Raw genomic sequence first — 288,358 nt, 5'->3', positions numbered from 1 at the left:
GATTAGGAGAGGTGCTGAGTAGAAAAATCCACAGTCCTGCCTTGTCTTGGGAAAAAACGGTCTCATCTTCCAGATTCATAAGCACAGCTGAAAAGGGGAAAAAAGAATTCACTGACTGCAAGCTGGTTCTCTCCTTAGGGTGTTAGACAAGGGTTTTAGATTTTTAAAAAAATATTCTTTTAATTAAGTACAGCAGGAATGATAAGGTCTCACTTAGCTATTCCTGAGGGTTTGAAGAATTGAAACTTGCCTTTATTGCAGAGAATCATGCTGTTTCAAATATTAACATGAAGCGATGGATTAACCCATCAGACCTGAAAAATTACATTCATATATTGCAAGTATAATACAAAATTTGATAGAAATGCAAAAGGTATTTTGTCACCAGTGGATTAAAGATCTCCAATCTTCATTCTTTTTGGAACATTCCATATAAGTCAATGAATTTGAATGATATTTGTTTTCTAACAGTGCACTCAGTACCATCAAACTGATGATATTTAGTGAAGAAATATTGATAATGTTGACAAAATATAGCTGCAATAAATGATCTGTAATTATTACACCATTTAATAGATAACAAGCTATCCTCTATCAGGAATCAAGTTTGGTCTCTGATATATATAAGATCTATGCCTATAAGATCCTTGCCAGGTCACTTAATTTCTCAGGGCCCTAGACACCAATCTTTTTTTCCCCTCTAATTCATTTTTAAAAATTTTATTTTTAATAATATTGTACTTTCCCCCAATTACATGTTAAAACAATTTTTTTTAAAGTTTATTGTTCCAAATTCCTCCTCCCTCCCTGAGATGGTAAGCAATCCAATACAGGTTATTCGTGTGCAGTCCTTTAAAACATTTCCATATTAGCCCAGGCACTAATCTAAAACCATAAAACATGGAACCATTGCTGAGCTGAGTAGTGGGTCAGTCAGTCCACAAACATTTATTAAGCATATACTAGGTGCCAGGCACCAGGCTAGCTAAAGAAAGAGGAAAAAACAGTTCCCGCTTTCAAAGGAGTTCACGTTCTAATAGGTGGAGGGCGTTTTCTCACCAGGAATTCCCTACACTAATGAAACACAAGCTTATATAAAATCATCATTTACAAATGTAGCCTCGTCATACAAGTGTTTTTGTTTAATGATACTCTACCTGATATGTTTTGGACCTTTGAAGTGAGATAGCAAGCCATCCAATTAAAGACACATGAATCGTTTTAGGGTATTGAAACCAGAATGGGTTCGTTCCAAAGGTGTTATAGGAATTCTAACTTTAAACAAAGAATTCCTCATTTCCATTTGAGGCTGTTTATACCAAAGCTGCTTAGTATGAGGACAGGACCCACTGGAATGCAGCTCTCTTTTCACACTCTATCATCTGGCTTAGATTATAATAGGAACAAGATGGGATACGCGGCTCTTTTGCAAACAGGGAATTCCTTCTCCCAAGGAAACTGAAAGGTTTGCGGTTTGTTTTGTATATTAAACTGAGGGAAAATAGGACTGGATTCCTGATTCTCTGTATGTTGCTTAGACTATAATATCTTCATATCCCTATGGATGCATCTGCAGCACAGGGTTTGTGATATTTCTCATGCCAAGATTTTTAAAACTATGTTTAGAAGCAATGCTCAGGTACTGCTCTGCTCCATTTGGCTAAGAAAAAAAAATATATTTTTTACATTAGAATAGCTAGGCTTACCTTTCATTGCAGGGGTGGGAAACCAGTGCTATGCAGTATTACAAACACTGACATACACAGCTGATGAGTTAATTGGTTTAGCTAAACTGCCTCTCTCTCTCTCTCTCTCTCTCTCTCTCTCTCTCTCTCTCTCTCTCTCTCTCTCTCTCTCTCTCTCTCTCTCTTATTATTTTCCTCTTATTACAAGGAATGGTCCATTGGTGAGGGGAGGGAGCAGGGGCATAAATCAGCAATAGAGAAAATGCTAAAACAACAGATAGCAATAAAAATGTATTTAAAAAAATAAAACAATAGGCTCAAAAATATGGTTAAAAAAAAGGAAAAATCCTTCACAAGGGATAGGATAATGATTTCCATTTCTGAGTTTCATTTCTATCCTCTATCACTCTCCTATGACAAAATGAGGTCTATTAAAAACATGTCATCATATCAGAAATGTTTTTAGCCATAATGTTCCTAAGTGTATTTGAGGTGGGAAGGGCAAAACACTCATGCTTTGGGGGAAGGGGGCAGCTCGTAGGGGTTGCCTTAACAGCCAAAACATTTCACAGCTGCACTCACTCCACTCCCACACCTGAAGTCACATTTTCTTGGCTCAGGACATCCCAGTGCTTTTGGCCTTCATTCCCTTTAGGGCTATGGAAAGCTCTGTGGCTATTGGTCAATTCTGAGACACATAAAGGGAGGATTAAAGAGTCTGAGCAGACACACTCTTTTGTCCCCAGTCCTACCAAGCACGCAGATCAAAAGTGAAAAGTTCTATCATCCAGATGTTTAGTTTGGGTAAGGCAAAATACCTGGTCTGTTGATTACATTTTTTTTCCACTTTTTATCAGGATTTGGAGTTGGCAGATAGATTATCTCTCAACTGTGCCAGAGTCTTCTCTGGTAGTCCAGATAATTTAACAGTTACACATTTTTAACTTTGTGTTAAACTTAACCACTTTAATGGACCACAATTCCATGTATACATTAAGTGGACATGTGTTAATCAGTTACTACAAGCAAGACACATTCCCTTCAGCTAAGAAGCTTAAGATCTAAGAAAGAAAATATAGGAACATCTGGGTGGTGCAGTGGATAGAGTACCAGCCCTGGAGTCAGGAAGACCTGTGTGAGTTCAAATTGGGCCTCAGACCCTTGACACTTACTAGCTCTGTGACCCTGGGCAAGTCACTTAACCCCAATCGCCTTAAAAAAAAATTAAAAAGGAAAATACAGCATAACTATAATAATGCCTTTACTAAAATCCTATTCCAATACCTTCTCCTGGAATGATGATGACCCTGTGTTATCCAAGGACATGAAAATAAAACATAATCTCTGCTAGTTCCTCATTACACTGGAAAGGCTTCAGGTACAGGACAGGTGATGGGTCACATTTCTCACTGACAGACATCCCTAGCTAAGTTTGGGGTGATTTATCACCAGAAGATTGGCCATTTGGTAATGAAATTTGAGGACCACAGCAATATAGGGCCTAGGATCTGAATTATTAGTGACCTGATGAAATCAACCTCAAATATTTTGAAATAGATTTATTACTCGCAAATAACCTTAATACAAAATAAAAGGAAGATAGTGGATAGAATGCTACTTTGCCTGGAGCCAGAAAGACCTCAGTCAGATGCTGACACTTATTAGCTGTGTGATCCTAAACCAATCCTTAACTTCTCTGAACCTGGTTCATAATCCATAAAATGGGGGGAGGGACAGTTGGACTCAATCATTTCTAAGCTGCCTTCTAGTTCTAAATCTGTGATTCTACGAATTCTGGCCTTCACTTCCCACTTCTGATACGCATTGACTCTCAGATCTTACATGAGTTACCCAATCTTTCAGAGCCCCAGACAACTTTCTAAGACTATAAATTTCAAAGCCTATGGTGATCTATGGTGATAGAGGAAGTCTCTTGTGGAGAACTTCCTACACTAAAGAATTCACAGGACTGGTTAAAATAATAATGATATAAATACACAAGAGAAGTACAAATAATAGGATCTGAGATTTCAGAGGAAGAAGTACTCACTTCTGGCATTAACAATCAGTCCAGGTTTCATGAAAGAAATGGATTTGAGCTGGGCCTTGAAGGATGGATAGAGTGTCACTTGGCAAAGACTAGACTGCTTTGGGGGTGGGGGCAGGGGAATGTCACAGGAAGAGGAAAGAAGAGGGCATCCTGAGACTAAGGAACAGTACTAGTAATGGCACAAAGTCAGGGAAAAGCAGGTTAAGTTCAGTCTAGTAGCCTAAGTCAGTAGGAAAAATATATCCCATGCAAGATGGTAGGTGTAGGCATGAGCGGCATAAAAAAAAAACATCATCGAACACTAGTGAGATCCCCCCAAATGGGGTGGGCTTGTGAAAGAGCAGGGGTGAAGAATAGAGGCTTCCAGCTAAGATGACATTGTGAATGGGTCACAGAATAGCCCAACTGTCTCACATACACGAGATCAAAGAACTAAAAAGATCACTAGCTTGAATGAAATCAAGAAATCCAAAGAAAATCAATAGTAGGTACCTTCATGCAGTCCAAGACTATGCAAAAAGACATCCAGAGGCCTTCAGGGTTTGGGAGAGGGACTCCACCAAGGAAACCAATGCGTGCAGGTGCTCTGGATGAGGATGCTGCAGGGATACCTGAAGCCAACAGTGCAGTCCCCGGAAGGGCTCTGGGGAAGGAGGGCCCGCAGTGCTCTCACCTGGGATGATCATGGAGGGGCAGGACCTGAACACTGCAGCACTCTGAACCCAGGTTATCTAGGACAGGGGTCCCAGTGCTAAACACACTTCCTGGCACGTAGTAGGCATTTAGTAAACGTTTATTGATTGATTGGTTTTTACCTTTTTTGTTTCACAGGTTCTTTTGGCAATCTAGTGATGCCTATGGACCCCTTCTCAGAAAAATGCATTTAAATGCACAAAATAAAATACATGGAACAGCAAAAGGAAAAGTTAGTGAAAACAAAAATGTAAAATCCATAAGATTGCAAAGGGAAACCAAAAGTCAGTGAAAATAAAGATGTAATTTTTTTCCCTATCCAAGTGAAATCTAGATAGCCTTGGAGGTACATGGACCCCAAGTGAAAAATCTCTAATCTAGGGGTATCTAAAACCTACCAGCACTTTGAACATCAACACATTAGAGGAGATGGGGTGCAGTGACAAAAGCCCAGAAAATTGAGGTCAGGAACAAATAGGGCCTGACCACTAAGTGTGCAGGAGACCATGGAGGCAGGCCCTGACACAGAATTCCCAACTAGGAACTGAGGTTGGAGATACCAATAAATAGAAAAAGATACTTTAAACAATGAAGAAATACTATAGGTCATGACTTCTAAGATGTAAGCCTAGGAAAAGAGTAATTCCACAAAAAGGAAAAGCAGAGACAAAGGGGACAAAAATGGCTTGGCTCAGAAGGCTGCCAAGAGTGTATAGATTAAGTGAAGTAAAAGATAAAAAATTAAATTATAAGTGAAAAGGAACTCTGGAGTAAAGAACTGGGAGGAGAATAAATAGCTTTAAATACGTGTATAACCTTGCCTGTTAGTGGGCTCCCTGGAAATTAAAACAGAGCAAAAAGAACTTGATGACTTATAGGAGACAAGAAGAAATATTGGGGAAAAATTCAAAAGACTGGGAAAAAAAGAAAATGTAAGATATCTAATATAAAAAAAACTGGCTTGAAAAATAGGTCAAGGAGAAATAATTTAAGAATCATTGAACTCCCTGAAAACTATGGATACCAAAGCAAAAAGTCAGAATACCATATTTCAGGGGTTCATAAAAATGCATATATCTATTAGGACTAGAGGGCAAAGTCGAAATAGTAGGAACCTTAGTTACTACCCAAAAGTGACACCACATTTAAAACTCCCAAGAACTTCATAATGATAATCTCAAGCTTCCAGATCAAAATAAATAAATAAATGATGTAAGCAGTCACAAAATCAGAATTCATGAGCAGTGAACCACAGCAGAGATCACATAAAATATGGCAAAAACTATTATAAAGAAGAGAGAATCTTGTAATATGATATCGTAAAAGGCAAAAGATAAAGGATTACAACCAAGACTAACTTACCCTGTAAAACCTAATATTTTCCTACAGAGAGCTGTAGGCTACTCACAGAGCCTGGTTGTTAAGCATTTACCAGCATATCCCTAAACACAGGTTTCCTGACTGCCCGCTAGTGCTTGCCTTACACACCAAAATTGCTAGTTGTGTCTCTCTATATCAGATCCATTGACGAGTAGTTCAATCCATACCTTAATCGGCACAGAGCTATACCTGATCAGGGAGGAAGCATCATGATACAGTAAAGAAGACTGATTCTGAAGTTAAAAGGCCAGGGTTCAAATCCTACCACTGACACTTAATATCCGTAAGACCTTAGGAAAGTCAATTAGCCCCTCAAGGCCTCAGTTTTCTCAATTCTAAAATTAGGGAGCTGAACTAGGTGGCCTCCAAAGTCCCTTCCAAACCCAGATCTATGACAATGACTTCATTTTGTCATGGAGTTGTATTTATTGATATTAAAATGTTGATTCAAAAGTGACATTTCATATATTCCAATAATATGTTGCAAAGAAATTTAGAGATCAGGAAGGCTTATTGTTCCTCTGAAGCGTTTTGATACTTAAGCTACAGGTTTTATAGAAAAATTCCACAGCAAAATTACAATTTTCAGTTGACTAAGAGATAAACAAAACATCACATATAACACCCTAAGTTGCAAGAATCTATTTAATCTATTCAAGATTACACTTTGGTAGCTAATGTTCTGCATTGTATTGTGACATTTAAAAAGGTTTGAGAGACATAGTTTCTGTGTAATTTAATCATTTTACAAATAAGGCCAGCAGGTTATTAATAAAAGGATGGTCATTTGGTTGTCTCTCTCAGACCAAAGACCCCTAATGTTGAGCTATGGGGTCACAGTTTACATGCCCTTCAAAGAGAAAGTGTTCCTGAGGAGTGGCAATCAACTTGGATTGGTTAACACAGTATGTACCATATTAAAATGAAGGTCTTTGGGGTACGTGACTTTGGTCACTCAAATCTTGGTCAAAGAGACATCAATTTCCATAACACCTATCTTGATAATAGGGAGAATGAACCTTTCCCCAGACCTATCTGAGAAAACATTAAAGAGCAGGAATACACCTATTACCCCAAACTTAGAATGTCTTTTACTGTCTGATTAGATCTTGGCCAGGGTAAATCTTTAAGAGAGATTTCCCACACTAGTTGGTTTTTGGATGAGAACATAGAAAAGAGGAAAAACTTGGTCTTAACACAATAATTAGATATTAAATGTAAGAGAGAAATATTCATTTTCATAGTACCTTTGAAATGCACATGATGAACCCTAGAGGTCGGTTACTTTATTTTGTATCTTAATTCTTAGACTTGGATGTAGTTTATAAAGAATAAGAATCTTTCTCTATACTTGCAGATTTTCAGAAATACCTTCATTCTTTAAAGGAATTTTAATAAAATCAAGAGAAGCTTGCTTAGCTTACCAGGTTACTTAGTCTTCCTTTTCAAATTAGCCTATTTGAAAGCAGGAAGGTGAGGTTTTGCTTTTGTCTTTGTTATTATTAGGGCTTAACACAGTGCCTGGTACATAAGAAGCTCTTTATAAATTCTTATTGATTGATTGAGTTTATTTTTTTAAATTTTAAATAGTATTTTATTTTCCCCAATTGTATAAAAAGAAAAATTTTAGCATTCATTTTTACAAGATTTTGAATTCCAAATTTTTCTTCCTTTCTCCCCTCCTCTTTTCTGAAAAGGGTAGGCAGTTTGATATAGTTTATAACGTGCTACCATGTAAAACATATTTCCATATTCATCACAGTTGTGGAAGGAGAAACAGATCAAAGGTGGAAAAAAACATGAGAAAGAATAACGTAAGTGGAAAAAAAAATGCTTCAATCTGCATTCAGAGTCTATCGGTTCTTTATCTGGATATGGACAAAATTTTCCTTCGTGAGTCCTTTGTACTTGTCTTGGATCATTGTGTTGCTGAGAAGAGCTGAGTCACTAATAATTGAACATCATTGCTGATACTGCATACAATGTTCTCCTGGTTCTGCTCATTTTACTTTGCATCAGTTTGTACAAGTCTTTCCAAGTTTTTCTGAAATCTGCTTGTTCATCATTTTCTATTGTACAATAGCACTCCACTACATCCATATACCACCACCTGTTTAGCCATTCTCCAATTGATGGATATCCCCTCAATTTCCAACATTTTGCCACCATGAATAGGATTGCTATAAATATTTTTGGACATGTCGGTCCTTTTCCCTTTTTTAATGATCCCTTTGGGATACAGACCTACTAGTGGTCATGCTGGATCAAAGGGCATGCACAGTTTGGTTGCCATTTGGGCATAGTTCCAAATTGCTCCCCAGTTCACAACTCCACCAAGAATGCCTTAGTGTCCCAATTTTCCCACATCCTCTCCAACATTTATAATTTTCCCTTTTTGTTAGAGTAGCCAATCTGATTGGTGTGAGGTAGTATCTCAGAGTTACTTCAATTTGCATCCCTCCAGTCAAATGATTCAGAGCGCATCTTCATATGCCTATAGATATCTTTGATTTCTTCATCTGAAAACACATTTGTTCACATCTTCCGACCATCCATCAATCAGGGAAAGGCTTGAACTCTCACAAATTTAACTCAGTTCTCCATATGTTTGAGAAATGAGGCCTTTATCAGAGACACTTGCTCTAAAGATCGTTTCAGCTTTCTGCTTTCCTTCTAGTCTTGATTGCATTGGTTCTGTTTGTACAAAAGCCCTTCAATTCAATATGATCAAAACTATCTGTTCTACATTTTGTTTGGTTGTAAATTCTTCCTCTCTCCATGGATCTGACAGGTAAGACTATTCCTTGCTCTTCTAATTTGGTTGTTTCATTGTCTGTGGCACCTTTTAGCAGGATGTCGTTTCCTTCCTTTTATCTCTTTTAATTAGGTGTATTTTTGCTTTTACTTTGTCTAAAATCAGGATTGCTACCCCAGCTTTTTTTTTTTACGTCAGCTGAAATATAATAGATTCTGCGTCAGCCCTTAACCTTTACTCTGTGTGCATCTCTCTGCTTCAAGTGTGTTTGTTGTAAGAAACGTGTTGCAGGATTCTGGTTTTTGATCCGTTCTGCTCTCTGCTTCTGTTTTATGGGAGAATTTATCCTATTCACATTCACAGTTATGATTACTATCTGTGTAATTCTCTTCATCTTATTCTTTCTCCTGTTTGTCCTCTCTTTCCTTTCACCCTTTTCCCCCTGTCTACCACCTCCCCTGATCTGCCCTCCCTTCTGTCAGTCCCCACCCCACCCTCTTTAGATTTCTATACTTAATTGATTGTGTATATTATTCCCTCTTTGAGCCAATACTTATGAGGGTAAGGTTCAAGCAATGCCCATCACCCACCCTCCCATCTTCCCCTCTGCTCTAATAGATCTTTCTCGCCTCTTCATGTGAGATAATTTAACCTACATAACCTCTCCCTTCCTTCTGCACTCTTTGTACTCCTCTTTCTCATCCATTAATTTTTTTAATGTCATTTCCTCAAGTTCACTTTATACCCATATTGTCTGTCTATGTATAGTCTTTCTCTGTACTGTCAGTGATAGCCTTTTTAAGAATTACAAGTATCATCTTCCCATATAGGGATGCAAACAATTTAGCTCTATTGAATCCCTTATGTTTTCTTTTCCCTTTTTACCTGTTTATGTTTCTCTTCGGTCTTGATATTGGAGGTCAAATTTTGGTTTAGCTCTAGTCTTCTCTTTATGAAGGCTTGAAATCCTTCTATTTCATTGAATGACCAATTTTTCCATTGATGTTATGCTTAATTTTGCCCGGGAATTGATTCTTGGTTGTAGTCCTAGATCCTTTGTCCTCTGGAATATCATATTCTATGGCCTCCAATCCTTTAATGTTGCAGCTGCCAAGTCCTGTGTACCCTGATTGTGACTCCCTAATATTTGAATTCTTTCCTTCTAGCCACTTGCAGTATTTTTTTCCTTGACCTGATAGTTCTGAAATTTGGCTATAATGTTGCTTAAGATTGTTATTTTGGGATCCCTTTACTGAGGTGATTGGTGGATTCTTTCAATGCCTATTTTGCCCTCTGGTTCCAGGATATCAGGGCAATTTTCCTTGATAATTTCTTGAAAGATGCTGTCCAGGTCCTCCTTTTGGTTATGGCTTTCAGGTAGTGCAGGGATTCTGATATTGTCTCTCTTGGATCTATTTTCCAGGTCAGTTGTTTTTCCCATGAGGTATTTTACATTTTCTTCCATTTTTCTCACTCTTTTGAATTTGTTTGATTGATTCTTAATGTCTCATAGAGTCATTAGCTTCCACTCGCCCAATTTTAATCTTCAAGATGTTGTTTTCCTCAATTAGCTTGTGTATTTTTTTTTCCATTTGGTCAATTGTACTCTTTAAGGAGATGTTTTCTTCAGTGGATTTTTGTATCTCCTTTTCCATTTGGCCAATTCTACTTTTTAAGTAGTTTTCCAAGCTGTTGACTCTTTTTTCATAATTCTATTGCATCACTCTCATTTCTTTTCCCAATTTTTCTTCTCCCTCTCTTATATGATTTTAAGCCCTTTTTTTGAGCTTTTCCATGAGTTCTTTCTGGGCTTGTGACCACTTCCTGTTTTTCTTTGGGGTTTTGCCCATAGGTGTTTTGACATTGTTACCCTCTTCTAAGTTTGTGTCTTGGTCTTCCATTACCCTAATAAATTTCTATGGTCAAATTCTTTTGTTGTTGTTGTTTTTTGCTCTTTTTGTTGTTGTTGTTCATTTTTTTCTTTCTTTTAAAATTGAGCTCTGCAAGCAGGGTGGCAGGGGCAACTGTCTCCAGCTTCTTGCACTAGTAGCTGCAGGCCCAGGCTGTTTACTTGGTGCTTCACTCAAATTGCCCTAAGACCCATGGGGTATCCTTGTGTCTGGTGTTACACTGAGGGGGTGGGGGTTGGCTGGCTCTGCTGGAGGCTGTAGGGATCTGGGAGCTTACCTGGTGCTGAGCTAGGGTCCTAGTGGGGGTGCTGATGCCCAGTGAGGTGTTTCTGTGTTTCCCCATGGCTACACTAAAGTACATGAAGGTCTGGCCTCTGGAGGTAGCCTCTTTGCCCAGGGCTTTGCTGAAGCAAGGTGGGGCTGGTGCTGGCTGGCAGCTGCCTGTTTGCTTAGGTACCCATAGGGTTGGTGTCTATCTGCTTGCTTGAGGCTATGCCGAAGCATGTGGATGTCTGGCTGCTGGAGGATGTCTGTTTGTCCAGGACTACACTGAAGAATGTGGTGGTTCTCAGAGCTGGCATCTGCTGGTTCCCCTGGCTATGCTAGGACATTTTTTTGGGGGGCGGGTCCTGGTGTTGTCTGCTTCACCACATTGGGGCTCAGGATCTCCCACTGGTTAGCTGAGGTGGGGGTTGCTGCTGACTTGCTGGGACCCTTTGATCCTGCACTATGCTCCCCTTTCACTCAAATGTGACAGACCTTTCTTGCCAATCCTCCAAGTTTCTTGGGCTAAAAGATCATTTCGCTCTATCTTTTTGCTGGTTCTGCTGTTCCAAGATTTGTTTGGGAGCTCTGTTTTATGGTTATTTGAAGGTGAGTATGGGAGAGTTACATTGATTTACTGCTCACTCCACCATCTTGGCTCCCTGAAGTCCTGGTTGAGCTTAAAAATTATATTTTATATTTCTTAGCATATTACTGACACAGTGAACACTTAGTAAATACTGGTTGAGTTAAAAAAAAATGAAAAATTAATGAATAAAAAAATCATGCATTATGCACTTATTGGATGCCAGGAGGTGTGCTAAGTGTTGGGGATGCAAAAACAAAAGTGAGATAGTTCCTGCTTTGAAGGAGCTCACCTTCTAATGTGGAGGGTTTAGTCCTGGGGTTAAACTTTAATTTTATTTAATATTTAGATCACTGTATCTCAATATAATTGGTTTCTTTTGTAATCTGATGTAGTCTGTACATTTAAAAACATTATTTGGAGAAAGGAGTCCATCAGCTTTACCAGACCACAAAAGGGTTCTGTGACACAAAGATATTAAGACTCCCTAGCCTGGTTGTCCTAAGACCATAAATGTGGACAGATGGAAAAGGGTCTTTGGGAAATATTAGTAGGTCACATGGCAATGCCTGGTGGCAGGGTAGAGGTTAAAGTCTGGTGGTGATTTTCCATTTTATTAGCAGGAGTCATTGGCTGGTGGCTCCCCATTCATCCAAGTGGTATGGGCAGCTTTGTCTGCCCAATAATTATGTATATATGGGGTAAGTGGGAGGGAAGAAGTTTGGTGGGGAGGGAGAACTGGCCCATCACCCTGACAAGGGGGCCTGAAGATTGGAGTAGAGCAGGCACTCTGGGTTTCCACAGACAGGAATAAGGAGTTGGGGGAAGGGAAGGAAGTGGGAGATGATGGGGACCATCTCATGCACATTTAAGAAGAAGAAAAGGGTAAGGGACATTGGCAAAAAAACAAACAAAAAAATTGGGAGAAGCGTTTCATGCAGTGCCTGTTGGACCCTCCAGATCAGAGGTTCCCAAATTTATTTGGACTACTGCCCCATTTAAAAAAAAATTACTCAGTGCCCCCCTGGAAATCTACTTTCTTTAATCCTTTAGTGTTTTTTTTTTAATTCGCATCACTTCAAAAAACATATATTTTTTTTTAAAAAATGATACATCTTAAATTTAATAATTTATTTTAAATTTGTGGGTTTTTTCCTGCATTGAAATTTTGATGATGCAATATTACATCATGTAACCATATAGTATCGTATTACAAACAAGTCATTACATGCACATATCCATGCCCATGCATGCTGGACTTCCCAACAACGTGAGACACAGGCTCACCTGCCAACACTCGCTTGTTAAGACCTGTTGGTGGACTTGGCCACTGATCAGTTATAACTGGCATTTTGTATGTTTATTTGGAAAATAATGTAATCATTAGAACTTTAAATCTGTTACACAACAGACGAAACATTTATAAACGGTTTTTCAAACTTTTATCTTCTCTTCTTTACTTATGCTTCCACTGCCCCTCTTTTTATTTAATTACACCCAAGGCTACTACTGCCCCCCCTGGATCATTCCAGTGCCTCCCAGGGGGAGGTATCACCCACTTTGGGAACCTCTGCTCTATTTTTTTTGAGGGGGTGACGCAATCGGGGTTAATTGACTTGCCCAGAGTTACACAGCTAGTGAGTATTATGTGTCTGAGGCCAGATTTGAACTCAGGTCTTCTTGACTCCAGGGCTGGTGTTCTATCCACTGTGCCACCTAGCTGCCCTAATGGTTTGCTTTCCCTCTGCCAAGACCAGCCTCTCTATTCTTTTTTTGTTTGTTTGTGACACAATCCTGGTTAAGTGACTTGCCCAGGGTCACACAGTAGTAAGGGAACTCTGGTCTAGATGGAAGTGAATGATGGAATAAATGAATGAACATGTGGAAAGCAAAAAATGGTTTTCTGAAGAAAGAGGAGGAAAGAAGAGTGGGGTCTGGGAGAGATAAAAAAGGGAAGAGTTTACAAAATGCTGAGATACACTCTAGCCTTTTGATTCTCAGATACAAAAGAATTGCTTTACTTCTTTTTGCTCTATTGATCCCTATAACCAAACAGGGTAAAGACTTAAAGCATCTGCTACATTTCTTTTTTTTCAGTGTCCATGAATGATTTATTTGATTACTACATATTGCTTTCATATTTCTTTCTTGAAGCTATTTTATCTCCTGAATCAGCAATGTGCGTGAGCCTCAGCCCTAACCACTTCATGGTGATAGGATAGAAATCCAACATGAAAAACATCCGGACTCTGACCAAGTTCTTTATCTTCCCCAGACAAAGTTGTTATTCACCAGTGTTTATCATGGTCTAAAACATAATTTCTGAGCAGACTAAATAGAATGACCCTGATTTTGCACCTAATTATGAATAGGAGAGGAATGTGTCATCCTGTCAAGTACATGTATTCTGCTCTGGATCTGGAATCAGAAATGCATGAGTTCAAATCCATTCTTAGACACTTAGTAGCTGTGTGACCCTGGGCAAGTCACTTAACCCCTGCCAGCCTCAGTTTCCTGGGGCAGATTGTAGATAATACTAGCACCTACCCACTAGGATGGTTGTGAGGATTGAATGAAATAATATTTTTTAAAGCTCTTAGCGCAGAGCCCAGGTCATAGGTGCTTAACAAATGTTTATTCCCTTATGGCTGCGGTTCATGTCTGACAGCCTTCCAAGCACAGAGATCAAAGGAACATAACCAGATGAGAAGAAACAGAGAACATGCTTCTCCAATATTCCCTGGGGAGCACCCTTTGCCTACTCACAAATGCAAAATGTGTCTAAGTCAGCAAATTCAGTTGAGCTGGATTTTTATTGTTGTTGTTCAGTCGTTTCAGTCCTGTCTGATTCTTTGTGACCTTATCTGGTGTTTTCTTGGCAAAGATCCTGGAATGGTTTGCCATTTCCTTCTCCAGCTCATTTTACAGATGAGGAAACTGAGGCAAAAAAGGTTAAGTGACTTGCCCAGGATCACAAAGCTAGTTAGTATCTGAGGCCAGATTTGAACTCAGGTAGATGAGTCTTTCTGACTTCAGGCCCTGCACTCTATCCACTGAACCACCTAGCTGCTCAGATTTTTATAGATAAAGCTAATACACAAAAGATTTGTGATTTCAGGTTGAGTGGGAAGAAGATTCTAGAAGCATTAGCCCATAACAGCTAAACGTCAGCAATATATTTGAACCTAGGTCGTTCTGAGTCCAAGTCCAGAAGTCTATTCACAAAGGTATAACGCCTCTATACAGATGGCAAAATACGACATAAACAAAACATCAGTGAATGATTTCTTTCACTCCAATTACCTATGTTGGATAGAGCATTGGACCTGGAGTCAGAATAATCTGGTAGTAATCCTGTCTCAGACACTTCCTAGATATGTGACCCTAAGCAAGTCACTTAACCTCTTTTTGTCCCCCTTCTTCTATAAAATGGGGATAATCATAGCACCGACCTCCCAGTATTGTTGTGAGGATAAAATTTTTAGGATAATATTTGTAAAATGCTTTCCAAATCTTAAATTGCTTTATAAATGTTAACTATTACTATTATTATTATTATGAACAAAAATTCAATCAATCAACTAGTTCAAGAGTTTCTGAAACTTTTTAATATGTGTCATGGTCCCTTTTGGCAGTCCGGTGAAGTCTATGGATCTTTTCTCAAAATAACGTTTTTAAGCTTATAAAATAAAATACATAGGCTTACAAAGGAAATCAATTATATGGAAATACAGTTATAAAAATAATTTTTAAACAAGTTTACAAGCCCCAGATTAAGAACTCCTGAGCTAGTTTTTATTTTATAAAACATCAGTTAAACAGACAACTTTGTTTTACACTGAACTGTGTTTGTTTGTTTTACTACACCAAATGGTTACTTGATGGTATCAGAAGCCTGACTATGCAGTAGATGTTTTGGCATTATGTCCCTACACTCTTATTAGTCACATGCCAATAGGAATAGTCAGGGATAGAGATCTTGGTTCAAGTTCTGACTCCTCGTTGTATGACGTTTTACAAATCATTGAACCTTTTTGGTCCTCAATTTGTTGTTGTTTTTTTGAGCTGACTTTTTTTTTTAATTTATTTTAATTTTTTTAATAAAAATTTATTTATTTTTAGTTTTCAACATTTCCTTCCACAAGATTTTGAGTTCCTATTTTCACCCCATCTCACCCCTCCCCCCACCCCAAGATGGCATGTATTCTGAATACCCCCTCCCCTAGTGTGCCATCTCTTCTATCTCTGCCACCCCTTCTCTTATCCCCTTCCCATTCTATTTTCCTGTAGGGCAGGATAGACTTCTGTACTCCATTTCCTGTATTTCTTATTTCCCAGTTGCATGTGAAAACATTTTTTTAAACATATGTTTTTAAAACTTTGGGTTTCAAATTTTCTCCCTTCTTCCCTCCCCACCCACCCTCACTGAAAAGGCAAGCAGCTCAATATAGGTTATATATGTGCAGTTATGCAAAACACTTCCATAGTAGTCTTGTTGTGAAAAACGAACTCTATTTCCCTTAATCCTATCTGCCCCCCATTCTACTTTCTTTTGACCCTGTCTCCTCAGAAGTATTTGCTTCTGATTACCCCCTTTCCCAATCTCCTTCTCTCTATCATCCCCCTGCTCTCTTGTCCCCTTCTCCCCCTATTTTCCTGTAGGGTAAGACAGATTTCCATACCCAATTAAATGTGTATGCTATTCCCTCCTTAAGCCAAATCCTATGAGAATAAGATTCACTGATTCCCTCTCACCTTCCCCCATTTCCCCTCCACTGTAAGAGCCCTTTCTTTTCTGTTTTTTTTGTGAGATAATTTACCCCATTCTACCTCCTCTCCCTTTCTTCTTCTCCTAGTATAATCCTCTCTCATCCCTTAATTTTATTCTCCAGATATGACCCCTTAATCTTCAACTCACCCTGCCTATCTATCTATCTATCTATCATCTATCTATCTATCTATCTATCTATCTATCTATCTACACATACATATAATTTTTTCCCTCCAACTACCCTAATACTGACAAAGGTCTCATGAGTTATAAATATCTTTCCATGCAGGAATGTAAACAGTTCAACCTTAATAAGTCTCTTATCATTTCTCTTTCCTGTTTACCTCTTCATGTTCCACTTGAGTCTTGTATTTGAAAGTCAAATTTTCTATTCAGCTCTGGTCTTTCATCAAGAATGCTTGAAAGTCCTCTATTTCACTGAATGACCATTTTTTCCCCTGAAGGATTATACTCAGTTTGCTGGGTAGGTGATTCGGTTGTAATCCTATCTCCTTTGCCCTCCGAATATTATATTCCATGCCCTGCGGTCCTTTAATATAGAAGCTGCTAAATCTTGTGTTATCCTGATTGTGTTTCCACAATACTTGAATTGTTTCTTTCTGCTTGTAATATTTTCTCCTTGACCTGGGAACTCTGGAATTTGGCTACAATATTCCTAGGAGTTTTCCTTTGATCTCTTTCAAGGAGATGTGGATTCTTTCAATTTCTATTTTGCCCTCTGGTTCTAGAATATCAGGCAGTTTTCCTTGATAATTTCTTGAAAGATGATCTAGGCTCTTTTTGATCATGGCTTTCAGATAGTCCAATAATTTTTAAATTTCTCTCCTGGATCTATTTTCCAGGTCAGTGGTTTTTCCAATGAGATATTTCACATTGTCTTCTATTTTTTCATTCTTTTGGATTTGTTTTACAGTGTCTTGATTTTTCATAAAGTCACTAGCTTCCAATTGCTCTATTCTAACTTTTATTTCTTTTTTTTCTTTTCTTTTTTTTTTTTTAGGCAATAGGGGTTAAGTGACTTGCCCAGGGTCTCACAGCTAGTTAAGTGTCAAGTGTTTGGTCTGAGCCTGGATTTGAACTCAGTTCTCCTACTTCAGGGCTGGTGCTCTACCCACTGCGCCACCTAGCTGCCCCTTCTATTCTAATTTTTAAAGAAGTATTTTCTTCAGTATTCTTTTGGATTTCCTTTTCCATATGGCCAATTTTGCTTTTTAGAGCATTCTTCTCCTCATTGGCTTTTTGGACCTCTTTTGCCATTTGGATTAGGCTATTTTTTAAGGTGTTATTTTCTTCAGTATTTTGTTGGGTCTCCTTTAGCAAGCTGTTGACTTGTTTTTCATGATTTTCTTGCATCAGTCTCATTTATCTTCCCAGTTTTTTCCTCTACTTCTCTTACTTGCTTCTCAAAATCTTTGAGCTTTTCCAAGGCCTGGGGCTGATCCATATTTTTCTTGGAGACTTTGGATGTAGGAGCTTTGACTTTGTTGTCTTCTTCTAGTTGTATATTTTGATCTTCTTTGTCACAAAAGTAAGATAATATAGTCTGACTCTTTTTGCGCTGCTTGCTCATTATCCTGGCCAATTACTTGAGTTTTAAACTCTTTGTTAAGGTAAGAGTCTGCTTCCAATGTGGAGAATGTACTGTCCCAAGCTTTGGGGTTTGTATAGCTGTTTTGAGACATACTTGTAGGGACCTGTAAATTTTCAGTTCTTCCAAGGTGGTGTGATAAGGGGCGAGGTGTTTACTCCTTTCCTGGCCTATGCTATGGTCTGTTAGTGACCACAAGTACTCCTTTCTATCCTGGAACTGTGAGGAGGGTTTTCTCTCTACCTCCAGTACAAGCTCCACCCCACCAGTGCTCTTCCTTACCCCAGAACTGCCATCCAGAACTGTGATCCGGATCCAAGCACGGCAAAGCAAGAAATTCCTGCCTCAGCCCTGGCAAAGAGATCCCTGCAATCCCTCTCTGATCAGCCACTGGATTCCCCTCAGTCTGTGGGCTGGAAGCTCAGGAGGCATCTGCTCTGCCCCTCAGGGCCTTGCTCTTGGGGAACTGGATCTGAGACCCTGTGCAGCTCTCTCAGCACCTCAGAAACAATCTTTTTCCACTGACCTTCTAAGTTGTCTTTGGCGTTCCTGGGTTGAGAGGTCTGGAAACCACCACAGCTGCCTGTGATTCAGTCCTCTGAGGCCTGCTCCAGGTTCACTGCAGCCTGCGCTCCCACGCCACATGGCGCTCCTCTCCCAGCGTGGCGCAATATACCCTTCTGATCAACCCTCCAGGCTGTCTTGGGCTGGAAATTGGTTTCACTCTGTCTTTTTGTGGGTTCTGCTGCTTTAGAATTCATTTAGAGCCATTTTTAGTAGGTATTTGGAGGGGTTTGGGGGAGAGCTCAAACAAGTCACTGCTTTGACTCTGCCATCTTGGCTCCACCCCCTCAATTTCTTTCTCTAAAATGAGAAGGTTGGATTGGAGTCTATGACCTAAAGTGTTTTTGAGTTGTCTATAACAAAATTTGATTATTCAAAAATTAAGGATTACTCAGAAGACTGCAAATGTAATATGCCAAATGAATAATCCTATCTGACTATATGGAGTTAAAAATAAACAAACTAGGAAAGTCTTTAATTTTAAATATTTTCTTCTAAGAACTTCCAGCTTAGAATCTTGCAAATGAGTGTTTCTGATGATACTATTAATTGCACTCATTGTCATTCATTATGCTCAATCACAAAGACATTAATGTGCCATGAGGAGTCTTCTTATCATAATCAGAGCTAGTATTTTCCTTTGGGTTCCTTGCCTTTTTTCAAATGGCATCAGGTGAATAATAGAATAAAATATATTTTTAAAGATGAAAAACCTAAAAAAAAATAAAAAAGTCTGGAAATAATTAATGCAAGGACAATGCAAGATTTTAAAGAGGTTTATAAGGATTAAGGCTACATATACATATCTATTCTGTTTTGCCTTTAGCATTCACATCCCTGCAAGAGAACTTATGTCTTAATATAGTAGAACCCCATCAAAGAACATGAGTGATTAGTTTTTAAAAGTAGAAAAGTAAATGACCATATAAAAGTGCTCCACATCACTAATAAAAAGAGAAATGAAATGTTAAAACTTAGGTTTCATCTCAAAACTATCAAATTAGGAAAGTTGATTTTAAAAAATGGAACTTGCCAATGTTAGAGACACTTTGGGAAGAAAGGAACACTAATACATTGCAAATGGAGCTATGGTTTGGTCCAACTATCCTGAAATAAAAATTTGGGAATTCTCTGAGATAAAGGGTTAAATTGTTCAAATCCTTGGTTCCAAGGAGCTCAAGGTCAGAATAAAAGACCTATTATATATCAAAATATTCATTGCATTACTCTTTGTAGTAGTAAAAAAATTAGAAACAGAATGGGTCCCCATTGATTGGGAAATGTCTTAAAAAATGCGATATATGAATTAAGGGAATATTATTGCACTGTAAGAAACAACAAATGTGAGAAATTAAAAGAAAAATGAGAAGACATATAAAGTGACAGAATGAAAAAAGTAGAACAAAAAGAACAATAGATATAGCAGCTGCACTCATGTAAATAATAACAATAAAAATAGTTGAATTCTAATAAATATTAATAAACAATTGTGGTCCCTGAGAAATAATAATGAAAGATATAACCTCTGTCTTCTCAGTAGACAAGCAGACACTATGGATATGGAAAGCAGGATATTGTCTTCAAAAGTTGTTTCTCTTGCCAGATGCGCTCTGAGTCAGTTGGTTTTACTCAAATTTTATTTGACAAAGGGAAAGGTTCAGTGGTGAGGGGAAGCTTAAGGGGAAATAGCTATAGCATAAGAAAAAAAAAGCAACATACTTAATACTATGTATGGTGTTCTGACAAAATACCTTCAAGCTTTTGCATCGACTTTAAGATGAATTCTCTCTTTTTAAAAAAACATTTTAGAAAGAGATCATGTAATTATTTAATAGAATTAAATTAGGATATTAACAACAATCATGGCTTAAAAATTAGTTTTACCAAGTCCTTTTAACAGCAGCCACAGAGACCACCATGGGATGGAGAACTAGTGCCACTTTCAGGCAAATAAAAGGGAGTGAGAGAACAAAAACTTTCCTTCTCTTTATGCCTAAGACAGTATACTGCTAGAGTCCTTCTGGATGCAAAGAAGAATGCAGTGGAAAAGTTACTGGATTTGAAATCAGGACAATTGAGTTTGAAAATAGCCTGACAGTTACTAGTAGTGTGACTTTGGACAAGTCACTTATCTCTCTGACCTTCCATTTTCTTATCCAATTATTGTACATGATAAGGATATTGGCACTACTCTTTTCAGAAGTTTGTTGTGAGTGAAACATTTATAAATATTAAAATAAGTTATTATTTTTTAATTTGAGAGTTGATTTAAAAGGTAATACTAGAGCCATAACCAGGAGTTTTGGGGGGTGGCAGGTAAAGGAGTGGTAACGTAGTGCAGAGAACAGTCAATCAATAAATGAACATTTTTTAAGTGCCTCTTGTGTGCCAGGCACTTTGCTATGTGTTGGTGATACAAAAAGAGACAAAAGATAGTTTCTCTCCTCAAGGAGCTCATAATCTAATGGGACTTAAGGTACAATTGTTCTAGAGGAGACAGTCTAGCACTTTCTCTGGTGGTGCTTAGGGAGAAAAGTAGCCTGGGGAAAGTGACTTGGGGACAGTCACACTGCCTGGCATACAGGTCTTCAGGGAGAGGCGTAAGATGGAGCATGTCCTCTTGGGGAGAAAGCAAGTCCCCTTCCCACATCTTTCACCTCAAGATCATTATGCCTCAAAATCAAGTCATCATTGGAATAAAAAAAACTACCTACTGGATAGTTGGCCAGAATGCTCAGATTGAAAACAGTTAAGAAAACTTTTTTTGTATCTTAATGATTAAAAAAAGAAAACTTATAGTCTATATTTGCATAACACTTTAAGAGATCATGCTGATTACATTAAGCTCTTAGTGCTAATTATCATTAGCATAAAAAAGCCCCAGGGACACAAAATTATAATTGCTTGATTCACCTAAATAAAAGATTTAGGAATATACAAATAGCCTATACTGAAGAATGGGAGAGGAAGAAAAGAGCAACCCCTGACCTGTGTTTTCATCAGAATGGGGAACTTCCAGTTTGACAAAACTCTCCACCAAGTCAGATCAACCCATCTGTAGCTGATAGTCTTGTAGAGAGGTGTGACGCACTGAAAGATTAAGTGGCCCATGGTCAATAGCATGTTCCAAAGACAGGATTTGAATCCAGGTCTTCATGATTCAAATCATTTTCCCCTTTCCACTGTGCCAAAATTACAAATTGTATTCTAAACATAGCGTGTTCTAAATGCACTTCCAGAGCTGGTCAGTAACATAAACACCACAATTAGCACAGGTCCCTCAAGTAATACCCAACCCTAGTTTGGGCTCAAGTACATACAAATCATGTGAATGAGTGGGCGAGGTATGAGGCAGGCGAAGAGTATATGTAGACAGAGTACCAAGTGATGATAAACAGGCAAGAAGTTGACTGGCAGACTCAACAAAGGCACTATTATTAGATATAGTTGAAGGGGAGGAGAGGAAAGTTAGACATTTTTCTCAGGCTGCTTTGAAAACTCTTGCAAAATGATCCCAACTGTTCTATTTTTATTATACCACATCAAAATCAGAGATATAAAGCAAACACTCTTCAAGTTAAAGACTCTCATTCATACACTGAAATACAGTCACAAAGGAAAGAGACAGTTGCTGTTCTGTGCGTAGGTGCAACCGTGTAATTCAAAGTTGCTTCATCTAAGTAAAGCCTCCAAATAGTATATGACTAAGGATGTGAATTCGGGGTACAGAGAGATTGTTGCCTCCCTAAAGATAAATGCTGGATGGAGGAGAGAAAATGTAAGGGACAGAATTCTTCATTAAGAAAACTCCCAGCACAAAGGGAAAATCATCAAGCTGAGTTTGATAAACAATAAAAAGGAGGAAGAGGCAGAGATGTTTTTGTTTTTATTGGCACTGACCAAAAAGCATATTAAAAGAAAATTAAGTGAACAAAGTATAATTATGATGTTTCTTGCTCAGTGTTGGAGGAAGGGAGGATTCTGACTGCAAGAAAATATATTATGGATATAATGTAATGACTCCCTTTATGAATGTGTATTGTGGTAACTTTACAAAAATTCAGAAAAATAGTTTGCAATTTTTATAAATAAAACTGCAGGGCACAGCCCTAAGCATACCCACATTTATAAAGAGACTTTAATACACATCTGGATTTTCATGGACCAACTTTAGATAGCCAGGTGACACAACAGTTAGAGAGTTGGAAAGAAAGTTAAGAAGACCTAAGATTAAATCCTGTGTGCCCCAAGGCAAGTCACTTAACCTCTCTGTCTCTAAGTTTCCTCCTCTGTAAAATGTGGATAATAATAGCATCTATCTCACAGGATAGATGTAAGCTATTACCTTCACAATGTACATGCTAGCTAGTGTTAATTGTGCTCATATTATTTATGTATGATACATTTTACAGGGAAAATGTTATAGCCATACCTATTTTCTGATGCCAGAATCCTTCCTGATGCCTCATCGGTTAGAGATAAATCTGGGTTCTATGTTAATAGAACATAAGCTCTAGCAGCTCAAAGCCGGAAGGATTCAAATAAAGTCATAGAATTGGATATGAAGATAAGCCTAACTAACTTCAAGGAGTCACATTACTAAAAGTCATCTATGTCAGAGATATGCTGGAGCTAGCTCCAATTGTTGAAATTTCAGTGTGAGCATTTATGCCTTAGAAATTGTCAAATCAGAGTTTGAATTATTGTTATGTTAAATGCCCAGACTTAAGAAAGTGATGGAGAAAATGTTAATAACGCAAATTAAACTTAAAAGCATGTCAGTCATATCTTTTCTTTTTTCTAGGGAGGCCATTGTTAAAATATTTACCAACATTTCCCTGGCTATAATAATTCACCAAAGACTTCATATCCTAAGGCAAGAAGGGACCATAGAACATGTGGATGGAGGGAGCCATCCCACTGATGAAATTAAAATCTTTTTGGAATGTTAGAATAAGAATTGTCCTAATCTTCAAATTTAATCTATTATAAGTATACTTATTTATACACAAACTATGGAAATTAAAAGTGACACAAAACTACTATTCCTAGCTAGGCAACTCTCCCTTTACTCTATTACATAAACTCTCTGTTCCATAAATGTGGGCTCTATTACTATTCCTCTTATTGCTATGTGAGGATGTAGAAATGACACTTTAAAAGATTAAATCAGGAGAAATGTTGAGAGCAGACCGAGGGCATAACTAAGGAAATCTGTGCTGGAGGGAGCATGATGTTAAAAGAATCAGGGGATTATTTTATGAGATGTCTCAAGGAAGTAAAGAACAGGGAAAAAATCATGGAAAATATTACTGCTTTTCAAAGACAATAGAGAAGACATCAATAAGTTTCCACCTATATGAGTATTTCCTAATTTTCATAAAATCTTTATTATGAGATTATTACCCCTAACAATATAAATCTAATAATCCTTACAGGAAAAAAAAAACTAGATTGATGAAAAATATCTATTGACCAGACTGTTGTTCAGTAGTGAAAAGCTAATCCTCTTGCATCAATCACTCAACAAACATCGATTAAGCACTTACTGTGTAAAGGCAATTAGTGTATATATCTTGGGTTGGCATCACAGATAGACAATAAACTGAACATAGAACTGAATATAAGTAAGAGAGTGGTCTGGAATGCCTTTGGAAAATTATGCAGTACTTTCAATGAGGCCAAGTAGTTCCTCAACATGAAAGCTCACCTTTTAAATACAAATGTTCTACCAGTGATACTATGTGGTTTTAAACTTTGGAGTACCACAATCTCTGAAGAATCAAAGCTGAGGATGACTGAAAGATATACACAATGAGTAACAGCAGGCTGTAGCATATTGCCAATAATGACCTTTGCTCAAGAAGTGGCATTAGAGATTCACACAAAATGTTATCAGAAAAGGAGATGGGTAGGTCATAGGGAAAGTAAGAGTTAACAGAAAGTAGCCTGCTGTAGTGGATAAAAATAGATCAGGAATAAGTCTTAGGTTCAAGCCCTAATGGAAACATATTGGCCATGTGTCCCTGGAGAAATAACCTCTCAGTTCTGCTAGGTAATATTCTAAGATAGGACTTCTTAACCTGGGGCCATAATCCTCAAGGGAGAATAGATTTTAGGATGTCTATGAACTTGCATGAGAACAAAATTATATCTTTATTTTTACTAACTTCTCATTGAAATTTAGCATTTTCTTCAATTACTTAAAAATGTTATTCTGAGAAGAGATCAATAGCTTTCATTAGACTGAGAAAAGGATCCATTATACAAAAAAAAGTTAAAAATCTTAGGTCTAAGAGTTTAAGTTGTACACCAGGATTGACAGTATACATCAGCAAATACTGCAACACAGAGTTTCTTCACTGGAGCTTCCCCACATCAATATGAAATGACAGACCCTATTTTTTAAAAAAGTGAGAGCAGAGAGAGGGGTTGGAAGAACAATAAATCCACAATCCAAGAGAAGCATTGGTAGTGATAATATATAAACAGCATAGAGGAAGTCCTGTATTTTGGGATGGATTCTCTGTGAAGGATCTAGAAATGGGCAGGTGTTACATAGGATAAAAAAGTACGCACGGGGCACTATCAACAGCGATGGAGAATACTTCTATTGATGAGATCACAGCTGCATTAAAGTATGTTTACTATTATTTTAATGTGCACTTACACAGAGATGGAAGAGGGAGAGAAAGAGAAAAAGAGAGGGGAGAGAAGGAGCAGAAGGAAGGGGAGAGAGAGAGAGGGAGAGAGAGAGAGAGAGAGAGAGAGAGAGAGAGAGAGAGAGAGAGAGAGAGAGAGAGAGAGAGAGAGAGAGAGAGTAATGAGGGGTAAGAAAGTCAGCAAAAAAGAGCACCAACAAGAAGATATATCTAATCTCTGTCTTGCAGTTCAGTCTCATATCTCTAACTGCCTGATGGACAAATGCCTCTTGAGTATCCTGTCAACATCTCATGTTAAATGTGTACAAAATTGTTTTCACACCCTTCTCTTCTAAACTCACCTTTCCTCCAAACTTCCTTATGTTTATTGATGATATCAACTGCCACCTAAATTCATGACCTTGGAGCAAATCTAAGAGCTCCCTTTCCCTTGTTATGTATTATTTTATAATATAATGTATTTATTCATATATAATATTGTGTTATCTATAATCTGTATTTTGTAATCAGGGACCTAGTGTTGCCAGTTCTCTCCCTTCTTATTGCTTCTCATCACCCATCACCTTTCAAGGTTCAACTCACGAGCCTGTTCCGTGACTCCTTCCCTGATCCTCCCATTGTTACCGTTCTCTATTTTCCTCAAATAACCTTGTCTTTACTTATTAAAGTACATACTGTATCCCTCTGGTACAATGTAAGTTCCTAGAAGGCAGGGATTGTCTCATTCTGTCTTTGTATCCCCTTCACCTAATATATTGCCTTGCATATAAAAAGCACTTAATGAATGAGAATTGAATTGAATTGAATAAAAGGCAGACTCGGACTCTAGCACTAAGCCTGTATGCTGTTTGATCCATTTAATGGTGCCTACTGGTTGTAAAGTGATCTGGCATTTACTGATATAAATAATGGACGGGGAAAGTCAAAGGACATCAAAAGACCCCTGATTACTAGGAGCTCCTCACAAAAGTATATATGAGAAATAGGTTTTAAGGAAAAAAGAGTATAAGATAAAAAATGGAGGGAGGCTGTGAAGTCCTTTTTTTAAAAAAACAAAATTTCTTGCAATCTATATCCAGAGAAAGAAATGTGGAGTCTGAATGCAGATCAAAGTATTCTATTTTATCTCTTTTTTCATGATTTTTCCCTTTTGTTCTGATTCTTCTTTCACAACGTGACTAATGTGGAAATATGTTTAAAATGATTATACATGTATAGCCTATATCAGATTGCTTGCCATCTTGGGGAGTGGGAAGGGGAAGGAGGGAGGGAGAAAAAAATTTGGAACTCAAAATCTTATAAAAGTGAATGTTGAAAACTATCTTTACGTGCAATTGGATAAAATAAAATATTATTTAGTGGGAAAAAATAAAAATAAACTTTATGTTGTTTAGGACTTCAAAACCTTTTATTTCAATGAGATCATTCTTTTTAACAGAAGGGGAGGGAGGCGGCAAAAGATAGGTGCAAATGTGATAAATAGGAAGCAAAGGCAAAATGAAGGGCAAAAAGAGAGGAGAAAATTATTGTGCTGCTAGGCCACAGCAGTTGCAGATTTTTCTCCAGAGAAAAGAAATAGAAAGAGACATAGATAATCATTTCATTTACTTCTTAGGGTCTCTAGAGTTAGACTGTGATGCAAAAGTATTACTGAGGAGTTCCTTAGCAATCTTTTTTTTTCTTTAATGGATTGACATCTCTATAGTACACATTGTGAAAATTGGTTTTGCTTTGTCTCCTAAACGCATAAGCTCTTCGTTTTCTTTCTTAATATTTGTTGGCAGCTAGCTGGGCATGACAGCATTGAACATAAATACCACTAATGATGATGAATGGATTGGGGAATGAAGGCTGTGTAGTACAGACAGGAGAAGTCATTATGTCTGTGTAATTGCTTCATCTGCCATAGGATGAATGAAGTTCAAAGGAATGTGTACATAGATGACTCAGAAGTCATGTTTTTCCATGTTGTTCAGAATTCATTTCACTAATTATTCTAACCCTCTCTCCCTTTCCTACTCAAAACATAATGACATGTACAAAGGGCACCTTGGTGGAGTGTACAGTCACTTAGCTTTCACACCTTCATTTACAGCATCATTTCCTCAGAGAGAGCCATTCAAAACACTAAAGCAGCAGGAAAACTGTGATTTAAAATGGAGCATTTTTTTTCATCTTGAAAATCAGCTGATGAGCACTTCAGAAGGTTTTAGCTTAAGTGTCATTCTTTGATAATTTAATTTGTAGTATTCCAAATTTGAATCTCTTTATGATCATCTATACATTAATCCAAAGGATTGTTTTGTTTTAAATTTTTTAAATAATTAACAAACATTAACAACATGAATAGTTCATTATACAAAGAATAACAGAAGGTTGTAAAGCTATAAACTTCTGTTATGTATAAAGATTTTTTTTGAAATGCCTATTAAACTTCACATGATGGTAACAAAATTTTCACGCTTGTCTGTGTCCTCTTAACTTCCTTAAACTCATGTCTATTTTTAATATTTTGTTGATGATCTTTTCTTTCTTTTGTTCCTTTTTGGCATCACAATCACTACCCACTAATTTGTTTCAAAATGCTTCAACAATTACAGATAGAGACAGACAAAAAGACAGAGACAGAAAGAGAGAGATAGACAGAGACAGAGAGACAGACAGAGACAGAGAGATAACTTGAAAACCAAACCCACAGAATCCTACTATGTTGGAGCTGGAAGGGACTTAGGGGCCATCTAGGCCAGGCTACCACCTCACCAAGGGCAACTAGATGGCACAGTGGCTAGAGCACTTGGAATCAGGAAGATTTGTCTTCCTGAGTTCAAATCTGGCCTCAGACACTTACTGGCTGTGTGACCCTGGACAGGTCACTTAACCTTGTTTGCCTCAGTTTCCTCATCTATAAAATGAGCTGAACAAGGAAATGGAAAACCATTCCAGTATCTCTGCCAAGAAAACCCCAAAATGGAGTCATGGAGAGTCAAGCATGACTGAAACAAGCGAATAACAACCACCCAACAAAGGAATCCTGTTTCCTAACATCCCTTGCATACTATAATGCAGTCTCTGCTTAAACATTTCCTAAGATCATAAGAGCTTGAAGGAACTTCAGAAGCCCAGAGGTACTAATGAAGAGATTCATCACTTCCCAGATGCAGCTAATGCAACTGATATTTGGAAACTCTTTTCTTTGATTACTTACTAATGATACTATATTATATTAATATAGGCTACTAAATGTGTATACATGTATATATACTACTAAAATTAGATGAGCATTTACTGTGAGTTTTTCTGACTATGAAGGCACAGAGCAATACTGAAAGAAAGCAAGCAAGCAAACCTAACAAGGGAGAAGAGACTTAAGAATCTATTATTACGATAATCTTGTTGCTGTTCAGTTGTGTCCGACTCCTTGTGACCCCATCTGAGGTTTTCTTGGCAAAGATGCTGGAGTGGTTTGCCATTTTTTTCTCCAGTTCATTTTACAGAGGAGGAAAGTGACACCCAGAGTCACACAGCTAGTAAGTGTCTGAAATCTGATTTCAACTCAGGGAGACACATCTTCCTGACTCCAGGCTATCCACTGCCCCGCTGAGCTGCCCTTAATAATCTTACCAGAGTGCTTATAGGTTTAAGTCACAGCCTACTAGGGGTAGGGAATCTGTGGCCTCAAGGCCACATGTGGCCCTGGAAGTCCCTTGGGTGCAGCCTTTTGACCGAGTCCAAGTTTCATAGAACAAATCTTATTAAGTCTCCCTATGTTTCCTTTCTTCTACCTTGTTTTCTGCAGACTAGCACACACCCAAAATGTAAGCATATGACTAAATGAGAGGGAATTTATGGTACACTCTCTACCCCCTGGACGCTAGATGAGACCCTGTGTGGGTGACTCAGTCTGATGCATCAAACAGGACCTTCTTGTGGTCACTGTCCTTAGACTCTGCAGATACTTCCTTTAGGCTCTGATCCTCAGGGCAGCAGCGCTCTGTGCTCCAGCCCCAGACTAAACCACTGTCATTGGCCGCTTTTTTGGTTTCTAGCAAAGTAAAGTCTTCTCTGTATCCTGGGTTTATCTCTTGTGATCTTTACCAAGAAGAGCTCCACCTCAAATCTGTTTGTTCCATTCTCTCTTCCATTTGTTCTGGATTACTATTTCCTGGCTTCCCTGACTATAGTTTTCTCTATCCCTTCCTTTCTCAAATCCTGTCTTTTTACTTTGGGATTTTTTCCCCAAGAGACTAAGCATTTATAGAGCCCCTATTGACTTGAGGTAGCTGGGTGGTCCAGTACATAGAGAGCTAGGCCTGGAGTCAGGAAGACCTGAGTTGAAATCCAGCCTCAGACTCTTACTCATTGTGTGACCCCAAGCAAATCACTTAACCTCGGTTTTGCCCAGTTTCTCCGCTGTACAATGGAGATAATAATAAACCTTCTCAGAGTTGAAGTGAAGATCAAATGAGATAATATTTGTAAAAAAAGTACTTGGCACAGTGCCTGGTACTGGACAATAAACATTTACTATTCCTTTGGTCTCTTGCATAAATGCATAAAGGATTTTCTGTATCTCCTTTTCTTTCTTGAAACAGATTACTAAAACTATTCTCCAAAATATGCTCTTCAAAATTCAAGGCCTTCTATCTACCTCCACATACCAATCCACGTGTCCCAGCTTTGACTTTCTTTAGGCAACATGGAGTAGTGGAAAACGTAATGGATTTGGAGTCAGAGGACCTGGGTTCAAATAATAGTTCTGTGACTAGGACTTGTCTTCTGACTGTATGCCCTTAGGCAAATCATTTGACCTATCTGGACTTCAGTGTCCTTATCTGTAAAATGAAATGGTTGGACAAGATTTTGGAGATCCCTTCCAACTCTAAATCCTATGACATTATGATCTCCTCCTCCCTTACCAACTTAGTTCATGATACCCCTATTAGACTATCTCTGTTCATATTTAAATATTTCACTGTGTGTGTGTGGGGGGGAAACAGCCTGTTACCATAAGCCTAGGGCCTCATATTTAGACAAGAACCGAAACTGTGAATGAGGGATCATTGCTTTTGATATTCATCATTATTTCATCATTATGTAAGCTGCACTCACACAATGTAGATTGGAATGAATTAATTAACTTACATTTTTAAAAATTGCTAACATCTTCCATGAAAGCCGCCACATTGTCCCTTGTAACAAAACGCAACTCCTGTTTGAAAGACCTCTTTTACAAAGGCTATAGGAACAGAAAAGTTGAGTTAACAAGTATAATTCATTCCTTGAGATGCTTTCCCTATGGGGTCAGGAGTATGTGGATTTTAACTTTGATCTCTATGAAAATCTATGAAAAGATTTGAGAGAAACTATGGAGAAGACAGAGAAAGAAGGTGAAGAAGGACTTTTTTTTGTTAAGAATGTCAACTATTATTTCATGAAGCAACATTATAAAGAAATTTTATGAAGTATGCATCTGGAGATGTTAGTTTGAGAAATGTTAAAGAAATGGTTTAATTTTCATGATTGGAGAGAAATGAGAAGATAGAGGGCATAGAGGCATTCTTTATTGATTCAACTGTTTTAACCTTTATATTACAAAAAGGATGAAGAGAATTATTGATAAGAGACTTTAATACCTTGAGTTAGTTGAATGGAGGAACAATTTTTCCAGAAGCAAGGAAAATCATCTGCAATTACAGTGATAGTTAGATTGTGCTCTTTCTCACAACTCAGATATTGGAAAGATTCATTTATATCTCGGCATATATTACTGATTGCATTGTTAATAACTTATATAACTGATAACTTTACAATGACCCAATCCTAGGATATTAAAACGTTTCAAATGTGTGTGTGTGTATGCATATATGCAGAGGGAGAGAGAGAGAGAGAAAGAGAGAAAGAGCAACTTCTTGGGAGAAAAAGGGGTTTCTCTGGTATATTAAATAAATGAATAGATATGTGAACATTGTATTAATTAATGAGGGACTATATAAACATACTAGGGACAACCCTAGAGCAGAAGTTCTTAACCTGGAATTTGGAAACTTGTGTTTTCAATATTTCTGTAACAGCATTTCAATATAGTGTAAACCTTTGTAAACCTATGCATTTTATTTTATGCATTTAAAAACATCCTGAGACAGGCTTCACTGGTCTGTAAAAGGGGTCAGTGACATACAAAAAAGTTAAGAGTCCCTGCCACATAGCTTGAGAGGATAACATTAAATCTAGGAATGATTCAAGTGGCAGACTGAGGAATGACTAATAAATGAAGTAAGAGACCTTCATAATCCTGTTGCATGTTAGGGAGCATCCTTATAATCCTGTACATATTAAATACTCAATAACTCATGTTAATATTTAACAGAGAAACATCAGTCAATAATCCAGGTTTCATCTCTCAATTCAATATTACTTTTAAGTAGTGGATTTAATGTTGATTTGTGTCCAATTTTATGTCCAATTATGAAATTTTCTTTCTATTTCTTTGTCTCTTCAGCTTTGGGTATCCCTTAATTTTGGTGCCTCTAAATTTGTATTTCTGCTTTGAGAGAATCAAGGTACAAAGCGTAAGTAGGACTTCCATATTCCTCTTAGATTTAACATTCTCTGAAATCATTTTCTGGATCTTCCTCATTGACTTACCCACATAACCTAATCCTTTTTCAGCTTCCTTTCTGTACCTCAACTCTCTACCATATTATCAGGATGCAATATAATACAATCATTGTATGTTGCAATAAGTAAGGATTGAGCCTCACAAATGGCTGAGTAGCTGGAAAAAGTACAATTGAACTCCACAACACTTTCAAACAGGTAGAAAACACTCCAAAGTCCTAATTGGGAAACCCAATGAGTAATTTTCCTAGCTCAGGTCAACATAGGAAAATAGAAAAAGAGGTCTATGGACATTGGGGTTGGGGTCTGACTAAGCCCAGGAATGAAGAGATTTCCAGCACAATGCACCAGGAGAGACTATGCACCAGGGCAAGAAAAGATTCCCAATCCAGCAAAGAAGGACCCAAACTTGTGGAGGGTAGAAGAGTGATGCCAAGTGAGAGCTCTGTTGCTCACTACCCAGTTTCAGATCATACTCCCAAGAATGACTGAGAAGGGCCCCTGTACCTAGGTATGGTGTTCCAAAGTAAGAAGTAGCTACAGGCACTAGGCTGTGTATCGAGCAACAAGCAAGTTTAGAAACAAGCAGCATCTGCATGGTACTGACCCCAGGAGCAAAACAGTTCTCAGGTCCATCTTCTAGCACAGTCTGAATCCTGAGCAGGTAGCCCAGACCAAAGAGGAGCCTGCAGTTCTATCCAAAGAGCTTTCTGGCTGGTTGATCATGGCTGAATCTAGCAAAGTCTACTGGAAACTCCAGGGGCAAGCCCATGGATGTGTTGCTCAGATAAAAGCTAGGAATTTATAGAACAGACTTCTGGATCACTTTAGCAACAAGATGGAAGACTAGACACTTTATCTGATCCTTATGACCTCTCAAACCTCTCCAAAATAGAAATTGGCACAAGAGAGAAAATATTTTCTCTTATTTTCACAGTCTAGGACACCAAGAATCCTAACCAGGTAACAATTCAGTGAACAACAAAGGAGACTAATCTCAAGCCTCTGATGAATTCATTCAGCACCCCTTCTCCCACTACTGTCTGGGAAGGCTGCACAAGCCAACCCATAGGTTTGCAACAGAATTCAACTCTATTCTAAACATACAGACACACACACACACACATACCACATACACGTGTGACACAGATAATCAAAAAGCAAAAGCTAAATTGGTCTGGGACAGGAGGATGACAATGTCCTGTGCTGCAACAGAGCTCAATCAGAGAATTGTGGAATAGTGGAAACTGGAGACAGAAAACATCTTCTAAGCTTGAGGAAAAGGGCTTAGCATCCATCAGGGGCCGGTTATGTCCTCTACAAAGTCACTTAGGGCAGAAACTGAGGCCAGTAAAATGTGAATTGCCCAATGTGATTGGAGGCTGAGAACTCTTTGAGGTCCAGTGCCCAGGAAAATAGGCATAAAAGAAGAAGAAATCAGAAAGTGATTAATAAGGGAATATAAAGAAAAAAATACTGAATTTACCAAAGATATCATGAGGAAGAAAACTCAGAAACTTCTAGAGGTCAAACCAGGAGGGCAGAAATTATACTTTTCCCTCTATCAGATAACTTTTTTAGACACTGAAAACTTACATATCCTGAGCCTGAGCTATCCCTGAGATCCTGGAATAACAACACTCAAAACCCTGAGAAAGTCTTAGGAAGCCTAGCCCTAACATTATCTGAAGTCAAGAAGAAACCATCATAAAAAGCTTGTGAGAGGGACATTCAATACACTCAGATGAAGAGGATGAATCCAAAACATCCATAAGCACAGAGAGAGACAGAGACAGAGACAGAGAAAGGGAGGGGGGGAAGGAGGAAAAGAGAGTAAGGAAGACTTTAGGCACAAGTTCAAATAGAATCTAGAATAAGCATAAGAACTGAAGCAAGAGGTTTTTTTTAAGATCTAAAAATCTTTTATAAATGAAATGAGACTACTGGAGAAAAAAATGGAAAACAAATGAAAGCAACAGAAGAAATAATTTGAAAAGAATTAAGAGCTTGGCACAAAAATACAAAACCTTACCCAAAGAACAGACTCCCAGAAAATTATAATGGACCAAATGAAGTAAGTGACTCCATGAGACAATATGATACATGAAAACAAAGTCAAAAGACCAAAAAATAGAAGAAAATGCCAGGTACCTTTTAGTAAACATAACTGACCTGAAAACAGATGAAGTAGAGATCATTTAAAGATCACTGGACTACCTGAAGGCCATATCAAAAAAAGGGAAAAAAGGTCTATATATCATATTTCAAGAAATCTCAAATGGAAACTGCCCAGAACTGTTAGAAGCAGATGCCAAAGTAGAACTTGAAAGAATCTACCTGTCACTTCCTAAAAGAGATACCCAAATGAGAACTCCCAGGAAGAAGTCAAAGAAAAAATACTTCAATCAGTCAGAAAGAATTTAAGTAATGAGTAGCCACAGTCAGAATCACACAAGATTTAGCAGCCACCACTCTAAATAAGCTGAGAGGTTGTATGCTGGTTGATATTCCAGAAGTCAAAGGATATAGGTGTACAACTAAGAATAACCTACGCATCAAAACTGAGTATAATCTTATGGGGAAGGGGGATAATAGCCGTTTAATGAAATGGAAGACTTCTAAGGATTCCAGAGAAAAGAAAGGAGTTGCAGAGAAACCTTTAAGTACAAACACAAGAGTCAAAAGAAACACAAAAAAGAAACATAAGCTAACAGTCGTAAGAGTTTAATCAAGGATAAAGTGTTTACATTCTATCATCTACAAGATGATACAAGTGTCCCTTCAGAACTCACCATCAGGGATATAGAAAGTCTAATTAGACAAAGGACCTGCTAGTGTTTTGATGATCTTAAAGGACAAATGGAAAGGAAGATAAAGAAGAATACACTGGGGAAGGAAATGGAGAGGAAGAATAGGGGAAATTATCTCACATAATTGGCATGAACAAGGAGAAGTCTGTACAAACAAGAAGCAAGCAGGAGGAGTAGTGACTGATACTTGAACTTCAATGAAATTCAGCTGAATTTGTCAAAAGAAGAAAAGAATACATATACATGTAGAGAAATACATTTCACTCTACTGGGGAAAAGGAAGGAAAGAGGAGAAAGGAGAGTATGGAGTAAGGAGGGTAGATTATGGGAAAGAACAGTCATAAGCAAAACAAACTCTAAGGATGTACACTACTGTGTTGTAATAAATTATGGGGAAAAAAAATAGTATCTGAGAAACCTGGGAAGACTTGTATGAACTGTTGATGAGTGAGGTGAGAAGAACCAGAAGAACAATTTATCCAGTAATAGGAATAGTGTAAAACACAAACTGCTTTGAAAGAATTAGAAGCTCTGATTAACAGAATGACTAACCACAATGCCAGAAGATTCATGCCAAAACATGCTACCCACTTTCCGATAGAGAGATGACAGATTCAGTACAGATTGAGACATAATTTTTTGGATGTGGACAATGTGGGTATTTGTTTTGCTTAACTACACATGTTTACAACAGAGATCTTGTTTTTCTTTCTCAATGAACATGCATGTGTTTATTTTTGGGACAGGGTACGTTGAAAGAAAGAGAAGGTGGATTTTTGTTGATTGAAAAAAATGTCATAAAAATAAATAAAAGCTGAGCTCATTTTCTGGGTCCGCTTGCTGGAAGCCACCAGCTATAGTTCAAAAACAATCCTCTTTTGTCAATAACAAAATCACCTCTCCCTCCTTGGACCTGACTCACCCAAATCCTTGATAATTTGTCAAATATACTTAGCTGAATAGTATCAATTTGATTTATAGAGGTTACCTCGCAATATCTGTGGCATAGAATGGGGGGCTAGAGATTCATTAGGATAATTCTATCTTTGGCAGTTCTTATATCCTGCAGTTATGTCTGTCAAAGTGGCAGACACAGAGTAGCAGACATCAGCCTAAAGAGCTCTCTAAAGAACTTCATAATTCTCTTTTCCCTTGCCTAATATCCCTTTATTGACAAGGAGTGCAATTAGGAAGAGTAACAGGCTCTATCACACTATACAACAGGCAGGATTATTTAAACAGATTGCATTTGCCACTGTCTTCAAATCATTAAAATAGCAGTTATTGGAATCAGTATAGAAGGTACTCAGGAAGAGACAGATCATCAGTTGTGTAGCTGGATGGAAAATAAGAACCTGGGGAGGAAGGGGAAAGAGAAGGGGAAGAAGGGGAAATTAGATTTTGAATTCATCATGTATGTTCTTTCTAAGCTATTGGATTTCAAAGACAACAAAATAGCACATTCCAATACGCCTTGTCTTCTTTTCCCATGGCACTTAAGAAACAAACCAATCAGCCCTGTAATATTTCCACACAACTTACCACTCCCACTGAAAATAAGTAATAACAATAGCCAACAAACAGTCCTTGGAAAATTCACTTTGTACTAAGGTCTCTGTGTGCTTTAGACATTGTCTAACTTGATCTCTCCAATAACATTCTAAACAGATCGAGGGTTCTATTAGCATTCTAAATAGATGAAGGGTCTTGTCAACATTCTAAACAGATGGAGAGTTCTAATAACATTCTAAATAGAGGGTTCTATTTCTAGGTTATGTGGTAAAGAACATCGTTTTGTTGCTGCTGTTCAGTTGTTTCAGTTGTGTCCGACACTTTGGGGTTTTCTTGGCAAAGATACTGGAGTGGTTTGCCATTTCTTTTCCCAGCTCATTTTATAGAGGAGGTAATTGAGGTAAACAAGGGTGAGTGACTTGCCCAGGGTCCCACTGCTAATTTCTGAGGCCAGATTTGAACTCCAGAAGATGGGTCTTCCAGACTCCAGACCTGGCACTCTATCCACTGCGCCAACTAGCTGCCCTAAAGGACATAGAGAACTGACCTTGAAACCAGGAAGGCCTGGGTTCAAGCCTTACCTCTGATGATTACTGGCTGTGTAGCCATGGGTAAATTACATAACATTTCCATATTCTAGGCAACCCTCTAAGATGACAGAGTTTCAGAGAAGTTGCCAGTCCACATTGGTAGAGGGAGTTTGCCATACCAATGAAATCCCAGATCCAATCCCTATTCCTATCTCTATTATAATGTTGTCACAAGAAAAGAGGATACTCATGTACTACAGATAACTTTCTAGGTAACTCTATTTTCCATCAGTGGTTTTGCTTTCTTTCAGCTCCAGAGAACAACATGCCCCCCACCCAAGATAAGCTGATTACCTGAAGTCTTGTAGTCATGCTGTTTTTGGTACTTAATACCTTCTCAACTCCATTAGTTTCCTCTTCCCTCTGATTGGAGGGCTGGAGAATGAAGCACTAAACTCCTCACAAAGCCTCCTTTTAATAATAGAGAGTTGGCATTAGAACTTTCCAGGTGATTCCATTTTTCATCAGCAGTTCTGCTTAATTTTGACTCTAGGGAACATCATACCCCACATTGGACATCTCAGTCCTGCCACACGTTAGTTTCCTTTTGCGAGTTGTCTTCTACTAGATTGTAAGCTCCTCAAGGGCAGGAACTGTCTTTTTTTTCTTCTTTATATCTCCAGCTTAGCATAGTGCCTGGAACATTATAGGCACATAATATATAATTTTTTTTTTATTGAATTGAGCAGAGATTGCATAGCTTCCCACCAATGAGTTCTGATTGATATGGGAAATGATGCAAGCTAAGGACTTCCTCTCATTCAGGCTATTTTCTTCTGCATTACTCTTACCTCCTAAAAACTTGCCCAGGAATCAGAATCCCATAATTCTCTATTTTTAGGGACATCCTGGTCACCAACTTCAGATTCAGATAAGGAAAATACAAATCTTAATGTCTTTTCTCCCTCAGACAAGGAGTGGTATCCCCACATATGTAGACATCTCTCACTTCTTCAAGAACTGACAGCCACTACAAATTCTTTCTAATTATATCTAAGTCCCAAGGATATCACCCCCTTACATTACTTTCCAGTCCAAAGTATTCCTTGCTGGTCACACCATTTCTCTATGTGGATCTTCTCCCCTATGAGAATGGAAGCCTCTTGATGGCAGAGAGTGGTTGTTGTTTTTTTGTTATTGTTTTTGTTTTTGTATTTGTATTTGTGTCCCCAGTGCTTAGCACATATTAAGCACTTCCATGCTTATTCATTCATTCATTCATTCATTCATTCAGTCACTCATTCATTCTGTAGGATCCTCATCTAAGGCCAGATAGTGCAAAGATAATTTGCTCCTTCATTCCCTTGATCTGCAACACATCAAGTGAAAGTTTTGTTTTTTGAGGCTCACATGAACCAGGTATGATGCTGTGGTCATGACCTTAAGAAGATAATTTTCTATACCTGACATATTGTGCCCTCCTGGACCTGCTTCTAGAAAATCTCCTTATTTACTCACATTACAACCCATATCTAGATATTCTTCAGTGAGTAAAATGGATATGCAGCTTTCATAAAAAGTTTCAAGGTATAGGGGGGCAGTTAGGTGGTGCAGTGGGTAGAGCACTGGCCCTGGAGTCAGGAGGACCTGAGTTCAAATCTGGCCTTAGATACTTAACACTCACTAGCTGTGTGACTCTGGGCAAGTCACTTGTATTTTGCCTAGCAAAATACAAAAAATAAAATAAAATAAAAAGTTTCAAGGTATAATATAGCATGACATATGAGACAGACTTTATTTCACTCCATAGAAAACTTAGAATGTACAAAGGACTACAGATGCCCATGAAGAGATACAGAAACTACTGGGGCAACACTTTGACATTCTAATGAAATCCCTCTGTCCCACAGGGTTACCACAGTTTTCAAGCACAAACCTGAGTGTGAACTCTATAGATTATTGCCTTTTCTTCTCCAAGGAGCATGCTATATCAGGAAATCTGTCTCTCTCTGAGAGATCTGGTACCTGTACTCTTGAATTCAGGAATGGTCAAATTTGAGGTTACCCATAAGGCAACTCCCAAAGATGGGACGTCTCTTTTGGTCTAAAAAAACCACATAAGTCTGCTTCTGCAATGTGCTTCTGAAAGAAATCTTTCAGTTCTCTGGTTGTTATAAAGTATTAAAAGGGAAAAGTTCACTCTCAAGCTCTCTGCTCTCAGGCTGCATGCAAGAATATGCCTAGCACAGCCAAATGCTACTGCAGCAAATGACCATCAACTGCCCCTGTGCAACAGTTGGAGGTAAGGAGAATTCCCTTTCCCAACCTCACTGCACTATAAGAGAAGGCACTACAGGCAAAAGCAAAGAAAAAGTCCTAAAGAGCTAAGAAAGACCAATCACTTCACTTTTATAGATCATAGTGAGTGGCAGCTGATTCTCAGTCAACTACTTATAAAGAAGAAGCCCCAGTTTCTGGAATGTAGCTACTACTGTGATAGTGGGCGTGCTAATGTTCACATTAAGATCACCCTTAAACTTCTCCGAGCAAAAGATCATGCCATGTAAGTTTATCAGTTTGATTGAGGAGCTCATCAATTGCTCAGAGACTCCAATAATTGATCCTATCCATACACACACACATACACACAGTATAAATGATGAAGATAAATGTATGATTGTAGATGGCATTTTCCATGCCACTTGAACATAAGTTCAAACTTGGTCTTGGGTTTGTTTGCTTTTTCTTTCATTAATGTATGTGTGTGTTGCAATTTTCATCATGAACAGTCTCCATATGTACCGCTGCCTAGGAACTAACACAAATATAAAAGACCAAGAACCATTTCCCAACAGATGAGCGTTTTCAAGGATATGAGCAAAAACAGTTCTCTAAAGAATTGGGAACTATAAACAATTATGTTAATGACTAGTCAAAATCATTAATAATATGAGAAATGGACATCAAAACAACTTTGAGGTTTTACCTCACACCCAGAAAATTGGCAAAGATGCCAAAAGATGGGGATAACTAATGTTTAGGGGTTTTCTAAAAATGTATTAATACCCTATCGGTAGAACTGTAGAGTAGTACAACCATGCTGGAAAGCAATTTGAAAGTACGTGACAAAAGTATCTGAAATACCCATACCCTTAAACCCAGAAATTCCAATGCTAGGCATATATCCTAAATAGGCAGAAGTTGGAAAGAAAGGTCCCATACACTATCAAAATTTTTATAGTAGCAAAGAATTGGAAACAAAGAAAACGTCCACTGATGGGAGAGTTGCTAGACAAATTACAATACATGAATTTAATGGAATTTTATTGCATTATCAGAAGTTATAGATATGAATAATACCGATAAGCATGGAAAAACACAAACCAATGTAAAGTAAGTAAAACCAGGAAAACAATATATACAACTATATCAATGTAAATGGAAAATTTAAAAACAGAAACTAAATGCTGTGTAATTATAATTAGTGGGGTATAGGGCACTACATCAACTGATGTGTTGTTCAGTTTTGCTGAATGGCTTTTCTTTTTCCTTTTCTTAATAGTTGTTATAAGAAGTGACATCATGGTGAGGGGAGGGAGAAAGGATATATTGGGAAATGAAGGTGATATAAAACCAAAAGATATTAATAAATATTTGTTTCAAATATGACTGCCATCAATAGGTATTGATGGCCATGTAAGTCTGTTTAGCTGTATAAGTCTATTCCTTCAAAAAACTTTCCAATTTAATTATTCACAATGCTACAGCAACTGTGAAATAAAAATTGGGAATAGTTATGGACATATATGTGAAGGAAATATTGCTTTGAGGGTAACTGAATATCTATATAGAGCTAGTGCTCACAGTACAAAGCTTGTTGAACATTACTGTGTGTGCTGAAATAATAAAGTGTTCGTAGGATTACAGCATGTAGAGCTTCAGGGGAAAGGATTTTAGAGACTGACTAGTCCAATTTTCTCATTTTATAGATAAAGAAACTGAGGCCCCAAGAGGGAAGGTGGCTTGCCTAAAATTATGAAAGTAGGAATAAAACAGAGTCAAGATTTTAACCCAGATCGTCTGACTTTAAACCCAGCTCTGATGTCAAATCTAGGTTTTTTTCCATTACAACTCACCATCACTGTTATAACTAAATGATAGGTGGTAATTCACTGTTGACTAAGTTTTTTGGGCTTTATAGCTCCCTTTTTAAAAAACCACGTCTATTTGTACTATTTTTTTTGTTTCTTTTAGAGGCTTTTAAATTTATTTTATTTTTATTATTTTATTTATTTTTAGTTTTCAACATTCACTTCCACAAGATTTTAAGTTTCAAATTTTCTCCCTATCTCATTATGTACTATATTTTTAAAAGGACTTAGGACAGTGCCTGGCTTGTAGTAGGCGCTTAATAAATTCTTGTTCCCTTCCCTTTTCCATACTAGACCATAGGGTCTGTCAGATGATAGATCAGTCAACAATGTTTTTGTGCCTACTGAGTACTAAGTGCATAGGAAACCTTTACATATAGATGTTTCTGCAATTTAATCATTGACATTTATAGTCAGGCAATGTTTAAGTGCCCCTTCAACTTGAAAGCAAAACTTCAAGTCCTAATTAGCCAAAAACAGCGATTTATGTTCCCAAAATGAATTCTGTGATTGGAATCAGGCACTGGTCTGGAAGCATGTCTACTAAATAATAGTCTGATACAGAGTACATAAAATCCTATTTATGTTACATTTTATAAGCAGTGGGCCTGTACATTTCTTCTGTATTAAAAAGTCACTGGATCAGGAAAATTATATTCTCCCTTGTTTCTGGCCTAGGAAATATCTAGGCCTGCAATCAACCCTTCAGTAAATCTCTCATGTCTTCCCCTTTGTTCAGTGAGTTCAAAATGAACAAAATGATAGTGGATGTCAGTCAAAAATGTAAATTCTCACTTTTATTTGTATTTAAACTTGATTATTAATTCAGAACTTTATGGACAGTCAAGTCAATCTGAATTATATATTATTTTCTTTTGGTCTTGAATCTGTCTTTTCACAAATGATGCTTGATACAATGTCAAAAATGAAAGGGTTGCTCAAATGAAAATGGATAATATATTCTGTATCTCATTTGTGTCTTGTTATGTTAAAGGACAGACTAATACAAGCCAGTGTTTATGTAAGAGGCATGAAGCAGATTATATATTTTTTTGTCTTGAAAAGCTAGGGAACTCCTTTTTTGAATATTACATTTCTGAAGACTCAATATAATTCAGGATATGAATTCTCAATTTAGGTTATTATAAAAATTAAAGCCTTCCTAAATGTCTTCAAAAGGAATGTGTGAAGCAAAAAGTCTTCTTTAAAAAAAAAGGTCAAGGAATCAGGAAATTTAGGAATCAGGTATCTTAATCCCTACTTATTAGTTCTTTAGTTGTCCTAACTAGAAAATAAAGTATAACTCTTATTTTTTTTTTTTTGCACCGCTTATGGCAATTAAGAGTACTGGTTTTGGTCTGGGAATCCCTGAAGACACCCAAGATACAGAGAACAATATGGGGAAAAGGTAGAGGTATAACCAAGGTAGTTTTTCATGGATACATACAATGAAAAAGTCAGATAGCATTTTAACTCACATTCATCTCTCTGTTGAGATACCAACATAGAACCACAGAGGATTGCAAAAGAGGAAGTCTCTTTTCCCTTTTTAAAGTTCATATTATTTATTAATTCAAATATTCAGGCATTGTTACCATAAAGGTGATTAGACCTAGATCTGGCTTCAGGAATGGTATATGACACGTTATTTAACCTCTTTCTGACTCAGTTTCTTAATCTGTAAAATGAGGATAATAATAGCACCCAACTTCCAGTGCTGTTGTGAGGATTAAATGAGATATTTGTAAAGTACTTTGAAATCTAAAAGCGCTATATAAATGTTATTAACACAAATAATATACATCACAGCAGGAGAACAGTGGATTACAATGATATGTTCCTCTTTAAAAACATGTTTGATAAGGAGAGAGGAGGATTAGTTTTCATCCACTTACCAAAATTCCTTGTTGCCTCTTTCAGAGATAGAATTCTGGGCTACATGTACTGTTGTTCTGACCCATGAAAAGACTGAATTGATTCTCTTTCTTCTCTCTTCCCTGGTAAGATTCAAATAGAGAGAGGGGAAGGGAAGGATATTATCTAAAGCATCTATTTTACTGAAATATTCCAATGTTGTTCTATTTCTATTCTTGAAACAGAAATGCATTATTCAAGATGCCTAAAATCCTACATCTAAGGACCTAAATAACTCAATATCTACAACAGATTAAATTTCAAATCGCCTTGCTTAAAATTGCTCTTTTAAAAAAAATAAAATAATGCTGAATTCTTTTTTTTTAAATAGAGGATGATTCAATGGATAGGAAAGGGATATATTTGGAAATAAAAGTGGTGAGAAACAAAATATGTCAATAAAATTTTTTAAAAATTAAAAATAGCACTCACAAAACCTAAATACAGCAGATGTAACTTATAAATCACTGAATGGCAGAGGTACAACTTTTGATGCCAGATTTTATTTGAAATAACTAACAACTGATAGGAACAATTAAAATAAGAAAGGATGCACCCAAATCACCTCAATGTACTGAAAGAATTGTCTCCTCACAATTCAGAAACTTCTTCATTAAGCCTGGCTATAAACATTTGTCCAAAGAGACAACAGGACAATTAAAAGTTTCCTGTGAGAACAGTAACAAGATCTTAGAGCTGTGGTCTTTGAAGTTTGAAATGCTTCCCTGGAACTGCCACATTCTTTTTTTCCCCCCCAGATGGGAAGATTTCAAAAGCAAATTCCCTTTTGTTTCCACTCTCTTTTATCCTATCAAGGAGAGACAAGCACTGATAAAACCGATCAATGATTCATTAAGTGAAATGCAGTCTGGTGCTTCCAATATAAATGACATTTGAAAAAGATTTATGTCCATTTTATTAATTCATTGCAGGCTATAAATAGCAATTGATGATGTCAATAATGCTTATCATACTGTTAAGACTAAGCCACTGCTGTACGAAAAGAAACAAAATGTCTAGGTTTTTTTTTTCTTTCATTAACAGTCTCCCATCAGCAAGTGGTACTGGCTAAGCTTTAGAAGGAACAACAGGAAGATGTATACATGCTTTACACATAATTGCCTTGCCTTTTATCAAGTCAACGCTTTCCCAGATGTGATTGCTGCACTGATTCCAATGATGTTTGAAAGATGAAGGTGAATAGAAGAGAACAAGACTAGAGAAAGGCAAGTATCACCAAATTTAAAAAACAAAACAAAGAGGATGGTGTCATTAATTTATGAGACAGTGAGGTTGACTTCCATTTTTGGCTAAATTCTGGGACTTCTTAGAAGAGTGGTTAGTGCACATATAGTAAAGGGAAGTGATGATCACAAAGAGTCAGCATAGCTTCATTTAAAACAGGTCATGCCAGACTAACTTCATTTCCTATTTTGACAGTGTCACTAGACTGGAAAATCAGAATTATGTTGGAGATGGAGTTTGCATGGATTTCACCCAAAGCATTTGACAAAGCCTCTCTTACTCTTCTAGTGGACAGAATGGAGTCATGTGAGCTAGACAAAAGTAGAGTTACATGGCTTTGTAACTGGATTATTACACTAACCTCCTAACTGCTCTGTCTGCTTCAAGCCTCTTCCTGCTCTAGTCAATCTTCCGCCCAGCTATCCAAGGGATTTTCCTAAAGAGCAGATTTCATCATGTCACTCTCCTACTCAATAAACTCTAGTGGTTTTCTATTGCCTCTAGGTTAAAATAGAAACTCTTCTGTTGAACTTTTAAAGCCCTTTGCAACATACTCTGGCCTCATCATATATCATTCCCCCTCTCACACATCTAGGCAAACTGGCCTTCTCTCTCTCCCGCACACATGATATGCCATCTCCAATCCTTTGCACTAAATGTATACCATGCTAGGGCCTCCTCATCTCTGCCTCACAAAATCTCCTCTATCCTCAAGATGTAACTCAAGCCAGTAACCGTTTAGATTATACCCACATCCCAACTCTCCAACCATTATACCCATGCATTAGCAGTCATTCTAATCAGTTGGATTAAACCTCACTTATTAGGTCCACAATTTATTTAGGAGATGAAATGGAATATTGCTCAAAATATTAAAACATTATTATTGTTAATTGTTGTTATTATTGCTGATAATAATATAGCTAACATTTATATTGCACTTACTACATACCAAATAGGTGGCATATAGTGTAGGGCCTAAAGTCAGGAAGACCTGAGTTCAAATTTGGCCTCAGACCCTTACTAGCGATGTGACCCTAGGTAAGTCACTTAACCCTGTTTGCCTCACTTTCCTCTTCTATAAAATGATCTGGGGAAGGAAATGACAACATGCTCTAGTATCTTTGCCAAGAAAACCCCAAATGGGGTGATGAACAGTCAGACATGACTGAAAAATGAGTGAACAACAACAAAAATGTGCCAGACACTGTGCTAAGTGCTTTACAAAGATTTCATTTAATGCTCACAACAACTGTAGGAGGTAGTAGGTACTATTATTATCCCTATCTTACAGATAAGGAAACAGAGGCAAACAGAAGTAAAGTGTCTTGCCTAGGATCTATTAGACAGCTAATAGGTGTCTGACATCAGATTTTAACTCAGGTCTTCCTAACTCCAGGTCCAACACACTGCTGATTGCACCTCTGAACTCTGATATCTAAATCTAGTTCACGAGCCGTCACCCAATTTGAGCTCTCCTCCCTGGGTTCATAGGCTGTTTCATTTGCAGGATTCTGATACTTGCTATGCTTCAGCCACATTACATTGAAGTCACAGTGAAAAGGAAATAAATCAAGCATTCCCACACGGAGGCATCTGAACAAGTGACTTAAACCTTCTTTTAGTTGCCATTCCATGTGTAGGGGTGTGGATGAGCTGCACCTGACCATATATACCTATGTTTCACAGGAAAGGAAGACAGGAAGACGTGTCCATACTCCATCCCAGGATCATAGACCAGAAACAAGAGAAAGTAGGGAAGACAGTGGGGGAAGTCAGCTCACAGCTACCCAGCCCGATGGGACTCACAATAGCTGGCAGTTGTCAGCAGCTCTACGATCTTCTCTCTATGGCTCCCGATCAGCAACGGATCAGAATCTCTCCTGCTTCCATAGATTCCCGTTATCTTGCTTTCAGGCAGGAGTATGCTGGAGCCAGCTTTAAACCAGGAGCTAATTGGTGGGTGGAAATTGTAGAAGGGCAAATTTATCATAAAAATAATGAAAACATTTTTTTCAAAATTACCTATATCAAAAATGGAATGTGTTGCCTCTGGAGTTCGTCTATGGCTCATGTCAAAGAAATTCTTGTTCAGATCTATACAGATCGGCCTAAATGACCTCTAAAGTCTTTTCCAATGGTTAGATTCTGTTCTTTTCCTCTCCCTCCTTACACACAGAGTGAATCCGAAATACTGTGAGATTCTGTGCTGATTAAAACAATGGCTTTAAAAACCCAATTCAAGTCTCAATATTTACCTTTGTCATTATAGCTATTGGACCAAAAGCAGACAGTATTGCCATCAGAGAGACTGGGGCAGTGGGAGACATTTCCATCCAAGAATAGAGTAGCATATTAAAGGCAAATGGATGTGGGAAGACAGTCATTCAAGTAGGAAGTTAGCTTCATGGGCTCTTGTACCACAGAATAATGGTGGCTATCTATGGATTTGAGAAACCACTTACAAGCCACAAAGCACCAAGAGTTACGTTACCACTTTATCACCTGTGTATCCTGCTTGTGTGTCTCATTTTTACAGTACAATAAAGTTAACCCCACACTTTCCATGGACTTGTGGGGGGGCGGGGGGGACAGTGACCACCAAAATCAAGAGCTCGGAGTCTGAATCAGAGATCAGAAAAGGTCTTTATTCTTTCTCATGAGAAAAGGCACAGCCTTTGTTGCTGAAGCAGTGGCAGCCAGGGAGTGCATCCACTGGCTGTGAGAAGCAAAGTTTTATAGCTCTAACCCATGCCCTCTCCTACTGTCTTACCTCTTTTCCCCCATTGGCTGTGTACTCAAGGCATACAATCTAAACGCGTCAACTAATACCCAATAGAAGCGAACATACCCATATTTGGGAGCTAGATGTACGTGTATACCAGGAGCGACCAGGAGTTGCCTGTGCTGACATGGATTTGGAGAAAAAGGGAAACTCAACTCAGGGCTTTATAGAAAAGTGAAACTTAGGCCTGAGGGAACTGCATTTTAGGCCATCTCTCACATGTGTATTTATGGGCAGACTTTACCATGCTTCAAATGTCTTTTTTTGCTTAGAATTTCGTATAGCATCTAAGGCTTTTTTTTTTAAACCCTGGAATGACCCTCAGTCATCCTACCCTCCTTCTCCCATTGGTGGGTTACTTCTAGTTCTCCATTTTGGGGAGAGAAGTAATCTTTCATTTTCCTCCAAGCCGTCCTTTTGACTCTCTGGACCACTATACCACTTTTTCATCCTATTCCTTCAGATTTTCAGCTCCCTTACATGTGCTATCTTCTCCTACTAGAAAGTAAGTTCCTTGAGAGAAGGGACTTTCTTTTTGCTTATATTTTTATCCCCCAAAACTTAGATCATTGCTCAGTTCTTAATAAAAGCTTAATAAATGCTTATTGCCTGTATGCCAGGCTTTGGGGAGAATGTTTAGTATCCATTATTCTTATACTATCTTAGTACATACCTTTGCTTTTTAAACCAATTGGGCAGTTAGTTGGTGCAGTAGATAAAGTGCCAGGCCTAGAATTAGGAAGACCGGAGTTCAAATCCAGCCTCAGACACTTACCAGATGTGTGACCTTGGGAAAGTCACTTAACCTTGTTTGCCTCACTTTCCTCATCTGTAAAATGAGCTGGAGAAGGAAATGGCAAACCACTCCAGTAGCTTTGCCAAAGAAAACCCCAAATGGGGTCACCAAGAATCAGACTTGACTGAACAACATCAAAAACTAATTATGTCTACTAGATGATTGCTAATGGAAAGCACAATGGTGGGGACTTGTGAATGATATTAGAAAGTCAGGACTTCAGGATTACCCCAGAATACTGAAAGTAATAGCCAATACTGGAAAGATCTCAAAACACAAGTGTGAGTATGAGTTGGGGGACTGAACCACAGATCCAGGAGCAAAATGGATAGAATGCTAGATTAGGAGTCAGAAAGACCTAAGTTTAAGAGTTCAGGTGCTCCTCTGAGTGCCTCAAGTACTTACTAGCCATGTGACCTGGGGCAACACACTTAACCCCTGCATCAGTTTATCTGTGAAATGGGGATAACAATAACACTACCTCCCAGGGTTCTTGTGAGGAAAACATGAGATCATATTTGTAAAGCATTTTGCAAAGCAAAAGGCCAGCCATTATTACTATTATTACATATTTAAAAAAAACCCAAAACCTTTTCATGACACATAGGGAAAAACCCATGGAAATCTGGGCTTAAATATAGAGTGCAATCATCAAACACACATTTTTGTTTCTAGATTTCTTATTCGTCATTACCATATAGTTGTGTTCTTTGCTCCCTTCCCTTGGAGGATGGGGGGAATTTGCACTGGGATCCTCATCATTAACCAATGAATATTTAATGAATGTACATTATAGTTTGGAGGTGGGTAGAGAAAAGGTTTTATGTCAATGATTATGTGATCCACTGAGCTATGGAGAAACTGTACAGTTTAATATGTTCCCAGGGGATCCTGCATGTTCCCTTCTCTGGGGATTTGAATCCAGATCAAGGCAGCCCTTGGGAAAACAATCCTTACTAAGTCTGCAACTGCTCCAGCTTCCCAAGGGTCCTTTCCACTGCACTGATGATTTAAACTTGAGCCACTCCACCCTTACCCTGGGGCCCAATATAATTAGGTCTAATAGCTTTGACGTGGTGCTGGCTATCAGAGAGACACATACTTTTGCAATGAGCTTGAGAGGTAACTAAGCCCAAGGACTTGCTGCTCCTCCTGGAAGATAAGCAGTACATATCTGCTTTTGGTCCAGCTGCTAAAACCCCAAAACACCGCTGCTTCCTCCAAGAGAGAACAATGACTATCTTGCCTTTATTAAGTGTGTTAAGGTAGAAAGAACAAGCAAAGAAATGAGGAAGACAAAAAGAAAGCATCACTAAGCTCTGATCAAAGCCGAAGAGGATGACCTGGACAGAGTTGTGGGCCTTGGCAGCTATGACTGAAAAGAAAGAGGCCCAGAAGCATGGTGTTGTGGGATAAATGCTGGATAGGGTATCAGTGGACCTTGGGTCACGTCCAGTTTCTGCCACTTAGTAGGTGTGTGATCCTAGGCAAGACATTTGATTTCTCTCAGTCTCTTCAACTGCAAAAATGAAAGTTTTACCTAGTTACAGAGTCCCTTACAACCCTAAGTTTGTGTTCTTACTTAGGCATGATTTGTACACACCTGTAATCCCCATTCCTGGAGAGGCTGAGGCTGGTACATCACTTGGCCTCAGGAGTTCAGCTGGCCTAAAAGTCATTGACTGGCCATTGAGTACTCATTAATAAGGTAAGCCTTCTGTGCTAATTGGCAGTGGGGATGTGGGTAGTTCCTCCTTTATTTTTGAAGCAGACCAAGACATTACAAGCTCTATGTCTTGACTTACTTGTGAACTGGATTAAAGTGAGGCAGAGCTATGTAAAGTCTGTCAGCCTCACTGTGCCCTCCAGAGTTATCAAAGTCCAGTCTTCAGATGGCTGCTGTACTTTCAGCCTGGTTAAGATAGGGAGACCTACTCTCAAAAACTACCCCTGCCCTGTCAAAAAAAAAATCTATGATCCCATGATTTTTCCATTGGCATGGTGGGGATCAAGGGCTGAAGTCAAGAAGGAAGTACCTCTGAGACCTACCACAAGAATATGATGAAAGAAAATCACTGCATTGGTTTCTGTTGCCAGTGCTGCTACATCCCATCCACCTTTCATGCTTCACCTTGCCACATAAATGTAATTAATTATTGTTGCTGCTATTGTGATTACTATTTCTTTCCTGGTACTGTATACTTCAGCCAAAGTGGGGTACTCTCTGTCAAATAATCTGGAGCCAGCTGTGGTGAGAGATACATAATTTCAGAAATGGAAACTGAGATAGTGAGGAAAATGAGGTTATCAAAGACCATTTATCATAACTTGGTCTTCCCATCTATTATCCTCCTATTATCCTACCTATCCCACCTATTATCCTATCACATGATACTAGCTTTCTAGTTTCTAGTTTCCACTCTTAAGAAACTTAAAATGCTGCTGAGAGACAGAAAAAGTATTTTGTGCTAGTTGTATTCATACTGTGAAATCTATATTCTTCTGTGCTATAATGACAAAAGGGTGATTTCATCTCAAATCCCTCCTCTCCCATAAAGCATTCATTCATTCATTCATTGGTTCAATCAACAAATATTTACTGAGCACTACTGGGTATGAGGCACTGTGTATGGTGTTAAGGGGACAGAAAAAAAAAAGAGCCTGGTCTCTGCCTTTCAGGATTTTACAATTCATGAATCCTACAGCTAGCAGTATTATTTCTCTCTTTTGAAGTAAGGTATACTGAAGTAGCACAATATAACGGAAAAAAGCTTTGGATCAGAAATCAAGAACTCATGCAGTGTGGCTCCCCTACTAAATAAACTCCACTGACCCCTATCATTGTAGCCTGGGTCATATATAAAATCCCATTTCGCTTTCAAAACTCTTCATAATTTGCCCCTCCTCACACCTTTCTAGTCTTCTTATAATTTACTATGCACTCCATATTTGCTGTGATCCAGTGACAGGGGCCTTCCTGCTGTTTCTTGAATGTGACACTCTATCTCCTGACCTTTCTGCCTGGAATTCTGTCCCTCCTCATTTCAGTTCCTGGCTCCTCTAGCCTCCTTCAAGACTCAGCTAAAAATCCCACCTTCTGCAAAAAGCCTTTTCTGATCACCCTTGTTACTAGTGCCTTCCTTCTGTTGAATATCTCTAATTTACCCTACCTCTTGTTTGACCAATGTTGTTTGCATGTGGTTTCTCCACATGACTATGACTTAGCTCCTCGAGAGTGGGGACTGTCTTTTGCCTTTTTTCGTCCTCAGTACTTAGCACAGTGCCTGGCACATAGTAGGCAGTTAATAAATGCTTCTTGACAACTCATATCATGCTGGAAAGAGAAATGATTAATAAATTCTGGTTGAATGAATTAATGAAAAAAGCATTTATTAAATTCTTACCCTGTGCAAAGCACCAGGCTAACCTCTGGGCATACAAAGAGAAAAGTAAGACACTTCTTGCTTTCAATGAATTCACGTTCTAATCCAGAAGACAACACATTTGGAAGGTTTCAGCTTCAAGTTAGATGGAAAGGTTTCACACTCCTTAAGTTTCTGGGGCCAAGTAGTTGGTAATGCCTCATCTTTAATGTCATTTTACTGATAAAATCACATCAGTTTCTGACGATGAACTATGTGACAGTACAATGGGTGGATAGAAATTGTAATAGGGAGTATATCGGTTCAATGTAAGGAAAAACTAATTCCAGCTGTTCAACAGTAGAAAGGTCTACCTCGTAAGAGGGGGGCTCCCTATAAATGCAGGCTGGAAGATCATTTGTTAGGTATATTAGATTCCTTACTATTCAAAGGTTCTTTTATTCCATCTTGTAAGAACTTAGAGGGCAAGGACTACATCATGTCATAACTTTTTACATCATCCACGACCTCATCAAGGAATGACCTCATACTAGGTGCCTCACACCCATTAAATTTAATTTGCTTTCTATGACTCTAAGAGGCAGCCTGGCATAGTGAATAGAAGGCTGCTCTCAGGAAGACTTGGGCTCAAGCCTTTCCTCTGGCACATGCTCTGTGACCTTGGCAAAGCACTTAAACCTCTCAGTGCTCTGGGCATCTCTTTCAGACCATGAACTGCGGAGGTGTTTCTTCACCCTGGAATTCCCAGAAGACTGATGAAGAAAGCTACGTGCTTCCTGACCAAGAAGTGAGAGACTAAATATGTAGGACACATACTTTTTGAATATGCTCAACGTGGGAATTTGTTTTGCATTCATATTTGTTAGAAAGGTTTTCTTTTTCTCTTTTTGGCGGCGGGGCTGGGGTGGGGAGTGGGAGGGAGAGAAAATAAAAGCTAGTTACTTGAAAAAATACAATTTAATTTAAAAAGACTAATGAAACCACAGGTTCAGTCCTTATCTATGGTTGTAACTCAGAACTGCAGTAAAGCGATGCTGTGCCCCTGCAGAAAAAGAATTTTATAAACTGAAAAAAAAAAAGAAAGCGCCGTTTTTCTTCCTTAAAATACAAGTCTCTAATCATGAGCCGCAGCCGAGTTCATGCAGGTCTCCTATCTCCACCCACCAGCCCCCGGATGCACGATGCATCAGAAGTCAGATGGGAAAGGGCCGGAGAAGTCTCGGAAGTCACCGCCCAGGGCCAGAGCGAGGGAACGTGCAGAGCTCTCGAGCAACCACGGCGGCATCTGCAGGAGCCGAGCCACCAGCACCACGACGCGCGCGAGCTGCGAGGGCAGCGCGAGGACCCGGGAGAGGGAGGGGCAGGGGGGAGGGAGGGGGCGGGGGCAGGAGCGAACGTGGGGGAGGAGAGAAGCGCCGCGATTGGAGGAGTAAGGACCCTGGGAGCCGGAGCCTCCGGGAGGCGGAGAGAGAAGGATCGGCTAACGGGTCGGGTGGGAGAAGGAGCGGCCTCTGATTGGGGGAAGAGCGTGGAGGGGCGGGGAGAGGGGCGGGCCCGGGCTCTCGCACTCCCTTTCTCCTCCCCTTCCCTTGGGGGAGCCAGGGCTGAGTGCCGGGCTTGGGGCGCCCCCTCGCCCCCGGCTGCTGCGCCGTTAGCTTCGGGGCGGGAAGGAAGGGCCGGGGAGAAAAGAGGAGGAGGAGGAGGAGGAGGAGAAGGAGGAAGAGAAAGGAGCGGGGGAGGGGGAAGAAGGAGGAGGAGGAGGAGGAAGGAGCCGGAGGAGGGAGCCGGGGCGCCAGAGGGCCGCGCGCTCTCCATCGCTCCTACCCCAGTCCCCGCTGCTGCCGCGGGTCCCGGGGCTTCGCCAGCTCTGCGCCGCAGCCCGCACTATGCATGCAGACTGCAGGCCGGGATGGAGAGCCGGGGGATGGTGAGAACCCAGCGCAGCCTATCGTCGCTTCCCCCGGTCCGGACCCCGGCCTGGGCGGCCGCCTTCCTCCTCTCCCCCCTCTCCCTCCTCCTCCTCCTCCTCCTCCTCCTCCTCCTCTTCTTCTCTTTCCACCCCCCTCTTTCTCCTCCTCGTACTTCTGCTGCTGCTGGAAGACACCGGAGCCCAACTAGGTGAGCTGACTGGGGCCCTCCCCCGCGGGGGTGGGGAGGCTGTGCATGGTCTTGGGCGGGTGGGGGAGTCTATCCCTTTTGCAGGGCAGCGTGAGGTAGGGTTGGGGTGTTTCCACACACCCCCTCTCGCCCGGGCTGTGGAAGACCCGCAGATGTGCGGTCTGTGGGGGAGACCCGCACGTAGTCTCCCGGGGGGCGGACAATTTGCAGCCCGTGCTCGTGGTCTCGGAACTTGCTGCCCCGCATCCACCCGGGAGCGGAGGCGGGGGTGGGGGTACTGTGGAATTACTTAGGGCTGAGTCCTAACCTCTTTTGGGTCGTGGACTAGCGACGCCTGTGGACTCCTTTCTCCGAATAATGTTGTAAAATACATAAAATAGAGAACATAGCATTCCAAAGGAAACGAATTCTATTGAAACACAGTTATCATAATGTTCAAGGAAATAAGTTCCCCGGCCTTAGGTTAATAGCCCCTGGTTGAGGGAGTGGGTGGGTGGTGCCATTCTTGGAGTTGAATATATACCGTATTTAGGTAGGAGTGGGTCTAGTTGTGCTTATGGGGGTATGTACATATGTGTGATCTCTGTTTATTTTTTAAAAAATTTTTATATTAAGAAGCATTTATTTCTTCTCCCTCCCACTCATCCATTGAAAAAAAAAAGGAAAAAAAATCCCCGTAGTAAATAAGCATAGTTAAGCAACACAAATTCCCACGTTAGCCACATCCAAAAATAGGTATCTCACTCTTTATCCTGAGTCCATCACTTGTCTGTCAGGAAGTGGATAGTAGCCCATGCTGAGTTTTTAAAGTTGAAATTTCTTGACTTTTTTGCTGCTAATGAAGCTAATAAGGGCTAGTTAATTAGTGATTAGGGAGGAGAAGGAATGGTGGATTTCAACTAATCTTTTCCTTTGAGTAGAAAACTTGAAAGATAAAAGATTTTAAAAGGCTTGGAGACAGGGTAGTATCCGGGAAGGGGGGGGGGAGTCAATTAAGAAAAAAGAATGAATATCAACTTTTAACTGGTAAATCTCAAATTATGATAACAAAAAGTTTAGCTTCTTAAATCTAAGGCTATCTATTCTGTATTCCCACATCAAACTGACCAAAAGGAGAAGTTTACAAGTGTATTTCCTACCCAAATTATTATTAAGGATGGTGGTCAAGATTACTTTGATCACATGCTGGTTTCAACCCAACTTACAATGCTATATTGCTCTAATAAAGTAATTTTCCATATTAAGAGGCTAGCCAAATCTTTCCAAAAAGCAGCAAAACATTTTCCCATTTAAAATCTTTAAGAAATGTGTTTCAGAAGTTATCAAAACTGTAATGAAAAACCTGCATAAAAGTTTGAGGAAGGAATTAAAATAGGAAAGAACAAGTAAAGGCTAATATTTCCCCCAGTTAAAATGATACTGTCCCGTATTTTGGCTTTACTTTTAAAATTTGTTTAGTATTAGTTGTAAAACAGTTCTCTTCTGAATTTCCTGGTTCATTGAAGTGTATGTAAGGTTTTTTTATGTTGATTTCCATAGTTGAGTCCAGATGTCATTTAAATGTTGCTCACATTTGTTATTTGTGATACAGGCAAGAATTACCATAAACAGGTTTTTGTGAAGATGCTGAGATCTTGACAATCGATGGATCATAGTTATAGAGTTCAAGGGAACCTCAGAAAAGTCTTGTCCAACACCCTCATTATATAGATGAGGAAACTATGCAGGGTGAAGTGACAAGGTGAGGTCTGTAAAGCATGTGACTTGCCCAAGGTCACTGAAATAGTTGTTAAGTATTAGAAATTGGATTTAATACTAGGTCCTCTGCCAGAGCCTCTTTTTTTTTTTTTAAAGGCAGTTGGGGTTAAGTGACTTACCCAGGGTCACACAGCTAGTAAGTGTCAAGTGTTTGGTCTGAGGCCATTTTTGAACTCGGGTCCTCCTGACTTCAGGGCCAGTGCTCTATCCACTTTGCGACCTAGTTGCCCCAAGAGCCTCTTTTCATGGTATCAAATGATCAAAGGATCTAGAGCTGGAAAGGACATCAGAGGTTGGTTAGTTCAGTCTTTTCATTGTGTAGGTGAAAAAACTGAGGCTCAGGGACAGACATTGAGTCTATGTTGTAAGAAAAATATGCATTTAATAATATATGACAGATAAACTTGCTCTCTCTAGAGAACTACTTATATAGGCCTTTTTGTACCCAATCTTGTGAGTACTTTTGTGGTTGTTTCAGTCTTGTCCTACTCTTCTTAACCCCATTTGGGGTTTTCTTGGCAAAGATACTGAAGTGGTTTGCCATTTTCTTCTCCAGCTCATCTTACAGATGAAGAAATTGAGGCAACAGGATGAAGGGACTTGCCCAGGGTCACACAGCTAGTAAATGTCTGAGACTGGATTTGAACTCAGGTCTTCCTTACTCCAGGCCTGGTTCTCTATCCGCTGCACCACCTAGCTGCTGCCTTGTAATTACAGAGTATCTCTATTTGAAATCTTTAAATAATGAGGAATACTCGTAACCTTTTGGCAAGCCATTTAACTTCCTCAGTCCTCTTTTTGTCATCTGTGTAAAATGGAAGTGGATGGACAAGGTTCTTGGTAAGGCCCCTTCCAGCCCTAATATTCTGTTCCAATGTAACTAATAGGAATGCTAATATATAACATATATTTTTAGATTTCTTGACATAAGTAAATAGTAAACATTACACCACCATCACCCCAAAAATATAAGGAAATGTGATTTATTTAATCATCTGATTGTCTTTCCAGAAGTGCGTCTCAGAGTAGAAAACAAACAAAAATATTGAAGCGATGAAATGGAAAGCCATTGCTTTTTCGATTGAGTGGATGGCCTATGCAGTCAGTTGCTAAATCTTGTTTCTATCTCTGCAGAATCTCCTGAATTGACCCATCCTGAGTTGAGGCAAATTTCATTTGGTATCCCATCACCTCTCACCTGGATTATTGCAATCGGTCTCCCTGCCACTAGCCCCTCCCCACACTAATCCATCCTCCACACAACTGACAAAATGATTTTCTTCAGTGCAGGTCTGACTTTGTTACTTTTCTATTTGATAAATTCTAGTGGTTCCCTTTGCCTATAAGGACAAAATATAAACTCTTTAAATTTGACTTTTAAATCCTTCACAACCTGGCTCTAACCTATTTTTCCATACTCTTTACGTATTACTTTCCTTCCTGCACTCCATGATCTAGCTAGATTGCTGTTCTTTCTCCTGATGTACATCGCACTCCATCTCTGATCTCTGTACCTTTGCATTAGTGGTCCCCCATGTCTCAAGTGAATCCTTCCTTACCTCTGCAATATAATTCAGTGCCTCTGCAACGTACAATTATTCTCTTCTTTAAGGAAGCGGATTATGTATGTACCACCTTCTGAGCAAGACTTTCCTGACTCCCTCCTCTACCTTCTAATTCCCTCTCTTGCTAACTGTCCTGTATTTAACTATCTTGTATTTCTTTTGCACTCATTCTCTCTATATTCTGTAAGTACTTGTAGATGTGCAGTTCCCCATGGAATATAAATTTCTTGAATGCAAGGACTCTTTTGATTTTTTTTCTTTGTATTTACAGTGCCTACTAGCACATAGTGGAAACTTTATAAATACTTTCTGATGCCTGCATTTTGGGTAGAAAAAATAAAAATAGAATATAACTCGAACAAAGAAGGCTGGTTGCATTCAAGAGATTGAATTTTAGGAGGAAAAGTTTCCTAATCTGTGATGAAATTTTCCAGAATAAAATCAGTGGATGGTGTGTAAGATCAAGTAGAGGTAAAACTGAGTGAATTTAGTACCTGCAAAGTCATCTCTTCTCAATCTGGGCTCATTTTTCAGGGGTGTGACCTGATTTTTAAATGTCATTATTACTGTTGTGGAATGGGAGCTGGATGGGACATAGAAGTTTTTTAATCCAAATGGACAGTTGAGAAAACTGAAATGATTTTACCAGGGTGAGAAAGGTGGTAACTTTGAGAGAGTTGGAACCGTGTCCTCTGATTCTAGATCTCATCTCTTCTCTGTAAATATTCCTTTAGTCATTATTTGGGTGTCCTACTGTTGGTAAGATGACAGACTAAGTGCTCAAAAAGATCTTAGAGATCACCTCTCTCCATTTTATGACCCCCTAATGCTTTTCCACCCCCTTCATTTTACAGATGAGGAAACTGAAAACTAGAAAGTTGAAATAATTTGCCCAAGGTCACAGACAGTAAGTTGCAGAGCTATAATTTGAAAGCAGGTTTTTAAATTCCATATCCAGTACTTTTTCTACTATGCAATGCTGTTTCTTACTCCCACTGAATTCATTTAGGCGTTTGTTATACTGGAGTGAGTGAACAAGTAGAAAAAATATAGACAAAACCTATCAATAATAAATAGATTTTAATATTGTACTGCTCTGAGTCATACCCCTGCAATGAAATGTTTTTGAAAGGAAAAAAAAAGTTACTGAAAAAATGAACCTGATTATAGACTGTATTTATGCTTTTTACAACCTGGATTTCTTTGGGGGAAAATACAATTTATATTAAAAAAGAGTAAATATGAGCTACTTACATTGTACAGTAGTAGCTGGAGTCACATAATTTTGAGTAGGCTGAGGGCAATTATTACCTCCTTTCAGTTTGTCTGAGAAAGCTTCAAATTCAGATTTGGTGTTTATGTGTGATATGCTGTGCTCTTAGGGAGTTTAAAATGAAATTACATGCCCTCAAGGAACTTACATTTTACATTTGTAACTTCATTAAAAAGTTGAGATTTTAGAAACTTAAAAAAATGCTCAAGAAAGTGTTGCAGATAGTGGTAGAACACATCTGTGCGCTGAAAGTTTGAGGATGATTAGTCAAAGGGGACAATGAGCACATTTGCATATGTAAGGAGGTTTGTGTGAGTTCTGTTTTGTTTTTTTCCTTATAGGTCATGGTGTACACACAGAGGTATGTGTAGACATGACTGGCAAGAATTGATAACTCCCCGGTGTCCTTCCCTTACCCCTCTCCAAAAGAGACTTTAATTCCTGCCGAGAGGGGAAGCAGGAGATTGGTACTCGCTGGCTACTCGCCTTTCCTCAGATAGAGGGAGTCCTAGGCTAGAATTATATCTGTCTGCTCCATTAAATATTGTTAGTCTAGGGAAGGTAATTTTTAGTTTGAAACTACATTCCTAATTACTATTCTTTAATGGGAAAGGAGTGTCTCTAGCTATATATCCAAGGCTTGACCCCCTTCCTATCAGATGCCAGTTCTACAATGAAGGCAAATACATCCATTTATCCAGGTGGATATCAAAACAGAAAACAGAACAAGTCTACATATGAATGAAACTATATTCCAGACAATACACAGTGAATGAGTTCTTTTGGGAGTGAGGTAACTCAACTAAACCAAGTCCCATATCTTATCTAAGGGAAATTCCTTGAAGTCTCTAGAGTAGCAAGCTGGGGATAGGGTTATGATGGAGACTGCCAACTACTCTACATGTTGGCTTCTTCCCAAGGTTTTTTTCTCCCTTCAGGGACCTGAAGAGAGATTAAAGTGGCATAACTGGATCTCTTTTCTCTCTGGGTCTCATAACTCTGCCCCTCAAGCCCCTTACACAGGCTCTGGGCATTGAGTAATCAGTCTCCACTAATGAGAGAATACACCATTGGCCCTTTAGCCGGAGTCTGGTTGCACACAAAAGGAAAAATCAATGCCTGATAAGGAGTTAGTTCAATTCAAGGAGCATTTGTTAAGTCTGATAGGTGTAAATTACTGCTAGATACTAGGGATATTAAAAAAAAAACCCAACCAAATTTCTCTGACTTAAAGGACATTACCTTTTATGAGTAGGATATAAAGCATACATGAATAAGTTAGAACAAAGTATATATCAGGTAAAATACAAAGTAATGTTGGTGGGATGAGATAAAAAAGTTAACTTATGCGATTGGGAAGTGCCTCCTATAGATGGCACCCAGTGTGAGGTCTGTGAAGAAAGTTAGGAATTCAAGCAGGCAAAGATAAAGAAGGAGAGAGTTTCAGAAATGGGGGTAGCCTTTGTAGAGTCAAGAAGAGAGGAGATAGAATGTCATGTATGGGGAATACTAAGTAGTAGGCCGTTTTAACTGGCTAGATTGTGAAGGGCTTTAAATGTCAAACAAAAGAGTTATCCTAGAGGTAAAAGGGAACACTGGAGCTTCTTGAGAAGAGAATTGACTGTAGTCAAGTTTTGGGTTTTAGATCAAACTTAAAGGTTTTCAGTTTTAGGAATATAACCTTTACAGCTAGGTGGAGAGAGGATTGAGAGATGTAAGGCTAAAGGTAGGGAGACCAATTAGTCTATTTATTGCATTACTCCAGGTGAGAGGAGAAAAGAACCTTTATTATGGTGTGAGTGCAGAGAAAGGGGAAGGGAACTAGAAATATAGAGGCAGATTGGACAAGATAAGACAACTGACTGGCTTTGGAAGGGTTTGGGAAAAGAAAGAGTTGCATGTGACTCCTAAGTTATGAACCTGAGTGACTAGAAGGATGACATTGTCTTTGAAGTAGGAAAATTTAGGAGGGATGAATTTAGGAGACTCTTCATGATCATATTCAGTTTTTCTGGTCTCTTCTGTTGCCCTCTTACATAAATCTCCAATGGGACCACTTGTGCTCTAAATATGCCTCAAACTTTGCTGATGCCATACTTTTTGCATAGAATGTGCCTTCTTCCTAATCTCTGTCCTCAAAAATGTTATTTTATGGCCAGATCATAGGCCAGTTCCTCCATGCAATCTTCTCTTATCACCTCATTTAGGAATGACTTGTCCTTACTTTCTTTTGTCATACTGTTTGTGCCTTTATCAGGTACTCATTTATGCACTTATTTTTGCTATAGTTGTTTTTACCTACTTTTTCACAATCAATAAAAAAGCACTTATTGAGTGTTTATTCTGTGCCAGGCATTATGCTAAGCAGTGGGAATACAAAGAAAAAGAAACACTGAAGTCCCTACTCTTGAGGAGTTTTACTTTTTTATTTTAATAGGGAAGAAAGTATATATGTAAATGTAAGTAGGTACATAAAAGGTATTGAGAGATGGAAAGGCTCCTTTGAGGAGAATGCACTAGAGTTGGAGTAATTGGAAAGGCCTTCTGAAATTGGTGTTGAAATTGAGTCTTGGAGGAATCCAGGGATTCTAAGAAAGGAAGGTGAAGAAAGGCAGGGGAAGGGAAAAAGTATTCATTAAGCACTTATTTGGTGCCAGACTGCTAAATGCTTCACAAACGTCATCTCATCTGATTTGAGAGGGAAAAGCATTCCAGGAATGGAGGCTAGCCAATGCATAGGCTAAAGATGGGAGATGGACGTTGTGAGGAAGAGCGGCTGGACTGCACACTGTGTAAATGGGAGTAATGTGTCAGGCGACTGGGGAAATACGAAGGGGCCGGTTTTGAAGTGTTTTAAATGCCAAGCAAAGGAGTTCATATTTGATCCTAGAAGTCACAGAAAGCCACTGGAATTTGAGTAGGGAGTGACATGGTCTGACTGAAGCATTAGGAAAATCATTTTGGCAGCTGAGTGGAAGATGGATTAGAGGAAGAGGCTTGAAGCCAGACCAGCTAGGTGAGAGGTGATGAATTGTCCCTTTAACTTTTTTGGCATACTTGTTTGTGTACTCTCAGAGAACTAAGCCTGAGCAAAAGTGCTTGTGAGTGAAGAGAATGAGACTACAGGAGAGATGCTGGAGAGGTAGAAATGGCAAGATTTGGCAGCTGTTTGGATTTGTCTGGTGAGTGAGGTGAGGAGTCAAGGGTGACAGCAAAGGTTGCAAATTTGAGTGGACGGATGGTGGTGCCCTAGACAGGTGGTGTCCAACTCAAATAGAAAGGGATAGAAAACTACAGCTTAACATTATCAATGTTATATAGTATTTTTATTTTTTTGTTAAACATTTCCCAGACTGCACTGAGAAGTTTTGAGGTCTTTTAGTTTGATACCTCTGCCTTAGACCAGTGGTGCCAAATTCAAATAGAAATGGAAAACCACAGATTCCATCATCTGTGTTATACTGTGTTTTTATTTATTTTGTTAAACGTTTCACAGTAACATTTTAATCTGTTTGGGCTGGGGAGTTTGTGGGCTGCATATCTGACACCTTTGCCCTAGACAACCATGGGAAAGTTCAGAAGAGGGTTAGGTTTTGAGGAAAAGATAGTAAGTTCTGTTTTGGACATGTTGGATTTTAGATGTGTATGGGGACATAGATTTCAAAGTGGCCGATAGGCAGTTTGTAACGTGAAACTGGAACTCAGGAAAGAGATTAGGTTTGGATATGTAGATTTGGGAATCATCAACGATAATTGAACCCTTGGGAACAGATGAGGTCGCCAAGTGAGATGGTGTTGAGAGAAATGAGGGTCCAGGACAGAGCCTTGGGGGACTCTTAGAGTTAATGGGCATGACAAGAGATCCAACTAGAAAATGAGTATTAGTGGTCTGACAGGTACAACAAGAATATTCATGAATTAAATGCCGGTTTTGTTCGAAGCCTGATGCTGAGCTCTGGAGATACCATTACAAAGAATAAAATAATCTCTTCTCTTAGAGAGTGTATATTCTAATCGATAGACAAGTACATATATAAGTATATACAGAATAAATATATCAAGAGAATGAATGCAAGATAGTTAAATATAAGGCAGTTAGGTAGGACACTAACAGTTTCATGGATCAGGAAAGATTTCATGTAGAAAGAATTGCTTGAACTCCTTAAGAGAAGAGAGGGAGTCTATAAAATAGAAGTGAAGGGAGAGTATATATTTCAGGTGTGGAGGATAGCTGGTGCAAAAGGTCAGTTTGATTGCATCTCAGTCTAGGAAGGAAGTTACTCTAAAATGTGGCTGAAAGGTAGATTAGGATCAGGTTGTGAAGGGCTTTGAAAACTAATCATTGGGATTTATATTTTATCCTAGAGGCAAGAAAGAGTTATGGGAGTTTATTAAGTAGGGGAGTGATAAGATTGGATCTCAAGGCATATAAGTTGAAATGGGCAGAGGCTTGCAGCAAGAAGACCAATTAGTAGATTATTGCAATAATATAGCAAAAAAAAACAACTTAAGCTCAGATTATAAATGAGTAGAGAAAGGGTAGGATGTGAGATATGTTGTAGAGACAGAAATAGCAAGATTTGGCAATTGATTAGATATCATATTGATGAGTGAGGCAGAGAGAGAAATCAAGGAAGATGCCAAGAACATGAGCTTGTGATACCTGAAGAATGGTGGTATTGAAACAGAAATAGTAAATTTCCAAAGAGGAGAAGAGTTTTTGGGGAAAGATAATGAGTTCTGTTTTGAACTCACTGTGTTTGAGAAGTTTCTAGTACATCCATTTAAAATGTCCAAAAGGGAGATGATGCAAGACTGAAGTTCAAGAGAGAGGCTGGAGTTCATTAGTATAGAGATCATAACTCAGTTTGTAGTAGTTGATGAAGTCATTAAGAGACAGGCTAGAGAGAGAAGACCAGAGTACCCACTACAAAGCCATGGGGAATATCTCCAGGTGAGCTGTTGTACCATGGGTGATGAGCCAGTAAAGAAGATTAAGGAGGTGTCAGAGAGGAGAAGAACCTGGAAAAGGTAGTTTCACAAAATCCCAGGGTAGTCAGCAGTGCAAATGTAGCAAAAGAGGACAGGTAGATTAAGGATGAAAAAGACCATCAGATTTGGCAATTAAGATATCATTGGCCTCAGACCAGACACTTGACACTTACTAGCTGTGTGACCCTGAGCAAGTCACTTAACCCCATTGCCTAGCCAAAAAAAAAAAAAAGATTGGTAAGTTTGGAGAGTGGTTTCATTTGTGATGAGGTTGGAAACCAGACTGGAAAGGGATGTTTGAAGAATCTGATCATTCTAAATTAGCTTCTTGTCTGCCACATCCCAAAACATACTAACATTTTTATAGTAAACTAGGGATAAATAGAGTATTTGAGGAATATTTTCAACAACATTCTAGCAGTACTCATCTGTATTGGGCAGTTGAAGTGAACCTTGGTGACTGAGAGGAATAATACAAGTAATACAAGTTTGAGAGATTGGAAACAACTGGTATAGATAGCTTTTTTCCTAGAGTTTGGCTGAGAGAATAAATATAGAATAATAGTGTGAAGTGGGGGATGATAGGAAGTAGTTTTTAAGGCAGGGGGGAGATAGGCATGTTTAGGCAAAAGGGAGGAACCACTAGATAACAAGAGGTGAAAGGTTAGAGAGAGGGAATGAAGATTAGAGAGAGGAAATGAATGAAGGGGCATTTTTTTGGAGACCACAGGATGGGATTAAGGGCTCCTAGGTAGGGTTTGGCTAGGAGAAGGGCCCCTCATTATCAGAGACTGGGGGAAAGGAGGAGAGTGGAGGTAATGTGTAGGGAAAGAGGAAGCTCATGAGGAATAGTTTCAATTTTCTAGCGAAGATAAGACGATAACTAATTGAGATGGGATATTTCAGTGTATGATCTCAATTTTTAAAGTAAAGTATGAGTTGAAGCCCTCAACTGAGAGAGTGAGGGGAAAGATTATTTTAAGATGCTCAAGAAGACAAGATTGGGAGCAGCTGCTGTGTGGTGAGTGGGACAGAAAATCGGTTAGGGAGTAGTTGGATTGCCTAACTTCAGTAAAGTCTTAGCTGAAAATAAATAACATAAATTTGTAATGTACCTAATCAACATGGTTTTATGACTTCCTCCTCTCTGTTTTGCAGCTTATGAAAAGGAGCAAAACAGGTGGGTGGAGCTATCTGAAGTTGCTCATAAGACAAAAGGATCAGAATATTTGAAGTTGACTGATTTATCAAGGGAGCTTGGGAAAGGTGGGAGGTATTGATGAGGCATACAGAGAGTTAGCAAGATAAAATATTCTGATTGGATAAAGGGATTTTGGAAATAATGAGAATGAAAGTGAGATACTTTCAGGAACTGGTAAGACCAAAGAGATGGCTATCTCTCTGGATAACTGAGGAAGGAATAAGTTATGGGAATTGAGTAGACTGAGGAATTGAGGAGTAGATTTATTAAAGGGAACATCAGTATATCAATTGAAGAAGTCCCCTAGTATGAAGGCAGGAATTGAAGTGAGCTAAGTACTTTGCAAATAGCTCCTTTTATTTTATTTTTTGTTAATTTATTTTGAGTTATCAAGGATTACTTCCATAAGCTTTTGAGTTTTAAATTTTTCTCCCCCTCCCTCCTCACCTACCTCCCTGAGACAGCGCACAATCTGATATAGGCTCTACATATACATTCCTATTAAACATAATTTCACGTAAGTCATGTTATAAAGAAGAATTATAACTAACAGAAGGAACCACCAGAAAGAGGAAACAAAACTGAACAGAAGAAAAAAAAAGAGCAAATAGTAAGCTTCCATCTGCATTCAAACTCCATGGTTCTTTCTTTGGTTGTGGATAGCACTTTAATCCTTACAATAACCTTGGGGCTAGGTGTTTTTTGCCTTTTAAACTTTGTAACCTATAGGAAGTTGCTGAATTCTCCTTCTCCCTTACCTTTCAAATCCAGTCAGTTGCCCTGTCTTATTTAACTTTGTCTCTTCAACATGTCTTGTGTTATTCCTTTCAGTCTACCTAAGTGTTTGTTTTCCTTTTTTTTTGTAATGCTTAATGTTTGTTGAATAATATACTATCAAACATGATTGTTTTATTCTTTCCCAGTAAGTAGAGAATATATTTGTTGAGTTTGAAATATGACACTACGGGAAGCATTTTTACTTTGAAATCACTATGATTTGATCAGTGGCTGAATCTAATCATTCTAAATTAGCTTCTTGTCTGCCACATCCCAAAACATACTAACATTTTTATAGTAAGCTGGGGATAAATAGAGTACTTGAGGAATATTTTCAACAACATTCTGGCAGTACTCATTTGTATTGGGCAGTTGAAGTGAACCTTGGTGACTGAGAGGAATAATACAAGTAATGTAATATTTAATAATAGCAGATTTTTCTAATTTAAAGAACTACAAAACTAGTACATGTCATTTAAGGAGACTTTATTAAAGCTGAAGAAAATGTTCTTGTCATAAGATTTTTGGAGGTTTGAGGATTTGGGTCCATGGCATCATGCTTTTCTGCTTATCATTTTTGGGGGAGTTTTTTTTTCCTTAACTGTCTTCTTCAAAATTAAAAAGACATTGTTGATATCTTTGATATTTACATCTGCTTTTTGAGAGGCAGGATGTTGTAGTGAATTGAGAGTCTCAGAGTCAGTAAGACTTAAGTTCAAATCCCATCTCCGGTATGCTGCCATTGTGACCATGGACAAGTCATTTAACTTTTCAGTGCCTCCTTTCCCCTCCCCTCCCCTCCCCTCCCCAGGCAACTCTCTAAGATCATAAATTATGGAGCAGTTGCCAATCTTCATTAGTGGAGGGAATTTCCTCATCCATGATTTCCTTCATATTCATCTTTTTTTAAAATGGGTATGTAAGATTTCATTACATTCATATACCACAGTTCTGGCTTATCCAGTCTTCAATTGATTGATATCTATTTTATTTCACTACAAAAAGTGCTTGTTATGCCTTTTTTTTTGTGTGCGGATGGACTTTTCTTTATGTCTTTGACTTCTTTGGGGGTACATGTCTAGTGCTTCATATATTTCTAAGAATCTCTTGTTTCAGAATCTCTCTAGGATGGCCATTATAGAAGCAAAAATCTATTTTTCTGAGAGAAAGCCACTAGGAATTAATTCTTCATCAATAAACATGGTAAAAATTTTGAAATTCTTGTAAATATAGTAGAATTCACTTCTAGTCTATTATTCTATAGATTTGTATTTCTATAAAATCACTTAAAATGAAAAAAATTTGCATCCATAGAACAATTAACCATAGGCTTCATAGAATTAGAAATAAGAGACTTTTGAGTACATCTGATCCGAACTCCTTATTTTACAGATGAGGAACCTTAGGCCCAGAGACCTTAAGTGACTTATTCAAGATCCCACAGGTTCATAAAGATCAGAGTCAGTGCTTGAATTCTGGGTCTTCTGACTGCAGACCAAGTGCACTCTTCACTGAGTCACGCTGCCTCCCACTGTAGTTAATAACTAAATAAAATAATCTGTTGGAGAATTTTTGATCGGATTATCAGATTCATTTTTATTCTTTAATGGAGATCATAGATTTAGAGTTGGAAGGACCCCAGAGGTCATCTAGTTTAATCCTTTGAGAGAGGCGTGAGGGTTTGACACTCAGATATGACGCTCATGTATAGTACAGTAAGTACTTGGTGAAGATTGTACTAATGACCCATTTTGAGTTTTTCTAGTAGTAGTTATTGGTTTTCACTGAGCCATCTGTATTGTCTGGTAATAGGATAGTATTTTTCTGGATTAAAAGCTACTCTCAGATTGGGGACTCAAATCCGTGACCTTGGCCCTGTTGGAATTCAGGGATGGGAGAGAAGGATTTTATTGATAGAGGGCCAGTGTCCCACAAAAAAAGTAAGTTAAAAACTGTATACTACTAGAAAGATTTAATTTATGGTTTTCTGTCCCCTTAGAGAAGTATAACACTTTTTACTCACTTTTAGAATTAAGAACAAGGAGCTTAGAGTTTTATTCAGTATAACAGCAAGATCCCCTTGGGTAAAATTATTCTGTGGCCTCTAGCAGCAGTAACCAGAGTAATATTGACCTGAGGGCTTGATAAAATCAAACTAACAGCTGAATTAGGACCCTAAGCCTGAGGCTTCCAATCCTTATTCTAATCCAGTGTATTAAAGAGCAAGTAACAAATTTTTATTTTAATTTGTAAGGACCTTCTGCTATTCTTGAGTGTCATATTGCAAAGCATTGCAATCAGATATGTTTAATGACTGTTTGTGGAGAAACAAAGACATATCCTGAGAATTCTACAGTAGGATACTGCTTTGAGCATGTACGTTTTAATAAAATTGATTCATCCTGTTAACATTTGGGTTTACTTGAAAATTCAAAGAGCTTAGACTCAAGCAGTTAACTGTCCATCTGCTACAATCCATGTCACTTAAACTGTTACCTGGTTAATTTTCTGGCTGATTTTACTTTTAAAAATGTAGGTGAGACTGTTCTAACTTGTTCAGTGCAACAAAGTTGAGACTTTGTTTTTACTTCAGTTTTCTGCTACATATCACCGAGGAAGGACTGAAATCCAGCACATATTTCAGTACATTTCTTGGCATTACTTATGGACTGTTAATACCCTCCTCCTGTAAGCTTTTGAAAGAGCTAGATATATTTTAATTATTTTCTTCATCATTATGCTTGCAAAGAGGCCCTATTTCCATCTTTGTTATTTTGTTAAGTATTTTGTTAAGCAAATAATTTTTATTAGAGAAAAGAGTTAAAAAGAGTTGAATATTAACCTATTCACTCAACAAGCATTTATTAAGCATCTACTATATCCTAGAAATTAGAGACACAAAGGCAAAAACTAAAAAGTCTTTGCCCTCAAGAAGATTGTATTCTACTGAGGGAAACAACATATAAGTAAGTACAAACTATACATAAAGTAAACATAAAGTTATTTTGGTGGAGAGCTCTCACAGAGGAGGCTTAAGCTGAGTTGAGCTTTGAAGGAAGCTAGGGATGATCATAAATAGAGGTGAGGAGGGGAATATATTCTATAGGGGTGGAGGCAGTGAATTAGGACTCTTCACTGCAGCAAACTGAATGAAAGCTATCTATGTGAGCTTGAGTTCTAAAATGAAGAGATGAAAAGTTTCCCCTACCCATTTCCTTTTCTTCATTTTGTGGCAAAAATGTCTTCAAAAATGTTAATATTTCAATTTCCTTCCTAAGGAAAAGAAAAGAAAACCCATAATAAGACTTATGTGTCCAGATGGATTTTATTGAAAGATATTCTTTACAAACAGTGTAATCTTCCAAATCTGCATCCAGATTGAGGTACTAGGGTGGTAGTTCCAAACCATCTCAAAATGGCTTCCCAGCTTTCCCCTTTTGTATAGGAAAAACTCCATCTCTGATATATTAGAGATTCTCCCTCCTTTTCTGGAGATCCAGTTTGGTGCTTGGAAGGGAACATGGTGTTGTCTATTGCTTCTACTACAAGATCTTTGCTTTGATATCTGAATGCAGTAACCATTTAAGGGGCGCCAGAAAATGGGATTGGATTGCTAACAAAAGGGATATGGAAGCTCTTATACAGGCTATCCCAAAAGTTTTAGTGCAGTTTTAAGCTTTAATTATTTAAATACCTTAAGCTTTAATAGATTAAAACTACACTAAGGCTTTTGAGATACTCTGTATGTGATTACAGGTGCTTTGGTTTCATTTGGGTTCAGGAGGCCACTTACTAATGAAGTTATAATTGGAGGAATTAAGAGGAGGTGAACCTTTTGGTCTAGTTTTAGGGAATAAAACCAAAGAAGTGAGAAGCAATTATAACCACATAGGTTTACAGTGAGTATCTCATGTTCAATAAACTCCAGTGGTTTTGTTGGGAAATCATGAAAGTTGCAACCTTGTCCTGTACAGCAAAAGACTGGACTTGTTTAGACCAAATTTGTTTATTGCTTAGCCCAGCTTATTATCTAACCCGGGACGTGCCCAATTTACTGATCCCAGAGACCTTCCAAATCTATAATAGTCAGCCTGCTTTGCTTCATATAGAGATTGTGTTCCTTATTAGGAGAGTAGCTTTCTGTTGACATGGTGGGGCCAGTCACCTTCATTTCCTGTCTTCTCTGTAACCTAAACTCAGACCCTATAAATGTGTAATCCATAGAGGCTCGGGACCTGGCTATTTATTTAGGCTCTTCCCTCTGCCAGAAAGTTTAATATTTAATTTTTTCCCCCCTCAAACTTTCTTAGCCTGTAATTCATTCTTAGCTGACAATTTGGTATCAGAAATGGGATCCCTAAAGGTTGCCCTAAGCAGCTCTCCAAGACTCTGAAAGTTAAGTGAGTCTCTGGGGCTAGGGAAGATTGGAATGACCTACACAGGATGGATTGGCACTCAGTGAGTATCTTAGGGTTTGGGAGGAACACAGTCAGATTTCCCCTGGCTCCAGACTGGGTCTCATAACTGGGGATTCCAGATGACCAGAAAGCTTGGGGTCTATGTGATACCTTGACCAGGGAGCTACTCAGGGCAGGTTAGAACTAGTCAGGCCATCCTTATCCACAAGTCTTCTTCTGTTGATCACCTGAGGGTTAGGATAGCAGCTGCAATCTCTTAAACTTGGCTAGACCTCCAAGAGATACAGCGCTCCTTGTGTCATGTGCTCTGTCTTTTTCTCTCTCCTCTTTTCTCTTCCTCTTCATCTTCTCTTGACTATAAATTATAAACAAGACAGATTATATACTGGCTTGTAGCTTCACTGATAGACTGATAAGCGTGGCATCATGATCTAGGTCTCAAATGCAAGGTTGTGACACCCCAGGAGGAACCCTTTTATCAGATATTTGTGTCTTGTCTCATCCCAGTACCCCTTTAGTTAGTTGATTGCATTGCTTTGACAGCTTGTTGTCCAAAGTAGTCCTACATTCATTCACTTAGGACAGCCTCAAAATTATGAGGGACACTTGAAGTGTGTGCCCTCAGGCCTGAAATCTCAGATGGGAAGGTCAGGCTCTGTGGATCATGTGCCTAATTTCCTGGGCACCTGACACTGGCTTCAACCTCTAATGGTGTGTCTGTGAAGAAAGACAGGGACTCCTTTCCTTCTTTTTAACCTCCTTATGAGTTTCCCAGGGAATTCCCTGTCCTGGTTTGTCTTTGATATTGTCTGGGAATTCTTTTTGCAGTGAGCCAGTCTAGCTCTAAGATCTCCCTGGGGATGCCTGAAGCGGTGGTTTAGCTTTATGGCTCACATCCTGTGAAATATCTTTCACAGTGGCATGTTTATACGAGGGATGATCCTACTTTGCAGTTCCCTGAAGAAGGCTCCTTTGAATAACAAAAATTAGTCTATCTGAACGGAGCAATCCAGACCAAATACCCCTACCAGATGAACAGTTATTTTCTCTGATATGAGGAAGCAACCAAGAAGAAAATTCAGTCTGTTGTTTGTAGCCCTGAGGAAAACGAAAGAAGGCTTAAGGAGGAGGCTGCTAGACTGACAAAAGGAAATGACTAATTTGAAGGGCCAGTTGAAAGATAGAGAGGCATTTTTGACAGCTGCCCCAGAAGGCTGTGAGGCACATGCTCTGAGCGCCCAGCTCCTTGCCCACTCTACCCCATACCTCCTAAAGACCCTACCCCATTCCCAGAAGACCTGGATCTGTGATTGGGACTGGGGAAGATAACTCTTACCCCTCCAGAAATTGAGTCCTTGGAAATTATAGGACATAAGGAAACTGCAGATGATCCTGGGATCCTTATAAGCTCTGGCATATATACCCTTTGACCCAGCTACTGGGTCAGTATCCCAAAGAGATTAGAGGAAAAGAAAAGGATCTACATATACAAAAATATTTATAGTAGCTTTTCTTTTTGTGGTGGCAAAGAATTGGAAACTGAGGGGATGCCCATCCACTGGGGAATGGCTGAACAAGTTAGGTTATATGATTATGATGGAATACTATTACGTGTAAGAAATGATGAGGGAGATAGTTTCAGAGAAACCTGGGAAGACTCATATGAACTGATGTAAAGGGAGATGAGTAGAATTAGGAGAACAGTGTAACAGAGGTATTGTAATGATAATAAACTCTGAAAGACTTAGCTACTCTGATCAATACAGTGATCCACAATAGTTCCAAAGGACTGATGGTGAAAAAATGCTATCCACCTTCACAGAGAACTGATGGACTGAGTGCAGGTTGAAGCATAGTTTTTCTTTATCTCTTTTTTCTTTACAGCATTGCAAATGTGAAACTGTTTTGCATGACTTCATATGTAAAATGGCTGTCATATTTTTGCCTTCTCAATAGGTGGGGGAGGGATGGAGGAAGGGAGAACTTTTGGAATTGATAATAACGTTTTTTTAAAACAAGTTTATAAAAAGATGTAACTCAAACACACTTCCTACTTTATGACTTTACTGTTTTCCCCAAGAGCTTGTACCCTTCCTTCCAAACTACCTTGTTATTTACTGTATGTTTATTCTTTTTATGTTTATCCTGTACATACTTATTTAAGTACTTACCTCTCCCATTAGAATTTAAGTACCTTGCAAGAAGGGATTATTTCATTTATTGCATTTGTGTCTGTAGCCCATAGTACAGTTACTGGCACATAATAGGGGAAGGGAACAAACATTTTGCACTATGTGCCAGGAACTATGCTAAGCATATTAAAAATATTATCTCATTTGAGCTTAACTAATGCTTATGGATTGATTATACAAAATAGTAGGCAATTAATATGGGTATGGAGTTTTTAATTGCTTGACCATTGCTGTGAGTATTACCTTGACTTATATTTTGAGATGCCATGGACCATTCAGTAGAAAGTATCCAATAGATATAGTGCCTGATGTGGTATTTAAGCTTCAGAGAGAGAGAGTAGGGCTGGATCTGTGGATCTGGATGGAAGTCATCTGCATTAAGAAGATAATTAAACCCATGGAAAATTCTGGTCACTAAGAAAGAGGGTGTAGAGAGGAGAAAAAGGTCCAGAAAAACACTTTGGAGTATACCCGCAATGAATGATTATTAAAAATCAAATATTAGTATCACTGCATAATGTTGTGCCTTGTACCAGGTAACATTTAATTAGTGCTTGTTGATTGCTGTGATAAATATTGACATGAAGGCCTCCATGATTACTCTCAAAATCTTGCTGTAATTTTTAAAATAAAATTTTATTTTTTAAATGACAAGCCTGGAAAAAAATAAGAAGTATCAAGCTGCCCTTTCTAATTTGTGGAATTAACCTGCTTGTGGGAATGCTTTGGTATTTAAAAAACTGGTATTTGTCAACTACTTGAAAAAGTTTTATTGTTATTTTTCATTCATTGAGGAAGATAGGTTTATATTTACATTTTGAGTTTTTATTTTATTTGATCGATGGCTTAATTTTTGAAGATACCGAAATTACATTTGGCATTTATTTTGGTTCAAACTGTTTCCCTTTTATTAAGGTCCAAGTAATTATTACGCAGACTGTGACTCAATAAGGAAAGACAGGTTCAAATAGTATTTTATCATTGGCATATCCAGGTAAGTGTGTGTAATCAAGTGGTACTACCTATAAACCCTTAGGAAGCCCATCCTGAAAGAACACTTTTAGGGAGCTTAATTTTCAGATTTTAATTTTTTAGTGTCTGTAGTCCTCCATTTTATCTAGTACACTTGAAGTTCTTGGCGATCGTGCCAGTGGCACAAGAGTCTTGGCAGGCCCTGATGCAGTCTGAGCTGGGAGGCTCCTCACCATGGGGGCGGGACTGATTGATTCAAGTTTTTGGAATGGCATTCTGTAAAACAGGTCTGTTTGTTTATGGGACTGGACTCTCAGTTTCATTGGTCTCGTGAGTTCCTAGGCAAGAACATTTCCTCAACCAGTGCAAATCAGCTACTATTTTGTCATTTATAATCTCAAAGAATTGAATAGGGCCCCTGTGAGGTGAAGTGCTTTGCCCGTGGTCATAGGTGTAAAAATCTGAAGCTAACTTTCTATTCGCTACAGCATGCTGCTTTTTCACAAAGCAGAAAAGAGATTGCTTTCTGCTTCCGTGGGAATGATGGGAGAAAAGGAGGCAGAATATTCTAAGAAATATACCATTCTTTTGACTATCTGCAAACATTAATTATTGTTGTTCATTTGTTTCAGTCATGTCCAGTTCTTTGTGACCCCATATGGGGTTTTCTTGGCAAAGGTACTGGAGTGATTTGTTATTTCCTTCTCCAGCTTATTTTACAGATGAAGAAACTGAAGCAAACAGGGTTAAGTGACTTGCCTAGAGTCATATAGTAATAGTTATCTGAGGCTGTTATTTGAACTCTGGAAGATGAGTCTTCTTGACTTTAGGCCTGGCACTCTATCTGCCATGCCATCTAGCTGCCAATCTAATTACTAGTACCCTTAATTTAGTCACAAGGTCATGTATATGGAGCTGGAAGAGGCCTCAGAGACCATCCAGTCCAACCTTCTCATTTTACATTTAAAAAAACTGAGATTCAGGGAGGTCAAAGATTCATCCAAGTAAATGTCCAGACAGGACTTGACCCTTGCCCTCTCACTCCAGAGCAAGCACTCTTTCCATTGTACCAAACTCATGTTTGGTGACCTGCAGAATAAAAGAAAACATTTCTTTGTTTGCATTTGCAGTATAAAAGAAGCCAAAAAACATAAAGATGTTGCCGATAAATGGAAAGATATAAATTACCAAAGATTTGATGAATGGTTTTGGCAGTGGTGATTTTATCACAAAATCAAGGCAGCCAGAAACATTTCATGTGTGGGATGGGCCATCTTGCTTTGCAGGGCTCAAGATGAACTGAAACAGGCTATCATGAATACAATATTTTGCACTGTATATGCCAACATATGTTATAGTTGAAGTGGACAAATTGTGTGATGAATATGACAAATTTTACTAAACTGTTAATGTGAAAGTGTGCAGCCAAATTTACTAGAAAAAATAGTTAAGGATCAGGAAATGAAGGAGGTCAAATGCTTATAGACTACTTAAAAGTAATATGACCATCTACAACATTTAAGTGCAGTTCTGGAAACCCCTCTTCATAATAGCTACAAGTTTATTAATTTTGCTTAGGTTGTCCTTTTAGAAGGGCAGTTTAGTTGATCTTCCTAATACTATTGGAAAGCTAGAAGATACCAGCTAGAAAACATGTGCTGTGTTCTCTCTAGGTTCCTTGTGTTCCGGTTCCCTCTTGACTCATAGTAAAGCAGGGAGAAACAACTGTTTTATGGTGACATTCTATTCACAGTTACATAGGAAGACCTTGCAAGAGGAATTTTCCCTAACCATCAATTTTCCTCTCAGCTAAATCTTTAACCTGTTTTGATTGCTTCTGTTTGACTGAAATCCTCCTCACCTGCTAATCAATACCTAGGTTTAGTGACAAATTTACGTTCTGTGGTTTCCACAACAATTATCTCAGGTCCATCTGCTCTAAACAATAGGCTGCCTTTTTAAAAAAAAAAAAAGCCTGAAAACCGTTTCCAGTTATAGCTATTTAAAGGTATCATGGGTGACTTCAAAGATTTTCTAGGATAATTTTGATTTTAAGGGACTTTTTTTCCTTTTGAGCTGACTTTAGAACCTAAGGTAAACTTTGAGCTATGTGGCTAGAACTGAATTAATGTTACACAAACAAATAAAATTGGTCGAATGTCTTAACAGGCAAGAAAGGACTGGTTATAAATATGGAAATCATTTTAGAATCAATCCTTTGTATATAGTAAGATCATTGACTTTTATAGCAGAAGTCAAAATACAAAATGAGGAAAGATAAGGATGAGATGAAGACATTTTATGGAATTACATCATTTCTAGCTCCAACTTTTAAATAAACCATGGCTTTTAAAAATGGAAAATGGACAAAAATAAGAAAATGACTTATTTTCATTTTTAGAGGTTTAACTAATCTAAAATAGTTTCCCAACAAGGGGTCCAAAAGAGCCTAGGAGAGCTGCCTTATGTGGAAAACACTTGGTCTTTTTATGAAGAGAAGAGAAGAGAAGTCAAGGAGAATACCAGTCAGCGCCAAGGTACAAATTTATTACACAACAGTATGAGGAGCTTGTTTGGAAGTATCATTTCACAAATTATTGAAAAGCACTTGACAGGAAACTAAGTCTGTAGAGACAACTTCTGTTTAAGATGATGATGTGGAAGGTCACAGAGGTGCCTAGTTGTCACATATATACTTTGGCAAAGATGTGCAAAGGACGTCTGTTCAAATAAAGAACAAAAAATCTAAAGAAAAATACGAATTAGCTCTTTTCATCCATTCCAGACTATACAAAAAGTCAGAGGCATGTCCACTTTGGGAAAACAGACCTCTTAGGACAACCAGCAGATAAACAGACTGGCAAACTGCCTGCATTCAGAAAGGCTCCAGGGGAACTTGAAGCCCATGGCCTCTGACTAGGAGCCTGGTGGGGACCAGAATCCTGCATGCAGTAAGCGCGAAAATTCCAGGTCAGCTGGAAGTCTATGGCTCTGAGCAGTGATACCCTGTGGGATCCAGGACCCCTTGGTGCTGTGATTGTGGATGCTGTAAGGCAGTGGTGTCATATTCAAATAGAAACAGGTCCTTGCAGCCTTGAATGTTGCCATCATAGTTTGACACTGTTGCTCTAGGGAGCCTGTAGTATGATGCCTACCTTTGAATTTACCTCTATCAGCATTCTTTGTATGGACACACCATTGGAGGTCAAAGCCAGTATTAGGGGCCTAGGAAATTAGGGACGCAACTCATAGGGCCTGACCATCCCATCTGAGATTTCAGGAGGAAGCAGAGCCTGGCCTTGGCACAAAGTCCCAAACTAGGTACTAAGGCTCGAATTAAGAGTAAATAGAAAACACTGTCAGTAAAAAAACTCAATGGATGAAGAGACCCACATAAACCCAGAAGAATGGTATAACTCCACAACAAACATAGGTAGAGTCTTGGGGAAAATTGACTTGACTAGAAGTATTTAAAGAGCAGCAAAAGAAATAAAATAAGATGTTTAAAAATGAAATTAGAAGTGAAACGAGGGCTCTAGGAGAAAGAATGGGGAAGAGATTAAATAGCCTAGATCAGAAAGTAGAAAAATTTATCCAAGTATCAAACTCCCTGAAAATCAGAATTGAGTTAACAGAAGTTAGTAACTTCAGGAGACAATAAAAAATATTGGAACAAAATCAAAAGATTGGAAAAAAAATTGAAGAAAATTTAAAGTATCTACTGTTAGGTCAGCAAGAAATAATTGTCCAAATAAAAATGCAAATATTTTATTTTAAGACACAATAAAAGAAAACTGCACAAATTTACTAGAACTTGAAGGCAGATAGAAAACAGAAAGAAACCACCTCTTGTTTCATGAAAGAAACACCAAATTGAGAACTTCCAGGAATGTTACAAGGAAAATTTAGAGCTTACAGGTAAAAGAAAAAATACTGCAAGCATCCAGAAAGAAAATTTACATGTACCAAGTAACTGCAGTCTGGATCTCATAAACCTGACAGAAACTAGTCTGCAGGAGAGAAATTTTTAATATGATATTCCAAAGGACAGAAGATAAAGGCTTATAACCAAGGCAACACTGTTTAATCCTACAGGGGGAAAAAATGGATCTTTAATAGAATAGAGTACTTTCAGCCATTTGTGATGAAAGACCAGAGTTCAGTAAAATCTTTGAAATATAAATACACAGAAATTATGAGGAACTGGGACAGGTAAATACAACAAATGGACTAAATGGTGGCAATCTGTTTACAACCAAAATGGGGAGAAGAGACAAGTATTCCTTCAGAACTCACTTTCTTCAAAGATCAGTCACAGAGGGAATTGAGGGTAAACACTAGGCCTAGGATGGGTTTGTTCTATTTTGTTTTAAGGAACAAAAAGGAGGAATAAGGAATACATTAACCTTTTCATGATAGTGATTGTAAAAGAAGCTTACAAACATGGAGGAAAGGGTGAGGAGATGGTTATCTCATGACTCTCACACTTAACTGAACCAGACATGAGTGGGTTGAACACACACACGCATACTATGCAGATGCACACATATACCATGTTTGGTATAGAAATATATTAACAGGAAACAGGTGGAAACTGAAGAGGGGTGTTTAAGAGGCAGTGTGCCTGGAGTTTCCCAAATATAGAGTATTATATAAAGCATCTGTGATTTTTATAAGTGAAGATTTCAGTATGCCTCAGCACTAATCCTTAGTATTCAAATGACTTGTCAGCAAGGAAGTGTCAGAAATTAATTTGAACCTGTGTTCCTAGTCCAATCCTGTCACTGCTTACTATACAATTCCTTACTCTTGGCCAAGTATGTACCAAAGGACTGTGGTGGAGACAACATAATTACAAAGCCACCAAAGGATGAATTTTCAGTACATCTCAAAGCTTCTAAAAGAGTACAAAAGATCATGCATATGTGGTACTTTTATCCCTCAAAATATGGCTTACAACATTAGAAGCTACCAATGTATATGCTTACTTTCCCTCTTTAAAATCTAAAATCTTTATGAAAACAATCTGTTCATACATTGAAGATGGTTTTGATGAAAAACACAAGCAAGAAACAAAAGATTTCTTTTCATACCAGACTATATCTTTATAAGTTGCACAAAGAATTATACACTGTTCTTTAATAAATATGGTCGTGGAGGTAATTCTTTAAAATAGTATTCTAGGTATCAAGTGAGTCATGGAATTGAAAGATGTATTAGATAATTGATGTCCTGCACATGACCCAAAAGAATAGTTTTCTGTTGATCATGCGACTTTCCAAATGCTTTATTTGCAAGTGATGTTGTGAAGATTATATAGTACCCTGGAACATTAGAGGGCCTCCTGGGTTATAATCAGTAGTCCTTTGGAAGAGATTGACTTAGACATCTACACTGAATAAAATAGATGAAAAACATGTGGCCTTGATTATGACATGTGTAATATGTGTCAACTAGCTTATGGGAGCTGTTCCTTGCAGCACATGCCAATTTTCCTTGCCTACTTGAATATAGTCAACTACATGGAGCCTTTGAGGAAGGGTGGGTGTGGGGGAATGGAGGAATGCCTGCTTCTAGACATTTGGAGGAGTTTAAACTGTATCATAGTGGAGTCTCATAATTGGCTGTTGAACCCAGGAAATCTGATGACTTATTGGATTAGCTACAAAAGGAGCATCCTTCCGATCTGCTTGTTAAATTTCCAGCTTCTGAAGAAGCAAATCCCCTTTCCCTGACTTGACTCTTCAGAAAATTCTTCTTTTGTAGATTCATACACTAAGCCATCAGTTCTTTTGGCTCAGCACCTAATTTGGAGACTTTAGTCATTACTTAGTAAATGTCCCTCAGTCATGAATAGCTGAAAGCAGCATGCCCCCCCCCCCAATCAAGTGATTTATGGGGAACAGGGAATGTCCGCATATGGCCCTAAAGAATGGCTCCTTTAGGACAGCAAACTCACATTGTACTCAGGAGGATTTATGTATCTTTGCCCTACATGTGTCACCTATGGGGAACTGTGGAGTGTTCGGGGGGGGATGTCTGGTGTGAGGGCTTGCCAAAGCCTTTTTAGGACTGCTTACCCACTTTTAGTGTCCATCTGGCACTCAACTCTCACCTTTGGTTCTAACATGTGCATTGGTCACATGCTGGTAAACCATCTTGGCAGATGGGCTAAACCAGGTTGATAGTAACTGACAGGCCTCAAACCTGTTGGTGACTTAGGGGGATGCCCACCCCAAGCATGTGGACTTCCTCTGGTGAAATGGGCGGATGAGAACAGTTTGTTCTGGTGGCCATGAAGGCAGCTAAAGCAGGTTTTGTGGAGTGCTTAGAGCTTGGTCAGACATTGAAGATACCCAAGGTCATCTACTATATCCAGGCCATCGCCAGTCATCTTGACCTTTTTGGTCTTGCCACTGGACTTTGATGACTCTGGAGGAGAGAGAGGCTGACGACATTGCACAATACTACCTCGCTGAAATCCAATTCACCCACAAGTTAAGACATCAACCCATCATGATGTCATTGGTGATCTTCGAAAATGAAGTATGAACCACACCATCATTTAGGGGAATTGATAATGCTTTTTGTATCCTGAACTTCTTGCATCTATCCAAGTCTATTTTTAAACATTATTCTCCTGATTTACTATATGGGCATGACTTGCCTGACTGAATGAAAAAAGCGTTTATTAAGTGCTTACTATTTGCAAAGCACGCCACTAGGTGGTGCAGTGGATAGAGTATTAGCTTGGCCTCAGGAAGATTTGAGTTTTAAACTGTCCTTAGATACTTCTTAGCTGTATGACCCTGGGCAAGTCGTTTAACCCTGTTTGCCTCAATTTCTTCATCTGTAAAGTGAGCTGGATAAGGAAGTAGCAAACCACTTCAGTATCTTTGCCAAGATAATCCCAAAAGGGGTCACAAAGAATCAGGACTAAAAACAACTAAAAAACAACATTTGCAAAACATCATGTAAAGCAGTGGGAATGTAAATAGGAAAACTAGACAGTCCCTGCTCTCAGGAGCTCGCATTCTAATGGGTACAGATATTTTTAGTTGCACATAGATGGAAAGGTCCCATTTACTTAAGTTTTAGTGGCAAATCAAATCATAATGAATCTTCTAGTTAAATCATGTCAGGTTCTGATGCTGAACCATTTGACAGCATTAAGGACTTTGGTCGTGAATGCTTTCTTTTCTGGGTCTTCAGTAGCTATGTCTAGAACACCTGCACGAAGCAGTTACTGGGCCACAGCCTCTGTAGGGATTGTTTCTCTAAACAGAGTAGTTGGCTACCTGGGCTAGTCAGACTGATCATTAGAAATGGATATCCCTCAGGCCACATATTGACTTAGAAAACCACAAATTAACATTATGTTGTATTGTATTTTTATTTATCTTGTTAAATGTTTCTCAATTATTTTTTATTCTGGGCTGCCTTTGGCCTCCAGTGTTACTCCTCAGCTCTGGAGGATGCTGGCACTCCCGTTGGTCAGCAGTTGTTGTTGGTGATGGGGAGGAAGGTGTAGGCCCATTCCCTACAGGAATTGCTCCCCTCAATGACAACTGAAAACCATGCCCCTAAAAAATTCCAAATTGTATGTGACCCCAAATGCAAGGGAAAGCTGCATCATGCCTCTTACAGAAGCAGCTTAAAGTATATTAGCAGAGCATAAATGGCCACAAAAGGGAGATGGGCTAGCCACACAACAGAAATGAGTGATTGTGGTATTCAAGAGTTATTTTGCTGAGTGCATTTTGGGGGGGGGAGATTATATATTTTACTTCTCTGTGTCTAAAAATATCTTAATCTTTTAATCTTTACAAAACCCATTTTAAAAATCAAAACACAAATTTCTCTGTGTTAGGAGCACATAAAATAAGAGAGCGTGTCAAATCATTCATATCAATTAAGGTCAAGTTTTAGATAAGAGAAATGTCTTTGGGTTTTTTTTGGGGGGGAAGTTCAAAGACTCATTTATAACAATTTTGTTTTTCGGACTATATTGAACAGTCAAAGTTATGGAAATATGTATACACTTATTGTTTTTTAACAACTGAATTTAATGTATAAGTTAACATTTTTGTCACTATTTTAAGAGACTAGCCTAAGTCTAAAATTTTTATAGTACTTATTCATAGAAATTTGCCCTTGTTTTTTTTTACAATAAGGAGAAAAAAAGAATCACTGCTTTTTAAAGTGAGAGAAAAACAAGCTACTGAAGCTATGTCTGTATATTGAGTTAAAAATGCAGCATAATTAATAAGGGCAAATAGGAAAGTCATTCTAAATATTTCTTACTTTAGGAACCATCATTTTAAAATAATGTTTTCAGGGTTCTGTTGGAAAAGTATTTACCTGCTTCTCTCCTTATTATGGAATGTAAACAACAGTTCCTCTACAGCATCAGCAGCTGGAAATTTTGGATTAACCCAAATTTTTTGCTTTGTAGGTGGATGGGACAAAGTCCAGCTTTGATAGAAGGAAATGTCACTTTTTAAAATATCAGTGTCTTACATCTTCTGTGTACATATCCATTTTAGTTGTGACTATATATTTTTCATTTCCAAACCAAACACCTAGAGAATATAAAATTTGCAATTATTTATCAGCTACTATTTAACTGCCCTTTAAGAAGTGATACCATCACTAATGACAATACTATCTATCTACGTGTGTGTATATATACACACATATCTATGCTTATATCTGTATGTACACACATATATTTACATATATATGAACATGTATATGTATTTACACACATACGTATTCACACACACATATGAACAAAGATCTTTTGGATATTTTTCAGAAAATATCCAGAATTAGAGAAAATTTTAGAAGGTATTTCACATATGAATGAATTATTGTTGATGGTATCCTTTTGAATGTGTATTTTACTGGTATTTTGAGAAATCCCTCTTGGATTTGCTTTGTTTTTTAAATCATTTAAATGATTATATGTAATGATAATATTCAAACATTTATGTCAAGTTATTTTTGGATCCAAATGGTAGAGTAGAAACAGCACTGGACATTGAATCAGAAAACCAGAGTTCATCCTGGGTTTACCACTTAATAATAGCCTTGGGACCTAGGCCAAATTTTCTGTCTTTGGATCTTTATAAAATGAGAATAATACTTGAGTTATCTCCCTCACAGAGCTGTTAGGAAGAAAATGCTAAATATTATTATTAATGTATGTAAAACTTTTTGTAAACACTTGTAAAATACTATTTAAGTTATTTGAAAAAACTTAAAAGGCTCTGAATAAATAGATCCATTTTAAGTCAGGGTTTCTGTTCAGTGCTGTGAATACAGTAACATTGACACTACCTGCTTGTATTTTTCTGGTATAGGCAAATTTTACTATACTAACATTTTAGTCTAAATTTTGCGTTTTATTTAAAGCCTGTTCCCATTAATTTTATTTGTGTGTTATTCTCTAGTAGTACAAATCACAAGCCATCCATGTATCCTCACCTTCAGCAGTGATTTTCCATGTTTGCACACAAATCCTCCAGAGGCCTTACTTATCACTCTGTTTCTTAGGATTTTAAAAGAGGTATTTAAAACATTTCATGCAAACAACAACAAAAGAAAACTCACAAACCCTTATACCTCATGACTTAATAGATTTTTCAGCAAAAAAATAGGGAAGTATTATTGAAAGAGTTTTTTGTTTTTATTTTTGTTTTTTATCTTTTCAGGTGATGGATGTGGACACACTGTATTAGGTCCTGAAAGTGGAACTCTTACATCAATAAACTACCCACATACCTATCCTAACAGCACGGTTTGTGAGTGGGAGATCCGTGTGAAGGCAGGGGAGAGAGTGCACATCAAATTTGGTGACTTTGACATAGAAGATTCAGATTCTTGTCACTTTAATTATTTGAGAGTTTACAACGGAATTGGACTCAACAGGACTGAGATAGGTAGGAATCTTGTATTTTTTTTCTATAAATATATTTGTAATGCTTTAATAGCTTGATTTAACATTGGGAGGACCAGAATTTAAGAATACTCTGTTATTTGACACAGAAGATTTGTTTTTATCTATAAGGCAAAGAAAATAGGATAAAATTTTTTATTTCAAAGTAAATTGTAATAAAATTTTTGCATCATTCAACACATACCTTCTTCTAGTGTTAAAAATAATAAAATTTGACCTTTGGTCATTTGTCTTATCTTTTAATTGTTCAGGTTTTGTTTTAAGGATGTTCTTAGAGAGTTATTGATATGAGTGTATGAATATTTCAGATTTGGGTATTTCATTGAGGGAAAATATATTATTTTCTGCTAGTTCTTCATCATATTTTGAGAGCAAGGACTGTCTTGCTTTTCATTTTTTTATTCCTAGCACTTAAGAGAGTGTTTTACTCATAGTAAGTGATAAATGCTTTATTAACTCATTCGTTGATTATTGTACTATTTTTCTTTGAGCTTTTGCACAATACAACTGTCCTTTAGCTGTCAAAAGGATAGAAGCTAATCATCTAAGCATCAGATTTCTTGACAGTTGATTGTATTTGTATTTAGAGTAGGGGGGGGCATCTTCAGTCATCCTGACCTATATCTGTCCACTGGACCCCGATGGCTCCATGGGAGAAAGTGAGGCTGGTGACTTTGCATAGCCCTGCCTCACTTAAATACAGTTCATTTGCAAGTTGTGGCATCACTTTCCTGATGTCATTGTCCTCTTCGAGAATGAAGGACAAGCAACAACAACAACTTATGAGTAGAAGTATAATTTATTCCAGGAGGTTCATTGGTATTATAAAGATAATAGAAGGAAAGAATATTACTTATTGTTTGAAGAAATAAAGAACCAAGATCAAAATCATCCAAGAACTATTCACCCCCCCTTTTTTTTTTATAAGATGCAGGTTATTTGGTATATCAGCTTAACTGTTGACTGAATAAAAATGAAAAATGCTAAAATCACTGTGTTGTATCTTAAAGAGCTTTTCATTGATTGGAAAATGAATGAATTATTCATTCATTGGGTACCTACTGTGAGTAAGGTTACTGTACTTCATTGGGTACCTACTATGGGCAAGATAACTATATAAATTTGTATGTCACAGGACAGGTAAGACGTCTCTATAAGTAAAGAGGCTTCGTTACCTCATTAATTTAGAGCAGCTGCTTTACTAGAAACTTACTAGAGAGCAGTTATCTTAACTGGTAATGGCAATAGTAGCCTAGAGTTTTAGTTGTAATTTATGAAATTATTATTTAAGACAGCTTCCCTTATTAAGAATTCATCTAACATTTTCCAGATTGATGATCTCTCCTGGCGCCTTTGTAAGAAAGGTTAGTAGAGTTGTTTCTATTTCACGTTGAGAAAGTGAAGCATAGGACAAAAGCTATTAAGTGTCTCTGTCTCACAAGTTCAGCAATACAGTTAGGAATAGAAGATGTGTCCCCCACCTTTGTAAGAATGCTTTCTGTTTTTAGGCCAGACTGTGGCTATGGGGAAGTGAATTCCACATGTATGCCTCATCTTTAATTCTCATAAATATGGTGAAGAACCAACGCTTCATTTGAGGAAAAGCTGAACTAGCCACAGGTTGTCTTCCAGGGGACAGCTGATCCTTTAAGGGTTTCAGTAGGGCAGTTCAACAAATATGCATTAAATGCTTCTTTGTTCAAGGCATTGTTCTAGTTACTGCACAATACAAAGGCAAAAATTGAAGTGGTTCTTATCCTTAAGAACTTATATTCTGTTAGGTATGTGCAGATAAGGAGAAGACAGTATGATAATAGAATAATAACCAGAGGATTCAGGAAAGGCTTTCTTTTCCTATGGTGGCACCTGAGCTGAGCCTGTCCTGAAGCTAGGGGAGGTGAAAATGCATTTGAGATATGGGGGCACATGGCCTGTGCAAAGGAAAGGAGGGGATACATGAAATGTTGAATTTGGGGATAGCTAATAATTTCATTTGGCTGAATGTATTGTAAGTGAAGTGGAATGATTGAAATATCTTTAAAGGCAAGTGGGAGTAGGGTTGCAGAGAGATTTAAAATGACAGGCTGAGGAATTTATATTTCTGTTAGAATCTGTTGGAAGCTAGTTTGAAGATTTTTGAGCAGGAGAGAGGCATAGTCAGAACTGTGCTTTAGGGATAGTAATGTGGCAGATGTGTAGTGAATGAATCTGAGAGGTGAAAGAAATTAAGACGGCAAGGAAATAGAGAGTTTGGAAGAGAGTAGACTGCTTCTTTCTCGGAGACTAGAGCAAAGGAAGAGAGCATGATAGAAGATGTAGAAGGGTTTTGAGGTGTGTAGTAGGAGGTATGAGGAAAGTCATGATAATAATCAATTTTTTCAAGAGGGTGATAGCTGCTGTAAGAAATGGGACATGGGATGATTCTGAGGTCTCCAGGGGATAGGGGAAGGTTTGGAACAGCTACTGTCAAATGTGTGGCAGTCATGTCAGATTGAATTGAATGAAGGAAGACAATTTAGAGGCTATTTTGATATTTCAAGTAAGTGCTAATGAACATGAGTTGTTTGAGTGGAGAGAAGAAGATAGATTGTAAAAATGTAGATGAGGTATAATTGGCAGGATTTGGTAGCTGACAGGCTATCAGATGGGAGAGAGAAGGAAGATTCAGGGTTGACTTTGAAGTTGGGATGACTGTATAAGAATAGTGGTTCCTTTAAGACATATAATAAGAAAATTTAGAGGAGGGGTAGCAAGTTTTAGTGAATTATTTTGTAGACATGTTGAATTTGTGGTGCCAATAGGCATCTAAGTGGAGATAAATTCAGGAATGTGCAAGAGTCAGCTTGTACTGGCTTAGAAAGCTGACTTAAATTTACAGTGTAGCATTTATACCTCAGAAATACTAAAAATCAGGGCTTGATTTATTGTTTTGTTGATTGTTTAAATGATAAAGTGATGGGAAAAATCTTAATGCAGATTAAATTTAAGTGTCATTTTTGAGGGATGGGGGGCAGGGAGAGCCATTTACTGTCTTGGAGATAATTTAGCAGGCAACTGGGGAGGTAGGATTCTAGCTCAGGAGAGATTATAGCTATAAATACAGAACTGGGGAGTCATCTGGATAGAGATGATAATTGAATCAATGGAAACTGATAAACTCACCAAGAGAAAACTGGAGAGATAGCAAAGTCCCAGCACAGATCCTTAGTAAGTATCTGTGCTTCATATAAAGGAGGAGATTGATGATGAATCTTCTGAAAAAACTGAGGTGAGGGTCAGAGAGGTAGGAGGAAAGAAGAGAGTAATGTCAGGAAAAGCCAAAGGAGGAGAGTATAATGGGAAGAGGGTTTGGTTGACATTGTCAGAAGCTGTCCATTTAAGAGGTCTTGGTTGACTTTGAGAGAACAGTTTGTCAGTGGTTGACTTGGAGTCCAGTTTGCAAGGGGACTAGACAGAAGATGAGGAAGCAGGTGGTGAAGAAATGGAGACTGAGCACAGAGAGCTCTTTTTAGGAGTTTAGCAGTGAAAGGACAGAGAGATGTAAGATAGTAGCTTTGCATGATGGTGAGATCTAGTGAAGTTTGTATTAAGGATGGGAGAAAACTGAGTTTGTTTGCAGACAGTGGCAAAAGACCCAGTAGAAAGAAATCTCAGGGTGAGAGGAGAGAAAAGGTTATTGGGTCAAGTCCCTAGAGGAAATGTGAAATAGGGAGTTTGGAAGAGAAAAGGCTGCTTCTTTCTCAGGAACTAGAGCAAAGGAAGAGAGTGTGGTCGAAGATGCAGAAGAGTTTTGAGATGTATAGTAGGAGGCATGAGCAAAGTCATGCTAACCCCAGTTTTCTTGGTAAAGTAAGGTGATAGCTGCTGTAAGAAATGGAACAAGGGATGATTCTGAGGCTTGTAGGAGAGAGGGGAAGGTTTCGAACAGCCACAATCAGGAGTGGGGCAATCATATCATTAACTTTTCATTTAATTAAAACCTCACACCTTGTTCATACAGTCTAATAAATTGAGTCCTCTACCTGTTAATTTAGTTAGTGTACAGAATTCGTGGTAAGTAAACTTCTCTCAGTGTGTAATTGGCTTGTCTGCAACTTAGTTATTTGAGAGTTATTTGGGGACACAGAAAGGCTAAGCAACTTTCCCAGGGTCACACAGCCAATGTGACTCAGAGATACAACTTGAATTCAGGTCTTCCTGAGTCAGGCCAGTTTGCTTTGGCTTTCATGCAGTTTATTTTTGACACACAAAATTTGGAAATTATTATCTCTTGAGTTCTTTCTAGCTCTGACCTAGAGATTTGCAGTTTTACATTTATCCATATTCCATTTCAACTCGTCAGTGTTCTCACTTGTTATGATCTACTTGAATCTTGATTTTGTCTCATCTACGGATATAGTAGCATGCCTTCAGTGCCTTCAAGTATGATAAAAATATTGAACAGGACAGGACCAAAGGACATAACCTTATGACCCTGTTCTATCCTATATAATAGAACCTGTATCCAGTTTGTTATCCATCCATTTCTTTCAGAAGTCAGTTGCAGGTGTCCTAAGTTGGACCTCTGAAAGCATTTCCCATACAGATGTTATTTCACATGTTAGGTTTCATAGTATGATTCCTTAATATACTTCAGGTTCACTTAGGGTTAAGACTTTTGTGGAGTGTCTTAGAAACCTAATCTCTTATGTATCACATTGTTTCTATGGGGAAGTGCTTTACCCTGACTTTCATATTTTCATTAACGTTTTGAAATTCTTTGGATAATTATTTGTTCATATCCTTTGACCACTTAACCATTGTGGAACTGATTTTGGTCTTATGTATTTGTGTTCATTCCTTATATATCTTAGGTATATTTATAGCTATTTTAAACTTGATAGAGGTATAGTACCCTTTTGGGCACCCCCTCCCTCCAATTCACAGGATAGGTTTCTCAGGTTGAGGGTACTCTGTGAGTCTGTACTCCCAAAACTATAGCTCACAAGCCCTCACTGATGTGTTTACCTTTCCAGTAGTTAGCTAGAAGAGTAGCAGCTCAGAGTAGCAGTCATTTCCTGGAATATAGTAAGATGATTTGCAACAGAAGACTCTGCTACTTAATACTTAGGGCACACCCTCCAATCAGAATACACGCCAAAAGGGAGATTCTGCAAATATAAAGATTACGTGTGCGGAACTTGTATACATTCTTATATTGTCCCCATAGTATGTGTGATATTTGGGCTGGATGTACTGCCTCTGTAGGTTCACTAGACTTGTTCTTTGCAGGATGTGTTGCTCCACTAGGTTTAGTGACCTGCTTTCTCCAGGGCCTGTTGCTTTGCTGGGTGATTGTAGTTTCTGAAATCTGTAGCAGAGATGTCAGACATACATCCTGCAATACTACAGAATGCATCCTGAACCAGAGTGAAATGTAATTGGGAATTTTTTTTAACAAAACAAGTAAAAATACTGTGAAATATAGACTTTACTTCTTAAAACTGTCAGTATGCATCCCGAAAGGATCCTTATTTCTCCATTTGTATTTGAGTTTGACACCACTAATCTGTAGCTTTTGGCAAAGCTGAAATCCTTTTGTAAGACATTGCCAAGATATTTTGGAAAGAACCAGAACCTTTATTCTAGGAGTGGCAGGAAGCCTTCTTAGTTCCGCTTCCTCAGTACCCTAACTCTTAGGTTTCTAGGATTCTGAGCAACAGGATCCCTATTCGAGGAACCAAACTCTTCTTGCAAACTTTGACATTCTCAGTATAGAATGTTTAAGTTCAGAAAACAGTGACCTTAAATTCTCATTCCAGGCTGTATGCATACTAGTGGTATAAACAAAAAAGCAAGTCCATTGCTGCTCTCAAGGAGCTCATATTGTAAAAGCTTTCAGCTGTGTCCTTAAATTTACCCATTCCAGGCTTCTTTTTTGTCCTTTGTTCTTGAAGAGGAACATGACATCAGGGAAGATGATGCCATGACTTGCAAGTGAATTGGATTTAAGTGAGGGAGGTTTGGGCAAAGTTACCAGCCTCACTTTTTCTTCCGGAGCCATCTGGGTCCAGTGGCAAGATACAGATCAGGATGACTGGAAATGGACTCCTTCCCCCCTCCCATCCCCCCACCCCCTATAGAGATGGATAAATGAAAAAGCAAGACCATTTCTGCTCTCAAAGAGCTCACATTCTAATAGCTAACAACTACAAGTCAGATGGAGAGGCACTATGATCCTTAGAGTGCTATGGCAGAGCAGATAGTAATGCATCATCTTTAATGTCGTTCCCCTTGATAAAACCGTACACATTTCTGATGTTGAACTGTTTGACAGTGCAAACAACTTCACTGGGGAGAACTTGGTTTTCCCGTCTCCATTAGCTAGGGCTGATAAGGAGGTAGGGACTGCAGCACCTGCAGAGGTTGCAAGGTCTCATCTCCACGAGGTTTGCCATCCTGAATGATGGCTACATGGAAGTAGGTCCTGTGGTCTGGGGTGGCTCTGCTGTTTTGGGGGGTCTTGGGCTTTCTTGGGCAGCTGGTCATTGGCTGGTGTTGATGACAAGAATAGTAGACCTGAAGCTTCTTGTGGAGGCCAAGATGGAGGAAGGACACTTCCATTTTGTCCATGGGGAAATGATGGTCAGGGTGGTAATGATGCTTTGACCTGTCTTGCATATGCTGCCTTCTATAAATAGCTCCTTTTTGCTGATGAGGGAGGAGTGGAGAGATATTCCCCTTTCCTCCTTGTTGCAGGTAGCAGGAGACTCTTTTGAGGTCACAGTCGTCCTGTTTCAGACTTGGGCCAGCTTGCTTTTGATCTAGGCCATGAGGGGTATGGTTGATCTCTTCTGAGCCAGTTTTTAGAATAATGATGCTGATGATGATAGTAATAATAATAAACTAACATTTATATAGGACTTACTTTGTCATCATTATCTCATTTGATCCTCACAACAACCCTGGGAGGTATAGCAGCTATAATTATGCCCATTTTACAGATGGGGAGACTGAAGCAGACAGATGAAGTGATTTGTCGAGGGTCACATAACTAATAAGTGGCTGAGGTCCAATTTGAACTCAAGTCTCACTGATTCTAGGCCCAGCTCTCTCTCCATTGTGCTTAGGTCCTTGGACATCCTCCAAAGTCTTCATCTGGTAACTCTCTAATCCAGACCTGCACAGGTTGGCAGTAGGTAGGGACCAAAATTAAAATAGGCTAACCTTCCTCGGGATGCAGATAGGTTAGACTAGAGACAGAATGGCGATGGTTGGTTGTCACGGGTCATGTGACAAACAGGAGAGTGGGCAGTGGCAACCTAACATTTTTCACAGGCATCTGGAAATCCTTTGGCAGGCCCTTTGTTGTGCAGACCTGCTCTAATCCCATCAGCTTGGTTGAGGAACTAATTCAGTTTGATCAGTTGTTAACAGTGGCTCAATCTTTTATGTCATTAGGTTGTTCAGAAACTCCTTTATACTTTGTTATTGGATGGCTTAAGAAAATTCTCCAATTTAGGCTGGAGATTCCCCTGATCCACTTTCTTTGCACAAGGATATTCCACTGTCCTTCAGAGATGGAAATGTTGGAGTAACAGCACGAAATCAGATATTACAGTGGTTCTTTCCACTGTGCTAGTCTTCATTTAACATAGTTCATTTTTCCTACACCAAAAAAATATCAATTTACGTTCAGCAGCTGTAAAATCCTATGAAACCTATCTTTATTAAGCTTCTATTAATTGTATAAAAATGAGATACTTCAGTACTTGCCTGTAGCTTGTCATGTTGGCCAATCTGATAGGTGTGATGTGGTACCTCAGATTTGTTTTGATTTGCATTTCTCTAATCAATAGTGATTTGGAGCATATTTTCATATGAACTATGGAGTGTGAATACAGATCGAAGCAAATTATTTGATCTCTTTTTTTGTTTGTTTATTTCTTCTTTCTCGAGGTTTCTCCCATTGGTTCTAATTCTTTTTGGTTCATAGGAATGTAGATCCAGAGCTGGAAGGAACCTTGAAGGGCATTGATTTTACTGAATTGGAAACTGAGGCTGAGAGGTTTTAGTAACTTGTCACAGGTCACAAGGTAGTCTGTGTCTGAGATGGGATTGTTACCTGTCTCCCTGACTCTCAAGGCTAGTGCTATGTGTACTATGGTTTTCACTTTTACATTTTCTTAAGTAAGCAGCTTTTCTCTAGTACTGGTATACATGATATAATTTCAGTTCATTGAGGTTCACTTTGTATGACCTGGTAATTTAAGCATTTTTCTGATTTTTTTCCTTGTTACCCAGAAGTGTGAGAAAAATTAAGTATTTTTACTGAGCTAGTGTAATGCAAATTTGACAGTAGGAATGATGTATCTGTCTTTGCATTCACAGCTCTAGTGTTTTTTATTTGAATGTATTTTTTTGTAGTTACCTTTTAATAAATCTCATTCAGATCCTTATGGCAAAGAACATCCAATACTGATGTGTCTAGTTGAAGCTGTACACTTTAATAAGAATCAACTGGCTTATGTATCTTTTTTGTTTGGTATGACATAGCTTACTTTTTAGCTATTTCCAGCTGGTTTGAAAATTTAATGTGCTGGGTGATAACTTTAGGTTCAGCTTGCTTTGCAGTTAACAAATGATAAAGCAGCTAATAAAGCCAAAGAGTGAAGTCGTACTACAATACTTTGGGTGATGGTTGGAAGGAGTATGAAATACTTCTGTGTTCCTATTTTAAAAAATAGATTTTTATTTTTAGTATCCAAATCCTTTCTTCCCTAGAATTTTCACTAGTAATTCAGTATGTAAGAACTCTAAGCCTTTAAATTTTTTCACCTTTTTCTTGTGGATTAAAATATAAAGAATGTAATTACTGCTGCATGATTTTTTTGGGGTGAGTGTCGGTGTTAGCTGTGTATGTGCTAAGTCACAACCCAAGAGTAAAAAAGAATCCATGTAAAGATTTGTACTCAGTGATTACCTGTCAGAATGGTGTTTTTGAGAATAAGGATGTTTGTGTCTCATAGAATGGCAAAAGTGCTGGCATACTAAAAATGGGTGTCTGTTCTTTGCCTTTTAACCTTCTACAATAAGATATTTAGCTCAAATCTCTTTTGGGGATTTTCAGAGCATAATAGTGGGTTCCCTTTGAAACAATGAAAGAGAAATCCTTCTAGTATGGGAAATAAAGAAGGAATATAAATAGTCTTATCTGTGGAAAATTCACAGCATCATCTTCATATATAGGTCAGAAAATTGGGCTGCTGGTATTTTATCCAGATGGAAATAAACAGAAAAACAGTACGGTGTATTACAGAAAGATGATTTACAATGAAAATATTATTATTGATTGATTTTCAAGAGCAGTATAGAAGTGGTCACATTACTTGAATTTATACTATTTGAAGTTATGATTATATGTAAAATATGACCATTGTTTAACCCAATGAAAAAAATTTTAAATAATTTTTATATTTAATAATGTAATATGACAGCAAAGGATAAGAACACTGTTTTTCGCATTCATTTATTGCAAAATAATAGGGTAGTTTTAGAAAGCAAAATTTAAAAAAATAAAATTACAAATATAAACAATACAGTAGTATGACAAAAATACTGTTGTAGAAAATATTTCTAGTGGTGTAGACTAAAGTGTCTTTTCTTTCTTTAAATCTTTGTACATATATGTACTATCCCCACATCTCAAGAGAATTAGCATGCTTTCACATTGTTACACAATTTACCTAGTGTAGTTGGATGACTTGAGGCATTTTCTAAATCACTAGTGCTTTAAACTTAGTTCTGTTGTCTTTGCAGTGTTGAAAATCATTCTTTGAAAATAGCTTTAATTATCCATGCTTTCTTATTTGACCACTAAAGACCTGGAAAGCAATCAGTAGTTATAGGCCGTGGGAGCATGAGGATTTCAACACCAATAAACAAACTGCTTTCCATTTAAAATCTCTTTCTGCATTACCCCCCAGTAAGAGTGTTAGGTCATCCTTAGGGAATTTAAAAGCAAGTTGAGTTTTTTTTCTTTCTTAAAAATGTGAGTTCTAGAAGCCATCCTTTCCCAGAAGAAGCCCATTTTATCTAGATTAAAAATGTGTTTATGAGCGTATCCTCCTTTGATTAGCTTCTTCAAAACATCATGATATGTTTCCCTGCCAAGTCCTCGTCTGTACTGGCTGCCTTTCCAGTAATTTTAATATTGTGTAGTTGAACTTGATTTTGAAAGCAGTTGAACCAGCCATGGCTTGCAGTAAAAATTTCTTTACTCTTCACTTCATTCTTGTTTTCTTTCACTGCCTTAAAGAAATTTGAATCTTTTGACTTGAGTGGCTGCTCTAAGAGCATGTTTTTGGGTTTTTTTTGATCTTCAATCCCTACAACTAAAAGCTTTCCATTTCTATCTCTGTAACACTTTTATTCTTTCTAATTGTTTGCAACCCATAAAAAGCTGATGTAGTGTTGCCCTTTTATTTTGCTTGCATATTTTAGAATATTTCATCCCATGGATTCAGGCATTCTGACATCTTTGCCCTATTTTAGAAACGAAAAGTAATGACTTAAACTAGAGTGGTAACCCAGTGAGAAGAGTAGGGGATGGATTTGGCGACTGTTCAGTATGGGAGTGGCAGAATAAAGAAGAGTCAGTGATTATTCTGGGGATGTAAACCCATATGACTGTAAGGATGATGCTTCCCCTTGACAGAAATAGGGAAGTTGGGGAGGGGGATGGATCTAAACTGCAGGAATAGTCTTTTAATTGCTCTCTCTAGTTCTTTTTCTTTCCTTTCTCCAGTCCATCTCCTGGACAGTTGCAGAATTGATATTCCTGAAATACAGGTCTGACCCTGTCACTCCTCTGATCAAGAAAATAAAGTGGCTCCATCTTGTCTTGTCTCTAGGATAAAATACAAATACCTCTGGCATTTGAAGCCCTTCATAATCTGGTTCCAGTTTCTTTTTACCGACTTATTTCACATTATCATTATTATTAACAATTACAATAATTATTATTTCTATATTGTGTTACTTGCTATTTCCTGTTCTATTTTAGTGCCTTTATACAGGCTCTCATATCTTCCCCTCATTCCTGTCCTACCCACCCCTCTCTTCACCCCCCCCTGGAATCCTGGAATATTTTCCTGCCTCATCTCTATCATTTGAAATCTTTAATTCTCTTCTAGACTCCACTCAAGTGCCACCTTCCATAGAAAGCCTTTCTGGATGCTCTCAATTGTTAGCATTCTTTCTTCCTCTCTGTTGCTACCCCTAAATTCAGACCTGGATGAGACCTTAGAGACCATAGAAGTCCATCCTCTTGTTTGCAAACTAAGGAAAATGAGGCTGAGAGAGATTAGTCAACCAATCAACAGTTCTTTAAACACACACTTCATACTAGGTAGGCACTGTGCTAGATGCTGGAGTGCAAGTACAAAAAATGAGACAATCCCTGCTCTCCAAGGACTTTACATTCTAATGAGAGAAACAACAAGGACATAGAAAAATTTATGCTACATGAGTATAAAGTTAATAAATACAAATACATTCAAAATAGTTAAATATAAGGTCATTTGGGAGGAAGGGCTTGCATGAGCAGACATGGGGAACAAAAATTTCATGCAGAAGATAGTTCTTCAATTTCATCGTAAAGGAAGAGAGACATTCTTTGAGGTGGAGGTGAAGAAAGAGTGAGTTCCAAACCATAGGGCAACCAAAGCCCAGAGACAAGAGATCAAGTTTTGTGTGTGAGAGAAAAAAGTGTTGGGGGGAAGGGCGGCAAGCATTTATTAACCACCTGCCATGATCTAGGTACTGTGCTGTTTGCATTACAAGCATTATTTCATTTTATCACCATTTAAACAGAATGCCAGTTTGACAAGATTAGTTTGGAAAGGGGTATAATGTCCAGTGAGGCTGTAAAGAGGTTAGGTCCAGGTTGTGGAGGGATTTAAAAACAAAGTAGATTTTATGTTTTATTGCAGAGGCAGTTGGAAACCACTGGAGTTGACTGAGTAGATCAGTCACATCTGCCTTTAAGGGGAGTCCCTTAGGCAGTTGTATGGTCGATGGCTTGGAGTGGAGATGAGGCAGGAAGTCCAATTGTAGGTAGTACAGGTAGGAGGTAATGGGAGCTTGAACTGAGGGGGGAAGATAATGAGTTAGTTTTTTTTAACACCCTGAAATTTTTTTGGGGGGGTTAGGCAATGGGGTTAAGTGACTTGCCCAGGGTCATACCGCTAGTAAGTGTTATGTGTCTGTGGCCGGATTTGAACTCAGGTCCTCCTGAATCCAGGGCCGGTGCTCTATCCACTGCGCCACCTCGCTGCCCCCGACACCCTGAGTTTTAAGGTGTCTCCAGGACATCTAGCTTGAATTGTCAAATCAGCAGTTAGCAATGTAGAAGTGAAGTTCAAGGGAGAGACTGGAACTGGATTCTGTCTGCATAGATACCATCTCCATGGAGATGCTAATTAAACTACTGAAGCTGATAAAGTTACTGGGAGTGTTGAGGGAGAACTCTATGGGAACATACCCACTGGTAGGAGACTTGAATGACTTGGATGTCATCCAAAAAAGGAGACTGAGGAGGAGTGGTCAGAAAGGTAGAAGGAGAGTCAGGAAAGAGCAGAGTTATCTAGGAGGGAGGGGTGATTAACAGTGTCAAAATCAATATTTGCATTTATTAAGCACCTACTGTCTTCTCTCCATTGTGCTAAACTGGGTGAAATGCCGCAGATACGTGGAGAATGATTAAGACTGAGAAGATAGCTTCAATTTAGCAATTAAAAAATCATTGGTTCCTTTGGAGAAGATAGTTTCAGTTGGATAAGATTTGAAACCAGTGGATTGAGGCGTCAGAGAAGGGGAAGTGAAGTGGAGGCATTGATTTTGGCTGAAATGATATCTTGATTGGAATGATTTGGTCTAGTGAAGATTTTTTTAAGTATGGATAGGAAGACATGGGCATATTTGAAAGGAGTAGGGAAGGAACTAGTTGATAAAGAGAGGTTGAAAATTCCAGAAAAGTTGGGGGATAACGTTGATGATTGGAAGATGTAATCTGCTAGAGAATGGAGAAGGGGAATGGGATTAAGTACACACATACCTTTTGTCCTAAACTGGGTTGGGGGGGAGGAGGAAAGAGTGGGAGGTGATATCAAGCAGTTTTGAGATGAGAATAACAAAAGAAGGAGCTCTCAGGAAATGACCACCATTTTTAAAGAGTCAAGGTCTTCATTTGTGAAGGAGGAAAGGGAAGGTAAGTTTTACAATAGTTTCTTAAGGAGAGGAGATAGGGAATTAATTAGAGAATAAATAAAAGGAATTCTTTGCTGCAATTATTCCCCAGTTGAAGTCAGGTAACACAAATTTGTAATGTAACCGATCAGTGCAATTAAGTTTTCCTCTAACTTCTCAGTGATTAATGAGTAGTAGTAGAAGAGGCAGATGGTGAGAGTAATCCCAGACAGGGTTTGACATGAGAAGAGCAGTGAGAGGACAAGGGAGCAAGGGTCTCAAGAGGAAAGTCGAGTCGAATTGAGTCATAGAGTTGAAATGGCGAACTATTGGGTCGAAGTTGGAGGAAAATAAAGCCAGAGCCGGGGGAATGAACTAAGACAACATTGAGAGGTAAAAGGACTGTAGGATTCAATCATTTGGAACAGGTATAGGTGGGGGTGAGGTATAGAGAAAGATGGAATGACAAATGGATATGGTCAAGTGGGGAGTGATAGAGTGAACTGGTTAAGGCCTAGGTCAGCTTCTGCAACTGGGTGGTTGTTGGGGGAGGAATGGGACAGTGGTCCCCCTGGGCTACAGAGGGGGCTGCTGGGGAACCTTGCTACCAAGTATATGAGGCAGGATTTGGACTCAGATCCTTCTGACTTCAAACCCACTACTTTGCATATATTTGAATTTATATGTCTGTGTGCTTGCTGTTTTTTGAGCAGGAACTCTTTTCCATTTTTGTGTATTTCCGGTGTCCTATATAGTACCTGGCATGTTGGGTACTTGTTGAATTGAATTATTGAGCTTTTTTAAACAGACATATCAGAGTTTATGCATAGAAGGAAGTATGCCCAATAAAATGTTTTTCTTAGTAGTCTGTGTACTTAATTCTGATGATACTTCTGTTTTAAACATTTTGGAACTTATTTTTTGGAATTGCTTTTAGAGGCAGTTTACCAGTCACATATTATTTAGTCAACCTCAAACATTTATTTAGCACTTAATGAAGTGCCAGGCACAGTGCATCAGACACTATTTAGGTCCCCGACCTTTATTTTTTCCTCATTCTTTCTGCTTCACAGTTTAGTTCTCACTCTCTACCCCCCCCATACCGCCAACCCTCATCCCACTGTCTCCATTGAGCCAGCAGTCTGAGGACCCCCAGGGAGAAGGCCTGTCTATGAACTGAAACACCCTGGGGGCTGGCCTGAAACAAAAGCCAGGAAGAAAGTCACTGAGCATATCAAAAAGCAAACTTACTAAAAGTTCTTCTGTGAGACATTTGTCTGCTACAAATCAATAAAAATGGAGCACTGATAAGTAGAAAATTTAAAATTTACTGCCTTTACTGTCTTTTCTTTGAATGTTACTTTTTAATTTTCTTCAATAAAGTGATAGTTCAGTTACCATTTCAAAACTTTCAATATTATCAATTAATATAATTGAATGTCTACTGAATATTAATTATAAATACATTGCTGACGTCTGCATTTGATTGTATAATGCATGATGGATACATAAGTTAATATACTTTTTAAAATTTCTTAGGCAAATATTGTGGTCTGGGGCTGCAACTGAACCATTCGATTGAATCAAAAAGCAATGAAATGACAGTGCTATTCATGAGTGGAACCCATGTTTCTGGACGTGGATTTTTGGCCTCCTATTCGATTACGGATAAACCAGGTAATGTTTAGTTTTCATAGCTTCCCACATATTGCCAATTAAAAAAAAGCTTCTCTAAATAGTTCATAAGTTCAAGATGGAAGGGAGGGGATAGACTGTACCAAAACTTTGTTCTGTATCTTGGTGGTAAAAACAATAAACCTCTTCCAGATTTGATTAAAATGACTTAAAATGTTGCATGTTTTCCCATAAAGTTTTTTCCTTGACAGAGGAATACCAATTTTTTCATTTCAGTCTCATAAAAAAAGCATATTTAGAAAAGATTTTAACATAATATAAATGTAAAACTTTATTGTTAAGATGCAACCACTTCATATCTGTGACAATGGTAGAATAGGGTGTAATTTTTTTTAATCAGAAGAAAATGTATACTTGCATTTTTGTAAAAATAGAACTACATTTATTTATTTTAAAAACAAATTCAGCTTTCTGTTTATTTTGTACAACGAATATATGTAATAAGTTTGTTAATCTCACAGCTAGTTGGATATTAGGAATACTGGGGACAGCTACCCATCTTCATGATTCACATATCAGGTGAAGGAAATAAAGGTACCAGTGGAACCAAGAAAATGTTTCTTGGAAGCCATAGGAAGAGAGGATAAAAATATCAAGGACATAGAGGGTGATCAAAAGTGTCACTTGCTGCAGAGAAATTAAGGGTACTGAGAAAAGGCTATTGATTTTAAGTAGTAGGAGATGGCCTTTTATGAGTGGAAGACAATTTACAAGGGTTTGTGGGAGCAGTTTAGATGTATTTATTAGAAAAATCACTATGGGGCCAGCTATGTGGCGCAGTGGATAGAGCACTGGCCCTGAAGTCAGGAGGACCTGAGTTCAAATCCAGCCTCAGACCAAACACTTGACACTTAATAGCTGTGTGACCCTGGGCAAGTTACTTAATCCCAATTGCCAGAAAAAGAAAAAAAAATCATTATGAATGTTGAAGTCAGACGATAATGGCAGATTCTGGGAGGGAGGGAGAAAAATGGGAGGGGGACAGACAGAGAAACTTGAGATTGGTATATTGTAACACCAAAGATGGGGAGACAATGACATTTTTAGATTACGGGAACTTTGAAGGAGGAAGGATTGCTAAGGAATAGTGGCAAAGTAATGATCTAGAATTGCTAGTAGGGGATAAGGAAGGAGTGTATTGATTAGTTCCTTGTTCCTCTCCAAGGGAAGCTGGGAAGAGCAACTTCCCTTTAGAAAAAGCTTAAAAGGGATGTGTCATCCTTAGTGGGAAGCCAAGATTCTGTTATGCAAAAAGACTGAGGATGTACTTGACAAAAAGTTTAAGATGAAAAATAGTTTGCTTATAATAGAGCAAGAAGATTCCAGGGGCTAAAGAAAACATGGAGAATGAGGGGGATTTGTTTAGAATATAGTGAGGGATTCTAAGCAAGGGAATAGGAAAGTGGTGGGCAGGACTGGAGTGAATGTGAGGAGGGAGGAATAAGTCATTGGTGCTAGTGGAAAAGGTATTTGAACAATTGCCAAGTCTTAAACATTTTCTTATTACAAAATATCTTTTATCCATTCCCTTTAGTATCACCCAAAACTATTCTGCCTCCATTATTTTAAATTCAGAAATTCTTGTTTATGGCCATAATTTCCCTAACCTTCCATCCTTCCCTTTGATTTCCTCCTACAGCTATTCTTTATCTTTTCCTGTTCTCCCCATCCACGGTTCTCCCCTGGCCTCTTTTTTCTCTCTTCACAGCCTTGACCCCAAAGGTAGCCAGTTCAGTTTTGTATTGTTTTCTATTTCTAAATCACTTGCCTTGTCATTAAAGCCCTCTCAGTCTTCAGTCTTGGGTTACACTCAAAGCCCTCTCAGTCTTCAGTCTTGGGTTACACTCACTCTCTGTCTTCTCCATAGCCTAACTCTAGTACTGGAGCAAGTCATACAACTTTGTCATCTGTGTCCATTACAGATTCATGTTCTCTGATGTGAACTAGGCTGTTAACTGCTGTATTTCGTAATGATTCCCTGGTGTGACTCTCACAGTAGCTTTCTCAGACTTTCTTCATAAGTTTCTAATGCTGCCAGGAAACCTTGTCTCTCAGCAAATGACCTTGACTTTTGCTTTACTGAAAAAGTTGAGGTCCTTTGTTATTTACTACCTCACACTATTTGCCTAGGTTAAACTCTAGGTTGTTAAAATGGCTTTTCTCCTTTCCAAGATTAATCTAGTTCATTTCCTTTATTGCCTGGCAACCATTCCTTCTGTTTCTTTTCTTTTTTTCCTCTTCCTCTTTTTCTTTCTTATCTTCAATCTCTTCCTATGTATTGGCTCCAGACATGGTTGTGTATTGTCCCATGATTAAAAACCTTCACTTGATCCCATATTATGTCTAGCACTATTTCTTCCCAAATTTCACTCCCAAGCTACTAGAAAGCATTGTCTACTTTTGTGTCTTCACTTCCTCACTCTCCATTCACTTCTCAACTCCTTATATTTGGATTTCCAACCCTAATATTAGACTGAAACCTTTTTTGAAATTATCAGTGAACTTTTAAAAAAATTATTATGAACTCAGTGAATATCAACAAACGTGATCATTTCCATATGCAACCATCAAGGCCTCTGGTCTAACTTCAAGACCTCTTGATGTATATTCCATTCCATTTTTGATCAGCTTTAATTGCTATGAAATTTTTCCTTACCTCAAACCTAATTGTTTTGTTTTTGTGACTTTTACTCAGTGCTCCTGGCTTTGTCCTCTGGGGCCAAGAACAAGTCTCTTCCCCTTGGAGACAGAGAGAGAGAGGGAGGGAGGGAGAGAGAGAGAGAGAGAGAGAGAGAGAGAGAGAGAGAGAGAGAGAGAGAGAGAGAGGAGGAGAGAGAGTGAGTGAGAGTGTGTGTGTGTGTGTGTGTGTGTGTGTGTGTGTGTGTGTGTGTAGAATATAACATGGTAGTTCTAAGTTTTTCCTGTTTGTCTCCTGAACTGCTCTTTTTTGTGTATTTTTACAATGTTTCATTGATGTTCTTTCCTCTCTTTCTTTTATTTTTTTGCATTATCATCATTCCTTCCTGAAAACAAAAATAAAACTTCTCTTGAAACAAATATAGTTGCGCAAAACAAATCTATGCAAACTGATCTCTTAAAGTCTAAATCTGATAGTCTTCTCCTAATCCTTATCCTCTTCAGTCTTTATCCTTGAGCTTTTTGCAGTTTTAACACTGTTTTATTGATCTTACCTCCAGAGCATTCTTTTCCTCTGGCTTTGAAAACTTTTTTTCTTCTCAGTACTTCTTTTTTCTATCTAACTGTTCTCTCTGTTCTCCACTTTTCATTTTTCATCCCATACCCTTGAAATATAGGCATACACAAAGACTCTGTTTTGGACTATGTTCTCTGTTCTCTTTGTATGCTTTCTCCCTTTGTGACCTCATCTGCTCATTTCTGCAAATGACTCTAAAATCTACATATTCAGTCCTAGTTTTTTTCTGTAGGAACTACAGTTCTGCATTTCTAACTTCCTTCTGGAAATACCAACTAGATGTCCCATTGGAATCTCAAACATTTGCCCCATTCTGAGTTCAGCAGTTTCCTCCATTTCCCTGAACTCGTCCATCCTCTTATTTTGTTAAAGGCTCCACTACTCTTCCTGTTAACCCAGTTTTGTAATCTCAGCCATCTTAGATTTTTCCTTCTTCCTCACTCCTCATATCCATTCATTTGCTAAATCTTGTGAATTTCACATTAATAATTTCTCATAGCTGTCCACTTCTCTCCACTCATATGACTATTACCTTGATTCAGGCCTTTATTACTTATCACCTAATGATTTTAGTTACCTCAGATTTTGTTTTCCTACTTCTTGTCTCTCCTTTTACTACCTCTTCCCCACAGATAACCAGAAAAAATCCTCTTTAAGGAACCAGTCTGATGATACTCATAGGAGCCTAATTCAGGAGTGAATTGTGGGAAGGAAAGTTATTCCTTTAATTCAACAAATATTTATTAAGCAGCATGCTTAATCAATAGAAAGATTAAAAAAATTCATGGCATCTAGAAGTTTACCATTTAATAGGATACAACCTAGGTTAGAGTAAGACATATGTACAGATAATTATAATACAAATTAAAAAGTGATTAACTGATGAGGAGCAGTCAAATATGGGATGGTCCCCTCTAGCTAAGGGGGTTCAGGGGAAGGCTTCATTGAGAAATTCATAAGTGAATGAAGAGAAGGATTTCAACAGATGGAGAGGTGGAGGGAGTTTGTTTCAGTCATGGGAAAAAGCTTGTGCAGATACACAATGACAGGAGGGCAAAATGATTAGTCCAATTTGATTAAGATAACGATGTTATAGACAAAGGAGAATAATGTGAGATAAACTTGGAAAGGTAGGTTGGGCCCAGATTTTGGAGGGACTTGAATGTTAGGAAAGGTCATTCATATGAGATAGTGAACCTTTGTAAACTGTAAAGAGCTATATAAATGTTAATTGTTGTTATTTTATGGTGTAGGGACCAGGGGTGGGGAACCTGAGGCCTCAAGGCCACATGTGGCCCTCTAGGTCCTCACAGAACTTCATAGAACAAATCCCCTTAATAAAAGGATTTGTTCTGTAAAAGTTGGACCCAGTTAAAGGGCCACACTTGAGGGCCTAGAGGGCCACATGTGGCCTCAAGGCTGAAGATTTCCCCACCCTGGTAGGCAATGAAAAGCCAATGATAAGGTTTGAGAAGGAAAGGGGATGTTGTTAGACTTACTCATCGGAAGATGGCAGGGACTATGTGAAGGGTTTGGAGAAGGAAGAGACCAAATGCATGTAGACCAGTTAGGAATCTATATATTATATTATAATATAATATAATAGTCAAGATAAAGGAAATTAGGAGCTGAGATTAGTATAAAGTAGAAAGGAGAGATCTCATACACACACACACGCGCACATGCACACATGAGCATATATGTATACTCCTTTAAACAAATGAATAGAAATGAAAATTTGAACAGGTTCACATTGGTTAACATGAATCTCAGTAAAATAAGAGGTGAAATAATTTGTTAAAAGAAAGGGCATTGGGAGGATTGGAACCTTGGTGTTTTGGGCAGGGGAAGGGGATTTAAAATAGTCTAATTGGGAAACACTTAGAAATGAGTTAAAAGCATTTCTTTTCAGCTTTTGTAGGCTCAGTTGAAAGTGTAGTTAGCATAAATTTTAAGCATACCCCATTAGCGAGAAATTCTTCCAGTAAAGGAAAAAAAGGGAATTAGTATTTATGTGCCAGACAGTGTGCTAAACTCTTTACAAATATTATCTTATTTGATCCTCAAAACAACCATGGGAGGTAGGTACTATTATTATCCTCATTTTACATTTGGGACAAAAAAGGTCAAGTGACTTGCCTAGGGTTACACAGCTAGTATGTGTCTGAGGTTGGATTTGAATTCAGGTCTTCCAGACACCAGAGCCAGTGTTCTTTCCACTGTGCCACCTAATTAGTACTTAGCAACTTGCAAGTAGAAGTAGAGTGCATTGAAGGGTAGAATTCCATTCCTTGTTCTTACTCCATTAATTACCAACTTCAGTTAACATGGGACTAAAGCATCCCTAGAATCCCAGAATCTCAAGAGTTGAGAGGGACCATCAAGGCCTCTGGTCTAACTTCAAGAACTCTTGATGTATATTCCATTCCATTTTTGATCAGCTTTAATTGTTATGAAATTTTTCCTTACCTCAAACCTAATTGTTTTGTTTTTGTAACTTTTACTCAGTGCTCCTGGCTTTGTCCTCTGGGGCCAAGAACAAGTCTCTTCAGACTTCCATATGTCAGCTCTTTCAATATTTGAAGGTCATTATCATGGTCCTTACCCCTAGTCCCCTTGAAGTCTTCTGTTCTCCAGGTTATACATCGTTATTTCTTTCAGTCAGTTCACATACAGCATAAACTTGAGGGCCCTCACCATCTGGATTGCTTTCTCTGAACACCCATAAGATTATCAGTGTCCTTCCTAAAATGTGATGCTCAGGACTGAACACAGCACCCTAGAAGTGATTGGATCACAGCAGAATACATTCCAAGGGAGAGAGTTATTTCACTGATTTACTATGTGTTTAATATTGTGATTGAAGGGATATGAAGCTAGAATGGGTAATGAACTAGGAGAAAAGAGAGGGGGATCCAGGAATCAGTAGGTAAAACAAGAATGAAGACAAGTGTAGAAGGAAGATTTATGGTATTTATGGAAGCAGAGGGGATGGTGGTGAAAGAGTAAAATTTTGGAGTGTAAAGGATCTCGAAGCTGGAGTAGTTCAAGCAATAATGAGGATCACAGCATGACAGTTCCACTCCACCCATTGATGTAGTTTAAGTAGAGTGTAGGATAGAAGTCATGAGAACTGGGAGGCTAAGAACCAGAGAGACCACTGTGCTATGGCTTCAAAAGGACTCTGGAAATCCTATTAATTGGAGAATTGAATAAAGGACCAAATTATGATTTTGTATGAAAAAATTATCATCCTGTTCTGTCTTCTATTATTTATTAACTAAGTAATTATAGTAAGTTTACCATAATAAACTTGTTTTGAAGTGTGAGAGAAATACAGACTCAGACTTTTCATCCTTTGGAGGCATATAAATCAGTGTCTAAAGCATGCAAAGTGTTCTGTCTCTCAGCTTTATAAAGTAGGTAAATTGTACATATAAAGCCAGGAGAGTTGGTTACAAAAACTTTAAATACATTTTGATTATATAATCACTTCAGGTAGCTATCATGCTGTCCTTTGGCCATTTTAAAGAGACAGTTTTATGAGACTATATTTTATGCAGTAATATGCTCTTTGGATTGATTGTTAGTTTTCACCTTATGTTGCTTATGAATTTAAGTGACACTAAGCTTTTTAATACATATTTCATGAAAGAAGTTATTAAATTTCCAGCCTTTTTCATTTTTCTTCCATTTAGGACTTTACAGTTTTACTTAAAGTCCTGTTGAAAGAATATTTATTAGCATCATTAAAAATATTGCTTTCCAACTATAGAGCCTTTTCAGAAAAACCTGATGTTTATTGACTCAGATTACCTAATATTAGAATTACTTAATTGTGAATACAAAACTGAAAAATCGAAATATCAGTTTCATGGTTATGTAGTTAACACTGGTATTTGCACCTAAACTTGTTTTGTAGGCCGTGCTTTAAAAAAAAATTTAGTTTTTTAGTATTATTGGTTTATCATGTCAGTCAATCAATAAACATTTATTAAGCACCTACTATGTGGGTAAAAGAGTCAAATGAGGGCCTTTTCAGTGTGTGGGAGCCGTAGATATATTTGTAGGCAGTAGGAAATGAGCCAATAGATAAAAAGGCATTATAGGCAAAATGATAAGGGAGTGCTCAGGATAAAGGTGAATTGGTGACATATTGTGATTAGCCTTTTCTTTTGCCAAGAGTAGCTTCCTATCCCAGGCTGTGTAACATTCTTGTCTTCAAAACTCAGCAAAATGCTTACTTCCTCTAGGAAATTCTCTTTTGATAGAAATGGATAGTATGGATCAAGTTTGGAGTTTTTGTAATAAGGTGCCATGATAACAGATATTTTGGGTATGATGTTTAAGATACTGCTTATGCCTAGCTAGAGTCAACCTAGTAAATTTAGGATGACAGTCTAATTTGGGATATCTTTTGGATGCATCTGAATGTAATGGTGGCTGGTGGCCCCATTTGGACACCTAGATTACCCGTCCCATTGAGTTAAGCATTTATACCAATAATTTTTTTTTGTCTCATAGTTGTAAACTTTCTGCCTAGGCATTAAAACTTGATATGGACTCTAGATTGTCTCACTCATGCATTCTAAAACTTAATATGTGTTTCTCTCTTCACAAACCAACTCTTACCACTAGATGCCTAAGATTGCACCAACAACACCATGGAGTTAGGAGCAAACGGCTTTAAGGATCATAGTTGGAAGAAATCTTAGCCATCAGCTAGTCTAACCTCGTTTTATAGATGCCCAAAATGATGCCCAAAGAGGTTCATTTGACATTGTCAGTCACATAGCTGTCTGTGTTAAAGACCTTTCTTGGCCTTTGTTCTGGTTTGTGGCTCTTTGTATGTCCATTGTTATATCACCACAGAATTTAAATATGGGTATTTCATATTAATTTAAAAAAGTGAATCTCCTACAGTGTACCAAGACAATTACTGCTATGCTTTTTGTCTCCTTTCCCTCTTTTGTTTATAACCAAGTAGTTAAGGGTATCTTTGTTACATATAATAAGACATTGTTAGCTAAGAAATATTTCTTACTTAAATTTAAAATGTTTACTGGAAATTACATCTTCAGCTCTTATGAAATATTCATCTACATCAGTAAATAATATATACATTATGGTACTAGGTAGTATGGTGGTCATCAGATAAAATATATGGGGCACATGGGGGAAAAGTATTTCCCACATTTTCAAGAAACTTAAAATATAAATTCTGTTTAAATCATGAAGTATTTTCTTGAATCTTTCTTTTAATAATTGAGGGTTCCTGAGAGTTAGAAATACTCTGTGGGACTGCTCTCTGCCTTACTAATATAACTTTTTCATTTTGTTTTTCTAGATCTAATTACTTGTTTAGATACTGCAACTAATTTTTTGGAGCCTGAGTTCAGGTATGACCAAATTTCACACTTTGCTTTATTTCATTTTGTTATTCATGTGCCATATTGATCCAAATATTATTATATTGATAGATATATTACATAATATTGTTTTTCTTCCAAGACTCTTATATTTATGTGACAGTGTTTGCCATATTTTAAAAAAAGGTTCCAGACTCTACCTTCATTATAATATCTTGAATCTTTCCCAACTTGGAATTGACGTCTTTTTCCCCCACGACTTAATAGTATTTTATTTTTTCCAATTACATGTAAAAATAGTTTTTAATATTCACTTTTATAAGATTTTGAGTTCCAGATTTCCTCCCCCTTCCCAAGACAGTAAGCAATCTATTATAGGCCATACATGTACAATCATATTAAACATATTTCCACATAAGTCATGTTGTGAAAGAAGAATCAGAACAAAAGGGAAAAACCATGAGAAAGAAAAAAAAAGGTGAAAATAGTCTGCTTCGATCTGCATTCAGACTCCATAGTTCTTTAAACTCTGGATGTGGATAGTATTTTCCATCATGAGTCTTGGAATTGTCTCAGTTCGTTGTATTGCTGAGAAGAGCTAAGTCTATCAAGTTGGTCATAGCACAATGTGGGTGTTACTATGTACAGTGAACCTGGTTCTGCTCACTTCACTCAGCATCAGTTCATGTAAATCTTTCCAGGTTTTTCTGAAATCCACCTGCTTATCGTCATTTCTTATAGCATGATAGTATTTTACATTACATTCTTATACCACAACTCATTCAGCCATTCTCAAATTGATGGACATCCCCTCAATTTCCAATTCTTTGCCACCACACAAAGAGCTGCTGTATTTTTGTACATGTAGGTCCTTTTCCCGTTTTTATGATCTCTTTGGGATATTGCTGGGTCAAAGGGTATGCACAGTTTTGTAGCCCTTTAGACTTGGTGGAATTGACATCTTAATATTAACTTAAAATCATACCTCATTCCTTCATAATAATCATGTGAGGTAGGCAGTGCAGGTATATTATTATCCCCACTTTATAGATGAATAAGCTGAGAAAAAAAGGATGACATGAATTTATAACTAGGAGAATTATTTCTTCAGAATTTTGAAAAAAACTTATGATGTAAGATAAGGGGAAGGTAGAGAAATAATTTTAATGGGTAATGTACATTTGTATATGTTTTATAAAAATATTAACCACTATTTTGAACTTGTAATTGGATCTTTGGAACTCCTTATTTTTTCAGTGCAACTTAGCTTTCTTTTTCTGCCTTTTTTTTTTAATGCTGTCATGTATTAGTCCCATAAGTGTGTGCCTTATATTTTGCTAGGAAGTATGCCTATCCACAAAAGATTTACCCACCAACACCGAAATTAGAAGTAACATATGGGATTATTATGAACTATTAGTCCTCTTTAGTTGTACTTCAATTAGTGGTATTTTAAAGTTTTGTTTAATTGGAAATTGTTTCTATTGCCTTTTTTTTTTAACTTTGGAAATTCATAAAATAAAGCACCTTCTAAACAGATTAGATATTTTGGGTTTTTTTTTTCAAGTTACCATTTTATATTCCTGATAGCCCTTTTTTCAAAGTTTGTTGACACTTCAGTTACTTTTAAATATTTCCAGGTTTTGATAGTTAAAATCTAGCCCTTTACAGTTAGAATGGCAGGACATGGCATTTAAACATCAACATCCCTCTGATTTCCGAAGTGCAAGAATAATGGTAGTCAGTTTTTTAAGTGGGCAAATACTAAGCTCTGTTATCACTGTTAGTTAAATCATATCATTTTAAGTTTGGAAAGGACTTTTAAGATCTAGTCTGCTGTCATTTTACAGACTGAGCATGTAACTTAATGTTTTTCAAAGTTCTTCAGTGATAGTATAGACAGTATATGGTAAAGTGGATAAAGCCTTAAGCCCTTATTAGCTACGTGACTCTGGACAAATTACTTAATCCATTTGCCTCAATTTTCTCATCTGTAAAATGGAGATAGTAATAGCACTCACCTTTCCAGGCATGTTGTGGGCATCAACTGAGATAATAATTGTATGATGTTTGGCACAATGCCTGGCACATACATAGTCAGTGCTATAAAAATGTAAACTGTTATTATGATTAACAGTAGTGAATGACTAAGAACCAATCATACCACCCATCCTTATTTACTTTTTTTGGTAGGTAATTTTTAAGTCAGATAAAATCACTTTTTATTTTTATCAACAATACTCTTCTTTTTCCTTTTAAAAATGTTTGCTTTTTTTTTTCTCATGAGCTTAACCAGTATCAACAAACATGGTCTTTTTTTTTTTTTTTTGGTGAGGCATTTGGGGTTAAATAACTTGTGCAGAGTCATACAGCTAATCATGTCTGAGGCTGGATTTGAACTCAGGTCATGGTCATTTCCTTATAAAAAGAATTTAAAATTTAATTTAGAATTTAAAATTTAATTTAGAGTTTAAATTATAAAAAATGAAATTTAGAATTAAAAAAAAGAATTTAAAAAGAATATCAATGAAATCATAAATCTCTCATATACAACTTGGTTTTCCTTAATTATATGTTAAATTTCACATCACATCACCAGCACTGCCCTGCTTGGACTCTTGTTTTCTGCTGTTTATTTTTTAAAATGTTTCATTGACACTTTCTTTCGTCTGTCACTACTCACCCCTTCACCTCTACAACTCCCCCCTCTCCTAATATAATAAAAGCTGCTCCTTGTAACAAATATAGTCAAACAAAATAAATTTATTCATAGGCGTGTCTGAAAATGTGTGTCACCCTGTACCTCAAATCCATCACCTACTCCACATGCTCTAAGAAACTTATTGAGTGAATGTCACAACATGAGGCTTGTAGGTAACCAACAGCTGTGGAGAAACAGGACCACTAAGCCATGAATGCTGTGTACAATTTAGATGTAGGATCTGAACACTTAACTGATTTAAAGTAGTGTTGTTGGCTGAAGGTATACCAGCACACATTCTTTAAATTGTTTTTGTCTTTCAGTAAGTACTGTCCAGCAGGCTGCCTGGTTCCTTATTTTGAGATTTCTGGAACTATTCCTCATGGATATAGAGATGTAAGTTGGATGTAGATTTTATTTTAAAAGTTCTACTTTGTAATACATTTTTTGTTAAAGTCCAGAGCAAGTAGGTGTACATTTTTCTTTTTTTCTTTTTTAAAATTAATTTATTTTGAATTATCAGCAATCACTTCCATAAGCTTTTGAGTTTTAAATTTTTCTCCCCCTCCCTCCCCACCTCTCTCCCCAAGACGGCATGTAATCTGATATAGGCTATACATATACATTCCTATTAAACATATTTTCACATTAAGAATTAGAACCAAGAGGAGGAACCACCAGAAAGAGGAAACAAAACACAATAGAAGAAAAAAAGAGCAAATAGTATGCATGCATTGATCTGCATTCAAACTCCATAGTTCTTTCTTTGGATGTGGACAGCATTTTCCATCCCGAGGCCTTTGGAGATGTCTTAGATCCTTGTATTGCTGACAAGGGTTAAGTCTATCAATATTAGTCATCGCAGAACGTTGCTGTTACCTTGTATAACGTTCTCCTGATTCTACTCGCTTCACTCAGCATCAGACCATGCAAGTCTTTCCAGGTTTTTCTGAAGTCAGCCTGTTCATCATTTCTTATAGCACAATAGTATTCCATTACATTCATGTACCACAACTTACTCAGCCATTCCCCAATTGATGGGCATCCTCTCAATTTCCAATTCTTTGCCACCACAAAAAGAGCTGCTATGAATATTTTTGTACATGTGGGTCCTTTTCCCATTTGTATGATCTCTTTGGGATCTAGCCCTAGAAATGCTATTGCTGGGTCAAAGGGTATGCGCATTTTTGTAGCCCTTTGGGCATAGTTCCAAATTGTTCTCCACAATGGTTGGATCATTTCACAACTCCACCAACAATGCATTAGTGTTCCAATTTTCCCACATCTTCTCCAACATTTATCATTTTCCTGTTTTGTCATGTTGGCCAATCTGATAGGTGTGATGTGGCACCTCAGAGTTGTTTTGATTTGCATTTCTCTAATTAAGAGTGATTTAGAGCATTTTTTCATATGACTATAGATGACTTTAATTTCTTCATCTGAGAACTGCCTGTTCATATCCTTTGACCATTTATCAATCGGGAAATGACTTGTATTCTTATAAATTTGTCTTAATTCTCTATATATTTTAGAAATGAAGCCTTTATCAGAGAGACTGGTTGTAAAAATTCTTTCCCAATTTTCTGCTTTCCTTCTAATCTTGGTTTTATTGGCTTTGTTTGTACAAAAACTTTTCAATTAAATGTAATCAAAGTTATCCATTTTGCATTTCATAACGTTCTCTGTCTCTTGTTTGGTCATGAATTCTTCCATTCTCCAGGTAAACTATTACTTATTCTCCAAGTTTGCTTATAGTATCAGCCTTTATATCTAAACTGTGAACTCATTTTTACTTTATTTTGGTATATATTGGTATATAGATACATACATATATTAAAAGGTATGTAAACTTTTAATGAATCCTCTTTTTTAGGAATTAGTGCTTTAGTGTTTTTAATTAACTTACTTCTGCTAATGGTGTCATTCTTCCAGTCACCAAAGCTTGCCACCTAGGATTCATCCTTGATTTTTCACTAATCTTTGCATATCTAATCAATTGTCATGTCTTCTTTATTCCACCTACTGAACATCCCTTTCATTTGTCCCCTTCTATTCATCACCTTAGTCTAGGTGGGACCTCACCACCTTTTGTCTACACTTTAGCTATAGCCTCCTGATGATAGTTATCTCCTCTCCCCACCCCCATTTGTTCTCCCTCTTCTCCATTCCATCTTCCAAGTGGCTGCTGGATTGATATTCCTAAAGTTCAGGATTGCCTGTCACTCCCTTTCTCTAGAAGTTTCGTTGGTTCTCTGTTGCTTTTAATACAAATACAACTCCTCTGGCATTTAAAGTCTTTTGGATTCTAGCTCCAGCCTGTATTTAGAAGCTGATTAAATATTCTATCTATTTGCTAGCATGTTTCATTTTCTGTAGTGGTATATTTGCACGGGCTGTCCTGCATGGTTGGAATGCTCTTATTACTTACTAACTGTTGGAGTTTTTAAGCACCTTTAAAGTTTCATCTCTGGTGCCACCTCCTTCAAGATTATCTGCCTGTTTCCCCTAGTTGTTAGTATTCCTCATGACCCCAGAGCACTGTGTATTTATCTTGTACGTATCCTGTATTTACCTGTCTGTGAACACATTGCATCTCTGCAGTAGAATATTAACCCATGGAGGACAGGGAATGTCTCCCTTTTTTGTTTTGGATCCCTTCTCACTCGCCACCCCCCATGTCTAGGATAGTTCCTGCCATATAGCAAGTATTTAATAAATCTTATTTGATTCCATCTGGTATGTATCTATATATTATTCACAAAAAACTTGTCATTTTATAAACTGTAGATCAAACAGTTAAAATGGTCTAAATATATTGTTTGTAACAGAAATAATCAAAAGAAAACTAATCTTGAGTATTTTCCTTTTCTTTTCCCCAAGTCATCTTCACTTTGCATGGCTGGTATACATGCAGGAGTTGTGTCAAATAATTTGGGTGGCCAGATCAGTGTTGTAATCAGCAAAGGTATACCATACTATGAAAGTTCTTTGGCTAATAACGTCACATCTGTAGTGTAAGTATTCTTGCTGTGTTGTGGATTTTTATTGGGAGGAAAGTTTATATTCTAATAATAACAAAATTATACATACCAAATGCTCATAAAATAAACATTCAAGGCACTTGAGAGTAAGACACTTTTTTACGTATTTAATTTTTTTGTAAATCAAAGGTTCTCTTTGGGTTGTAGATCCCTTTGGCAGTCTGGTTAAACCTATAGATCCATTCTTAGAATAATATTTTTGTTTTTGAAAATTCAGAATTGAAGGAAGTACTGTATTTCAGTTAGATTAATGAAAAATAAAGACCTGATTTTTTTTTTATTGAAGTTCATAGCCCCTCTTACAGTTATAAACTCTGTGGACTTGTTTGGGAGTCTATGGGGAATCCAGGTTAAGAATCTGATATAAATAGAGAAGAACTGGATCACTATTCTAGCATAGTATTTCCATACCTCCCCTCAACATTTTTATGGAAGTAGCACCGGTGAGAATCAAAATATGTGTGCTCTGATTACCTCTTGTGATCAAAAGTAATTGCATAAAGTACTTTGTAGCTATTTCCCATCAGTAAATAATATCACTTGGGGAATTTTTGAGGCTAAGTGAAAAACTCCTTTAGCATTTAGTAAACATTAAGCCCCTACTCTCTGCAATGACCTATACAAAGTAGTGGGGGACATTCAGTGATAGATAAGACATAATTTTTGCCCTCCAGAGGTTTGTGGCATGAGTGGTAACACATATGCACATCCTCATCTTCCATTTATATAGTACTTTAAAGTTTACAAAGTGCTTTCCATATATTCATTGAATCCTCATAACCCTATGATATATGTGCTGTTAACATCCCCATTTGGTAGGTGAAGAAGCTGAGAAAGCATTAATAGATTTAGAGCTATAAGGGTCCACAGAGGTCATCTAGTACAACCCCTTATTTTGTATGTGAAGTAGCTGAAGCCCATACAAGGTTATTCAAGGTGTCACATAGTCACTGAAGTTTGCAACCTAGGATTCATCCTTGGTTTTTCACTTACCTTTGCATATCTAATCATTTGCCAAATAGCAGAGCCAGGATTTAATAGCATTTACTCAAAGTGCTATTAAATTAGACAAGGGTGTGATCATTACTAACTTGGTGAAATCAGAGCAAACTTCATGGGGGAAGTACTGTTTGAACTGGGCTTTGCAGCACGGATACAAGCTCAGAAAACGCCATGAGCTAAGACAAAAAATTATAGGTCTTTAATCGGGAGAAGTTGTGTACTTTAACCATCTGATTGGAGAAGGGAGTATGGTGAGATAAGACTGGAAAAGGTAGGTTGGAGCCAATTCTGCCTCCTTCAATAGGCCAGATTATGAAGGGTCTTGAGAGATGGATGTCTGGATTGTCTTTGTTACACAGGGGAAGGCCATTGAAGATTTTTTAAGTCATAGAATAATGCAATCAGAGTTGTTCATTAGGAAATTTACTATCTCTAGGATCATAACATTTTAGAACAAGTAGGGGTACTAGTAAAGAAGTAGTAGAGATAATATAATACAATTCCTTTATAGATGATAGATTTGAGATTTGCTAAAAGACTTGAACTTGGGTCTTTTGACTACAAATGCAATATGTTTTGTACTATACCATGTTGTTCTTTTTTGTGCATTTATGTAATATCTACTTAGGCATCCTTGAAGTATTCCAAACCAGGAGAAGTTGAGGTAGAACATTAGTGTAGCAGAAAAATTTCCTTGTACAAATCATGTCTTCTCTATGTATTGTCATATAAAGAACACTTGGATAAAATACATGTGGTTAAGGCTTATTGAAACAAATCCCTTATCAAAGTTACCAAACCAATTTTTTATTTGAAATGAGAGAGGATTATATCGAATCCCAATTACATTCAGTCTGATTTCTCTTTTCTGTTTCCTCTAGGCCTATAATACAGATTTAGTTAGTCCTTTTTTTCGGTTCTACAGACAGGTAGTTTTCCAGTATCCTTTGGAGAGTTATAGAAAGGATAGGACCTTACTTTTCAAGAATGGTTTGAATGCATTACTCTAGAAAGGAGTGTATACTAGGTGACATCTCGGTGTTCTTCTAGTCCTGTGATGCTTCCACATTGTGAGATAATCAGTACTTTGCCTTGGCCTAGAGTTGCCTTAGTAATCAACATCCATTACTAGAATTCCAAACCCAATGTTGAATCACAAAATCAAAACTAAAACTTCTTTTTGGTTTTCAAGTATATGGACATATCCTCAAGGTTATACTGGTTGTATTAGAGTCAGGTTTTGTTCAATCTGTATGAGTAAATAGTGAGTGCTACTGACTAGGAATTGACTTTTGGTAGAATTAAAAATTTTTAAAGAAATAGATCCTCAGTTTATTTTGTGGTAAAACTCCCCCTCCCCCCAACATATTTTTTTCGCTGAATAACCTAAATTGTCCCAGGCATTTAATTTTTTTCAGTTCCTATGGCTGACACTTTATTCATTAGAAGCAGAAAATATGGGAAATTTTCTTTCTTTGGGGGGTTACCCTCTTTTTTCAGTATAAAAAATAATCTGATATTGCCACATTAAAGCAGCTTTACTTTTGTAAACGGAGTGATGTGGAAAGTCTAGGTTTTCATGTATTATGTGACTCAGTGAAATTTTGTCTTTTGTTTTCTGTAGGGGACAGTTGTCTGCAAGTCTGTTTACCTTTAAAACCAGTGGTAAGTCTGTTATTGACTTTAACATTTAATTAGAAATCAATAAAATGCCAATCTTAATGAATTAGGAGTCCTACATTCATTTGCCATTGTTTGTAATTTAGTTGGCCAAGCACTTATGCAGAGATTGCTGTTTGAACACCAAAGAGTAAATGATAGGGAGAATATAAAAGAAATAGAAGACAAGAGCCGTTTTTAAACAGGCAACTAAAATATGCAACTATGAAATGACTCAAAACCAAAAATGTATGCATGCATGAAATGGTCTACAGGAAGCCTCTTATTGACATATTCTCAGTAATATAAAAATGCTGAAAAAATAATAAAAATTTATAAAAGCTTCAGTGGATCCTGGCCCTCCCTCCACCCCCAACCCATACCCACTTTGGAAATCTCAGCCGTCAAAGGGCCATCTGTGGCCTGGTGGCCACAGATCTCACTTGTAGCCCTCCCTCACCAGTCCCAAGGGACCTGTAGTCATAGTTTTCACCCATTACAGTCCATCAGAAAACATTTATCAAGTGTGTGGTATGTATTAGCCACTGTCCCAGTCACTGAACAAAACAAATACAAAGAATAAAGCAGTTTCTCTACTCCTAAGAAGCTTACTGTTTTCCCTGCTACTACTGAACAAAAGTAGATTTAATGGGAGGGCAGCAAGAGATTGAGAGATCAAAATTTTGTAGGGATTCAGAGGCACATTACTTTTGTGAAATTAAGTGAAATTTAAGTGAAAATTAAGTGTAAGTAAGTGAAAATTAAGACATGAGATAAAACATTCTGCTTAACAAATTGGAATTAAAATATACTTTGATGCATCTATGATATCATTAATGGTCATAATCCGTCCTCTAGTACAATTCACCATCCTTCAGTATCTTCTTGAGTGTTGTTCTTCTCAATGAGTATTCCCTTGGGATCTACCCAACATGCTGGAAGCCTTCTTCTGGTCTTTTTGTTACATCACAGGTGCTAGTTTAATGCTCTAGCTGTCATCCCTTGATTTCATAATAAGACCAGTCCACACCTTTTCCAGTCTTTCATGTCTCAAGAATGTCTTTAATAACACTTCTTATACACATGATGCTGTTAGCATTATACTGTAGCCTGCATGCACCCATTTTGAGCCACCTGCAGATTTGATTCTTCTCTGATAGTGTTCTATGATCCACAGCCACATACGATCCCTGGGAGAGTATTGGCATTAAAATTATTTGCTTTGACAGGAATGAGCAGTTTGGAGTCACTGAGAGTGATGTATGATTGTCCATCTTCAGTGCATATTCAAAATACACTGCTTGAATGGGCAGCCTTTCCAACTGCCCATCATAAGCTTGGCAGTAGATCTTATTTACTTGGTTTTTCCCTGGGAGGGTTGTGAGCACAGTCACTTTTGAGTGACTCTGAATCTCACTGAAGAGATCCTGTCATGTTCCAGGGTCCATGCAGTAAACACAATGTCATCTAGAAACAGAAGCATGGTGCCTATCATCAATAGGGAGTCTCTTTCATTTGCACTTTACACTGTATCCTCCATGATACTAGTAAATTGCCTGTGGTGGACATGTCTTTTTGTTCATAAATATATGTATGTATCTGTATGTATCAATATAATAGCCTTTGAAATTGGCCAAAAATAAGTGGGGAAATGGTGGATGTTAGTGATCCTTGAAAGCAAGACCATTTGTCTTTAATGAAAGAGCCTGAAGGTTGACCCTCAAGGAATCATTAAAAATTTAATAGTTTAATAAATAAATTTAATTATTTTGTGTATTAGTTTTTGGCCAAGGATTTACTTCCTCCAGACAAGAAGAATGTAAATAGAAAAAGAAAGGAATGATAAATCAAATTTACCATCTTTAATGTTAGATGCGAGTGGTTTGAATTCCCATAAAATAAACCAGTATGTCACTTTCAAGAATCTTAATGTATAAAGTTTTAACTAGTTTAAAATTGAGTAGCAGACAAAAATAAAATGGTAGGTCCTTGAGGGAAAGGACCCTGATTTTGTTTTTGTCTTTGTATCCTCAGTGTCTGTCCCAGTCCTCTGCATGTACCAGTTGCTTAGTACATATTTGTTGAATTGTAAATAAAGATTGTCCACAGAAAGAGATACATAATATCTAAGATACTCCACCCTAGCCAGGCTTGATCTGGAAAATTGTCTCCAGTTATGGACACCACATTTTATAAAGGATAGCCAATAGGGTGGTAAGGACCTTGAGAGATGATTTGAAGGAACTAGAAAGTTTAGACTAAAGAATGTAAGACCTAGGGAGGCCATAGTTATTAAGTCTGAATATTGAAAGATTATCATGTAGAAGGAGGATGAAGCTTGTTCTGGTTAAGCCTCTGCAGACAAGTCTGGAAACAAATAGGCTTAATGTGATAGAAGGGGGAAAAAAGGATTATACATAAAATTATATAAAATAAAAGGATTATATATAATTTATATGTAAGGACTTTTGGCAGAGCTGAAAGGAACAGAATGTGGGTAACTAAGTTGGTAGAAATGTTTATATGTTGATTTTAATTTTTTAAAATGTAAAGTGTTATAAAATGTATTTAAATGAGTTTTTGGTGTTTAAATCTAAGTTAATAGTAAACCATTTTAACAAAGAATAAGAAATAAAAGACAAAGTGAGAGAGTTGATAAGGTGGCTCATAACATTTTCAAGGAAAGGTGGCTCTTGAGGCAATCAGAAGTGATTGAGGGGGGCAGCTAGGGATGTGGTGGATAGAGTGTGGGCTCTAGAGTCAGGAAGACCTGAGTTCAAATCCGGCCTCACACACATAATACTTACTAGCTATGTGACTCTGGGCAAGTCACTTAACCTCTATTGCCTAGCAAAAAACCAAAAAAGTGATTGGGCTTTGATTGAATTGAAAATTTCTGTTTGTTGGATGAAAATATTATTAACTTTCCTTGTGGGATAGAAACTTAGATTTTCATACTTCAGAACTTATAGTCTTGAAATGTATGTATACAAATATGTGTAAGCCAAAAATCAAATTCTGACAGTAGTACAATTTCCATTTGAAAGCCTAGTTTTTTGTTTGTTTTAATTGAAGGCTGTTATGGAACACTGGGGATGGAATCTGGAGTTATCCCTGATTTTCAGATCACAGCATCATCTGTGTGGACTGACTACCCAGGGCAGCAGAATAGTTGGAAACCTGAAAAGGCTAGACTGAAAAAACCCGGGCCCCCTTGGGCTGCTGGTGAAACGAATAAATACCAGTGGTTACAAATAGATATGAATAAGGAAAAGAAAATAACAGGTAAGCGGCACCTCTTATTTAAGAACAAGTTGTGATAGTAATATTGAGGAACTCTTAGAGAAAGGAAGACTTGCATGACATACTACAGTTTTCTCCTTGACCCTATTGTTTGGCATTTTAATCAGTGGCTTGAAGACATAGGAGGCGTGCTTATGAAGTTTGGGGTTGATACAAAACTAGTGGGATAACAAGAACATTGATGACAGAATCAGAATTAAAAAACATCTCAACAAGCAGGAGCTTATGGGCCAAAATATAACTGAAATTTAACAGGGATAATTTTAAAATATCTTGCCGTTACGTCCAAAATTTTAATTATGCAAGTGTAGACTAGAGAGGCCTAGCCTAACAGGAATTATCCTGTGAAAAACAAAAGTCATTTAGCAAGTTCTCTGTGAATCAACAGTTGGTGTCTACCAAAATTGCTAATTCAGGTCTTGGTGTTTATTAGTGGACACCTGGAGAACTGGAGCATATGTTTTGAATATTGGGAACCACATTTTAATCATTACTGACAAATTAAAGAATATCTGGAGAGGAAACTAGGCTGATGAAGAATCAAGAAATCATTTATATGTGCAGTAGTTAAAGAGCCAGTGTTTGTTTGGTTTTTTGTGTATGTGCGTAAAAAATATTAATATAATATATTAGTAATCACAAACATTGCACATACAAAAAACAACAGAAAAATTGTATATCAAGTCATTTATCTTTATTGCGGATGATGGCTTTTAAAATATATATTAAAAAATTTTTAAATTAAATTTCACTTTAACAAAAATTAATTTTCTGTCGTCTTTTGACCCATTTGGAAAAAAAGAAAAAAGAAAAAAACTCTTATAAGAAATCTACGTAGTCAAGCAAAACAAATTCCTGCGTTGGTCACATCCAAAAAGTATTTGTCTCATTCTGCACTCTTAGTCCATTGCCTCTTTGTCAGGAGGTAGGCAGCATGCTTCATCACTGCTCTGCTGGAGTCATGATTGGTCTGATCAGAGTTCTTAAGTATTTCGAAGTTGTTTGTCTTTATCATATTTTTGTTATTGTAGAATACATTAATTTTATTCATGTACCACAATTAGTTCAGCTATTCCTCAAGTGATAGACATCCCCTTGATTTCTAGTTCTTTTGTATTAAAATAAGACCTCTTATAAATATTTTTGTTTATTTGAGGCCATCTCCTCACTGATCTCTTTAGAATATTTAATAGACGTAGTGGTGTATCAGCAGGTCAAAGGGTATACACACTTTAGTGACTTTTTTTGGATATTGTTCTAAAGTGATTTCTAGGATGGTCAGACCCATAAGAAGAGATGTTTAACTAGAAAAAGAGAACACTTAGAGTAGAGAGGACATGATTGGTGTCATCATATTGAAAGGCTGCTCTGGGAAAGAGGGGAATAAACTTGTCCTGTATTGTTCTAGAGCACAGGTGGGGAACCTGTGGCCTTGAGGCCACATGAGGCCTTCTAGATCTTCAGGTGCAGCCTTTTGACTAAGTCCCAAATTTTACAGAACAAATCCTTTTATTAAGGGGATTTGTTCTGTGAAGTTCGGATTCAATCAAAGGGCCGCACTTGAGGATCTAAAGGGCCACATGTGGCCTCGAGATTGCAGGTTCCTCACCCCTGTTCTAGATGATTAGAGCTAAGGCCAATGGATGGGGGAGGTGGGATTTTTAAACTTCTAAACTTTGTTTTTCAAACAGCTTCTAACAGAGCTCTCCAAATGGAATAGGTTGCTGTTTGTAAGGTAAAGTGACTTTTCCATTATTGGAAATGTTCAAGCACAGGTGTAGATAAATAAGGTAACAAGCATTTTTTAATTGCCTACTGTGTGCTAGAATTGTGCTAGGCATGGGATTTTGAGCCGAAGAACTTAGAGAGCCTCTGGTCCAGGGTTCTTAATCTAGCACCTGTAAACTTGTTATTTTTAATATTTATTTGATTTCCATTTGAATCTCATATGTTTTATTTTATTCATTTAAGAAGATTCACCAAACTGCCAAAGGGGTTCTTGATACCCCTGATCCAAGCAAAGTAGCTTATCCAAGGTCAGCCAATAAGCATCAGAGCTGGGATTTATGCCCAGGGCTTCTGACTTCAGATCAAGGTCTCTTTCCACTTCTGTCTTCTCTCTAGTACCGGTATAGGTGAGGTTAAGTTACTTCTAAGGTCTCTTCCAAATCTAAGATTGTGGTTCTGGTTCTTGGTGTAAGAAAGAGGTTCAGTTGAAATTAGCACGTTGGCAACTAAGTGATAGGGTTTTAACCTTTCCTCAGCCAACACTAAAAGTCTTAGAATTTTATTAAAGAATAGTAGAATTTATACTGTTTTATTGTCCATTTTTTAAAAGTATTTTAACTGCTTTTTAATCCTGTATTCTGTTATAACTCTGAAACGATAATCTCTTAAACTATTAAAGTATATGTTGGAGAAATGGAAAAGAACTTGAAAGTATTTTCCATATGTCTTGATTTTGTCAGTAAATATTGTTACTTTGTAAAGATTTTCTGTCAGAAATAATTGAATTGGACTGGTTCAAGAAAATTTAGTTAAAGGAGAAATGGATTTATTTTGCTTTCATGCTTAAGGCTGTGAAGAAATCAGTTGCATGATCATATCTGTTAAATTTTATTGCTTATTCTGAAATAGTGAGTGATAACATAATTGAGATATATTTCCTAATTCTGCTTAAATTATTCCAAAACAAACCTTTTCCCCTCCCCTTCCCCCCATATTAACCCCACACACCCACCCACCACCACCACCACCACTACCACTAAGCTTGTTATCAGGCCCGAACTTTTCCTGGCTCCATTGAAGAAAGGAATTCAAGGATAGTTACGTTTTTATGTTAACACTACTCATTATATCTCCAATACAAATGTTTACAAAAAATAAGTAACAGAAGACTTGATCATTTGTTAATGCTGGAATACTTCAGTCATTGGAAGTTGGGCATTTATGACAATAAACCTTAATGTTCACAGGCATTATAACCACTGGATCAACCATGATAGAGCACAACTACTATGTGTCTGCCTATAGAATTCTATATAGTGATGATGCACAGAAATGGACAGTGTATAGAGAACCTGGTATTGAACAGGATAAGGTAAAATTATTACTATTTACTCTATTATAGATAGGTTTACAAAGTAAATACAGTATTCAGAAATGGAACATTTATTGAGAGTCTAGGGCATCTTTCTAAGTGACATGTTAGATTAATTTTTTTCATTTTCAGGAATGTGATTTCAGTAAGCTGGTACAAGTGAAAATCTAGATCAGTCTACATACATAATTAAAAATAAGATCAGAGAGAGTTAAAGAGAACGTTGTCTCATATCTCCCTCTTCTGGTTATTTTGGGTAAGGTATTAATCCTTGGCCTTTAACAACTTGATACGCTAAAATTACAAAATGTTAAGTAATGTTTATTTCTTTGGGTTACATAATTGTCTAATACAGGATGAGATAAAAGTTCATGTAGACCTGTATTGAAAATGACTAATGGTAGTACATAGGGATTTTGAATTCCATTCTGTAGACTAAAGACTACAGTTGTGATCAAAATTTTTAATTTAAAAGTGTTGTTTTGATTCATTTATATATTTACATATATGAATTTCTGAATTTTTCTCACCAAGTTTTTAAAATAGTTGACAAAATATTAATTGAATTTATCATAGAATGAGCCTTTATAATTATATTTTTTAGAAAATAAAACCCAAGAGTAATCGAGACCATAATTTTCTGGCTTACTGTTATAGATTCAGAACTGGGGGCCCAGAGTGGTTGAGTCAGCCTACAGTCTCAGGGGTGTTATGTAGCAGAGGGTAGGATTCAAACCCAAGTCTTATATAACTCCAAATCCATGACTCCTTTCCAGTGTATAGTTATCTGTGAAAATAGTTGGCCTGTTGCGTTATCATACAAGATTAATTGCTTTGTGATATTAAGATTAATTCTGCAGGTTAGGGGAGTATTAAGAAAAACTCCATTACATTTCTTATCACTAGTAGAGAGAATTATTAAGTAGGAGTTTAACTCCAATAAAAGAATGACTAATACTACTTTTTGTTTAATTAGCTAATTCATAGCATTATACAGAATGTATTCACAGATCTTTTAGGGTAATTGGAAACCGAAGCCTGTTTACAGAATCATAAAGCATTTATTAATCATCTACTATGTGCCAGGCATTGTGCTGAGTACTGGGGATATAAAAAGTAGTCTCTGCTGTCAAGGAGTTCACAGGCTAATGGAGGAAACTATGCAAACAACTGTAGGATAGGATATAGAGTAGGATAGGATATATTACAGGATATTATATTATAGGATATGGAGGTAGTCACAGAGGAAAGAGGCCTGGAAAGACATCTTAATGAAGGTGAGACTTAGAGACTTGAAGGAAGCCATAGAAACCAGCACATTGAGATGAAGAATGAGAGTTCCAGGCTTTGGAGGTCAGCCAGTGAAAATGCTTTGAGTTGGGTTAGAGTATCCTGTGCAAGGAACAGCAGGGAGGTCAGGTCACTGGAGAGTAGGAAAGTGGATGGAGGGGAGGAAGGCATAAAAAGACTGGAAAAGTAGGAAGGGGCCAGGTTGTGAAGGACTTTGAATGCCAAGCAAAAGATTTTATATTTGACCCTAGAGGTACTAAGGAGCCACTGAAGTTAATTAATTGACTGGGAAACGGGTGACGTGATAAGGCCTATACCATAGGAAAATGAATTTGATGGTTACAAATGGTTTGAAGTGAGGAGAGACCGGAGACAGGGAGACTGACCAGCAGGCCATTTCAGTAGCCTAGGCCTGAGGTGATGAGGGCCTGTATTGGAGTGGAGGCAGTGCTAGAGTAGAGAAGGAAGCATATGCTAGAGATGTTAAGAAGTTTGGATTGATAGGACTTGGTAAATGATTGATTTAGGGGATGAGAGTATGAGGAGCCCAGGATGACACCTAGGTTGTAAATCTTTATAACTGGGAGGGTGATGGTACCACCAAAAGTAATAGGGAAGTGAAAAAATGAGGGAAAGGTTTTAATAGCGAGTTCAGTTTTGGACATGTTGAGTTTGAGATGTCTGTGAGACAGACAATTTGAGATGTCTAAATAGGTAGTTCAGTATGCAGTAATATTTCATTTCATCCTCACAACAACCCTGGTAGAGGTAGTGCTTATCCTTATTTTACAGATGAGGAAATGGAGGCAAATGAGTTAAGTGACTTCCCCAAGGTCACACAGCTAGTTAAGTGTCTGAGGCTGGATTTGAATTTAGGTCTTCCTGACTTCCAGCCCAACTCTCTATCCACTGCTGCCACCTTGCTGCCTGCATAAGGTATTCGAAACTGAATGACTACCTCGCTTATCTTATTATCTTAAGATTTTTTTGCATCTTCTCTTGGTAACTCATACTAACATCCGATACCCATTCTAATGTTTTCTGTTGTACAACTTCTCCTATTTCAGTTACCTCATTTATTCCACATTTAGTCTATCTCTATAGACTCATGGACTTTTACCATCTCACCTTGTATCAGACAGTTGTGTTGCACAAAGAGAATAATTCTAGTTCAAGGTTTTCCACTCAATTGACTTCTAAGGTTCTTTGGGATTTATAATATTGGAGTCTGAGAGTATTTTCTTTCTTATGTCTGCATGTGTGTATGTGCTTCACATATAAGTCTCATAATTCTTTCTTATATATATTATTATTAAAAGTCCTTTATTAATTTAACTCACCTCCTTATATGAATGTACCTGCTGTTCCTCAACATGGCACCTGTTCCTCAGCTGCACTTCTTTTTCAACCCCAGCAGAAATTATTGGGGACAGGGTGCCATTATTAGCAGTGTTCTTCTGTTCTGCTACTACATTCCCCCCTTCCTCCAGCCTTCATTATGCCTTCATCCTGGCTACTCACTCTTCTTCCGTTGCCCTCATGCCTCCCTTCACACATTGCTGTTATTCCCTCAACTCCTCTTTACCCTTCATGCTGGAGCCTTTTCTCCATTCTTCACTTTCTTTTTCTAGATTGTCTGTTCCTGTCCCTGTACACATTTCCGATTTTTCTGTCTGCAAATCTTGCTCCGGGTCATAGAAACTGTTTTAAAATTGTAAATATTATAAGAAGTAGATAGAAGTGATTTGAACATGGGGGAATTGCTATTCTCAAGGCTGACATATCAAGAGTCATGTTCTTAGTCACCCAAGTTGGAATTCTAAATGTATTTTTCCTCTTTCTGTTGTTTAAAAAAAAACCAGTGTGATACTTCTTAAAAGTAGGTTTTATTGATGCCTTTTACTTTTACCTCATTGCCACTTCCTGATAAACTGTCCCCCTTCCTTGAAAATAGATATGCCAACTAACCAAGTGATTGTCTATATTCAAACTTATTTATTTGTTTTATGTTTGGCTAGCAGTAGGGTTAAGTGACTTGCCCAGGGTCACATAGCTAGTAAATGTCAAGTAAATGAGGTCAAATTTGAACTTAGGTCCTCCTGACTCCAGGGTTGGTACTCTATCCACTGCGCCACCTAGCTGCCCCTGCTATATTCAAATTTAAATTCGAATTTAAACTAAATTCACAGAGTATTCAATTTTCCCAACTTTATTGCCTTCTACCACCAAAAGGGAGGTAGTGTTTAATCAGAGCTCTTAGAAATATTGTCATAAATATTGATTAGTTATTCCAGTGCTGCTAGTACTATAATTTAACCAAACCCTGGGAAAACAGGTTTCTAGGCTAGTCAGTAAAAGACACTCAATCATTTGTAACATTGTTTTTATGGCTTACTTTAAGATAAATATTTGGTACACAAATGTCTGCACAAGCTGGATACTGTTCATAAAAGTATGTCCTGATTCATCAATGGTTGGATGACCCATTTTTCAAGTATATTTTAGAGGAGATGCCTTTTGGGTCACTGAGTTCCCTTCCAGCTCTCCAATTCTATGATTCTGTGATTGATTGTCATTATCCTCTCATGCCTAAATGGCTGCATCAGTTTTTTCTTTTAATCTTGTATTTTTATATCACCTTCCTTAAATTTTCATTTAATTATTTATTTTAGCAAGCATTTATTATCTGTCATTCCCACTTCTTTCCCTCATTTTCCCTCTACAATTGAACAGTTCAAAAAAAAAACAACCTCAAAAAACCAAAACCTTTATAACAAAACAGATTCCCACATTGGGCATGTCTGATTATGTCTCATTCAGCATTTTAAGTCTAGCCCTTCTCTGGCAGGAAGGGAGCAGGACTAAATATTTTGTGAGGCCTGTACATTCAGGCTTCAGGGAATGGTGATTTTTCCATTGCGGTTATCATCAGAGTTCTAAAGCTTTTCAAAGTTAATTTTCTTTAGTTTGCACTTCGCTCTGCTTCAGTTCATTGAGGTCTTCCCAATTTCCTCTGAGACTGTCCATTTCATCGTTTTTTTCAGTAATATTCCATTACATTCATTTACCATCATTTGTTTATCCATTCCTTGATAAGTGGTTTAGGGCTGTTATGAAAAGCTGCAGTGAGTACTGTGGTACACATGGGTTTTCTTTCCTCTTTCTTTGATCTGTTTGAAGAATAGGCCTAGTAGTGGTGGTGTTGAGTCAAGGGATATGCACAGGTTAGTGACTTTTTGGGATATAGTTCCAGATTGCTTTCCAGAATGACTAGACCATTTCCCAGCTCCACCAAAAGCAGGATAGTGTCCCTATGTTCCTGAAGCTCCTTCAGCGTTTGTCATTTTCTTCTCTTGTCATCTCTTGTCTTCTCTGCTGATTTGATGGCTGTGAGGTAGAACCTCAGTTGCTTAATTTGCGTCTCTAGTTATTAGTGATTTGGAACATTTATTTCATTTGGTTGTTGGATGCTTTCCTGCCTCAACTCCACCTCTTGGATTCACTGGTTTCCTTCCACACCTAGCTTAAATGCTACTTTCCATGCAGCTCTTCCTTAGTCCCCCCAAATGCTAGAGCTTAGCTTCCCTTCTTCCCTTCTATCTGTTTTATGGTGTTTTAAATACAGCTCTGTATGTGCAGGTTGCTTTTCCTGTTAGATTGTAAATTTCTTAAGGGGAGAGACTGTTTCTTATTTGCCTTTGGATCTCTAGTGCCTAACTTTATGCCTGGCAGCCAGTTGGTGCTCAGTAAATCCTAGTTGATTTATTAATTGATTTGATGTCAGATATCCCATATCTAAATAAGATCGTACAACATACACAAGAATTCATCTTCTAGCTTTTGCTCGAAGATCTGTAGTGAGGCAGTACATTCTACTTTGAGACAGCTGTTAGGAAGTTTTTCTTACATCAGGTAACCTAAATCTCCCTTCTGTAGTTTCCTGGTTCTGCCCTCCAAAGCCAAGCAGAGTAAGGTTAATCTTGTTAAATATGATCATGATCCTTCAGATCCTTTGGACAGCTCTCATGTTCCTCCTACGTCCTCTCTTCTGCAAGTTAAACATCTCCAATTCAGTTCTCATGATGTAATTTAGAACCCTTTATTATATTATTTGTCAAACTCTGCTCTATGGTTCATCAGTGTTTTTTGAAACAAAGTGTGGTTCATATTGATTTTAGGCTGCTATTCAACTTCCTTGTTTAGCATCTCAAATCTAAGTATTGTAAGTTGGTTATTTGACTTTGTAGAATCTGTAGTTAATGATATTTTTAGCATTCTGTATCTGTTGAATGTGTGAGTTTTGAGAAGTGAAGTTAGAACTAGAACTTTATGCTCACCTGAATAACTAATTTTCCTTCAGGCTACTTGTAGACTGCCTTTGCCACAGATTAGTGGCTATTTACATTCTAAGACTACCTAATAACATCATCCAGGTGGAGTGCAAATCTAGCCTCAGCCACATGCTAGCTCTGTGACCCTGGGAAGTCACTTAACCTCTTTGTCTTATCTTTAAAATGGGGATGATAATAGCACCTATTTTGCTGGGTTATTTTGAAAATCAAATGAGATAATAATGATTGTAAAGAATTTAGCACAGTGCCTGGCATAGAGTAGGCACTATATAAATGTTAACTATTATTTTTGGTCTCTTATGGAAGATCAGTGAGAGATGTAGAGATATAGGATTCATAAGATTTGTCAACTAATGTTTTTAGTGTTTTTGATATAAATAGGTTTTGTGTTTTGTCAAATATGTTCTTAATCGTTTTTAATGTTGAAATAAATTTTTATCTTTTGGTTAAACCTTAAAAAAAACAACTGACTGGGAAACTGTCCTGATTGTTATTTTCCTGTAGGGGGAGACACATTTCTAGTATATGTGAGTGAACTCTCACTTTTAGTTTTCTTAATTCATACTGAAGGATTACAAAGAAAAGCACATGAGCAAACTTCCCTCTGTCCATGACTTTTCCTCTTTATGTAAACTGTTACTTAGAATTAAAATTAATGTATTTATATCCATGTAAATTACTATTGTGAGCACATTTGTATTTTTACTTCCATCTTCCTTACCCTAATTAGAACCTTTAAAGCTGCCAATCCAAAAGTCTCATTAATTTCTTGAGTCATTTGAAGACAGTATGCATATTCCATATCAAAAAAAATTATCAAGCATCTTGCTAGTTTTCCAGTTATTGGTGTTCAGTGTTTAAAGAAACACATTTTTGTTCGTTTTTTGTTTTGCATCACTTTCATTTTTGAACTTATACTTCTCTCTTTTCCTACCCAGTGAACTATCCTGTCTTTGTAACAAAGAATAAAAAGGTGGGGGAAGAGCAGTTCAAGAGAATTAACTAGCATATTAAATGAGTCCGATAGTATAAGCAGTGTTCCCCAGCCATGATCTCCACCTCTGCATAGAAGGGAGGATCATTTTTAATCTTTTTTTTTTGTGGGGGCCAAACCTTGGTTATTATAATTGCCCAGTCAGTGTTAAGTTGATTTTGACTTTTCATTTACATTGTTGGAATCATGATGTCTATTGATTTTCTGGTTCTACATCTTTACTCTGCTTTAATTTATATAAATGTTTTCATGCTTCTCTGAATTCTTTGTATTTGTCATTTGTGAAGGATCTGTAATATTCCAGTGTTCTTGTGACATACTTGTTTAGCTCTCCTCAGTCATTGGGCAACTTACTGGTTTCTAGTTCTTTGCTACAACAGAAAGGGCTGTTATGCATATTTTGGTTCCCTGTGTATTTTAAAAATCATGTTTAGTTATTGTCACATGTTTAGTTACTGTTAGTTGTTGGTTAGCTGTCATTAAGGACACAGAGAAAGAAGTAATACATATTAAACTAGATCTTTGGAATCTATTCAGTTCTCGTTGATATAAAATACAAATTTTTGGTTTTTTCCTAGATATTTCAAGGAAACACAGATTACCACCAGGATGTACGTAATAACTTCATCCCACCCATTACAGCACGTTTTGTTAGAATTAATCCCATACAATGGCAGCAGAAAATTGCAATGAAAGTGGAGTTGCTTGGATGTCAGTTTATTCCTATAGGTAAAGAACAGTATGTAGTTGAACTGTATGTGTATTTAAATTGATTTTGTTTTTGTTTTGACCAATCTTACCAAAGACTGGAGGGAATGTAGTTTATATTTTGAAGTGTTAGGATTACATTACCTTAAATGGATATAAAATTGTATCTTTTTGTTCTGTGAGCTTTCAGTTTATTTGGCAAGATACCTAGTTTTCAAATATTGTCATAAGTGACCATAGGATAAAGTGGGAGGTGGAGTCTTAAGTGGTGAAATTGATGTTTATGTATAGTTTAGAATTAGATCTTTCTCTGTTTTTAGTTACATCCTACATATATAGCGTTAGTTTCTGTCTGTAATGTTGAAATTGATGTTCCAAAAGAATTCATGTGTTTTGAAGAAACTAAACCACTAAACCCTTTTCCCATGTATCATTACCATCTGTACCTGTGCTTTTGAAAGTCTGGTACAGAGAAAGTTTTCTTAACCAAAAAGCTCATTAAATTCTTACTAAACTTCAAACCTCTGTATGAGAACTATCTGATCAGTTAGTGGGCTAACTAGAAATCTGCATTTTTCAAAATGTTGGAAACTTTTTCTCCCTTTGGTTATTTTAATAACCAAAATTTCCTTATAGGACAAGACAGGTAACTTAGAAGTTAAAATGTAGTTTTAAAAAGGCATCACAGTTTACATGTGAAACTCCTAGAAACTTAATTTTTTTTCCAGGTAGTAATAACTTAGAAATTATGATATAGTGGAAATATAGTTAACGTTAAGAGTCAGGAAGACCTGGGTTCAAATCTTGCCTTTCACATAGACTGGTTGTATGATCTAAGGAAGTCACTTGACCTCTCATCACTCCAGGGAACTCTCTGAAGATTATAGTTGATCTTCATTTGTAGAGACAGTAGGCAGCTTACTTGGGAGGAAGTTGAAATCTGCACTTTAAATTTCATCTGCAATGAAATCATAGATCCCGAGCATTCAGCTTTCATGGAGTTTCCCATTTTGTCATGTGTAGCACTAAAATAATGATCTCCAGATTATATTTCACTGTTTAGAAATTTGGAATTTAGAATTTGTGTGTAATGAAAATGCATTATGCTTTTTATGCAAAATAATTTGCATAATATGCAAATGCAAAATATATTGTTTATCCTTTTAAATTTCTCTTTGAATGTTAAATTTACATTTGTAAAGTAGTCTCCTAAAAACATTTTAAGGACTTCCAAAATTCCTTATTTTTTAACTAAAAGCTAATTTTTAAAAAAACTTGTTTCAAGGTCGTGCTCCAAAATTAACTCAGCCACCATTTCCCCGGAGCAGCAATGACATAAGAAACACAACAGTCACTTCACATGTAGCCAAAGGTGTGTATATTTTAAAGGTAATTGATTTTAGCAGTTTCTTATATTGAGACTTGGTCTTTCTTGAAATTAGACCATTAGATTGTAAAAATTTTTAAGCTGTTTGAAAATGATTTTAATTTTAATTCATTTGAAATCGTGTAATCAAAAGAAATAAACTTTTAAAAACATTTTTCCCCCAGGTCGTGCTCCAAAATTCAATCGACCACCACCACCTCGGCATGGCATTAACTTTCCTCTGCAGACTGATCAAACAACAGTGACCCCAGATATCAAAAACACTACAGTAACTCCAAATTTAACCAAAGGTATACGTTCTTTAAACCATTGAAAATCACTGAAAATGATTTTTTTCAAAGCTGTATAGATGAAAAATAATAGTATATAGGACTGTTTCTTTAAAGTCAGGAGTATTTCAGGTACATTCTAAACTTGAGCCTTTATTTTTACCCTCCTTTCTCCCTCTACAAGCTAGCCAGCAATGTCAAATCTTGCAGTGAGGTCAAGAAAAAAACATCATAATTAGCGATTAAGAGCTAATCAGTAACTTTAGAGGGAGCACTTATGAAGGATATGTATAGTTTAGTGACTTTCTTGCATACTTCCAAACTGTTCTTTAGAATAGTTGAATCATTTTTTAATGCCTTTAACAGTATGGTAGTAAGCCTAGCTTTCTATCGTTGTGGAGAAGGGACCTAGCTTCCTTATTACCACCAGCAACAATTGGTGACCCGTGCCACGGAGAGGCAGATTGGCACAGAAATCGGAAGTGGTAGCCCCTTCCAGACAATTAGATCTGCTTTTAGCCCAGCCCTCATAGTCATCATCCATGGAAGCAACTCTTGTTGAGAGGAGGCCAGCCATCCCCACCAGCTGCCAACCATCTGCCACACACAGGGCAGACAAGCCAGCCGCACTGAAGCAAAAAGGGATCCTGAGAGAAAGGCAAAAAGCAGCATGTGCCAGGAAAGTCAAACTACCCCAACTTGGACCAGCATCTCCCCTCAGTTGCTGGTGGAGGCTGCCTAGGAGCCAGGACCCATGAACCTTGGGAATAGCAGTACTTTCAGCCCAGTGCTCCTAGCCATCATTCTGGGAAGCAGTGGAGATATAGCCTAGTAACTGCTTCTGTGGGGGTTGCAGCAGCCACAGCTACTGAACACCAAGAAAGTAAAGTTGCCAACAAATTCCTTGGCTTTGTCAAAGGGGTCAGCATCAGAAAGGGATACGATTTTATCAGTGAAAATATCATTTAAAAAGAGGCATTATGGAAGTGGGGCAGAGTCAAGATGGCAGAGGGAGAGGTAGCAACTTCATTTGAGCTTTCCTAAAACCTTTCACAATGACATAAAACACTTGCCAAACTGAATTCTAAGTGGGAATGTCAGGAAAAAGTCACAGTAAATCATGTTTCTAGCCCCAGAGCAGCTTAGGAAGACAAAGAAAGATCTGTAGACACTGGGGGTCTGGTCCAGCTGGGAGTGCAACAGTTTGTAGAGGCCACAGCAGTAGCAGTGAGCAATCTGGTGCCCAAGTACGGACAGTAAGGGTACTGAAAAGCTGGACAAAAAGAAATCTCCTGAACTAACATTAGGAATGGAGGCCATCCAGCAGCTCTGTCACCCATTACCCAGATCTGGGTCACAGTTCCAGAGTGGAAAGGAGTGGTCACAGTCATGAGGGAGCAGGAACCCTACCCAGGTAAGGACCAGAGCACAGACCAGGAGGACGGTGATTTCACTTATCCCCAGATCACACCACTTTGGAAGCACCAAAAAATTTCCAGGCCCCCAGATTGAGTTGTGAAAACAGCAGAAGGACATAAAAGACAGAAGCTTAGGCCAGACACCACCCAGAGGTGAGCAGAACCCAACGTAACATAAAGTACAAAGTCAAGAAATAGGCTGGAAAAATGAGAAAGCAACAACAATAGAAGGATGTGTGTTATTCTGGTGACAAAGAAGATCAAGACACAAACTCAGAAGAAGACAGTGACTTGAAAAATCTACAAGCAATGCCTCAAAGAAAAAATGCAGATTGGACAGAAGTCCAACAAGATTTCCTAGACCAATTAGAGAAAGAGATTTTTAAAAAAGAGCAAAAAAAAATTTTTTAAACCAAATAGGAGCAGTAGAAAAAAAAATGGAGAAAAAAAAACAATTTTGCAAGAAAATTATGAAAAGAGAATTAACAGCTTGGTAAAAGAAGGACACAAAATACTTAAGAAAATAATTCACTAAAATTAGAATTAGTCAAATGGAAGCTAATGACTGTGTAACGTCAAGAAATAAGTCAAAAGTTTAAAAATAGAGGAAAGTCTCAGTATCTCATAGGAAGAACAACTGACCTGGAAAATAGATTGAGCAGAGATAACTTAAGAATTATTGGAGTATCTGAAAGCCATTATCAGAAATAGCCTGGATGTCATATTTTGTAAAATTATAAAGGAAAATTGCCCAGATATTTTAGAAACAGAGGGAAAGTAGAAACTGAAAAAATCTACCAGTTTCTTTCTGAAAGAAATCCCAAAATAAGAACTCCGAGGAATATTATAGCGAAACCAGAGTTCCCAGGTCACAAAGAAATACTGAAGGCAGCCAGAAAAAACTAATTCAAATTCTGCGAAGCCATAGTCAGGAATGCACAAGATTTAGCCACTACCATGATAAAGTAGTGGAGGAGTTGAAATATATTTCATATAGTAAAGTTTTTTTGGCATATAGTGCAGAGAAGTAGAGCAAGAAGTAGAAATATTAAATGCATCTTTTTTCTGAACATAATGCAATAAAAATTACATTCAATAAAGGGCCTTGGAAGCATCTATTAAAAATCAATTGGAAATTAAATAACCTAATCCTAAAGAACCGGTCAAAGAACAAATATAGAAATAATCATTAATTTAATTCCAGACTTTGTAACAGATTTTGTAGGAGGCAGCTGAAATAGTAGGTAGAGGAAATTGTACATCCCTGTCAGCTTATAGCAATAAAAGAGGGAACGAACAGATCGTCTAAGAAAACCCCAAAACATAAAAACCTCCAGTTAAACATCAAAATAGAAATATTGAAAAATGAAAGGAGAGATTGACAAAGTTGAAAGTTAAAAACAAAGCAGCATTGCCATCTGAGTTACTGCTATACCCTGAGGAATGTGGGACCTTTTTATCTCAATTGTAGCTGAATCCTTCCATATATGTTGACTCTCCTATTGTAATGTGAGCTCTTTAAGAGCAGGGACTGTCTTTCTTTTCTATTTTATGTCCAAAGATTAGCTGCCCAGAGATTAGTGCTTTGCATATAATAAGCATTTATTAAATGTTTCATGCATTCATTATCTCAGGTATCAATTATCTCCTATCTTAAAAAAAATTTTTGCAGACTCTTATTCTTCCACCTTCACTTAACCTCCTATCTTCCTCTGATGTCATTCCATACTATCACACAGCTCTCCATTCCTTGTCCTTGCCATCTAATAACCTCCAGGAGCCTCTCCCATATTCCTTAATGACTGAGGCTCCTGGTCAACAATTTTTCAACACCATCTTGTTGACATTCCCAGTGACTTCAGTAAACACTCTGACCTCTCAGTTCCTTAACTACCACAACCACTAAGTCCTCTATCATGTCATTATATAGAGGAGGGGCACCCCTAACTCTTAACTTTTGATATTTGCTGTACTTCCAAATTTGTTGGGATTCTTGGAACCCTGACATCTTTAGGCCTTGGTCATAGAATGTGTCTTCAAAACTAAACACCCCAAAATAACTACAGAATTTTTGTTCTTAATAGAAGTTTTTTACTATAGAGGAATTGGTAACTCATAATCAACCATTAACAGCCTATCAAAAATTACATCTATATAATAAAAATAGAATCCATAATAAGAGAGTTGAACAACTGGTCAGAAGGAGATTACAGGGAACCCTTTAGTGGCACTGTTTGCGGTACCTTTGCATTGCCCATACGTGGTGGTTACAGGGTTTGGAGGAGCTAGTGTTTGTGGTCCCCAGGGGAGCTGGGACCCTGGTCACAGTTCCAGAGCAGAAAAGAATGCTTGTGATCATTCACAAACCAGAGCACAGGTCAGCTGAGCAGTGACTATACCTTTCCTTAGATCATACCATCTTAGAAGAACTGAAAACTTACAGATTCCCAAAAACTAATTCTGAAAACAGCACACAAAAAACCTGAAGGTTGGGACAATGCCCCCTTCAGCCTGGGAACAGAGCTCAACTTTAACATAAAGTTAAAAGTCAAGAAATATATATATATGTATATATATACACACACACATATATGTATGTATATATATATATACACACACACACACATATATATACATATATATACACATACACATATACACATACATACACACATGCATATATACACACACATACATGCATATATACACACACATACACACACATATATGCATGTATTATATGTGTGTGTACATACATATATACATATGTGTGTATGTATGTGTATATATACATATATACATATATATGTGTGTGTGTGTATATATGTGTGTATATATATATATATACATATATACATATATATACATATATATGTATGTGTGTGTATATATGTGTGTGTGTGTGTGTGTGTGTGTGTGTGTGTGTGTGTGTGTGTGTATATATATATATATATATATATATATATATATATATATATATATATGAAATAACCTGGTATTAACTTGAGGTATGCCTTTAATAGATAACATATGTGAAATACTCCATATCTTATGCAAAAAAACATAATTCAGTTATGTACAACAATGCGTCCTGGAATGTTTTCCCAAAGTAACCAGGCATTATTTCTTTTTATTGTCACGGTATAGACAAAATATAAGGGCTTCCTAATGCCACAGCCTTTTTTTCCCAGATCAAAGTTTTAGTGAATTTTTTCTTTTTAGAAACAAAGTTGATTAAGAGAAAGGTAACTAGACCAAAAAGTTTGTGCATATGTGTATTTTTTTAAAAGAAATGCTAGCCTGAGGAATATAAGAATAATGTAAGAATGTAAGTATTGGTCAAAGTAAGTATTATCAAAGAAAACTGCCCTGATAACTTAGAACTAGAGGTAAAATAGAAATTGAAAGAATCCAAAATGAACTCTGCCTCCACTTCCCCCAGGAATATTATAGTCAGATGCCAGAGCTCCCAGGTCAAGGAGAAAATATTGCAAGCAGCCAGAAAGAAACAATTTACATATCATGGAGCCACAGTCAGGATAACACAAGGTTTAGCATCTTTTACATTAAATGATCAGAAGGCTTAGTATATGATACTCTGGACAGAGGAACTAGGATTACAACCAAGAATAACATACCTACTCAGCAAAGCTGAATGTAATCCTTCAGGAGAAAAGTAAATATTTAATGAAATAGAAGAATTTTTTTTAGCATTCCTAATGGAAAGACCAGAGCTGAATAGAAAATGTCATTTTAACATAAAATTATTTCACCTTTTCTCAGTTCTCTCAGTTTTTCAGATATCAATTCAGTACTGTTCCTGTTTCATCACATTTAACTCTTTTTTAGTTGATCCAACTAGATTTTCTCCAGTTTCCAAATCTACTTCTTTATTTTTCTTCTCTTGCATTGCCATAGCTACTTTTTTTTAAATTAATTTACTAAAAACACCAACAGACAACATATAAGGGGGAAAGGATTACAGAAGGTCAAGTATTCTGAATAATTAACTGAGGCAGAATTTGAACTCAACTATTCTTGACTCTAGGCATGGTGCTCGATTCACTGTACTACCTAACTGCCCTGTAATACTGCTGTTATTTAGTCATTTCAGTCGTGTCCAACTCTTTGTTGACTCCATTTGGGGTTTTCTTGGCAAAGACACTAGAATGATTTGCCATATCCTTCTCCAGCTCATTTTACAGATGAGGAAACTGAGGCAAATAGGGTCACACAGGGAGTAAATGTCTGAGGCTGCCTTTGAATTCAGGTCTTCGTGATCCCAGGCCTAGAACTCTATCCACTGTGCCACCTAGCTACCCACGCCGGTAATAGTAGACCTTCAGTATTACACTCTCCATTACTGCATAGGATGGATTAAAAGGAAATTTAAAAAGATTCAACAGCTTCATCGGTAGGGAAGTTTTTGTAGAATGTGTTGAGAATTTCTTGCAGACTGTTTTCTGGTGGTATTTTCCTAAGTACTATGTTGTAGACTGTATTTAGTCACCTAAATTCTAACTTTACCTCAGTGTCTTGACCATATCTTTTGTCAGTCATTTCAATAATGCATTCTTCCCCAAACTGGAATCCATTGTCTTCTTGTCCTCCACTGTTGTGTTAAAACATGCTAATTTTCAGTTCTGAGTAGATTCAAAGGTCCTCCTTTTCTTCTGCTACTTTATCTCTGCCATTTTGTCTTCTCTCTTCACACTTGTTTCATTTGGTGATCTCAGCTCCTGTGGATTCAGATATCATCTCAGTGCTGATGATTCTCAGGTCTGCTTATCTAACCCTAACCTCTGTACTTATCTCCAAACTGGCATCTCCAAATGTCTTTTGGGCATCTTGAACCAGATGTGTCATAGGCATCTTAAACTTAACATGTCCAAAATGGAACTCATTATTGCTCTCACCCCAACCTCCCCCTTTCCTAACGTCCCTATTGCTTTTCAGAGGACCACCATTCTGCCACTCACTCAGGCTCACAAGCTAGCTGTCTTTGTAGGACTGCTCACTTTCTCTCCCCTCACATATCCAATTTGTGGCCAGGGCTTGTTGATCTCTCCTTGTGCATGTCTCCTTCACTCCTCTGACATTGCCACAGGCCCTCATCACCTCACACCTAGACTATTACAGGAGCTTACTGGTTGGTCTCCTTGACGTGAGCTTTTCCCCACTGCAGTCCATCTTCTATTCATTTGTCAAAGTGAACAGAGTCATTCTAAAGTATAGGTCTGACCATGTTGTCTCCCTCTTCAATCATCTCCAGTGGTTCCTCATCACCATCACCTCCAGGGTCAAATATAACATTCTAGCATTCAAAATCCTTCATTGTCAAACTTTAAGAGAGTACTGTCTCCAAGGAGTCTCTGCTTCTCCTTTTGCACCTCCCAGACATCACATAGCTTTCCAAAGTTTGACTTCCATCCCCACCACTTGCCTGAGACTGCTGTCTTGAAGGTTACCAATGACAGCCAGATTCAGTGCCCTTTTCTCAGTCTTGATCCTCCTTGATTATTCTTTAGCACCCAACTTTGGATCACCCTTCTTACATACTCTGTTCTGCCACGCTTCCTTGTCAGTGCTCTCACCTGGTTTTCTTTCATCTTTCTTGACTGTTCCTTCACAGTTGCCTTTACTAGTTTCATTTGTTCCTCCCACACCCTGAATGATGGGAATCCCTCAAAGTTCTGCTTTTGACTCCCTTGTCTCTCTGTACATTCTCCCTTGCAATCTCATCTACTGAGTGACATCAGTTATCACCTTTCTATAAATCACTTCTGACTTTATACCTTCAGCCACAGTCTCTTCCCCTACATCAGGACAGCTAGGCAGCACAGTGGATAGAGCACTGGACCTGGAGTAGGGAAGACTCAAATTCAAATATGCCCTCAGACACTTACTAGCTTTGTGACCTTGGACAGGTCACTTCACCTGTGTTTGCCTCAGGTTCTTCAACTGTAAAGTAATAATAGTACCTCCCTCACCAGGGTTGTTGTGAGGATCAGATACACTCAGCACAGTGCCTGCCACATAACAAGCACTGTACAAATGCTGGTTACGATGACTTTGGTGGTGGTGAGAAGGAGGAGGAGTTAACATTTTTAGGTATATTTTTAATTACTTGCAGAATATCTCCACCTCAAACTCAGCATGTTCAAATTTAAACTCATAGGATTTAAAGTTAAAATTGGTCTTAGAGATCATCTAGTATAATACTCTCATTTTAAAGATGAAACTAAGGCCTAGAAAAGTGAAGTGATTTTCCTCTGGTCACCCATGTGACTCAACCATGCCAAAGTCACAAAGTTCAGATTTTATTTTAACTCAGGTCTTTTGACACCAAATCTAATATTCTTTCCACTGTCATCTTCATATCTACTTCCTTATTTTTGTCATTGGCTCTTTTTTTTTAAAATTCTTTTCTCACTCTTACCTCCCACATCCAATTAATTGCCAAGTCCTGGCTCTTCTACCTCAACAATATCACTCGTATCTCTCTCTTTCTTTTCCACTTCTACTTCACCCACTTTAGTTCATCTCCTCTTGCCTAGAAAACTACAGTAGGCTGCAAATTGTTCTTGCCTATCATCTCTCTCCTCCCCAGTCCATCCTTCACACTCCTGAAGTAATCTTACTAGTGCACTGCTCTGGTAGATTGACTTGTCTGCTGAAAAGTTTTTCATGGTTCACCATTACCTGCTAAGTAAAAGCTCTTGATCTTGATGTACAAGACCATTAACACTACGGCTTCTGCTTGTATTTAGAGGCTTATTTCATACTATTTTGGTTAACATACTGTATATTTAAGCAACACTGGACCAACTGCTTTCCTTTATTAGGTCTTGCCTACTTTGTGCAGTTTGGGTCCATGTGGTGACCTTCTTTATGAATTGTAATCATCTATAATTGTAATCACCCTTTTTGTATCTCTTAGGATATTCTTTGTACTATTCTATGTAATTATTTTGGTTCTGACTTTCTTTTTAGTTATTTGTGATTGTGTCTCATTTTCTTTTCTTAGATTGTAAACTTAAGGGCAGGAAATTTTTGCCCTTTGAACCAATCAGATTAAGTCTCACCTGCCTTTCATCTGTCTGATGGCCCTTCCTATTCTATCATATCTTGATTCTTCCCTAGTACCTTCCTTCCCTTCTCAAGGCCAGCCTTCTTCAGTAACTTCAGCCAGTCTTCATGTAACATTGCCTCAAGGACCTTCACTCTTGATTGACCTCTTCTACATACACTCTGACTTATTGATGTTCTTATTGAAATATGGCATCCACAACTAGATGTTGTGCTCTAGATTTGGTTTAACCAGGGAAGAGTTCTATAGTACTGTCACCTCTTTTTTCCTGGGCACTAGGCTTCGCTCACTGTGAACTAAGATTGCATCAGCTTTCTTGGCTTCTATGGAACACATTTCTTAATCATAAAACTCTCGTATCTTTTTCAGAATACCTACTGTCTAACCAGGCTTCTTGTTTTATCATTATGAAGTTGTTTGTTTTTTTCTTAAGACCCTAGTAGAAAGCTTCACATGTACGTTTATTGAATCTCAGTGTGTTTGTCAGTAAGTAAAGGCTTGCTGTTTTATAATTCCTTTAAGCTGATTGAGATCCCTCATACTTAAGTAGTGAGCTGTAAACATTTTTATGACTTCCTTTTTGCTTGACTCATCCAAGACTGAAAGGATGATCTCTTTATAGACTGCAAATAGACCACTCCCAGTTATTCACTTCTCTCTTTTTTTTTTTTTGACGTCAGTCATGGTGTGAGCCATTCAAAGTCCCCTGCCCTTTATAAGCTATGAATGAAACTTCTGAAAGCCTGAAAGTGACAAAACTTTGGCACAATGAAATCATTGTCTCTGTTACCTGGGGGAATCTAGTTATTCTGGGCCAGATCTAGCTCACACCTGTTGAGTGATTTAGGCTCATAATTTCCTTATAATAAGATCAAAAAGTATTCATTTTCTAGTTAAATTCAGGTAAACACTACCCCACTCCACCTCTTCATTTACCATGGTAATTGGTAGTACTGGATGAGAAAAAATGTCCCCTAAACTTCAAGAGCTCAATTCCTCATAGATGACCTTTTATTCGTCAGAGGACAAGGAAGCTGACCCAAAAATTTGAGCCCTAGTTCCCAAGACCAATAAAATCCCAAGGACAATCTCCCTACCTTAGAGGGTAAACTCACACAGTCTATAAAAAACAGATGCTGCTCCTGCTATGTCCGAACCATTGGTAGTAAGATTTCATAATTTTTCTAGGGAACTTTCCACCCCTAAAATGGTCTTCAAACAATTCTGCCTATATATGCAGCATTAGAAGAGGAGCTTAATGAAATAATGAGAAGATATGAATATAAGCCAATACAAGCAATCTTCTAAAAAATAATCTGTGCAACTGGGTAATGTTAAAGGCAGTTCATAGTGGGTCTCCTGATATAAAAAGAACAATGATGGAGCAGCCTCAGGACTGCTGTCACTGATTTTTGTCATAGGTCCAGGTCATCTGAAGCACACTTGCTAAGAGCAATCTGTTTTAGGGCCCATACTGCCACCCAGTCTTGAGAAGGATGATGCCAAATTTGGGGCCTTTTGGAGATCTCTACTGAGGGCCCTCCATTTGGTGAGGGTTGGATGAAGATTCTCACTTTCATCCAGGAACTTAAGTTATCACCAGAATCCATTAAAAGATCCTTTTCTTTCCGGGTGAATTTTTGTTTACCATGATTATAAAAAGACAATCTCATTTCTTTCCATATCATTAAGCAAAGCGCCTCCCAATAATTCTACCCTTTGGTTCTGAGTCCCCCTTCTAGGAGGAAATTGTCCAAGTCATCACAAGGGCTAGGAAACTTGCCAGTTAAGAAAGACCTGAACTCTTACCTTCCAGGGTTATGTGGAGCCTTCTGATGGGGCAGAAGCCTCAGAGCCTAAGTTACTTAGAGGATGGAATAAGGAAAGGCTGGAGGAGAGAGTTAACTGGGATTATGTCTAAAAGCAGCTCAACCTTATAAAATAAGTCTTCCAAAAAAATCCAAGAAACCTCTGAATCCAAGAGACCTTTGGACTGGAGAGCCCTTCTTCTCTTGAGGAGTGGTGTTTTGTCAAAGGCATAATTGATGGGCCCAAACTTGGTCTTTTGTTGAGGTAAAATGAGGATTCTGAACAGAGGTAATGGTAATGGAGAGACTATGAGGAAAAAGAAATAATATTTGGTAAAATCTTCAATAGTAGCTACTTGTATCTGAGTAAGTATCAACTGCAGTAAGGGTAAACCTTTTACTCTGAAATGGAGAAAGAAGACCAAGATAATCAATTTACCAATAAAATTTAGGTCAAGAACTCAAGGCTTTCTTACACACCAGTTATGCATCCTGAAACTCAGTCTCCTAAGAGGACTTTCCAGGGCCCCTCTTCCTCAGAGTATCCCCTGTTATTTGATTAATGGTTTCTGACATGCAAGTGCAAATAATTTTTTCGTGAAGAACAGAACTACCAGTGAAACCAATAAACTGGCCTCATAGGCAGGAGTCCTTTGGATTATTAAAGGAAACAAAGCGTTGTACCTGGGACTGGAGGTCTCAGCGTTGGCAAAGTTAGGTCCAGATCTTGAAAGGCAGTAACACTGGAGAAGCTCAGGAAAGCATGGGTATTAAATATCATTTTTATTTAGCAATAGAAACCTCATATGCCTGACCCATCTCAGGAACCATTTTGTATCACCCAGCTCATAAAAGGCAACTCTAGATGAAGTTTAATGGTATATCTGACTGTAGCAAATGTTCAGTAGCAACTAGGGCCCAATAAAGGTCAAAGAACTACTTTTCAAAAGGGGTTTAGCAGGTGACTGCATGGAGAAATGACTGCTGCAGAAGCCTAGCATTCATTTAATCTGGTGACTATCACTGGGAGCTGAGCTCCACTCAGCCTGGTTCTTATGGACAGAGACTTAGAAATCTAGTATCATAATGCCCCAGGGTGAGAGGTTGTTGATCATCCAGCTTTAGGCCTAATGGGGCTATAGTTTATTCAGGGCTCCAGTCCAAATAGGTAGGTTTGGGAGAAACTTGCATTTAAATGGGGCCCATCAAAATATCAAGATGGGGAATGTGATTTTTCCAGAATCTGAAAAGTCCCATAAGCATCCAAGCTTATTGACTGTAGGGGAGCAAGTAAAAGTAGTTTATTATAGATATTACATCTAGAATCAACAAATTATCTGATATATTCCCCAAAGCTTAACTAAACAGGTAGGATTATGGACCCTGTTAGGGTTCTTCCATCCTTATCTCTTGTCAGCTACCATGTAATTTAGGGCCTCTGCCCTAAATTATGGCCTTATGTAACCAAGTCATCATTACGTTATAAATATAATTGTGGATGTCAGTACCCTCAGGAAGTGAGGCTTCTTTCAGATCTCTATTCACCAACCTGAGGAAGGTGCTCTTGACTTTCATTGTCTTCTTGCCTCTGCATTTCTTCCCTATGCTTTAGCCGCCTCAGTGCCTATGTCTTTAAACTCTGAAATATTCCAGGGCCTCCAGTTTAGAGAGGGCCTCAGATTGATCTTCCTTCATTTCCTTTCCAGCTGTGCTTCTGAATCTGAACTTTGACAACAGGCTCTCAAATTGGTTCCTTCCCTTCACCTCCACCTGATTTTCAGCTCTGTTCTATGTGTTGTCTTCCCACATTAAAATGTAAGCTTCTTGAAGATAGCAACTATCTTTTTTGCTTACATTTGTGTCTTTTGCACTCAGCGAAGTGCCTGACCTTACAGTAAATGCTTAATAAATGCTTGTTGATTACTGACTGACTGGCCTCCTTGGTTATTGAGAAAAAGGCATTAATGAGATCATTAACTCTGTGCCACTTGCCTGAGGCCTATTCTGCCTGGTGCTCCTCCTTGATGAGGTCATAAATGGCCACAACATAAAAAAGTTTATTGACGTCTACTGATTATTTATTGCAAATAACACTTTCACCAGCCACTAAGGACTATTATAAGGGGAGCTTATATCATGGAATACTCTAGCCTCCTTTATGTCTATTATTCAGGAGGAGATACCTTTCCTCCCATGGTAGGAACTGATGTTTAATATTAGTTATCAGAGAAGGTTCAGGCAACTCTAAGGGCTTCTATTTGTATGTACCCATAATAGCTGCTGTAAGTGCTAATATAGTTACCATTAGAAGCAAGCTTGTATCCATGCCTGTGCTTTTCGTACTCTCTATTAGCCACCACAGCTATAGCCCATATAAGGTCCTCTACCCATCTTTGCTTGAGCAAATGTGCTCCTTCTTTGAGGAGAAGATAACTAAGGTCCTCTTTACATGATATGCAAGTGAGATTGGACTACCCCACTAGACTTTCAGGGACCCCTGATAAATAATAACCTGTCTGCCGGTTATATTTGTGTTAGAGGCAATAGCTCTTTACATTTGCCACTCCCTTTCCAAACCATCATAAGTCAGGCATATGCCCTTCAGTCCCCTTAGGGTCCAAGTATTTAAAATTACCCCAGTCTCAGGGGAACCTCTATCTTTACCCTAGGGGTACTTACTCCGACAGTCCGTCAAATCTGTATGGGTAGAGTTGACTGGTTTGGAATGGTCAGTGTAGGATAGAGCAAAAAAAAAGTCTTCCTGACTTGGTCCAGATAATAATTTTACTAACATTCCCATAAACTATCAATTATCTTGTTTATGTCTTATTTCAAAAACCATACCTAAGGCTTCTTATAAGAAAGTAATGTGATGGCAGGCACAGTGCATCATCCCCAGAGGGACAGCTGCTGGGACTATGCCAGTCTTTCCCTAAAACTTCATGGATTGATCTGCCCAGATTTGTGTGGTCATCTGGTAGAGAAAGCCCACAGCCAAGGCCTGAAGCCATTCAGGGGGAGCTCTGCCCGAAAGACAGGATCTTGTTGTGTCTATACCAGACAAGGAATGAGAGTCTACAAGGCATAAATCCAGTCTCCCAAATCCATCTGTTTAAAAATATTTATTTCCCCCCCCCAAAAAAGAAAAAAATATTTATTCCCTTCTCTGCTTTCCCTCATGGGGGGCCACTACAAAGGAAAATCATTGTTGTGAGACCACATATGCAGAACCATCCCTCTCCCCAATTAAACCTGCCAAAAAGAAAAAAAGACAAATAGAAATTCCCATCTGGCTTTGCAAGTACAAATCTTCTACTATAAGCTCGCCAAAAGATGAGATTCTGCAACTGACAAAAGCTGTCTTCCTCCATGTGACCACACTGTAATTAGCCCTTGTTCTCATGAGTTATTTAGCTTCTTGTTTAAGCTTCCGAAGCCTCCCAAGTTCCTGTGTAGTAAAGATCCTCCAACTCTTGAGCCCCCTACAGAGAAAGTCATTCCCAGGGAGGTAGACTCCTTGGAGAGAAGTAATGGGGTAGGCTGGAGGCTCTCTTGCCACAACTTGCAAGCCTTAACTTCACTCCTGTTCCTGTTGCCTTTCCTAATAGCCCTGATCTCAGCAGGGTTCAATTCTGCCAGTAAAATCTGTGAGTCAGAGATCATGTTTCCCATCTATAGCCCATCAGCTTGCTATTACTAGATCCTTCTCCATCTTCAAGGCGTCACCTTTAATAAATCAGAAAGTACATTCATATCTACCTGTAATTGCTAAATATGCAAACTCTTTATTTTTATTTTCCTTAGATGAGCTATCCTACTTTTTTTTAATCTTTCAATTTTAATCGTTTAATTTTTCAAGAGCCATCAATAAAGGCAGGGAATAGTCAATTTTGTAATGATTCTCCCCTCTCAATCACTCTGTAATTTATCTTATGGAGTCAAGGGGAGCAGCTTCCTTATCCCAATGAGAGGGTCTCCCATGAATGCCTAAAGTCACTGCCAGTACCCATCTAAATCCTGTCTGCCCTGCAGGGCCCAGCTTGAGTTTCCTTCCTTGAAGTCTTAACCAGCTACATATGCACTCCCCATAATGGTTTCATTATTGCAAGTAAATAATAATAAACTTAATAATTCACCTCTACATAGTGCTTTGAGTTTTACAAAGTGTTTCCATTCTCCAGACTATCTGAGGTGGTAGTGTAATGATTTTTTTAAAACGGGCTTAGAAATACTTAGTGATTTATCCTGGTTAAATATCTGGTAAATATTTGAACTAGGATTTGAACCCGGGTTTTTCTGACTCCCAAGTGAGTGCTTTTTTCAATATACTCTTATCTTTTATAAATACTACCATAACATCTCTAACCCTGTTACAACAAATTTAGGCTAAAAAGGAAAAGAAATGAGCTATGAGAGAAAGAATTAGAAAGGAAATTAACAGCATGGCACAAGAGGTACAAAAACTTGCCCAAGCGAAAAACTCCATGAAAATGAGAATGAGTCAAATAGAAGCCAATGATTCCATGAGACAAGAAGAAATATTAAATCAAACTCACCTGGAAAAAATAGAAGAAAATATAAAGAATCTTATAAGAAAAATAACTAACCTAAAAAACTAGGAAACAGATCCAGCAGAAAAACTTTTAAGGATCATTAGGCTACCTAAATGCCATAACCAAAACAAGAGCATAGGCATCAGATTTCAAGAAATCTTAAAAGAAAACTACCAATATCTCCTAGAAGCAGAGGGCAAAATGTCAATAGAATCCACAGGTCACCTCCTGAAGGAAGCACCCAAATGAAAACTCCCAGAAACATTATAGCCAAAGTACAGAGCTTCCAGGTCAAAGGGAAAAAAAAAAAAAAGAAAGTACTGCAACCAGAAAGGATTCAGGTACCAAGGAGCCATTCTCAAAATCACACATGATTTAGCAACAGCCACTGTAAAGGAGCAGAGATCTTAGAATAGGATAGTCCATAAAGCAAAAAAATGTAGGCCTATAGGCAAGAAAAACTTACCCAACAAAACTGAACATAATCCTATGGGGGAAAAAAGTAGACCTTATTGAAATGGAGGGCTTACAACCATTCCTAAAGAAAAGGCTAGAGCTAGATAGATCCTTTGAAATTCAAAACCAAAACTGGTGATATATGTATCCCCTCTGAATCCTACTATCATGAGGGGTCAGAGCTGGAGTCTAATTAGATAAGGACTAGGGGTGGCTCTGTTAGGTGTTTATGATCTGAAGAGAAGAATATGTGAAGTGAAGGTTGTGAATCTAGGTGACTAGAAGGATAAAACATAGTAATGCCTTCGACAGAGAGAGGGAATTTCTTTTTCTAAAACAATTTTATTCTATTTTCAGTTGAGGTTTACAAAGTGCTTTACATATATAATCTCACCTTTAGGGTAGATACTGTTTTTATCCCAATTTCATATATGAAGAAGTGAAATCTAGTTCTGTTTTTTATTATTGAAGTTATTTGCCTTGTAGACTCTCATTCCTTGTCTGGTGTAGACACAAGATCCTGTCTTTCGGGCAGAGCTCCACCTGAATGGAAGAGGGAATAGACATTTATACCAATAAGGAAGAGGGAGTAAGGCTGGGCAGCTGCTGGCACTTGAACTTTATTCTCATTTGAACTGGTCAGACAGAGAAGGGAAAAATACACACGTTGGGTACAGAAATATTTTTCACTCAACAAAGAAATAGGCAAAAAGGAGAAGGGAAAATTAGGAAGGTAGATTTATGGAGGGGTTAGTCATAAGCCAAACAGACTTTAATTTAGAATGTTCAAAAATATTTATAGCTCCTTTTGGGATGACAAAAGGTAGGAATTTGAGGAGGTGCCCATAAATTGAGGAAAATGACTGAACAGATTATGGTATGTAAATGTAATAGAATACTGTTTATTGTGCTATAAAAAAATGAAGGAAATGGTTTCCAGAAACCTTGAGAGAACTTGTATGACTGATTCAGAGTGAAGTGAACAGAACCAGAATGAATTATACAGTGACAACAATATGGCAAAGAAGAACAACTTTGAAGAGTTAGAAACTTTGATCTTCTAAACATTGTAACCAAATATGATTCCAGAGCATTAAAGACAACGAGGACATAACTACTTGCTTCTTGGTAGACCAGCGAAAGACTCAGAGTACAGGATGGTACATATTTTTTCTGGACGTGGCCAGTGCATAAATTTGTTTTGTTTAACTGTATGTGTTGGTCATAAGGGTCTTGTTTTTCTTTTTTCGCAGTGTGAAAGGTAGGGAGAGTGGGCAAAAACCCATAATTTTAAAAAATCAACGTGGCATTTTTATGATCCTACAACACAAAAGAAAAAGGCCAGTGGCTTCAGTATTATATTCTTCCACACATACATCTTGTTTTGGGGGCTATTTTTAAGAAAAATTTCTCTTTAAAATTCAATTTCATTTTATTTTTAGCTCTGAATTCTCTCCCTTGAAAAAGCAAGCAAAACAAAATCTATTACTAACACGTATACTCATTAGCTGTGTCCAAAAAGAAATGTCATATGCCTCAATCTCCACTCTGAATCTACCATTCATCTGTCTGAATATGGGTAGCAAGTTTTCCAAGTCCTTCACAGTTATCTGTGTTATTACATGAATTGGTCTGGTTTTGCCCACTTCACTGTGCGTTAGTTTTCATGAGTCTTTTCAGATTTCTCTGAAACCATCCCCTTCTTAATTTTTTATAGCATGGTAGTATTCCATCATATTCATATACCATAACTTGTTCAGCTATTCCCCAGTTGATGGACACCCCCTCTATTTCCAATTTTTTGCCACCATAAAAAAGTTGGTGTAAATATATGCTAAAGAAGTATATTTTTTAAAAAGGACTTAACGGGTGCTTTTCTTTCTTTGATGTCTTTTGAGCCAGGGGTGGGGAACCTGTGGCCTTCAAGACTGCAGCTTCCCCAGTCCCCTGATATTGACATAATAGTGATATTGATGGATCAAAGGGTATGCACAATATAATAACCTTGGAGGCATAGTTCTAAATTGCTTTCCATAATGGCTGAACCAGTTCACAGTTCCAACAACAGTGCATTAATTTATTTATTGTCCCCCAGCCTTTTTTTTTTTTTGCTTTTGTCAATATAGCAAATCTAATGATTATGAAGTGGTGCCTCAGAGTTGTTTTAATTTGCATACTTCATTATTAGTGATTTGAAGAAGTGGTATCAAACTCAAATAGAAGGAAGGGGAATTAAACTCTTTAGTACAGAAGGTTCCTTGTGGACCACATGTTGATTTACAAAACCACACATGTTTATATTTATTGATGTATCAACACATTAAAATCAAATGGGAAATAAATTTTAATCTATTTTCAGCCATATTCAAGAGTGTTTTTGGTCACACGAGGCTCATAAGCTGCAAGCTATGCTTGATTTAGAACATTTTTCATATGGCTATTGATAACTTTTGGATTTCTTCCTCTGAAATGTATCTACTCATATCCTTTGATCACTTATCATTTGGGCAGTCACTACTATTCTTATCATTTTGAATCAGCTTCATATATATCTTAGAAATGAAGCCTATATCAGAGAAACTTGCTGCAAAGATTTTTCCCACTTTCCTGCTGCTTTTCTAATTTTAACTGAATTGATTTTGCTTGTGTACAAACCTTCTAGTTTACGTGACCGAAATTGTCCACTTTCCTTCTGTGAACCTTTTTTTCTCCTTTAGTCATAAACTCTTTCCCTGTCCAGAGATGTGACAGGTAATTTCTTCTTTGTTCTTCTAATTTGTGGTGTCAGGCTTTACGTCCAAGTCATATACCAATGTAGAGCTTGTCTTAATATACAATGTGGGATGTTGGCTAGTTTCTGTCAGACTGCTTTCCTAACAGTTTTTGTTTAATAATGAGTTCTTTTCCCAGTAGCTAGAATCTTTGGGTTCATTAAACAGAAGGATACTTTGTTCATTTTCTTCTGTAGATTGTGTTCCTAACCTAATCCATTGATTGTCTCCTTTTCTCACCCAGTACCAAATTGTTTTGATGATTATGTCTTTGTAGTATAATTTGTCATCTGGTATTGCTAGAACCTCTTCCCTCCCATGCTTTCTTCATTAATTCCTTTGATGTTCTTGACCTTTTGTTTTTTGGGAGACTATTTCTAACAGCAAACCACTTCATCAGTAATATCTAATGGAGATCAAACAACACTATAGCGTTACTAGTGTTCAGAGAAAGGCTAATAAAGGAGGTCTTAAAATTAAAATCTTTGAAGGGTAAAACATAGAAAGATGATTACTGTTTGTTTTTTTTTAAAGAAGTTAAGGGAAAGGAAATGAAACACTAAATATTAACAGAAAGGCTTTCCACAAAAGGTGATATGTAAGCTGAGTCTTGAAGGATACCAGAGACTCCAAGAGGTGGAAGTGAAGAGGAAGTGAGCTTTCTAGGCATGGGGGACAGGCAGTAAAAAAGGCATTTATGAAGAACATCAAAAAGGCTAGTATGACTGTACTTTATGTGTCATGAATGAGAAGGAACAAGGCAGGTAGGTGGTGCAATGGATAGAGCACTGACCCTGGAGTCAGGAAGACTCCAAATCCAGCCATAGACACTTATTAATTGTATGATCCTGGGTAAGTCACTGGACCTCTTTGCCTGAATTTCCTTATTTGTAAAATGGGGATCATAATAGCACCAATTTAGGGTTACCTCCCAGGATTGTTATGAGGTTAAAATGAGTTAATATTTGTAAAGCACTTTGCAAACTTTAAAATACTGTGTAAGTGCTAGATATTATTATTATTATTATTATTATTAAAACAAAAAATAGGAAGGAATCATGTTTTGAAAAAATAAATTGCAAACAAAAGAATTTATACTTGATTCTAGAGTTAATAAAGAGCTGCTGGAGTTTATGGAGAATAGAACTTTAGGAAGACTTGTGCTTTAGACAAAAACTTTGGTTTGAGGTAAGGAGATTGCTTTTTTAAAAAAGCCTTTTGCAGTAGTCTAGGCAGAAGGTGGTTCTGTGAGTGGGGAGAAGAAAAATATATGGGAGATCTTATAGAGAAAGAATAATGAGATTGGGCAAACTGATGGTATATGTGAAGTGAAGGTTGTGAATCTAGGTGACTAGAAGGATAAAACATAGTAATGCCTTTGACAGAGAGAGGAAATTTCTTTTTTTAAAACAATTTTATTCTATTTTCAGTTGTGGTTTACAAAGTGCTTTACATATATAATCTCACCTTTAGGGTAGATACTATTTTTATCCCAATTTTACATATGAAGAGGTGAAATCTAGTTCTGTTTTTTATTATTAAAGTTATTTTCTGTGGGCAAAAAGTTCTACAGACATCAAATACAACCATGTATAGAAGGTGAAATAAAATTTGCCTGCTTGGAACAAATGTTAGAATAAATATTATACAATGGACTTGGTGGTTGTGTGGAGATATGTTAACAGACATAATGTTCAGTTTCTGTTTAAATTGTTACTAGTGGTATTTTTTTTTTTTAATGAATTTCAGATGTAGCATTGGCTGCTGTCCTGGTCCCTGTTCTGGTCATGGTTGTCACTACCCTTATCCTCATCTTAGTTTGTGGTTGGCATTGGAGAAACAGGTAATGTAACTGGTGTATTTGATTCACAGATATCAGTACATACAGACACTGGTCATTTAACCCAGGACTTCTGACTCCCAAGCGTAGTACTCTTCCCATTGCATTGCAAAGAGTTGTTCTAGCCATAAAATGCCAAGGAAAAAACAAGTTTATTCAGTGGTAAAAGATAGCTTGTGTGTTTCCTCATAAAACTAACATTTTATTATACATTCACTAAATGACTGGTTAGTCACGTCACACACCATTTAGCTAGTGTATTATTTCTTGTTTTGAAACCATGAAATGTTATGCTTTAAATAAATACAGACTTAATAAGGAAAATAATATTAGGAATAGAAAGTTTAAATCTCCCTAGAATTTGTATATTGGAAGGAACTGTCATTCAACAGAACTTAAATTGTTCTGTAAAAATATAATAACACAATCTTTCTTCCTACTCTTTACAAAGAGAGTTTGGAGGCACGTTATGTAATATTAAATAAAAAACCAAGAGCAGGAAAATGTTTAAAGATGTCTCCAAGCCTCTAGACTAAGATGTTCCACAAATAGGTAAATTAAGACCATGTAGATCCTTTTAAAAAATGATTTATTTTTAATTTTCACCATCCACTTCCATAAGATTTTGAGTTTAAAATTTTCTCCCCTTCCTTCTCTTCCTCCCGTCCCAAAGGGCATGTAATCTGATTTAGGCTCTACTTATACATTCATATTAAGCATATTTTTACAGTAGTCATGATGTATAGAAGAATTAGAACTAATGGGAAGAACCACAAGAAAGAAGAAATAAAAGAAAAAAAAGGAAAAAAGATCAAATGATGTGTTTTGATTTGCATTCAGACTCCATAGTTCTTTTTCTGGATGTGGATAGCATTTTCCATCACGAGTCCTTTAGAGTTGTCTTTGATCCTTGCATTGCTGAGAGGAAATGAATCTGTCAAAGTTAGTCATCGTACAACATGGCTGTTACTGTGTACAACATTCTCCTGGTTCTGCTCACTTCACTCAGTATCAGACCATACAAGTCTTTCTAGATTTTTCTGAAGTCTACCTGCTCACCATTTCTTATGAAACAATAATAATCTATTACATTCATATACCACAACTTGTTCAGCCATTCCCCAGCTGATGGGCATCCTCTCAATTTCCAATCTTTACCAAAGGCCATGTAATTCCTAATCAAAACACATTAGGCTGAGTGACACTATTTGCTGGAGCATTGGGCAGTAAAAGAAAACATTTGTCAAACTGAACCAGGCAAAGAAAAATCAGAGGCAAAAGACAGGCACTAATATTCTTTTCCTGCTACGTGTTTTGTGACCTAAAAAATAAAGACCCTTCTTATTCTCCCTTCATCTCCCAAGAAACAACACCAAAACAAAGGCTAACCCTTTTCTCCTCTCTGCCGTCCCTAAACTGTACAAGGTGGCATGACAGGGAGCTGTTTTTATTTACTCCCTCGTTTTCTTGGTCTCTAAATTGCTAATTTTCATTCCTTAATCCTTTTTTAGGTTAATAGTTCTAGAAAGGAAAAGTAGGATTTGGGGAGAGGAGAGCGAGAAGGGGCACACTGAATCTTTCTCAGAAGTCTTGTTGTGTTTTAATATTTCTTGAGATTCCAAAATGCAGTTTAGCTGTCATCCTAGAAGAAAGCTCACTCAGGCAACATTTCAAGTGGAATTTTGTAGGCTTAATAACTAACTTTTTGTGTTTGTGCTTTAGTTCCAGAAGTGTCTTAGGAATACATTTAACCTATGAGTTAATTTATGGGGTTTTTTGGGTGTGTGTGTGTGTGTGTGTGTCTTTCCAGAAAGAAAAAAACAGAAGGAACATATGACTTACCTTATTGGGACCGTGCAGGTAAATAATTAAATACTTTGTTTGCAGCTCTCACATAATTAGTATAAAATATACATATGCTCTGATCCTTGGCTAAGGAACAAACCCTTGATCCTTATCTTGTATTCTGTAAATGGCATACCAAAAACAAACAGCTTATCACTAGCTTAGTTTGTAGGACTCTGTCATGGTTGGTGGTACTTCTCTCTTTACTTTTCCATTTTACTCTCCTCTTTCTACTTCTCCCCTAAGTAATATGTAGAGAAGTAGAATGAAAATTAAGTCTTGTAGTACTGTTTCTGTTCTTTTTTTATCTTAAGAATTTGATCTGGTATTCCTTCTTAGAGGGCTGAACCCTCTCGTAGAATTTGATTGCTGACCTCAGACCTCTTTCCAAATTGTACAAAAAGTGAAGGATTTACATTTTGGCAAAACAGTATAGCTCTTTCCTACTTAACTCTTCTGTGATTCATCTGCCAAAGCAAATTACAGTAGTTTACCTTCATTTTCCATTACTCATTGTATTCTTAGGAGGAAAGAGCAATCATGTTTAAGAACATTGTTTATGTGAGAAAATCAGTTCTAAGATCCAATAGCCATTGTTAATTGGATGGTGGTTGAAAACAATAGCTTTTAAATGTTTTAGTTTCAGGACCTCTTTATATCCTTTAAAATTATTGCAGAATATGGATTATATTTGTTGATATTTATTGTATTAGAAATTAAAACATCTTAGTGTTTTTATGAAAATACTTTGATCTTGCAGATCCCTCCAAAACCTCTAGGCAATCCTTAGGGACCACAGACCACACTTTGACAACCAACAATCTAAATAATGTTTAGAATACAACTTATTTACAATTTGGGGATTGCCTGAGAAGAACATTGGTATAATTATAAGAATTGTTGATTGTCTTTTGTGAAGAAAAGATTACAAAGAAGTCACAATAATTCTGATTGATTGGTCCTTACTGTCGCACCTAATTAAATGCCTTAATTTTTTCCTGATTAACTCCTTGTTGCAGTTCCTACAGCATCTATTCCAAATCTTTTCTTCTCTCCCCAATCTACCTACATCATCAGTTTTCTCCCTTCCTCTCACAGTAGATTTCACACCTCATACTTTACCTAAAAAATACAGCCTATTTGTCATAAGTTTACTCCTTTCCCCAATTCTATACCTTAAATCCCCTCATCATCCTCCATTCTTTCTTTGTCTGTTCCAGTCAAGTCCCTTCTTCCTGGAAAATTCCGGTTCCTCTAACTGTGTTCCTTAAGACTGGCCCTCCTGATTAGCCAGTCTCTCTTAACTACTAACTCCTTCCTCCTGCCTACCAACATGCCTAGATTTCCTCATTCTTTAAAAAAAAAAATTTCCTCTCCCTTTCTTCAAGCTATTGTTTTTCTCTCCTCCCATTCACAACCAAACTCCTAGAAAAAGTTACCTATACTTATGTCTTCATTTCTTCACTTTTATCTTTGTTTCTTTCCATTCATTTCTCAGTCCCTTGCAATCTGGCTTCCAACCCCATCATTTGGCTGAAACTCCTGTCTCCTATGTGACAAGCAATTAACTTGTTGACCACCCACTTCCTCCTCCGGAATAGGCTCTTCCACCCCCCCCCCTTTTTTTTTTTGGTGAGTCTGATCTCTCTTAGTTCATCTTCTTCCTCTCTGGATATCCCGAGCTCTTATGTATAGGTGTAACCCAGGGCTGTCCTGGGCTTTCTCTCGACATTGTCTCTTGTGATTTCTTCAGTTCCCTTGGGTGTAATTATTATCTCTATGAAGATAACAATCTCAGTTCTCTCCAGTTTAGTTCCTTATCATCTTTCATCTAGACTGTCACACTAGTCTCCTATTTGGTCTGCCTATTTTATTTATTTATATAAAAAATATTTATCTTCTTCTTCAGTCTGTTGCACAAGCTATGAAAATGATATTCCGAATACAGACCTCTGACCATATCATTTCCCTGTTCTAGAAGCTCTCTCTTTCTAGTATCCAAACTCCTCTATTGAAAGCCCTTCACAATCTGAGTTCAGTTCAACTTTCCCTTCACATCCAAGTTGTTCTCCTTGTTCTCTTTGCCTGCTATCCCATAGACTGCCATTTCCCTTTTATTAACCTTTTATTATCCATCTGTAGTGCCACCTCCTACAAGAGGTCGTTCTGATACCCCAGTCTTTAGTATCTGTCCCCAAATTATATTTATATGCACAGTTCCTAGCACATAGGCTTTTTATAAATTGAATAATTCAATTCAACATTTTACTGATAAAGAAACTGAGGGTCAGAGAGAATTAGGGATTTTCCCAAAGTCACATAGGTATTATGAGGAAGAGGCAGAGCCATGACCAAAGTCTAGGTTTGAGTCAGAATACTCTTCTTCAGATTTAGAGCTAGAAGGAACTTTAAGAGATTATTTAGTCCAGTGGTATCAAACTCAGAGAGATGGGTTTCTGCCAGCACATATTTTCTTAGAAAAATCAAAGTTAGTAATATTTAAGTTGTATTTTTATTAATTTTGTTAAGTGTTCCCAATTATATTTTAATCTGGTAGCACTGGGAGTTTTACAGGCCCCATATGGCCTAAGACCTTGGATCTAGTCTTACCTCCTCATTTTATAGACATGCAAACTGAGGCCTGGAATGGTCAAGTGAATAGCTTGGGATCGTATAGGTGGTCAGTGGAAGGACCAAGATTCCAGTCTTTGCCCTGAGCCCAAATCCAGTAGTCTTTCAGGGAGTCCCCACAGCCCCATCTGGGGCTCTTTCCAATGTATGTGCTATTTTTTTATGCGCTATTTTTTCAGCCCATCCCCATGTCATTTTTTTCAGTGTTAACTTGTAAGACTGTTTAGGTCATTTTGGTGTGGGGGAAAATTCATGAAGATAGAAGTTACTTTCAGATTTTTTCTGCCTCTCCCTAGACAAACGTGCATGTGGGTATGCATTTCTCAACTCAAATTTTTAGTAGAAAACTTGTGTAGACTCTTGTATTTTAATGTGCTTTAGATACTATGAAAAGTGCCTGTCCTCATCTTGGAGGATTTTTTTTTTAAAGTTTAAGTGTAACCATGGTATAATAAAGTTCTAGTGACTGTCAGAATTGTTACCTCTATTTAACACTATTACTTTTAGTGGGCCATCAGCTAGGCCTTGAAAACCATTATCATGAACGTTGTCTGAAGAAAGAGTTTGCTTATAGGTAATATTTAAGCTGCTTGTGTTAGAGAAAGACATTTTTTGTGTAATATTCCTTCTTGTTTGAAACCCTGATGAAGGTTGGTGGAAAGGAATGAAGCAGTTTTTCCCAGCCAAATCACTAGAACATGAGGAAACTCCTGTTCGTTATGGCAGCAGTGAAGTTAGCCACTTGAGACCAAGAGAAGTAACATCTGTGTTACAGACTGAAACTGCAGGTAACCACTCGGAAGGATGTATGGGCATACCCTGTGTTAACATTTTACAATAAAATAATTAGTACTTTATAATAAGACCTAACTGTAATACTGTAAATCCTGCTAAGTGCTCACATTTAGCATTGTAGTAAATTCCATGACACCAGCTTTTCTCCTCTAGTTTTATCCAAGATCATATTTTCCAGGAACTAGTGTTTGTTGGAGGATTACTGTAGTTTTGGAGCACACTATATAGTATTATCATTAATTGTATAGTAATGGTAATTAGGCCATTTTTGTTTAAATTTCTTCTGGTCAAAGTTAGAGCACAATAAATTTTTATTCTTAAGTAGCAATACTGGATTGTTTTCATGTTCCTTTTATTCAAGGGGCTTGAGTTGAAGAAGGTGAGACAAAGGGGTCTTCATCTGTAGTATTACCTTTGTCTCAGAAGTGAATGAACTTAAGTTACTTGTGTGACTTAGGCACTTCATCCATCAAAAAAAGTACCTAGAGTATGGAGATAGCTTAGACTCTGAATTTGGAGTCAGAGGATCTGGTTTCAAATCCCATCTCTGTTACTTTGTGTACCTCTGTTCCTCTGTGACCTTGGATAATTCACTTACCATCTCTGTGCCTCAATTTATTCATTTATAAAAAGAGGGAGTTGGATTATATGACCTCCAGGGTTTCTTCTGTCTTTTCCTCCCAGAGTATTTATGTTTATTAACTACCAGGACGTACAGCCATTTGAAATGTTAAGTATTCCAAAAAAGAAAGAAAAACAAACGATTTGCTTGTTGGTGGAAGTTGATCTTGCTCCAGTATAGCATCATAGAATTATAGAAATGCAGAATTGAGAAGGGACCAAAGCAGCTTCATTTTACGGATTAGGAAATTGAGGCTCAAGAGAAGGGATGTGAACATGTCCAAGAAGAAATTGCTAGTCATTATACCTGTGACCTTTACACTACGACAACTTTAGAGGTCATCTGGACCAGTCTCTTTATTGTACAGGCCAGAAACCTGCAGTATTGCCAAAGCCCATTTTAAGAACGCTTAATACAAACGTTTTCAAGTACTATGAGTTTTTAAAGGACATTACATTACCATAGTCTCGTTACATATCTCCAAGAAATCTTTCTCCCAAAGTGGATGATGCTGTTTTGGAAAGGTTTCACTGTTTTGAAGATGGCAGCAGGAAGGGCTATAGAGCACTGTGTTTTCAGTGGCAGCTCTGTGACAGCACAGATAATTTTCTTCCTGGATCATAGTTGGATGAGTAAGTCTTCTGTTTTATGTTATCACACAGAGTATGCTCAGCCATTGGTGGGAGGAATCGTTGGTACGCTTCATCAGAGATCAACCTTTAAACCAGAGGAAGGAAAAGAAGCAGGCTATGCCGACCTCGATCCTTATAATTCTCCGGTGCAAGAAGTTTATCATGCATATGCGGAACCACTGCCTATTACTGGGCCAGAATACGCCACACCAATAATCATGGATATGTCAGGCCACCCCACCGCCTCGGGTGGGGCACCCTCTACATCCACCTTCAAGGCTACAGGGAACAAAGCACCTGCTTTAGTGGAAACCTACAATAAACTCTCTCGGACTGACAGCTGCCCTCTGACATGTGCAGAGTACGACACTCCCAAAGGAGGGAAACCAGGACTAAGTGCCCCCGATGAAATGATGTACCAGGTACCCCAGGGCACACTCCACACAGCTGGAAGCAAAGGGGAAGTATCCGGAGCAGGGAGGGAAGGAGAAGAGGACAGTTTTAAGGAAATCCTTTGAAGGGGATGCCACTTTTCCCAAAGCATCATTTTTAAAGCACATTGAATTTTTTTGTACTAGTCATGGTAATATATGAAAAAGTCTATCAATACCTATCACTGAAATGATTGAGGGAAAATATTATTACTGAGGTACAGGAAACTACTAATCTGGCTGTTCTGCTTTGAAGATATACACCACACAATTGTTGACGCTTCCCTACTCATGATTTAATATCCTGTTTTGTTACTACTGTAAAATGCTATATTCTTTAAGTCATAAGAGAGCACCTCAGATGCACTTCAAAGAATTTGAAAAAATCACTGAGATGAAATATTTATTACTGATGCTGCAGGTACATTGATGAACTTAAAGTAATGGCTCTGTAAGCCTTACTAGCAATAAATGCTAATGGTACTGTTCTAGTAAATGGCTTGAAGTTCTTAAGATCTACATGCGAAGGTGGAAACTGTCCTGATTTATCTCCTCTCTGGTTCCCATGTTATCGTTTATGTTTTTAAAGTTGAGAATCCTGTAATAACAATGAATTGCTTTTAGTAACTGTCCTATAGATCTAAATCTTGAGTGAGATAAAAAATCTACAGCTTTAAAAGCTTTGAATGGTAGATGACATAATTTATGCTCCTTGCTGATTTCTTCCAAAGTCTGCACTCAGCCTCCTCTTAATTTGGCCCAAAGCCATGGCCATCAGTGTTCTTAGGGGCTTTGTTCTGAGCATCCTCAGTGGGTTCTGCTTGGGCAGCCTAGTGAGTGGAGATTCTCTGTGGCTCAACAGCCACTTTACAGCTGAGAAAAGTTATGCAGCAGGTTTTCCCCCCGACTCATGTGTTCAGTGGTAGCAAAGGATTTATAAATGAACCTGTGTGACTTGTCAAAAGGTTGTGAAGGGAAAGTTAATGGGACCCAACTGATGTTTGTCATCAGAATGAAATACATCAGCACAAACCACAACTCAGAATACATTTTAATTGCATAAAAATGTGTATTTTTTTTTATTTTGGCAGTGATTCTAAACTTTATTTTTTAAATGGTAGAATATGACATTCTATAGCAGATAACAAATGCAACATTTTTTCCAGTCCCTTTCTTGTCCTGCTGCAATGTGAAGGGAAGATTAATGACACCTTATCATGGGAGACATGGGGTGTCCCAAAGGTCTGAGTACAGTTTTAAGCAATTTACTATCTTAAAATAGTTTAGGACTGCAACTCAGACCTTTTGGACAGCTAAGTCAATGTGTATATCAGTTGATATAGAACTGTGTGTCACATCTAATCAAATGGAACTTTATCTGAATTGATATTTATTGACAGTGTTCCCACCCCCCCATTGTAGCTCATTTTCTTTGAAACCAAGGCTTACACTGGGGAAAATCAGAAGTCATCTTTATATTTTATTTCTGACCTAGATGAGGAGAAAACTTTCCAAAGTTTTTATTCTTTTGACCAGCTGAATGGCTTGGTAGAAGTAGAAAAGGTACCATCTCTGTCTCTTTTGTGTGAGCCCAGTTCTTTGATTCAGCTTTTGGATTTAAAAGATGTTGGTTTTACCTTGTCTGAGTCATCATGTTCTTACCAGCGTAAATTGACTAGTGAAGTTGCACAGTATTTTATTTTATTTTATTTTTTGTTTTGTACAATTCCAGATATTTAAGCGATAGTATTATGGATGCTACAGATTTTGTTTTTAAGACAGCATGGCATAGTGGATAGTGAGTAGTGATTCCTTGAAATCAGGAAGGCCTGGGTTTTAGTCCTGCCTCTGACATTAGCCATGTGACCTGGGTAAGTCACTTAACATTTAAGTTACAGTTCCCTGGTTACAGCCAGTGCTAACACTTTAAGGTACAAAAGGATTTCCATCTCATTGGTCCCAGAGAGTTTCCTTACCAACAAGTTCCCTGCTTATACAGATGAAATCATAGGTCCACACCAAAAGAAAGGATGTTGTATTTTACTTGTTCTATAATTAAAAGTTTACTTTCCAGTGTTAGCTTTACTTAATTTCATTTTTAAGTTATTATTATGACAAAAAAAAAACCCATGAGGCAAAATTTATTTATTTTTAACTTGAGGTACCAAAATACACCTTGGGCATATTTAGAGTAGAAAGTACAGATGTTAGCAAACATAAATATGAATATGGCTAAACATAACTCAATTAAGTCAGCCCTTTTCAGGCAGAAAAGATGAACGTGTCACTACTTAGTCCTTTCTGTCATGCATAAGGAGGAGAGATTCAGTTCTGGAACTGTGCACATAATAAAACCTTTTAGGGATACATTTTGAACTGTTAAACTTGTTAGTGATTTTCTTGGTTATTTTTCCTCATTGTAATGAGATATACACCTGGGGTTTTTTTTATTTGTTTTATTTTCTTTAAAAGCTTTACAGGGAAACAAATGAACTGTGTTTTTTATATGATATGGATTTTAAGACTTGACTTTCATGTTGAAGATTTTTTAACAATTTGATTCATGTTTGCCAGTTTGATGTCCTCAAAATAACTATGAGATGATTATCTAATGTCTCTTTGTTTTGTGGTACAACACTTTTTGCATTGTGTTTTGGTTATTTCAAGAGCTGGGTTGATTCGATCCAAAACTTTTTGGGGGGAGGAGGGGGGAGGGGACATAAATTTTCTGTTAGATAATCCATTTAGGTAATTTCATAATGAATTTTCCCAACTTTGTATGTGTGTTGTTGTATCTACATCTATATCTGGCTCTGAGACAATCAAACGGCAACCATTTTTAGCCAGACAACCTTTTGGACTTCTTATTCAATACGTTTGGATTTCTTGTTCAGTATGTTTATTTATAAGTTTTAAATACTTAATGTTGTTTTGGTTTGAATTTGTCACATTTCTATGGAGACCAAGACTGTGTGAATATGATAATAGGCCTAGAATCTAGTAACTACGAGAAGAGTAAATGTTTGATAGAACCACATTGACTTAGCTGTTACTTGATCTTTTGAGAACCAGCACAGTGAAAGCCAGAATTTTGTGAATTCTACTATTTAGTGCTATAAATCCACATAGCTCCTATTCTTTTATGGAGGGTCTAATCCAGTTAAGTCCACATTTCACAATTTGCACTTTTCATTTAAAAATGGGTTAATTAACTGATGAAGAAAATCTTCAAGTAAAGGATTTGTGACAGAAGTGAAAAATCCAACACCAGGATGTGTTGGTGTTTTGGGTTTTCTGATGGAGGTGAATGACTCATTTAATTAAGAATTAAGCCTCACAGTCTTGCCCAACCACCCGTTATCTGGAAACAAAGAATTGTCTAGAAGGGAGATGGGACATTCTGTAAATGGGTCACCATTAGATAAAATTGAGAGAATTTGCAAGATAGTGAATTAATTCACTGAAGCAATGCCTAAAAAATACCAAGCTAGATAGTTCTGTCCTTGTCTTTAGTCTGGCCTTAACATGAAGTCCTAAACTGCATCAGTCTAAGAATTAGTAGATAGCACTGTTAAGGTGGCATAATTTTTAGGCCAGCTTTGGCACCGTTTCCTATTAATTTTTATTTGTGCCAAGTTACATTTTCTCTTTTGACACTGGGAAAAGTGGAAGCAAAATATTCATTGAAATATTTTTTGGGGAATGAGAATGGTTTGAAGATCAGTGATAATTCTCCCAGAATGTACTTTTCTTACCTCAGCATGGACTTGTAGTCACTCTGTATTTGTATATGTTGCTAGAATTTAGATTGTATAAATAGAATTCTATGTGTTCATGTTTTTAATAAATTATGTACATACCATGCTCGTTATATGTGAAGAAAATGGTGGATTTTTCCTAATATTGAGAAAACCGTCGTGATATATCAAAAGTCTCTTGTTGTTCAGTTGTTTCCGTTGTGTTTGACTCTTCCTGACCCTATGTGGAGTTTTCTTGGCGCGCATACAAGAGTGGTTTGCCATTTCCTTCTCCAGCTCATTTTACAGATGAGAAAACTGAGGCAAACAGGGTTAAGTGACTTGCCCCAGGTCACACAGCTAGTAAATGTGTAAGGCCAGATTTGAGCTCAAGGCTTCCTGACTCCAGGGCTGGTTCTCTATCCAGTGTGCCACCTAGCTGCCCCCTCCCCCCATTTTAAACTTTTGTTCTTAAATTAAAACTTATCCTTTCCCTTCAAGTGAGTAATGTTGTCATTGGGTGAGCAGTAAGAGCTGACACATTTTGTATTTTTCTCTGTTTTCCCCATTCTTTTAATCATTAAATCTTCTTTAAATCTTTTTTTCCTCTGAATTCTACTAGTGCGCACTCAGAGATGGTAACAAGGTTGTTAAGTGTTACCTATTGAAGTGGTATGTGTATATATGTGTGTGTGTATGTATATATACTTACATTACTCATTGCTACTGTTAAACCTGTATAAGTAGGTGGAATACTTTTTTTCTTCATGGGGCTTCTGGTCATCATCATGATTTAATCTTAGAGTCCTTTTTCTACATGAAACAGTCCAAAAACAGTGATTCTCCAAACTGTTCTTCATTCCGCAGGTCTCCTCCTCCAGGCCCCATGATTTATTATGTAATTCCTAATTTCACCCTCTGGAGTAGAACCTAGAGGTTTACACCATAAACAGCTTGTCAAGAGCGCACAGCATTAGTTTCTTTATTACCAAAATAATTGTCAAAGTTGGAAGCTCCACATAAAGCTGACAAAGTGGAGAACTATATCTTCCTTTCTCTTTTGTATTGTTTCATCTTGATCCTCAGTGCTTATGATCTAATCTAGTAAATTTACTCATGATACACCTGTTTCATAGAAATGTAAAATTAAAAGAAATTGAACACACTGATATGCTAGAGGACAGGGTTCAACCTTAGGATGAGGATAAATATATTTAACACTACTTTTTCTTAATTTAAATAAGCTTTTATTAAGCAGCTACTACATACAAATCACTGTGGGGAGACAGATTAAGAAGATGTGGTCCTTGCCTCAAAAAGCTTACAATCTAGTAAAAGGGATGACATTTACATAAAATAGAAATACAAGGCTACCAAGAAGGTCTTAAACACAGTTGGGGTGCTGTGGAGGTAGGTGGAAGATTTGGGAGGAATCATGGAGAAAGAGGCATATGAGAATTTAAGTAGACAGAACCGTTGCTGTGGGAAGGACATTTTAGGGCAGAACAGAATGACTGAAAATACTGAAGAGGGGAAGCACAGGATATTTTATTTAGTTCAGGGGGAATTCCCCGATTAAGTTATAAATTCGTTCTGTAAGCCAAGGGAAAGTCACTGAAGAGTTTGGTAGTAGTGAATAACAACCAAAGCAGTGCTTTAGGAAGAGAAATTGTAGTGGACCAGTGACCAGAGGCAGTTAGAAGATAGTTGCTTAAAAAAAAAAGGGGGGGCACAGGAGGTATTTTGGTAGTGAAGTGGGTGGTACTTTGAAAATGAGTGGGCTGTGGGTAAGAGGAAGAATGTGAGGGGGAAACATTATGTGAGAGATCCAGGGACTTCAAGCCAGGCAAATATTGTGAATTATTAGATTGTCTTCATCTATTGCAGCCATATTGGGGGATACTGAGGTAGACAACTAGGATGCTGAAAGCAGTAGGTCTTTATTACAAATGCATTTTTAATTGATAAAAGGGGAGACTTAAGGTATAAAACTGGGTAGGAACAGTCAAGGATACAGCTGGAAAAGTCCTCCAAATCACTGACAAGATGACTTTTCAGGCTACAGCCAGAGAGAGAAGGGGATTGATGGTCCACAACTACCCATCCACTTAGGCCAAGTAGTTCAGAATGGTTATAGCTAGTTTGTCCATACATCAGGGCAGCTCAGTGGGGTTTTATAGGGAGGGATAGAGGTCTTGTTCAAGTGCATTGAATTGGTTTCCTATCAGTGATATCACAGGTAGTGAGAAACCAAAGACAGGCTAAGAAACCCAGTTGAAGATAGCATGGGCCTGGAAGTTTACTTCATGTAAAGTTTTTAAGCATCAAATACTCAAGAAAATCAATCAGGAGGGGAGGGAGGGGGGAAAAACATGTCTAGACTAGAGACAACCTGTGGCAAGAAAGGCAGTCCCTAAAAGAAGTGTCTATATGACTACAAGAGTTACAAGGATGACTTTTGTAACATTTTGAAGAAAAAAAAACTCCCGTTTTTATTCAAGTATTTTTCATTCAAGTATTTTTATAATTTACATTTACACTTCTAAAAACTCAATTTCTATTTCATTCTAAAGACATATCACCACTGTAAACTTAAATGAATGTCTCCAGATGCAGAAATGCACTGCCATGGCCTTCCATGAGAGGAAAAAAAACAATAGAGATTAAACAGAAAGTTAAGGCTAGTCAGTTAACTTTGGTCAAAACACAGCTCCGGAGTCAGAGATACAAAGGTTACAAATTGAAATCTCCAGATGATTCAGATAAAAACTTATAATTCCATAGACACAATGCTATTATTGTTCCTTTATTCCCATAATATTCAGGCCCAGCTCATCCTGGATCAACTCTACTCAGGTAGTCTAACTTTCAGAAGATGATTATCATTTTGATTGGGGTATCTGAAGAGAACTGTGGAGCCACCCAATTTTCTTGATTCTTAGAAATGTAGACTTCTTCCAAATGAGAATTTAAAGTTAGGATTCTTTCATTTTAAACACTGAATTTTCAGAATATCCTAACATTTGTCCTGCTCTCTTAACTGCAATTTGTTTTCATAATTAAATATATTCACAGAATGCAACTTCTGTCTAATCTAGACCAGCAGACAATAACAGACTCAGGTCTTGAACACTTCCTAACAATTATACAAAAACTGAAGGATGTGTTTTACAGAAGTAGCTTGACATTTTAAAGAATAAACTCAAATTTTATAAAAAAAAAATACCAATGAAATATCAATATCTTGAGTCTTTAGGGTCAATCTTTTGTCAAATTAATAACGAAGTTCTTTTCTATGATGCTCTTTAAGAAAATCTGTTCTGCAGTTATGTTGTGGTATTCATTCTAAAGACAAAGAAAGAAAAAGCAAAATTATAAAAAATTAAGTCTGCCAGAATATGAGGGAATATCTAAGACTAAATCTCTGTTTCTCTCTAGTGAAGTATCAAAAAATAATGAAAAGCCATAGTTTTTCTAAAAGGGCATACTTGCTATATCTCTTTTATTTAGGCATCTCTCAAACTCACCTTTTCATCCCATGAAAAAATCACTTTTTTAATTTGGGTAGGACCTAAACCAGCCTATGGGCAGCTAGGTGGCACAGGGGATAGAGCTCTGGGCCTGGAGTCAGGAATACTCATCTTCCTGAGTTCAAATCCAGTGTGACATTTACTAGCTGTGTGACCTTGGGCAAGTTGCTTAACCCTGTTTGCCTCAGTTTCCTCATCTGCAAAATGAGCTGGAGAAAGAAATGGCAAACCATTCCAGTATCTGTGCCAAGAAGACCTCCAAAATGGGGTCATGAAGAGTCAGGCGTGACTGAAAAATTACTGAACAACCACCTAGCCAAATGGCTAGGTTTTCCCTGAAAAAAAAAAAATTTGTCCAGGCCAAGAAAATAATGAAGAATTTTAATTGAAATGGGAAAAAAGCATCATCTACTCGAGAGCTAGAAGAGACTTTACAGCCTTCTAGTTCAACCCACCCCCACCTCATTTTATAGATGAAGAACTGAGACCCAGAGATATTAACTGACTTGTTCTAGGTCACATGGATAATAATTACAGTCGGGATTTGAACCTGGGTCCTCTGGCTCCAAGTTTACTGCACTGTACTGCTTCCTGAGCCATGCTGGAGGCAGTCAACAAAAACATTAATTTCTTTCTGGGAATATAAGACATGTAATAATATTGCCTTCGGGGAGCTTACATTCTAACAGAGGAGACAACATGTAAGCAGCTATGTACATACAAGATAAAGAGGTATCCTTTCTGATATTACTTCCCTTTTGGATAAGCATTTTTGTTGTTAAGGGTTGGTTAAATGACTTGCCCAGGGTCACACAACTAGTAAGTGCCCTAAGGCCAGATTTGATCTTGGGAAGATGAATCTTCCTGACTCCAGGCCAAGCACTCCATCCACTGAGGGAGAGGCAGGGTGCTGGTGGGAGGAAGGCCGGGGAGGGAGAAGGAAAGAGAGGAAGGAGGGAAGAAAGAAAAGGCTCTGGGGAATGGGGGGGATAGCTCTTAGGTGACCTAAGTTCATAGGATTTAGGTTGAGAAGAGGCCTTGGAGGTTATCCACTGCTTTCATTTTACCAATGGGGACAGTGAGGCTTAATGACTTGTCCAAGTTCAAATAGCTAGTGACAGAGACATGTCTTTCGATTCTAAATCCAGTAGGTTTTTTCTTTTTTAAATAATGCATGTACCGCAGCCTGCATCAAAGGTTAATCCAACAATTTATCTTATTTCATAGGAAGCCAACAGAAGTTAGCATGGTCTAAAACTAAGTTTTTAAAAGTTTTTGTTCAGTTGTTTTAGTCATGTCCAACTCTTCATGACCCAATTTGGGGTTACATACAGGAATGGTTTGCCATTTCCTTCTCAGGTCATTTCACAGATGAGGAAACTGAGGCAAAGAGAGTTAAGTGAATTGCCCAGGGTCACACAGGGAGTAAATGTCTGAGGTTGCCTTTGAACTCAGGTCTTCCTGATTCCAGACCTGGAGCTCTATGCACTGCACCACCTAGCTTCCCTAAAATTAAGTAGGCAGATCTAATCAAAATAAGGTTCCTTCCTCTCTGGCTTTAGATGAGTTTGGAAGTGATCTGAGGGACTCTGTTTCATTTTTAAACAATCCACATTGTCTGTGGGTCACTCTGGGCCTGTTAGTTGTAAGTCACTTCGAGATACGCCCAGGCTCAGTGATATTTTTGGATATATTGGGAAATATGAGGTCTATGCAGGACTTAACCAAAAGTGTGGCTTTTTTGCTCGGCTTCTGAGACTGTCACTGATGTTCACAGAGCTTGTGTTATCTCATTCTATAGAACGACAAATAAAATTGGCAATAGGAGAATTAATTCTGGACAAATTTCATCTTTAGAATGTGGCAAAATAACCCCCTGACTCAAGAGAAGTTGTGAATAATGAGGCTGTCCTAATGCACACTGCCAGCATACACTTGTAACATCATAATCTTGAGAATATTGTGTAAGGGAAATTTCAGAGCTATGGCAACAGAGCAACACAGAATCCAAACCTTTAAAAAGCTTCAGAAAATGCAGCCAAATGTCATGCAAAAGACCTGTTTTCACTAACCACATCCCTCTCCCCCAAGAGGACCCCATGGAGGCATGCTTTCCTTACCTCGATCATCACAGACATGGCTGAATTCCCATAATAGTGCAAAGGCCCATTTATATCAGTAAAATTGTACTTAAAACCTGCTAAGTGAACTTCATGGCATATGTAAAATGCCAGTGTGATGGCGATGATCCCTGTTGTTGGGTGTTTGGGTTTCTAAAAGCAATGAGAAACAGGGTATAAAGGGCTTGTAACCTGCAAGGAAAGTCTAAAACAACAGCCTACTTTAAAGCATCATGGAGTTGAAGAATCTTATCTTCAATAAAAAGCATTTGCCACAGAGGAATTAAACACATCCTAAAAAATGAAAGGCACTACATACAATCACTGTATTTACCTAGAATAATGCAAATCCCACAGGACTTATTTTTAAAAAAGACTATTTTATTAAGATACTTTCCTGGGCTAGAGAAATAGCATGTATTTGTGTCACCATATGCTGGTAGTGATGAAGGGTAATTAGAAAATTAATTGCTATTTAACATTGTGTTCCTAAGATAAATTGTTTATCTAGTTTGTGAAAGTATTTTTCAATTTGCCTATGCAAAACTTGTGAAATTTAAAACTATATTTTTGAAAATCAAAGATAATGTTAAATGTTTATGCCTTGATGACAAATTATTAAGGGGATTCTGCAAATATGCATGGGTTCTAAAGGGAGGGGTCTCTGCAGTCAAACAACCCGAAAGACAGAACTGTGACAATCATCACCTGACAAAAAAATAAAAAGTTACTAGTATCATACACATAATTTGCTCATTTTTTAGAGAAGTGTCCCTTTAAATTTCAGAGCATTTCTCCAACACATCCTGTTTGAAGGGACACAGTCTTGCCTTTACCAAGTGACTTTTACATTGCAGTGTTAATAACTTCTCTACCATGGCATTCAAAGGTGAATACAGTACATAAAGTTTTTGTTAAGTATTATATCCTTCCTCTTTTACAATGAATCAAGGAGTTTCCTTTCTGTTAACATGTCATTCTAATAACCTAAGGGAACCTGGTTGCTTCTGTTACTTCAGAAGGACCTGTAGTTATACCATTTCAGAAGGTTTAATTGTATATGGCAGGAAGAATTTTTTATCCCAAATATTATTACTCTGCCACTGAATCTTATTAATTAAACAATTCTTAGCATGATCAAACTTTTTTGATGATGCATTCTAATCAGTGAAAAAAAATCTGATCACTATTCCCTACATATATATGGATAGATGGATAGATAATCATATAATCATATACATATGCTATTGTATATACTAGAAAACTTACACAAAGATACAAATTTAAAAAGAATGAGATAAAGATGAATTAATATTGATCCTAGACTCAACAGGGGACCACTGGAGTTTATTGAACAGAAGAATAATGTAGTCAGACCTGCACTTTGGGAAAATCACCATGGCAGCTAAATTATTGTACCAATCCAGGTGATGAAGATCTGGACTAAGGTGTAGTGGCTATGTTAGGGGGCAGAACAGGAGTGATGACAGCAATGTTGTGGACAGAGAAATGCCAAGGCTTGGATATGTCAGGGAGGGGGTATGTGAGTTAAAGATGACACCGAGGAGGCAAACCTAGGTGGCTAGAAAGATATTGGTGAGAAACACGGAAGGTGAGAAGAGGCACACATTTAGTAATTGTTCTTTGCCCTCAAGTGTTACTTATAAATAAGCATCTGATTTCTAAACTGTTTGTCTAAATTACCGAATGGATATATTTTACCTTAACTGTAAATAGCTAAGTTTCAAATGTAAAAAGTATTTTTTTTTCTTTACCAGAATACAGATGAAAAAATCAAACAATATGGAGGTAATAAAATGTGTGATGGATATTTCAGATCATCCATGCCTGCTCATCCTATCCCATACAAAATGAAAAGGGAGAAGGTGGCGGGGGGGGGGTTGGTTCATCACCCCATCACTGCCCCAGAGCCAGAACTTGCTTACCTAGTGAACGAGAGAGAGAGAGAGAGAGAGAGAGAGAGAGAGAGAGAGAGAGAGAGAGAGAGAGAGAGAGAGAGAGAGAGGGGATAGTGTTAGAAGATAAAGCTAAAAGTGAGTGTATTAAGACAAACCCCATGTTAGCTATCATGGAGAGGGTGTGACATGACCCATCTTCCTTCCCTCCACTGAATGATTACCTATTTCTTGGGGTCAGGCCAAAGCTCCCACTTTGGAGACCAATGATCTAGAGTAGTACAAAGCCAATTAAGTTCAATATTAGGTGCCCCTTTTCTTTGCCTTCCACTTAATATGCCATATGTATATTTACATACATACAAACACAAGATGTATCTAATATAGAATAAGGTTATATACATGTATATTATAACATATTACTATGTTAATGTTATTACATTATATATGTATTATTTCACCATCCATAAGTTTCAGAGCTACAGATGAGGAAACAGACTCAGGGAGTGTGTAGACTCTTGAGAAGAGATCTTGGACCTCAAGACATGAGACCTCATGGCAGAGATGGGGAACCTGCAGCCTCAAGGCCTTCTAGGTCCTTGGGTGCAGCTTTTTGACTGAGTCCAAGTTTTACAAAACAAATCCTTTTACTAAGGGGATTTGTTCTGTGAAGTTTGGATTCAGTCAAAGGGCTGCACTTGAGGACCTAAAGGGCCACATGTGGCCTCAAGGCTGCAGGTTCCCCATTCCTGCCCTGTGGGGAAAGAGACCTTAGGACAACTTCCCAGTCATTTTTAAAAGATTTTGCTGGGGAGGCTTCAGGGATAGGTGAAAAGGAGGTACACTGGGGAAGAGGAAGAAGTACGGCACATTGGACAATGGGGGAAGCCCATTTGAGAGATTCCTTATTCTTACTAATTAAGAGTTAAGTTCACTTCTTTCTATCTGTTGAAATCGTATCAAAGCTGTCAGAAGCCTTGAAATTCCAGTGTTTCTGGGCAAAATTCTTGTTCACCCCATTCTGCTGATGTATAATAAGGGATCAAGCTGGAAGAAACCTTAGAGAGCACTGAATCAAAATTATTCGAATGCCTCAGTTTTAACAGAGAGAAAACTGAAGCCCAGGGTTTTTGAAAACTAAAGTCTTCTGATGGCAAATCCATTTCTTTCTGCTGCGTCCTAACAGATGACAGAATCTTGTTATGTTAAGTCTAACACCCTCCATCTTTGCTAAAGCTCAGTTAGGTCAATTAGTCAACGGAAATCAACGAAAATCCTTCCCTGGGCTGGTAAGACAGAGAACCCATTCAGCAACTGTCCTTTGCCATCATCAAGTGCTACTTATAAATAAGCATCCAAATTTCTAAACTGTTTGCCTGAATTGTGGAATTGAAATATTTTACCTTAATTGTATGTAGCTGAGTTTTCAAATGTAAAGGTTTTTTCCCCCTTATCAGACCTACAGATAAAAAAGCAGACTACACACGGATGTTTGTTTTGCTGACACTCTAAATGGGTCTGGATAGTACATAGTCGACAAGATTTATTTTAAAATAACACCTCAGTCTTTAAAGAACTAATGTTACTTTGGCCACTATTTCTAAGGCAGTTTTCTGTAACACAACTCAAAACAATAATGATAATAATAATATAAATATCTCATTTGATCCTCACAACAACCCTAGAATGTAGGTGCTATTATTATCCCCATTTTACAGTTCTGGAAACTGAGACAAACAGGGGCTAAGTAACTTGCCCAGGATCACAGAGCTAGTAAGTGTCCAAGGTCACATTTAAACTCCGTTATTCTTGACTCCAGGCCCAGTGCACTATTCATTGAGCCACTCAGCTGCCTTTGAGAATCTAAGAGGCAGAATGGTGTGGGGGATGGAGCACTAGACCTTGATTCCAGAAGATCTGGATTCAAATCATACCTCTGCCCATAGCAGCTTGCTCTGCTCCTTAATATCTGTGCCTCAGTTTCCCTATCTGCAAAATGAGAGGGCTATGCCAGATATATGGCCCCTAAGTTCCCTTCCAGCCCTAGATCTATTAGCCTAGGACCCTAGGTTCTGGGTAACCCTAAAAGTCCTGGCTCTCCCTATTCTCCTTCTAATCTATGACAATCAAGGGACAAAAGACAAAACAAACATAAAAGAAGAAAAAAATCCATGTCAATTACATAAGAATAGATTATACAATCCATACTTACTTCAAAACCTCAAAAGATCCATCACTTTATCAGTGTGGGCATTCCTTCCATTCATGTAGGTTGTGCATGCCCCACAAGGCTTATAGACAAGCCTTTGTAAAGTGCTATAACCTAGGCACTCCCCCATGCTTAGCTCGGTTTAGCTTGGCTCTTCCTCAGCTAGGAAGCAAACAGCCCATCCCTTGTCCATAATCAAAGCTTCTTCAGTTTTGTAGGACAGGCCCAAAGTCTGCCTTTGAAAAAGCAGGGCAATCTCCACACAGTGATTAGGTATCAGGGTGAGACTTCATTGATCTGGGCACACACATATATTTCTATATTCATAGAAATAGGCATTTCTTCTATGTATATAGAAATATATGTATATATAAATATGCATATCCTCTCTATATAAATATACATATATGTACACACACATACATGTACATATGTATGCATGTATACATATACATCTATACACAGACATTAAAAACACATGCAAAATCAAATAGGCACATGTGAGCATTCTTAGTCCTTCCATACATCTCAGAATAATCCCAGTAGAGACACCACTCCTCTCTAGTTTACAGGCCCTTTTGCCCAAAGCCCTTCTTTTGACCCTTAAAAAAAAAAATCCTGATTTTGGAATTGTTAAAGAATAAGTGAAAAAGTCCATACCTCTTTTTGGGGAAAAGTTGTAGGAAAATGAAGCAAGTTGAAAGCAGCTATTCTTGTAATAATAGGATCTAAGATTCTGATTTTTTCAGGTTTATAGATGAGATTTAAGGCTGGTTTCTTCCAAAAATAATTAACCTCCTAAAATAAAGAAGTAGCAAAATGATTAAAATTAGCATTGAAAAATAGTTTTTAAAAAAATCGAATGTTTTCAAAAATTAAAAAAAAAACCTTTTAGACCAACTTACTGGCGTGATGCCAGCCAGCACTTCCCACAACCACTTTAAGTCATGAGATTTGAAGACTGTAAGGATGGCAACAGACTTAGGATCATTGTCGGCTGGGTTTGAAAAGACAGATTCTGGGTAAAAAATCCGGAAAGTTGTCCTTGTCCCAACATCCTCTTCATGTCCTCTGACAGGTCCATCATTTATTCTGCAGAGGAAATTCAATGTAGCTGTAAATCTGCTCTTGTCCTTTACCACAGCATGAAGAGATTTCATAATGACAGGACCTTTAAAAAACCACAGGCAAAACAGCCTGGGTCACCCCACTTCTGAAGCACAAAACAATCTTCAATTTCTTAAACAATGGCCCAGGAAGGCCCTTCCTTGCTTTCCACAGGCAAGTCATTACCTCTGTGACCCCTAAGAGGGTGACTGTTAGCTGATACCTCCTTACCGAAGGCAGGGATGTGTAATTTGTTTCAGCCATTTACTTGTCAAGTTGGTAGAAACCCTGAATTCAGAAAATTTTGGTTGAAATTTTCAGTATAGTTGGAGTATTTTCATTTCTTTATAATATAATGTAAGGGGCCAAGAGAGGCTACATCTCATTTGCTTGGAAGGGGATATGATAAAAGGACACTGGCTGTGGGGTCAGAGGGCCTGGGTTCAAATCTCACTTCTGAGGCTTACTCTCTGGGGTTCCTGGGCTGAGTCATTCATTAACAACCTCCTTGGGCCTCAGTTTCCTTGGTTAGTCAGTCAATAAACACTGATTAAGCACCCACTGTGTGCCAACCACAGTGCTAAGAGCTGAGGATACAAAGACAGGTAAAAGACAGTCCCTGCCCTCAAGAAGCACAGTCTAACTGAGGAGACAACATGCAAAGAACTGTATAAAAACAAGTTTCTTATTGTTTAGTCGTTTTTCAGCCGTGTCCAATTCTTTGTGACCCCATTTGGGTTTTTCTTGGTAGAGATACTGGAGTGGTTTGCCATTTGCTCATTTTACAGATGAGGAAAACAGGCAAACAGGGTTAAGTGACTTGCCCAGGGTCACACAGCTAGTCTGTGGCTGGATTTGAATTCAGGTTTTCCTGACTCCACACCCCGGTGCTCTATCCACTGTACCACCTAGCTGTTTCCTTCCTCTGCCCCCCCACAAAAAAAAGAGGAAAAAACCTATATACAGGATAAGTTGGAAATAACTAACAGAGGAAAGATATTTGAATTAAGGAGGATCAGGAAAATTGCTTGTAGAAGATGATTTTAGTTGATACCTGAAGGATGTCTGGGAAACCATGAGGCAGAGATGAAGAGGGAGGGCATTCCAGACTTGGGGGACAACCAGAGAAAATGCTTGGAGTCAGGGGATGGCTACAAAATGGGGTGCTGGGCTAGATCTCCCATTTATTTTTTGCTATCTTTTTTTTCCCCTGGCAATTGGGGTTAAGTGACTTGCCCAGGGTCACACAGCTAGTAAGTGTCAAGTGTTTGGTCACAGGCCAGATTTGAACTCAGGTCCTCCTGACTTCAAGGCCAGTGCTCTATCCACTGTGCCACCTCGCTGCCCCTGGGCTAGATCTCTTAGAAAGTCCTCTTGGATTCTAGCTTGATAATTCTATGCTCCCTCTACGATTTGTAGAAAACCATAATAAAAAAAATGGTTACACTTGGAAGGGGCTTTAAAGGTCATCCAGTCCGGCTCCCTCCCATTCCCCATTTTTGCAGAATGGTGAAATGACTTGGTCAATAGAGCCCTTATCCACCGCCTCCTAGTCCAGTGTTCTTCCCTTTTCATCACTGTGCTCTGAAAAATGCATAGCTCACCTACAAGAGTGCATGATCCACACGTGAGCACAGGATTGGACTAGTGTTTCTGGCTTTTTTTTTCTTCCCCCTTTTGGATTTGTTTTTAGAGAATGTGAAACTAAGTATCTATGACCATAACATATAAACCAGTGAAACATATTATTGCTCTGTATTAGTATTGTTCTGTAGCTGAAAAGCAAAGTCACCTGCCCCGCTAAAAAACATTCAACTAGAAAAAAAAATGGAATACGCAGGTTTTTGTAATGTTGTGCAATGACATCTTCTCTGAATATATTTTCATTAATAATATTAATAATCTTTGACTCCACAACGTTAGACTTCTATCTCATTTTATGCCACAGATACATTGTTTCATTTAGGGATAAACTGAATTTTGATAAATCTAGAGTCATTAACTTTAAATTTGGAAACCCTAAACCTTGGGAACCCTGACCCACTTATATTATAGCCATGCTCCCAACATCACACACAAATTGAATATGTTTAATTAGGAAGATTCTACCTATGGAATGTATTTAGATAGGGCAAATCTTGATTGACCTAAATGCTTGGTAAATAAGGATTTCCAGTTAATCTGAGCATGAGTTTATGAGGGTCTTTTTATTTCTATCCTTGTTGCTGTAAATCTTTACTTAGCTTTAAAATCTGAAATGCCAAATACCCTAAGAAGCAGTCTGCTTAAACCACCACCAATAACAACAATAGAAAAACCTGCAATTTCATCAGTCCCCAAATTACGCATTATAGCATTTTGACAGGTAAATATTTCTAATGGAATCTGACATTTTAAAGGTACAGAAATATAAATATTGCACAAAAGACATCTTAATTAAATACTTTAACCACTAAATGGGAAAGGGGCTATTGAATCATCTGTTATATAAGATTTCTCTCCCACATGATTTTTTGTATCCACAGAAAGAGTCTAACTATACAAAAATAAACAACAATCATGATAATTTAGTGAAGGTGGAAGATAACTTATACTCTAGAAATTGCCAAAACTCTAAGAATTACAGCAAATCTTTGGGGGACAATGAATGGTAACCAGTTAGTATTTAAAATGTAAAGATCACTTTTTATGGAAATACATAAGAACTATACTTTCTTAAACAGTTATGCAACAGAATGGAAGAAATGTATTTACCTTATTATCACATCATAGGAGTCGATTTTTTCTCCCAGTGTCTTATTCTTTAAAACTGCGCCATTACCAACAACAATACATTTTTTACAGGGAACTCTTGAAAACACAGATATAACAGAAAGCAATGGATTAGATACCTAGAGATTCCTTTATTGAATTACTCATTACCCAGGCATGGGGTTATTCGTTTTTTTTAAAGACCCAAAGCAAAGTTCCAATAATGATATATACAGAAACAGGCAACCAATGACATATGGGACATGCCAGCAAGAAAGAAGATATTGGCAGGAAGTAGTTAGCCAAAGAACAAATATATTCTGTGTTGATGGTGGAGGAAAGGAGGTGTTTGTTTTAAAAATCATGTAAATAAAATACACACATACACATACATAAATATACACACATACGCTACCCATCATTCTCAGCATTTCATGGCCATGTGATGAATATAGGCCTAAGCAGAGATGTGGATCTTGCTGCAGAAGTGTTGACTCTTAGCATTCTTCAATCTAGGTTTGTTGGTAAGTCATTTCAGTCATGTCCAACTTTTGGTGACCTTGTTTGGGGTTTTCTTGGCAGAGATACTGGAGTGATTTACCATTTCCTTCTCCGTTTCATTTTACAGAGGAGAAAACTGAGGCAAACAGGGTTAAGTGATTTACAAAGGTCACACAGCTATTAAGTGTCCCAGGCCCAGCAATCTATCCACTGTGCCACTTAGCTGCCCTCAATCTGGGTTAGGCCTTTCAAATATGACAATAGATGGAATCTCTTATTACAAAAGTAAAAATAGGTGCTATGTGATACTCCTCAGTATCACAGAGAGTCAATTCATTGACTGTACTTTCATTCATCACCTAGGGAGTCATCAGAAAGCTGGAATTACATTTATACTACCTACCTCACAGGTAGGAGGGCTCACAGCACTGTGTGGATCACTGTTGGTGAAGGAGCTTTGGAATCATCTAAAAGTCAGCTGCTATCATTATGGTAGAGTTATTGGACTAAGCTATCTATGGAAAGACTAGTCACAAATTTGTGACCTAAAGCTTGAAAGAAGCTGACAAAATGTGTGTGTGTGTATATGTGAGTAAAACAAGAGACTTCAGATGTTTCTGTGAGATACATTTGCCCATCAATTACAAAAATTTATTTTGAAGCAATAAACCAGGATTAAAAGCCCAGATTCCATGATTGTAGGAATTTTAGAGTTCTAGTTCACCTCCCTCATTTTACAAATGAGGAAATCATGCCTCAGAAGGGTTAAGTGACAAGTTCACACAGGGAGAGGAGGAGAAGGGAGGGTAAAAGAGAGAGAAAGAGGGGAGGAGAGAGAAAAGAGGAGAAGAGAGGAAAGGGGAGGAGAAAGAAGAGGAAAAATGGGGGTAGAGGAGAGAGGGGAAGGGAAAGAAGAGGAGAGGGAAAAGGGGAGGGGATATAAGAGGAGAGGAAGGATGAGAGACAGAGAGAACATTCATACAAGGTCCTTTGACTCTAGATTCATCACTCATTCCATTGAACTATGCTATTTTTTCTTGAAATAGGACATTATTAAGGTTTTGAATATTAACATGTACTTCTGATGGTGAAAACAGTCCACAGAGAGAATTTTCTTTTGCAAAGTTAGATTCAGAGACTTTATGTTCCCACTCCCATTGCCCAAAAGGCTTGGAGAAGTAATATATGTCTATGTATGTGCATGTGTGTATCTGTATGTATACACATACATATACACTCATATATGTATATCACAAATATAATAATAAATATTTCAAATGACCTTTAAAATCAAGACCACAGGTTCTAAATATGGCTTAATTTGCAGATGCTACAAAGTCAAAAGAAACTGTCAGTTTTATTTTAACAGGAAAAGGGCAGCAGATATAAATAAACTCTTTGACAATGACTTAAGGGTGAATGTTAAGGTCCAGCTATAACTTAAGTTTATCCTGCATTAGTTTATGTATCACAATTATAAAATCTTTTTAGGTCAGAGGAGGGGGGGTATAGAGGATTGTGAAACACCAGTACTGAGAACCTATACCAAGCTATGAGGGAGATTATAAAACAAGGCAGAGAGCTGGGAGCAGCTGGGTGATGCAATAGACAGAGTGCTGAATGCATCTTCATGAGTTCAAATCGAGCCTCAGACACTTACTAGCTGTGTGGCCCTGGGCAAGCCTTTAACCCTGTTTGCCTCAGTTTCCTCATCTGCAAAATGAGCTGGAGAAGGAAATGGCAAACTACTCCAGTATCTTTGCCAAGAAAAAGCCAAATGGGGTCACAAAAAGTCAGGCATGACTTAAAAAGTTTGAGAGGAGAAAAAGAAACTTGCTGAATATCCTGGATCCTTATATTATTAACCTCTCAGATATTAAAAAAAGTTTGGCTTCAAAACTGTTTATACTTTACACACATATTCAGCTGGTATTTGCCATCCATTCAAATGTACCTTCCCTAAGTTTCCCCTGCTGAATAACATAGTGGAAAGGACACCAGACTTTCAGGTGCAAGACTTGAATCTGAATCCCTGCCTTTGCTACTTGTTAGGGGAAGGAATAGTATTTGTTCTAGAGATTAATTAAATAAGCATATAAAATGGAAATGATAATACCACTTACCTCATAGGGTTATTATGAGATAATATATGTCAAATGCTTTGCAAATCTTAAAACACTATGTAAATATTAACTATTATTACTATTACACTACAGAGGAGCTACAGAGGAGATGTCCATTAGTAGAATGACTCTGCCTAAAGTCCTTTTAGGACATACCCCCAAATCTCAAATAGCAATAACATCACAGCAAAACTTACAATTTCCTAAAAAAAAAAGCCTAGGAAAGATTAATGCTTTCATCTTAGAGTGACTGCCTTTATTGTAGGCATAGGGACCAAACTTGTGATTTCATTGGTATAAGGAACTCCCAAGTGAAGAAACTCCCTCTGCTAGTACAGGCTGATATCTCCTCTGCAACTCACAGCCTTACAGAACTGCCGAGGGCACAGAGGGTCAAATAACTAGTATGTGTGAAAAGCAGCCAAAACCAGGTCCTTCTGGCTGTGAGGCTCTCTATCTGCTATGCCATGCTTCTACTGTGTGTGTGTGTGTGTATGTGTTACATATAAACCTAGTCTCAGTTCCTATTCTAAGAAGCCCACACTGGCAAGCATCATAAAACTCTACATCATTAAGACTCAACAACTGTCAAACAATTAAAACATTCAAAACCCTGAAGGAAATCAAACTCTGATCTTATGAATATTAAACACAAGACGTAGAAGATTAGGTCAATGCTTACTCTGCTCTCTATCTTGTTTCTCTCTAGGAACAACCTTTATGTTTGTTAGCATAATTAATCTTTGGAGTAGGGGGAGAAAGAGAGAGAGGAGAGTACAGAAAAGAAGAAGAAGAGGATGAGGGGAGAAGGGAGGGAAGAGGGAGAGAGAGAGAGAGAAAGAGAAAGAGAGAGAGAGAGAGAGAGAGAGAGAGAGAGAGAGAGAGTGTGTGTGTGTGTGTGTGTGTGTGTGTGTGTGTGTGTGTGTGTGTGTGTGTGTGTGTGTGTATGTCCAGGAGAACAGCTAAGAAGTAGGAATGTACAAACTGGCTAACTGCTTCTACCCCCTTGCCTCATTCTTCCTGGAAGGGCAGGATGATGGGGAGCCAAGTACATGCCATGGGTTACACTGACAGCGTATTCTTCCCATGTGGCCCCCAGGAGAAGGGGATCATGGCTTTCTGTAGGAAAAATTCTTAAGAAGATGCTTTCTTAACCTCCCTCCCATGTACCTCCACCTCTCCAGGTGACCAATGCCCTCATTATCAACAGCCTGAAGTTTCAATCTCCTACCATCTCCCAGAGTGGTTCATGCTCTAAAATGATGCTCTTCTCCTGCACCCCCACCACATTAAAACTCCCAATCCCTCAGTGTTAGAAGGAAAGCATCCATACTATGTATGACTGACAGACAGCTGCATCCCTCTCCCTGAACCCTTTAATGATCCAGTGGTGTTTGCTAGTCTGACTGCATCTCTGATTGTGAGAATTTTAGACAATGTAAGGGAGGTCTTTTTGGTAGGATACCTTTCCTTTGACTTAATAAATCTCAGCACTTAAAGTAACGTCCTCTATTCTGCTAATAAACAAAGCCAATGTGGCAAAAGGACAGGGAGAGGGGAGTGTCTTATTCCAGTCTAATATTTCATATCAAAGAGGTCTTCAGTATCATAAACCAAAGGGACTCTAGCATCCATTTCGCTTTGGCTCCCATCACCCAGGAACAGGTACACACCTCTTAGCCAGCAAAAACCCAAGGTCTGAGCAACCCTGCCTAAAAAACAGGGAGGTCCAGCTACTTGGTTTCCTTTAGGTTAAGGATCTTCACAGGAGACTAGGAGCAGCTTTCTATTTCTCCCTTTCCACCCTCCATTCCACAAAGCTGACTTTAGAAATACTGCCCCTAATCTGAAGCCTGCAATTTTTGGGCATTCATGGCAGGCCTACCTCTCATCCTCTTCTCCTAACAGCTAGATACTGATTCAATGGATGACCTAGGCATACTGACCCAGACGTAGCCAAGACCCAGTCCTGGTCACGTCATCACTGGCAATAGCCCTACTCTGAATAAGTCCCATTAACTCTGGGAGTTTGTCCCATAGGATCTGAAGAGCCAGGCAATGAGAACGTCAGGCCTTAGGTAAAAGTGTAAAATAGTTAAAGTGTGCCTTTGGGCCCTACTATACCATTTATGCCTGATTGCCACACAATATGAAGAGCAGTAGAGAGTACTGGATAGGGACAGAAACACCTGGTTTTTTGCTGATCCCACCAAGTTGAGAAACCTCTCAATTTCAGGCAGCTTGTATGTTGTAAAAATGTTGCAATCCTCAGTCCTTTCACTGCAGCTACAAAGAGTTTGGAAATTATTAATGGACACATTTCCTCTCTGTAGAATAGGGGTGGGGGTGGGGCTGATAACAAGATCACTAAGCTTTCTTCCAGTTCTAGCAATCTGATTCTGTATAGGTCTATCTGGATATTTGTGTTCCCATGCTCAGATTCACCTCTACTTGCAAACAAGAAATTTCCAGATCATCTTCACCTTGTAAAATCTACCCTTTCCACTCTCAGAATGAAAGTCTGAGGGAGTTGGACTTGAGCTGTCCTCTTTTTTAATTCAAAGGCACTTGCTGATCCCTACATTAGAAATTAGAGTCAGTTCTGGAGACTGGCCCCACAGGAATCTTATGCCTCTGGTCCCACTGTCCATCCTCTAACACTATCAGCCTCCATCCAATGAACTTATTTTCTTTTGTCAGTCTCTCCCTCCCTTTCAGAACTGCCTACCATGCTTAAAAATTCCAACTGGCAGTATGATTCTAAATATTCTATAGCAATATATTTAGAGTACTAGGTGAGGAGGGATGGATGGGGAAGGAGACAGAAACTGAGCAAAATAGTTTTTCTGTAATATCATAAACAAAGAAAACTGTAATGATTATCACTAAAACTTAAAATGCTGGTCTGCTCTTTCTCTATATTCAGGGTTCAGCTGAGCATCATGTACATGAGAGCTATGTTACAGGTGATTACAAAGACCTATGCAAATATCCCGGGCTCCCTGAAACACAATCTCAGTAAGATCGGGTTTTATTTAAAAAACAAAACAGGGCAGCTAAGTGGCACAGTGGATAGAGGACCTGAGTTCAAATCTCACCTCAAGCCACTTACTAGCAAGTAACTGGGCAGGTCACTTAACCCTGATTGCCTCCCCACCCCCAACCCCCACTCCTAAAGAAAAAGACATAAAAAAAACTTTGTTTATAGTCCAGGTTCTCCTTTTAGAAGGTCTGGTCTTTACATCATGTATGACCTGTAACTGTGTATATAACTAGTATCACCAGCCATAGGTATTATCAGCCATCATTATTTTAAAATCCTACTTCTGTAAACTGTATCACTACAACCAGACTTAAAACCTCAATCATCTTTCACTCTACTCTCTTCCTTTACCTGTCACTTCCAATTTATTGCCTCGTCCTATTGATTCAACCTCTTCCACAACAACAGCAGCTAACATTTCTATAGTGCTTACTATGTGCCAGGCACTATGCTGTGTCTTACAATTATTATCTCATTTGGTCTTCACAACAACCCTGAGTGGTAAAGTGTTATTTTTATCCATATTTGACAGATAAGGAAACTGAGGCAAAAGAAGCTTAAGTGACTTGTCCAGGGTCACACAGCTAATAAATGTCTGAGGCTGGATTTAAACTCAGGTCTTCCTGATTCCAAGCCTGGTGTTCTATCCACTGAACCAAGTAGCTGCCTGCAGTATCACTCTTGTGTCCATCCTCTTCTTTCCACTCACTCTTTCCACTCACTACCATCCCCCTAATTTGTGCTCTCATCACCGCTTGCTCAGACAATCAGAATAGTTTCCTAACTGGTCTCCTTAACTTACAGTCACTCCCCTTCCCAATTCTTCTTTTACAAAGCTACCAAAATAGTCTCCCTAATGCACAAACTTTTTTTTATTAAAAAAAAAACTTTCAGTGCTTCCATATCACCTATAAAATAAAATACAACCTCATTAGCCTGGAGATTAAGACCTTATGTAATACAGTCCCAACCTATTTTTTCAAATTCACTTCACATAATTTCTCTTCCTGCCCTGGTTTCAGTCGAACAAAACCACTGGCTATCCCCTCCCAACTCCATGCATTTTGTCCTGGTTCTCTGCTGGAACACACTCCTATCCTCATTTCTGCTTGCTAAAATGTTCCTCTTTTGTCAAGGTCTACTGAGAGGCACCACATTCTCAATGCCACCTTCCCTGATTCCCATCTCACAGCTGAAAGTATTGTCATCTGTATCCCCACTGCCCTGCACACAGGAGGCCCTACATAAATGTTTATTGAATATAAATAAAGCAAGGTTCTTGTGGAAACTTAATGTTCTCCTTTAAAAAGAGAAATTCCCTACAATAAACTCATTAGTTGAGATTTTTCACTTGAAAGATGAACTGAAGTCTAAAGGACAGGGGAATACATTTTTCATTGCTTCAATGACATTAACGGTAAAAATAAAATATTAAATCCTTTAAAATAAATAACCAGAAAGATGGGCAGCTAACCTGAGAGGCTAATATTCTGTGTCCTCATCCTTTACTGAAGTTCTTGCATGTTCTTTCACACCTCTGGTATACTCTTACCAGCAAGGTACAGGGACTGAGTGCTGGAGACGCATCTTATCTACTCGACCCAGAAGCATCAGTCACAAAGAGGGGGTCTTTCCTTGCAACCCAGACTCTCCATTCCCTCCTCCTGAAGTGATCCCTGCCTATTGTCCCCTGAAGTTTTAACCTCCTGCAAAACAAAAATCACAGAAAAAAATCTTCAAACGTTTCTTCAAAAGCCCACTTGAAAAATTTCCAGTCTCAGTCAAAAGATCCCCAACAAGACTTCTGCACTACCAGAGTAAGAATTTGCCTTTCTTCTACACTCCTTTCAACTAGCTAAAAAAACCACCTAGTATCCAGGAACCCTATCGATACCATAGTGCTTTGAATGACTGTAATGGGCTGTGAACATCTCCTGTACAAGTCTGCTGCTACAAAAACTAGACCCCAATGAAAGTCAATTTTTTGTTCTTGTGTCAATGGAATGATTCACATTTTACTTTTTTTTTTTTAACCACAGAGGAACATCTCATTACATTAGCCTATCACTAAGAGGTTTGGGTTTTTTTTGCCTTTTTGTAACAAGCCTTTCTCTATGGTTTTGACTTCCACATTAGATCTGTGGCATAGCCATCTGGTTAGGATGCCAGATAAGCCCCTTGAGGGTAGGGGCTATATTTTATATCCCCATCTCCAGTACATGATATGGAACATTATGTGTGCTAGTTTTTAATCAATATTTTTTGAACCAACGAATGGTATTCAACATGAGTTATCTCAAGGGTGGGGAACCTGTGGCCTCAAGGCCACATGTGGTCCTCTAGGTCCTCAAGTGTGGCCCTTTGACTAAATCTAGGGAAGTTCTGTGAAGTCTGGATTCAATCAAAGGGCCACATGAAGACCTAGAGGTATATATTGGCCTCAAGGCCACAAGTTGCCAACCCCTGAGTTGTCTCTTCTTCTTTTATTTTATTTTATGTTTAATTTTATTAATTTATTTTGATTTATCAACAATCACTTCCATATGCTTTTGAGTTGAAAATTTTTCTCCCCTTTCCTCCCCCCCACCCTCCCCAAGACGGCGCACAATCTGACATAGGCTTTACATTTATATACCCATTAAACATATTTTCACATTAGTGAAGTTGTAAGTAAAAATTAAAACCAATAGAAGGAACCATCAGAAAGATGAAACAAAACTCAACAGAAGGTAAAAATAACTGATAGTGATTCAACTTCCACAGTTCTTTCTTTGGATGTGGACAGCATTTTCCATCCCGAGGCCTCTGGAGATGTCTTAGATCCTTGTAATGCTGAGAAGGGTTCAGTTTAACAATCTTACTCATTGCATAACGTGGCTGTTATTGTGTACAAAGTCCTCTTGGTTCTGCTCACTTCACTCAGCATCAGATCATGTAATTCTTTCCAGGTTTTTCTGAAGTCAGCATGTTCATCATTTCTTATAGCACAATAGTATTCCATTACATTCATATACCACAACTTGCTCAGCCATTCCCCAATTGATGGGCATCCTCTCAATTTCCAATTCTTTGCCACCACAAAAAGAGCTGCTATGAATATTTTTGTACATGTGGGTCCTTTTCCCATTTGTTTGATCTCTTTGGGATATAGCCCTAGAAGTGCTATTGCTGGATCAAAGGGTATGCACATTTTTGTAGCCCTTTGGGCATAGTTCCAAATTGTTCTCCAAAATGGTTGGATCATTTCACAACTCCACCAACAATGTATTAGTGTTCCAATTTTCCCACATCTCTCCAACATTTATCATTTTCCTGTTTTGTCATGTTGGCCAATCTGATAGGTGTGATGTGGTACCTCAGAGTTGTTTTGATTTGCATTTCTCTAATCAATAATGATTTAGAGCATTTTTTCATATGACTATAGATGGCTTTAATTTCTTCATCTGAGAACTGTCTGTTCATATCCTTTGACCATTTATCAATTGGGGAATGGCTTGTGTTCTTATAAATTTGTCTTAATTCTCTATATATTTTAGAAATGAGGCCTTTATCAGAGAGACTGGTTGTAAAAATTCTTTCCCAATTTTCTACCTTCCTTCTAATCTTAGTTGCATTGGCTTTGTTTGTGCAAAAACTTTTCAATTTAATGTAATCAAAATTATCCATTTTGCTTTTCATAATGTTCTCTATCTCCTGTTTGGTCATGAATTCTTCTGTTCTCCATAGATCTGATAGGTAAACTATTCCTTGTTCTCCCCGTTTACTTACAGTATTAGCCTTTATATCTAAGTCATGAACCCATTTTGACTTTATTTTGGTATATGGTGTGAGATTTGGGTCTATGCCTAGTTTCTGCCATACTCTTTTCCAGTTTTCCCAGCAGTTTTTTTCAAAGAGTGGGTTCTTATCCCAGAAGCTGGGGTCTTTGGGTTTATCAAATAATAGATTACTATAGTCATTGACTACTGTGTCTTGCATATTTAACCTATTCCACTGATCCACCTCCCTATTTCTTAGCCAGTACCAAGCAGTTTTGATGATTGCTGCTTTATAATACAATTTAAGATCTGGAATTGCTAGGCCACCTTCCCCTGCATTTCTTTTCATTAGTTCCTTTGATATTCTGGACCTTTTGTTTTTCCAAATGAATCTTGCTATCTATAAAATAATTTTTGGTAGTTTGATTGGTATGGCACTGAATAAGTAAATTAGCTTAGGTAGGATTGTCATTTTTATTATATTAGCTCGGCCTACCCATGAGCAACTGATGTTTTTCCAATTATTTAGATCTGATTTTATTTGTGTGAAAAGTGTTTTGTAATTGTGTTCATAGAGTTCCTGGGTTTGTTTTGGAGGTAGACTCCTAAATATTTTATAATGTCTACAGTAAGTTTAAATGGGATTTCTCTTTCTATCTCTTGCTGTTGGGCTTTGTTGGTAATATATAGAAATGCTGATGATTTATGTGGGTTTATTTTATAGCCTGCAACTTTGCTAAAGTTGTTTATTATTTCAAGTAGTTTTTTACTTGATTCTCTAGGATTCTCTAAGTATATCATCATGTCATCTGCAAAGAGTGATAGCTTTGTTTCTTCTTTGCCTATTCTAATGCCTTCAATTTCTTTTTCTTCTCTTATTGCTAAAGCTAAGTTTCCAGTACAATATTGAATAACAGTGGTGATAATGGACATCCTTGTTTCACCCCATCTTATTGGAAATGCTTCTAGCCTGTCCCCATTACATATAATGCTTGCTGAAGGTTTTAGATAATGCTATTTATTATTTTAAGGAAGACTCCATTTATACCTATGCTTTCTAGTGTTTTTAATAGGAATGGGTGTTGTATTTTATCAAAAGCTTTTTCTGCATCTATTGAGATGATCATGTGGTTTCTGTTGGTTTTGTGTTGATATGCTCAATGATGCTGATAGTTTTCCTAATATTGAACCAACCCTGCATTCCTGGTATAAATCCTACCTGGTCATAGTGTATTATTCTTGTGATAAGTTGCTGCAATCTACTTGCTAGTATTTTGTTTAAAATTTTTGCATCTATATTCATTAGAGAAATTGGTCTATAATTTTCTTTCTCTATTTTGACTCTTCCTGGTTTAGGTATCAACACCATATTTGTATCATAAAAAGAATTTGGTAAGACTCCTTCTTCACCTATTTTCCCAAATAGTCTATATAGTATTGGAATTAATTGTTCTTTAAATGTTTGATAGAATTCGCATGTAAATCCATCTGGCCCTGGAGATTTTTTCCTAGGGAGTTCATCAATGGCTTGTTCAATTTCTTTTTCTGAGATGGGGTTATTTAAGTATTTTACTTCCTCTTCGTTAATCTGGGCAATTTATATTTTTGTAAATATGTATCCATTTCACTAAGATTGTCAAATTTGTTAGTTGGGCAAATAATTAATTGTTTTAATTTCCTCTTCCTTGGTGGTAGCTTCCCTTTTCATTCTTGATACTAGTAATTTGGTTTTCTTCTTTCTTTTTTTTAATTAAATTAACCAAAGGCTTATCTATTTTATTGGTTTTTTCATAAAACCAGCTCTTAGTTTTATTTATTAGTTCAATAGTTTTCTTAATTTCAATTTTATTAATTTTTCCTTTGGTTTTCAATATTTCTAATTTGGTGTTTAGTTGAGGATTTTTAATTTGTTCTTTTTCTAGTTTTTTTAGTTGTATGCCCAATTCATTAATCTCCTCTTTTTCTATTTTATTTATGTAAGCATTTAGAGATATAAAACTTCCCCTAAGAACTGCTTTTGCTGCATCCCATAGGTTTTGGTATGTTGTCTCATTATTGTCATTCTCTTGAATGAAATTATTGATTGTTTCTATGATTTGTTGTTTGACCCAATCATTTTTTAGGATTAGATTATTTAGTTTCCAATTATTTTTTAGTCTATCTTTCCATGGCCCTTTATTACATATAATTTTTATTGCATCATGATCTGAAAAGGATGCATTTAATATTTCTGCCTTTCTGCATTGGATTGTGAGGTTTTTATGCCCTAGTACATGGTCAATTTTTGTGTATGTGCCATGTACTGAGAAAAAAGTATATTCCTTTCTATCCCCATTCAGTTTTCTCCAGAGGTCTATCATACCTAACTTTTCTAATGTTCTATTCACCTCCTTAACTTCTTTCTTGTTTATTTTGTGGTTAGACTTATCTAGTGCAGAGGGGGAGTTTCAGGTCCCCCACTAGTATAGTTTTGCTGTCTATTTCTTCCTGTAACTCCCTGAACTTCTCCTGTAAGAATTTGGATGCTATACCATTTGGTGCATATATGTTTAGTAATGATATTACTTCATTATCTATGTTGCCTTTTAGCAGGATGTAGTTTCCTTCCTTATCTCTTCTGATTAGATCTGTTTTTGATTTTGATTTGTCTGAGATCAGGATTGCTACCGCTGCTTTTTTTACTTCAGCTGAGCATAATATATTCTGCTCCAGCCTTTTACCTTTACCCTGTATGTGTCACTCTTTTTCAAATGTGTTTCCTGTAAACAACATATTGTAGGATTATGGTTTTTAATCCATTCTGCAATCCGTTTCCGTTTTATGGGAGAGTTCATCCCATTCACATTCACAGTTATGATTACTATCTGTGTCTTTTTCTCCATCCTTTCCCCCCATTTATGCTTTTCTTTCTCCTTTTTCCTTTCTTCACTAGTGTTTTGCTTTTGACCACTGCCTCCTTCAGTCCCTTCCCCTTTTATTATCCCTTTCCCTTTTCTTCCCCTTTAGTCTTACTGCTTCTTCCCTCCCTTCTTTCCCCCTCCCTTTTCTTTCCCCTTTTCCCCTCCTACTGCCTATAGGGCAAGTTAGATTTCTATACCTAACTGATTATATTATGCCCTTCTTGAGCCAAATCTGATGAGAGTAAGGTTCAAACAATGCTCCCCCCTTCTTTCCCTCTGCTGTAATAGGATTTTGTGTCTTTTCCTGTAATGTAATTTACCCTTGTCTGCCTCCTCCTTTCTCAGTACATTTTCTAAGATCAGATTGATCCACTTATTTGGATCCATTTAACCCACTTGATTAGATTTTTTTTTTATCATTACATCAAAGTCAACTAATATCCACCCTCTTTATGTATACTCCTTTAACAAGGTGTAATAACAATACAGTTCTCAAGGGTTGCAAGTCTCATATTCCCTTGTAGGGGTTTAAACAGCCCCCCCTTATTAACAACATATTGTATCCTTCTGTCCCATTTACCTTTTTAAGTCCTTCTTGAGTCCTGTACTTGAAGATCAAATTTTTTGTTGAGCTCTGGTCTTTTTATCAGGAAAGTTTGGAAGTCTCCTATGTTGATGAATATCCACCTCCTCCCTTGAAAAATGATGCTCATTTTTGCTGGGTAATTGATCCTTGGCTGCATTCCAAGCTCCTTTGCCTTAGGAATATCATGTTCCATGCCCTGCGTCTTTTAATGTAGAAGCTGCAAGGTCCTGTGTAATCCTGACTGTGGTTCCATGATATTTAAATTGTTTCTTTCTGGCTGCTTGCAGCACCTTCTCTTTCATCTGGTAATTTTGGAATTTTGCTATTATATTCCTTGGTGTTGTCAATTTGGGATCTCTTTCAGGTGGTGATCGGTGGATTCTTTCTATGGTTATTTTCCCTTCTGGTTCTAGGACTTCTGGGCAGTTTTCCTTTATGATTTCCTGAAAGATACTGTCCAGGCTCTTTTTTTCATCATGATTTTCAGGTAGTCCAATAATTTTTAAATTGTCTCTCCTGAGTCGATTTTCCAGGTCGGTTGTTTTACTGATGAGGTATTTTACATTTTCATCTATTTTTTCATTTTTTTGTTTCTGTTTGACTGATTCTTGCTGTCTCATAGAGACATTAGTTTCCATTTGTCCAATTCTAGTTTTTAACAGATTGTTTTCTTCTGTTAGTTTTTGTACTTCCTTCTTCAACTGGCCAATTGTGTTTTTTAGGGACTTGTTTCTTCAGTGTACTCTTCTGTTAGTTTTTGTCCTTCCTTCTTCACTTGGCCAATTGTGTTTTTTAGGGACTTGTTTTCTTCAGTGTATTTTTTTTCCAATTGGCAAATTGTATTTTTGAAGGACTCTTCTACCTCTCTCATTTGACTATTGAAATCCTTCTTGAGCTCTTCTAAGAAGGCTTTTTGGGCTTCAGACCAGTTCATATTCCCTTTTGTTGTTGCAGATGTGGGTTTGTTGACAATGTTGTCCTCTTCAGAATTTCTGTCTTGATCTTCACTCTTCTCATAATATGAATCTATATACGTTTCTTTTTACTCATGCTGTTTCTTTATTCCCTGGCCTTTAAAGAGATTGAGCTCTCCTGCTGGGGAACAGAGGGCACTGACCCAAGCTTCTTTTGTTGGGAGCCTAGGTCTTGGTCACTGGCTTTGCGTGCTGGGGCCTCTTATGCTGGCAATTGGACACTGCGAGTTTCTCCAAAAGACCACATATTTGAATTGTAAATATCTGAGTAGCCCAACCAAAGAAAAGAGCCATATGTGAATTTGTCATTCTCTACCACCTTCCCTATCTTCAAATGCCTATCACACATTTCTAGTGAAAGACCTAAAGTTTGTAAAGGAAACACTGAAAACAGAGATAAAGAGAAAATACATTAAGAATTACAACAAACAACAATGGTAACAACTATGGATTGAACATCATTTGAGGTTAGCAAGAGAAATTTTTAAAAATCATGTTGTCAATAAGAAGAATTTTCAACATCTTTCTAGCTACTTCATACTCCTCTGAATGAATCAGTTGGGAAAACTCCTAAGCGATATTTGCAAAAGAATTTGCAACTTTAAAATTCCCTCATCATTAGCTCCTTGGGTATTGATGTCAAATTTAACATCTTCTAGATCATCAAGATTACTTTCTTGATGTCAAATAAATGTTCAAATGTGAAAGGGAGACAGCTGTAATATAATGGAAATAACAAGAATAAGTGGGTTTGATAAGACTCCAATGGTGACTTCACTGCTAGGTCTATGATTTTAAGCAAGTTCAGTTTTCTCATTGAAAAAATGGATTGGTAACCTTTAAGGTCCCTGCCAGGGCTCACACCTATGATATGGAGGGGTTTTTTTTTGACAAACTCATTTGTTTCAGGTTTGGGGGGGGCATATTTTCTGTAGCAGCTAAATTGGGGCAGTAAGCTTCCTTCTGTTCCAAAGTCATGATCCCTCCCCCAAGCCCAATCAGTTATCTCAGAGGAATGTGCCCCTGGATGCAAGAAAGAGAAAGTATGGATAAAGTGAACCAAATCCATGCCTACAATTTAAAAAAATGTACATTTACTATTACTGGTGAATGGATACCATTATTTTTGTATTCCAAAGATAGCAAATAATTTGATATATTACCAAAATATGAATGATTGAACCTCAAATTAGTTTGTAAATAAATGTGACGGTGAAAGAACTAATTAGAACAAAAAGGGTATGCTAACACCATTTTGTCAGAGAAGACTGAGGCAACCAAAAGCAGAACAGAAACAAATGCCTTTCTTAAAATACCTGGGTAAAAAATACACTGACAATCAAACCCTCGGGCCAGGTTATACATAGTACTTCCTCTTTTCTCACTTGCTTCTGGAGTGAACAGCTTAAAAAAGTATCTTGCTTCATCCAGTACACAGCAACCCTGTTCTCATGGTGGAAATACTCCAGAAACAACAGTCTAAAAATTACTTAATTCATATTTAAAAGGAAGTCCTGATTTAATTCAATTTATGTAATGCTTCAAAATGGTTTACAATAATACCCTTCTATAGAGTATCAGTTCTTGAAACTATATTAAAAGCAAGCAAATACTATGTGTAACTTGTTTGTTGAATATGTTACAGTGCATATGATTATAGAACTGAGCATTTAGTTATAGTAAAAGTTACAAAACTAAAGATATAACACTAGAGGAAGAAAAATAATGGAAAAAATTCATGTAAAACAACAGTAGATCAATGAGTATTAATTTTTTTTAAGGCAATTTGGGGTTAAGTGACTTGCCCAGGGTCACACAGCTAGTAAGTGTCAAGTGTTTGGTCTGAGGCCAGGACTTGAACTCAGGTCCTCCTGACTTCAAGGGCCAGTGCTCTATCCACTCTATCACCTAGCTGCCCCAATGATTATTAAATTTTATGAAAGCTGTATTCAAATCTTTAGGAAAAACAATTTACCATTTTTGGGGAGAAAAAAATGTTTTCTTGCATTCCTTCAAATCAGGAACTTTTGTGAAAGAGACTGGGGAGACACTCTCAACAATACCTAAGAAAATATTCTCTAAGCCTTCTCCCTAGTGCCAGAAGTGAGAACATCAACTTTGAGTGCCGTTTAGCAGTCTAGACAAGCTGCTGGTGAAACCCTGCAGTTGAAGAAAAACAATTTTAAAGGGAATCACTGTCAGGATACCTCTGCTTCAAGTGGTTTATCCTTAGTCAGCCTGGGACAAAATCTTAGGCCCAATGGCACAGGTATCCCAGAAGTTATCAAAAGTAGCATGGACCTAAGCATGGGAGGGGGTGAGGGCGGGATAGACATACATACATACATACATACATACATGTGTGAGTGTGCGCGCACCTGAGTGTGTATTATACTATATGTAAACAGATTTTCCCATTCATCCTTTGTCCTATGTATTTGATAGGGCCAGGAGTAGGCAAAGTAGATATTGTAAGAAAAGCAGTTCCTCTGCTGGCGAAATAAAAAATGTGTTCAGTATGCAGTGGTCGTGGTACTAGTACTACCACGACCACTACTATTGCTACAACTAAAACAACAACAACAACTACTACTACCACTGTTACCACTACTACTACCACTATTATTACTACTACCACTACTACTACTACTACTACTACTACTATTATCACTACTACCACTACTGCTGCTGCTGCTACTACCACCACCACCACCACACCACCACCACCACCACCACCACCACCACCACCACTACTACTACTACTAAGCAGTTACCAGGTAATGTTTTACATGTTTTATCTCATTTGAAGCTCACAACAACCCTGGGAGGTAGGTGTCATATTATTAGCCTTATTTTACAGAGAAAACTGAGTGTGAGACAGGTTAAGCAACTTACCTCAGGATCATACCCTTAATAACTATTTGAGGCAGGATTCCAACTCAGGTCTTCCTTACTCTAAGTCTAGTGCTCTCTCTATGATATCACTTACATACCTAGTTACAGTACATATCTATAGGATATCCCGAAAGTCTTCGTGCAGTTTAAAACTCTTAAAATCTTAAAATTGCACTAAGGTTTTGTGTCATAACTCGTCAAATCCAAACTTATCGAAAACTTCTAAATTAACTTATTGTAGACATGAGTGCTATCCGATATCCATAAGTACAATTAAAATGTCATGTTATATCTTAGCTAAATCAATCAGACAGACACAACAGGTAATGGACTCACTTGTCAGACTCAGGGAACAGGTCACAACTCTGAAGTTTTGAGAGAGCAAGGTGGAAATGATGCACTTTAAAAAAGAAAAAAATGGGGCAAGAGTGAATAGGTTACAAATTTAAATACTGTTATTGTTTGTTCATCAAGATACTTTCTCCCTAGCATTTTCACCTAGTGTAGCTTACATATGGTTTATTCTACAGTGAGAAGGCAGTGATCCAGTTCAGTCAGAATCAATCTCACAAATGCTCCACGTTAACCACAACATTTGTAATATCCAATAAATTCATGCTTTCTGATTTTTATCTTGAGCAAAAACACAAGTGACAAAGTCTGATAACAATCTAGTTATTCTGATACAGTTCCTGTCCAAAAATAACAATCAATATTCATGGAGTTGCAGTGACTACCTCTAGGTATACTGACAAACTTTCTATTGATGTTAAAAGATAGCCATCTATGTCTCATTGTAATATAATATAATAAAATTAAACTCTGAAAAGAACAGGCCTTAAAGTCTTACTGCCTTTTTTGTATCCATTTTACTTCCTATGATCTTTGGTCATAAACTCTTCTCTTATCCACTGATTTGATGGGTAAATTTTTCCATGCTCCCCTAATCTGCTTATGATATTACCCTTTATGTCTAAATCACGTACCCATTTTGACCTTATCTTTGTATATGGTTTAAGATGTTGGCCCATGCCTAGTTTATTTACCGAACCGCTTTCCACTTTTTCCAGCTATCTTTCTCAAATGGCAAGTTCTTGCCCCAAAGGCTTGGATCTCTGGGTTTATCAAACACTAGATTACTATGGTCATTTATTGCTGTGTATTGTATACCTAATCTATTCCATTGATCCACCACTCTATTTCTTAACACCAGATTCTTTTTACTGCTTTGTAATATAGTTTGAAATCAGGTACTGCTAAGCTACCTTTCTTCACATTTGTTTTCCACTGATTCCCTTGATATTTTTGACGAACAGGCAGTCTTCTCAGGATGAAATCCAAGATAACAATAGTTATATTTCTTTTAAACGTTCCAAATCACTAATAATTAGAAAATTGCAAATCAAAGCAACTCTGACATTCCAACCCACTCCCATCAGATTGGTCACAAAGTTGACAAGTATGGAAAAATGCCAAATGCTGAAGCGGGCATGGGAAAACAAGCACATTAATGCACTGTTGGTGGAGCTGTGAATTGGTACAGCCATTATGGAAAGGATTTGGTACTAAACTGCGTACTCTTTGATTTAGCAATATAATTACCAGACCTACACACTAAAGAATTCTAAGGAAAAAGTACTCATGTGTACAAAAATATTTAGAACAGCTATTTTTGTAGTGGCAAACTACTGGAAACTAAGGGAGTGATCATCAATTGAAGAATGGTTAAACAAAATCAGTATATGGATATAATGGATACTATTGTGATGTAAGAAATAATGAAAGGAATGGATTCAGAGAAACTCAGGAAGACTTGTATGAACCAAAGGCAGAGTACAGTGAGCAGAACCAGGACAACAATTTATACAAAGGCAACAACAATGTCAATCATTCAGTCAGTGGACATCTGTTAAGCACCTACTATGTACTGGGCACTGTGCTAACAACTGGGGATAGAAAAGAAGACTCGGGATATAAAAGACAGCTCCTGTCCTCAAAGAGCTCACAGTCTAATGGAGAAGGCAAACAAATATGCATAGACAAGCTGCATACTGGGCAAATAAGAAATAATTAACAGAGGGAAGGCAGTAGAATTTAGAAGGGTTGGAAGATGGGATTTTAGATTGGACATAAAGGAAGCCAGGGAAGGCAATAGGTAGAGAAGTGGAGGAGAACATTCTGAGGATGAAGGACAGCTAGAGAAAATGCCCTGAGTGGAGAGATGGGGTGTCTTATTCTAGGAACAGCAAAGAGGCCAGTATGTAGTGGACTAAAGAAGATGTGAGGAGTAAGGTGTAAGAAGTACCTGGAAAGGCAGAAGGGAGGAGGAATTATGAAGAGCTTTGATTTTGCTTTTGATCCTGGAAGGAAGCAATAGGAAACCACTGGGGAGGGTAACATAGCCCAACCTTTGCTTTAGGAAAAGCACTTTGGTGGCTGAATGAAGGATGGACTGGGCTGGGGAGAGAATTGAGGCAAAAGACCCACCAGCAGGCTATCGCAATAGTCCAAGCATAAGTTGATGAGGGCTTTGGACCAGGATAGAAGCAGTATCAGAGGAGAGAAGGGGACACATCAGACATGTTGCAAAGGGTGAAGTCTTCAGGCTTTGGCAACAGAGTGGATATGGCGGGATGACAGTGAAGAATTGAAGATGACACCTAAGTTGCAGTCTAAGGGACTGGAAGGATGGTATTGACTTCAATAGTAATAGGGGAGTTAGGAGGGTGGAAGACTTAGGCAGGGTTCAGGAACCTGTGGCCTCAAGTGATCCTTTGACTGAATTCAAACTTCACAGAACAAATCCCTTAATAAAACGATTTGTTCTGTACAACTCAGACTCAGTCAAAAGGCCACACTTGAGGACTCAGAAGGCCACATGTGGCCTCAAGGACACAGGTTCCCCACCTCTGGTTAGGGGAAAAGTTAATAAGTTCACTTTTTACATACAGACAACTTTGAAAGACATGAGAACTCTGATTAATGCAATGACCAATCATGATTCTAGGAGGCCAATGATGAAGCATGCTACCCACCTCCTGAAAGAGTAGATATGGACTCAGAGAGCAGAATGAGACATTTTTTTTGGCGGGGGGAACATGGGCAATTCAAGAATTTGTTTTACTTGTCTATGCTTATATTACAAGAATTTTCTTTTTCTTCTTTTTTCCCAACTGAGGCATGGAGGAGAACAGGGAAGAAGGAAGGGAGATAATTTTGTTGTTGTTAATTTTAAAAAATGAAATTATATTAAAAAAGAAATAAATCAAATAGAAGAACAAGATGCGTTTTACTGTAAACACATATGAACTTCCTTTTTTGAAAGTGTGTTTCCTCCCTTCTATACTGTGTGAGTATGGACACATACACACACATATATAACTATACACGTTATCTTCTTATTAGATTGGGAATCATTAGTTTTATGTAAATGTATGCTACATTTAAGAGATATATACACACAATGTGGAATGTAAATGGTTGTGAAAATGCAATTTCTATGTTTTCCAAACACCTGACTCATAATCAACTAACTTTTTTTGGGGGGGGGAGAGTGGAGGAGAGGGAGTCAAAGAGGCGTAACCATCTTGATTTTTCCTTATAGGTATAAACATTCCCAGGGTTTGTTATAAATGATTTTAATTTTTACCTCGAAGTATAATATTAACAGTATTACTTAACAGTATTAATAGTGTTTCTTCTTTATTGAATCTAACATGGTGGAACCAATGCTACCCTACTTCTCTCTGTCCTCTTCTAGACTTCCTTTGCTCTCTTCTTTGTGTTTTTAATGGTTTCACTGATGTTCTTTTCTTCCTTTTCTATTTGTTTTGCATCATCACTACCCCCACTTTCCCCCCAAACTCTACTGCTCTCAGAAAAAGGCCCTCACTTCTAAAAAAAATAAGTATAGTTAAGCAAGACAAATTTGTGTTTGTATTGCTCCCGCCTAAAAATATAAGTCTCACTGACACCATCACCTCCTCCCCAAGAGGGAGGAATCATTCTTCCTCATAAGGCTTCTCATCACTGCACTCATCAGAGCTCTTAATTCTTTTAAACTCGTTTTCCTCTATAACATTAGAGTCACTGTACATTGTTCACTTGGTTGCTGATTCTTGGTATCCCAATGAAGGTTTTGGCCTCAGCCTGTACTTGGTCTCTTTCTTCCTGGAAAAAATCTCCAACCTTTAGTGGGCTCTGTTCCTTGCTGTGGCCCTGAGAGGCCCCCACCAGGCATGAGTTGTGGATTCTCAAGGAAGATTCCTGCTGTTTACGCCGCCCAGGCACTGCCCTATCTCTTACTGCCCCCTGATGCTGACTTCTGCGGCACTGTGGCATCATTCTCCTTTTGTTCATCTCCAGTTTGGGTCTACAGGTTTCTGGCAGTCATCTTGCAAAGTTCTGGACTGGAGAGGATCATGAGATTTTAGGTTTAGAGCATGAAGAGGACTTTAGAGTTGTTTCACTCTGGGGTTTTTTTTAAAATCATTATTCCTTCTGGTACTTCTTTTAGAATTTTGCTAGGTTTCTCTAACACCTTTCCTGTTGTAATCTTAACCTTAAGTACTTCCGCATTTTTTAAACTGAGAAAAAAAATCTTATACTTCCTACTTTAAAAATCAGTGGACCAGTGGAAATTCATAGCATTACAGTAAGAACAACAGAGGAGGAGAAGTACAGAAATTGAAATTCCAGTCACAGCTCTACCATCAACTAGATGACCTCTGGTTAGCTGTTTAACTTTTCTTTTTTTCTTCTTAGCAAAAACTCAATTTACTCAAGTGGGATAGCAAGAACAGTAGTTACAAAACATTCAACTTCTCTCCCCTCCCCCCAAACCCTGGAGTGCAGTCTTCCACAAATATACTCAAGAGTGAAGGAGGACAGGGCGCACAAACTTCAAGAATCGTGTATACTTTCAGAGAGCCCACATTGCCAAGGAAACACAACTCTTGAAATGCAAAGCCTCAATGTCCTTGCTGTTTAACTTTTCTGGTCTACTTCCTTCATTTGTGAAAGGACAGGATCCAAACAGATCTTTAAGAATCTCCCCATTTTTACAATTTTATGATTTTATGACAGTGAAAATTTGGAATCGCAAAGTATTTTTAAAGCAATTAAACGTTAAAAACTTGACTTCTCAGGAGTCTGAATAACATTTCTGACTAGAACTAAAATCCTTAGAAGGTCCTGTAATTACTTTATTAAATAGAGAAGTATCACATCAATTAACATTCTTTGTATGTAATCAAATCCTATTTCCAAAGTAGTTACAATTGGCTGAAATTAGTGAAAGCAAATTGTTAAACCTTCAGTGTGTGTATTTTTATGTTAGAAATAGGTGAGTATACAAATTGGGGTTTGACTTATTTTAATGACTGTCTAGACTTAAGAAAACAGAGAAAATGTCAATAATATAGATTAAACTTTTTGTCAGAGATACAATTATTAAACATTTACCAGCCTATCCTTGGCTGAAATATGTATTCCATATTTACAATACTGTAAACAGCTTTTCCGCAGATGATAGAATAGTAAACTTCGGGGACACACGTCCAGCAAGTTCCAAGTTAATCCTTTTTTTTTTTTTAGGCAACTGGGTTAAGTAACTTGCCCAGGGACATACAGCTAATAAGTGCCAAGTGTTTGGTCTGAGGCAGGATTTGAACTCAGGTCCTTCTGATTCCAGGGCCAGTGCTCTATCCACTGAGTGACCTAGCTACCTCTCCAAATTAATTCTTGAAGTTTCCCAGAAGCTACTGAATCATCAAAAGCAGCTAGATACTGCAGTGGACAGAGTACTGGCTTAGGAGTCAGGAGGACTTGAGTTCAAATCTGATCTCAGACACCAGCTGTGTGACCCTGGGCAAGTCACTTAACCCCAACTGCCTCTGTTGTTTGGTTGGGTTTTTTTGGTCTGTAAAATGAGTTGGACGAGGAAATAACAAACCACTCTAGCATCTTTGCCGAGAAAACCCCAAACGGGGTCAAGGAGAGTTGGACACAATTGAAATGACTCAACAACAACAAACTGAATCATCAGAAGTGCATTAGACACCTTGATGTCTGAGAGGGGAGAGTAATTTGATTGACATCATCTAACAAGCGTCATAACTTTCATATTATACATCATTTGAACAGGGGTTACCATTCTGACCTAGTAGCTGAATAAAAATAAATTGCCTAAAGTCATAAGGGACAGAGTGGTCAAACGAGGATATAAAAAACAAAAGCTTCCACTCTAAACCTGGCCTTTTAGTCTCTTATTTCATACCACCCTCCTAGAGTAATGGCAACACTTCCCATACAGCTGCATCTCCTGTCGACCTAGAGCAGCCGCAGTATAACAGTAATGCTGGTGGGGGTCAGGGGCAGCTGTTCACTGATTCTTCCTTAGTGCTTTAAGGTTTAACAACCACCTGATGCACATCATCTCATGGTTGTCACAACAGTCTTGTGAGTAATTACTATTATCCCCATTCTCCAGAGGAGGAAACTAAGGCTTGGTGGGAAGTGCCATTGATCATGTTATCAGTAAATATAGGAGTTAGGATTTGAATCTAGATTTTCTTGATTTCACATCCAATGTTCTTTCCACTAAATGCCATGCTGATACCTCTGAGAACAAATATGCCCAAATCTTCTCTGAAATATTAGAGAATTGTTGCTGTTCAATTGTTTCAGTTGTGTCCGATTCTTTGTGACCCCATTTGGGGTTTTCTTGGCAAAGACACAGGAGTGGTTTGCCACTTCCTTCTGCGGATCATTTTACAGATGAGGAGACTGAGGCAAATGGGGTTAAAGGACTTGCCCAGGGTCACACAGCTAGTTAAGTGTCTGAGGCCAGACTGAACTCATAAAGATGAGTCTTCTTGACTCCAGGGCCCAGCGCTGTAGCCGATGTGCTACCTTGAAGATAAAAATATGCTTAACAGAGAAGATAAATAATCTATACATTGGGTATCATTTACATACAGTTTTCATAAACCATTCTACTTTAATAAAACTGAATAAGAAGAGAATTACTGACTTGATTTCTTTACCCCATAGGGTAGTGCAATCTTCTCACTTCCATGAGAGTGGCTATTGTTTTTAAATCACTTGTACACATGAAAGGATATATTCCACGAAAACTGAGGAAGTAAAAAAGAAAGTTTGATTTTATTAAATACTATAATAGCTTAATAAAGTCAACTTATAATACCTACATTGTATTACTTTGCTGTGCTTGAGTCAACAAGTCAAGTCATTTCTTAAGTTCTTACTATAGGTCAGGCAGCTTGGGCTTAGTATAGTTTTAAGCTATTAAAGCTTAATAGCTTTAAAGCTTTAATATTAAAAGTTAATTTTAGATATTCAATTAATATGACAGTGAAAATTATTACTATCAATTATTATCAATAATGAAAATATCACAAATTTAATATGATATTAAAGTATTAAAATTAAAGCTTTTATTAAAGAACTAATAGTTTTAAACTGCATTAAGAATTTTGGGACAACCTGTATATAAACTTTATTATATACTTTGTACAAATGTCTGCATATGTATGCAAATATATACACATATGTGTATGTATACATACATTGAAGCTACGAGGTTAGATGATATCTATCAGATCAAAGAGGATTAGTGCTAGGGATAACATATGCAGCCAGTCAAAGAAATTATGACTCATGTAGAATGTATTCAGACCATGATACTGCTATAATAAAAGTTAAAATATAAAATTAAAAGGAAGGATAAAGATTATAGCATATGGCCCATGGCTAGAGCCTCTCCAACATGGCATATTCCAACAAGCTATTGACCATGAAATATGGGTAAATAAAAATATATTGATATGGATTATCAATTTTTTTATGGAAGTTTAGTGGATATAAAGCAACTAGCACAATAAAGAGGTTAAAAGAGCCCAGAAATTGTATTCTTACAAGACAGAAAAACCGTGGCAGCCAAGTATAACAGACGTGGATTAAAAACTCAACTGCAAAATGTTACTGATGAGACAGATTAGAAGCAACATTGCCTGAAAAACAAGGAGAAGGACTGAAAGGGAATCATTCAAAGAAAATTTGATACGAGATCATATGAAGCCATGTCATACCAAGAATATTAAAGATGGAATGAGAAGGAGAATAAGCAAAAAGCAGAACAGCTCTGATATAATTTTTCTAACTAACTATTGGCTTTATCTAGTTAGAGCAGAACTACAACATTTAGCCTTAATAGAGGAGGATGAAGAGTTGAACTAAGTAAACCATTTGACATCACAGTAACACAGTACTATGCTCCAACAACTGATGCCAAAATTGATCAGCTCTATGAAGACCTACAACGTCTTCTAAAAATAGTACCTCATAATGGGATTGGAATGCTAAAGTAGGAAATCAAAAGATAATTGGAATAACAGGCAAGTTTGGCCGTGGAGTACAAAATGAAGCAGGGCAGAGACCAACTTTTGTCAAGGTAACTTTCTGGTCATAGCAAACAGTCTTTTTCAACAACCCAAAAGGCAACTCTACATATGCATATCACCAGAGGGTTAATATAAAAATCAGACTGATTATATACTTTATAGTCAAAGGTGAAGAAACTCTATACAGTCAGTTAAAATAAGAACTAGAAATGATTGCAGCTCCGATCACGAGCTTCTTATTGCAAAATTCAGACTTAAATTTTAAAAAGTAGGGAAACCCATCAGACCATATAGGTATGACTTAAATAACATCCCTTATGAATATGAAGTGGAAGTGACAAATAGATTTAAGGGATTAGATCTGGAAGATTGAGTGTCTAAAGAACTATGGACAGAGGTTTGCAATATGTACAGGAGGCAGCAAAAAAAAAAAATCCCAAAGAAAAAGAGCAAGAAAGCAAAATGGCTATCTGATGAGGCTTTGCAAATAGCTGATGAAAGAAGGAAAGTGAAAGTTAAAGGAGATGTGGAAAGATACACCTAAGTGAATGCAGAATTCCTGAAAGTAGAAAGGAGAGATAAGAAGGTTTTCTTAAATGGGCAATGGAAAAAAATAAAACAATAAAATGGAAAAAGAGATCTCTTCAAGAAAATTAGAGATATCAAAGGAATGTTTCATGCAAAAACAGCCATGATAAAAGAAAAAAATAGTAGGGACTGAACAGAAGTAGAAGAGATTAAGAAAAGGTGGCAAGAATATACAGAACTATACAACCATACAAGAATGATCTTAACAGCACCAATGTTTACTGATCTAGAGCCATACATCCTAGAGAATGATGTCAAGTGGGCTTTAGGAAGCATTGCTAACAATAAGGCTAGTGGAAGTGATAGAATTTCAGTTGAGCTGTTCAAAACCCTAAGATAATGCTTCACCAAATATGCCAGCAAATTTGGAAAACTCTGCAGTGACCATTGGATCGGAAAAGGTAAGTTTATGTTCCAATCCTAATGAAGGGCAATGCCAAAAAATGTTCAGATTACTGAATAACTGTACTCACTTCACACACCAATAAAGATATGCTTAAGAACCTGTAAGCTGGGCTTCAGCAATATATGAACTGAGAATCACCAGAAGTGCAGGCTGATTTTCAGAGAGGCAGAGAAACTGGAGTCTAAGCCAACATCCACTGGATTATGGAGTAAGCAAGGGAGTTCCTGAAAAACATCACTTCTGTTTCACTGGCTACACTAAATAAGCCCTTTGACTGGGAAACGATTTTTACTGCCAGTGTTTCTGATAAAGGCTTCATTTCTAAAGTATATAAAGAACAGAGTCAGTTTTATAAGAATACAAGTCACTGCCCAATTGATAAATGGTCAAAGGATATGAACAGGCAGTTTTCTGATGAAGAAATTAGTTACCTATAGTCATATGAAAAAATGCTCTAAATAATTATTGATTAGAAAACTACAAATTACAACAACTCTGAGGTACCACCTCACACCCTATCAGATTGGCTAATATGACAAAAAGGAAACTGATAAATGTAGGAGAAGATATAGGAAAACTGGAATACTAATGCATTGTTGGTAGAGTTGTGAACTGATCCATTCATTCTGGAGAACAATTTGGAACTATGCCCAAATGTCTATAAAACTGCACATACCCTTTGACTCAGCAATACCACTTCTAAGTTTGTATCCCAAAGAGATCAAAGAAAATGGAAAGGGACTTACACATACAAAAATATTTATAGCTCTTTCTGTGGCAGCAAAGAATTGGAAATGGAGGGGACGTCCATCAATTGGTGAATGATTGAACTTATAGTGTATGATTATGATGGAATACTATCTTGCTATAAGAAGTGATGAGCAGGATGGTTTCAGAAAACACTGGGAAGACTTACATGAACTGCTGCAAAGTGAAGTGAACAGAACTAGGAGAACACTGTACATAGTAAGAACAATACTGTAATGATGAAGTCTGAGTACAGATTGCGTTTAATTTTTTCACTTTATTTTTCTTGCTGTGTTTTTTGTAATATGGCCAAAATGGAAATAGGTTTTGCATGATTTCACATGTAAAACAGATATCATATTGCTTGTCTTCTCAGTAGGTGGGGGAGAGACTGAAGGGAAGAAAATAATTCAAAATTTACAAATTTTTAAAAAGAATGTTAAAAATAAATAATAAATTCATTTTAAAAAAAAAGAACTGGGAGAATGATCTAAATCCAACACCCTCATTTTAAATATGAGAAAGTGGAGGACAAGAAAAGTTAGAAGGTTTGCCCAAGGTCACATATGACAGGGCCCAGATTCAAACCCGTCTTCTCATTCCAAGGATTTCCTGTTTCCTACTTAAACCTTCATCAAAGATGTCCTCAATCTATATGTGGACTGTTCTCATAAAACTTTATATATGTGGGAAAGTAAATTTAGTAATAATGGACATTTTCTTTATAGATTTTTCATCATTAATATAGTCAAAGATTTTTTCCCTGCCTTTGGTATCTTCCATGGTTTCAAATACTTTGTGAATCATTCCATGGTGTCCTTCAGTGCCTGGTGACCTCTAGCATAGCTCTCTTCTGTGTATACTTGGCCTAATACTGTTGCTTTCCCCATAAATTTTTTTCTTTAGTACCATTTTTATATACCCCTACCTTTCCAGTCTTGGTACATCTTGTACTCCCATCCCCTCCCTCACCTGCTCTTTGATACAATCTCAAACAAGACATCCTTTCTCTTGTCCAGGCATTTTCACTGTCTGGTCCTTATACCTGGAATGATCTTCCTCCTCACCTTTTCCTCCAGGCTCCCCTGGCTTCCTCTAAGTCCTAGCTAAAAACTCATCTTCTGCAGGAAGCCTTTCTTGATCCCTTTTAATTCCAGCACCTTCTCTCTGTTGATCACTTCCAGTTTATCCCTTACATAGCTTGTCTGTATATAGTTGTTTGCATGTTGTCTTCTCAATTATAATGGGAGGTCCTTAAGACCAGGGACTGTCTTTTCCTCTTCTTTTCTATCCATACTTCTCAGCACAGGCCTGGCACAGAATAGGGGCTCATGCTGAGGACTGGGATGTTTCAGACCAGTTGTGTTGGCTCCATTTTCCTTGATGATATAAAAATTTTGTTATGAGAATCTTAGCCAGTCTTTCCTATGTTTCTTCTATTTAGTGTCCTCCTTCCATTTTTATCTTTGAATACTGGTAGGCTGATTTCGCTTAGATGGGTCTCTTGGAATATACTATTACATATGACTGCTAAACTCCTTTGTTTTGCTTAGGTTTCTCCTTTGTGGGTGGGAGGATTCACTGGGAAGTAAAAGCAATTTTTTAAAAAGTATCAAAACATTTATTTAAAAAATTTGAGGGGGCAACTAAGTGACACAGTAGTAGAGCACCGGCCCTGGAGTCAGGAGGACCTGAGTTCAAATCCAGCCTCAGACACACAACATTCACTAGCTGTGTGCCTCTGGGCAAGTCACTTAACCCCAAAGGCTTCACCCAAAAAAAAAAAATCAAACAAACAAACAAAAAATTTGACAGTGGGATGAATAAGAAGTATGGGTAACTGACCTTTAAATGAAAGGAAAAACACAAAACTGAAGCTTCCAGCCACTTTATACTATTTTAATCTTTAGAGTAGGGAACTTTTCATCACTACTTATTTTGGGTTCATTATACAGATACAACAGAGTTAAGGTGACTAAAGGAAGGAAAAGGCTGCTTTTTATTTATAAATTCATTATATTTCCTTATACCTTAAGGCAGATTAATTAACATTTATGCTAAGTGTAAGTTATTACACAATGAAAATTGGGGCAACTTTCTAAGCCTGAAAGTTAATCTCTGAAAGCAAGAAAAAGAGGCAAATTAGAGAATAACAGAACATCATAGAAAAAAAATTTTTTTTAAAAAGAGAAGCTGCCAAATGGTTGACCTTTTCATCGACAAATCCCGTCTAACCTCACTCAGGCAAACAGACACAAATTTCAGAGTTCTTTAGAAGAACTCTCTTTCTAAAGCTAAGCAACAGGATATTCAGGCTTTCTCTTGTGTATGTCTGGTTGACAATGTTACAATGAATGTGACTATTCTTTACCTTTGCCTTAAAACAAAGGAGCATAAGAAAAATGGCTTTGAGACAAAACAGTGACAACATCCCACATTTCCCTTTTGATTTTTACCTCAGTAGAGACTCAAAAGCAGGCTTCAATGGACAAGACAGCACTGGCGACCTTTTCATTTCTGTAACTCGTAGCCTACGAGACAAAAACAGGAAATAATTGATTGACTGGTGGCCTGCCAAAAGGAAAACAAATCCTTCTGAAACCTCAGTAACTTCTCTTGGAATTAATCATTTTGCCCACCCCAGACCTATGATTTCATTGTTGTAAGGAACTCTCTCTAACAATGCAGATAAGTAATAATGCTGCTTCCTATTAGTGTAAATAGCTCCAATTCTAAACATCTGGGGACATGATTAAAATATAATTGGGCAATTCTGAACAAAATCAATAAAAACACAATAGAATGAAGATTATGTTAACTTTTGGCTAAGTCAACAAGTGGCCGGCAGTGATTATTATGTACAGTCTAGTGGCCCCTGTTTTCTACTTGAGTTTGACACCACTGGCCTGGAGCAGCACCAAGAAATTAAATAACTTACCCAGGTTCACACAGGCCATTCTACATAAAAAGAAGGATTTCAATCCATGCCAGCTCTATCTGCTACACCCTGCTTCTGTAGGTTTCCTGCAGAAGGTGTGACTTTAGTTCAGAGAAAGAGTGGCCTGAAGGCCATGGGCTGATGGAAAATGAAGACGGGTCAGGAATATAACAGAAATTGGGGAAAAGAGAATAAAAATCTATCTCATTCATTTAGTCTCAAATCAACATTCAAGAACAGAACTGAGGTTCCCACCTTCAAAAGAAAAAATGTGCCTCTTCTGGGTGGATTAAACCTGACTGAAATATTTTTTTAAGAGTTATCAAATCTTAAGGTGAAAAGGATCTCATTGGTACCTCCCAGTGGGAGTGGGAATTATTAGAAGCAAAGATGGGGAGGAAGTGTGTTACAGGTAGGCCTGGGGAGAAACCTGTGCAAAAGCAGATGTGAAAGAATGAGCCTCAAAGGTCTGTCAGGAACTAGTTATCCAGTTTTTTGATTTTGGGGGGGGGGTGAGGCAATCAGGGTCAAGTGACTTGCCCAGGGTCACACAGCTAGTAAGTGTTATGTGACTGAGGCTGGATTTGAACTCAGGTCCTCCTGACTCCAAGGCTGGAGCTCTATGCACTGTGCTACCTAGCTGCCCCTATTTATCCAGTTTGGCTAGAAGGCAAAGGTCATGGGAGTGAGCAGTCTGTGGAAATTAGGAAGTCAGATAGGAGAGGACTTTAAAAGCCAAAATAAAGAAAGTGCGCTTCATCCTGTCAGCAATGTGGAGTTACTGAAGGATTCTGAGCAAGGGACAAACATGGCCAGACCTGGGGCTTAGGAGGATGATTTTGGCAGCCGTGTAAGCACATACTGGAGGAAGGAGAGACTGGAAGATGGGAAAATGATTTAGAAGCCTTTTCCAGTAATCCAAGGAAATGGGGATGAATTCCTTAACTAGGGTGCTGGCCATGCGAGTGGAGAAAAGGGGACCAATTTTATGGCAGTAGAATGGACAACAGTAGGCAATTGATTCACATGAGAGGAGAGTCAAGGATGACTCCTCAATAGAAATACTAAAGCCGAAGGTCAGGAAGGCAGCTAGGCAGTTCAGGAGACAGAACACTGGATGTGGAGTCAGGAAAACCTCAGTTCAAATCCAACATCAGATGCTTACTATCTGTGTGACCCAGGGCAAATCACTTACCTCTGTTTGCCTCAGTTTCCTCAACTGTAAAATGGGGACCTTCAAGAAGAAAATAGCAAACCACTTCAGTATCTCTGCCAAGAGAAGCCATAAAAAATGGGGCCACAAAGAGTTGAACCTGCCTAATACAACTTAACAACAAAAAACAACAAGGTTAGGGTAGCTTTACGAGTATAGAAAGAATATACAAAACAATGAATCAACAGTGAAGGTTGAAGAAAGACAGATTTAGGCTGGGTTCACAATTCACTGTAGGGAGAAAAGACAAAAAAAAGCAAAAAAAAAAAAAGGTTATAATGATTAGAGTTGACCAAAAGTAGAATGGGAGGTAGTAGGCTCCCATTGATTGAGGTCTTTGAAAAAGGCCAGGGGCAGCTAGGTGGCACAGTGAATAGAGCTCTGACCTTGGAGTCAGGAGGACCTGAGTTCAAATCCAGCCTCAGACACTTAACACTAACTAGTTGTTTGACCCTGGGCAAGTCACTTAATCCCAACTGTCTCACCCCCAAAAAAAAAAAGGCCAGAGGACTCCTTTGTCAGGTTGGATGTGGACTTGGTTCTTCTTGGCTGTCTTCCAGCTCTCACATTCTGCTGTAGTTCCTTTACTGCAAGGTAATTTGAAAGGAGAGACTTGACCAGACTAAGGACCAAGAGGCTCGGGTCTGATTTTGTTTTGGGCTTGTGAAATTCCAGCTGTGTCTCAGAGCAACTGTTAGGATCCATCCTGAGCCTTATTCCAGCTTTATGGGGGGATCCCTTCTCCAACCAAACTTAGAAGCCTGACATTGGAATTGGTTTTGGCATGCTCCATCTAAAACAGTATGGCGGAGTGAAAAGGAGGGTGGAGGGGAAAAAGGAGGGATCTGCACGGGGAAGGAGCATTTGACTGGGAAACACTAAGACAACTTGGATGTATAAAGTATAGGCAAATCTAGCTGTGTTCTGGTGCCAGCTTCAATCAGCTGGTGATAATCAGTTGTTAAATTTTCAGTGTGAGAATTTACACCTCAAAAATCAGCAAATGCTACAAATCAGGGTTTGATTTATTGCTTTGTTAATTAAGTGATGAACAAAAGTTAATGATGTGAATTAAACTTGAAAGTGTGTCCTATGTACATTTTTGCCCCAGAGAGCCAGCTGTTTAAACATTTATCAGAACACCCCTGGAATATTTAACATAACTATCAGTGATGAATCAATAAATTTCCTTCTCTACCTCTATCCCTGTTCTATTATCTCTGCCACATCTCAAAAGAGATCCCAGCGGCACTGAGTCCTTCTTTCTGGAAGAGTTTTCAATGACTCGCTAAGTACATTTCCCGCTCTTCCTACCTAAGAAGCTTTTATAATTGTTGGCACCTAAGGAAGTGAGGAACCAAATGCAGAAGCACACCCTAAATGTATCATTAGTTTTCAAATACAAGCTAAGGAAGAACTAGTTAGGACTTGATGCTGAACCGGAGAGCTTACAGGAGTACTTCTTTTCATGCAAAAGGAAACTAGCATTTAATTTATTTCAACTTAATCATCAAGGTCACATGCTCTGTATTTTAAAGGTCACTGAAAGGTATTTTTAATCACAGATCTCTGGGCATAAGGTGGGGAAAAAAATGCTGCCCAAACTAATGTCAGAATAGAAAATTCTTTCTGGGGAAGTTTTCACTCTATCAAAAGTGCACATAAATATTAAAAGTCTTCAATATGTAATGTTTCAAAGAAGACTCACTATATAAAAAATAATTTTGCATAAAATGGAAAAACGATATTCATGAAATATTTGAAGCCCCGTGCATTACACAAATATTGCAGTTTCATCAGCCTAAACATCATGGGTTTCCAAAAGGAATTTTGAAGTGGAGACAAGACACGTATTTATCCTTATTACTATCTCTAAATACGTACTACTCAGTTTTTCAACATAAAGTTGTCAACATTTAATTCAGGTTTCAGGGATGAAAACATCATTTGAGATAAATTTAGTTTAGTTTTTGACTCCCACCAATACCACAAAGTCAAAGAAGCCACTCCTCCATTAGTTCAATTAAGCCTGGAGCAATAGCAACAAAGTATAATCTGTACCTAGGACAGCTAGGTAGCATAGTGGATAGAGTTGCCAGGCTTGGAGTCTAAGAGACTCATCATCTTCATGAGTTCAAATCTGGCCTCAGACACTTGCTAGCTATGTGACCATGGGCAAGTCACTTAACCCTGCTTGCCTCAGTTGTCTCATCTGTAAAAATGAGCTGGAGAAGAAAATGGCAACCCCCTCCACTATATTTGCCAAGAAAACTCCAAATGGAGTCATAAAGAGTTGGACGTGACTGAAAAACGAGTCAACAACAAATAATCTACAACATAAAGAGTTGAGGCTACACCTTCTTTTGTAATCAATAATATATTGTCATGATTTTTTACAAAGCTTATTTGCATACATTATGAATCATTTTAACAACTCTGTATGGTGGGCATTGCAACTATTATTATACCTGTTTCACAGAGAAAGAAGTTGAGGCTCAGAGAGATTAAATGATTTGCAACTCTTACAGCTACATAAGGAGGAATGCTAAGAAGTGTATCTTGGTCCCCTGATTCTAAATCCCATGCTCTGTCCATGATATTATTACTCCTGGATGCTATCTCTCTTCCCACCATACCACACTGCTGCTTGCTTTTTTAAAAAGAAAGTCTGCTGAAATACAAGGCTTTATTAAGTAAACGTAATATCTTCGGCGGACCTACTTCCACAGTAGAGCTAGAGTGTTTTTATTACAATTAATATCTACATGGACATGAGGAGAGATTCAGGAAGTCCCTGATGATATTTATCTCTACAAAAACCTCATTTCAACATATATTTACAATAAATTAACCAATCAGGGTGTTTTCTTTCAACAGAAAAATAAAAACTTACCAACTGATATTGTCTCTCCACAAAATGCAATGAAGTACATAATAGAGAAAGACACAACTCAGAATTATGAACACCAGGTATCCTCTCATTTCTAGCACACCTGAAATCACAATACATGGAGTTATATGTTTCATAAAGCTATTGGCCCGAGAGAAAAGAAAAGAGAATCATGGTTATTACACAAATACAGGCATAGAAAGGAAGAAATAACAGTGAAGAGATGTATACATTTCAGAAATGTCAGGGAAAGAGGAAACGTGAATTTTTCATCATGTGATAGAAGGCAAATTATTACATAGAAAATTCACTACAAGTTTCCTATATTTGGAGAAAAACATGTCTCATGGAATGATGTGTTCATAGTAATCAACACAGGGTTCCACATGTGGAACTCTAGACTAGAGGAGAGTGTAGACTGTTCAAGTTATGACTCTGCTTCTAATTAGCTGTGTGACGTTGGGCAAATCAGTGCCCTTCTCTAGACTTCAGCTTTCTCATCTGTAAAGGTTTAGATGCATTCTAAATTTCCTTCCAGGTCTAACATTCAATGAGTTTGCGATTCATATTCAAAAATTATTCTCTTTCCACAAAGAGTTAAAGAAAATCTATCTTTCTCTTTCTCAATATGGGAAATGAGTGAGTCTTCCATTGTAAAAAGTATTTTCTTATTTATGAGCTTGATATGATTCTTTAAAAAGCTAATTTTATAATTTGTTCCTAAGTTCCTACTTAAATATAATTCAAAGATGTAAAATACAATAGGAAAGGAAACTACTGAAAACACTTCTAAAATCCAGAATTAAATTTTATATAATTTTAAATGTTGCTATTACTTAGATGATAATGATGCCTGACAGCTAGAGTGCTGGGCCTGGGTCAAGAAGACCTGAATCCTCCTAGCTGTGTGACCCTGGGCAAGTCATTAAATTTCTGCCTACTTCTGTTTCCTCAACTGCAAGATGGGCCTAAAAAAGCACCTGTCTTGTCAGGGTTATTTTAAGGTTCAAATGAGATATTGTAAAGTGCTCAGCACAGTGCCTGGTACACAGTAAGTACTTAATAAATGCTTATACATTTGACAATACCTGATTACTTTAACGTTTGCAAAGCACTTTACACACATCTCATTTAGCCAATAGATGTACCTATTATCATACATTTTTCCAGAAAAATATAAATGTAAAAAACTAAACAGCACATTAACATTCCAAATTTGTTAAATAAGTAAGCATTTTTAAAAGTTCCAATCTGCAATCTAAGTAAACTAGGGCAAATTAGTTAACATATTGTATGACACTGTAGTTAGTTAGCGTTGCTCTTGAATTCTAATAAAACACCAAAAGAATCTATGCAAAGAGCACTGGGCTTAGAGTGGAAAGACCCGGTCTCAGGTCCCATCTTGGTCCTTATTACATTTTGTGGGGCCTCGGCCAAATCATTTCACTACTCTACGCTTGTTTCCTCATTTGTAAAATCAAGGTTGAAAGAAGTTTCAAAGTAGGTGCCAATCTCACACACACACACATAGATAACCATGATAAAAACACTAATATGGTGGGTGGACACAGTGTCTCAAAACATGGCATCGTTGCTAGTGTTACTTAAGAGTTATTTTTCAACTACTGATCAACTCAAAGTGATAGTTTCTCTTTATAACAGTTACAGCAAAAAATCCCTATTTTGCAAAAACTAGATGTTATGGATGGTACTAAAAATCATATCTCTTTGATACACCACAGAACTTTCTATTCACATAGAGACAAAAAAAAATGTGGTAAGATTTTCAGGTTCAAATGCTTGCTTCATGGTACTATCACACGCTAAATCTATTCACTGTTCAGGTTTGGACAGCATAAGATCAAATGTATCATGTGTATCTATACTAAATATGACATATATATATACATATATAATATATATGTATATATATTTTCACATTTAGAATATCCAAGTCTTAAAAATAAAGTGATAATTGCTTCTGTTGAGCAGTCTAGAATTAATAAGAAAGTTATTATTTCTTCTATACCTTTTTCAGGGAAGAATTTTTTAAATTGGAAAACATATAAATATTATTTTGCAAAGTTATGATACGCAACTTGAACTTTTTTCAAAAATGACTATATGAACCTTTCTTTTTTTCATTTTTCATGACTTTTCATCGTGCTCCAGTGGCCTTTAAGCGTCTCTCCTTTTTTTTTTTTAAACACAATTTTATACATTCTTTCCTCCCTTTGTAAAAATGTTGTTTTTTCAGATCTGCTCCCTTTTTTGGTGCCTCACTGCCCTAGTGTGGTCACAGCAAGCATGATCCTTACGCATATGGACTTTGCCATACACCAAAACCCCACCAAGATGCTCTTATGCCTTCTGATGAAAGCCATACCCAGTACGGCTATCTTTCTACTAGAAGAGGTGGAAAGAGCAGGCATTGTTTGTTCTTATATGATCTATTCAGGAAAGAGGCATTCTGGCCATAGAACAGCCACTGAAATGGGACATGATGTAGGACTGGGGTGAATTTTTCCATTTTGAGAACCTTCAGGAATGATGACTGGAGTATCAATCTTCATATTCATGCTAGGAACCATAAGTAGATTTTTCTGTGCCATTTTTCAAGTACTTCTTAATGATGGAAAATTTTTAAACAAAAATAAGTGTAGAAGCTGAATGCCTTTCTCTATTTTAGCAGCCCTTTCATTGTATTTTTTTTTTGGTAAAAGAAACTGAATATTTCCATTTTTTTAACTTTATATTTCTGTTATTGCCTGTTATTTTTTTTCTCTTCCTTGCTTCTGATAGATGACTGACATGCTAAAGAAGGTAAGTGAAATGGATGAATATATACAAAAATAAAAATTGCCAAGATTAACAGAAGAGGAAATAAAATATTTAAATAACCACATTTTTAAAAAGAAATTAAACAAGCCATTAATGAACTCCCTAAGAAAAAAATCTCCAGGGTCAGATGGATTTATAAGTGAATCCTACCAAACATTTAAAGAACAATTAATTCCAATACCATATAAACTATTTGGGAAAAGAAGCAAAGATGCAGTCGTACCAAATTCTTTTTCTGATACAAATGGGGTATTGATACCTCAACCTAAACCAAAACAGAGAAAGAAAAGTATAGACCAAGCCTGTACAACTTGCAGCCAGTGGACCACTTACAGCCCTCGGGCTGCTTGCAGCATGCCAAAGAATTTCCTCTACATACAAAGGATGTTTTTCTCTATATTTTTCCCAGGCCACTAGAAATCTTCTGGTGTGCTGCAAGTGGCCCTAAGGCTGTAAGCAGCCCATGGGCTGCAAGTTATATAGACCTGTAAAGACCAATTTCTCTAATGAATATTGATGCAAAAATTTTAAATAAAATATTAGCAAAGAGATTACAGCAATTTATCATAAGGATAATACACTATAATCAAGTGAGATTTATACCAGGAATACAGGGATGGTTTCAATATTAGGAAAACTAGCAGCATAACTGACCATAGCAATAACAAAACTAACAGAAATCATATGATTATCTCAATAGATGCAGAAAAAACTTCTGACAATATACAGTACCCATTACTATTAAAAACACTAGAGAGCAAAGTAATAAATGGAGCTTTCCTTAAAATGATAAATAATATCTATCTCAAACTGTCAGCAAGCATTATCCACAATGAGGATAAGCTAAAAGCATTCCCAATAAGATCAAGGTTGAAACAAGGATGCACATTATCACCATTATTATTCAATACTGCACTAGAAATGCTAGCTTTAGCAATAAGAGAAGAAAAAGAATTGAAGGAATTAGAACAGGCAATGAGGAAACAAAACTATCACTCTATAGATGATATGATGATATACTTAGAGAATCCTAGAGAATCAGCTAAAAAACTACTTGAAATAATTAACAACTTTAGCAAGTTGCAAGATAGAAAACAAACCCACATAAATCATCAGAAAACAAACCCACATAAATCATCAGGATTTCTATATATTACCAACGAAGCTCAGCAAGAAGAGATAAAAAGAGAAATTCCATTTAAAATAACTGTAGATAATATAAAATATTCGGGAGTCTACTTGCCAAGACAAATGCAGGAACTCTATGAACACAATTATAAAACACTTTTCGCACAAATAAAGTCAGATCTAAACAAGTGGAAAAATATCAATTGCTCATGGGTAGGCCAAGCTAATGTAATAAACATTACAATTCTACCTAAATTAATTTATTTATTCAGTGCCATACTAATCAAAATACCAAAAATTATTATAATATAAATTAGATAATATATAGATTATATAATAGCATAAATTACAATATGACAACTATTTTATAGAGCTAGAAAAAATAATAACAAAATCCATCTAGAAGAACAAAAGGTACAGAATATGAAGGGAATTAATGAAAAAATGCAAAGGAAGGTGGCTTAGCCATAGCAGATCTAAAACTATATTATAAAGCAGCAATCATCAAAACTATTCGGTACTGACTAAGAAATAGAGTGATTGATGACTGGAATGGATTAAGTACACAAGACACAGTAATAGACGATTATTGCAATTTACTGTTTGACAAACCCAAAGACTCCAGCTTCTAGGATAAGAACTCACTATGTGACAAAAAAATGCTGGCAAAACTGGAAGATAGTATGGCAGAAACTAGGCACACCCCATAACAAGATAAAGAAAAAATAGGTATATGATTTAGACATAAAGGATGATACCATAAGCAAATTAGGAGTGCAAGGAATAGTTTTCATGTAGGATCTATGAGAAGGGAAAAATTTATGACCAAATAAGAGACAAAGAATATTATGAAGTACAAAATAGATAATTTTGATTACCTTAAATTAAAAAAGGTTTTGCACAGACAAAACCAAAGCAACCAGGTTTAGAAAGAAAGCAGAAAGATGGGAAACAATTTTTATAGCAAGTGTTTCTGATGAAGGCCTCATTTCTCAAATATATTGAGAACTTATTCAAATTTATAAGAATACAAGTCATTATCCAATTTGTAAATGGTCAAAGGATATGAAGAGATGGTTTTCAGATGAAGAAATTAAAGCTATCTATAGTCATATGAAAAATGCTCTAAATCACTATTGAATAGAGAAATGAAAATTAAAACAACTCTGAGATACTACCTCACACCTACCAGATTGGCTAATATGATAGGAAAGGAAAGTGGTGTTGGAGAAAATGTGGGAAAATTACAACACTAATACATTGTTGATGGAGTTGTGAACTGATTCAACCATTCCGGAGAGCAATTTGGAATTATGCCCAAAGGACAATCAAACTGTGTGTGTCCTTTGACCAGCAATACCACTACTAGGTCTGCATCCCAAAGAGATTATAAAAAAGGGGGAAGGATCTACATGTACAAAAAATATTTATAGCAGCTCTTTTTGTGCTGACAAAGAACTGGAAATCGAGGGATGCCAATCAATTGGGGAATGGCTGAACAAGTTGTGGTATATGAATGTAATGGAATACTATCGTGCTATAAGAATTGATGAGCAGGGGGCTTTCACAAAAATCTAGAAAGACTTACATGAACTGATGCTGAGAGAAGTGAGAAGAAGCAGGAGAACATTGTATATAGTAACTGCAACATTGTACAATAATCAGCTATGATTGACTTAGCTCTTCTCAGCAATACAATGAGTCTCAACAATTTCAAAAGACTGGTGATGGAAAATGCTCTCCACCTGCAGAGAAAGTGCTCTCCCCATGGAGAGAAAGAACTATTTGAATGATTGAAACATACCATTTTTACTTTTTTTGTTTTTTTATGGCTTTTCCCTTTTGTTCTGTTTCTTTTTTCACAGCATAACTAATATAGAAATATGTTTACATGATTGTACATGTATAACCTATATCAGATTGCTTGCCATCTTAGGGAGGGGGAAAGGAAGGGGGGAAATTTTAGAACTCAAAATCTTATACAAGTGAATGTTGAAAACTACCTTTACATGTAATTGGAAATAATACAATACTATTTACCAAAAAAAAAAAACAATAAGCATTTTAAGTCTGTTTAAAAGTTAAAAAGAAGGGCATGGGGAAATGAACATTTTTTTTAGGCACTTGGGGTTAAGTGACTTGCCCAGGGTCACACAGCTGGTAAGACCAAGTGTGTTTGGTCTGAGGCCGCATTTGAACTCAGTTCCTCCTGACTTCAGGGCCAGTGACTATCCACTGTGCCACCTAGCTGCCCCAGAAATGAACATTTATTTATCTGCTATCACAGCACGCTCTCTGCGAACTGAAGTGTAATTGCACGATCTCAAGCAAATAAGAACAACAGCACAACATATGGTAGGACGCGAGCATTCAAACAAACAAAAGTCATCTCAAAGGAACTCCTCTGACTTGTAATGACACATACTAGAAAACAGCCTGTGCAACTATAGTCTAACACAAGAGAAAAATGTTATTTTTTTCTCTAGTGGATCCCTGCAAACTAGGGTATTCAAGAATAAGAGTCCTAGATAGAGAATCCTATTAGTAGGCCCTTGCAAATTCTAGGGGCCCAAAAATTATCCTAGAGAAGTTCTATTGGGACAAATACCCTTTGCAGTATTTTAAGAAAATAAAAGTCAGCATGTGCCTCAATAATACAGAAGAAAAGCACAGGGCACTCCTATATTATTGTGCCCTTCCCCTATATTGTTAAGCAGTTTTTAAAAGAGCCTTTTTGTTAATCGACTGTTGTGTTTTTTTGTTTGTTTTTAAAGAAAGTCAAATACTCTTGTGTTTGAAAAACCATATGAAGCTTCTCACCTTGAAATTACATGAGATGTTACAATTTTTAATGGGTATTAATAGATGCAAATGTCATCCTAAAAATGAAAAACCTCTGTGAGCACAGTACAGTACAGGGGTATCAAACTCAAATGAAATGGGGGCCACTAAACCATACATAAGCATCCCCTTGAGTCTTGGGAAACATATTGACTTAAAAAGCCATAAATTATATACTTTTATTAAATTTTTTAAAAATTCTGTTAAACATTTCCCAATTACATTTTAATCCAGTACTGCTTGTGGGCAGTGAGTCTGATGGCTCTGCAATACAATATATTGTATGTATATAATCAAATTAGCATTTTAAACTACATCTCTTGCTTCATCTGCTGTGTAAAATAAGAATATTTCAGTTTCTCAATTAATTGTGAATTGGAGATATTTGGTAGTGAATTGTAATTCATGATGTGCAATTCTTCTCACTATATCAACTGCAAGTGGAATCGTTTTATACTGTTCTGAATATGATTTTTTTTTGAGCTTTTACTTAAAAAAAAGAACATGAATTCATTTTCATTCCTTCCTAGTTTCCCTCCAAACATATAAAAAGAAAACCAACAAAAACTTTGTAATAAACACGCATAAAAATCTTAGAAATGCAGAAAAGTAGAAGTACAAAAACACATCTTTTGCTGACCATAATGGAAGAATTAAAAATTGGAGGCCAAATAACAATCCTAAAGAAATGGTAGGTCAAAGAAATATCAGAGTGAAAAATAGCCACATCAGTGTGGGCTGGTTAATGTCCCAGAGCTAGATTTGAATCCTGTCCTTCCTCATTCTTACTCTGGCTTTCTTTCCACCAAACCATGGCCCAAAGGTAAGAATGACTTTTACATTTATGTATTATGTAAATGCCAGTATGTCTGGCTTAGGGGCAATAATTTGCCTACCCCTTATTACACAATACTGCTTTTCATACTAAAAAATACTATAGTATTATTTTAGAGAAAAGCACTCTAGCCCTTGAAAGATTTCGGATATTAACTAAGAGTGAAATAAGCAATATTCCTGGGTTACAAAACTGAGGTGTTACTTCTATCAAAAAATTAATTCCAGTCTATGCAAATGGGTAGATTAAAATGACTAGCTCTATAACATCAAAACTTGGAAATGCAATTTGTTAGGCAAATATACAAAGAGCCCCACAGTAAATCAATTTAGGGAAACAAAATGGAACATCATGGTGCTTAGATACATTGACTTTAGATATTCCTAAATATCTAAAACAATTTCTAATTTACTTTTGAAGCAAAATATTATTTGGTAATTCAGGGTAGAATGACAGAACACTGTGCTGGAGTCAGCCCCCGCTGGCTCATGAGAACAAATTGCTAAATTTTCAGGAATTTGGTGCAAAGTTCAACCAGTTCCTATGCCAGCAGTGTTATTTGTTGGTATGAAAGCACTGGTGTGTTAATTAAGCACAGCAGAGTGTATTTTCAATGTATTATTGTCTAAGTTAAATAACTATGACTTTTAATATTGATTATTTGAAAGCAAACAACTGAATTTTGTTCTGATAGTGCTAATACATATCGGGGAATAAATTCTGGAGTAGCCACAAAGTTATTAGAAAATTTTCCTAAAGTCATTATTTGGCGCTATTTTAAATCAATTAATTCAATTATCAATTATTCAACTGATCAATTATGACAATTCAGTATCTGACAAAGTAAGTTAATCTTTTAAAAATATTTCTGGATAAAATATATTCTATTTTTTCCAATCTAATAAAAAACCAAACCAAGTGAGAAACTAAAGAACTTGAAATCAAAATTATTAATATTGGTTGAGTGTAGGATCAAGATGGGCGGTGTGTACTTAATAAACTGCTACTTCTGTATACTGTGCATAGCCCATACTCTACATGCATTTTTGTCATTCCTCTGATTCTGGTTTGGCAAAGAGATTAGTGAACATTAACTTCTTGTAATACCTTGCCTTAGTGATCAACATTCCTAAAGAAGTCAGTTGTATTACAGTCAAAATTAGCTAACATTCAGAAAGCATAAAAATCAAATGCTCCATAAGAGTTTGGGAGAATTTAAAGATTGATACTGGAAAGTATGAATCTCAAGTTGAAGATCTGATTAAGTCAAATAAGTTTAATGATACCTCATTGAATAAAAATAATACATCTAATGCTCTTCCTAAGAATGTTACTAGAAAACAGAATTCAAAAGACAGAAATTATTAAAACATTTAAAATTTTGATTTTATTAGAATTATCTACCTAGCCTTGTGAAGAACTAATTTCACCATGTATATAGCTGGTATATATTGGTTATAGACCATGTGTATAGCTGGTATACACAGGGGTAAAAAAAGCCCTGCATCACTTAAGTGAAATTTTGAAACAAGAAATTGATATGAACAATTTTTAAGACTTCGCAGATAAAAATCTAGAATCAATGTTCCAATCCCTACAACTATACAAAAAGCTAAAAAGTTAGTATTACTGCTATCAGCTATGATGAGGTTGAAAGAGGTTTCAGCTTAATGAATATAAACTGTACCAGGGTGAGAAATACTTTAATGGTAGATTCATCTAAGAATTGATGGTAATAATTTGGGAAAAAACTTAATCAACTGGGATGGAACTCCATTTGTATATCAAGGCTGAATTGCAACCATAGTTTGGCTATAGATACAAGAGTTTGGCAAAAAAAATCAACAAAAGCATTCTGTGAGAATCAATGGCTTCTTTATGGAATTTATAATAAAGAGTTTTATGTATTTTATTATTAATTGTACATTTTGTGTTATTCAGTAAAATTTATGATACTCTTGTAACATTAGATATACATGCATTTTTTCTGAGTCAGTTGTTAAACATTCAACAGCAAACCACTTTATGACAGCCTCTAAAAAGGTGAGTGATTATATAATAAAGGATTGATTGATAATAAATAAATCATCAATACTCATTAAAAGATACAGAATATGTTCAATAACTAACAAATCAATAGAACACACAGTTAAAAGATACCCTATCTGAGCTACCTTGTAATTTCCTTTCATAAAAAAAGTTTTTAATAAGTGCAAGCACTACGTTTTTATGCAAACTGACTTTCCTACTCTTATCACCCAACACACTCCAAGCTACCTTCCCAGCCATCTGGTTGTGCTTGCTCAGAGAATTCAAATAAACTCTGACATCTGCCAAACAAAACATAATTAGAATAACAAGATGCTGCCAAAACATCCTATGATTCATTCCAAAGCAAATATAAACACTGAAATCAAGAGGACCTTTGGAGGTAGATGCTTACATACTGCTTATGTAAGGAAAATAACTCCGGTATCTTAGGAAGTGGAGAGAAGACCAGGCTCAGAGTTATAAACACCTAGGTTTAAGAAGTGCCTCTGACACAAACTAGCTCTGTAAACCCAGGCAAATCTCCACTTCCTGCTGTGCCAGGCAACTCGCTTAAGACTGAAAAGTCACAGAAGATTTGATGATCTGCCTTGGAAGAAGAAGTTTCCACATCAGGATTTACCTACGCTAATAAAATCACAAGTCTAAACAAAAAAATTAACGTATCAGAAAAGGAAGTGGTCTGGCCACACACCAAAGGACAGTTGATGGAGAGCTGGCATGCTACCTCTGTATTCAGCGATGTCAAAAGATCCCCAAAACAAGTCAGTGCCCCATGGGGGGCATGGAGAAAAGCAACATAAGATAAGATGGAATAATACTGATGATTATGATAAAAGTAACAACAGGAAGCACGTGTACATCACCTACTACTGGCCAGGCATTTTGCACATACTATCCGACTTTATCCTCACAGCAATCCTGTGAGGCGGGTGCAATTATTAACCCCACTTTACAGTTCAGGAAACTGAGGCAAACAGAGGTTAAATGACTTGCCCAGGGTTACACAGTCTGTACATGTATGGGCCAGATCTGAACTGAGGTCTTCCTCACTCCAGGCCCAGAGTTCTATCCTCTGCACCATGTAGCTGCCTCAGATAGATAAAGTATAGATCTGTGACCTAAGAAGGAAGTACCCACCACATCACAGAGTTCAAATTCTCTAAAGTTTATCTCTAGTCTAGCGTTTGGAACTGAAGAATAAAGTTATTTCTAGAGCACTGCAAAAAAAACCCAAACAAACAAAAACCTCACACTGTAACTCTGGTCAGTCACCGAATTTCTCAGCCACTGATTTGTAAAATGATTGTATCATCACCTGTCTCAGATGGTTTTTAAAGGCATAAAGGGAACTCTTTTTAGAAGGCACTTGAGGACCTTCGAAGACTTTGGCCCTTCTCTCATCAGTGTAAATAGCATCATTATTGATATATTACACAAAAATGATAAGTCAAGATACATGGAAAGAAGCTCAAGTTAGGAATATAGTGTACATAACCTGTGGCAGTCAGTGAGGGGAAGAGGATGGAGGGGAATTGGACATTAAAAGTCTTTAAGGGCATTATTTCGTAATCAATACATGATATCTTGAATTTGAAAATGAGAGGTTCATAGGAGTTAAAGCCAGAAGGAATATTTCTCTTCAAGCACAAACTCCTAGTTTCAGAGCTGAAGACAGTGACTCCCATTTGCCCAAGGTCACTAAGCAGCTGCTCTGGAATTCCAGTTCTAACTATAAATATAGGGCCATTTTTGCTACACTGCCATGGCTTCTATCCTAGGATATGTTGAGAAACTAAAAATTATCTGTAAGGTGGCCATTTAAAACTAAATTTATGACTCGTGTACTTCCAAATGCATGACTATCTACATGCCACACTATATGCTTGGTATCACAGCTAGTCCCCTAAATGGTAGATCCTGGAAGGAAGGCTCAATGCCTTAAAAAGAACGGATGCTAGCCCTGACCCTCTCAGTCATGGCTCCATATTGAATCATACACAGAGACCAGCCACGACCACTTAACGCGCATGGCAACACTAAAACAGCCATTATCTTTGCTGAAGGAAATGAGTATACCTATTATAAAGTGATGGATGCCTGAAGGTCTACAGTTTTGAACTCACACAACCCAAGACCTAAATGAGTGAGTTGAATTAATTTACTAGGCACAGAATCTTGGGAGTAATTCTTAAGATTGTAGAATTAGGGGGGCCCTTATATAATTAAGTTCCACCTAACCCTGAATGTTGGCTAATCCAGTTTGGGCTTTCTAAAATGATTTTTCCTGCCCCTATCTTCTCACCTTGTACCCTGAAAGTGAAAACCAGGGAAGGAAGATGTGTTTGGGGGATACAGAATAAACCAGACAGTCAAAAGCAAAAGGTTTGTAGAGGGCGGCGTCAGGAGTTAAGACTGGAAAGAAAAGCTGAGGACAATCTGTGAAGTTCATTGTGTTACCTCCTGCATGAACCTCTTCCACATATACTTTATTTAGTCCAGCTTTCAAAGAGAGAATCTCCTCTTGATGGTGTGGAAAGACAGATTTGTAAGATACCTGAAAATAAGAGAAGAAGTAAATTACTAGAAAAATTAAAAATATTTATAATTGCTTAGAAAACAACTCAGAGGATATTAATAGCTACCAATTGATATATCTAATTTCTCACCTCTACAAAATCTTTGTTAGAATAATCTACACCTTATCAAGGGCATGACAAGAGAAGAGGTTTTTGTTGTTCAGTTATTTCAGTCATGTCTGATTTTTTTTGTGACCACATTTGGGGTTTTCTTCAAAAATATTGACTGGAGTGGTTTGCCATTTCCTTCTCCAGATCGTTTTACAGATGAGGAAACTGAAGCAAACAGGGTTAAGTGACTTGTCCAGGGTCACACAGCTAGTAAGTGTCTGAGGATAATTTGAACTGAGGAAGATAAGTCTTCCTGACTCTGGGCCTGGCACTCTATCCACTGTGCCACCTAGCTGTCCTAATGAAGAAGCAGGCTTTTGGAATGATAACAGATAAAAGAGCTCATCTTTATAATGACATGACTGATGGAAAGGTGAATAGAATACAAGATTCTACTGTGCTTATTCTTTGACTCTAAAATAACATGATTTGGTGGAGTAAAATGCAATTTTTAAAGTATATAATATGTGTAATTATATATTATATATATAGTATAATGTATTTAAAGTATATACTAAAGTATATTATAGTATAATATATATAATATATAAAAGTATATAATAAAGTATAACCCATGTAATATGCTAAAATCATATAAGGTTTCCTAATGAATGCAGCAGAGATAATCTTGTAGGTCTACCGTATGATTACTAATATTAAGAAAGGCATAAAACAAAAAAAATTTGTTCTCCAAAATTATCTGCTATTGGCATAGAGGACATCTAGTACACAGTCCAAATGGAAGACAGTTCTCTAGATAGTAAGGCCCTCCAGATGCTCCTAACTGGTGGATGACTGGGCTAATTACCAGAATGCTGAACAGCCTTCTGAATGAGATTCATAATCACACAAAGAGATTAGCATAAAAATCCCTACGGGGGCCATAGGAGGGTAAAGAGTGTTTATTGTTCAGACCATAATATGCAACTATCTGGACAGCCTAGTGAACTGGTCCAATTAATTACATAATCTTGAATCAATACCACCATTCAGACCAGATTTGAATAGGAGGAAAAATATGATATGAATTGCATTTGGGAAAATGCACAATACTTTCAATGACCCTAAATTTCTCCCTGAAACAAAAATCCACCTAACACATTCTTCTAATATTGTTACAAATCTGAACATTTTGGAATATCATTATCCTCAAAGAATCCAAAGGAAGATCACTCCAAGTGTCAATAAAGATGCATCATAGGCATAAATAAGGCTACAGCATATTACTAATGATTAATCTGCAGAAGAAATGATGTAAAATATGCATAGAAGAGATATATGGTGAAAATCATGTAGCAAAAACAAGTGATAATAGATGGGGTACTCTTATAATGTTAAGAAACCTGGAAGAAGATCCTGGCACAGTGACTAGGTCTTCTGAGAAGGATTTAACAGAATACATAGATGAGTTCCATGTAATAAGAAGGAATAGACGGGATGTAAATTGTACTCTTAGAGGGTGTGAACAAATTGGTGAGATCAAAGACCCATTTAAGTGTAAGAGTCCAAAATACCCAGTAAGTAGTTAAAAATTGTGGGTCTGAAGAGGTCAGGGCTAGAGCTATAGGAGAATTTGAGATGTCCAGGGGAAAGAGCATAGAGGACCAAGGACTGAACCTTAAAGAATGCCCACATTTAGAGATTGGGCAGAAGAGGACACAAAGGAAGCAGAAGGAGCAGGTAAATGTCAAAAAGAGAAGCAGGATAGTATACTATCATGGAAGCTAAGAAAAAAACTTTTAAAGGAGAGTAATTGACTAAGGTTATTTTCCCAATGTCCCACTCTGAAGCTACCCATCCCTCTCACTGTGTCCCAAATTGCTTTCATTTTAAATCTTTTCCTTCCCCACTCCTCCAACCTTCTTGCACTCATTGAGACCTGGCTTCCTCCTGATGACACAACACAGACTTCCTGTCTATCCTTTGTAGCAGTGGTTATGTTTTCACTCAGAACCCCTGACTCACAGGTCAAGATGGGGTACTCAGAAAATTCCTCGTTCCCCATCACTACTTCCAGGCTCTCCCTTTTACCTCCATCACCTTTCTTCTCTTGAAGTTCACTAAATCTGTATTTAGCCACGCAATCACAATTCTGGTAGCAGTTATTTATTTATTGACCTCTAAGACACTTGTTTCTGGCTGGTCCATGGTCTTTATCTCCTCTCCAATCTCTGCCTGCATTCTAAGGTATTTCAACATACTGATACTGTGCTAAACATCCTATTCTCCTAGTTCCTCAATTTATTAATTTCCCATGACTAATTCCTCTACCTTAGTTCAGTCACAAAGAAAAATGGTCATACCCTTGATCTTGCCATTACGCACAAGTGCTCCACTTCTGTGTTTGTAAACTCTGAAATTTTCTAACGATCACAATCTTTTCTCATTTCACCTCTTTCTCTGCCTTGTAACCTCACACCTCGCTCTTCATCCTCACTGGCACCTTCAGTCTTTCAACCCATTATTTCTTTCCTAGAATACCTTCCCTGTATTATTGTCCTCCCTTTCCTGTTTTGACCCTTTGATGTTCAACTCTACACTCTCTTCTTCTCTTGATTCTCTTGCCCCCTTATAACATCACCAATCTTTCCAACTGTCAGCCCTAGATTACTCCCACCATCTTCTCCCTTCACTTCTAATCACATGCTGCTAAAAAAAGCTGGAGAAAATCACAGAACCATGCTGACTGCACCCACTACAAATTTATATTACATAATCTCAACTGAGGGCTCAATAAAGCGAGACAACCTTTTTACCCATCCCTGACTCATTATTACACCACAGCTGCTCTTCCAAATCTTTTCATCCCTTCTCAAATCTCCCATAACTCCTGTCCCACACCCTCTCTTCACTCTCCCCTTTGCAATCTATTTCACTGAAAAAATTAAAGCTATTCCCCAAGATCCTCCTCTTCTCCCCACAATTCACAGATCCCTCTGCCACTGATTCTGCTGCCACCCCTGTCTCATATGATTAAACGAATTGAGCTCATCATGATAATGAAGTGTCCCTTCCTATTTCCCTATTCTTCTTGGGGATCAGGTCCCTATTAACCATTTCTATTCTGGGAGGTATTGTTTTGTTTTTGTAACCCAAACACAGCACAGCACATAACATAGAGTAGTAGCTAATTATCTGTACAATTAAATTGTCTTTCAGAAGCTAAAGGTCATTTTCCTTGCCAAAGAAAATTGAAGTAAAATAAATAAATGGGCCTCTTTTTTTTTTTTATTAAGTGAGGCAATTGGGGTTAAGCAACTTGCCCAGAGTCACACAGTTAGTGAGTGTTATGTTACTGAGGCCACATTTGAACTCAGGGCCTCCTGACTTCAGGGCCAGTGCTCTATCCACTATGCCACCTAGCTGCCCTTGAAAATTGAAATAAAATAGAGCTGAGCAGCTCTGCCACTTTTTCTGTTACAATGATCCCATTTAACCCATGCAGTGGCCCTATTCCTTCTCTGATCTTCCTCTTCCTTACAATACTGCTAAACAAACAAACAAAAACAGCCCTTCTTATGGTCTTCAGCCTCCTCTCAGGCAGTCTAGACTCATTCTGAGCTTCATACTCTTAACACTCTGCTGACAGAACCATACTAAACTTTCTGCTCATCCTCTGACCTTCCTTTGCTTCCATTATCTATACATGATGCATCCACTTGTATTCCCACATTGGTTTCTTTGAGAACTCCCTCATTCTTTCCTGATAAGGATTATTTCTGTGTCTTTAGAATTTCATTCTGGAGAATTTCCGCTCCAGACTGGGCTGACTTGTATTTCAGTCTATGGAATTCATCATTTCGCAATACTCTTTGAAAACTGCTCTCTGAAAATTCCTGAGATGAGCTGTTCTCAGATTCCTGCTCATCTTATCACAAATTCTAAACTGTTAATTCTCTCTCTCTCTCCACAAATTATCCTGTCCAATTATACTTAGTACAAGTAGTTAACTAGTACAAGTCAACTAACAAAAGTGATATAGAAAGCTATGTGAGGTGAATGAAAAGTATGGTCACCTTGAAAAAGAGAGGCAACACACGCCAAAACTACTTCCTCTTATGACATCCTTTGTCACTTACTAGGTGCAAAATATGCACAAGTCACACAAACCCTCTGGGTATCTGTCATTGCCTCATCTATAAAATGGGGGAAATGCCACATCACTCTTCCTGAAGAGAGGAACTTGTACCAAAGGATCTCTTGAGGTTCCATGCAGCTATAAGTTGGGCAAGCAGAATACTATTCAGACTGCATAAGTTGTGAGTGCTTAAGAGAAACAATGGACTGCATCTGATCAAAGACTAGACAATGGTCCATGTATGATTATGGGTAAATCAAGAGTGCAGAGTGGAAAGAATGAAATTTTAATTTTAAAGAGAAAAATTATTTGGGCAGCTAGGTGGCGCAGTGGTTAGAGGACAGCCCTGGATTCAGGAGGACCGGAGTCCTAATCCAACGTTTGACACGTAACACTTAGTAGTTGTGTGACCCTGGGCAAATCAGTTAACCCCACTGGGAAAGAAAGGAAGGAAGGAAGGAAGGAAGGAAGGAAGGAAGGAAGGAAGGAAGGAAGGAAGGAAGGAAGGAAGGAAGGAAGGAAGGAAGGAAGGAAGGAAGGAAGGAAGGAAAGACAGAAAAACAGACAGACAGAAAGAAGAGAAAAAAATTGTCTTTCCTTCAAGAGCAATATACACAATCTATATTACATATATTATATATGTTACATAATATTATATAATATGCACACATATACACACACTCAATTGAGTATAGAAATCTATCTTACCCAACGGTAAGGAGGAGAGAAAGGGGAAGTAATTAAAAAAAAAAAAAGGAAGGTAGATTAGGGGAGGCAGTGGTCAGAAACAAAATAGATTTTTAAAAAAGGACATGGTGAAAAAGAGAGAGAGAAGAAGAAATAGTAGAAAATAGGATGGAGGGAAATACACAGTAATCATAACTGTGTATGTGAATGGGATGAATTCACCCATAAAACAGAAGTGGATAGCAGAATGGATTAGAAGGCAGAATCTAACAATATGTTTACAAGAAACACACTTCAAACAGGAACACACAAGAGTTAAAATAAAGGGATGGAGTAGCATCTATTACACTTCAGCTGAAATAAAAAGAGCAGGGATAGCAATCATAATCTCAGACAAAGCAAAAACAAAAATAGACCTAATTAAAAAAGCAAGGAAACTACATCTTGCTAAAAAATATCACAGACGATGAAGTAGTATCAGTATACTAAACATATATGTGTGAAACGGCATACCATCTAAATTAGCATCTAAATTCTTAAAGGAAAAGTTAAACGAACTTTAGGAGGAAATAAATAGTAAATTTATACTGGTGAGTGACCTCAACTTTTCTCTCTCAGAGCTAGATAAATCTAACCATAAAATAAATAAGAAAGAGGTTAAGGAGATGAATAGACTTTTAGAAAAGTTAGCTATGGCAGGCCTCTGGAAAAAAACTGAATGGGAATAGAAAAGAAGGTATCTTTTTCTCATCTGTACATGGCACCTATACAAAATCAGACCGTGTATTGGGGCATTAAAACCTCAGAAACAAATGCAGAAAAGCAGAAATATTAAATGCACCCTTTTAAGAACATAATGCAATAAAAATTAAATTCAATAAAGGAAGCAAAGGTTAAACATTTATTGGAAACTAAATTAATTGGAAACTAAAAAGAAAGTGTGGGTCAAAAAACAAATTATAGAAACAATAATTTCATTAAAGAGAATGACAATAATGAGACAATGAGACTTACCAAAATTTGTGGGATGCAACAAAAAACAGAATTTAAGAAAGAAAAATTTATATTTCTAAATATATAAATCAATAAAAGAAAGTAAATCAATGAATTGGGCATGTAACTAAAAAAAAAAACCTAGGAAAAGAACAAATTAAAGATCTCTAATTAAATGCCAAAATGGAAATCCTGAAAATCAAGGGAAAGATAATAAAAGCAGAAATTTTAAAACTAACAAATTAAACTAAGGACTTGGTTTATTTATTTATTTTCACCCCATAAAACATCAGTTAATTTGATTTAAAAAGAAAGAAGAGAACCAAATTACCAGTATCAAAAATGAAATGGATGAACACACTACCACCAAGGATGATATTAAAGTAATTATTAGGAGCTATTTTGCCCAATTATATGCCAGTAAAATTGACATCCTAAAGGAAATGGATGAATATTTACAAAAATATAAAACTGACAGAAATTGAATACTTAATTAAATAATCTTATCTTAAAAAAAAATAACAAATTGAACAAGCCATCAGTGATTTCCCGAAGAAAAAATCCCTAGGATCAGATGAGATGAATTTTATAAACATTTAAAGAACAATTAATCCCAATTTTACATAAACTATTTGAAAAAATAGGTAAAGGAGTCCTACCAAATTCCTTTTATGACACAAATATGGTTTTGATACCTAAACAGGTAAAAAGATAAAGAAAACTGTAGGCCAATTTCCCTAGTAAATATTGGTACAAAAAATTTGAATAAAATACTTACAAGGAGATTGCAGCAATATATCACAAGGATCATTCACTAAGGCCAGGAACACAGGGCTAGTTCAATATTAGGGAAACTTCATAAATTGCCATATCAATAACAAAGACAACAAAAATCATATGATCATTTTGATAAAGAAGATTTTGACAAAATTCAACACTCATTCTTATTAAAAACACTAGAAAGCATAGGGGGAAAAAAGCCTTTCTCAAAGTGATAAGTAGTATTTATCTAAAACCAAGAGTAAACATTATCTGTAATAAAGGTAATATAGAAGCCTCTGCAATAAGATCAGTTGTGAAGCAAAGATAACTTTTATCACCGTTATTATCAAATGATGTGTTAGAAATGATAGCTATAGGAATAAGACAAGAAAAAAACTTGGAGGAATAAAAATAGGCAATAAGGAAACAAAACTATCATTCTTTGCAGATTATCAACGGTATACCTTGATGACCCTAGAGAATCAACCAAAAAGCTAGCTGAAACAATTAACAACTTCAGCAAAGTTGCAGAATATAAATAAACCTACATAAATGATCAGCATTTCTATGTATTAGAAAGAAAATCCAGCAAGAAGAGATAGAGACATTCCACTTAAAATAACTGCAGACAATAAAAAAAATTGGGAGTCTACTTGCCAAGACAAATCCAGGCACTATATGACCCCAATTACAAATCACTTTTCATGCAAATAAAGACACATCTAAACAACTGGAAAAATATTAATTGCTCTTGGGTAGTTTAAACCAGTATAATAAAAATGAAAATTCTACCTAAATTAGTTCACTTATTTAGTGCCATATCAATTAAACATCAAAGAATTGTTCTATAGAGCTAGAAAAAACAACAACAAAATTCATCTGGAAGAACAAAAGGTCAAGAATACAAAGAGAATCAAATTTTAAAAATGAGAAGGATGGTGGCCTAGCGGTACCAGATTTCAAACTATATTACTGAGTGGTAAGCATCAAAACAATCTGGTACCAAGAAATAGAATAGTGAGTAAGTAGAATAAATTAGGTGCACAATACACAGCAGTAAATGACCACAGGAATCTAGGATTTGATAAACCCAAAGATCCAAGCCTTGGTGGTAAGAACTTATCATGTGACAAAAATTGCTAGGAAAACTGGAAAGCAGTTTGGTAGAAACTAGGTATAGATCAACATTTCACACTGTATATCAAGATGAGGCCAAAATGGCTACATGATTTAGACATAAAAGATGATATCATAAGCAAATTAGGGGAGCATGGAAAAATTTACCCATCAGATCTGTGGATAAGGGAAGAATTTATCACTAAACAAAAGACAGAGACTATCACTGGAATAAAATGGTTAATTTTCATTACATGAAATTTAAAAAGTTTTGTACAAACAAAATCAATGCAGCTAAACTTAGAAAGAAAACAAGAAACTAGTGAAAGATTTTTTTTGGGGGGGGGTTAGGCAATGGGGTTAAGTGACTTGCCCAGAGTCACACAGCTAGTGAATGTTATGTGTCTGAGGCCGGATTTGAACTCAGGTCCTCCTGACTTCAGGTCCTCCTGACTTCAGGGCTGGTGCTTTATCCACTGCGCCACCTAGCTGTCCCAAGTGAAAGATTTTTGCAGCAACTTTCTCTGACATAGGCCTCATTTCTCAAACATATAGGAAACTCAGCCAAATTTATAAAAATAAGAGCCATTCTCCAATACAGAAATGGTCAAAAGATATGAACGGGAAATTTTCAAAAAAAATCAAAGCAATCAGGAATCACATAAATAAAATTATCTAAATCACTATTGCTCAGAAAAATGCAAATTAAAACAACTCTGAGGTACTACCTCACCTACTGGATTGCCTAACATTCCAGAAAAGGAAGTAATAAATTCTGGAGGAAGTGCTGAAAAATAGGGACATGAATGCATACTTGGTGGAGTTGTGAACTGGTCTAACCATTCCAGAGAACAATTTGGAGCTATGCCCAAAAGGTTATAAGACTATGCACATCCTTTGATTCAGCAGTACCACTAGGAGGTCTTTATCTCAAAACACATCAAAGAAACGAGAAAAGGACCTATCTGTACAAAAATATCTATAGTTGCTCTTTTTGTGATAGCAAAGAACTGGAGAATAGCTAAACAAGTTGTGGTATATGATTTTGGTGAAATACTATTGTGCTCTAAGAAATAATGAGCAGGATGGTTTCAGAAAAACCTGAGAAGACTTACATGAACTGATGCAAAGTGAAGTGACCAGGAGAACATCATACACAGTAACAGTAATATTGTAATAATGATCAATTATGAAAAACTTAGAGGCTCTAATCAAGAGAATGGTCCGAAGCAATTTCAAAGGACCTATAGTGACCCATAGCTATCTACCTCCAGAGAGGAATGATGAACTCTGAGTGCAGATTGAAGCATATTTTTCCCTTTTCTTTATTTTTCTTGAGTTGGGAGGGGTTCTTCCTTCCTTCCTTCCTTCCTACCTTTCTTTCTTTGCATAACTGGTGTGGAAGTATGTTTTTCATGACCTGAAACAGTACTGCTTGTTTTCACAATGGATAGGGGGCAGGTGGGAGGACAGAAATTTGGAAACTCAATTTTTTTAAAATGTAAACAAAAATTTAAATGCAATTAGAAAAAAAGTGATTTGCAAATGTTACTCAAAAGTTGCTGGTAGACCTAGTTACAAGTTACAACTACTAAACTCCTGATTTTTCATGAAAACAATACATCTTTTAAGAACGCTAATTTTTAACCCAACCACTTCCAATAAATTTGCAATCTATATGTCCGCTATAACTCTAAACAAAAATGAAATATGAAATTCTTAGACAAGCTACAGTCAATTAACCCACATAATAGAGGTATGGATAGTTCATAACAACACGTGATGTAAAAACCCCTATGTTCCATTAGGCAGAAGAAGAAGAAGAAAAGTTCTCTTCCCGAACAACCAAAGTAACTCCATAACCAAGTGAGATTAAAGACCTACTGGGCAGCAGTCTCCTCTTTAGCTAAATGCAACTTACTAGCTTTGTGACTTGATGTAAAGCAATTAATTTCTCTAAGTATCAGCTTCCTCATCCATAAATGGTGATATTCAATTTTATAGGATTGTTGGAAGGATGAAATGCAAAAATATATATATATGAAGATGCTTTATAAATGATAAAGTGCTAACAAGCACTAATTACTTTTATTATTAACTACAGGATAAAGTAGGGTAAGAAGAGGATTTGAAATTTAAAGGGTTCTTGATAATAAAACAGTCCAATAACCTTATTTCACAGATAAAGAAATACTGCTGCAGCTTCTGGGTTGGTCTCAATTTTTACTACTCATCATTTAAATTTTGACCTGCTCTAAATACAAATACAGAAATACTGATATTTTGGTTAATGTTACTTCCAAAGCCTTTTTTCCCTTTAAATATATACCATATTAAAGATCTGCTACATCATTTAATATAATTTTAGTATATCCAGAATCACAACCATAACTAGAAGTCTCTACACTTAAAGCAAGCAGCAAAAAAGTACTTGGTGGCAAATCCCACAAAAGATACATTCAATAGTAGAAGCAACTGGGACAAAACCCAGAGGGGAGAAGGAGACTCCAGGATACTGGCACAGGCAGCCTCTCCCAGCCTTCTTCTCTTGTTACAGACATATGAGCATGTAGCACATTTTGTTAGGGTGAGTATGCAGGTAATTCATTTTTAAGCTAAACATTTACTGAGTATCCAATCATAAAGGTCATTATTTTTATTAATCAAGCTAATGAAACTAAAACTTATTTTTTTAAATTTACAACTAAATTTTAAAAATAAGACCTAAAATAGCCCTTTTTTTGCTGTAATAACAGAAAAATAATTTTTTATCATCTTTATCTTCAACCAGGTAATCAGCTAAATCAAATTGACCAAACCAAATTAAGACTTCTTCATCTTCCTATCCCAGAAGGCTGAGTTTGGAGGAGAGGCTGAGCTAAAACTCACAATGTCCATCCTATCCCTTTCCATAAAAATAAAAGGAATGGTGTTCTCACAATAAACAGAGTAATTCAACATTCTCCTCTAAAAGAAAAGAGGTATGAGAGAAGGAGAAAAAGAAAGTACTGTAAGAAAAGATGAATGGAGGCCAGATAGGGGTGGGAGAAGGAAGGAACATGTAGAAAGGAAGGAAAAATTCACTAAAGGAACAGAAAAAAGGACAAATAGAAAAATGAAGAATTCTGCAGTAAGAACAAAAAGGTTTGAAGAAGCAATAGCTATGAAGGAGAGGGGGAGGAGAAAAGAATGAATGAGGACAGCAAGCTGGGGAAGATCAACTGAAGCAGGAACAGATCAAACTCATGTATATTTGAGATAAGAAGAGAAATCCTGGTAAAATACAAGCCGCCAAAAAATGGTGAGGCAGCCCAGCTTCAGCCTGGCTGGCTCAGGAGGGAGGGAGACAGAGAGAGGCTGGGCAAACAGCCAGGTGGCCTGGGGCAGAAGAGGGGAGCTACACAGTAAGCAAATACAGGCTTTCTACAAGTGGTTTTTTTTTCATACAACATTCCATACCTTAAAATTAAAAGAGCAGGACATGTTTAAAAGAGCAAAGCTCGTTTTTAATAAAAAACCAAAACATCAGAGGTGTGCATGTATGTGTGGGGAGGTATCCAGCACACCCCTATATGCTTGCACTTGGTTAGAGATTTGGGATCTCATTGGTGCTCAGAATTCCTCATGAGAGAACTCCCTCTATTGATGCAGATCAACAACGTTTCTGCAAATGTTTATGCTGTGAGTTGCCTAACAGCATGGAGAGGTTAACTTGCCTACGGTCAGGTATGCAGTATGTATCAGAGATGTATGTATGTGTCTCTTGAGACCATCTTCCTACCCCTCATTCCCTCTCTTCTATTTTAACTGATTATGAATAATAAGGAGTTCTATTGTTTCTCTGTTGCTGAAGGACTGCAAGGCTATCAGTGCCTTGCAAATATGGTACCCTGGGAAAAGTTGCTTTGCTCCAGTTATAACTTTGCCTAGGTATTAAATCATTATTCAGTGGACTGCATCTTCAATTTTTAAATGAAATTCAATAAGAAATACAATTTACTTAATAAGAAATCACTTTAATACAAACTTCATTGAAATGCATCAAATAAGAAAACATTTTCAAAGTGCACAGCACCTGATACATAGTAGGTGCTTAATAAATTATTATTCCCTACCCCCACCCTCACCACCACTTCATGGAGACAAATTTATGAGATAGTCTAAGGATGATATGGGGATGGCCAGGTACTAGACAATCTACTTAGGTTCTGAGACACTAAATACAAATTTTTCTGAATCCATATTTTAAAAGTTTCCAAAATTTGTCTATGACTTGTAAGCTTATCTTATCTTGGCATGCTGTGGGGCACGAGATGAAGGGGCGCTTTTGATCCAAGTAATGAAGGGATGTGTCTACAAAATTCAGTCGTGTCAAAATGTTCCCCATGGGTAAAAGTAATCACAGAATATGAGCGCTAAAAGAGAGCTTAAGAATCATCTCATTTCACAAATAAAAGAACCAAGGCCTACAAAGGTGACATAACTGTGAAGTCTTGTAGGGAGTAAGGAGCAGGGGGGTAGGGGTGTCCAAACGTGTACATGTCCCTTACCCTTTCCTAATCCATAAGTAGTCTCTCTTGCTAGTGCTAGAATTCATTACATCTCCACATCAGTAATTCACCCTCCTGTTCTCTTTCTAGAGTAGTACATGTCCTAATACACTTAGAAGATTCCCCAGAGAAAAGTGTGTGGCACAAAATCTCAGAGGTGGAAAGGAATTTGGAAGTTATTTAATCCAACTCCTTCATTTCGTAGACAATAAGGCTGTGACCTAAGAGAGGTTAAGTGACCGAGAGTTCATGACAAAGTCAGGACTACAGCCCAGAAGCTCTCTTGTGTAGTGCTTCTTAACCTACCTTCCTTCCTTCCTTCCTTCCTTCCTTCCTTCCTTCCTTCCTTCCTTCCTTCCCTTCCTTCCTTCCTTCCTTCCTTCCTTTCTTTCTTTTTTTTGGGGGGGGGGCGGTCCTGGACCCTTCTTTGGTAAGCTGGTGAAACCTATGAAGCTCTTCTCCGAAAACTGTCTTTAAATGAATAAAATAAAATACAGTACATAGGATTATAAAGGAAACCAATTATCTTGAAACACAGCTGTTAAGATATTTTAACCACTGTTAACCCTTGATCTAGGGACTCTTCTAGCAGGTGTGGTGGAAGAGAACAGCGTTTGTCTTCAAATATTTTTACAGTATCATTCACACAAGTCATCAAGGGGCCACCATGTTCACCTCCTGGCTTCCTTCTGTCTCAGCTGAAGTCCCACTTTCTTCAATAAGCCTTTCCTAGTCCTCCTTAATGTGAATGCCTTCCCTCTGAGACCACTCCCCACACGTCCTTACTATATCTCATGTGTGTGTATAGTTGTTCCTATGTTTTCCCCCGTGAGAAAAGCTCCTTGAGAGGAGAGTCTGGGTTTAACCTCTCTTTGTATCCCCAGCACTTAGCAAAATGCTGAGCACCTAGGAGGTGCTTAATAAATGCTAGCTGATGGACTTAGTTCTATGTTCCCTTCCCATTTTGACATTCTATAACTCTAGCAATACAGATAGAAGCATTGCTTTTTAAAAACTGCAGTCATTTTACTACCGTTTTAGTTTATAGAGAGGTGGCACACATAAAGAGCTGACCTCAAAGCCAGGAAGCTGTCGTTCAGTCGTTTCAGTCCTATCTGACTCTTCATGACCCCAATTGTGGTTTTCTTGGCAAAGATACTGGAGTGGTATGCCATTTTTGTCTCCAGCTCATTTTACAGATGAGGAAACTGAGGCAAACAGGGTTAAGTGACTTTCCCAGGATCACAAAGCTAGTGTCTGAGGCCAGATTTGAACTCAGATCTTCCTGACTCCAGGCCCAGGTCTCTATCTAGTACACCACCCACCTGCCCCAAAGCCAGGAAGAACTGGGTTCAAGTCTAGCCTCCAACACATATACACTGTGGGACCCAAGACAAATCATTTAACTTTGCATCTGTTGCCTCCCAATGCCTTCCTTTACAGAGGGCAGAAATTGGACTCTGAGATCACTCCATTTTGTATCTGTGATATAGCATAACAATATAAATATCATTATGATAATTCATATCAAGTAAACATACATTCCACATATGTTGTTAAACAAGATGATGATACTGATATACCATCAGGAGGACTTGGGCATTAAGTTGCTTTTTCTGCTAAGAGTGATAGGTTATAGAATAGTCATACACATATTCAGTCCCACCCCCTAGCAGACTGACAGTATTTTGTAATGCAAAGAGCCATAAAAGTTGAATTTACAAGATCAAAGAATTTCAAGCAGAAAAAGAAATTCAAGTTCACCTAATCCATAGATTCTTCTCATATAAGTCATGTTGCAGACCTCTTTAGCCATCGGGTGATACCCAAGAACCCTTTCTCAGTATAACATTTTTACTTTATTCAATTTTTCACTATTTTTAACATTTTTTAAATTAAATTTTGAGTTCCAAATTCTCTCCCTCCCTCCTGCTCAGAAAAACATTTTAAATGTATAAAATAAAATACATAAGATTATATTTAAGTATAGCCATCTAATTTTTTTAAAGCTGACAGATCCCAGATTAAGAAACCAGGATTAATTCATCCCTCTCAAATTTTGCCTCCAAGATTTATTGTATTTTCCAGAACTCAGAAGCAGTATGGTATCATGGACACCATAGGTCTGGAGTCAGGAAGGCCTGGGGTAAAATCAAACCCTTATTAGGTTTATGACCCTGGACCAGTTGGACTTTGGAAAGGTCACCCTGTACAATAGTGGCAAACAGCTGGCATTCATAGCTCCTTATTTATGCACTGCTTGAATCACCATCACCAGCTGACTGTTGAACAAAGTTCTTTTTAATCAAGCATTGATAAAGAGAGAGTAGGTACCTTCCTGGCATCAGGGAACCTCCATGGGCCTCATGTAAATCCTTAAGTGGTAACTAATAATTCAAAGCTAGGTTGCCATGGGCAGTGGAAAAGAGAGTTCCAATACCTTAGCTGAGAAAAAAAAGAATATCCTCTCCATGTTTGAGAAATCTTGGGCAAGTTGCTTAACTTTTCTCACCCTCAGATTTTTGTAAAATAGGTGATACTACCTGTCCTACGTACAATACAGAATTGTTTAACTAGGAGGAACAAATGAAATAACACATATTCAAGTGCTTTGTAACCTTTAAGGTATAAAATATTATTACAGAAAAGTATAAAATATTATCATATTAAAGTGGAGTCCACACAGGAATCATGTGGCCCACAGTGTTTGGATTATCTGTATCCTCGGGTTCTATCTAAGCATGGGATAAAATCTCTAATGATCAGAATTATGAAGTAACTAAATATCACGTTTCTGTATGACACAAATAGCAGCTTATATTTCATACACGGGATATCAATTTTTGAACAATCAGCATATAAAATACACTTGATACTAACCCTACAATAAATATAATTTATTCTTCCTCTTAGGATTTGGAAGGTACCTCAATATTGTGAAGACCTCAGAATCTTTGTAGAACATTATCACAGGAATAATACAGCAAATAAAAGCCCATCTGGATTCTAAATAAATGAGAGCTCACACAACTTAACAGAGTCATGTTGTACAAGTATCATTCACCTCATGGAAGAGGACCCAGCAAAGCTGGCTGTAAAGTAAATCCTATTTTCTCATTAAAGTTCATCACGAAAACCAGAGATGTATTCTATTAGAAAAGAAGCTTCCCCCACGGCCTCTAAAGTCATTCTGGAGTCTGTTTTCATAGCATGCTAGACTTTGTAAGCCAGACACCAGCACGGCATTTCCCACACCATGGAGCTACTAAAAATAAGAATTTCTCCCATGTTTAAGGATTATTTCCTCAGTGTTTAAAGTCTGCAGAACTTGGATCTCTTCTCTTCCTCCTTATATTATAAGTTACTAAGAATGTAGGCATAAAGCAGTGTGTTGGTCCTGACCAAATTTGAGATCCTATCATTAGGATTTTATTTTGGACAAGGTGGTCCAGACCTGTGATTTCATCAGGATGATAAACTCCCTTCATCAATGCAGACTAGCAAGTGATCTATAACATGCAGGTTTAGAGTGACTTAGAGTACTGAGAGGTCATGTGGCTTAACCATGGTCACTTCCATCCACTATAACAACACTGCCTCTCTGAATTTATAAAACCTTTAGATAAGAGGAATTTGTTTTCCTCTCTCTCTCTCTAACAAAAGTTTCAGAAATTTTTTCTTAGGGGTTTGTTTTGTTTTTCTTTGAAGTCAGAAGAACTTCACATGTGCATTACCAACAACTTCCTCCACCTACTCTCCCAAAAATGTTGACATTCCAGTTCATTTTGAATGGCTCTAAATTATCCTGATACTGGGAAGATTCCTATTCTCTAATCATTTGTCTTTCTTCATCATCACTTGATTAAAAAGAACTTTGCTTAACAATCAGCTGGTTATCATGATTCAAGCAATGCATACATAAAGAGCTATGAATGCCAAGTGTTTATTGCTGTCATGCATGATGACATGTCCAAAGTCCAAATTTAAGAGGGATTCTCAATATACAGAGAGGTTCTCCAAATATTTCTGTTTGTGGACAATACTGTGTTGACTGCCTCAGGACCCCGAATTCACAGGACCTTTTCAATAAGATGCACTACCATTCAAAAGAGACCAATTCAGCAAAACACAAAGGAAAAACAAATAAGAGGATTTTAAAAAAGCATATTGTTCAGGTAGCCCACTCAGTTGATCCATTCATATATTTATCTTGGACATACAGTGCAGATGAACAACGAGTTCAGCCCAGAATTGAACTAGAGGAAGCAGGCTGTTTTCCTTTTGGGAAACAATCCCTAACAGTTTGCTTTCTGATCCATAAGTCCATTTTTTTTAATATCAGTATTTTCTTTCAATGACGTTATTTGGTCACAACTTCTGAAGAATAAAAATTTCAAACAAGATGAATAATAACAAAGAGGCACACTATAACCTAAGTTGTTGTTTGGTCATTTTTCAGTTGTCTCCGACTCTTTGCAATCCCATTTGGGATTTACTTGGCAAAGATACTGGAGTGCTTTGCCATTTTCTTCTCCAATTCATTTAACAGATGAGGAAACTAAAGCAAACTGGGTTAAGTGACTTGCCCAGGGCCACACAACTAGTAAGTGTCTAAGGCTGGATTTGAACTCAGGTCTTCCTGATTCCAGACCCAGCACTCTATGATACACTGCACCACCTACCTGCCCAAGATAAAATATAAAATATTTTATTTGGTGTTCAAATCCCCTTGTAACCTTTTCCCCCCAAAAGACTTTTTAGTCGTACACTTTATTCTCTCCCTCCCACATACTCTGAGATCCATGTATTAGGGCATAAAAACCTCACAATCAAATACAGAAAGGCAAAAATATTAAATGCATTCTTTTCAGATCACAATGCAATAAAAATTACATGTAATAAAGGGCTATGGAAAGATAGACTGAAAATTAATTGGAAACTAAATAATCTAATCCTAAAGAATGAATGGGTCAAAAAACAAATCATAGAAACAAGAATTTCATCAAAATGAATGACAATAATGAGACAACATACCAAAACTTATGGGATGCAGCCAAAGTGGTACTTACGGGAAATTTTATGTCTCTAAATGCTTGCATGAATAAAATAGAGAAAGAGTAGATCAATGAATTGGGGATACAACTAAAAAAGCTGGAAAAATAACAAATTAAAGATCCCCAATTAGATACCAAATTAGAAATTCTGAAAAATCAAAGGAGAGGTTAATAAAATTGAAAGTTAAAAAAAAAACTATTGAACTAATAAATGAAACTAAGAGCTGGTTTTATGGGGAAAAAACCCAATAAAATAGATAAACCTTTATTTAATGCGATTTTTTTTAAAAAGAAAGACAAATTACCAGTAACAAAAATGAAAATGGTAGATTTACCACCAATGAAGAGGAAATTGAAGTAATAATTAAGAACTATTTTGCCCAATTGTATGCCAACAAATCTCTCTGCAAAGAGTGATAGCTTTGTTTCCTCTTGCCTAATCTAATTCTTATTATGACATAAATATAGTGTTGATGCCTAAACCAAGAATAGCCAAAACAGAGAAAGAAAATTATAGACCAATTTCCCTAATGAATACGGATGCAAAAATTTTAGATGAAATATTAGCGAAGAGATTACAGCAATTTATTACAAGGATAATATACTATGACCAGGTAGGATTTATACCAGGAATGTAGGGATGGTTCAATATTAGGAAAACTAGCAGCATAATTGACCATATCAATAACAAAACTAACAGAAATCATATGATTATTTCAATAGATGCAGAAAAAGCTTTTGACAAAATACAGGACCCATTCCTATTAAAAGGAATAGAGAGCATAGGAATAAATGGAGTTTTCCTTAAAATGATACACTAATGATATCTAAAGAAGAGTTTTCCTTAAAATGATACACTAAAATGATATCTAAAACCATCAGCAAGCATTATATGTAATGGGGATAAGCTAGAAGTATTTCCAATAAGATCAGGGATCAGGGGTGAAACAAAGATGCCCATTATCACCACTATTATTCAATATTGTACTAGAAATGTTTACTTTAGCAATGAGAGAAAAAAAGAAATTTAAGGAATTAGACTAGGCAATGAAGAAATAAAACTATCACTCTTTGCAGATGATATGATGGTATACTGAGAGAATCCTAGAGAATCAACTAAAAAACTATTTGAAACAATTAACAACTTTAGCAAAGTTGCAGGATATAAAATAAATCCACACCAATCATCAGCATTTCTATATATCACCAACAAAGCCCAACGGCAAGAGATAGAGAAATTCCACTTAAAACAACTATAGATAATATAAAATATTTGGGAACCTGTCTGCCAAGACAAACCCAGTAACTGTATCAATACAATTAAGAAACACTTTTCACATAAGTTAAGTCAGATCTGAACAACTGGAAAAATAACAATTGCTCATAGGGAGGCCAAACCAATATAATAAAAAATGACAATTCTGCCTAAATCAATTTACTTACTCAGTGCCATACCAATCAAACTACCAAAACATTACTGAGCTAGAAAAAATAACAAAATTCATCTGGAAAAACAAAAGGTCAAGAATATCAAGAAACTTAATGAAAAAATGCAAAGGAAGGTGGTCCAGCCATATTAGATCTAAAACTGTATTATAAAGTGGTAATCATCAAAACTACCTGGTACTGTAAGAAACAGAGTGGTGGATCAGTGGAATAGGTTAGGTATATAAGACACAGGAGTCAATGACTATTGCAATCTACTATTGGATAAACCCAAAGACTCCAGCTTCTGGGATAAGAACTCACTATCAGACAAAAACTGCTGGGAAAACTGGGAAAGACTATGGCAGAAACCAGGTTCAGACCAACATCTTATACCTTACAAAAGATAAGGTCAAAATGGGTACATGATTTAGACTTAAAGGGTGATACCATAAACAAATTAGGAAAGCAAGGAATAATTTCCCTCTCAGATCTATGGAGAAGGGAAGAATTTATGACCAAACAAGAGACAGAGAACATTATGAAATGCAAAATGGATAATTTTGATTACATTAAATTAAAAAGGTTTTGCACAAGCAAAACAAATGTAACCAAGGTCAGAAGGAAAGCAAAAAGCTGGGAAACAACTTTTATAGCAAATGTTTCTGATAAATGCCTCATTTCTCAAATATATAAAGAACTGAGTCAAACCTATAAGACTAGAGGTCATTGTCTAATCGATAAATGGTCAAAGGATATGAACACACAGTTCTTTCATCTTTCAGATGAAGAAATTAAAGCTATCTATAGTCACATGAAAAAATGCTCTAAATCACTACTGAGAAATGCAGATTAAAGCAACTCTGAGGTACCACCTCATGCCTATCAGATTGCTCATATGACAGAAATGGAAAATGATAAATGTTAGAGAAGATGTGGGAATACTGGAACACTAATGCATTGCTGGTAGAGCTGTGAACTGATCCAGCTATTCTGGAGAGCAATTTGGAACTATGCCCAAAGGCCAATCAACCTGTGCATACCCTTTGATCTAGCAATACCACTATTAGGTCTGTATCTCAAAGAGATTATAAAAACGGGAAAAGGATCTACATGTTCAAAAATATTTATAGCAGCTCTTTTTGTGATGGCAAAGAATTGGAAATTGAGGGAATGCCCATCAATTGGGGAATGGCTGAACAAGTTGTGGTATATGAAAGTAATGGAATACTGGTGTACTATAAGAAATGATGAGCAGGCGGATTTCTGAAAAACCTGGAAAGACTTATATGAATTGATGATGAGTGAACAGAACCAGAAAAACATTGTATACAGTTACAGCAACATTGTGCGATGATCAACTATGATAGCCCTAGCTCTTCTGAGCAATACAATGATCCAAAACAATTCCAAAAGACTCATGATGAAAAATGCTATCCTTATTCAGAGAAAATTTACCTACGGAGTCTCAATGCAGATCGAAACATACTATTTTCAGTTTTAATTTTGTTTTTTCTTTTTCATGGCTTTCCCCTTTTGTTCTGATTCTTCTTTCACAACATGGCTAATGTGGAGATATGATTAACGTGATTGTACATGTATTATCTAAATAAGATTGCTTGCTATCTTGGGGAGAGGGGAGGGGAAGAAGGGAGAGAAAAATTTAGAATTCAAAATCTTACAAAAATGAATGTTGAAAACTATCTTTAAATGTAATTAAAAAAATAAAATACTATTAAGTGTAAAAAAATTCTCTGTATTAAAACTAGAAAAAGAAAAAAGAAAAAAACACAGTGTTTGACAGCTGAGTATAGGACAAACTGGATCCTGAAAGTGTCTCTAGGCTGGAGACAAGAAGCCTGTCTAGCATTCTGGAACCTGCCAGTTAAATCAAATTACAAATTAAAGGGTTGTTTTTTGGTTTGTTTGGGGTTTTTTTGGTCATGTGAAAATCAATTATATTCCAGTCCTTCCATTCAAAATTACAAGTAAATGTCTAGATTATCATCTATTTTTCTCTCATCTGAATGCTTCTGGATAATCCACTTTTCAATTTCAAAAGTCTTAAAAACAAGTGTAAGAACAAACTAGGAATTTTTTTTAAAAAGGAAAAATTCATTCTATATTTTCTTTTTTTTTAAATTTTTAAAAAATTTTTAGGCAATTAGGGTTAAGTGACTTGCCCAGGGTCACACAGCTAGTAAGTGTCAAGTGTTTGGTCTGAGGCCACATGTGAACTCAGGTCCTCCTCACCCCATGGCTGGTGCTATATCCACTGTGCCATCTAGCTGCTCCCCATATTTTCATTCTTAGGTACTGCAACTGAGTATACCAAGGTTGGCTTCCATACCTCCCAAATTTACCAAACCTTGAATTCAAATAGCTACAGAAGCCTTGCTACCTGTGGAACGAACCAAGTGATTGAGAGGCTATGACATGTACACGTGACATTAAGAAAATAGCTTAAGTGGAAAAACCCACCAGTCTCCCATTCATATGCTTAGTGCTCGTACATATTCTTTGAAGACTGAAATCTGACCTTGAATTAAAAACAGTGCAATAAAATCAGCACCAAATCCAAAGGGATGAGTTCACAAATTACTCCTGCATGAAGGGAACAGCAGGGCCTCACTAAATCGGACCAAGCAGTAGAAGTCTTAAACATCAATAATTGGTCAAGGATCTTTTAAGCCATTCTAGAATTTAATAGGCAAGGGAAATTAAGTGACTTGTCTACTGCCACAAAGTTAGTATGTATGTGTCTGAGGTAAGATTAGAACTCGGCTCTTCCTGACGTGAAAGGGGTAGATGGGTGGCTCAGTGGGTAGAGCACTGGTCTGGGAGTCAGGAAGACTTCAATTATGTGGCCTCAAACACTTAACTAGCTATGTGACTTTGGGCAAGTTATTTAATTAACCCTGTTTTCCTAGCTTCCCCATCAGTAAAATCAGAAAGAAATGGCAAACCATTCCTTGTCTTTCCCAAGAAAACCCCAAATGGGGTCATGAAGAGTTGAACACAACTGAACTACTTCTTGACTACAAATTCAGCATTCACTACATATTACGTTTGCTGACCTATCTGAATCATTCATTGTTAATGTAAATATAGTTTTTGTTATTTTCAAGGACGGCAATAAAAGGATGCAACCCAACATTGCTTTTGCTACCAGATATTGGAAAAATGTAAAAGGTATAGGGATGTTTTCCAGGACATGGATTCCTTTCCACAACTCATCAGGATACACCCTCTCTCCTTTCCCTCCAGAAGGTTAAGGCTGGCCAATCTCTCAAACTGCAAGGGATATCAGGCTAGCCTCACTGGTCCAATGATAGGTTCACCAAATTTGAGAGCTAGCTTCCCAATTCCCAGGAAAATGTGTCAGGAGTGGTATCCTCTATTTAATCAGACCTAGTCACTGGTCTGTCTTTGAGGAGTCTGAACCTGAGGGAGCACCACTCCTCTTTGACCACCTGTGACACCAACAGAAAAAGATTGGACCCTTTCCCGATTCTTAAGTTGAAGCTGGCTTTATTTAAGAAAAAAAAATTAGTCATGGAGATATCATTGTGTAGATATAACACAAACTAAGTGTTGCCTGGTAGAGTTCCTATCATGGTGACTAGATAAGAATTATTTATAATTAACATACAGACCCAAAGCCTAAACAGGGCTAGTCTCCACTTAAGTACTTGAGCTTCTGAAGCCCTCAGAAATAGGCTGCACTTTTAAAAACATAAACAATTTTCTTCTGGCAATCATGACTCTATTTGTATAAAACCTTTTTTTTAAAATGCAAAAGCAAACCAACTCACTCCTGCAGATTACCAGTAAATTCCAAACATCAAAGTGTTACTATATCTGGTAACAAACACACATATTAAAAATCTGATTTTTTCATTATCAACTTTTTGGATTTAAAGAGGTAAAAAGTGTTAAGAAAAATATAGAGAAATCATCTGTTTCAGCTATAAGAAAGGAGAGAAAGGCAAGGGTACTTGAAAAGTTTCTTAGAACCAAGTCAATGCTATGTTCCATTTGAGAAATAATTAAGCATTTAAAAGAAGAAGAGATGGAGACTGTAAAAAAATAAAAAGTTAAAAATCCCAGATAGATGATGAGTGGGACACAAAATGTGGCACACTAGAGAAAGGTCTATGTATGAACAGGATTAAGGGGTGGGGGATTTATGCTGCCAAATCATATGTCAAGGAGAATCTTTGATTTTTTTAAAATTCAGAAATTAAAAATTTTATGATGCCTTGGTTATTTTCTCATGCATTCTTGTCAATATTTCCCCATTTTCCCTCTCTGAATCTTAAGAATTTTTGTTCTAATGGGTATTGTTAGTGCAAATCCATTATCCTCATCAAAGCTCATTAGTAAGTCTCAGTGGTAGTCTCATTTTAATAATAATGTGACAACATTTAGATACAGTGATTTTTTTCAAGGCCACAGAAAGCTTTTTATAGAAAATGTGGCATTCCATCACATTCAATTTGTAGTTCAGCATATCACTAATAACTTAAATTTGCATAGAAGTCTTTTTCTAAGCCTAAAAATCAAAATTCCAATTATCTAAAGAGCCCTAGGAGTTAGTTAACTTTGTCCTGACTAGGTTACCCTGAGAGTACCTATTTATTTTCATAGGCCTTGGTGTGAAAAGTCAAGGAATGAGTCAAGTCCCACAAACTGAAAGCGGAGTCAAAAGCTAACTGTTTTCTCCTGAAAATAAAGGAAGGCTGGGCCTCCCAGAAATTCTAAACTTCATGTAACTAAAGTGCAATTTCAACAATTATTTAATGGAGAAAGTGTACAACAAGAAAACGATGGCTTGGTTTTTGAATGTGATCATTTGAAATGGTTGATAGTAGTATAAAAGGTCAATCTGGGCAGAGCACATGTAATAGGAGAACAGGGCCCATAAGATTAAAAAAGGGGCTCTGTAGCCTCTAATATCCTGAGCAGATTTTCAGTGTTATCTGAGTCCTTCTGAATCATTTCTAAATTAGGTGTGCGAGAGGCTTTGGTTTCCGAGAACTACTTTCCATTAAAAAAAAAAAACTTTAAATAAACCCCATTTTCTAATGAGGAAAATCTTTGTGTGCCCTTCTTTTCTGGTAACTGGATTGGTGTGGGGGTTGGGGGTTGTTATTCAAAATAACCCACAGGAAAGGGATGGGGCAAAGGAACACTTTGAATGCCAGCAAAAGCGCAAGTTTTCTGCTTATATTATAAGTAGCCGCCCAAGACAATTTGCACGATCATTGCCTCTCTCTCCCTCTACCCAAATTACCAGGGCGCCTTTTCTGTTTTATTTTTGTAGCGCTTGTTACACTGTTAGCAGATCGAAGGGTTCTTTTGGAAACTCTGAAGAAACAAAAGTTTCTTTCTTTTTAAAAAGACGACCAAATGGACATAGCAGTTCTAGACAGCTGGAGCCGCCCGACAACCCTAAACGTCACTTGCCAAGTGCTTGTCTTCCCTGACAGTGACAGGGGGTCGGGGCACGCCCACGCGCCCAAGCCCGTTCTCGGCGCCCCTACGTTGCACGCCCTGACCAGAGGTAATGTAGGGAGCCTCCCCCTTCAAATCGGCCTGAGTCAGCCTGGCCCGTTAGGTGTTTAAAGTCTCCTCTCTCCTCCTGTTACCATCTTCTCTCCTACGGAACCAGCCCCTAATGCACCCACTCTGCCCAGAGTTCGCAGCCCTTTCTCGCCCTCCCGAATTCCTGCGTCCCGGCGGTGGGGGCGGAGTTAGTTTAAAAGGTGGTCCCTTCTTTTCTGGCCCCCAGCCCTTTCTAAAGCTAACCCAAGACTCGAGGCTCAGGTCTCCACTGAGCATGGATTTCGGGTTCCCGGACTGGGGGAGGGGGAAGAGGAGGAAGGAGAATGCGGCTTACCTCTCCCCAGCAAATGCCCTGCAAACTCGGGGAGCCAGCTGGGGCGAAGGGCAGGCTCCTGAGGAGGGAGGGCAAGAGCCCGAGGCCAGGGGCCAAACGCTGGCAGGAGGAAGTTCTGAACACTCCTTCTCCCCTAAGTAGTCGTCTGCCGGCGAAGGGGAAGCCGACGCCCCCAGGCAGCCAAACCCACGCCACCCGCGCCGGGGGGGGGGGAGTCTGATTCACTGCGCCAGAAACGCAGAGAAAGCGGCGGGCTCGCAAACCTACCAGCAGCCTCTGGCCAGGACGTTACCTCGCCTTCCCTCGCATGCTGGTCGTTCTGGACACTGTCGGTGACTTCTGCCGCATTGGGGCACCGAGGCTGCAGCCGCCGGGGGTGGAGGACTGGATGGGCAGGACAGAGGGGGCCCCCTGCGTGCGCCGCGACCTGGGGAAGTCATTCGACTCCCGCCCTAGGGAGGCTGGAAGCACCTGGGGCGGGGGTCGTTGTGGCCGCCCCGGGTCTCTGTGCAGTACCCCCGCCCCCACCCACCCCGGAGCTGGCGTCCCCGGGGCGACCACGACCGACTTGCCCTAGGACCTTCCCTGGAGGCAAGCCCAGTTATTCCTCAGTGCCCTTGAGGGAAAAGGGAGGGAGTAAAGCCGTGGCCCCGCCAGATGTGTGAGGGTAGTTGCAGCTAGAACTGCAGCTCTGGGCGGGGAAAATCAAGCCTGCGGGCTAGGAGAGAAAACCAGGGGAAAGAGAGGAGTGCGTACAGTACCTTGGTTAAGCTGTTCGGTGTTCTTTTCCCTGCAGCAGCACCGGAAAATCACGGGATTGGGAAAGCGGCTTGATGTCAGAGAGGTGGAGGGTGCCTTCAGGGCAGAGGAAGATCGGGTTCTACAAACACGGGGAATTTGGTGGCAGAGCCGTTCCCACGCCTTGCAAAAGTGGATCACCTGGAGGAGCAAGCAGCACAGAAGCTGAGGAAGCTTTGCGCACTGGGGACTTCTTCAGGCGTGAGACTGGAGGAGGAGGGCACTGTGTCCTGCCAAGCAGAAGACGAGTAAGATGAGCGTGTCCAAAGTTCCCCAACGTCGTTACTAATATTTCACTTGAGTGGCCTTTCTGCACCCCACCCCCACCCGTCGGGAGACTTGGGGAATACATTTTAAATCAGGCAATATACCTGACGGGTTGATTTTTTTCAGTAATATTATTACGTACCCTTCTCTGGGTGGAGTTTAAGTGTTGTCCAAGGGTGTGTATGACCTAGAAAAGATTTTCAATATTACTTAACAACATTGAATGCACCGTAAGTACTAAAAAACATACTTGTTTGTGGTCAAAATCTCGGAAAGTATAGTTAATATAAGGGTGACAGGGAATCTGTAAAGCTTGTGTGGGGCCAGATGGGCAGAATGGGAGTTTATACCAACAAGCTGTGAGAAAGAGTAGCCCTGTTCTAGTGTCAGAGAATTTAGACTTTATACATTATCTAGTCAGACCTCCTTATTTTACATACTGATGTTTGGTCCTTGGGCCAGAGAAATAAAGTGGACTTGTTTATTACTATTTAGATAGTAAATGTAGTTCAGTCTGTCAACTTTTCTGCACCCCCATTTGGGGGTTTCTTGGCAGAGATACTGGAGTGGTTTGCTGTTTCCTCTCCAGCTCATTTTACAGATGAGGGAACGGCTGCAATAGGGTTAAGTGACTTGCCCAGGGTCATACAAATAGTAAGTGTCTGAGGCCATATTTGAACTCAGGAAAATGAGTTTTCCTGACTCCAGGCTTGGTGCTCTATCCACTATACCATTTACTTACCCGAAGTTAATAGTAGAGCCCTGATTGAAGGCAGGGCCTCGACTAAAAATCCAGTGGTTCCCCCCTACCCCCATATGAGTTTGCCAGTAAGACCAGATCTCATTCAAATGCTGCTCCCTTCCTGCCTCCCCTACTCTTTAGTGTTAATAAATAATTCACACTTGTGTGTGAGTATATCCCATTTCCATTTCCAAAGACTTTCACAACCTTTTGAAATTGATAGGGCTAGTATTCTTTTCTCTTTTAACACCTGAGTAAGCTTAGATCCAGAGATTTAAAAGAACTGCCCAATACATACACTTATTAAGGGAGGAAGGTGGGAATTAGGCCTGCTGCTTCAAAGTTAAATTCACTTTCCACTACACCTACACTATACACCATTTAATTCTTTGTTTAAATTGAGAAACATGAAGTAGAAGTGAGTAATCACGATAAATCAAGTTTGTGCTCCTTCTGGCACACATCTCTTGATTTCTCTTACAGGTGATTTACACAAAAACTATACAAGACCAGAATATGTCTAAAGACCAAATCTGTGGTTGTTTAAGGTATTATTCCTTTTTCTCCAGGAAGGACTATACTCAAACCATCCCCTAATAAAATGTCTACTAGTTTTTTGCATTTTGAGGGGACTGCAGAGCCTTTCTTATTAATATAATTACATAGTGTTTCGGTAGCTAGCTTTTAAATAATGTTGTGAGGTTTACACAGACCTTTGTAAATATCTCAGTTACTCTCATAACAACCTTGAGAGGTAGGTGCTATTATTATCCCTTTTTTTACTGAGGCACAAAGAGATTAAGTGACTTGACCAGGGTTGCAGAGCCAGTAAGTGTCTGAAGCTGGATTTGAATTCAGATCTTCTTGAATCCAGGTCCAGTATCTTTATCCAGTATCTTTAAAGAGAATGATGTGTATTTTGTCTACATACTGATGAGTTTGCTAAAGGATCCAGACAATTTCAGTGAGGAGAGAGCCTCCTTTCTTCCATATCTACCAATTTCCACGAGTCAATACATCCTTCTCCTAAACACACATTTTAAATATATACACACACCTCTGTCATTCCTTTCTCTATGTAGTCTATTTTAAAATCAGTAAAGAGCAGTATAGAAACCTAACAGTGCCATGTCAAGGTTTCCTTCAAATAACTACATCAGTGTCCAAATGTTGGTTGGGAAATAGTTTATCTCAACCTTGTATGATTGTGTTGCAATGTAGAGTTTAGGAATCCTCCACACTGCATCCAGCCAATTCTTATATTTTAAGCAGAGGAGACATGATAACATGTTTAATACTGTGTAGGCAGAACTGGTTTCTTTTGTGGTTCCTAACAACAACTCTCATACTGTGGGCTAATATTATTTTTGATCAGGGTTTTTTATTGTTTTTATTCTAAAATTTTGCATAATTCTGTTATTTCAAGAGTGGTGAAAGAAAACTGAACTTGGAAAAGATCATAAAATCTCAGATTCAGCTTTTTTGATTGATAGTGAAGAAAAGTTGACGAAGCGAAACAGTGGTCCTGACTCCTTTACTATTAAAGGCTTGATGACAACAATGCATTTTCTATCTTTTTGCTGTGTGTGTGTGTGTATAGTATATTGTATGTAATATGTGTATTACATATATGTAAATATATATAGATAGATTGTTGTTCAGTCATGTCTGACTCTTTGTGATGTTATTTGGGGTTTTCTTGGTAAAGATACCAGAACAGTTTGCCATTTTCTTCTCCAGCTCATTTTATAGATGAGGAACTGAGGCAAACAGGATTAAGTGACTTGCCCAGGGTCACACAGCTAGTAAGTGTCTAAAGCCAGATTTGAACTCAGGTCTTCCTAATCCCAGGCCTGGTGCTCTGTCCACTGTACCACCTAGCTCTTGTGTGTGTGTATACACAGAAACACAAATATACATATACATATGTATTTAAAATTATTAATGTAAAAATTAAGTTTATTAAGCATCATTTAATGGTTCAGAAATCCAAGAGGTGGCTGTGACATATTGAAGAATGATCCATGCCTCCTCTGTCACCCTCCCAAAGCTGATGAAAGGAAGTCTAAATCTAAAATTAGAAAGTTCACAATAAGTTACTATGTACAAAGCTTTGGTCCCACTCATAGTTATCTTATAATCTTAAGTTAAACACTTGCTTAAAATTTAAGGTAGACATTTACTCTCCCATAACCTGGCTGGTAATCTGAGATTTTTGTGATCTTTCTCTAAAGTAAAAGCGGAGGGAAACCTCAAGTCTATTGCTCTGGCAAGTCTAGGAACATATACACAGTTGGACCGTCAGCAGATGGCCAAGTGGACAGAGTATACTGTGCCTGGAGTCAAGAAAACCCAAGTTCAAACTGTGCCTCAAACACTTCTCTGTGAGGTAGGCTGGGCATGTAATCATTTCTATTTTATAAATGCTTACAGATGATGAAAGGGACTTGCATTTATTTTGCATTTACTCTGTTTGGAATTGACATATATAAACATGTTATTTCCTCTTAGAGGCAACTATGTAGTACAGTGGATAAAGTTTTGTTTGGTATTGACATACATATATATATATATATATATATATGTGTGTGTGTGTATATATATATGTATATGTGTGTGTGTGTGTGTGTGTGTGTATATATATATATGTGTGTGTGTGTGTGTGTGTGTGTGTGTGTGTGTGTATGTGTGTGTGTGTATATGTACACACACATACATGGTATCTCCTCTTAGAGGCAATTACGTAGTACAGTGGATAAAGTACCAGAGCCCAGAGTCAGGAAAACCTGAGTTCAAATCCAAGCTCAGATACTTAGTAATTGTGTGACCCTGGGCTTGTCATTAAACTGTCCTCGATTGTAAAATGGGGATAATAACAGCCATCTATCGGGGCAGCTAGGTGGCACAGTAGACGGAGCACCGGCCCTGAAGTCAGGAGGACCTGATTTCAAATCTGGCCTCAGACCAAACACTTAACACTTACTAGCTGTGTGACCCTGGGCAAGTCACTTAACCCCAATTGCCTAAAAAAAAAAATTAACAGCCATCTATTCAAATGACATGATAATTATAAAGCATTTAGCATAGGGTCTGATGTATTATAGACACTTTAAAAATGTTCTTTCTGCTAATCTTTACTATACAGGGTAATGCAGAATTATAACAGAGGTACCATGGCATAGTAGACAAAATCCATCCTTGGAGTCAGGAAGATCTGGGTTCAAATTCTACCTCTAGCGAATGGGCTTGTGTGACAATAGATAAGGCATATAGCCTCTCCAGGCAATAAAGTTACAGGTGGGCTGTAGTGCAGAAGAAAGAGCACTGGCTTCAGAGAAAGAGGACCTGTGTTCACATCCTGCCTTCCCTAGCTCCTACATGTGGATCCCTGTGCAAGTCACATATGTCATGTGGGCCTAATTTTCCTCCTTTATTAAAATGAAGGAGTTGTACTTTATGACCTCTGTTCCCATCCAACTCTAAATCAATGATCCACTTATCTTTGTTTTTTTTTAATTCAGAATTTGATAAACATCTTAATAACTATGAACATTTCCACATCCAAAAAAACAAATGAGGATTGTGTGCGAAATCCCTCATTATTATTACATCTGCTTGTGTTTTTAAGGGTATCTATTACATTTAATACAGAAGTTCCAACAACGCCTTGCTTGCCTGTATAGGATAGGAGGGATGTACATCCCACGATTTCTTTGGCTCTTCACATCCTTGGCAGGGCTGGTAGCTAGACTCAAACCCAGCCGTCTACCTCTTGCCACTAGCCTCTACAGTCAGTCATCACTCATTTATTAAGTGTATAAGATGTGCCAGGCAGTGTTCTAGGTCTAGACTTAAAAAGAAAGTTAAAAGACAGTCCCTGTTCTCAGGGAGCTCGGAGTCTAATGGGGGAGACAACATCCGAACAACTATGCAAGAGATACGCAGGATAAATTGTAGATAACCAGTAGAGGAAAGGCACTAGCAATAAGGGGGATCAGGAAAGGCTTCTTGTAGAAGGTGGGATCTTTTTTTTTTTTTAAGGCAAGTGGGGTTAAGTGACTTGCCCAGGGTCACACAGCTAGTCAGTGTCAAGTGTTTGGTCTGAGGCTGGATTTGAAGTCAAGTCCTCTTGACTTCAGGGCCAGTGCTCTATCCATTGTGCCACCTAGCTGCCCCTGAAGGTAAGATCTTAGTGGGATGTGAAGGAAGCCAGGAGAGCCATTTAAGGAAGCCAGGGAAGTTAGGGGCAGAGACAAGGAAGGAGTGAATTCCAGAAATGGAGTGACAATCAGTGAAAATGCATAGAATTGGGAGATCTTGGGAATGTCTTGTTTCAGGAGCAAGAGGAATAATGAGGCCAATGTTACTGGATAGCCGAGTACATAGCAGTAATGTGTAAGAAGACTGGAAAGGAAAGAAGGGGCCGTTTTATGAAGGGCTTGAATATTAGAGAATTTTATATTTGATCCTAGAGATAATGAAAGCCACATGGTCAGACTGACAGTTTAGAAAGATATATTTGACAGGTGAGCAGAGGTTAGACTTGAGGCAGGGAGATCAACCAGCCAAGTTATCACAATAGCCCAGCATGAGGCGATAAGGGATTATGCCAGGATGGTGGCAGTGTCAGAGGAGAGAAAGAGACATGTCATAAAGATAAAACAGACAGCACTTATCAACAATGTAGACGTGGGGGTGAAAAAATGAGGAGGAGTCAAAGATAGCACTTACTCTCCTAATTTGTTTATAGTATCACACTTTATGTCTAAATCATGTACCCATTTTGATTTTATCTTGGTATATGGTGTAAGAGATGTTGGTCTATGGCTAGTTTCTGCCATACTATTTTTTGGTTTTCCCAGCAGTTTTTGTCAAATAGTGAGTTCTTATCCCAGAAGCTGGAGTCTTTGAGTTTATCAAATAGTAGGTTACCATAATCATTGACTACTGTGTCTTGTGTACCTAACCTATTCCATTGATCTACCACCCTATTTCTTAGCCAGTACCGAGTAGTTTTGGTGATTGCTGCTTTATAATACAGTTTTAGATCTGGTATGGCTAGGCCACCTTCCCTTGCATTTCTTTTGATTAACTACCTTGATATTCTGGACCTTTCGTTCTTCCAAATGAATTTTGTTATTATTTTTTCTAGCTCCATAAAGTAATTTTTGGTAGTTTGATTGGCATGGCACTGAATATGTAATTTAATTTAGGTATAGTTATTTTTATTATGTTAGCCTGGCCTGTCCATGAGCAATTGATATTTTTCCAGTTATTTTATTTGTGTGAAGTGTTTTGTAATTGTGTTCATGTGGCTCCTGGCTTAGTCTTGGCAGATAGACTCGCAAATATTTTACATTATTTACAGTTACTGTAAATGGAATTTTTCTTTCTATCTCTTGCTGCTGGGATTTATTAGTAATATATGGAAATGCCAATGATTTATGTGGGTTTAACAAATACTCTTTACACAAAGGAATACTGGAGAAATATTAATTGTTCAGGGGAAGAACAAGCTAATATGAAACAAATGACAATAAGACCTAACTTAATTTACTTTTAACTTACTTGCCTGTCAATCAAACTACTAAATGATTGCTTTATAGAGAAAAAATAGTAATAAAATTAATCTGGAAGAACAAAAGATCAAGCAGTCCCAAGGGAAATAATGAAAAAAGAAAGGTGGGAATAATAGGAGCCCAATTAGTGCCAGATCTCAAATTATACTACAAAGCAATAGTCATCAAAATTATTGGGTACTGCTTAAAAAATATCAAGGTCAATGAAACAGATTAGGTACAGAAAGAAAATGAGCACAGTAGGCTAATTTCTAGCTGCATCTGGAACTCTCAGCCCACGAATAGTAAGGGGATTGAACAGCTGGTCTAAAGGAGATTGATTGTAGGGTTTCTGTGCTGACACTGAAGGCAGGAGCCCTATTGCTTTCCCCTGGCTTGGATCTGCGTCCCAGTCCTAGGTGGCAGTCCCAGGGTGAGGAGGAGCACACCAGAATTTGTGGCAACAGTGGACCAAGGACTCTCTTCATAGTTCCAGGGCAGAAAAGAGTGCTTGTGGTAGCTCACAGACCGGAGCACAAGCCAGGAGAATAGTAAATGCACTTCTTCTTAGATCATACCATCTTGAAAAAACTGAAAACTTATAGGTCCCTGGAAGTATCTCTGAAAACAGCTGCACAAAACCTTGAAGCTTGGGACAGTGTGCCTTCCATCCTGGGAGCAGAGCCCCACTTTAGCAAAGAGTAAAAAGTAAAAAATTTTAAAAAATAGTCTGGGAAAATGAGCAAAAAGAAAAATTATAATGAAAAGTTACTATAGTGACAAGGAAGTTAAATCTACACACTCAGAAGAGGAGAGCAAAGTCAAAATTCCTACTTCTAAAGCCTCAGAGAAAAATATAAATTGGTCTCAGGCCATGTAAAAGCCAAAAAAAAAAAAGATTTTTAAAACCAAGTAAGTGAGGTAGAGAAAAAATTGGGAAGAGAAATGAGAGTGCTGAAAAAATACCCCATAAAAAAGAGCCAATAGCTTGGTAAAGGAGATACAAAAAATATAGAAAATAACACCTTAAAAGACAGACTAGGCCAAATGGTAAAAGAGGTACAAAACAGCCAGTGAGGAGAAAAATGCCTTGAAAAGCAGAATTGGCCAAATGGGAAAAAGAGGAACAAAAATTCACTGAAGAAAAGAACTCTCTTGCAGTACCAAGATGGCGAAGTGAAGGAAGCTTCCAAAGCCCTCCCAAATTCCCCTCCAAAAGCAAGAAAACAGCCTCAGAGTTGATCTAGGAATAGGGAAGCAGTTTACCAGCTTGGCAGAAAAGGTCTGTCTCACTGTGGTGGGAGGGAGCAAAGCCCAAGAACAGCAGCAGCCAGCCTCACAGCAGGGGGCCTGCAGCAAAGTTCCAAGCCAGCCCCCTAAGCAAGTGAGCAGTCTATGCAGCACAGTGAGGCCCCACCCCATCGACTGGATCCCACACACAAGCCACCAGTGAGACCTTGACCCCATTGCTGACCTACTAGTAGTGAAGCTCCACCCTGGGACTGGCCAACAGGGAGACCCTGCCCAGGAGAGACCATTTCCATAGCAACCTAGTGGCAAGGCCCCACCCCTGGGGCAGACCGACAAGAAGATCCCTTATCTAGGGCCAGCCACCAGAAAGACTCTGTTACCTTAGCAACCCAGCAGCAAGGCCCCACCCCTTGAGGAAGCCAGCAGCTAAACACCACACCCAGGAGAGACTAATAGGGAGGCCCCACCCCCAGTACAAGCCAGGGGGGTAGAATACCCTACAGAGAAAGCAAGCAACTAAGCCCTGAAACCCAGTGAAAGCCAGCAGTAAGACCCAAAACCCCAGCACAAAAAAAGCTTGGGACAGTGCAGGACCAGAGTCCAAGTCTCACATGAAAACACTGTCACCAAAAAAAAAGGCAGAAGAAATGAGCAAAAAAAACAAAACAAAAAACCTTGCCTGTAGAAAGTTACTATGGTGATAGAGAGGATCAAGACATAAACTTAGAAGAGGACAATAGTGTCAAAATGCTATATGTGAAGCCTCAAAGAAAAATATAATGTGGCCCCAGGCCCCAAAATAATTCCTGGAAGAGCTTAAAAAGGATTTTAAAAAGCAAATTAGAAGGGTAAAAGAAAAATTGGGAAAAGAAATGAGAGTAATGCAAGAGAATCATGAAAAAAGAGCCAATAGCATGGGAAAAGATACACAAAAATTTACTGAGGAAAATAAGCCCCACCAAAATAGAATTGGCTAAATGGAAAAGGAGGTACAAAAACTCACTGAAGAAAATAGTTCCTTAATTAGAATTGAACAAGTGGAAATTAATGATTGTGAGATATTAAGATATGATAAAATTAAAAAAGTTAAAAAAAATAGAATACAATATGCAATCCTTCATTGGAAAAGCAGCCAACCTTGAAAATAGATCTAGGAGAGATAATATACAAATTGTTGGACTACCTGAAAGCCATGATTTAAAAAAAAAAAAGCCTGGACAATATCTTTCAAGAATTATCAAAGAAAATTTCCTGGATATAGTAGAACCAGAGGACAAAATAGAAATTGAAAGAATCCACCTGTCACTGCCTGAAAGAGGTCCCAAAATGAAAACTCCCAGGAACATTAGAGCCAAATTTCAGTGCTCCTAGATCAAGGAGAAAGTCTTACAAGCAGCCAAAAAGAAACAATTCAAATATCATGAAGCTATATTCAGGATAACACAAGATTTGGCAGCTTCTACATTAAAGAATAGGAAGGCTTGGAATATAATATACCAGAAGGCAAAGGAGTTAGAATTACAACTAAGAATCACCTACCCAACAAAATTGAATATAATCCTTTGGGGGGAAATGGACATTTAATGAAATAGAGGACTTTCAAGCATTTCTAACTAAAAGAATAGTACTGAATAAAAAATACAAAATACAAAACTCTAAATACAAAACTCAAGGGAAACATAAGGTAAAAAAAGAAACAAGAAAGGGAAAACATAAATTCAAAAAGATTAAAGTGTTTATATTTCTGTATGTCAAGATAATATTTGTAACTCAACTATTTTATTACTATGAGAGCAATTAGAAGGAGTATATGTAGACAGAAGGTGTGCATATGAGGTGACTTTGATGGGATGATACCCCAAAAAACAAAAGGGTGAGAAAGAGAATTGCACTGGCAGAAGAAGAAAGGGGGCGGTTGAATGGGGGTAAATTATCTCACATAAAAGAGGCATGAAAGAGCTATCATAATGGAAGGGAAGATGGGGGGGAGGTGGGCAAAGATTAAATAAACCTTACTCTTATCTAAACTGGCTTAAAGAGGGAATAATGTACATACTCAGTTGGATATAGAAATCTATCTTACCCTATAAGGAAGTAAAAAGGGACAGGGATAATAGAAGGGGGGACTAATAAAAAGGGGGTTACACTGAGGAAGGTGGTCATCAGAAGTAAAACACTTGTGAGGAGGGAAAAGGTGGGATGTAAGAGAGAATGGAGGATAAATAAGTGAGAAGTAGCATGGAGGGAAACACAGAATTATCATAACTATAAATGTGAATGGGATGAACTCACTCATAAAACAGAAGCAGACAGCAGAATAAAGAGCAGAATTCTACAATATGTTGTTTACAAGAAACACATTTGAAGCAGAGAGATACACACAGAGTAAAAGTAAGGGGCTGGAGCAGAATCTATTATGCTTCAGCTGAAGCAAAGAAAGTAGGGGTAGCAATCATGATCTCAGACAAAACAAGCAAGAAACAAGTTAAGGAGGTGAATAAAATTCAGAAAAAGTTAGCTATTTAGAGTTCTGATTTTTATTCAGCGCTAGTCTTTTAATTAGAAATACTTGAAAGAGGGAGAAAATTGAATGGGAATAGAAAAACCTCACAACCAAATGCAGAAAAGCAGAAATAGTGAACACATCCTTTTCAGATCATAATGCAATAAAAATTACGTTCAGTAATTTACAATAGAGATTAAAAGTTAGTTGGAAATTAAGTAATCTAATCCTAAAAAACAAGTGGGTCAAAGAATAACTCATAGAAACAATAATTTCATTAAAGAAAATGACAGAATGAGACAACATAACAAAATTTATGGGATGCAACCAAAGCAGTACTTAGGGGAAAATTTATATCTCTAATTGCTTACTTCAGTAAAATAGAGAAAAAGCAGATCAATGAATTAAAAATCCCCAATTAAACATCAAATTAGAAATCCTGAAATCAAAGGAGATTAATAAAACTGAAAGTAAAAAACAAACAAAAAAAATTGAACTAATAAATAAAGCTAGAAGCTGATTTTATATGAAAATAGATAAACTGTTGGTTAATTTGATTAAAAACCAAGAATTACCTACCCAGCAAAATTGAATATAATCTTTCAGGGGAAAAATGAATCTAATTAAAAGAGGTAAAGAAGGAAATGCTATCTTGCTGAAAGGTACCACAGACAATGATGTCATACCAATATTAAACATATATGCATCAAATGGTATAGCATCTAAAGTTTTTGAAGAAGTTGAATAAGTTACAGGAGGAAATAGATAATAAAACTATACTAGTGAGGGACCTCAAGTTTCCCCTCTCAGAACTAGATAAATCTAACTACAAAAATATAAATGACCCAGACTAATGGAAGAAGAAATAAAATACTTAACCCAATCTTAGAAAAAGAAATTGAACAAGTCATCAGTAGATTTTCTAAGAAAAAAATTCCCAGGACCAGATGGATTCATAAGCAAATTCTACCAAACATTTAAAGAACAATTAATCCCAATATAACCTATTTGGAAAAATAGGTGAAGAAAGAGTCCTACCAAATTCCATTTAGGACATAAATATGGTGCTGATACCCAAAGCATCAAGAGCCAAAACGGAGAGAAAGTTATAGACCAATTTCCCCAGTGAATATTGATGAAAAAAAATTTAAATAAAATGCTGGCGAAGAGATTACAGCGGTATATCAGAAGGATCATACACTATGACCAGGTGAGATGTATGCCAGGAATGCTCCCATGTGATACAGATCATTTGGGTGAGGTGGGGTGGGTTGGTAGAGATAATAACAGAAGAAGTCTGGCATTCTCCTACCACTAATGACTTCGCAATTCTTATCCCTCATGGCCCAAAATATCAGTGGAATTTAACACATTCTTTAGCCTTAACCCTCTGGGTCAGAGGCCATGCCCCTTTGTAGTCTCCAGCCCTAAGAGCATTACGCTTTCACTTGTGTGGTTACTAAAGCCATCAAATGTTCCTCTGTCTTCAAGGCAATCTTTGCAAACCAATAGCAGATTCATACTTTTATCCAATTACTAAATACACAATTATCTAGGTCACAGTTGTGATAGCTAATCAGGGTCAATATATTATGGGAATGAATATTTATGAGTTCTTAGGAGTTAGTATGGATACTTTAAAAATAACTACTCTGTCAATTATTGTTGGTAGGGCCAAATGGGAATGTACAGAGTTTCATTAACCGTCCATGACTATACAAAATAAGTTCTATATTCCTATCATACCTGGGTATTAGGGGAAGAAGGAGAGTAGAGAGTCAAGAATAACTCTAATCTCATAAACTTGGGTGACTAGAGTTAAGGAGCAAGATAAGGGCTGGATCATAACCCAAGTAAATATTCTCTTGGCTAAATATCACCAGTTCTTTCAATGGCATGGTATCTCTCTCTCTCTCTCTCTCTCTCTCTCTCTCTCTCTCTCTCTCTCTCTCTCTCTCTCTCTCTCTCACTATCTTGTGTCAAGATATTAGGAGACACCCTGTTTTCCAGAACTAAGGCCCAGCAAGCTGACTGTGCCCTGAGTTTGGCATAACAACAATCCTTTGCACACACCCGCTGGATGATCTCAGCCACGGTAAAATCCCAGAATTGTTTCATATAATTATTGTATTGCTTTGACCAGCACCAGATATTCTCTGAGCTCATATCTATGTTCTGGTCATGAAGCCCTGCTATGAATCGGACTTGTCATATTGTTGCTGTTACCCATCATTGTCAGGGCTAAAGCTCACTGCACAGCCATTGGTATAGTATTGAGATTTGGCCACTGTGAAGTGGGTCCTACTCCTGCCCAGGGGCAGGGCCTTGGCACACATGTCCTTGCTTGCAAGCCATTTCTCCTTACTTTAAAATTAAACTTTTATTTGATTCCTAACTCTGATACTAGAACATCTCTGAGTTACTATAATAGGGTGCAAGTATGAACATCTTACAGTTTTAACCTGTGTTTTGTGATCAAATTATAATATAGGGATGAGATACTCCCAAGCAGGAAATGATTAGATAAAGTAACGAGACAAAAATGTAATGTAAAAAATTTTCTAAATAAATGGAATAGCAAATTTTGAGAAAAGCAACAGGATTAGACTGTTTTCTCTAAGAACTATATACAGATATATATGATTGGCTTCCAAATTTATCTATCAGGGAAATTCAGACTTTGAATACGTTTTAGTAATAAGTTCTCAGAATCGGATTAAGGATTTTACACATAAATTGTATTGGTAAAGAAAGTAAAATTATTTCCCCATTATTAAAGTATCTGTTTGATCATTTTAAAAGGCAGAAGAGATCATTTTGCAGTTGGACTCTCACAAATTTTAAAATATTCTTATATCAGGTACAGGATTTAGGTAAGGATAGAAATAGCAAATTATATGTGAACTGAAATTCTCTGAAGTTTCAAAGTTGGAGAACCAAATTTAAATGATATTACTAGCAGAATTATCTAGGAACCTTTACATTTGGAACCAGAGAAACAGAACCCCCTTTAGAACTGTCCTGAGAATAAAGCCTATTGTCTAAGAAAAGATATTTAGGGATCAGATAACTATATGAGACATCTGGGACTCAGAATATGCTGGTTAAATGGATATTGAGAGTGGGTTATTAGGATACAAGGAGAATTGATATAAATTAATATTGGTGATAACTATTGTATGCTTTGGTCTTTTGTTTTAAGATGTTTATGTTAAAGTTTTCTTGGTTACCTTGGCAGCATGTAAATCTCCCTTCTCAGAATTAGTCCATTGTAAAACCTCTAAGTAGTTTGATCTGTACCTGACTCAAGGTAATTATGCAATTATAGGAATTGTGAGAAAAACTTGATTGTACTGTTTGAACCTAGCCCTGTGTGGCTGGCAAACTGGAGCATCTCTGTGTGTTGTTTAGAGACTCTTAACTAAGTACCTATATTATGCTGACCAGAAATGCAGATTCAAATATTGATGAAAGGCATTTTCTGTAAGGGCCCCCTGCCAGGTCCACAGCTGCCACACTTGTGGATATGGACTCCTGGATCATCTGAAGAAAGCTCCTGAGTACAGTGTCCTAGTTTTTTTTTCTTCTTCCTCTTTGTTATGTGCCTAACCACCAAGGTCCCAATTCAAGTGTGTGTTGACATTTTCTCTGTCTATATTCTTTCCCGCCCCCCCCCCCTTTCTGCTTGCAAAGCAAACAATGGCTAGACAAGACTTATTACTCTGTCTGCTTATGCTCTTTGCCGTATTGGGAATTTTGCCTTGATACCTGGGACATACTTCCCGGAGAGGTCCCCTCAACGAACTAACTCCCTGGACAACATCTCATCCTGGATCAAATATCCTCTCATGGCATCTTGACTTATACCTGCCTCTCCTTTATTGGCCAGAAGAGTAGGGGTTCTTTCAGACCCCCTTCCTTTGGCCAAAAGGGGGGAATGTCAAAATAAAGAGACACCTTATTTTCCAGAAGTTAGGCCCAGCAAGCAGGCTGTGTCTTGAGCTTGGCATAATAGCAGTCCTTTGCACTCACCTTCTGGATGATCTCAGCCACAGCAAAATCCTAGAATTGTTTCATATAATTTAATTACTGTATTGCTTTGACCAGCGCCAAGTGTTTTCTGAGCTTGGACAAGCACCTATTGTGTCCATGATCTGGTCATAAAGCTCTGCTATGAATCAAACTTGTTACATTATTACTGTTACCCATCATTGTCAAGGCTACAGTTCACTGTATAGCCTTTGGTATATGCTTTGAGATTTGGCCACACTAAAGCGGGTCTGTCTCCTCACTAGGGGCAGGGCCCTGGCATGTGTCCTTGCTTACAAGTCATTTCCTTCACTTTGAAATGAAACTTCTGTTTACTTCCTGACTCTCCTGTCTCTAGCCTGCTCTGTTCAGCTCTGCCACCCCCAGGTTAGAGGCCTGTTCATTGCAGTTGTTTGCCTCTCTCTGGACCTTCCCTCCTCAATGTCCTTCCTAAAATGTGGCACCCATTTATTTAAGATATGTAAAAGTGAATTAAGTGGGAAAGCCAATTTGGTAACACAAATATTTAGAGGTAGGTTACACATGCTGCCGATCTCTGGGGGAAATTCCTATTGGACCTTTCCTCTTCCCTCAGAGTGAACAGATACAATTTGGAAGGACCTGTGGGCATGCTCCTCACTGGTATGCAAGTGTACCTGACCCACAATCTATGCATATATTGCTTTCTGATAGTATATATAGTTAAAAAAATAAGAATAACTAGCCAAAACTGAACCAGGCATCATGAAGCATTAGTTGCCAGATAGAGTAAATAACATGATAATTATTAAAACTGTTACCAATTCCATTTATATGACAAAGGTAAAACATTTAAAAGCATAACAGTGCAATCGACTTATTCAAGCACATACATTAGAATAAGAGAGCTGGATAGGAGCTTAGGGCCAGGGGGCCCCAGGAGTGTGCTGCAGCCAGTTCCTAAGGTGGTAAGAGTCAAGGGTTAAATTTTCGTTGTGATCATTTATACCTCAAAAAAATGGCAAACATGACAAAGCACGGCTTGATTATTGTGCTTTGTGTAGACTTAAGAAAGTGATGTAGAAAAATGTTAATAATGCAGATTAAACTCATAAGTATGTCTTGTGTACCTCATCCCCATCCCCACTCCTGACCCCTACACATATACAGTGCTGGTTGTTAAACATTTACCTGCATATTCCTGGCAATGGGTCATTTAATCCAACACCCTCATTTTATAGGGAGCCAAGGCCCAAAGCAGATAAGGACTTGCTGATAATCACTCAGGTAGTAAGTAGAAATTTCATTTTTAGCCACATGCTTCTTAAGCAAACTGAGGATTTAAAAGACTTAAAAAAGTCTCGGGACAGCTAGATGGTGTGTGGAGAGAGCACCAGCCCTGGGGTCAGGAGGACCTGAGTTCAAATCTGGTTTCAGACATGATACTCATTAGCTGTGTGACCCTGGGCAAGTTCTTTAACCCCAATTACCACCCCCAAAAATAAAATATAAAAGAAGTAAAAATAAAAGAATACATTGAGAGATTTAAAAAAAAAGTCTTTAAAAAGTGGGAGGAGGGGGATTGATAGGCAAATTGAGGTTCAAACAATTAAGAATCAGAACCAAATTTCAAACCCTGGTTCTCCTCAGCCTCCAAATAGAAAAGCTGTTCCAAGCCTCCCTTACTTCATTCTGCAACACTACCATGGCTGTCTCAGTAAAAGAGACTATCTTAACTGAATGGCCTTGTTTTCTGTATTCTGTTTAAAATGCAAAATGGGGCCTTTAGAGTCATGTGATCAACAGGATGGCTGAATAGTCATTTTCTCTGGTCCATGCTTACTCTCAAAAGCAATTCAAGGGGCAATGCATAGAACTCCAGCCTTGGAGTCAGGAGGACCTCAGTTCAAATCTGGCCTCAGACACATAACATGCACTAACTGTGTGACCTTGGACAAGTCGCTTAACCCCATTGCCTCATCAAAAAGAAAAAAAAAAAGAAAAAAAGCAATTGAAAAGAGTAATATGTACCAGATATAGACCAATTACAGCTGAATCAAATAGACAAGATAGAACCCTGTCAAAGTAAAAGCCTTTTGAATTAACACTGCAGAAAATTAATAACTACGTGAAAGACCATGATGGTAATGAGAACATATGCACATTTTCTGGAATATAGCTAAAACAGTCCTCAGAGGAAAATGTATACCTCCCCCAAAATATACATTAACAAAATGGAAAAAGAGGCTTAAAGAATGCATTTAAAAATTATAAAGCCGACAAATAAACACAAAATAAGTGCAAAAGGGGAAATCTTGAAAATTAAAGAACAATACATAAATAAAACACCTAAAATACTATAGAACTGATAAAAATTAAAACTGGCTCTTTAAAAAGAGCTAACAAAATTAATAAACCTTTAGCTGATTAAAAAGAAGAGGGTGGGAAAACAAAATTAAAAAAATGAAAAGCAAACAGGTAAAATTATAGCAAATTCATGAAAAAAGTGATCAGAACAAATTATATAATCATATGCTAACAAAGCTGAGTACTCAAATAGACTAGAGGATTATCTCCAGAAACATAAAATACCCAAATTAACAGAACACCAAATAGAGATCTTGAATGATACAATTTCGGAAAAGGAAATTGAATAAGTTGGAGGTGGGGGTGGAGATGCCAAAGAGGTGGGGAGGGTGGGAATCTTCTTATTTCAGACAGAATGACAACTGTTAATAGAACTATTAATACCTATACTAGACAGATTATTCTTAAAAATTAACAAAGGAAGCATTCTATGCAACTCCTTTATATGAAATAAAGATAATACCAATACTTAAAATGGGGGTTCTGAGGGCTTTCCTGATTCTAGATTTATGATCATAAAATAAAGCAAAGAAAGATAACTATAAGCCATTACTGCTAATGAATATTAATTCAACATTTTAAAATAATACCTTGGTAAAAATGACTACAGCAGTTCATTGAAAAAAATCACCTACCATAACCAACTTGTATTTATACCAAGAACACAAAGATGCTTCAACATTGGGAAAACAACACTGAAAAATAAATATATCCCCAACTACATGTTTTTCATTAGATTTGAAAAAAATGTTTGACAAAGTACTATTTTATGCTAAAACTAGAAAGTATATGTATACATAAAAAAAGATCTTTTTTTAATATGGTAAAAATCCTCAAGCCAAAAGATGCAAAATATGGTGCAATGTGGAAATACTAAAAGCTTTCCCAATAAATGCAAGAGATGATCTCTTTATCCATTATTATTTTACTATTCCAGAAATATTTGTAATGATAAGAGGACAAGTAAAGCCATAAAGTTAGGCAAAGAGGAGACAAAACTATCTATTTGCTGAAAATGATGGCTTACTTAGAAAATTACAGGGAATCGGCAAAGGAACAGATTTAAACAATAGCTTTGACAAAGTTTGACAACATTAACCCACAGAAAATCAGTAGAATTTAAATAGTGTAATAACAAAATCCAAGAGCCAGTAAATGTAAAGGACATCTCATTCCAAATAAATACAAAATGTGTAAGATATCTGGGAATAGCCTATCAAAGCCCACTCGATAACTGTATAGTTACAATTAGAAAATTCGTAAAGAAATAAAGAGCACCTGAAATAGATGGAGAAAAATCCAGTGCTGATGACAGGGCAATGCCAATATAATAAAAATCACATTATCATAGTTGATTCACAAATTTAATACTGCATGAATTAAACAAGAAAAGGAATTCTTTGGTGAGCTAGATAAAATAAGAGAACTTATTTGGACAAACAAAAGCTCTGGAATTGCAAAAGAAGTAATGAAAATCAGTAGCAATGAAGAAGAAATCACACTTCCACACTTCAAGCTACATTATAGGGCTGTAATCAACCAAATCCTTTTGGTACTAGTTTAAAAATATCAAAGAAGGTCAGTAGAACATACTAGACTTGGGAAAATCAGAAATAACTGAACTCAATATCCTAACATTTGATAAACCTGAAAACATAAATTACTTAGGAGAGAACTACATATTTGGTAAGAGCTGCTGAGAAAACTGAAAACCGGCCAGACAGCTGTTAGGTTTTGATCAGGGGTTCTTAACCTTTTTTTGTGTCATAGACCATTTTGGCAATCCAGTGAAGCCTATGAACTCCTCAGAATAATGTTTTAAAATACATAAAATATATATGATTATAAAGGAAACTATATTGAAATGTAGTTATGAAAATTTTTTTTAAAAAACAGAAGTACACAGACTCCAGGTCAAGAACCACCCCCATCAAGGGTGGAGCCAAGATGGTGGAGTGAAAGCAGTGACTGAACTTGAGGTCTCCCCCAAAGCCCTCCAAATACTTGTAAAAATGGCTCTAAACAAATTCTAGAGCAGCAAAACCCACAAATAGACAGAGTGAAACAAATTTCCAGCCCAAGACAACATGGATGGTTGATTACAAAGGTCTGTTGTGCCTCCAAAGCCTCCAAGAAAAATATAAATCAGTCCCAGCCCATGGAAAAGCTCAAAAAGGATTTTGAGAAGCAAGTAAAAGAAGTAGAGAAAAACTGGGAAGAGAAATGAGAATGATACAAATCATGAAAAACAAGTCAACAGCTTGCTAAAGTAGACCCACAAAAATACTGAAGAAAATAACACCTTAGAAAATAGCCTAACCCAAATGGCAAAAGAGGTCCAAAAAGCCAATGAGGACAAGAATGCCTTGAAAAGCAGAATTGGCCAAATGGAAAAAGAAGAGCAAAAGCTCACTGAAGAAAATACTTCCTTAAAAATTAGAATGGAGCAATTGAAAGCTAGTGACTTTATGAGAAACCAAGACATTGTAAAACAAAACCAAAAGAATGAAAAAATAGAAGACAGTGTGAAATATCTCATTGGAAAACCAACTGACCTGGAAAATAGATCCAGGAGAGATAATTTAAAAATTATTGGACTATCTGAAAGGCATGATCAAAAAAAAAGAGCCTAGACATCATCTTTCAAGAAATCATCAAGGAAAACTGCCCTGATATTCTAGAACCAGAGGACAAAATAGAAATGGAAAAAATCCACCAATTACCTCCTGAAAGATATCCCCAAAGGAAAACTCCTAGGAATATTGTAGCCAAATTCTGGAGTTCTCAGGTCAAGGAGAAAATATTACAAGCAGCCAGAAAGAAACAATTCAAGTATTGTGGAAACACAATCAGGATAACACAAGATTTAGCAGCTTCTACATTAAGGGACTGGAGGGCTTGGAATATAATATTCTGGAGGGCAAAGGAGATAGGATTACAGCCAAGAATCACCTACCCAGCAAAACTGGGTATAATCCTTCAGGGGAAATAATGGACATTCAGTGAAATAGAGAACTTTCAAGCATTCTTGATGAAAAGACCAGAGCTGAATAGAAAATTTGACTTTCAAATACAAAACTCAGGAGAAGCATGAAGAGGTAAACAGGAAAGAGAAGTCATAAGGGATTTATTAAGGTTGGGCTGTTTACATTCCTACATGGAAAGATGATATTTGTAACTCATATGGCCTTTGTCAGTATTAGGGTAGTTGGAGGGAAAAATTTATGTGTAGATAGGTAGATAGATAGATAGATAGATAGATAGATAGATAGATAGATAGATAGATAGATAGATAGATGGCACAGGATGAGTTGAAGATGAAGGGGTGATATCTGGAAAATAAAATTAAGGGGTGAGAGAGGATTATACTGGGAGAAGGAGAAAGGGACAGGTAAAATGGGGTAAATTATCTCACATAAAACAGACAAGAAAAGGCTTTTACAGTGGAAGGGAAATGGGGGAAGATGAGAGGGGGGAAGGTGAGAGGGAATGAGTGAATCTTATTCTCATTGGATTTGGCTTAAGGAGGGAATACCATACACACTCAATTGAGTATGGAAATCTATCTTACCCTATAGGAAAATAGGGGGAAGGGGGAAGAGATCAGGGGGATGATAAAGAGAGGGCAAATTAGGGGAGGGGGTAATCAGAAGCAAATACTTCTGAGGAGGGACAGGGTCAAAAGAGAGAATAGAATAAATGGGGGACAGGATATAATGAAAGGAAATATAGTTAGTTTTCCACAATTTGACTGCTATGGAAATAGAGAACTTTTGCATGTTTTGTATGACTACACATGTATATATAACCTGTATTGAGTTGCTTGCCTTCTTAATGAAGGTGGGTGGGGAGGTAGAAAATTTGGAACCCAAAGTATTAAAAACAAATGTTAAAAATTGTTTTCACATGCAACTGGGAAATCAGATATACAGGTAATGGGGTATAGAAATCTATCCTGCCCTACAGGAAAATAGAAGGGGAAGGGGATAAGAGAAGGTGGGGGGGAGATAGGAGGGAAGGCAGATCAGGGGAAGGGGTATTCATAATGCACACCTTCTTGGGGTGGGGGGAGGGACAAGATGGAGAGAAAACTTGGAACTCAAAATCTTATGGAAGTAAATGTTAAAAACTAAAAATAAATTAGTATAAGAACCACCATCCTTTGCCCCAGTTTAGAGTAACATCTTGTACCACAATAAATTAAAAATGGATATTAGATTTGAATATTAAAGATCTTGCCATTAAAAAATTAAAAGAAAAGCAGTATGTATTATGTTTACATATATATGCATATATTATAAACAATATAAACAATATTTCACAGCTGTGGGTAGTGAGCAAATCTGAACCAAATTATAGAGGTAATTACCAAAGACAAACTAGATAATTTTGATAATAAGAAATTTAAAAGCTTTTGCATGAACAAAATTAATGCAACTAAATTTAAAAGGGAAGTGGTTAACTGTGAAAAAAATCTTTTAAAAATCAAATATCTCTGATAGACTCCAAGGTCCAAGATAGCTTAAAACTATACTAACACTTTTGGGACACCTTCTATAAAGTTTTTATAGCTTTAAACTGAATCAAGACTTTTGGGACATCCTATAAAGACAGTTAAAAATAAGTGAGAGTCAAAAGAATTTCAAGGATACCAAAGAGAGAGAACCATGTTGAGAATCATATAAGCATTTATAGGCTGAGGCATAGGCTATAATTGCAAAAGGACTGGTGAGTTGACTAGTGAGGAGAAATTTGGGCAATTGTGACTTTATACTGAGAGTTAGGAGGCTTCTTAGAGAAGTATCATATAAGATAGCAGCAGGAAAAGAAGAGAAACATGAAAACAGTTGAAGGAGGGGGTGGCCAAAAGCTGCTCTGTTTGAGCTGTGGCAGCTAGAAGCTATCAATATGGTCAAATGGATGGTGGGCCAGCCTCAAAAACAGCAGGATCCCAGTTCAAGTCTCTAGAATAGGTGTATGACCATTTATCTCCTTAGTGGCCCAGACAACTTTCTGTGACAGTTAAGTTGCAGAGGAGTTGCAGGTTTATGTTGCTGATGGGAATTTCCATGCTATGAATGAAATCATAGACATGGACACACAACAAACGAAAATAGACTTGCAAAAACATGGCTGCATTGATTTGTGTATTTATGGGTGGTGCAGAGGGAAAGAGTAATGAAGTTGGAATCAAAAGGCTTTGCCTGACTATCAGAAGTGTCCCAGGCATAAAAAAGGTTAAGAACTCCTGACCTAGACAATAACCTCATAAAGGAAATTATTAAGGAATACTTCCAACTAATTGGTGGGTGTGTCCACACAGGAGCTCTAATTTCAAAATAGATGATTGTTCAATTAGCATATAATTAGAGAAAAAGGAAATGGATATAAGAGTTGAAAGGCAAATAGTGTGATGAAAAGACTAGAGGATTTGAAGTCAAAGGCTCTGGATTTTAATTCTAGGTTAGATAAATGCTGTGTTGCCCCAGACAAGTCCTTTAACCCCTCTGGGCCTCCAAAGACCCTAAGCTACCCCAGTTTAATGAACTGGCCCTTTCCAATTTCAGGATTTTTTCTCTAGAGAACCAAAATCAAGAATAATCAGGGTATGCTTTCTTATTTCCAGACTCCATTAGGAGAGTGCCTTAAATATGTTCAAATTGGTTAGGTCCCAGTTTAATTTACATTACTTATATCTTCATCTTGGTGAGGTTGGGGAAACATCCTTATTTCTCGTTTATACTTGGGAATCACTCTTTTCTAATCAGCAACATGTTTACAAGCCACCTCTTAGGGGGATTACTTCTGCCTGTGACTGACTTCATTCATTTTATGCTAACTTTTATTAGCTCCAGATTCAGAGGATGACCTCGGGGATTGTCTTTGGACTCTGGAAAAACATAGTATTTGGGATCTGTAATCCCTGTATACATTTGCAATCCATATATACACTCTGTGGGGTCCTTATCTCAACTCCCACTAGCAAGTTAGGACCCCAGAGCACAGCTGACTACATTTTCTGCTCAGGGTTCATAGGGTGGCCCTGAAGGGTTGTAGTGATTCATCTGATGCTATGGCTTACATCTCCATCCCGTTGTGTTCTCTCCAGTATTAGTCACCAGTGTCTCCAATATCATGTAACCATTTAATATCAGTTAACTTTTGGAATATCATCTAACCAATTATCATCAATTAGATTTTATAAGGGGATATTTGCTGAAAAGATGTATCAAGAGCCAAAGGACAAAAAAAATCTTTCCCCCCCAAAACTGGGGCACACTCTTTTCTAAACCAAGCTGGTTTCTAGGGATATTGAGCTCATATTTAAAGTGGCTGCTATGAGCACTCCCCCTGCCAAGTTCAATTTTAGGTATAACACTGGATGAGCCACTTCCTTGCTGCAGGACATAGTGTCCAGGCTATTGGGATGAGCATTTCTCCCAGGCTTCCAGTACACACTAGGCTTGGCTGCAAGCAAATTCTGGTATAGCTTCCATTTCCTGAATCTATGGTGGCTCTACTGACCTTTCAAGATATCATAAGGATCTGTGCCAAAGGAAAGAAGACATAGACACAATGTATTGCTTGCCTAGGAAGCCATGTATTCCTGACCAGCCTCATAAAGGGAGGAGAAAGGAAACCCCTACATCCCCTCTAGAGATTTGGAACCTATCCTTATACCTCAAGGACAATAGGACAGGAAGAGAGGTCAAGTTTTTCTGTTGTAGCCCTTTATATGCAACTCTCAGTTCTGGCTTCACAACAAATTACAAAAAGCTTTTCTCCAATGCTCTAAATCACTATTGATTAGAGAAATGCAAATCAAAACAACTTTGAGGTACCACATCACACCTATCAGTTTGCCTAACGTGACAAAACAGGAAAATGATAAATGTTGGAGAAGATGTGGAAAAATTGGAACACTAATGCAATGTTGGTAAAATTGTGAACTGATCCAACCATTCTGGAAAGTAATTTGAAACTATGCCCAAAGAGCTATAAAAATGTGTATACCCTTTGACTCAGCAATAGTACTTCTAGGGCTATATCCCAAAGAGATCATAAAAATGGGAAACCAGGAGAACATTGTACACAATAAAAGCAACATTGAGCAATGACTAACTTTGATAGACTTAGCTTTTCTCAGCAATGCAAGAATCTAAGACAATTCCAAAAGACTCATGATGGAAAATGCCATCCACATCCAAAGAAAGAACTGTGGACTCTGAATGCAGATCAAAGCATGCTATTTGCCCTCTTTCTTTTTTAAAAATTCTTTCTCATGGTTTCTCCCATTGGTTCTAATTCTTCCTTACAATATGACTAATGTGAAAATATGTTTAATATGAATGTATATATAGAGCCTATACCAGATTACATGCCATCTTGGGGAAGGGGGAGAGGAGGGAGGGGGAGAAAATTTAGAACTTAAAATCTTATGGAAGTGAATTTGCAAACTAAAAATAAATTAATTTATAATTTTTTTAAAACTAAAAAAAAACACAAACTTTTTCTCTATCATGCAGTAAGCAGACGGAAAACCTGTATATGGTCTGAAGGTAAACCCAGGTTTAATCTTCCTGCTTCCAAGTATACTACTCTTTCCATGTGCTCATGTGCAACCAAGCTACAAAATCCTGACCAGGGTTCACCAGTAAACAAACGCACACACACCACAATGATTTCAAAAGGGTAGATTCTCAGGAAGCACCATGGCCTCAGTATTTTGGCACCTCCTCACTTTCTCAGCACTTTCTCTGTTCCCCAAAATCAAACGGCATAGCTCACTACAAATAATTATCTCTTCCTAACATCCTGGAACTCTCTGGAGCCCAGCCAACTTCACAGCTACCATCTGTTGCCATATGCATTCATCATGTGCCTACTACCTGAAGCACTTAAATAATTCCAGCAGATTTGCAATCCACTGCTCCTCTGCACAGGTATCTCTGCTTTGTTTGGCAAAGATTTGTGGAGGCTGATTTTCCCATAAAAACGAACCGCACTTGTGCCTTCCAGTTTTGTAGCATTCCAATTGAAGGAACCAAATCAATTCCATTTTGTGTCATCACTGACATTTTGTACAGCTGCTAGAGTCAAATCTCATTTTCCTGAGTTAAGTTTAGTTTTCCTAGTTTAGTCACCTAATTTCAAGGGGATCATTTATTATTGTGTCACTAGTTGGGGCATGCCACCAGAGTCCCCAGTTGGACTGTGGAAAGTCCTTAAATCTTAAAATAGTAAAAATAGTAACTGTACTTTACTATAAAAGCCCTTGTAAATTACTCTTCAGGGTCCTTGTGCCTGCTGAGGGGCCTTGGACCTGATTTGTTCTTTTTTTATTTTCCTCTTTTTTTTCCAAACTTGTTGGTTTTTTTGTTTTTTTGGCAGTTGGGGTTAAGTGACTTGCCCAGGGTCACACAGCTAGTAAGTGTCAAGTGTTTGGTCTGAGGCCAGATTTGAACTCAGGTCCTCCTGACTTCAGGGCCAATGCTTTATCCTCTGCACCACTTAGCTGCCCCCAGACCTGATTTGCTCTGCAATTGCATGCCTTGCTTATAAATCACATAGTTTAGATTTTGTTTCCTTAGTTATTATAAAAGTACTCATAATTATTAATTATAACTATTATTGGCAAGCCAGCCAGGAAGTTGAGAGGGGACCCCAAGTACAGGGACAAATTCTCCAAGGAACTCAGAGTGCTCTGGTTGATTTTTCTCAATGAAGGATTTTTCCACAGAAGGCTACCCTGGGAGGTCACACTCTCCCTTGATTTCAATTCCCAAACTAAGGCAAGCCTCCAAACTGCTGGGAAAGTCCCTTTAAAGGAATAATGGGATCCAGTAATAGCATACTGAAGGGAACTACCCTCACCCCTGAAAAATGAATGAGTCCAGGGGGACCTCCCAGTTGAACCAGGAATGACCAAGAAGTGTACTGTTAGATTATGTGAAATTTGGTCTAAAACTGTGAGACATTCAGCTGATGGTTTGTTTTGCCCTCGATTTGGTGCCTTTGAGTATTGTAAATTAAAGGATCTAAAGCTAGCCATAGGAAACAAACATCCAAGCCAGATGGAATTCTGGTTCTGTTGGGTTGCCCCTTCTGATTGCATATGCCTGACATACCTGTGTGTATCTTCTCTTTGTCCCATCTTGTCTGCTCCCTATCCCGCTCCTTTGCAACCCATTTTGGGTTATTCTTCTGCTATTCCTTCTCTTCCCCACCCTCTGCACCTCTATCTTATTTTCCAGAATTAACTGGAAATTTAATTTCTCTTGAGCAAGAGGGACCCACAGCTGGTGTTTTCCCTCTTCAAGAAAGGCTTGTGCATAACTTGGCACAGTCTGGTCATATGGTCACAATTAAGAATCATCACCCTTTCAATCCCGTTGATCTTTATACCTGGAGAAAGGACACCCCCAAGTTTGATGACTATCCAAGAGCAGTCTTAACCCAATTTCAGGCCATCTTTAAAGGTTACAATCCCACCTTGGGGGGATATGGTCAGCCTTATGGAAATCTTGTGAAAGAACTGCCATTATTGAAACCAATAAATAGCAAGCTCTGGTTGGAGGGTGAGGGGAGGGGGAAGGGGAGCCCTGCCCTGTGGGCCTCCCAAATTGCCCATTACAGGACCCACAATGGAACCTCAACACTCCTGCTAATTATACCAGGTTACTTCAGGCTAGACAATCCTTAATTAGAGGCTTGGCGGCTTGGCTGTCTGCTCTGAGAATAGGAGTAAATTCCAAGAGACAATTCAAGAAGAAAATGAAATTCCAAACTAGTTTTATAATAGATTATATAAAAGTGCTAAATGGTGCGTGGGCCTAGATGCACTTAACCTGTGAGATGCAAGAATTATAAATTATGCCTTTGTCAGTCAATCCTAGTCAGAAATATGGAAGTACTTTCATAAGAGTTGCCCTGGCTGGCGTACTATAAGTGAACTTAAAAAGCCTTGTTCAATAAGTTTATGAAGGAAAAGATAAGGAGGAAGAGAAATCTAAGTCAAAGGACCAAACTACCATCCTTGCCTCTGCATATGAGGAGCCTGAAAATTACACTAATGTTTTTACTGCCACAGGAAGGGTCATTCATAAGAATGTAGAAAGAAAAAAATGAGACTTTAGGAGTAAAAATACTAATAGGCCTACAAAGGCCCAGGGAAATTCTGCTGCATGAAGGTGCATGGGAGGGAAGGGGCTAAGGATTTTGGAGAGGAGAGGGCTCTTTTGTTTTCCCTAATCCTATGTCCTTGTCCCAGCCATCCCAGTAATGTTTCTTCCCACTCAGCCTTAAAGTTGGTGATACAATCTATGATTGCTTACTAGATACTGAAGCTTCTCATTAGGTTTTAATGAGGAAACCAGACTCTAACTGTACCTCTCTTGGGTCTCTGAATGTGTAGGGAAACCTCAGAGGGTTCCAAAATTATCTCGTTGCATGGTAACCATTGGCCCCCTTTTTGATGAACACTGCTTTCTCCTTATGCCCAAATCCACTGTAAACCTGTTGAGTTGGGATCTCCTCTGCAAACTTAGGGCTGCTGTTTCCTGTTCTCCCAATGGATCTCTGTTCTTCCAATTTCCTAAGGACTCCCTCTCTTTGTTCTCAGTATTGGTTCAGAATGCCCAAGAGACCCCTGATGATAGTCTGTGGATTCCTTCTGATATCCCTGATTCAAGGGGTAACTCAGATGTAGAATTTTTAAAATCTGCTGTCCCCATCACCATCAAGACTAAGGGAGCCCCTCCCACCTTCATTTCTCAATATCCTTTGTCCAGGGAGGCCATTGAATGTAGTACACCCATTATTGACTCTTTAAGAGACCAAGATATCATTGTGCCTTACACATTGCCTTGCCATATACTGATCTTCTCTGTTGAGAAACCTAAGCTAGATCCAGATGACAAACCTGTTTATTGTTTTGTACGAGATTTTTGCACTGTGAATGAATGTTATACCCTGGCATCCAGTGATGCTCAACCCTGCTACCGTCATTTCCTCAATTCCCTGTGAGGCTATCTGTTTTACTGTAACAGACCTTTTGTCAGCCTTTTTTTTTTTTTACCCATTTCAATTTGCCTAAATCCTCAGTACCTATTTTCCTTCACCTGGAAGAACACACAAAGGACACAGACACTTTTACCTCAAGAATACATAGAAAGCCCTACCATGTTTTCTTGAATCCTACAGCAAGATCTAGCTTCTATCACTTTCAAGGGCTTATCTTAAATCCAATATGTTGATGACTTCTTACTGGCAGGACCCGATGTTGAGGTTTGTCAGGATAACAGCTGCCACCTTCTTCAACTCCATCAAAGGGACCACTCCATCAAATGTTCAGTGGTGCTTCCCACAGGTAGATATCTTGATTTCATTTTATTTGCTGGCATCCACTGTGTTTCCCTTAAGTATGAGCAAGATGTTACAGAAGCTGTCTTGTTACAAACAAAAGGCAACTGCAAAATCCTCTGAGGAGTCGGATATTACTGACAGCGGGATATTACTGCCTTCCATTTTTCTGACTAAAGACTGTTCCATAACCTTTGCAGTTTGATCAGCAGTATCTCTCTGTCATTAAGGCTCTCAAAAGGGCCTTGAAATACCATCAATGGCTTCCCTGGACAAAGGATATTGAGGAATAGATGGGGGGGGCAGCGGTGCTCCCTTGATCTTGGTGATGGGGACAGTGGACTTTAACAATCCTTTATCTGAGGATGAAGTTGTCAACTCCAGCACTGGGACTCCCAGATTACAGTGAATCCTTCACTCTCTTTGTGTATGAATGAAGAGGGGTGGCTTCTAGGGTCCTGTCCCAACATTTAGGACCACTTTGCATCTAGTGGTTTATTATTCTGTTCAGATTGATGCCGTGGCTGCTGGCATTCTTCCTTGTGGCCACCACTACCCTTTTGGAGAAAGTTGGTAATCTGGTTCTGGGTACCCCCTTAAGGGTGCAGTGTCCTTACAAAGTTGAGGTCCTTCTACTTTCCCATTGAACTAGGGCTTTTTCCGACCAGAGACTTGCCAAATATAAAGTGATCTTGCTGGGTAAAGAGAATGTCACTCTCAAGCAATGTGCCATCCTCAATCCCACATTGCTCCCTGATTTGCAAGTCTCAGGGGAGCTACTGCATGATCTTGCCTTTGTAGTGGGCATGTCTGAAAAACCCCTCAATGAACTCTGTGATACCCCCTTGCAAAATCCTGATTATGTTTTGTATACCAACAGGTGTTCTTATATGTCTTTGTTACACTGGCACTGCTGTGGTCTCTGACCATGACCTCATTTGGGTGGCTTCTCTGCCCTTTAACCTCAGTGCCAAGGCTGCTCAGATTATGCCCTTACCTAGGCATGTCACCTTGCCAGTGAAAAAAGTGCATCAATCTATACTGACTCATGGTATGCATTTGGTATCTGTCATGGACTTGGGATGCTTTGGCTGACAGTAAGGTCATTGAAAATGCAGAATTCATTAGAAATCTCATATCTTCCCTTGAGGCTTCCCCATGCCCTGACCACTGTTCATTGTCCTGTCCACACCAATGGAACAGATCCTTTTTCACAAGGGATGTGCTGACACCTACCATGAAACTTGCTGCCCTAGAGGGACCTGGACATGTTTTTCCTCTCTCCCCTTTTGATGGCCTTTCTCTTGCCTGAAGTGACTATGAGACTACAAAATAGAAACAACATTTTCAGGCTAAACAGGTTACTGGGGTTTGGGTGACTGTGGAAAGCAAACTGCTCCTCCCCTAGAGCTTCTCTCACCAGGTATGTCTATCTGTGCATAAAAAGGCCTTCAAGAAGGATTGTGGACTTGGTTAGGAGAGTTTAGGTTGCCCCAGGCATTACCTTGTAGTTTCCTATGTGTGTGCCCCCTGTCTCATTTGCTGAGCATTTAATTAGCACATCTTCCTTGCCATTGCCTATAGTGGGTGCCCCCTAGCCTATATACCTTTTGAGCATTTGCAGATTGATTTTATGTATATGCTGTCTGGCTGCTTTAAAGTCTGCCAAGTTATTGTTGACTAATTCACTCAATGGGTGGAAGACTTTCCTATCTCTTGGGCCACAGGTGGATTTGTTGTAAAGGTTCTCCTTAAAGAGATTGTTCCTTAGGGCAGCTAGGTGGTGCAGTGGATAGAGCTTCAGCCTTGGAGGCAGGAAGACTTGAGTTCAAATTTGACCTCAGACACTTGACACTTACTAGTTGTGTGACCCTGGGCAAGTCACTTAACCCCAATTGCCTCACCAAAAAACAAAAAAGAGAGAGAGTTTTTAGGGTTTTTATCCAACCAGAGACTTGCATAGCACATTGCTAGCAGAAAGGGGGTGGGGATGGGGGTGGGAAAAGGTCTTCAAGCAGAGGGGGTGTATTGTAATTTCCATCAATTTGTAGTTCCCTCCTTCACCTGAATGGGTTGTGGAATGGTCTCATTCTCATTAATTGGAATGACCATCCATGATTCTGGGTCTCCCTGATGCATGTGTCCCTCCAGCCCACATTAATCCTAATAGGAGTACCTACTTTACTGATTCTATCCTATCCCAGATTTACTCTTGCCTAGAGGTGGTCCTGAAATTTCACATACCTTACCATCCCCAAAGCTCTGGTCAGGTTGAACAAGGAACTTAAAACCATGATTGGAAAGTTATTTCCTGAAACCCATCTAAAGTGGTCTGATGTACTTCCTCTGGCTTTGTTCTATCAAGGAAACAATTACATATATCTCCTTTTGAAATGATTTTCAGGCACCCCCCCCCCCAAGTAAGACTTTTCCCCTCAGTACACACATCTCTGTTAGAAGGAGATACTCTGTTACTTCTTGTATACGGGATCTGCAAACCAGGCTGTGAGAACTCATGATGCAGGAACAGCAGTACAGACTGGACCATTGAACTTTTCACTCCACAATTTTGATCTGGAGATAAGATAAACATCAGGAATTTCCAAAGAACCAACAAGACCCAGTTGGCTTGGGAAGGCCCATTCCAGGTGCTTCTGACCATTCCGACAACAGTCAAGAATGGCAAGAGGATTCCTGGATACATTATTCCCACATAAAGCCTGCCCTTTATACCAAGGACTTAGTACTGACCATGACACAATATTGCTCTGTCTTATTCCGTGGCCCTATCCTAACTACATTACTCATTACTGCTTTTATGTTTTCTACCCTAAACTGAGTTTCTCCTGTCCACTCCTCACAGGAAGATGGGAAAATATGATGGAGAAGTAAGACATACTGTGTATTACCTTAAAACTGTTGGACCTTCTGGATGTTGATTGTGCCATCACATGCATTAGGGAGACCCCGAATCATGGATGGTCCTTCCAGTTAATGAGAATGAGACCCTTCCACAACCCATTCAGGTGAAGGAGGGAACTACAAATTGATGGAAATTACAATACACCCCCTCTGCTTGAAGACCTTTTCCCACCCCACCCCCCCCCTTTCTGCTAGCAAGGTGCTATGGGGTATAACCAAAAAGGATAAAAACCTTAAGTGGACAGCCCCATAGGTCATCACCTTTGCTGTTATGGGAAATATCCACTTCCTTGTGGCTCTTAATGACTCCACCATTGCCCACAAAAATAGGAGTATTGTCCTGCCAGTAGCATTGCCTTTAGCCACCTTCCCATTTTGTATTAAAAGAGAGGAGGGAATTAATGCTACTCTAAATTTGAGTACCATTTGGAATTGCACTAAAACTATCTTGTTCCCAAATATTTCTAAAGGAGACACCTTTATTTGTGCCACTGTACTTGTGTATAACACTACTTCTGATAATCAGACTACTATAGATTATGTTTTTCTTGCTAACTTAACCTACAGTGGCACAACAGCTAGTGATTATAGTGGGAACCTTTGGGGTGTTGGCTACCATCTAGCAACCACCCCAGTAGGATACAAGGATTCTCTCAAACATGCTGCAAAATGGCTATCCTCCCTATATGAAGCTCTCTGGGGCATTTTAATGTGTGTGTAGCAGTAAGATGTATTCCTTTTTATCCTCCAATTGATGTGGTGTCCATGGAATCACTTATTTGGCCTCACTGCTATCAGTCTTCAATCGCACTAGGACTGAGAGGAAAAATGTCGACTAGAAACTCAGCAGCATGATGTCACAAGCACCAAAAAAGAAGAAAGATCTTTTCCACCGGGAATGTAGTAACCATCCAGAACCTATAAAACAACATGGGAATGGAATTCCTTTGTTCTTTTTTTCCATACGTGGAATCTCTGCACTAGAACAGGCATCAAGAACTCTCTCCCTTGATACCGAAAGGTTGGCCCAGGCTACAAGTGAGTCTATCGACTTCTTTCAGATTGAGGTAGATGTATTAGCCCAGATGGTCCTACAAAATCAGATGGTTCTATAACTCATCACTGCCTCACAGGGAGGATCATCTGCTGTGATTAATCAGTCATGTTGTTCTTATACCAATCAATCAGGCCTTATAAACCAGCCCTTATAAAATTCAGCAAGTTACAGCGGAAACACAACTACCTACCCCAGGTGACCCCTGCTAGAATCTTTCTTCTTGGTTCACTTGGCTGCAAGGAAATGGCCAGTCTAGGTAAATGAGCCCTCATTGCCCTCTGCCTCCTAATTCTTTTTAGACTTTGTATTGGTTGCCGCATTAAATCCTATTCCAGACTAGTTCCAGAGAGGCTTACGTTAATGTGCTTGGCTGACCATGACCAAATTAAACATCTTTTAGAATTAGCTTATAGGCAGTGATCCATGGGAGTTTAAATCTTCCATGGATAAAAGAGGGGAATTGAGAGAACTCAATCAACTGCATTTTGTTATCATCACCACCATTTTTTATAGCTTCTGGAGTTGTTTTATTTTCCTGAATTAAGTTTAGTTTTTCTGTTAATTTTAAGGAAATTATGCCACTAGATATTTTGCAGGATGCAGGGGGATGCAACCAATCAGAGTCCATGAATTCTTGAAAATCACTAAATCTTAAAATAGTAACACTAAAAATAGTATCTGTACTTTACTGTATCTCCCTATAGGATCCTTGTACCTGCTGAGGGACTCTGGACCCAGTTTGTTCTGCAGTTGAATACCGTGCTCATAAATCACATATCTTATACTTTGTTTCCTCAGTTATTATAAAATTACTTGCAACACAATATTCTCCACCCAATCTTCAGATAATACTACACTATAATTTGACTCCCGATAACTTCTAGCCATGGGTCTTATTCTCTGAAGCCTTATTCATTCATTAGAATGAATCTGATTCTTCCTCCATATGATAATCCTCAGTAATTTGAAGGCAGTGACTGCATCCTGCTTAAGTTTTCTCCTTAAGTCTAAATTTCCCCAGGTTCTTCAACTGATCCTTATGGGACATGATTTTGAATGCCTGCAACATCCTGGTTGTCTTCCTCTGAAATACTTCCCAGTCCATCACTACTTTTCCTAAAATGTAGCAAAATGCAGTAGTAAAAAAGCAACATAATACTTCAGATGTATTCTGCCCAGGGCTATTTAAATTTCAATTAAAAAAATAACCTGCTACGTGCATAATAGCATGGTAGCCACCAAGGAAGAAATTTAACTCATTTCAGTGCTTTCAGGATCTTATTCAAACTAGTGTGTATAATCATTCCCTTGACTGATGTATATCACACTTTCTGTGACTTAGTAATCTCTCAGAGTTGCTGAACCTGAAAAAATTCATTATCCTGAGCTAACATGTTGATGTTCACTATGAAGTTACCTGGGTTCGTCCTTAGACAGCAAACATACAATCCATTACTGGGACCGCAATAAAGGCAATCCAATTTGGCAGGACCTATGAGATTGTGTTCCTCTGGCAACCAGTCATCCTGATGAATATCTGGCCACTGGACCCAGATGGCTCTGGAGGAGAAAGTGAGGTTGGTGACCTTGCACAGCCCTCTCTCCCTCAGATCAAAGTCAGTTGCCAATCATGTCATCATCTCCCTGACGTCATGATCCTCTTTGAGAATGAAGGACAAACACAACAACAATAAGGGAAACCTTACATGGTACAATGAGGTATCAGTATAGCACCTTACTTGAAGAAATATTATGTAAGAAACATTTCCTTCCCTTAAGGAAATCACAATCAGATCTGGAGAACAGTGACATTCTGACCTCTCTTTTTTTTTTTTGTCAGAAGTCAGAATACTACAGAGCTGAGCAATGTAAGGAAAAGCTATATACCTTAGGCATACCTATATATCCCCTATCCTTCTAGGCTGTAGAGGGAGACAGATGCTTGTTAATAATTGAATTTATCTAAGGAAATCAGGAAGGAGTTTTAGGATTGCTATTATTCACTGGAGGTAGAGAGACTACCCTAAAATAGAGGAAGGAATGAGTGCGGACAGACAATACTTCTGCTAAGAGAATGATCTGATTTGATCTAGAAAGGGTAGAAGGTTTTGTGAGAAAGTTGAGAGTGAGAGAGCAGAAGAGAGTGAATTCATAGTGAAAGTATTTCAGTCAAGATAGACAGAAATGATGAGTGACTGAATGACTTGGAGAGCAGATAGGGAGATAGATAGATAAAGAGAGCATTTAATAAGTGCTTGCTGTATGCCAGGCACTGTGTTCAGTGCTGAGGAGATAAATGCAAGCAAAAAAACCCAGTCCCTTACATTGTAGTAGGAAAGACAACAGAAGAAGGGAGCTGGAAAGGAGAGGAATGGAGTAAGAGTCCACCCATGCAAGGACAAAGCTGCTAGCCAGGTAGTAGAGAAATCCAGAGAACAAGCTGAATTAGAAGTGGAGCATAGACAAGTTGTGGTGTACGATTGTGATGAGAATGCTGTGAGAAATGATGAGCAAGTTAACTTTAGAAAAACATGGAAAGACTTACATGAAATAATGCAGAGTGCAATGAGCAGAACCAAGGGAACACTAAATAGTAACAGCAATATTGTTCAAAGAACAACTGTGAATGACTAAGTTATTTTGAGCATTATAAAAACTCAAATTAATTACAAAGGAAGATGTTACCCAACTCCAAAAAAAGAACTGATAAATAGAAGTATGTATAATAGAACTATGTATATATAACTATGGTTATATATACATACATATATATGTATGTATACATACATATATATGTATATATATATACATACATATATATGTATGTATACATACATATATATGTATATATACATACATATATATATATCCATCTATATATATATACACAAACACATGCATATATGTATATATTTGTCAAATGATGGCCTCTAGTGTGGGATGAGGAGGGATGGAAGAAGACAATTTGCAACTTAAAATGTAACAAAAAAATAAACTAAACAAAAAAAGGAATTGATCATGGATGGGGCTTCCTCTTGGAATGACAGTGTAGGCCAGAGACTCTATAAGCCAAGAGATTGGGGCAAAAGTATCTTCAGTGTGAAGGCTACTTGAATACTAGATGTTGAAGATAAAAATATTAATACTGTACTCAGTTTTAAAACTTTTAATATGCTCCCACACAATGCCAGCCTTGCTTATGTTCTAACGAAGCCTCAGCCTAGCAGAGAATTCATGCAAGTATAAGAAATGACCTGGAATTCAAATGACCCCCTCACCCTAATGCCGAAAAGATACCATCAAGAGAAGAGCAGCGATAAAGCTGCTCGATTAGATTTTGGCAGGTCAAACATTTCTGGATCATGGTTTCTGAGCTTCTATTAAGTCCACTTTTTGGGCAGAGGGTAGAGAGAGAGAATGGGAACTGAACAGAGCCAAGTATCCAGGGTCATGAGGTTTTGGGGACCGTAAGTGAGTTTCTTGACAGTAATACTAGTATTACCCCCACTTCCTTTGCATGCAGTGTGTGTGGGTAATGTAGACCCTGGGTGAACAATGCCCATAGCTCCAAAAGTTTATTGCTAAACTCTTGGAGCAACAAAAACATTCAGTATAAGACACTGTCCCAGCACTTCTGCAAGAGCCAATGAGCATTTCCTCTACCTGGTTACCAGAGGGAAAGGAAGATTCTGGCATTTTGTGAACAATGCCACCTGGTGAGAAAGACCCAAACTCACATGTTTGTAACTGAACAGGCCCAAGGATGACTATGGGATAAGCAAGCTATGTTGGCGTATGCTGGAGTGAGTGTCCCTTTTGTGGAGGACGAATAACTTATTCCTGGGGAATTTGCAACATTTAAAAAAATTTTTAAAAATTTCTTTTTTTTAATTTTTAACTGTGTTTTTAAAACTTTGGGTTACAGATTTTCTCCCTTCCTCCCTCTCCACCCACCCTCATTAAAAAGGCAAACATCTTGATACAGGTTATAGATGTGTAGTCATGCAAAACTCTTCCATGGTAGTCCTGTTACGAAAAACTAAGTATATTTCCCTTCATCCTATCCTACCCCCCATTTATTCTATTCTCTCTTTTGACCCAGTCCCTCCTCAGAAGTGTTTGCTTTTGATTATCTCCTCCCCCAATCTGCCCTCCCCTCTATCAACCCCCTGCTCTCTTATCCCTTTACCCCCTTATTTTCCTGTAGGGTAGGATAGATTTCCATACCCCATTGTGTATGTTATTCCCTCCTTAAGCCAAATCCTATAAGAATAAGATTCATTCATTCCCTCTCACCTTCCCCCATTTCCCCTCGTTGTAAAAGGCTTTTTTTGTCTATTTCATGTGAGATAATTTACCCCATTCTACTTCTCTCTTTCTCCTTCTCCCAGTATAGTCCTCTCTCAACCCTTAATTTTATTTTCCAGATATTACCCCTTCATCTTCGACTCATCCTGTGCCCTCTATCTATCTATACATACATGTAATTTTTTTTCCCTCCCACTACCCTAATACTGACAAAGGACTCATGAGTTACAAATATCTTTCCATGCAGGAATGTAAGCAGTTCAACCTTAATAAGTCTCTTATGATTTCTCTTTCTTGTTTACCTCTTCATGTTTCACTTCAGCCTTGCTTTTGAAAGTCAAATTTTCTGTTCAGCTCTGGTCTTTTCCTCAGGAATTCTTGAAAGACCCCCACTTCACTGAATGACAATTTTTTTACCCTGAAGGATTATACTCAGTTTTGCTGGGTAGGTGATTCTTGGTTGTAATCCTATCTCCTTTGCCCTCTGGAATATCATACTCCATGCCCTGCGGTCCCTTAATGTAGAAGCTGCTAAATCTTGTGTTATCCTGATTGTGTTTCCACAATACTTGAAGTGTTTCTTTCTGGCTGCTTGCAATATTTTCTCCTTGACCTGGGAACTCTGGAATTTGGCTACAATATTCCTAGGAGTTTTCCTTTGGGGATCTCTTTCAGGAGGTGATTGGTGGATTCTTTCAATTTCTATTTTGTCCTCTGGTTCTAAAATATCAGGGCAGTTTTCCTTGATAATTTCTTGAAAGATGATGTTTAGGCTCTTTTTTTGATCATGGCTTTCAGATAGTCCAATAATTTTTAAGTTCTCTCTCCTGGATCTATTTTCCAGGTCAGTTGTTTTTCCAGTGAGATATTTTACATTCTCTTCTATTTTTTCATTCTTTTGGATTAGTGTTACAGTGCCTTCATTTCTCAAATTGTCACTAGTTTCCAATTGCTCCATTCTAATTTTTAAGGAAGTATTTTCTTCAGTAAGCTTTTGGACTTCCTTTTCCATTTGGCCAATTTTGCTTTTTAGGGCATTCTTTCCTCATTGGCTTTTTGGACCTCTTTTGCCATTTGGGTTAGGCTATTTTTTAAGGTGTTATTTTCTTCAGTATTTTTTTGGGTCTCCTTTAGCATCACTCTCAGTTTTTCCTCTACTTCTCTAACTTGCTTCTCAAAATCCTTTTGGAGCTCTTCCATGGCCTGGGACCAATTCATATTTTTCTTGGAGGCTTTGGATGTAGGAGCTTTGGCTTCCTTGTCTTCTTCTGGTTGTATGTTTTGATCTTCTTTGTCACCAAAGTGAGATAATATAGTCTGCCTCTTTTTGCGCTGCTTGCTCATGATCCCGGCCAATTACTTGAGTTATAAACTCATTGTTAAGGAAGTGCTTTGTTTCTAGTGTGGAGAATGTACTGTCCCAAGTTTCAGGGGGTTTTGTGCAGTTGTTTTCAGAGATACTTCTAGGGACCTGTAAATTTTCAGTTCTTCCAAGGTACTATGATCAAGGGCGAGGTGTTTACTCCTTTCCTGTCCTGTGCTCTGGTCTATGAGTGACCACAAGCACTCTTTTCAGTCTTGGAACTGTGAGGATTTTCTCTTCCCAGCCACTACAAGCTCCTCCTCACCCCAGGACTGCCACCCGGAACTGTGACCCAGATCCAAGCACAGGCAAAGCAAGAGTATCCTGCAGCAGCAGAGAGATCCCTGCAATTCCCCTCTGATCAGCCAGTCAATTCCCCCTCAGTCTGTGGGCCAGAAACTCAGGAGGCAGTTGCCACCCCAGGGCTGAGCTCAGGGAATGGGGCTGGAACCCCACTGTGCTTCTCTCTCACCACCATAGAAACAGACTTTTCCCACTGACCTTCTAAGTTGTCTTTGACCTTCATGGGTTGAGAAGTCTGGAAAAGGCCACAGCTGCCTACAATTCAGTCCTCTGAGGCCTGCTCCAGGTTCACTGTGGCCAGCGCACCCATGCCAAAATGCCCTCCTCTCCCCACCTTGTGAAATATACCTTTCTGATCAACCATCCAGGCTGTCTTGGGCTGGAAATTTGTTTCACTCTGTCTTTTTTGTGGGTTCTGCTGCTTTAGAATTTGTTTAGAGCCATTTTTTATAGGTATTTGGAGGGGTTTGGGGGAGAGCTCAAGCAAGTCACTGTTTTTACTCGGCCATCAGCAGTTCTGGGGTGAGGAGGAGCTTGTAGTGGCTGGGAAGAGAAAATCCTCACAGTTCCAAGACTGAAAAGAGTGCTTGTGGTCACTCACAGAGCAGAGCACAGGACAGGAAAGGAGTAAACACCTCGCCCTTGATCATAGTACCTTGGAAGAACTGAAAATTTACAGGTCCCTAGAAGTATCTCTGAAAACAACTGCACAAAACCCCTGAAACTTGGGACAGTACATTCTCCATCTTTACTTGCCAATTTGCAACATTTTTAAAGAATTTTTGGCTAAGTTTTGATACTCTGTTAGGACAGAAAATACCACTGATTTGAAGCTAAGCATCAGGCCCCTGGTGGAGTATTTAAATAAGGTCAGGTGTCTTAGAACCATTCTAGGCTGAGGGGTTTTAGTCTAATAGGGATATTGAGGGACAGGTAGAATGAAGATCTCTAAGAGTGCCTAGTAAATCACTAACCTTATGGGGTCAATGGACATATTTATTCATCTCGTTGGATAATAGACTAAACTAAACCATCTGAGGACTACAGCTTTAGTCTAGCAGATCTCTTTTTGTGTCATGGACCCTGCTGGCGAGCTTATAAACCCCTTCCCAGAACATGTTTTTTAAATGCATGACATAAAATACATATGATGGGTGAGTAAAGCATTTCTTAAGTACTTTCTATGGGCAAAAGCACTGTGCTAAGTGCTAGGGCTACAAACAGGTAAGGCAGTCTCTTCTCAAGGAGCTCACATTCTAGTGGGAGAGACAATCCACATGGAAGGCTTCAGCTGCAAGTTAGATGAAAAGGTTTCAAATAGGAGGTCACCCAGAAAAGCAGACTCCCTTTTCCCCTTCCCCTGGGAGATGTTGGTTTTCAATGACATTTCACTTGGCTTTCTTCTTGACCCTCTATCAACACACTATAATTTAATTAGGTGCACATGTTCTGGACTGAACCTGTAATTTGGTTTAAAGAATACCCGGTAAGGAAACTCCTTCTGCCAGTGAGCATCTGTAACTGTTTTGCATTTTAGCTTTAGAAAATTGCCTGTGAGCATTGAGAGGTTAGGTGATTTGCTCAGGGTCACATAACCAGATATGTATCAGAGAGGAAGGGTGAGCCTGGGTATTCCCAACTCTAAAACTGGCTAGAGCACAACAGCCCATTGTGATTATCAACCAAGATGTCCTGGAACTCTCTGTTTTCATCTGATGATTCTTGGAAACTTCAAAGTGAGAGAAGCTGGTCACTTTGCTAAGAATATTTTCATGCCAGGAGAATACAAGTCACATTTGTCCCTTCTTGAGACCTTCTCTAGGTCTTGGCTAGACCTTTCTTCACCTCCCTCTGCTGACCTTAGATTTGGATTTCTGCTATGATGGTGGAGTACAGAGAGAGGGTGATGGCAGAATGATCTCTTGCAAGCCTAGTTGAGGGGAAATGATGCCTCAACATGTTCTTCAGACAGGACAGTTGTCGTGATGCCTGGACTTCTGGATTGGATGCACACAAAACAAAATCCTTTCTGAACCTACTGTACCTTGGGAGACTGTAGACTAGCACCAACTCTCTTCAGCTTTCTCATTGTTGGCTTCTATAGTCTCAATCCCAGGTGCTACCAGCACAGCTGGACCAGATTATCAGAGTCCCTCTACAAGCCTGGTACTACCATTTGAGAACCATCCCCCAAGCAGCCACATGGGATCAGAGTTGGCTTGCCTATCCATCAAGATGACCAATTACCATCAACAGTATATGGGCACAGGAGTCCTGGGAGTGGCAACACTTCCCAGACCACTGGTCCTGCTTACAGCTCAGCCCTCATAGTCATCATCCAGCAAAGCAGCTCTTGTGGAGAAGGGACCAGCCATCTTCACCAACCGCCATACACAGGCTATGTAGGCCAGCTTAGTTGAAGCAGCAGAGCACCTTAAAGGAGAGACAGAAGATAGCAGGTGCCAGGCCAGGCAAACCACCACCACTTCCTTGACCATCATCTTCCCTCAGACCCTGCTGGAGACAGCCCAGTACCCTGAACCCAAGAGCCTTGGCAATGGCAGTGTTCCCAGCCTACTGCCCTCAGCCATCAACCTGGGAAGCAGCCCCTGTGGAGATGCATCCTGGAAACCACTCCTACAGGTACTATAGCCATAACTACTGAACAATCAGTAAAGAAAGTTCTTGGTACCATCAAATGCTTTATGATTTTATCAGTGGAAATAACATAAAAAGGTGTGAATATCTGTTTTGCAGCTGCACCCTAAAAATCATGGGACTTTTCATTGGACTTGCAGTTGAAACCTTCCATGTGTGTTGTCAGAAGGTGAACTCATTGAAAGCAGGAACACTCTTTTCTATTTGTAATTAGTATGGTGCTTTGCACATAGTAAGCTCAATAAATGCTTCATTCATTCATTCACAATGCTTTGTCCTAAGTTTACTTCTTCTGGTCTTCCATTTGTACCAGCATATCCATACAAAACCAGGATTATCTGAAGCAAAGGGCTCCATCAAGTGCTTATACATTTACATTCCTATTAAACATATTTTCACATTAGTGGTGTTGCAAGTAAAAATTAAAACCAATAGGAGGAACCATCAGAAAGAGGAAACAAAACTCAACAGAAGGGAAAAAAATAGCAATTCAACCTTCATAGTTCTTTCTTTGCATGTGGATAGCATTTTCCATCACAAGGCCTCTGGAGATGTCTTAGATCCTTGTATTGCTGAGAAGGGTTAAGTATATCAATATTAGTCATCGCACAACGTGGCTGTTATTGTGCACAACATTCTCTTGGTTCTGCTCATTTCACTCAGCATCAGACCATACAAGTCTTTCCGGGTTTTTCTGAAGTTAGCCTGTTCATCATTTCTTACAGCACAATAGTATTCTATTACATTCATATTCCACAACTTGTTCAGCCATTCCCCAATTGATGGGTGTCCTCTCAATTTCTAATTCTTTGCCACCACAAAAAGAGCTGCTATGAATATTTTTGTCCTTTTCCCATTTGTATGATCTCTTTGGGATATAGCCCTAGAAGTGCTATTTCTGGGTCAAAGGGTATGCACATTTTTATAGCCCTTTGGGCATAGTTCCAAATTGTTCTCCAAAATGGTTGGATCATTTCACAACTCCACCAACAATGCATTAGTGTTCCAGTTTTCCCACATCTTCTCCAACATTTATCATTTTCGTGTTTTGTCATGTTGGCCAATCTGATAGGTGTGATATGGTACCTCAGAGTTGTTTTGATTTAAATTTCTCTAATCAGTAATGATTTAGAGCATTTTTTCATATGACTATAGATGGCTTTAATTTCTTCATCTGAGAACTGTCTGTTCATATCCTTTCACCATTTATCAATTGGGGAATGGCTTGTATACTTATAAATTTGACTTAATTCTCTACATATTTAGAAATGAAGCCCTTATCAGAGAGACTGGTTGTAAAAATTCTTTCCCAATTTTCTACCTTCCTTCTAATCTTAGTTGCATTGGTTTTGTTTGTGCAAAAACTTTTCAATTTAATGTAATCAAAATTATCCATTTTGCTTTTCATAATGTTCTCTATCTCCTGTTTGGTCATGAATTCTTCTGTTCTCCATAGATCTGATAGGTAAACTATTCCTTGTTCTCCCAGTTTGCTTATGTATCAGCCTTTATATCTAAGTCATGAACCCATTTTGACTTTATTTTGGTATATGGTGTGAGATTTGGGTCTATGCCTAGTTTCTGCCATACTCTTTTCCAGTTTTCCCAGCAGTTTTTTTTCAAAGAGTGGGTTCTTATCCCAGAAGCTGGGGTCTTTGGGTTTATCAAATAATAGATTACTATAGTCATTGACTACTGTGTCTTGCATATTTAACCTATTCCACTGATCCACCTCTCTATTTCTTAGCCAGTACCAAGCAGTTTTGATGATTGCTGCTTTATAATACAATTTAAGATCTGGAATTGCTAGGCCACCTTCCCCTGCATTTCTTTTCATTAGTTCCTTTGATATTCTGGACCTTTTGTTTTCCAAATGAATCTTGTTATTAAATATAATTTTTTGGTAGTTTGATTGGTATGGCACTGAATAAGTAAATTAGCTTAGGTAGGATTGTCATTTTTATTATATTAGCTCGGCCTACCCATGAGCAACTGATGTTTTTCCAATTATTTAGATCTGATTTTATTTGTGTGAAAAGTGTTTTGTAATTGTGTTCATAGAGTTCCTGGGTTTGTTTCGGAGGTAGACTCCTAAATATTTTATAATGTCTACAGTAAGTTTAAATGGGATTTCTCTTTCTATCTCTTGCTGTTGGGCTTTGTTGGTAATATATAGAAATGCTGATGATTTATGTGGGTTTATTTTATAGCCTGCAACTTTGCTAAAGTTGTTTATTATTTCAAGTAGTTTTTTACTTGATTCTCTAGGATTCTCTAAGTATATCATCATGTCATCTGCAAAGAGTGATAGCTTTGTTTCTTCTTTGCCTATTCTAATGCCTTCAATTTCTTTTTCTTCTCTTATTGCTAAAGCTAAGTTTCCAGTACAATATTGAATAACAGTGGTGATAATGGACATCCTTGTTTCACCCCGATCTTATTGGAAATGCTTCTAGCCTGTCCCCATTACATATAATGCTTGC

At 37.8% G+C, this 288,358-nt stretch overlaps 2 protein-coding genes and 1 long non-coding RNA gene across 4 annotated transcripts; 2 read left to right on the top strand and 1 right to left on the bottom strand.

Moving 5' to 3' along the window:
- Positions 1-52,273: 52,273 nt before the first annotated feature.
- Positions 52,274-159,974, top strand: DCBLD2 (discoidin, CUB and LCCL domain containing 2). The gene is given in 17 exon segments (XM_020978334.2): positions 52,274-52,699; positions 52,701-52,791; positions 81,656-81,883; positions 96,667-96,804; positions 105,384-105,435; positions 108,430-108,502; positions 110,987-111,120; positions 113,774-113,814; positions 116,884-117,093; positions 120,087-120,211; positions 127,426-127,576; positions 128,841-128,927; positions 129,107-129,232; positions 149,057-149,150; positions 150,958-151,007; positions 154,274-154,411; positions 155,703-159,974. Coding segments are annotated over 17 exon segments (2,343 nt in total). The 5' UTR covers positions 52,274-52,582; the 3' UTR covers positions 156,191-159,974.
- On the bottom strand, positions 158,803-244,490 carry ST3GAL6 (ST3 beta-galactoside alpha-2,3-sialyltransferase 6). The gene is given in 12 exon segments (XM_020978330.2): positions 158,803-163,185; positions 165,491-165,643; positions 170,276-170,413; positions 170,521-170,707; positions 173,477-173,572; positions 190,590-190,653; positions 197,287-197,331; positions 197,334-197,389; positions 202,874-202,948; positions 207,462-207,561; positions 219,613-219,709; positions 244,410-244,490. Coding segments are annotated over 10 exon segments (990 nt in total). The 5' UTR covers positions 207,551-207,561; positions 219,613-219,709; positions 244,410-244,490; the 3' UTR covers positions 158,803-163,098.
- Positions 244,485-269,277, top strand: LOC144454491 (uncharacterized). Of its 2 annotated transcripts, none has more exons than XR_013482923.1 (3): positions 244,485-245,000; positions 245,206-248,605; positions 257,513-262,173. It is a non-coding gene; the product is annotated as an uncharacterized LOC144454491 (long non-coding RNA). The 2 variants fall into 2 exon arrangements; XR_013482922.1 differs by lacking the exon at positions 244,485-245,000 and adding an exon at positions 263,800-269,277 and having other exon boundaries at positions 245,015-248,605; positions 257,513-257,623.
- The last annotated feature ends 19,081 nt before the right edge of the window (positions 269,278-288,358 follow it).

The sequence above is a fragment of the Phascolarctos cinereus genome, unplaced genomic scaffold, assembly GCF_003287225.1.
Source record: "Phascolarctos cinereus isolate Bilbo 61053 unplaced genomic scaffold, phaCin_HiC Scaffold_726;HRSCAF=1367, whole genome shotgun sequence".
Classification (NCBI taxonomy): domain Eukaryota; kingdom Metazoa; phylum Chordata; class Mammalia; order Diprotodontia; family Phascolarctidae; genus Phascolarctos; species Phascolarctos cinereus.
This window is presented reverse-complemented; position numbering and strand designations above follow the sequence as displayed.